The sequence below is a fragment of the Trichomycterus rosablanca genome, chromosome 13 (genome assembly GCF_030014385.1).
Source record: "Trichomycterus rosablanca isolate fTriRos1 chromosome 13, fTriRos1.hap1, whole genome shotgun sequence".
Taxonomy (NCBI): Eukaryota; Metazoa; Chordata; class Actinopteri; order Siluriformes; family Trichomycteridae; genus Trichomycterus; species Trichomycterus rosablanca.
This window is the reverse complement of record NC_086000.1, coordinates 21,126,266-21,336,582: the sequence shown is the minus strand read 5'-3', so window position 1 is coordinate 21,336,582 and position 210,317 is coordinate 21,126,266. Positions and strand designations below refer to the sequence as shown.

The 210,317-nt window shown below is 37.4% G+C and overlaps 8 protein-coding genes and 1 long non-coding RNA gene across 14 annotated transcripts; 4 read left to right on the top strand and 5 right to left on the bottom strand.

Annotated features, from left to right (window-relative positions):
• Positions 1 to 10,962: 10,962 nt before the first annotated feature.
• Positions 10,963 to 35,888, bottom strand: mgaa (MAX dimerization protein MGA a). Its single transcript, XM_063007385.1, has 26 exons — positions 35,776 to 35,888; positions 31,935 to 33,081; positions 29,465 to 31,337; positions 29,270 to 29,342; positions 29,066 to 29,176; positions 28,065 to 28,190; positions 27,463 to 27,561; positions 26,642 to 27,360; positions 25,625 to 25,907; positions 25,354 to 25,538; positions 24,386 to 24,493; positions 24,239 to 24,278; positions 23,644 to 24,071; positions 23,244 to 23,481; positions 22,756 to 22,977; positions 21,915 to 22,136; positions 20,466 to 20,741; positions 18,478 to 19,340; positions 18,266 to 18,393; positions 15,275 to 15,320; positions 15,033 to 15,170; positions 14,834 to 14,945; positions 13,455 to 13,823; positions 12,942 to 13,058; positions 12,730 to 12,849; positions 10,963 to 12,234 (listed from the first exon to the last, which is right to left on the bottom strand). Exons 2-26 carry the CDS (start codon positions 33,011 to 33,013, stop codon positions 11,429 to 11,431), a joined length of 8,781 nt encoding a protein of 2,926 aa, XP_062863455.1. The 5' UTR covers positions 33,014 to 33,081; positions 35,776 to 35,888; the 3' UTR covers positions 10,963 to 11,428.
• Positions 35,889 to 39,742: 3,854 nt separating this feature from the next.
• On the bottom strand, positions 39,743 to 57,103 carry tyro3 (TYRO3 protein tyrosine kinase). Its single transcript, XM_063007550.1, has 19 exons — positions 57,027 to 57,103; positions 55,934 to 56,117; positions 52,085 to 52,185; positions 51,718 to 51,888; positions 49,325 to 49,411; positions 47,659 to 47,771; positions 46,912 to 47,092; positions 45,908 to 46,050; positions 45,323 to 45,461; positions 45,052 to 45,178; positions 44,374 to 44,468; positions 44,175 to 44,270; positions 43,850 to 43,930; positions 43,623 to 43,715; positions 43,002 to 43,123; positions 42,821 to 42,930; positions 42,359 to 42,518; positions 41,308 to 41,444; positions 39,743 to 40,272 (listed from the first exon to the last, which is right to left on the bottom strand). Exons 1-19 carry the CDS (start codon positions 57,082 to 57,084, stop codon positions 39,855 to 39,857), a joined length of 2,616 nt encoding a protein of 871 aa, XP_062863620.1. The 5' UTR covers positions 57,085 to 57,103; the 3' UTR covers positions 39,743 to 39,854.
• A 1,256-nt stretch (positions 57,104 to 58,359) lies between these two features.
• Positions 58,360 to 60,817, bottom strand: LOC134325615 (uncharacterized). 2 transcript variants are annotated; one of them, XR_010014307.1, is made up of 5 exons: positions 60,557 to 60,816; positions 59,639 to 59,800; positions 59,497 to 59,550; positions 59,122 to 59,237; positions 58,360 to 58,905 (listed from the first exon to the last, which is right to left on the bottom strand). It is a non-coding gene; the product is annotated as an uncharacterized LOC134325615 (long non-coding RNA). The 2 variants fall into 2 exon arrangements; XR_010014306.1 differs by having other exon boundaries at positions 59,497 to 59,800; positions 60,557 to 60,817.
• Positions 60,818 to 63,421: 2,604 nt separating this feature from the next.
• Positions 63,422 to 144,182, top strand: mipol1 (mirror-image polydactyly 1). Its single transcript, XM_063007945.1, has 15 exons — positions 63,422 to 63,433; positions 66,304 to 66,386; positions 71,114 to 71,205; positions 86,537 to 86,621; positions 90,047 to 90,123; positions 92,109 to 92,286; positions 94,732 to 94,867; positions 96,199 to 96,304; positions 99,386 to 99,515; positions 104,324 to 104,357; positions 104,723 to 104,893; positions 108,209 to 108,295; positions 119,955 to 120,049; positions 134,909 to 135,112; positions 143,783 to 144,182. The coding sequence occupies exons 1-15, from the start codon at positions 63,422 to 63,424 to the stop codon at positions 143,847 to 143,849; spliced, it is 1,557 nt and encodes a 518-aa protein (XP_062864015.1). The 3' UTR covers positions 143,850 to 144,182.
• A 5,547-nt stretch (positions 144,183 to 149,729) lies between these two features.
• foxa1 (forkhead box A1) lies at positions 149,730 to 152,238 on the bottom strand. The gene is made up of 2 exons (XM_063006887.1): positions 152,062 to 152,238; positions 149,730 to 151,188 (listed from the first exon to the last, which is right to left on the bottom strand). Exons 1-2 carry the CDS (start codon positions 152,131 to 152,133, stop codon positions 149,947 to 149,949), a joined length of 1,314 nt encoding a protein of 437 aa, XP_062862957.1. The 5' UTR covers positions 152,134 to 152,238; the 3' UTR covers positions 149,730 to 149,946.
• Positions 152,239 to 154,977: 2,739 nt separating this feature from the next.
• Positions 154,978 to 165,901, top strand: LOC134325461 (uncharacterized). 4 transcript variants are annotated; one of them, XM_063007666.1, is made up of 8 exons: positions 154,978 to 155,016; positions 158,843 to 158,892; positions 160,968 to 161,052; positions 161,406 to 162,032; positions 162,242 to 162,307; positions 162,920 to 163,111; positions 163,232 to 163,371; positions 165,594 to 165,901. In XM_063007666.1, exons 4-8 carry the CDS (start codon positions 161,427 to 161,429, stop codon positions 165,793 to 165,795), a joined length of 1,206 nt encoding a protein of 401 aa, XP_062863736.1. In that variant the 5' UTR covers positions 154,978 to 155,016; positions 158,843 to 158,892; positions 160,968 to 161,052; positions 161,406 to 161,426; the 3' UTR covers positions 165,796 to 165,901. The 4 variants fall into 4 exon arrangements, with proteins under 4 accessions (XP_062863736.1, XP_062863733.1, XP_062863735.1 ...); XM_063007663.1 differs by having other exon boundaries at positions 162,239 to 162,307; XM_063007664.1 differs by lacking the exon at positions 158,843 to 158,892 and having other exon boundaries at positions 154,999 to 155,016; positions 162,239 to 162,307.
• A 1,804-nt stretch (positions 165,902 to 167,705) lies between these two features.
• Positions 167,706 to 194,200, top strand: ttc6 (tetratricopeptide repeat domain 6). Of its 2 annotated transcripts, none has more exons than XM_063007021.1 (26): positions 167,706 to 167,900; positions 168,736 to 168,840; positions 169,223 to 169,324; positions 171,860 to 171,955; positions 173,411 to 173,739; positions 174,884 to 175,103; positions 177,129 to 177,258; positions 177,464 to 177,639; positions 177,736 to 177,872; positions 178,277 to 178,446; positions 180,027 to 180,147; positions 180,373 to 180,523; positions 181,078 to 181,160; positions 181,391 to 181,467; positions 181,813 to 181,970; positions 182,230 to 182,349; positions 183,711 to 183,884; positions 184,462 to 184,602; positions 184,694 to 184,807; positions 184,906 to 185,025; positions 185,419 to 185,507; positions 190,757 to 190,967; positions 191,453 to 191,605; positions 191,856 to 192,029; positions 192,176 to 192,401; positions 194,050 to 194,200. In XM_063007021.1, exons 1-26 carry the CDS (start codon positions 167,742 to 167,744, stop codon positions 194,184 to 194,186), a joined length of 3,873 nt encoding a protein of 1,290 aa, XP_062863091.1. In that variant the 5' UTR covers positions 167,706 to 167,741; the 3' UTR covers positions 194,187 to 194,200. The 2 variants fall into 2 exon arrangements, with proteins under 2 accessions (XP_062863091.1, XP_062863090.1); XM_063007020.1 differs by having other exon boundaries at positions 174,638 to 175,103.
• Positions 194,201 to 196,524: 2,324 nt separating this feature from the next.
• On the top strand, positions 196,525 to 197,610 carry sstr1a (somatostatin receptor 1a). Its single transcript, XM_063007023.1, has one exon. It carries the CDS (start codon positions 196,525 to 196,527, stop codon positions 197,608 to 197,610), a length of 1,086 nt encoding a protein of 361 aa, XP_062863093.1.
• Positions 197,611 to 200,965: 3,355 nt separating this feature from the next.
• Positions 200,966 to 202,568, bottom strand: clec14a (C-type lectin domain containing 14A). The gene has a single exon (XM_063007022.1). It carries the CDS (start codon positions 202,441 to 202,443, stop codon positions 201,277 to 201,279), a length of 1,167 nt encoding a protein of 388 aa, XP_062863092.1. The 5' UTR covers positions 202,444 to 202,568; the 3' UTR covers positions 200,966 to 201,276.
• Positions 202,569 to 210,317: the final 7,749 nt, after the last annotated feature.

Here is a 210,317-nt window from a genome sequence, read left to right as displayed (position 1 = left end):
TAATCATTTTTTAAAGACAGCAAGAGACTTGGGTGCTAGACCAGAGAAGAGCCTTGATGCTTGTCTTCCTTTAGTCCTGGGTGGAGGCTCAAGTCAAGCGAGACTAGTGGCTCGGAGGTTGCATTGTACAGAGCAGGGTTTGAGTAGACCACGAAGGTAGCTTGGGGCTGGTCCATTTTTGGCTTTGTAGGCGAGCATCAGTGTTTTAAACTGAATGCGTGCAGCTACAGGAAGCCAGTGAAGAGAACGCAGCAGTGGGGTGATGTGGCAGTGTTTGGGCTGGTTAAAAACCAGACGGGCAGCTGCATTTTGAATGAGCTGCAAGGGTTTTATAGTGGATATAGGAGCTCCTGCCAGGAGGGAGTTGCAGTAGTCCAACCGTGAGATTGCAAGTGACTGGACCAGAATCTGGGTAGCTTCCCTAGAGAGAAATTGACGAATCTTCCTGATGTTGTACAGGAGGAACCGGCACGATCTTGTCATGTTGGCTATATAAGGAGAGAAGGTCAGCTGGTTATCCAGGACAACACCAAGGCTTCTTACCTTATCAGATGGTCTGATCTGGGAGTCATCAAGAGAAATGACTAGGTCCTGGGTTAGAGATTGATCTCCGAGAATGAGCAACATCTCTGTCTTGCTGGGATTAAGTTTTAGATGATGAGCTGACATCCATTGTGAGATATCTCGCAGACATGCTGAGATGCGAGCTGAGACTTGTGTGTCTGAAGGAGGAAATGACAGAACGAGCTGAGTGTCATCTGCATAGGAGTGGTAGGAGAAGCCATGGGAGGCTATGACCTTACTCAGAGAGCGGGTGTACATAGAGAAAAGAAGTGGGTCAAGTACAGAGCCCTGAGGAACACCAGTTGAGAGAGTGCATGGAGGAGATATGGATCCTCTCCATGACACTTGGTAAGAGCGCCCTTCGAGGTAGGAGGCCATCCATTGCCATTGCCTCCTTTGTGTTTCGGAGGGCTGTGGTTAAAGGGGAGGTCGAAAGATGAAACTAAAGTAAAGAGAAATGACAATCCATCATTACTTTAAGACATGAAGGTCAGTCAATCCGGAAAATTTCAAGAACTAAAGACTTTTTAGCTAAAGATTTTGAACGTCTCCTCAAGTGCAGTCGCAAAGACCATCAAACGCTATGATGAAAGCTATGGTGATAGCTCGGTGGTTAAGGTACTGGACTAGTAAACAGAAGGTTGCCGGTTCAAGCCCCGCCACCACCAAGTTGCCACTGTTGGGTCCCTGAGCAAGGCCCTTAACCCTCAATTGCTCATTGTGTTCAGCTCATTGTGTAAGTTGCTTTTTGCTAAATGCTGAAAATGTAAATGTAAATGTAAATGAAACTGGCTCTCATGAGGGCCGCCCCAGGAAAGAAAGACCAAGAGTTACGTCTGCTGCAGAGGATAGGTTCATCAGAGTTACCAGCCTCAGAAACCGCCAATTAACAGCACCTCAGATTGGAGCCCACATAAATGCTTCACAGAGTTCAAGTAGCAAACACATCTCAACATCAACTGTTCAGAGGAGACTGCATGAATCAGGCCTTCATGGTCGAATTACTGTAAAGAAGCAACTTCTGAGAAAGAACAAGAAGAAGAGAATTACTTGGGCCAAGAAACACAAGGAATGGACATTAGACCAGTGGAAATCTGTCCTTTGGTCTGATGAGTCCAAATTTGAGATTTTTGGTTCCACCCACCGTTTCTATGTAAGACACAGAAAAGGTGAGCGGATGGTTTGTACATGTGTGGTGCCCACCGTGAATCACGGAGGAGGAGGTGTGATGGTGTGGGGGTGCTTTGCTGGTGACACTGTTGGTGATTTATTCAAAATCCAAGGCACACTTAACCAGCATGGCTACCACAGCATTCTGCAGCGACATGCCATCCCATCTGGTTTGCGCTTAGTGGGACCATCATTTGTTTTTCAACAGGACAATGACCCCAAACACACCTCCAGGCTATGTAAGGGCTATTTGACCAACAAAAAAAGTGGAGTGCTGCGTCAGATGACCTGGCCTCCACAATCACCTGACCTAAACCCAACTGAGATGGTTTGGGATGAGTTGGACCGCAGAGTGAAGGCAAAGCAGCCAACAAGTGCTCAGCACCCCTGGGAACTCCTTCAAGACTGTTGGAAAACCATTCCAGGTGGCTACCTCATGAAGCTGATTGCGAGAATGCCAAGAGTGTGCAAAGCTGTCATCAAAGCAAATGGTGGCTACTTTGAAGAATATAAAATATAAAACTTATTCTGGTTTGTTTAACACTTTTTTGTTTACTACATAATTCCATATGTGTTCCTTCATAGTTTGGATGTCTTTAGTATTATTCTACAATGTAGAAAATAAAAATAATCAAGAAAAACCATGGAATGAGAAGGTGTGTCCAAACTTTTGACTGGTACTGTATATTTTTATTGAGTCAGTGCTTATTGAAGGTCAAAAGAATCTGACAAGATCTCATCGACGGCTAAACTGTTGTCGTCAACTTAAAGTGAGAAATGAAAAAAAGACATTCGTCATGCCCTGCTAAGCAACTGAAGTTCGATGGTAAGTCATAAACTTAAACAGTTTATAATAATAAACATGAAAAACTATATTATCTCTGAAATGTTATTAAAAATAAGTGGTTATTGTAGAAAGTTGAAAACAACCCAGGTATCAGCATGAAATTTTTTCAAATTAGTAACTTGGGACGTTAGCTAAACATTAACATTAGCCTTCTCACTGTGCATTTTAAATACTTAGTAATGCTTGTTAAGACTGGTGCAATTGCTTAGTTTATAGTGCTGTTATTGTGCTGAACTGCACTATAATAAACTTATGCTATTTAATGATTTTAGGTTTACAGATAATATTACTTAGAAATGAACATAGAGAAGTTTGTAAATGCTTTTAACATCTCTTACGAGACAATTCAACTTTGACTACATATCTCTACACATATCTGTACACATTAATTAAATGTGGATGTTAACCTGCATGTTACACTTAAAATACTGAAGGTCCAAAATTTTCTTTCAAATAATAGGTTATATGTGTGCTTTAAACCACCTAAGCCCACCAACAACCCATGTAAAACCCTGCATTTGTATCATTGTGTTTAGTTATTGTAGCATTCTGTTAACTACAGATTTAAAATATGAAATTAAAAACAGGTTTTTTTATTCCAGGAAAATGGCCACATGTCAAGGAGGGCTGCTGAGGTAGAGAGAGTCTCAGTGTATTTGCCTTCTTTCACATCAGCACAAAAGGATGGGTTGCCCATATTCAAGTTTATAATAGTGGCAACAAGTTTGACATTTAGTACACTGCTCCACAACCAGATTCACAGAATGTCAATGTTTTTGTAGCCCATATCCTAAATCAATTGAGGTAAGTGCTAGTTGACTTTTTTATTAAAATACATTGTGTTGAAAATATATTTGTGTAAAAATATATTGTGGAACAACTCGCTTTTTTCAGTTCTGGTGCTGACAATATCTATTAATTCATCCACCTTTGTGCCCACTCGCCCATCTCTTTATGCTTAAAGCCCTGACTGTTATCAAATTTTGTTGGGTGTGTTCACCTGAGCTACTTTGCAAAATAGATGTACTGCAGCATAAAATAAAGAAGTTGAAGAGAGAGAACATCTGTCTGAGGCAGTGCATTAGTGCAGGTGAAGGTAAGTCATGTTTTTCAGCAATAAATATTTTGTGCACCATAAAAATTTAACTTTAACTCCTGCTTAGGCTCAATAAATGTTGTGGCCATAAAAGTATTTCTTTTTTTAAAAAGATCTTTTTTCAGTTGCTGCTGCTATTAAAAAAACATTATTAGAGTTTAATACCATATTGCAGCCAAGGGAGGTGTACCAAGAGACTGTAAGAAAAGTGCTCTTCCCAATTAAAAGATTTAATCTGACCAGTCAAACCAGCTGCTGACTCACAATCAAAGCCATTACAGGTAAGTTTATAGTGCCTCACATTAGAATGTTTACTAATATGGCACAAATGAGAGTGGTGATACATTCTTATTAATATGGGTGAGCAAGAACAACATCTGGTTATATGGACTGTACTCTGCTAGATGTGAACATTTAAATGGAACAGTACTTGGGCTGCGAATGATGACGTTTAAGAATCGTACAGAGAAGAGCACAGATTGAGGAAGCAACCAATAGCTGATCTGTTGCTGCACAGTTTGTGTTAGTCATCCTCTAGTCCTTCATCAGTGCAAAAACAGATTTTTATTCATAACTTCAATAGCATTTAAAGTATTCAGCATATTAATAACTTCAATAGCTTTTAAAATATTCATCAAATTGCTCCAAAACAAGTTGTATTTTATCAAGTGTAAACCACATTACATACTACAACTCTTATACTGACACTTTTACCGTCATACATAATAAAAACAGATTTTTATTCATAACTTCAATAGCATTTAAAGTATTCAGCATATTAATAACTTCAACAACTTGTATTTTATCAAGTGTAACCCACATTACATACTACAACTCTTATACTGACACTTTTACCCTGTATTACATAATAAAAAACTGATTTTTATTCATAACTTCAATAGCTTTTAAAATATTTAGCATATTAAGAACTTCAATAGCTTTTAAAATATTCATCAAATTGCTCCAAACAAGTTGTATTTTATGAAGTGTATCCCACATTACATGCTACAACTCTTATACTGACACTTTTATTCTGTATTACATAATGAAAAAAAAAATTCTATTCATAGCTTCAATAACATTTAAAGTATTCAGCATATTAAGAACTTCAATAGCTTTTAAAATATTCATCAAATTGCTCCAAAACAAGTTGTATTTTATCAAGTGTAAACCACATTACATACTACAACTCTTATACTGACACTTTTACGTGTATTACATAAAAAACAGATTTCTATTCATAACTTCAATAGCATTTAAAGTATTCCGCATATTAATAACTTCAATAGCTTTAAAAATATTCATCAAATTGCTCCGAAACAAGTTGTATTTCATGAAGTGTATCCAACATTACATGCTACATCTCTTATTCTGACACTTTTACCCTGTATTACATAATAAAAAACAGATTTCTATTCATAACTTCAATAGCATTTAAAGTATTCCGCATATTAATAACTTCAATAGCTTTAAAAATATTCATCAAATTGCTCCAAACAAGTTGTATTTTATCAAGTGTAAACCACATTACATACTACAACTCTTATACTGACACTTTTACGTGTATTACATAAAAAACAGATTTCTATTCATAACTTCAATAGCATTTAAAGTATTCCGCATATTAATAACTTCAATAGCTTTAAAAATATTCATCAAATTGCTCCAAAACAAGTTGTATTTTATCAAGTGTAACCCACATTACATACTACAACTCTTATACTGACACTTTTACCCTGTATTACATAATAAAAAACAGATTTTTTTCATAACCTGTTGCAATTACAAGTGACAAAGTTCTATTCTATAACTTCAATAGCATTTATACAACAGTTAGTTCCGACCTTACAATCTGATTGGTTGAGAAGCATTCTAACTGTGCTGATATTCGTGATAACAGCACAGCCTTTTCACACAACTGTATTACTCCGCTGACGCGTTGCCAGTAACGACAAGCTTCATGCACACAAACGCGCATGCAGGCGACACAGACTTTATTCCCGATCTCGTTTTAAATCCGTTATCTGATATACAATCTAGCGCACTGTGTAGGGAACATAAATCCGCGATCTGATACACAATCTAGTGCACTATGTAGGGAACATAAATCCATTATCTGATACACAATCTAGTGCACTATGTAGGGAACATTAATGTGTTTGTGACGCGAACAGTTAGCTTAATAGCCCAGTTAGCAGCTCCTAAGAGTTCTGTTATCATCCATAATCCTTTGTTGTGTGTGAGAGGTTTTTTATTTCTTTTTTTCTCTTCGGAGGTTCTTGCCTTTTTCTTCTTGTTGTTCTTACCTCCCCGAAATGAGTTTTTGCAACTTGGGATGTCTGCTTTGTAGTGTTAAACTTTATATTCGTTGTGGAACTACTTTTTGGCGGAAGGTATTGTCAATATTAAAGCATATTTATTATGAAATTCAGGGCTTCTTTGATTTATTTTCTTTCTTTATTTTGTAAAAACTGTTGTATAAAAGCAATAGAACACTTGAGGTCGTGTGTTATCGCGAATAACATCACGGCTGTGATTCGGTCGCAGGCACGAGCCGAAGGCAGGTGTTCTATTGCTTTTATACAACAACCTCCGAAGAACCTCCGAAGAGAAAAAAAAAAGAAACAAAAAACATCTTGCACACACCAAAGGATATACTGTAGGTGAGAACAGAACTCATAGGAGCTGCTAACTGGGCTATTAAGCTAACTGTTCGCGTTACAAACACATTAATGTTCCCTACATAGTGCACTAGATTGTGTATCAGATAACGCATTCATGTTCACCACATAGTGCACTACACAATATATTAGACAATTGATTTATGTTCCCTACACAGTGCGCTAGATTGTACAGTGTATCACAAAAGTGAGTACACCCCTCACATTTCTGCAAATATTTCATTATCTTTTCATGGGACAACACTATAGACATGAAACTTGGATATAACTTAGAGTAGTCAGTGTACAGCTTGTATAGCAGTGTAGATTTACTGTCTTCTGAAAATAACTCAACACACAGCCATTAATGTCTAAATAGCTGGCAACATAAGTGAGTACACCCCACAGTGAACATGTCCAAATTGTGCCCAAATGTGTCGTTGTCCCTCCCTGGTGTCATGTGTCAAGGTCCCAGGTGTAAATGGGGAGCAGGGCTGTTAAATTTGGTGTTTTGGGTACAATTCTCTCATACTGGCCACTGGATATTCAACATGGCACCTCATGGCAAAGAACTCTCTGAGGATGTGAGAAATAGAATTGTTGCTCTCCACAAAGATGGCCTGGGCTATAAGAAGATTGATAACACCCTGAAACTGAGCTACAGCATGGTGGCCAAGGTCATACAGCGGTTTTCCAGGACAGGTTCCACTCGGAACAGGCTTCGCCAGGGTCGACCAAAGAAGTTGAGTCCACGTGTTCGGCGTCATATCCAGAGGTTGGCTTTATAAAATAGACACATGAGTGCTGCCAGCATTGCTGCAGAGGTTGAAGACGTGGGAGGTCAGCCTGTCAGTGCTCAGACCATACGCCGCACACTGCATCAACTCGGTCTGCATGGTCGTCATGCCAGAAGGAAGCTGACGCACAAGAAAGCCCGCAAACAGTTTGCTGAAGACAAGCAGTCCAAGAACATGGATTACTGGAATGCCCTGTGGTCTGACGAGACCAAGATAAACTTGTTTGGCTCAGATGGTGTCCAGCATGTGTGGCGGCGCCCTGGTGAGAAGTACCAAGACAACTGTATCTTGCCTACAGTCAAGCATGGTGGTGGTAGCATCATGGTCTTGGGCTGCATGAGTGTTGCTGGCACTGGGGAGCTGCAGTTCATTGAGGGAAACATGAATTCCAACATGTACTGTGACATTCTGAAACAGAGCATGATCCCCTCCCTTCGAAAACTGGGCCTCATGGCAGTTTTCCAACAGGATAACGACCCCAAACACAACCTCCAAGATGACAACTGCCTTGCTGAGGAAGCTGAAGGTAAAGGTGATGGACTAAACCCAATTGAGCACCTGTGTGTGGCGCATCCTTAAGTGGAAGGTGGAGGAGTTCAAGGTGTCTAACATCCACCAGCTCCGTGATGTCATCATGGAGGAGTGGAAGAGGATTCCAGTAGCAACCTGTGCAGCTCTGGTGAATTCCATGCCCAGGAGGGTTAAGGCAGTGCTGGATAATAATGGTGGTCACACAAAATATTGACACTTTGGGCACAATTTGGACATGTTCACTGTGGGGTGTACTCACTTATGTTGCCAGACATTTAGACATTAATGGCTGTGTGTTGAGTTATTTTCAGAAGACAGTAAATCTACACTGCTATACAAGCTGTACACTGACTACTCTAAGTTATATCCAAGTTTTATTTCTATAGTGTTGTCCCATGAAAAGATATAATAAAATATTTGCAGAAATGTGAGGGGTGTACTCACTTTTGTGATACACTGTATATCAGATAACATATTTAAAACGCGATCAGGAAAAAAAGGCTGTGTCGCCTGCGTGCGCGTTTGTGTGCATGAAGCTTGTCATTACTGGCAACGCGTCAGCGGAGTAATACAGTTGTGGTGTGAAAAGGCTGTGCCGTTATCACGAATATCAGCACAGTTAGAACGCTTCTCAACCAATCAGATTGTAAGGTCGGAACTACCTGTTGTATAATTAAGCAATAGAACACGAGAGGGAGTGTGTTATCGTGAATAACATCACGGCTGTGATTCGGTCGCAGTAAATCATCACAGCCATGATGTTATTCGCGATAACACACAACCTCAAGTGTTCTATTGCTTTTATACAACAGTTTTTACAAAATAAAGAAAGAAAATAAATCAAAGAAGCCCTGAATTTCATATTAAATATGCTTTAATATTGACAATACCTTCCGCCAAAAAGTAGTTCCACAACGAATATAAAGTTTAACACTACAAAGCAGACATCCCAAGTTGCAAAAACTCATTTTAGGGAGGTAAGAACAACAAGAAGAAAAAGGCAAGAACCTCCGAAGGGAAAAAAGGAAATAAAAAACCTCTTACACACACCAAAGGATTATGGATGATAACAGAACTCTTAGGAGCTGCTAACTGGGCTATTAAGCTAACTGTTCGCATTACAAACACATTAATGTTCCCTACATCGTGCACTAGATTGTGTATCAGATGGCGGATTTATGTTCCCTACATAGTGCACTAGATTGTGTATCAGATGGCGGATTTATGTTCCTAACATAGTGCACTAGATTGTGTATCAGATGGCGGATTTATGTTCCCTACATCGTGCACTAGATTGTGTATCAGATGGCGGATTTATGTTCCTTACATAGTGCACTAGGTTGTGTATCAGATGGCGGATTTATGTTCCCTACACAGTGCGCTAGATTGTATATCAGATAACGGATTTAAAACGAGATCGGGAATAAAATCTGTGTCGCCTGCGTGCGCGTTAGTGTGCATGAAGCTTGTCGTTACTGGAAACGTGTCAGCGGAGTAATACAGTTGTGGTGTGAAAAGGCTGTGCTGTTATCACGAATATCAGCACAGTTAGAACGCTTCTCAACCAATCAGATTGTAAGGTCGGAACTACTGTAACTGTTGTATAAAAGATAATGAGGGTAAAATTACTAAGTGAATGCACATGTAACGGGTTGGAAGCATGAATGTGTGTGTGTGTGTTGAGAATAAATGTGCAGAGTTAAACAGATTCTCTCTCTGCCTGCAATCTCCTTCATCCAATATATCACAGAGACAGTGGGATTAACATTGTCTTGGATTAACATGATCTGTAGTTATGTTAAAAGTATGTTAAAGTAACATTTAAAACATTTAAACATGTTTATGGGTATGTTCTTTAACTTGTATTAAATGTCTTGAGAATATTAAGAAAACTGACAAAATGACAAAATAACGTTGAAGGAACGTTATAATAAAACATTAATACAACCAAAATGGAATGTTAAGGGAACGTTCAGAGGACCTTATTTAAAATGTTTTTAGAACATCCCAAGACAACGTTCCCAGAACGTTAAATTATGGTTGCAAATGAGGTTTAGGTAACGTTCTGTGAACGTTTTCATAACTTTAAAAAAACGTTCTGAGAACATCAAGAAAACTGGACAAAATAACGTTGAGGGAACGTTCCAATGCAACGTTCCCACAACCAAAATGGAACCTTTGGGGAACGTTCTCAGAACGTAAATTTGTTAGCTGGGACATAACTAAACCGCCTGCTAGCTTTCTGCCAAGTATATATTTGTTAAATCTGTGTCTACCTGCTGTCTGTGCATAATTAGCTGGTCTTTGGTTTTTTAACCAAATACCCGCCACTACAAATCTTTAACTGACATTAGAAAGTGCATACATTTTATAAAGCAAACTAGTGGTCAGATCCAGCTTAGGTCGGTTTAATGCTAGGCTAACTTGCTGGTTACAATCACTTCACTAGTGTAGAGCAATGGATTCAGCATGTGGCTAATTCTACCACCAAGAGGCAAGCAGCATAAGTACAGCACATCAACAAAGCATGTAACACTATAGAAAATTTAGCAGCACAAGATCATTATTACTAAGAAATGGAAAAACATTTTATTGTGCACCGTTGCAACATTTAATGAAATGCAAAAATAAAGCAACATTCAGAATGTTTGTCTCCCATGGCAAAGTAAATAGACGTATAAGATATACATACATACACACATAATAATTGTGGTCAGAAAAAAACACTTTTTAAAAATTGGAGTTGTTTTATAAGTCTATTTTAAACTGTGAAAATCATTTATGCATTGCTCCAGGTGATGTGACTTAAAAAGATGGTGCTGCAGTTAAACTGAAATCTGGTACAACCAAAAATTAGTTGCCTGCTGACATTGCAAAGTCAAGTAGGTGATATACGTAGACTGATGTAAGTTGGAAAAAAATGTGATTGACCTTCTACAGGCACCAAAAATGTGAAACTATTAAAATTCTTACAATTTTTTTAAACATTAATCTTGTCTTACCTGGCATTTTGGGGGTTCTGCTGTGTCACAAATGAAACCTCCAAAAATGTATGTTAAATTACGCATAAAACAAAAACTGCAAACTATCTATGGAAAGGGTTCAACAATCACATGATAATGTTCTGCAGTTACCTTTAATTATTACTGATGATTATGTTATTATTGTAATATTATTACTGTTGTCAGCCACAGTGCTCTCTCAGGTAGCTGTTATTTGTTAGTCAAATTACTAGTGTGGTAAGCATTGCATGAATTTTGTGGTTTGGAGATAAAACATACTATTGTAAAAATAGAGTAGCATGCACTGTATTTTTGCTGTTTTTATTTACATACAGTGGGTTAAATGTCATGGTCCTATATCAGTGTTAGACATTTACAATTGAAACTCAATCATTTTTTCCAAATTATTTGTATCAACAGATAACAAACTTTACATTATTATATACAAAACTATGCGCAGATTGGTAATTTCATTAAACTATTGACACCTTTAAAAAATAAAGAACAGAACATTTTAAAGACACCCATCTAACCAAAGCACACCTCCTTATTCTGCTCCTACAAAATACGAGATAAAAGCTTTGGATTTAATAAAGGCACATTATGTAGTTCTTGATGAAGAAGGAATATGAAATGTATTAAAAACAAATAAATAGCAGTCCTATGTTACAAAACTATATACTAATATACAATGATGACACAGCAAACTTCCCTGATCATGTGGTCACTATACATGAAGACTATGAAGACTAGTTAATATTTCAATGAGTTTTATGGACATGAAGACTGGTAGCTTTAGGTTTCCCTGCTTCCAGAGTCTTTAGCCCCAAAGGAGCAAGCTTAGGCATGGGCCGCCATGATACATTTGCCTGGTTTTTCATAGAGTCCATGCTGGTAGTCCCTCCAACTTTCATCTGAAGCAGAGGGGGTGGAGATGGATTTGGTTTAACATTACATGCTGGGACTTGAAAATTACTGCTACTTTCTGCTGGTTCTGATTGTATTAAATTACAAGGGAAGTCATGTTCATTAACTTTAGATGGGATATTACTTGTTTCCTCATCCTTTGAGATAGATGTAAGATCCTCATCTAGTTTGAGGAACAGAGGGCTGAGAGAGCATTCATCTAAGTTCACATCTTTTTCAGTAAGCTGGCTTGTCATTGGATCTTTCGCCTCAGTAGATCTCTGAGGTTCTTCCTCCGGCTTTAATGTCTCATTGTTCATCTGCTGGTTAAGAAAAACAAGCTCATCAAGCAGCGACATCAGACTTTCATTTTCTTGCTCACTGTTAGGAGTGCTACTTCCTTCTTTTGGTTTAGTTAAAGCATCAACTGTACTTTGCTCAAGTTTTTTAGGTACAACATTTGAAGGCAGTTGGTCCAGGTGTGCTTCAATAAAAGGGGCATTCTGCTGTGCCTGTATAGGTGCTGGATTACTTGTTGTCTGTGTCTGGTCTCCAACTGGAATTTCTGTGTTTTGCAAAACAGCGGAAGATGGGTTGACCGGATCTTTCGGTGCTACCAAAGAAACCACTCTGGCAATCTTAGGGAGGTTTAAGTTTTTAACTGCAAATAAGAGAACATTGGTTAAAATAATTGTTACCATAACACTTAGAACATAAAATTTGTTACTTATAAGTATACTTGTTAACAGTTATAGTCAGTCATTGCAACAAAATGATTTTTTTCTCTATTTTTATTACTCAATCAAATATATTCCAATTCTTGATTGTGCCTCTGCTGCTTGCACAACCACCGATCTGATCAAGGTGAGCTGGATCACCACACATGCCCTCCAACATGTGCCAAATCTGCAGCCACGTCCTACCACCTGCAAGTGTTGGGTTCCCACACAGAGCTGTGTTAAATACCAGCTGTGTGTGTGCAACCCCCTTCCCACACACCCACAAAAAATGGTCACTAAGCATCTGTAAATTTATAACATTTTCAATATTATACAATTATTAGTTGCTATTACCTGATGCTATGATAAATTTTATTGTCCTGGATGAAAATCTTAATAAACAAATAAAACATTTCTAGTCAAATGCTTTAGGCTACCTGGTGTGGTGCTGTTAAGAGGGCTGTCGGTGGGCTTAACTTGTGGCTGAAAAACGTGTGGATTCTCCACACGTATCGGATGAGCAAAATAAGGAACGGATATTGAGACAGCTGCAACCCCTTGGGTAAAGAAAAAAAACATTTTGTTAAACATGAGATCATCACTCATTGTATGCATTTAAATTAGTTAATGAACACGTTTGAGGACTAACCTGGTGTGGTTGGTTGGTTGTTAATAGGCTGAATAGGGTTGTTTATAAGAATTATCTGACTGGATGGAATAATGGGATTGGAAGTAATCCCCAGTGGAATCACTTGAGGAACAATTACTGAAAAAACAAAATAACAGTGTGAACAACAGACTGACTTTTAGAGAGAAAAGCACTGCATTCATATGATCCTAAAACTAAAGACTAGGAAATGTTATTCCAAGCTTGAATGAATCACCATAAGGTACCCCAAAACTATTTCCAACTTCTTTTAGATGATTCTTGATTATATAGAATGCTACCAACATAGCATTTAAAATACTTTCTAAGCACATAAACCAAAAAATATTGAAGGACTCTTTTTTTGCACTCAGATCAGATTTGAGCTGTCTATCTAAACCATAAATGTTCAGAGCTTAAGCATCCTGAGCAAACTCATTAAAACCTTAAATGATTAAGTAAAACTTATCATGTTTAACATGTAACGCATCACTATCTATCGCTCACAAGACTAACCTTGCTCTGAAACCTTGGTCTCAGGTATTCTGCGAGACAGAATGTTGGGCCTTGTTCTTTCACGTTGTGCTTCAACTGGTTTAGCTAATGGAAGATTGTTTTGTAGCTGTGTTGTTGGATTAAAAGTTGATGAATTCATAACACTTAAGGTACTGGCTGACTGAGTGGGTCCAAGTGAATCATCTTTTCTTATTTGCTGGGATTGCACACTTTTCTGTGTGCTGATACTAAGATCTGCTTGTGTGAAGTTCTGATCCCTCGGTGTAGATTTTGGAAGACTGACATAATTTGATTTGTCTTCGATTCCCAGAGATTTCCCTTTAGCAATGAGTTCATTCAACTTCTTATGGATGGACTCCTCAGACTTTCCTGGGAAATAGAACACAGCAGCACTAGTTAATGAGAGAAACATGGTAGCATACAGCAACGAATGTAAAAGAAAATGAATAACATATCCCACTGTTTGGCTAATAACTTACTGGCCATGTGATATAACCTAAAAGCTGGTTTATGCTTTCTGTGTTTTATCAAAACAACGTGTAATACACAAAAATGATGCTGATTGTAAAAGTAAGTGCTTTTACACTCTGGCACTCATTTTAAACTTGAGTCTGTTGACTTGAAAAATACATGTGTGAAACCAGTTTTCAGCTGTGATCTCTGTTCTGCCTAAAAACAAATGCTAGATTTATGTAAACACAGACTCACCATTTTATTAGGTTAACCTCTCTTGTATGTGCATTCATTTGCCTTCATACGTTTTTTTATTTGTACAATCACTCCTGTAACCCACCTGTTGCTGTCACATCCCTCTACCTCATATATCAATAAAAAGGGACCCAATTCTTAGCACAGCAATGACACTATTAAAATAATAACACAGAACTGAGAGCTGTCCTGGTACAGGTATAAGTGATTTAGGTGCAGAATTATTATTGAGCTCTTTAAACACCTCACTGTTAGTGCTCCAACCAATGTTATAAAGTCAATAGCATCCTGTGATTACAGGTCAACCACTGATAGAAGTTTAGTTAACATACACTGTGCATTAAAAATAGCTAGGGTCTGTATTTGTACACCTACACAGTGTGCTTTTAGGGTATGTGGGCTTAACCAGCAGCCAGTATGACACATACTTCCAGGTCACCAACATGTTAATGTCATTGCAGTGCTGAGCAGTGTACCCTCCCAAATTATACCTGATTAGTGGCGATATGTATATGCAAAAATTTTGAAGTCCTTTTCAAATTGTTTTCTTAATTTTCTTACTTTAATTGTACATTAATTATGGGAAATCAACTTAAATCGCATTTTTTGCAAATTATATGGCTTTTTTAAAGCCTGCCAATCTAGAAAAAAACATAATGGAGGCAGGTTACCTGATAAGCGGGATGCTTTATCAAGAAAGTGTGATCTTTTCTCTTGCATCTTGTTCTGCATTTTCTGCAGGTCATCTCTTTGTTGATTAAGAGACCTAATCTCTTTAAGTGCCTAAAAATAAAGACCAATTCTGACATATAATAAAAGCATTTCAGTATTATTTATGAAATTTTTTTGTCAAATGCATGTTTAACCTACCAGTTTTAGCAACTTTATGTTGGGAATTTTAGGATCTTCAACATAGAGAGTTTGCATCAGCTTGTCAAAGCTATTTTTCAAAGCACTTCGTCGCTTTCTTTCTTTCTTCACCTTCTGCCTTCTAAATTTCATAATGTCCTAAAAAACAGTTTATAGTCATGCAAACGCACTGTAGAGAGTGTGCTAGAGTTAAATATGCCAAACAATAGGAACATAAGACAGATGACAAAACAAAGACATACTGATTTTTCATTTTCACTCTCCTCTGATGAAGAGTCATCTTGATGGCTGTTAAATAAAAAACAAAACAAAATTAATCTATATGCTGCTTAATGTTTAGTAAGGTTATACAAAGTGACAAAGTTCACAATGCATAATCAAGTATTTTGTAGACTTTTTTGTAGTTCAAATCCTGATAATAATAATCTAAAATTGATTATAAAAATGTAATAGTGCTCAGAGGTGGGACAACCCATGAATTGTTGATTTGGTGGCCAAGACTCATTAATGCCAGAGGAATTAAGCCTATGGCATCTGGTACAGACCAACAGAACTTAAAATTGCAGATAATTGTAATACAGGTGATGATGTGAATGTCACAACACACAGTGCATCTAACCCTTCTCTATATGTGGCTGCCCATGCTAACTCCAGTCTGCCATTAAAGGCATCTACAATGGGCATGCAGGCATCAGTACTGGACACTGGTGTACTGGAAGAAGGTTGAATGGTCAGATGAGTCCTGTTTTGCCCATTAACGTCAAAATAGGTGAAGATCAAAACTCAGCTCTACCTTTCCGACTGGGTTGGGCGGCAGTATGAAAAATGTTTGGCTGTTGTTCACGGGCTTAGGGGTAGAGTCGGAGCATAGGTCCTCATAACTGGTACAACTGCGGCCCCTGCTGGTTGACTGACGGTGCCTGCACAGGGCTGAGGAATAACATTGAGGGGGGTGTGACCCTCCGTGCGCAGTGTCTCTCGGTGTATGAACTCTGCTCGTGCAGGTGAAAAATGCAGGCTGTACTGATTGCGTGCCGGAGGGGGCGCAAGTCAGTTGAGAGGCGTCCTCAGTCAGCGGCAAAAGGGTCGAATCAGTAGAGGACACAATCAGGGTAATTGGACACGATTAGAATGGGGATAAGAGTTGGGGGAAAAAAGTGAGGAAAAAATAGATTAAAAAAAAAAAAAAATAGGTGAAGATCACACTTATTTTTGACCTTAGTCTTCCTGTAGTTCAGTAAGTGCACTTTTATTGCTTAGAGAAAGTCTTGTGTATATATATATGTGTATATATACAGTGTATCACAAAAGTGAGTACACCCCTCACATTTCTGCAGATATTTAAGTATATCTTTTCATGGGACAACACTGACAAAATGACACTTTGACACAATGAAAAGTAGTCTGTGTGCAGCTTATATAACAGTGTAAATTTATTCTTCCCTCAAAATAACTCAATATACAGCCATTAATGTCTAAACCACCGGCAACAAAAGTGAGTACACCCCTTAGTGAAAGTTCCTGAAGTGTCAATATTTTGTGTGGCCATCATTATTTCCCAGAACTGCCTTAACTCTCCTGGGCATGGAGTTTACCAGAGCTTCACAGGTTGCCACTGGAATGCTTTTCCACTCCTCCATGACGACATCACGGAGCTGGCGGATATTCGAGACTTTGCGCTCCTCCACCTTCCGCTTGAGGATGCCCCAAAGATGTTCTATTGGGTTTAGGTCTGGAGACATGCTTGGCCAGTCCATCACCTTTACCCTCAGCCTCTTCAATAAAGCAGTGGTCGTCTTAGAGGTGTGTTTGGGGTCATTATCATGCTGGAACACTGCCCTGCGACCCAGTTTCCGGAGGGAGGGGATCATGCTCTGCTTCAGTATTTCACAGTACATATTGGAGTTCATGTGTCCCTCAATGAAATGTAACTCCCCAACACCTGCTGCACTCATGCAGCCCCAGACCATGGCATTCCCACCACCATGCTTGACTGTAGGCATGACACACTTATCTTTGTACTCCTCACCTGATTGCCGCCACACATGCTTGAGACCATCTGAACCAAACAAATTAATCTTGGTCTCATCAGACCATAGGACATGGTTCCAGTAATCCATGTCCTTTGTTGACATGTCTTCAGCAAACTGTTTGCGGGCTTTCTTGTGTAGAGATTTCAGAAGAGGCTTCCTTCTGGGGTGACAGCCATGCAGACCAATTTGATGTAGTGTGCGGCGTATGGTCTGAGCACTGACAGGCTGACCCCCCACCTTTTCAATCTCTGCAGCAATGCTGACAGCACTCCTGCGCCTATCTTTCAAAGACAGCAGTTGGATGTGACGCTGAGCACGTGCACTCAGCTTCTTTGGACGACCAACGCGAGGTCTGTTCTGAGTGGACCCTGCTCTTTAAAAACGCTGGATGATCTTGGCCACTGTGCTGCAGCTCAGTTTCAGGGTGTTGGCAATCTTCTTGTAGCCTTGGCCATCTTCATGTAGCGCAACAGTTCGTCTTTTAGGATCCTCAGAGAGTTCTTTGCCATGAGGTGCCATGTTGGAACTTTCAGTGACCAGTATGAGAGAGTGTGAGAGCTGTACTACTAAATTGAACACACCTGCTCCCTATGCACACCTGAGACCTAGTAACACTAACGAGTCACATGACATTTTGGAGGGAAAATGACAAGCAGTGCTCAATTTGGACATTTAGAGGTGTAGTCTCTTAGGGGTGTACTCACTTTTGTTGCCGGTGGTTTAGACATTAATGGCTGTATATTGAGTTATTTTAAGGGAAGAATAAATTTACACTGTTATATAAGCTGCACACAGACTACTTTTCATTGTGTCAGTGTCATTTTGTCAGTGTTGTCCCATGAAAAGATATACTTAAATATCTGCAGAAATTTGAGGGGTGTACTCACTTTTGTGATACACTGTATATATATATATATATATATATATATATATATATATATATATATATATAGTCTTCTATATACTGTATTTTAGAAAGAAATCAAGTCATTGTTTTGTAAATGCAATCAGTAAAAACAGAGCCAAGAACTTTTCATAATATTTGTGGGCTCCACAAAAAAGCCATGTTTTGGATAAAATATCTTAAGCAAAACTGACCATACAAGGTCAGACAAAAATTTTGTTTTGTTAGTCTAACGTTAGCAGTGAAAAATGTTGTCAATTTTTTTTGTATTAAACACATCTAGTTTAGCAACTTACCTTACTTGCCGCGTCATTTCAAGAGTTGTTGTGAATTCTTTAGGCCCTTCCTTAATCGTTTCTATATCAACCAGCTCATCATCTAAAGAATCTTGTCTCTCTATATTTATTTTTTCCCTATTAGAACCCTGAAAAGTAAGACAATGTTTAATAAATGCAGAGTAGAACTTACAAATAAGTTACAAAAAATGATTATCTGTTTGATCCCTTACAGTGACTGTGTGACACAGGTCCTCCTCGGCACTGAATTCAGCAGTCTCAGTTTCATCATACATCTCTGAATCTTCAGTTAATTCTGAGCATTCTGATTTAATCTCCACTTGCTCTATATATGATCCTGTGTTCCCTCCCCCACCACTCTCAGTGCCTAGGACAACATATTTGACATTGGTTTCTTGCTCCTGCTTAATAGGAACCATTTCCAATGACTCCTGTTTGAGAGTGTTATATGCAGAGCTAACTTTCATATCAGCAGTCTTCTCAGGTGATGTGGTAGTTTTTGTCTCATGAGTGTACGAGTGGTCTGCAAAAACCACCTCATTGGATGATTTTGAGCAATGAAATGGTTTAATATTTTGTTCTTCACTTGAAATTGAGCTGATCTGGATGGAGTCGTCTGATTTTTGAACATCTTGACTCTCCTGGGTTATGCAGCTTTGGGGAGCAAGCTGGATGAAGCCTTGATCAGGGAGAACATCCAAAGAGCTTTGATCTGATGCAGTTGAATTAATGATTTTGAAATCCTGCACTACTTTGGTGGTTTCATCATTTTGAGGAACAATTCTGACAGTACTTGTGTCAGTATTACTAAGAAACTTTGGGAGTATTTTTACTGTTCCAGGCTGACTTGTAAACAACAAGCAACTGGAGCCAGAAAGAGAGGTGACTGGTTTTGTAGCTACTGTTGAGGTGATGGTTGAAGTAACATTTTCTGTTGCAGTTCTGTGTATTGATGGCAGATTTTGAACTTGTGGCATAGCAGAGGAAGGTGTGGGTGAGGTGACAGTAGTGAAGGCAGTACTGCCAGGCTTACTTAATGGGACTGTGTTAGGAGTTGGTAAACGGATAACATAAGCTGAAAAACAAAATGCACAAAATCAGTCAGATCATTATGTTGGATACATAAGTCATATTGACCTGTAGGTTCAAAATTCATACTATAAACTAAATACATTTCTATCATATGCAAGAATTTAAACAGAAACATACTTATTGGCCTTTTTTAGTGGGTAGGCTAATAAACTGAAAGTAGATTTACTAGTTAAGACATTTAAAATTTAAATCTTCAACATTCATCATTCTATTAACTGCAAGAATATGCATGCTGACAAAATCACAGCTGTCACGGTCATGACAAATGAAGCCAAATTAAGTTATGGATCCCTTGTGTCATTTTTGCTAGTGTGGTCTATGATTATGTTTTTAATACCGTTCTGCATTTTCACAACGTGAACATACTAAATTCCTGTGTGCATTCTGGCGACCTCTGTCGATTGTATGACATCATTGCAGGAATCAGATGGTTGCAAACTTGCATACGCCTCCCTTACAGCGAATAAATCCGCACAAGCCTCAGCCAGTAGAGAGGACCATGCTATACTGTTTGTACCAGAGCCCCAAGCAAATAGTAGGAATTCATGTTCCCTATCCTGCCTTTTCTCCCTCAGACACAGCCAATTCTGTCTGTTGAGCACCCAGATGCTCCGGTGCCAGACTGCTGTGGAGTTTGCCGTCTTTTTAATAAATAAATAAAAATTTTCCAATGTATTGTTTGAAGTTTCCAGTGACAGTTTAATTTTTTTGAGAAAATGTGCTTTAGATTGTATTTAATGCAATGATGTATAATACAGTGTTGAATACAAATTTCTATCTTTAAAGTTATAATTGTCTGTTAAAGTGGTTCTCAAACTTCTTAGAACAAGTTCCACTTTTTGGTGGTACACAACATTCTATCTCGCTCTTTCTCTCTCACACACACACACGCACGCACGAGCCTCTTTAGCACTGTGCTATTTCAATACTGACACTGATCTAAAGTGTACAAATTTGCACAAACTTGAAAACAAAACACTAAACTTAAATAATGCAGTCTTTATAAGCTTGATGATAATGTGATAATAATAGGTGGTTATTACATTGTCATTTTTTGTATTAAATGTTATTAATTCTGTAGTATTTAGTTCAAATTTTTAACACTTACATTGTTTAGGCATGACAAAATTAGGTTTGAGGGCTTTAAACTGGCTGAGGGGCATTAGTTGAATTAGCTTGCCACTAGAATCACGGCACAAGAAGTTTCCATTAGCTGCTTTAAACGCCATCATCTTCTGACCAGGAACGGGTGGGGTAGACAGATTTACAGGCTGCATCAACCTGACTCCAGCACTAGGAAGAGCTCCAGAAGGTCCAGTAGCACAGACTGTGGCCGTATCCTTTGGTTTAGCTGATCCAGATTTGGGAATTATTACCTTAATCACTACAATATGGACAAAATAAAGAACAAGACCAATTCATTACAAATCCGTAGAGCACCGACAATATCACCAAGCTGTAGTAACACCTGCTGTTTGTAAGTGAACATTCATAAGCAAAATCCCATCAATTTAATGGGATTTAATCACTTGTTTTGCAATGTACGTAGATCTACGGTGCAAATTCATTTCACAAGAAAAACTTTGATCAAAGCTCATCAAATTTGAACCTTATTCAAATCCAAAACTGTTCAGCTAAATAGACATCCAATGGACTAATGTTAGCAGTATGTTGACACTTTTTATAATACTATCCAATAAAACTATGACTTATTCAGCATTCCCAACCAACTCAATACAACCATGGAATTACTTTTTTTTTTTTCTTTCTTCAGTTTGTCAATCTATGCATTTTTATTTAACCTACTGTGCTTTTCTGTATGCCAGGCTTTAATTTAGTACATCCAAATTAATTTAACAATATTTGCAAAGCTGAAAAAAACTGAATTTATACTTAAAGCTAAATAAGTTGTGGCTGTGCTAAAATGTTAATTATTTTAGTTGAAAATCACAAACCTGAATAGGACCAGGGCCAATATTTAAGCAAACACAAACAGCAAGTTTTTGGTGTGACTGCAACATTAGCATATGCAAATATTTACTGGCAGGTAGGTTTTCTTCTATATTAAAGGGATACTTTGGTTAAAATGAATTAAATATTGCTATATCAGCCATTCAATTTCATTTACAATATTTGGACCCGGTTATGGGCAAAACCCTGCTATGGACTGTTGCCCTGTCAGGGTATCCCTGATTTGTGCCCACTGTTTCTGGTGGAAAGGGAGCCACCACAACCCAGACCAGGATAAAGTTATTGATGAAAATTAAAGACAGATAATTTCAGTCAGATATCAAAGCATTGATTTTGACCTTTTGTTTAATGACCATCCCCAAACAGACTGTCATTCAGCATTAAACATCACACACTTCTCTCAAACAGATCTTAAGTAGATTTGAATATGTAATTTAAACAATTTTTTCTGCTACGCATTTCAGTAATTTGATCATCACATTTATATCAGAATAAAGCAGACTAAACACCTGCAAATATGCAAAAACATATCTAAAGTAATCTCAAACATTGAGCAATTAAACTACAGTAATAAAGTTGGGTGTACCTTTAGTGACAGGTAGAGCAGATGGCTGAGAGACCATATTTGTTTTTGGAGATATGCTAGAAGAAACTGAGACCCCTGTGGCCATGTTCATTGCAGAAGAAGAAGGTATGATGACCTTTTTAATTGTGCTCTGCAACAGAGGTGCACTACTGCCAGGTAGCGTTTGCTTCTGGGAATTTATCACAATCTGGGCATTGTCTGTTCCCAGTGATGACTTGGCACCTGTACAAAATAAGACATGCATATGTGGTCAAGATTATTGGCATTCTTGATTGTTTAGTACAAAAAACTGGAAAATAAGGGGAAAAACTGAAAACAATGCCAGGACACGATAATGGCACCATTTGTTCAGTTTGAAAAAAGAATAAAATCAGTCAAAGCTGTGATTAAAACATGTCCAATACATAGACATTTACTACTAAAGGCATTGGCTTTTTTGTACTAAAGAATTAAAAGTGCCAGTAATGTTGTCTACAACTGCAGGACTTATATAATACTATTTGTCATGTATTTTCATATATTGTCATACTTACATACCTATCCATAGCCTGGCTTAGCCTTAGTTATTTATAGTCTGAATCAATAGTGTTAAATGTAATTCAAACTACCCAAGCATGTTTTAAACATTTTAGTGAATTAGATTTGCTACACTTAGGTCTAGAATAAATAAAGGTGTATAAAATAGTGTATCTGATGCATTAAAAAGCTATAAAAAGGAGGAGAGTGTAATTAATGCAAAACACTTAAAACTAACTATAGTACTGTATAAACTAGTGCTGAGAACTTGAAGAAATATCTACATGTGCACTTGACCTCAGTAGCAACAATATACAGTAGATACCTGTGTTGACTGATGAAGACCCAGCATCTATTATTGCTTTTGGAGTTGTGGTAGGGGAAACTGAGACCACAGTGGCTCCAGTCACCAGTGAAGGAGGGTTAATAATATTTTTAATTTGATTCTGCAATGGTGGTGTACTTTCGCTGGGCAGCTTCGGCTGCTGGGAATTAACCTGGTTAAACACAGCCTGGGCAAAATCTGCTCCCAACAGAGGTTTGGTCACTGTACAAATGACACAATTGCAAATGTTAAACCTCTTGGTATCATTTCTTTAATATTGTTTATGCTTCATGTTATGTAATTTTACCATTTCACCATGAATGTACAAGGGTTCTTCAAAAAGTTTCTGCATTTTTTTATTTCAAAAACAAATGACATCACTTTTCTACATGGTCACCTTCCAATGCATTTTTCCCAACGTCATACCAACTTTTTAATGCCAAAAAATTTTTTTGGTGGAGCACGTAGCTTAACCAGTTATGACTTACCTGTGGGCACAACTGATATAACAGTAGAAGAAAGTGTAGTGGTAACAGATGTTGTTGTTGGCACACTGGTGGGGGTAGTAGTAATTGGTGTAGGAGCAGCTGTGACTAAGACCTTAGTGGCAGGTTTGTTAGCAGGGCATGCTCTCCCTGTGATGTAAGCAGCTAGTCTGTTGGCTGGGTGCAAAGCCCCCATCTTGCCCAGTTCAAGCTTGGCTTGTGGATATGGTTTTCCATTAACCTATAATAAACAGAATCACAAACTGAGTTTAAAAGCAAAGTTTTGTTAGTCACATTTTTTTTTTTAGATAAAATACTTCAAAGCTGCAGTCACAACCAATTTAACCGTTTTTAGGTTGTGTGTGAACTTGGTTTGATCAGGTTGGAAGTAATATCTGCTTACCAATATTTGGCCAGAGGCACCAGGAGTTTTTTTCTTAGCTTGTAGCAAACCGGCAGGAGTGACCATAGAGAGAAGGGGAAGGCCTTTCACCTTGCTTTTCCCTATGGTATTAATCAACTGGGCTTCCAACTGCTTTGTCCTCTTATCCATAATCTGCTCTTCACTTTCCTTAAGCTTAGGCTGGCAGATGGCTACTCTGTACGTGATAGTGGACCCTTCTTTTGTCTCCTTGGATAAAGTCTTTGATATGAGTTTGATTTGGAACTTGCCAATCCAGAAGGGATGGTCCAGACGATCCTGTGTCATATGCTCACACAATGTGTGCAGGATGTTTTCTGTGTTGCCTTCAGTTGCCAAGCTGCATTTGGACACAATTTCTAGTCGTTTGGCAGAACCAGACTGGGTGGATGGCCTTCCTTCTTCCTTTTCTACAACAGCATTGCCAACAACATAGTAAAGAGTTTAGAAATAACTAAATAGAATTAAGTGATAATCATTTTAAAATGTTACTATACAAAGATCTAATAACAAAATGGATGATGACTAATGTTGTAGACGCATAGTAAATCGCCATTTATTGTGTTTGTATACAGACCTTGTAGCAAATGGTGTGAACTTAGCTTTGAAGAGTCGTCCTACAAACAAAGGAAACCTCATCAGATTCAGCCAGGTAATTGTTTTTGTACGTTAGTTATTTTTAGGAATAATTTGCAACACTAATATATGTTTATTAGTGACTTACCTTCATGCCTGTTTGTCTAGAAGATAGTTTTTTCCAGTAAAATGGCCTCACACGGGCACAGTCCTGCCAGCTTTCTTGATCTTCAACAATTCTCAAATCTTTTTCGATCTAAACAACAGAATGTTCAAAAGAAGGATACTAAAGCTTTTATACCATTTTCACTTAAATAAAAACAAAGAAAGCAGATCATTTATTTATTCAGCTAGTACAGGTCACTGCTCTATAGTGTGCATGCTCTGTGTCCCAATTAGAGGTGGCCAACAATGCAAAATTTCCACAAGTGTAATCACAATTACTACATCATGTAAAACAATTTACACAATCTAAAATAATTACAACATGACTAAAGGCATTATTAAATTTAAATTATAATGGCAGAGTTACTTGCTTATATTGATAGATTGTGCTTCTGCAGGACAGACTACACAGTGCATATTATATAAATATGTATGTGTGAGCTAAAATTATTCACAGTTATTTTATGTTTAGGTGTTTATAAAATAATTGACAGGCTCAAATATTTAAAAAACTGTTGTAATACATACTACAATACTTAATGTTCTGTGAGGTTTCCTGACAAGTAACAAAGAACCGGAAGCAAAATGCTAGCACCACATTTTATACACTTTTAAATGTCACATTAAAAAAATTCGGAATGAAAAGAGGAAGCGGTGTTCCCAAGCCTGGATAAAAATAAGGAGGGTCATGTAAGGAAGGGTATGCTATGCCAAAAAACAGAGGGCAGCCAAAAAAAAATTGCTGACTTGTTTAAATTACTGCAATAACATCCACAATAATCATTGCATGAAAACTGCATTGTTAGACTGAGTTTCTGATTATTCAGTTAATCATTGTATCAAAACTGCATTGTTAGACTGAGTTTCTGAATATTCAGTTGCTCACATAACATGTAGTACAATGTGATAACTGAAATGCACGTGCTAACTAAGTAGTTTAAGGATACTTACTTTACTAAGTACAGGATGAGAAATGCTTTCCACATTTTGCTGCTGCTCTGGTGATAACAGTGGAAGATCTAAAGGCCTGGTAGTAGAGGGACTGAAAAGTCTATCTGAATCCGAGTCACAGTTTTGGTCCCATAATTTTTTCACATGTGCAGCCGGCTCAGGTGCTCCTTCAGGTTCGAATAGAACTGCAGTTTAAAAACACAGCAACAATTATGCATTGTAATATATCATTTCTTATTAGAAATCTTCTACCTGATGTAAGCAAACTCACTGTAGGACATCCGCTTTTTACTCTTCTTTAGTTTCTTTTCCTTTTTCTTGGAATTATTTAGCTGTAAGGGCAAATCGTTTGAAACTTTATCTGTTGCAGGACTTTTCAAAAGGACTTTATGTCGAAGGCAGTTACAACGCAACATGCACTGAAATTTGTGGCAATGATGCTGTCGCCTCTGATGACTCAGACTAGCACAAACACACCCCAACCGACAAAAGTCATTGAGACATGGAGGTGCACGTCTTTTTATGATGGTAGAGGAGCTTTTTTCCATTGGACCCTATGATTCCAAAAAGCAAGAGACAGAATTAAAAATTACTCAAGCTTTAAATGAAAAACTTTAATGTACAACAGCAAGTTGTATAAAAACACAGAGAGCTGGGTTTACAAACACATATTTGACATCCAAAAATGAATTAATGCATGTTGATGGTTTGTTGTAAATTTGCTCGTGAACAGAATATTTTTACATATCACTAAAAAACAACAAACTACATACACATATGGTGGCATTTTAATTGATACATTTATTACAGTAAAGTTTGAAATTCATGTGGCTTACTCAATACAGAAACAAAAAACAGACCTAAAAAAAATCAGCACATTCAAGTGTGGTCTCACTGCAGGGTCTAATGCAGTTACCAATGTTGTTACCCTGTGCAGATATACGCAAGGGTTTCCAAACGCATCTATGCGAGCCTTAAATGCTTTGGTAGTACAATGTGTTTGTTGGATATAAACTTTTAAGCCAGAAAAGGTTTTGCAGCCCTTGGCAATTGACAATTATGACAACAATAATATTTAAAGTATTTAAAGCAGCTTTAAAGAAAAACATTGCATTAGTTACATTAATTGGGGGTTGATATTCTTGAGTATGTGATTAGCTTATAGATGGCTACATCAGGGTGCATTTGGTTAAAGAGTTAAAGAGTTCACTTTTTTAATAAATGCTATAATGATTTAAACGGATGTCAAAAATGTCCTTATAAACACAGACTTAAGCTTACCACACACCTCTGCTGTAATGAGGCAGGATAGAGCAATGGCTGCCCGTTCCTCAGTGATGTAGGTACGATGTCTCCCCTCCCAGACAGCACCATCCTCTATGTCCATAAGTTTAACCAGAGTTTTGTTCAGCATTAACCTGCGCCCTCCAGCCAGGCTTGAACCATGGGTGCTAGAAGAGTTCTGTACCAAGGGAGCCACAGAGGAGCTACCCTCGACAGGCTTTTCAATAAGCTGTGCAGAAGCTTGTGAGGTCTTGGATCCTGTCTTTGTTTTGATTTTGTCAGATTCTTCGTTTTGCGACAAGCTATAACCAGCTGATGACTCACTGGATGCTGATTTTGTAGCAGACCTAGCAGATTTCTTTAAAGAGCTTTCCTTTACATTTGTGGCCAACTGCTTGTCTTTGTTGTCTGATGGCTTTTTGGCAGCAGATTTCTTTGATTTTTCCTGTGACATGACAACCTTCTTGTTTTTCCATTTTTTAGGAGTGCTTTTTGTTGCAGTGGAAGACTTGAAGGTGTCCGCTGGAGGAGTCTGTTTTTTTAAAACACTGTCCAAAGTACGAACATAGCTTGTGCTTTTGGTGGGCATCTCGTAGGCCACCGGACTGAACTGAGAAGCCTGTGAAAAGCTGGTTACTCTCTCATCAATAAGCCTGCCTTCACTTTCCAAGTACTCATCAAGCATGTCACTACAGAAAGCAGAGAGGTTCTTTTGCCCAGCATCTGAGAAAGTGGTAATTAAACAAAACACAGTTATAAGGAGAGTCACAGATCAGTAAACAGCAAATAAAATGACATTTCTTACAATGAGGTGAAATAATTTACCTCCAGGAAAAGATGAAGAGTTCGTGGTGGCAAACTTATCTTTCCATCCTTTAATTTTAGTCAAATCAGTTGTTTTTCCTGTCCTAGAAACAAAGGAAACTGGAAACAAAAATATGATTAAACAAACATACACACATACGCACAATATGGGCAAAGGTATTTGGACACCTGACCATGAACTTGAAATGGGACATCCCATTTCAAATACAAATGGTATTAAAATAGAGAGCCCACTATGTTATTTTTTAACACAACAGCCACTCTTCAGAGAAGGCTTCTCACAAGATTTTTAAGTATGTCTGTGGAAATTTGTGCCCATTCAGTCAAAAGAGCATTTGTATGGCTGGGCACTGATGTTTGTATGGCTGGGCACTGATGTCAAGAAAGCCTCGAAGTTCCAGGCCAGGGCTCTGTGCAGGCCACTGGAGTTTCTTTAAACCACACTTTTCTTCACATCTTTATAGACCTTGCTTTATGCACAGGAGCACAGGTATACTGGAACAGGAAAAACCTTGCCTAAACTGTTGCTGCAAAGTTGGAAGAAGGGGTGTCTTAATACTTTTGTCCATATAGTCCATATATATATATACATATTCCCTTACACTGTGATGAGCAACTTCCTGAGCTTTCATCTGGCAAGACAGCAGGTAAAGGAATAGGCAAGCAAACACCCAGATACTGCAGATCTATGGCTAGAGAATGATTCAGCAGGTTCAACTTCAGGCCGACTGTAAACATAAAATTTAAATTTACAATTAGATAACACTTTTAAGGGTAAAATAACATGATAATTATTTTGAGTGGGTATTGAAGGGGAATGATAAGTTGATTTATTATACCTTGTTTATTTTGATAAAATCAATGTTTACCATATAGCAAGACATTATATTTACATCAACTGAGTCTTATACTGAGCACTTAAGGATGAGGACAATGCTGAAGCACCCAACAGTAGCCTTTTGCCAAGTGTGGGGACTGAGCTCATTGCAAGTGCAAGGATGGAATAGAACCTAGACAGGGTACTACAATACTTACTTTTAACCAGGGGCAATTTAGAGAGGTAAAGTTAATTACCAGCATGTTTGGGGGAGAAAGAAGTAAATAATATGTCTTAATGTTTCTGTGTAACTATGATTGCTATGAATATGCCCTAGTATATGTCTTAGTATATAATAGCTGGCTTTAAAGTTGTTTTAGTTGGCTATTTCAAGTTAAGCAGAAAGATCAGTGGTTTTTGACATAGCTAATTGTTTTGCTAAAGTGTTTTTAAAATGAAAAAAAAAAAAAATAATTCTCAAAAAATTTTAAGCAAATATTCCTCATGTAAAAGCCCCCCTCCCTAATGTCCTAAAATGTCCCAAAATGATTGGAACTGTTTGACTGCCATAAATACTCAAACCTGGTAACTACAGCAGTCAAATTTCAACATTAGACTAAACTGAATAATTATAAAATGAATCCACAAAGTTGAATCAGTTCATCTGGACACAAGTTTGTGTCCAGATGAACTGTGTCCAGATGAACTGATTCAACTTTGTGGATTTGTGTACCTGGATTATTGAGCATGCATCAACAGATAAAATGAATATAAATGAAATGTCACCTGCTTGCAGCACTGGGTGGATGACCTGTCTGTGCCTCATTATTTTTAAGTCGCCTAAAAGGTGCTTTTCGAGAGCATTAATTCTTTTCTTTACATCAGGAGTTACTTCCCCTATTTGAACAAATAAGCAGAATGAATGAACAAAAAAGACAAATCAAAGCGAAAGACATTAGTGACACATAACAATTGTTTTCCCTTATTTACCTTCTGCGTTTCCTGATTTTTGTTGTAAAACCCTTTCTCCAGCTTGATCTCCAAGATGAATTTTGAGTGCTTTCTGTTTTAAGAAAGAATTCATAGTTTTTTAGAACATGTTTAAGAACACCATTTACAAATAAGTAATTATTTTTATGATTTTACATACGTGAATAATATAACAAAAACATTAAGTCCAGTTACCTTTGACTTAAATGAAACAAACAACTGACCCTCCACATCTTCAAGGCTGGGCTGCAATGGGACCGCTGTAGGGCCTTCCATTAGTATTGTATCTTCACTTATCTTTGGCTTTGCACCTTGTCTATGTTTCAACTTGTTTCTTTTGCCAGCAATATTCTTTGATGGCTGTTTAATTGTCGTTGGGATATCGGAAACAAAGGAAATGACAGCATTGGAGGTTACCTCCTTATTGACACAATGAACTACCGGAGCTCTCTCTTCAGTAAGCAATACACATTGAAGGTGTATAGGGTCTTCCATTACATCTGTATCTTGACTCAGCTGTGACGTTCCACATGTGTTATGTATCACTTCGGATTTGAGGCTTGTACTCTGTTCAGAAATTACAGGACAGATCACTTTCATACCATTAACAGACGCAGTTGTGTCTCCAGAAGGCTCTTTAGTTGTAAAAGGTAAAGTGTCTTCAGTTACTTCTGTGTCTTCACCCAATTTGGATTTTTCATCTTCTACATGCTTTGCCTGAAGTTGTGGGCTTGTAATGTCCTGGATTGACTTTTTGATTTCCATTGGGATACAAGTGTCAGGGGATACGACATGAGTGACTGCCTCCATACTAACACTAACAATTGATGGAACTGTGTCTTTAGAAAGATCCATTGCTGGGACAGCTGCTGTGTCTTCAGTCACTTTTGGTTTTATGTTTGTAGTAGTATGCAAGGACTGTTTGAGTTTCTTTGAAGTATCAGGAGGAATTACAGGAGATGTCTCTTCACATCTGACACTATAAACTGCTGGAATACATTCCTCGGAGTCTCTAGATCTATTTAGAAAACTTCCTGGTAATGGGTCTGGCAACACAATAAGTGGGCTTGGTCTAGTCGAAGACAAATAAGATGGAAATGGGTTTAGTACCTTTCTACGAGGAATTGGTCTATCAGAGAACATGCTTGGTGGAAAAGGATCAGGAGATGAGGGAGCTGAGCTTGGTGGACTCTCATCTGGAGACAATGGGTCATGTAATGAGGAGGACATGGTGACATCTGATGATAGAGGCTGTGCAATAGTCTCTGGAGCACGTTCAGGAAAAACAACTGTACTGGAGTTCATGTCGGGTTCATGAGTGGATTCATAGGTGGGAACATTACTGTGTTCAGGTTCATTAAGAGAAGCATCAGGTGTGGTAGCACAAACAGCTTCAGAAGCAGAGCTCTGTGCAGTATCCGCTAAGGCATTAGGTATGATGGGTAAGGCAATTGTAGGGTCAGAGTCTGAAGTAGTGTTACAGGATTCATTAGTGTGTGATGATGAACTACAGGTTTCAGATTTTGACACTGATCTACTAGGCCTCGTTTTTGACTTCAGCTGTTGTAGAAATAATGCAAGGAGAGGCAGTGGTACTGGTTCAGCCCGCTTCTTCTTCACTTTATCTCCACAGTCCAGAGGTTTTCCAGCAGATTGTGAAGTTTCCTTACTATTATCATTTTCAGCTGGAACTGATGTTTCATTCAACGTTGTGGCCACAATTTCATTTATAGGTGTGCTGGAAGTTTGTTCTGAATAGTTGCACTGCTTATTGGTTGTATTTATCATGGATGAGTCTGTAGATTCAAACATTGCCACTGGTTTCTCTGTTATACTGTGATTTGTAACATTAGTAATAGTCCTGTTGATTACATTTGTGTCAGGACTACTGGCAAAAGCATCATCTGAAAGGTTTTCAGATTTACAGTCCACGGTTCCTGTCTCCAGACAAGTATTATTTTGCTGGTCATTGACATCAGGAACCTTCTCAGAGGATATCCTTTGTACCTTAACATGAGCATTCTTAATTAATTCAGACAGCCCTTCTGGCCATGGACGTTTCCTATTGCTGAAATAAAAAAAAGAATGTTTTCTATTGCGCACAAACTAATAATCAAGTAGCATATTTAACCTCTCATCAGAAAAAACAAGACTATTTTAATTCTTCATAAACCCTGAATTGACACCACATTTAAACAACACATTTGGTCTGGCTGGCCTCTCACAGCATGCTGTGGCTACTGTAAACTAGCGGCCTTTGACTTATTAAGTATGTTTAAGAGGGTGGGTGCTAATCTGTAGCCCTCCTTAACCAGCAGTGGGTGGGAAAGCTACAAGGAATTAGAAATTATTTTGGTGGCAGATGATTTTCATCACTGCAATGAAACAAACATAAACAGAGTCACCTTTTTTTAAACTTTTTGTTACAAGGTGTAAAATCACTAATCATTTAAATAAAAATATTTTCAAAAGGAAAAAAAGATTATGCAAGCCACTAGAGGCCAGCTTCCAGTATGAATTCAGGTAGGTGGCATTTTATAGCAATAAAAGTAAAAATGTACATTAAATACCATTCACTAATTAATGTCTTTAATAAAATATTCAACCATCAAAACAATTTGCAAATATTAAAATATGATCATCTAAGGAAAGGTCAAATACTTACCTAGAATTTCTCTCAGGCTCAGAGTCCATGAGACTATTACCATGAACAGTTTTAAGGTCCCCATTAGCAGGAACCTTGTCAACTGCATTCCTCTTGGCAAACAATGATTTAAGATTATTTAATGTAGTATTCTGGCTGGATCTGGCCTCACTCTCCAATTTTTCAGTGGAAGGTCCATTTTTAGGCTTGCCGGATCGGCTGTTGTTAGCATCCTCTCTGAAACCCTTGGCAAAAGGGTTGTAGTCAATTTTTAGCTGGGTAATAGATAAATTCTGGTAGGCTGTGACAGCAAAAAATTCTGTTTGTGGAAAGTTAAATGTTGTAACATCAGGTTCGTTCAGCTGCACTAAATCCACAACTTTATCTGCTGGTATTATGTGAAGCCGGGGAAGGTACCTATGCATAGAATTTATTGAAATGTTCCCCTCTTTGTCCGAGTGGTTGTTGGTAAGCTTTAGTTTGTAAAAGGAAACAGGATTTTGCATCCAGTCGAAGCCAGTAGCTGGGGAGTCAGGATGTACAAAAGAGCTTGGACTATGCGGTTCAGCTTTCCCATTGGTCTCCCATTGTCTGTCACTCCATTTGTATCGGTAATTGTCCACTGGGTGCATGTCCATTACTAACATATATCTCTGGAAAGGTTCCAACCCAGATACACGGAAACGGCAATATGGAAACATTCGACGGCCTTGTTTAGTCAGAATCATCTCAGTCTGGCATCTAAAAAACTCATTCCACATATTATTGTTGTCTAAAGTAACAGTGATGTCATTGCAAGTAGCCTCAGCTGGGAAGTTACTTTCTTGACTACTGGTGTCTGTAGCAGCCACTGATGCCAAAGGCATTTTATTAAATGACATTTTATTAAAGATTGTTGAACTTGAGCCAGTAGTGGATTTTCCCACAGGGCTGGATTCCTTTTTAACCAATAGTGTGTGGATGTCCTGACTTCCACCAACAGGATTTAACTGCTGAAGGACAACAAACAATGAGCAAGCCGAAGTTTGGGGTGCTAAAGTAGATTTGGTTGTACCCTCTGGATGAAGCACCATCATGGCCTGCTTATGTGTAATGGCCATGGGATTGAGGAGTCATCTGGAGAGCTTCTAACTCCCCTACATCTGGATATATCTGATTTATCCAGTTTCTGTAAGAAAAAAATTAAATATGAAGATCAGTTAAGAGACATAGATCATAATCAGTAACTACAACAGTTACATTAAACCAGGCATACATAATTTACAGATGATTGTAGCATATTTGTTCTAAAACAGCTCACAACTATTAATAAGACCTTAAGACCCTAAGTTTAAATACTTCCCTTCAGTATTGCATATGTAAACAGTGTATGAACAAATATTAATATGAAAAATAAACAATCAAAAATCATACCGGTTAAAGTTCACATCTCACTTTCTGAATGAAACATTAAGATTTGTACCTATACAAACATAAAAATTTGTATATTCACAATCTGACTTAATAACTCACCTCTGCTTTAGGTGTAGTCAGCACATGTTTTTTCTTGAGTGGTTCTTAATTACATTTTAATTAAAAAAAAATATTACTTACAAGAAAAACCATTAAGACTAGCAGGTAGACAGCTACAGCTGAGGCAGAAAATGTGAAACTCTAAAACTACTAAAAGAAATGCCCTTTTATTTTTTACTTAATCATCTTGTTTTAACGGTCACTAACACAATCTGACACAATCCTGGTTGAAAGGATAATTCCCAATGTGTACATCTAATTTAAGCCTTATTATTATTCCAAAAAAAGATTTTATGTGTTATGTGCTTTAAATTAAGTCGTTATCAGTTGAAGTATTTTAGATTAGCAGAACATTTTGTTAATACTGCCATGTCACAATTTTTCACCCACTGTATTGCTGATCTCAAAACCTACTGCTAGTCTATATATTTTGTACTCTTTGCAGTATGGGACTAGATAGAACACTTTGAATCCAGTTTTTTTCTACTTCCTAATGAGACTTGGGTGTAGTAGGTGGTGCCATGTTAAATTGTGATTAATCATGTTATATTTCCTTTATTACATAAATAATTCATTTGATTGCTTGGCCGATAATGTAGCACTCTGGGGTAAGTCATGGTATGGCATTTGTAGAAGTGGCTAGGTGACTTTCCACTACATTACCACAATATCAAAAAGTCTACTACAGAAACTACACCTTCTGGCAAAATGCCAGGAGGAGGCATATGGCATTTTATATGGCAGATAGTACCAGAAACCAAATAAGTCTAAAAGCTATTTTGCATACAGTTGCACATGGCACCTTGCATGGTCATTTAAAAACAAATACTACCTTAATTTAGTAGCTAACTAAACTTTAGCTGAGAAAAGATTACCTGTTGTTATAATAACAACCAACATTGTACTATAATGTTTGTCAACTAGACTTAAGTAAATATCTGTATCTTTCAAACTACTTACTCAACAGTTGAAAAAAGGAATAGTGAACTGCACAAGATTTTTATTTTTCTGTGAATACATCAACTACACTTGAACTAATTAACAAGTAGCATCATGCCTAAAAAAAATTAGGTTATAAAAACATAATGTTCTGAAGAAACACTATCCATATGATCGGCAGTATTCAGAATCAAGATGACATATTAAAGTTTACTGTTCAAGTCATCATTAAGTTCCCATCCAGTTATAATAGCCATATTTTTTTTTACCTTAGCAAACAAAGTGGATATGTTTTAGTTATAACATTCATAAGGGGAAAATATTTCTATTATTGCTCATTCCATGCCTATAAATGTGTTGGTTTAGCCAACAGCTGAGAAAGAACTAGCTTTAAACCAACATAATAAACTGTATGTTAACTATTTTTGCAACTATTACATTCCTTGCAAAGTATCTTCAATTTGCCCAGTTGTGACAAATCCAGCATTTGAGATATTGGCACATGTTCATTTGTATCTTGCATCAAGTCAAGTCAAGTCAACTTTATTTATATAGCGCTTTTTACAATAGACATTGTCTCAAAGCAACTTTACAAAATCCAGGACCAACAGATACAAAAAAAACCCTCTTTTTCATCACACTTTGACATCAACATTTACATTCATGCAAACATAGCCATAGCCATAGCCCCAGCCTCAAGCAAAGAATTGCTGTTGCATTACCATGTGGAAAAAAATCCAAGATCATACGAGTACATTATGTTGTGGTTCTGCCCTACATTTACATTTGCAGCACTAAGCACATGGTTTTATTCAAAGCAACTTGAAATTGACTGAATACAATTCAAGCAATTTAGGGATAAGGGCCTTGCTCAGAGGCTCAACTGTGGAAAGTGTTTTTTTGACGGTGGTGAGACTTGAACTGGCAACTTTTTGATTACTATTCCAGTACCTTAACTGCTGCCACTAACCAATACTATGTATTGATTCCTGTTATGAGTAAGCCAGTTATGCAAGCATGTATGTATGATCCTCTCTAGGCCTTTGGAACCATTGGTCTAGTGTCTACACTTAAGTATGGTGTCAAGAATATTTATGGATTACTGTGACCATATTCTAGCTATATCAGCCAGTTAGCAAGTTTCAATGCAAACATGCAAACATTTACTGTGTATTTAAGTACTGTTCAACAACATGAATGCTTGTTTGAAATAAAAAGCCATGTCTATGAACTCAGTTTTGTATTCTGCTTCCCTTCAATTGGAAGATGCCTAGTTTTAAAGCAACAAAATAAGGCAGCCCAGCTCTATTTAATCCTCAATATGTACAATTGAATAAAGCTTTTTGGGTAGTAAGTGATGTGGGTGTGATCATTTGCATCCCGAAAGAACAAAAGCAGAAGCTGAAGTCACCTTTAAGTGAGGAACGTCGAGTTATTTTCGCCAGCGTTGCATGTATCTCTTTACAAGGCCGACGGAGGATCGCGCGGCGCGTGCACGACCAACTGTGTGGAATGGCGGGTGAATCAGACGCGAGCGAGGAATTGGACAAACACAAACCGCGCGCTGCAGTTAGCGTGCTCGTATCGTCAGTAGACTCGTGCTTACACTAATACTGAAGTACCGCTCTTGTATGAATGCATATATTTAGCTTTTCATTTCCGCTCTGCGTTCCGCTCGAAAATGATTACGCTGTACGTCTCACCCTCGAAGTGTGCGTGCATGTCATGACGCACGACGTCATCACTCTAAACGGAACAGGCGCATTTGCGCACGTTCTCGTGCGCAGCCTCAAACTAACGGCACGACGTTTAAAAAACAGCGGATTCGTGCAGTGCGCATGCGTTTACTTAACACTTCGCGACTTTAATGTAGGATCAGGGTTTTTACGCACTTTTGAAGTGACACTGGATCAAACCGACCAGGCTGGCAGACTGTAACTGACTTGTTATTAAGACAAAGGGACGAAGCTTTTTGAAATAAGTATAAACCAACCTGTTGTTGACAGTGCTACCCTCCGAGCCACCATGACACCCTGCTATTCCAAATAAAAAAAGACCATAAATTACCATTGTAATCACGCATATCTAGATAGATCTAATGCAAATAGATGGATGTCAGTGTGGGTCTTTTTATAGTAGATTTGATCAATTTGAAGTGGTTTAAGCTAAATGCAATAGATTAATAAATATAAATGCACTTCAGTACATTTACCTTTGATGTGTACTCTCAGTCTTTGTCATCCCTAGTGGTTGTAATGTATTTACTTTATGATACTTTGTGACGATTTTAACCCATTAAAGCAATATTTTTGCTTGAATGTGGCGTTTAATGCCTCATTTATAGTTCTTATGTTCATTTATTGGTACTACCTGAAAGTATGTATGATGTGATGAAGTAGTTTGTTTGAAAACAAAATGAAGGAATCCAAAAGAGGATTTGTACTTTTTTTCCAAAAATCAAAGCAAGAGCAGTTATACCTTACTTCTCTAGAAAATACCATGTAGAAATTATGTGCCAGCCACAAAATAGTTTCAAGCATATCTGGCCGATTCAATTCACACCAGGCTATAGAATTTACCCACAAACACCAGTTTGCTTTTTAATTTATGTCAAGCACATCCATCTAAACCCACTTACTACTATACTACTTTCCACTGGGTTACAAAACCAAACCTTGGTATAGTTTTCTACATCGCGGAATCTTGCTGAACAATGCTAGTTGTTGTTGCTACATCCCTAGTGGTCCTTTTCGTCCAGCTTTCAGTTTACTTCCGACAGAACTTGCTTCTTGAAATTTGGCACAAGTACTTCAGTGTCAGCTATGATCCACTATGACAATCATACCTGTCAAGTCTCCCGTTTTGGCCGGGAAACTACCGTATTTTACCCCTCTTTCCCACCGTCCTCCCGTATTAGTATTTTCCCGTAAATTTCCCGTATTATATTATAATTTTAAAAAACATTCCTGTGCCTCTCCAAACTGAAATGTCACTAACCTCCACTGGGTGGCAGTTCTCGCGAGGTTAGTGCGGACAGCGGGAACAAACCTGGAACAGGGAGAGATGGATGGATGCAAGGAGAGAGAGGGCATTCCTGCCAAAAAAGTAAAGACTGCATGTAAATATCTAGAGAAATGGGACATCGAATTTACCTTTCTAAAGAGAAGAAAATAAAATGTGTTTCACTTAGACAAGCAATGTGTATATTTGCTGAAAATATGTAAAATAAATAAATGTGCTTCAATTCCCTTTTGTGTTTTCATTTAGGCTGTATTATAAGAATTACATATGTAGGAATGTCCACAGCATTTCAGTGTCAACAAAGGTAGGCCTATCAGATTCTGATCATCTAATTGTAGTTTGTAAGTGTTTCACAGGTGGTTATTTTAGATTTCTTGTAAACCTGTCTTAAAATGTAAGGGATACTGAACCTCGGTTGGGCTGGTGGGACGGCTCGAAGCGTGTGGCGGAAAATTTCCCTTATTTTTAAATCCAAAACTTGACCGGTATGATGACATTAATAATTTTTCAAATTCATTTTCATAATATAGAAAAACTGTAAACACATGCATAATTAAACATCAGATAAGTGCTGCCAAAACAGAATGAGTACTCATGTACTTGCTCAGCAAAGTATTTAATTTACTGAATCATGAATCAGGATGATCCACAGATGTGCAGTCACATGATTTTAGTCTCATGATTTTATCAAACAAAAGATACAGCTCGATGCAAGTTTAAACAGTGTTAATATGTAATCATTATAGAATATTGATAAGGTGCAAAAAATGACCAGAAGTTTAAACGTAGAAAAATAATCACCATTAACTAAAGCTCCATCAAGACACTTTTTTACTGAGAAAGGTGCCTTTTTGAAGTAGAGCACCCAAAATCCTCCATAACAAATACGTAACAACATGAGAACTGGACATGTTTCCATTAAAAAAATGGATTATGGTCTGCTGTCTTATACCTGTCGAGCTGTATTAACAAGGTCAGGCATCATAATGCCATTTGCTTATTCAGCAGTCTTACATCTCTTGATAAAAAATACAATACATAAGACCTGCCAAAAGGGTACAAGTATACATGTATAAACATAAAAGTAAAACAATGTTTGTAAACACTTATTGAACTAACATCAAAACAACAATTACAGAGTGGCATGTCGTACATAATATTCAGAATGTTTAAGAATACACTAGATTCATGTTTGCATGTAAAATGTTATATGTACAAACAGAAGTACTGGCATTAGCAAAAGGCAGTAAAAAATACCACCACAAAAGAGTTTACCTTTATGAACACACGTTTCAGCTGATCAAGTTAATATCAGGTTTTATGAGCCCTCCAGGACATCTTTTTAATGAAGCAAATACAAAAAGCCATTTCTGCCTTCAGCCTATATGCCAATAGTCAATTGAAATCAAACATCATTAATGACTTCTCACATTTTTTAAATGCACTCTAAGAAATCAAGGAACTGTGAGGTATGAAGCTTCTACAGCAAGGATGCATTAAGTGAATCCCATTTCTTAAATGTCATCTCAATTGTTCAAAAAAGGGCAAGAAAAAAGAAACAAGGACAAAGAAATGAGGTGTTAGTATATTTGTGCAGTGAGACGTCCTTGTTACTTTAAAGTGACATCTCCATTGATGTCTTGTTACCAGTCATGTTACCTGTTAGTATTATAATAACAGTAGTATAACAGTATTACTGGTTAGTATTATGACATGAAAAAATCTAGAATAAAAAGATGAATAAAGATTCAAAGACTTCTTCAATTTCTTGATAACTTAAGAGTCTTTTAGACTAAACTTAAGAGTGTATTTTAAGAAATCTGACATCCTTTCTGATGGCTTACAGATCACAAGCTGAAAGACTACAGAGACAGAAGTTCAGGCAGCATCAAACATGGTTTGGAACGCACTCACTGGGGTATCCAAAATGTAGTATACAGTGTAATACATTCTCAGATACAATTATTTTCTTACATCATTGAAGAAAGAAGTGAGAATTAAAAAAAATCAAGTAAACAAGGAGACAACAACTGGGATGCCTTCATAAACCAAATCATCATCTGCCATGAGCCCAGTGGTTTCAGGGAGGCTCTAGACTCACAGTGATTTTAATCTGGATTAAGTGGTTATTATGAATTTATGAGAAAAACCACAAAAACCTTAAAAAATACATTCTGAACATCTCTAGACATGCTAAAATTAGTTAAAAACAGTAATAAATCAAGACCCCACAGTTAACATTCACAGCAGTTCATTTTGGAATCTCAGTATTGCTACAAACTTGTCAAAATAAGTTAAATGTATCTAAATACCCCTGAAATGTGGCACTACATAATACTTTCACTGTATGTTATTAGAAGCTGATTGTTTATATTCAAGCTGGCATGGTGCATGTTGTACACCAGCTACCTGCTGGTATACATTAGTCTATGTGATTAGTCATGAACAGATGTATCTAAAACCCATGAATCACACATTAATGATAACATCCTCATCATCATCCCTAATATCCTCTGACGTATTGTCCTCAGAGGGTCTGCTTTCCCCATCTATCGCCCCGCATGGGCCGACAATGTAACGGTAGTCTCCACCAATAGCTAGCGCAGCTCCTGATGACACCGTTAGCCAGTCTTTTTCATCTTCCTCCTTACTAGCACACTGCCAAGGCACACCCCAATTTTGCTCCGCAGCACGTGAGGTGCAGGCACCAAGGCCGATCCCAGAGTGCGGTTCCCCCTCATCGTTTTCCAGGTTAACATACAGCAGCTGCTCCTTCACAGATGCTGAAGAAAGTCCAGTCCAGAGACCCTCCAACTGATCTACAAGGTTTTGAAAACTGGGACGACACTTGGGTACAGGAGACCAGCAGCTGTGCATGATTTCATAACTGGATGAGAAAGAAGAAAAGCCATTTCTTAATCTGTGGATTGTGTGACCAGTTAAATGTGTTTGGGGAAAAATGACACATGGACAGTAGTTATTAAAAATAATTCACTGAACCTAGTATTTAAGGTGTGTTCATGTAGAATAAAATGTAAAGTGATTTTTGGTTGGAATTATTCTAATGAAAGTTTTATTATGGTTTAATGCAATTAATAATTCTACCCAAATATGTCAATACATGTCAATACATAACAATTTACTATCCACAAAACATACAACAATATTAGGGGTTGTTTTTACCTGACTTTCTAACTGCTTGAGAATACTCTTAGGTCTGATTTAAGACAACTGGCATTTCAGTGTAATACCTCATTTTTAAAGGCTCAAAGTTAGAGACATTCACTTATGACCGCATGCAATAAATAATTTTAGGTTATTTTATTTGTAAGAGTAAATATTTAGGTATACAAATACAACTTGTTTTTACATTTTATATTAAAGCAAAATGGTTAACTTTCATAACAGTACAGAAACTTAACTTAGTACAGTAAGACTGTTCTGTATATCTGTGAAGATTATATTATCATTTAATGCATGAGATAAAGAATTTACACACATTTATCCACTAGCTCCAAATTTAATAAACATTTAAAGGTATGTGGACCCCCGACCATTATTGTGTTGGACAACCCTTCTAAAAGTTAACCCAAAATTTTAAATAGGTAAGGTTTTTGGAGATGTATCCTTTTGCTTGTTCCAGGTATAAAATATTCTAATGCTTATAGCACCACTCTTATGATTTTATAATAGTTTGTAATGTGAATCATCCTTTCTTTTTATTTCATTTATTTTCTATGTTTTACCATTGCTATCCATGGTAGGTCAGGCTTCTCCTCAATCACTGAGCTCAATGCAGCAACACACCCCAGACAACCAAGCCATCACGTGGCACCCTTATTTATACATTTATGCTTAATTATATTTCTGTTTAAGCTTTAAAATTCCATTAACAAACAGAGTTCATAAAACTAAAACTTACATTTCATTTGGACAGTCGGGTGGCTGTTTGAGCCTCTCTCCCTTGATAAGGTATTCATAGACTTCAGAGTTCTCCACTCCAGGATAAGGAGTATGCCCTCGAGCCATGATCTCCCACATAGTAACCCCAAAAGCCCACTAAAAACACAGTGTTGAAATGGAGACATTAAAATGCAGTGCATGCAGTATAATACCTTCTTATGCAATTGAAACTTACACATTAAAATGAATACTAATTTTACATTAGCAGAGAACAAAACAAGTCATTTTTTCTTTTAAAGCAATCACCGACACACTAAGAACAGTAACAGTGAAAATAAGTGTTAAACTTTATGTAGAGTAAAAGTGAACAAAGAAAGAATATTGATACAAGCAATTTCATAACATAACTTGACAATTTTTAGTTTTATTGATAAACATCTAATTCTTTTGACAAAATCCCAATGTGCACAATTATTCAACCCCCCCTTCCCCCAGCCTCAGTATCTGGTGGTCCTTTTGCCTTAATACCCTCTATTAAGGTGCTTTTGACACCTCTCTTGTAGAATCTTCACCCATTCTTTTTAAATAAAATCTTTTTAGTTGCTTTTAGTTGCAACTGCATCATCTTTTTGCACAAAAAGAATGATCATGCATTTATTAAGAAAAAAGATCATGCATTTATTAAGAAATGCAGTAGTGTTATGCTACCACTGTCTGCATGATGGTATGTAAGAAATAGTAACTCTGAGTTGGTTACTTCTTTGGGGTATCCTTGACTAAAATGGTCATGGGTGGCATAGAATTTAATTTAGCAACATGTATAACTTTATGTTTGTAGCTTGGATCAAATTAAAAATCTTAATGTTGCTGTCACTCAATTTTCTTTTGCTGGCAGTTGTCATCCAAATCATTGTTTACATACTACCTATATAAGACATGAATGCTGTCTAAACAAGAACTGTCACTTGTTAACCTGTTAATGTAAATTTGGTGTTAAAATCAAAGTTATATTGATATATTAAGGTATAACATTAGAAGGTTCTACGTGTAAAAGCACATGTATACATTACCACATCACTTTGTGTTGTATAGACATTATCAGCCAAACTTTCCAGTGCAATCCACTTCACTGGTAACTTTGAGACAGACCCTTGTCTGTAGTAATCACCACTGTAGATCTTCTTGGAAAGACCAAAGTCTGCTACACATGCAGTCATATTCTCATTCAACCTAAACACACACAAAATAAATAAACAAGCATACATGTATTATTCAAAATCATATTTTGAAATGTTTGGTACATTAAAAATCAGATGCCTTGGTGGTGAAGAAATCTCATGTACAAGCACTGAGAGGGACTGAGAGCACACTAACAAGAGCACCTCCCAGTGGCTAGGATAATAGGTGCCTAGTTCTCCATGGCAAAGAACATGACATGACTTGCATATGTGTGGAAGGTGCCATTGATGCAGAGGTGCATATTGGAATTTTAGAAAGAAACGTGCTGCCATTAAAGTGCTTTTCAGACTTACATGCAGTTGCGAGCAGCCAAATCTCTGTGGATTATATTTTTGCTGCCAAGATATTCCATCCCCCGTGCAATATCCAACATAAACTGAATGAGCGTTTGTAAGGACAAGGTCTAAAACAGAGAAAAATATAAAGACTCAATAGAAGCAATAGATCTAAGAAGTCAAAAGTTGTGATACTCACAAATGGTTCGTCCCCAAGACGGGACATGAGCAGGAAAGTGTGCAGGTCACCATGTTTCATGAAAGGGAGAATCACCATAGGGATAGGTAACCGGTGCTGGGGTTGTCTATGCAGGCTCACTCCTGTTGAAAAAGTAACACATACCTTGATTAATATTTAATCACTAAATTTAGTATATTTTACAGAGTTTTATGCACTTTAAACAAATAAAATAAAAAAAAACAAGCGGTGGAATATCTAGCCCAAGCCCCCCCACAACACCTAGTGGGTCACAGAAGTCTGAATATTCTAAACATGCTGTTTTCTAGATCTTCGGTTCTCATTTGTTCTATGTTGTAATGTAAACATAAATCAAACATTCCTTTCACAAATAAATATAAAGCCTTGGTTTTCTTAATTGACAGCTATCTAGGTCATGTATTTATAAATCCTAGGTAATTAGTACACTAGAGCATTAGTAACCACAAACAAGTCTATTTGGCATCATACATGAACCACTTCCTTATCTATGTGCATTTGTCAGCTATTTGAGTACAGATAATAAACCTTTAGTATAGAATTACAGGACAGTTTTATGCGTGACAGGACAAGTTTCAGTAATGCCAAAGTTCATGCACCAACCTATCAGCTGAATAACATTGGGATGGTGGAAATCCTTCATGTAGGCAGCCTCTTTCAGACATTGTTCAACATCACTTGAGGAAGTGATGTCAGCTTTAACACAAAACAAAGCAGAAGTTAGTGAAATACCAATATACCAATAATAAGTGGTTATCCAAGCAATACCTACAGTACCTCCAATAACAACTGCCTATGAAATAAACAGTGCACACAAATTGCTCACTTACTTTTTAATACTTTTACTGCCACCCTTTGCACTGAGCCGTCTTCCATCTTGAGAAATGCTTCTCTCACTGAGCCAAACTCCCCTGTGCATTAAAAGCAGATATTTTATGGATGTCATTTAAAGGTTTCCTCTTAAATCAATCACAATTTTACACTCTTATTACTTCAGGTTTATGTTTATTAGGTCTGCACTGGGTACAAAATGAACACATTTATTTCAGTCAAATCAGTATAAATTTAAATGTAAATTAAAAAATCCCGGATGAGGTTGTTATATGAAACATTTCACATGTATAAAATGTATTAAAGGAAATATGAAAAACAGACCTTTTCCTAGCATGTGTCCCAGTGTAAGAAGCCTTTCTGGGATAAGGACATCCTGCAGCTTGCTCTTCAAGTCATTGTTAATGCCCAGACTGTCCACTAAAGGGAACCCAAATTAAAGCATTAATTTTACTGCTGCATGTATTATAACCACAATGATGTTTGTAATTGTGGTGGTTACTTGAGTAACATTTACACATACAGTTGGATTCTGGAAGCTCAAAGCCCTGCCTGTTGAAGGATCTTGCTGCTGTAAAGGACACTACAGAGTCCATCCCCGGAGTCTTGAACACAGACCTGCCATGAAGGCCAAAGAACACATTATAATAAGCACAGCACAGTATAACAGAATAAAAATAGGAAAATTACATTAACTAAAACTATAAAGATAGGATGACAAATTAACAATACATCATAAAAACATGTTAAAAGATTAAAAAAAAAAAAAATAATTATAATAAAATTTTGCTTTTGTAAATGCAGTGTTTTGGTGTATGTGTGTGTGTGTGTTGTTGAGTAATTGCTGGTAGTAAATTCCACAGCATGTGAGCATGCACAATAAAAGCAATTTCAACAAATGTGAATGTGTTATTCAAAAGGCACTCAACTAAATAAAACTCTCCATGCATACAGTGGATTCAGAAAGTATTCAGACCCCTTAACTTTTTATGTGTTCTTTGTGTTGTGTATGTTATTTTGAATGGATAGAATAATGTTTTTGAAAATTCCCATTTAATAAAATAAATAACACTATTCCCTTATTAAGATAAGAACAGTAAAATCACTACCTACCTAGTATATTGGCCTGTTAATTGCCAGTCACAACCCACTATTACTCTCTATGGTTGCAATTACTTTGTATCTAGTAGTGCCAACTCACCCAAACTGGGACTCTTTGCTTCTGCGTTGAAACAGAACTAGCAGCATAAGTCCCACAATGGTGGCCACCAGCAACGCTAAGATCAAGCCCACCCACATGTGCCCTCTCTGTGTCTGAGCCTGCACAGCTGTAAAAAAAAAAAACCCAGAACATTGTAAAACAATGTGTACTGTGTATAATTAATACTGACATAAATGGACATAACCACAGTACTGAAAGATTGTTTTCATTGAGCACAATCAAATGATCACAACTCATTGCCAGGGCTTACCTGAGGCTGGCATGATGACAACTGGCTGACTCCAGGGGCCACATCCAATCACTGTGCATGCTGCAACCTGAAACGTGGCATTAAAGAATCGAGCACCGCCAGAAAGATGGGCAACATTTTCCTTAAAGAGGAATGGCTCCTGTAAATAAGAAAAGTTAACAGATGCCCTGTTTACAAAGTATATTTTGCATTTATTGTTTAGGATCTTTTGACAATTACACTATTAAGTATTTCAAAAATGTTCCACAAATAGTTCCGATGCCCTTGTTTTACTAATCCCAGCCAAGCAGCACAGTTAAAGCTGCACCTGTAACCATCCATGCATTGTTACTAATTACCAACTGCACAGATGAGCAAAGATGTCCAGAGTCGCTTGTCTAAACCTGACCCCTGCTTGTTGTCTTACATCTTAACAAATAGTAGCCTTAACAATGATGTTTCATGTTTTGTGTCCTTCTTCCAATCACTGAGCAAATATTATAGACTAAATAATTCAAAAATACCTTAGGTAACAGGAAAATGTATACAAAGTCTTTACAAAGTCTTTATTGGAGTTGCCTTTATTGAGAGTGAATGATACGGTACCTGACTCTCTCCTCCCAGGTTCCATTGCACCTTGTAGGCTAGCAGTCGACCATTTAGCTCCTCTTCTTTAAGTGCTGCCCACGACAGGGAAAGCTGCTGCTCGGTCAGCTCAAAGGTTAGATTCTTAGGAGCTGCTACAGGCACTGTGTGGCAAAAATATAATCCTTTCAATATAAAGGACAGTGTTCCAAGTACATTTTATCACAGGAATAAAATTACAAGGCTTTTGTTTGATGTTTGTTTTGGTAATATATATACAGTAGATACTAAATACTTATATTAAATATAAAAGATTTTAGACTATACAAAAGTGTAATACTAGTAATAAGCAGTAGGTGGCAGCATTGCAGGACCGGAATAAGGCTTTCATTCAGATGGTTTCAGGGCACACAAAAGTGCATTGTACCAACAAGGCTGGAATCCACTGGACTGTAGCCAGTCCTGCCACTTAACAAACATAAACAAAATCAACAGCAGAAAACCCGACTGCTTTTCAAACAAGTCATGCCAACTCTTCTCTCCACCCCCAATTGGCTGGCAGGGGGATGTGAGCCCAATGGTGAAAAAAAGATTGGGTTGTTTATTTACAACCAACTACACAAGAACAGTAACTTAGGAAAATGGTCTGTCTCCATGCTATGCTAAAAGTTTGAGTCTCTCAGTTGTAACCCTTTTCAGTAGCACTTTTTTAATTTCCTTAAAATTGCTTTTAAAAAAAAATATCCTGTTTGTCTATGTTACATCTCACTGGATTAACACTGAATTGAAAAAACCTGAAAGGTTTGTTTTATCTTTATGGAAAAACAAATCTATTATATTAGCAAAAATACTAGCCATATAAGGAAAAACTTCAGTGGTAGAAATCTCCATAAGGTGTTCTTCCATAATCATCAATGTTTTTTATGTTTTGCTTCACTAAAATACTGAATGACAAACACTAACTAGGAAACAATTCAGTATAAACCAGTGATTCAGCATGTCGTCTTATCAAGTGTTGTATATACCTGCTTCTGGAGTCAGAAAGTTCATCCAAGGAGAAAAAGGGGATGACCCAACATCATTATCACACCGGATTCGCAAGCTATAATTTGAGTGACTGCTGAGTCCACTAATCATGTGCTGGAAGGGAGGCACTGAAACCTGCAAATCAGGAAGTTTTTCTTTCCTTCCTGAGCTCCTAGAAACCTGCAAAAATATAAGTCATTACAAAGACCTTATAAAAAATTAAGCTAATTATAAATACCTTACTAAAATTCCAAATTCTAATTACTTAATGAATGTTATCTATTCTAATTTATCATTATAGTATTAACATACTAAACTTTTCTGTCTATAAAGCTGTTTTGCTACATTCCTGCCTTCCCCCCTAGGGTGACTGGCTCTACCCCCACCACAAATGGACTGTTAAACGCATACCAAAGGCCTGTTCCACTGGTGTAAATTCCTGCACCTCTAGTAAATCAAGTTGTTCCAATTTGCTAGCATTTGGTAACTTTGATTAGTTAGAAACTGACACGGTATTGAGCAAGGCCCTTAACCATTAATTGCTTGGATTGTACACGGTCACAATCGTAAATTGCTTAGAATTAAAGTGTCTGCTAAATGCCATAAATGTAAAGGTAAAAAATAAACAAAACATTGCAAATGTTTTATGGGTAAATGTAACATCAATAAAATAGACTAGATTTATGTTATTTTCTGTCCTGTTTTTCAAAGTAAAGCAATGAGAGACACAGAGACAACTACAGTACCTGAATGGTGCAGGTGGACAAGTCAGAATGGCCATTGAAGCCTGGGCTCCACATTAAAGTCACGTTACCAGACTCCTGGTCAATCTGTATATTTGTAGGGGCATCTGGAGGTTCTGAAAAATGAAGAAGCATAGTATGATTTCATGTGCATACTAGAGTTTGGGTAAATCATTCTAAATAACTTAATAAGCCCTAAACCCTACAAAAATTCTTCCTAGGGAGATGCTCTGAATGGATTTCAAAATGTTTAGTGGATTGAAAAGTTAGATGTAGGTGTATTGGAACACCTACAAGTTTCAAGTTTATTTGTCATTTGTACAAATGTTAGCAGCAGTTGTACATTGAAATGTGTGTTGGGAGGCTCGGGAACTCTACGAGTATGCTATAATAAAGTACAAATAAGATAAAAGTACAAGTACAAATTAAAATACAAATAAGATAACAATATAATAAACAGTCTTTTAAAAGTATATAATATATAAACAAGGAAGAAAAATATAGAAAAATATATGTAAAAACAATTGCAGTTAAAGTGCAAATTTGCATTGTAAACAAAGTGAAAATTGCAGTAAATGTAAACATTGACCCATAGTAGACATTGCAGGCGTTATGGATATTTCAGACAAAATTAATAATGGCTGTTAATAATGCTAATAGTAATAATAGGAATACTGATGATAATAATAATAATACTGCAGGATAGATTGAAGTTCAGATTGCCACATCATGTTTTGAAGTAATGTGGTATTAATATTAATATTGCACATGCCCAAAGTGTGAGTGTTATGAAATGTGAGTGTTGATGAGTAACTGAAAAAGGGGTTAGTTATTATTATGCATTGTTTAGCATTCTGATGGCTTGTAGGAAAAAGCTGTTGTTTAGCCTACTGGTCCTGGCTTTTATGCTGCGGTACCGTCTGCCAGATGGCAGTTTTGTGAACAGTCCGTGTGCAGGGTGGGTGTGGTCTGAGGTAATTTTTGAAGCCTTCTCTACACATTACACCTACAGGAGCTTTTATAAAGTCCTATTTTTAATAGGAAATAAAGAGCTTCCACTCTTCTGGGAGGGCTTTTTACAAGATGTTGGAATGTGTCTGTGGGAATTTGTGAGGTCAGACACTGATGTGGAACATGAAGGCCTGGTTCACAATCTCCATTCTAATTTCCAAAGGTATCTGATGGAATTGAGGTCAGGCCAGTCAAATTCTTCCACACCAAACCATAGCTTTATTGACCTTGCATTGTGCATAGTCATGTAAGAACAAAAAAGGGCCTTCCTCAAACTGTTCCCACAAAGTTGGAAGCATATAATTGTCTAAAATTTCTTGGTATGCTAAAACGTTAAGATATTCCTTCACTGGAACTGAGGGGCCTAGGACAACCCCTGAAAACCCCTGGGGATCAATAAAGGAATCTTATCTTAAAAACAACCCCACAGCATTATCCCTCTTCCACTGAACTTTACAGATGTTACAATGCAGTCAGGCAGGTAACGTTCTCCTTGCATTCACCAAACCCAGAATCATCCATCAGACTGCCAGATGGGAAAATTAAGCAATTCTTTAACATTTTGTATTTTTAATGAATAAATTGTCATAGTATTAAAATTATTTTGCACTGGTTAATTGCATTGATGTATTACACAGCACAGAACAGTATATCTCACCTTTGATGTAAACAGTACCAGTCCGGGACACAGAAATACCTTTAGCATTCTTGGCTTCACAGTAAAATTTTATGCTGTGATTCACACCTGGAGAAAAAAAACCCAGTAAATACTAAATAAGTGCCTTCAGTCAGAACTTACTATGCATGTATTCTGTCATTTACTACAATAACTACCCACAATTAAATTAAACCAGCTAAAAATTAAACTAAACCAGCCCATATAGTTGCAAAGTACACTTTAAATTGCACACTTCACACACTGACTCATCTAAAAAGCCAGTATACACCGATCAGCCATAACAATAAAACCACCTCCTTGTTTGTGCACACACTGTCCAATTTATCAGCTCCACTTACCATATAAAAGCACTTTGTAGTTCTACAATTACTGACTGTAGTCCATCTGTTTCTCTGCATGCTTTGTTAGCCCCCTTTCACCCTGTTCTTCAATGGTCAGGACTCTCCCAGGACCACCACAGAGCAGGTATTATTTGGGTGGTGGATCATTCTCAGCACTGCAGTGACACTGACATTGTGGTGGTGTGTTAGTGTGTGTTGTGCTGGTATGAGTGGATAAGACACAGCAGCACTGATGGAGTTTTTAAACACATCACTGTCACTGCTGGACTGAGAATAGTCCACCAACCAAAAATATATCCAGACAACAGCGCCCCATGGGCAGCATCCTGTGACCATTGATGAAGGTCTCAAAGATGACCAACTCAAACAGCAGCAATACATTTACATTTTCAGCAGTTAGCAGACGCTTTTATCCAATACGACTTACAATTATGACTAATCACGATTTTGAGCAATTGAGGGTTGAGGGGCCTTGCTCAGGGACCCAACAGTGGCAACTTGGTGGTTGCGAGGCTTGAACCGGCAACCATCTGATTACTAGTCCAGTACCTTAACCACTGAGCTACCACTGCCCAATAGATGAGCAATTGTCTCTGATTTTCTACAACTAGGTAGGAGTGTCTAATAATGTGAACAGCAAGTGGACACGGTATTTAAAAACTCCAGCAGTGCTGCTGTGTCTGATCCACTCATACCAGCACAACACACACTAACACACCACCATGTCATTGTCACTGCAGTGCTGAGAATGATCCACCACCTGATTACCTGCTCTATGGTGGTCCTCTGGGGGTCCTGACCATTGAAGAACAGGGTGAAAGCCGGCTAAAAAGATATGTGAGAAACAGATGGACTACAGTCAGTAATTGTAGAACTACAAAGTGCTTCTATATGGTAAGTGGAGCTGATAAAATGGACAGTGAGTGTAGTAACAAGGAGGTGATTTTAATGTTATGGCTGATCGGTGTATGCTGTAATGCCATTACTCTCCTGCGTCACCATCTAAAATGGGAAAAGATTTCCCAGCCATTATTACTCATGCAGTATTGATTTTTTAGCTTCTAGGGCAATAAAGGATGTGGGTCTCCAGTTACATAGCAGAAAAGGCAGGATGCTGGAACAGGCTGACAATCACTGATAAACAAACAGCTGTAGGAAGACAACGTAAATAAAACAATTCAATCACTGATGCTGGTTAGGATATCTCAAAAGCACATCTTTTGTCTACGTCGACCCTATAGTGACACTTGCATCAGAACCTGAAAGTCTTCTGGATGCCCCTAAAGTGCTACAGTTCTTCAAAGACATTTATTAATTTGCCACAGAAAGAACAAAGCACTACACATAGGCACTATAGTATATGCTTTTACACCACTAAATGTAACTAAATAAATAATAATAATAAAAAAACGCTAAAGTAAGATCAAGATAAAGTAAGAAGGTTTTGCTGGTATTTGTTTGCTGTTCTTTGGATACTTGATTGTTTTTTAAATACAAACCTGATAGTCCACCAGTATGTTCACAGACTCAGACTTTAAACATAATGTAACAAACACACGGCTAACCTTTGCAGAATTTAAAGTGGTACTAAACTTATTGAAAAACAATAACTTAAACAGACCACAAAAAATCAAAGAGCACAGTGGCGCAACTGAAATGCCCTGTTGTTGCTATTGCTAACAGTTAGCGTGGCATATTTTCTCTCAGGGTCAGATAAAAAATGCAATCACAGCCTCACCTTTAGCAAACTCCTACATTTACAAGTATCCTTATGCAATTAGAAACTGATGATCAGCATATTAGATATGGCATGGATAGTTCTGAGTTTGGATATGTACTGTACGGGAACATGCAATTGAAAAGGTGCATTAGATTGGAAAATGCAATACAGTAGTCATAAAGATGATTCATCAAGCAAGCTTCTATCTTCAGAACTGCTGATTATAATTAAGCAATCACAATCAAAAGTAGAACACAGTGGTTTCAGTTTTAAAATCAATTTTAGTCAACACCAGAATAATTTAGCGTTACCTGAAACGGAAAGCACAGATGGAGATGGTCTGAAATCTCCCTCTTGTACGCCCCCCAGCCACCACAACACCTGCACTGGTTCAGGAGGCCCAACAGCCGCACAAGTCAAGTTAAAGGGATCACCTGAAAATGTGGCTACATCCTGGGGTTCCACTATAAAGTGGGGGACACCTGATAAAAAAGGACAACTGTGTTAAAACAAGAATTAGGTTGTAACTAAGGCTGTAAAAGATCAGAAATATTTGATAAAATAAATTAAGACTAGAATTTAGATCTGTGCTACTGTTGTTTTACATCAGTAAAACATCAGTACCACCAGTAATATTGTGAGCATGTGTAATCATAGAGTAGAAAGCTATTGATCCACCTTCCACTGTGATCCATGCTGGTTCAGAGGAGATGACTGTACCATGATATTCAACCTCACACCAGTACTTCCCAGCATCCTGCTGTTGCACTGACTTCACCCTGTAAGTATAAATGTAACAAACACCCATGAGTAATCAGTGTAGAGTTTGACCTAAAAACTTTATGAGATGAAAAGGACCTTATGAATCTATGACATAGTGATGTAACTAATTCAGTCACTCACAGACCTGATGTGAGTCTGTATCAATTACACAATGTAGCCATGTGAAATGCTCTTATGTATGGTTGACTGGGATTATACTGTATATAGTTTTGGATAGAGTATATATGGTTATTATGGTACACTTTGGACTTATATAGTTATCTTTCCTATGAGGTGTATGCTAACATTTAGCTGGCTGTGTAAACGTTACCAATGTAGATTTGTGGTTATTATAATTTTACATTTGTGCAATATTAACTGACTTTTCTCTGATACTGATAGTTTTATAAATTTCTATCTGGGACTAAGGCAATTTAGTATTAGCTAGCTAACCCAACTGTACCAAAACAAAGTCATATTCAAAATATCAGTATAGTGCTTACAATATAAACAGTGCACTAGTTTAACATACAACAAATTCAGAAAGTACTCAGACCTCTTGACTCTTTGAACAATTTATTGTGTATTTACATTTGAAATTATATAATGAATGCACAATGTACACAGCACAAAGCATTATGTATGGCAAAAATTCCTACAAGACATGTGGGTGGCAGCATCATGGAAATAAGATAGTTATCCATCATTTGTAAGACAACACTGGGACATTTCTATTTTTATCTAAATAAATAATCCTAGAGCATGATTGTTTAATCTTATCCAAAAGAACATGTATGGCTGAAAGTTTTCAAACCAATAAAGCAGACACTAGACATGTAACATTTCATCTGTTTTAATTAATTACAGATGCAAAGGCCATTTAGTTGTATCAGATGCAGCTGCAAGCAAGGGTGTAAGTAAGTATTTTGTAGCTTCCTGGAAGAAATAACACAAAACTAGTATTACTCTATGCAAGGACGGATTAAGGATAGTCTGGGCCCCTGGGCAAAGAGCGCCCCCCCCCCTCCAAAAACATAAATAAATTAATACATTAAACAACCTGTCAATAACTAACCCTAACACAAGAATCTATTTTATATAAGTTTCTTTCTACTCTTCTTTCTTGCAAAGTCATCCACTAATTCATCAAAATTAAGCTGTCTGACCAAATCTGATTCAATGGCCAGAAGTGACAGTGAGTTCAGGCGGTTTTGGCGCATCCTAATCCTGAATGATATATGAAATATGGTAGCTTGCCTGGCAATTTGTAGGTCCCTAGAAAGTCAAGGAGCCATGGTAAACGACTTCTATGGAAGTCAAGGGCCCCATAGCAGGGGCCCTCGTGATCAAGGGCCCTCTAATGGTATGCCCTGCTCTTCTCTAGGGCCCCCTGGTAGGGGCTCTCATAACCAGGGCCCTCTAAAAATATGCCCCCCTCTTTCCTAGGACCCCTAATAGCCAGAAGTCGAAGTCAGAGCAGTGCCACAACGCCTCATCCATTTTCATAAGGGGCCAAAAAGCATGGCTAGGGGCCCCAAAAGCATGGCTAGGGCCCCCAAGAGGCCCTGGGGTCAAAGTCCCTAATAGTCAGAGGATCCTTAAAATGGAGGGCCCTCGGAAATTAAAATATATTGTATCATAAATGTTGATAGGCATCGCAAAATGTTTTGGGCCAGGGCCCCCCCGACCTCAAGGGCCCCTGGGCGCTGGCCCCACTGGCCCGGTCAGTAATCCAGCCATGACTCTATGTATGTTATTTATTTTTAATTGTTTACAAAAAGAAATTTGGGGTACCATTTTTGAGACGGAATTTATTAATAAAAAAATCAACAACAACTATAATGTCATTATAATGTAAAAATATAAACTGTGGTCCCCATAGTTATATATTATATTATTTGATGAAGGAATTATAGTAAATATGGACCTACATAACACAATCCGCATACATTTCACATATTATTAATTAATACAATGTTTATACATAAAACAATAAGATCACTAAAACATTTAAAAAAAGAAAAAAATACGTTATAGCAAAACCCTTGCGCCTCATACCATTCATGATTGTGATACTTCTGTTCATAACAATGCTTTTGCTGGGTCTGAGAGACTTGCCCTAAGCTCCAGTAAGTCAGCCCTCGTGCCAGTGATTAGCAGAAATGACTGCATCTTGATAGTCCTTGCATTACACACATGGCTGTCAAAACACCCACAGGTGAATAACCACATCTGCTTACTGGAGAAAACAGCCACCCCAAATGCACAATCTTATGGATCCCTTTTTACAGGGTCAGTAGGGAAAATATGATGTCATGTTATCTCCTTTCCACCCATTGTTTTAAGTATTTTTTTCTGTCTGGTATTCCTGGAGGACCTTGTTTCTGTTTTGAGTCAAGAGCTCATTAGAAAAATCAAATGAAAAACTGAAGACATACATGTTTTTGTATATGCCTAAAAAGATTTTTAAAATAACATTGCTGTCTATTTTAGATCTTTCAATGCATTAAGAAAGTAACTCATTAAGATATAAGTTGCTGAATAACTTGCTAGTTTGAGTTTTTCAGCATGGTGCACACATTCTGGACTGAGAGGACAACTGGTTTCAAAACAACATAATACAGGCCATCTCTTTTAAACTGGAACAACCAGCTCTAGACAGAAGAAACGGTCTGCACCTACAACACATATCTCTTTCAGCATCATCTAAATGTTTATTTCAAGTTTCGTGGCAGTTCATGACTCCAAGCTTCACTTGTATGGCTGTCTCTTGAATTACATTGCACTGTGTTTTTCTCATTGCAGTAAACTAAACAAAGCATTTTAATGTAAGTGTACTGCTAAAGGACAGTTAAGTATACAGAGTTACTTTTAAGAAAATCAAGCATACTTAGATCTCTGCTCATTTAAAAATGAATATTACAGTTGGTTTAAAATGCTATTTTTTACACAAACAAATAATTACTGCAATTCAAATTATACCTGGGCTATCTGAGCTACTGCATGCACTAAAACACTCTCAGAAAGACAAAGCAATATATGGTATTGTTCATGCCCATATGACGTACAAAAGTGAAGAATAAAACCTTAAACAAGCAGATGAACACACCCTCATGGAACACAGGACTACACAGTCCCTGCTCCCAATCTAGCTTTTATGTACTCTAACAAGAAAGCTAAAACTAAATTATCAAAATGTAACCAAATAGCAGACTGGGAAATGCCATTCTGAATCAAAAGATCATATTTTGGTAATCCTGTCATTCCCATGTCATAGAAATGTATGACTTCTGAAGTAGTTGCTAAACATTAAATAGATTGCATAAAAGGCACAAAACTACAAAACCAATTACTGGATTTAGATTTGATGATAGCATTGTTTTAACACTTAGTATATTTGGTATTAATTTAATTAGGGATAAAGGCCAGTTGTGGTGCCAGAAACACTAGGATAGCATCTGACAAAGTATTAGAGTTCAGTTTGTGTTGGTCAGGGTGTGTTTTTTCTTTTGTTCTTTTGTGACCAATTTGCTTTAATTGCACAGGCTTTGTAGCAACTAAATCAAACACACAGAACATAATATTGTTACAACATGATGTTAATGCAGTGGTATCAGATTTGGAATTGGAATGACTATAAAATATGTAAACACAGTATGTAATATTAGATTTTACACAGAAGCATTCTGCCATTTTTGCTTTGAATTATACACCTATGAAAATACATAATAGCATGCATAATAGTATGTACCATAGCATTCCTACCTGTGAAATGTCTCCCAGTGATGGCTGTCTATAGGGATGTAAATCTGATCTGTGCTGTACAGCTTTTCACCATCCTTCATCCAGACAATCTCTACCTCACTCAGGCCCTCCACAGCACAGCCCAGACGAGCCATGTTACCTTGGGTTACTGTAAGGTTGGCTGGGTTTTTGGTAAACTTTAACCCTGACAGATAAAAATGCAGAGATATTAACTTCTAGTGTCATTCCTATTTAGATAGCAGCCTTCTATGATTGTCCACTGTTTTGTGAATAACTTATCTAACCCATTTTCAAAACTGTATAAAAGACTTTACATTTAGTGATTGTTCCTAAAGCAGCTAGCGTATTCAGCATTCAATTGAACTAAACAAAGGCGAAACATTGTTTATTATGACATGCCATTTCCTCTGCGCCAAGTTGCTTTTGAATCTGCTTCTGTGCTCTCTATTGTGTCACCGCCACTGCAGAGATCTGTGCACTGTCCATGTCATGAATCAGACTAACAAACACCATATAAGCTGCAGAAGGATGAACACTCTGGGATGAACAAGCAGCCTAATTGTGACCATTCAGTAGCTATGAATTGGGTAACGGTAAATTGATAAATACCAAAACTACATGAGGGGGCAGTAAGGGGGTGGATGGGCAATTCCCTTAATTCTAATTAGGCAGAGATCCCAAAGGAGGCCAGGTAGAAAACTTGTCATGGAGCCATTAACATTTGTTACTGTCCCTATCTGAAAATTCTAGTCACAATGATAAGGGGGCCTTAAATATGTGTGTGTGTGTGACTAAGTGATTAGTATATAGTCAGTTTCTGGATTTTTTTTTGTACCAATCTGTGAGCTCTATTGTAGTTCAATTACACCCACAGTAAACATCTGACCACTGATGAAGGGAACTGTTGTTGTTTACAACTTGGAAGCTCAAGATTCCTTAAAGCTTTCGGCCAAAGTTTGACGACTAAATAATACAATTTCTCACGTTTCTTGAAAGAAAACAATACTCTGTGGACAATCAATACATGTACAAGTTGACAATAATAAATAAACCTGACTGACAATGTCCTTAAAGCGAAATAAGCCAAACTTACCATTAACTGCTTTAACGCAGTGCACAAGAGTGAGTGTGATCCAAACATAAATCTCCATTGTAGCATAATCCAATAAAAACAAGTGAACCCGCTAACATTAGTCACATCCACAGTAACCCAACTCCGAACAAGCCAAACAAACACTGAATGAACTTTCTACAAGCGCAAAAAGAACCCATTATCAGCTCCACGCGAGACGGACAGAGAAATAAGCTACACTGTAAACATAAATGAATTAAAATTGTAAAAAAAAAAAAAATGCTGGAAGCTCGAAATACAACTTCACAACACGTAGCTTCTCCAATGTGTGAGAAAGAAGCAAATGGTAGATCAGCCCGGCTACTCCTGAGACTCCCTGTTGTTTCCCTCCCCTGGTGACGGAGAAGTGTGAAGTGTCCTGTAATGCCCCCTAGCGACACTGTGAGGATACAGCAGCTGTACAGCTCCTATATGGGAGTGGAATCACCGTCCACTAGGGTTTCTCTAAACTTCTGAAGTGATTAATGATATTTACTACAAATGGTCAGTTGTAGCTTAGTGGCTGTGGTACTGTACCAGTAATCAGAAGGTTGCAGACTCAAGCCCCTGAGCAAGGCATTTAACCCTCAATTAGTCAAACGTTATTCAGACAGAATTGTAAATCTCTTCTGATAAAAGCGTCCGCTAAATGCCACAAATGCAATGTAAATTTACTGGTAAAACAAATTATACTTTTTGGAAAGACTGAAACATTGGGTGTGTTCGAAAGCCTAGGGAGCTGCCTTGCTGTCTACATAGGCAGCTGACTTAGTAGAGAGGATTCTAATAAGTTAACAAGGCAGGTTATTCCTAGGAAAAAATGTACTGTGAAATTTCATAGTAAAACTGTGAAATATTTTACAGTTCTACTTTGAAATTTTGATGGTAATTTGGCCACTTCATGGTTCTACTGTGAAATTTTATAGTAATCTAGTTGACAGTTCCACTATCAACTTTCACAGTAAAACCATGAATTATTTCACAGTTTTACTATAAAAAAAAGTTCACAGTAAAACTGAATTATTTTACAGTTCTACTATGAATTGATGGTAATTTGGCCACTTCATGGTTCTACTGTGAACTTTCATAGTAATCTAGTTGACAGTTCCACTATGAACTTTCACAGTAAAACACTGAATTATTTCACAGTTCTACTATAAGCAATTTCAAAGTAAAACTGTAAACCTGATTGATTATTTTACTGTGATGTTTAAAAGTTCCACTGTAAACTTGGTAAACAGTTTTACCCTGGACTTCACAGTTTACTTTGTAATTACTGTACTTTGACATTAATTATACAATACAATACAATGTATAGATCTCACAACTCCATTTATTCAGCAACGGTATAATTTCAAACACGCACAAAAACAACTGGTAAGGATATCTTCTAAATGGTAAACTGATAACACATGTGCCAACTTGGCATTCTATAATGTAATGTTAAATGCATTAAAATAATAGTAATATAAAAAATAATGGTAATAGATTGTATTTGTTATATAATAACATAATTATATTACACTTAATAATTTATTTTACGATGGTAATTATACAATAATATAATTTTATTATACAGTAATATATACAATTATATAACTGAATAATGTATTGTGGTATAAATCTACAGTATATATAAACTCTATACATACATAATGAAAAATCTAATTCATAAGCATTCCTTATGCATTTAATTATGGCAGTACTGGGTGCTTGGATGTGTCCTATGTCTGAGTGTGTGTGGGGGCGTGAATTGTGACATGAATTACACCTCTTGTTTTCCTAGCTTGTCCACATTGTTGAATTTGCTGGTGAAGTACACTTTCTGGACCTCCTTCATGGGGAAAATCTGTTCGGCCACCTTTAAAAATGCAAAAAAAATAAAATAAATAAATAAATAAATAAAAATAATCAAACATTTGCCGCCATCACCTCTAAGCTACAGGGGCCCTAATATATTTCATCAGCAATGTCTTACATCTGATGTATCATAAGGCATATATTTGGTAAGCGTATCATTAATTACCATTAATTGTTATGGTGCAAAAAATATTTATTGCTGAAAAACATGACTTACCTTCATCTGCACTAAAGCACTGACGCAGACAGATCTTCTCTCTTTTTAATTTCATTATTTTAGTAGCTCAGACTGCCTTAAGATGGATTGGCATGGCCCGTCTGATTCACTAGTTACTAGAAAAAGAATCAAACAATTAATATCAGCAGCTATGCAATCAGTACAGTTTAGCATTTAGTAACACACCCAACAGAAGTTGAAAACAGTCAGGGCTTTAAGCATATATAGATATGCAGGCGGGCACAAAGGTGGATGAATGGATGGATGAAAAGACATTGTCAGCACCAAAACTGTAAAGAAGTGAGTTGTTTTACATATTTTAACACAAATTTATTTTAAACACAATCTGTTTTTAAAAAATCAATTAGCACCTACTTTAAGTTTCCGAGATCCAGGCCTCCTTGTAATTTTCTCCTTTACAGCATAGTCCTAGAATGAAATGATTTAGAATATGTAGTTATCTGAGTTATCTACAAAAACAGTAACATTCTGTGGATGTGGTTGTAAAGCAATGTACTGAAACTTGCTGCTACTATCATGAACAAGAATATGGAAAACCCATCCTTATGTGCTGATGTGCATGTAGGCAGATACTGTTATCTACAATACACGGGTCTTCTCTGTCGGACACTGAGACTCTCTCAACCTCAGCAGCCCTCCTTGACATGTGGTCATTTTCCTGGAATAAAAATACTGCTTTTAATTTCATATTTAAAATCTGTAGTTAACAGAATGCTACAATAGCTTAAACACAGTGGCACAAATGCAGGGTTTTCCCTGGGTTGTTGGCAGGCTTACGTGGTGTGGTCACTGGGCTTGGGCTTAGGTGGTGCCCAAGTTTTATAGGGAGTAGGGAAAGAGTAGGGAAAACCTGAAATGTGTGTTAATAGACATTTCCTGAATAAATCATATAAACTTTGATCAACTGCCCCAGTTTCACAGCAATAATTTAAAGCACACATATCACCCATCATTCCAAAGAAAATGCTGGACCTCCACTATTTTAGGAGCAACTTGCAGGTTAACGTTCACATTTAATTAAGACGTGTATAAATAAGACATAAAAGGTGAATTGTCTTGTAGGAAATATTAAAAGCATTTATATTATCTGTACACTTACAATTATAAAAACTGATAGGTTTATTATAGTGCAGATTAGCACTGTAACAACACTATAAACTAAGTAATTGTACCAGTCTTAACGCGTTGCAAGTATTACTACGCATTTAAAAAGAGCACAATCAATTACCGTCAGATAACAGACTGTTTATGCTAATGGTTTAGTAACGTCCCAAGTAACTAATTTGAAGACATAGAATCCTGAGACCTGTGTTATTTTCGGCTTTCTAAAATGGCCATTTATTTTTAATAACATTTTAGGCATAGTAAATATATTATTGTGTATTATTATAAACTGTTTAAGTTTATGACTTACCATCGAACTTCAGGGTTTAGCGCGCGCCGCTTCACCAACGTCTTTTTATCCATTTCTCACTTTCCAGATAACAGTTTAGCCGTTGATGAGATTTTCCGTCGTCAGATTCTTGTGTCCTTTAATAAGTTCTGACTCAATAACACATGTGGCAGGAACTTTATCTTTAAGCAGATACACAGCGCGGACTTTAACAGACTCGTTTTTGAGAATTAAATCACTGAAACTGACACTATATTTGTATTTCGCGCGGTTTACCTGACGCGAAGCTCGAGACGCTTGGTTGAAATAACGGTCTCAAATCAAGTGCGCATGTGCGCATGCCCAGATGTCCAGACTGACATGATGTCTGACATGATGTCTGTAGAAGAGAGGTTTGCGCAGAACAGGCATAATAAAAGGCGCTATAAAGTCATCTGTCTGATGTAATATTGATGTAATGTAATATTTGTCCTGTCTGCATGAGGTTATTTGTATTTTTGTAATATTATAAATATGTAAATCTGTGCTGTATTCTTTTTTTATTGGAATATTGTTAATCATCTATTTTTTTTTAGATGTACAGTGTATCACAAAAGTGAGTACACCCCTCACATTTCTGCAGATATTTAAGTATATCTTTTCATGGGACAACACTGACAAAATGACACTTTGACACAATGAAAAGTAGTCTGTGTGCAGCTTATATAACAGTGTAAATTTATTCTTCCCTCAAAATAACTCAATATACAGCCATTAATGTCTAAACCACCGGCAACAAAAGTGAGTACACCCCTAAGAGACTACACCCCTAAATGTCCAAATTGAGCACTGCTTGTCATTTTCCCTCCAAAATGTCATGTGATTTGTTAGTGTTACTAGGTCTCAGGTGTGCATAGGGAGCAGGTGTGTTCAATTTAGTAGTACAGCTCTCACACTCTCTCATACTGGTCACTGAAAGTTCCAACATGGCACCTCATGGCAAAGAACTCTCTGAGGATCTTAAAAGACGAATTGTTGCGCTACATGAAGATGGCCAAGGCTACAAGAAGATTGCCAACACCCTGAAACTGAGCTGCAGCACAGTGGCCAAGATCATCCAGCGTTTTAAAAGAGCAGGGTCCACTCAGAACAGACCTCGCGTTGGTCGTCCAAAGAAGCTGAGTGCACGTGCTCAGCGTCACATCCAACTGCTGTCTTTGAAAGATAGGCGCAGGAGTGCTGTCAGCATTGCTGCAGAGATTGAAAAGGTGTGGGGTCAGCCTGTCAGTGCTCAGACCATACGCCGCACACTACATCAAATTGGTCTGCATGGCTGTCACCCCAGAAGGAAGCCTCTTCTGAAGTCTCTACACAAGAAAGCCCGCAAACAGTTTGCTGAAGACATGTCAACAAAGGACATGGATTACTGGAACCATGTCCTATGGTCTGATGAGACCAAGATTAATTTGTTTGGTTCAGATGGTCTCAAGCATGTGTGGCGGCAATCAGGTGAGGAGTACAAAGATAAGTGTGTCATGCCTACAGTCAAGCATGGTGGTGGGAATGCCATGGTCTGGGGCTGCATGAGTGCAGCAGGTGTTGGGGAGTTACATTTCATTGAGGGACACATGAACTCCAATATGTACTGTGAAATACTGAAGCAGAGCATGATCCCCTCCCTCCGGAAACTGGGTCGCAGGGCAGTGTTCCAGCATGATAATGACCCCAAACACGCCTCTAAGACGACCACTGCTTTATTGAAGAGGCTGAGGGTAAAGGTGATGGACTGGCCAAGCATGTCTCCAGACCTAAACCCAATAGAACATCTTTGGGGCATCCTCAAGCGGAAGGTGGAGGAGCGCAAAGTCTCGAATATCCGCCAGCTCCGTGATGTCGTCATGGAGGAGTGGAAAAGCATTCCAGTGGCAACCTGTGAAACTCTGGTAAACTCCATGCCCAGGAGAGTTAAGGCAGTTCTGGGAAATAATGGTGGCCACACAAAATATTGACACTTCAGGAACTTTCACTAAGGGGTGTACTCACTTTTGTTGCCGGTGGTTTAGACATTAATGGCTGTATATTGAGTTATTTTGAGGGAAGAATAAATTTACACTGTTATATAAGCTGCACACAGACTACTTTTCATTGTGTCAAAGTGTCATTTTGTCAGTGTTGTCCCATGAAAAGATATACTTAAATATCTGCAGAAATGTGAGGGGTGTACTCACTTTTGTGATACACTGTAAATAATGTGTTTTTGACATGTTTTTCATGTCATGTAATGAATTTACCCCCACACACATACATTTACACCCTTCATTCACATACCTACTTTAAATAATACATAAATATTATATACATTATTATTGTCTTGATATTTGTATCTTGTCGTTTACCTATATGGCCATAGTTAAACTGTAAATTACTGTAAACATCAAACATTAGAAGAGGTGACTATGAACTATTCCTAGTTTAACTTTAAACTGTAAGTTGACTGAATTTAACAATTCAACAATATCATGTTTACAGTTGAACTGTAAACTTCACAGTCAACATTATTAAACACCAGAGGAGGTGGCCATGAACTTCATGGTAACATGAGAGTTCACAGTTGTACTTATGGTCAAACTGTAAAAGTGACAGTAGAACTATGAACTATTATGGTTCAACTGTAAACTTTACAGTTTTACTGTAAACTTTACAGTTTACTGTAAACTTTACAGTCAATATTATTAAACACTGAAAAGGTTACCATGAACTTCGTGGTAACATGAGAGTTCACAGTTGTACTTATGGTCAAACTGTAAAAATGACAGTAGAACTGTGAACTATTATGGTTCAACTGTAAACTTAACAGTTTTACTGTAAACTTCACAGTCAATATTATTAAACACTGAAAAGGTTACCATGAACTTCGTGGTAACATGAGAGTTCACAGTTGTACTCATGGTCAAACTGTAAAAATGACAGTAGAACTGTGAACTTTTATGGTTCAACTGTAAACTTAACAGTTTTACTGTAAAACTTCATAGTACATTTTTTCCTGGGTTCGAACGCACTACTTAGACAGCGATTCCATCGGGTTTAGCATTTCGCGTTTAGCATTTAGCATCTCGCCATTAAAACCAATAAACTGAGGTAGCATAGCACGCTAACGTCAATAACATCTCCCTTCATGTACCGATAACGGTTAAATTTCCTGACAAGCCCGAACTTGCAAATAAAAACACTCGGTACAAGTTTATACAAGTTAAAAATCAGTAATATTTTATTTACGTTTGAAAATAACTCCATTCGTTTCTCCGCCCCGTCAGCCATGAATGCCGGGATTGTCTTGATCACTAAGGCAGCGTCCGATGCTCACTCGTTCTTGAGCCAAAATAACATTGAAATAATAAGATGCCTCAGAAGTGAGGATTTTAAGGCATCTAGGATTTCTAACAGTCTCCTTCTCGGGAGCGCGCACAGGATGACGTAAAATGCTGCCAATGTAGACAGCTCACTAGCTTTTCGAACACACCCATTGTCAGTCTGAAAGGTACAACTGTTTAAAACATAGGGAATATCAGGCCTATCCTCGTTTTAGAGTAAATTGTCCCTCAATCGTGCTCAAGTGCATTACAGTATATACATTTTACTTATCAAATGTGTCAGTTGCATCATTCATACACACACACACACACACACAGATAATACTTTTATTGTACTTGTATTATAGCATGTTAATTGTTTAGCATGCTTTCTTTATGAATCATGTTAAAAAACAATGCACAAATCAAATCAAATTTACTGTCTCACTACAATAACATAAGGTACAAGTATGAAAAACTTGCTCACTCTTATTTGGCTGCATGAACATAGTCCATGTCAGTGCAGTTAAAGAGGTAGAATCAGAAACAGGGAGATGAAAATGAGGATCACCACTTTACTAATACAGATTTAAAATTTTTAAAAGAGAACTCTTAAAATTATACATTTAAAGAAAATGAGTAGATGCAAGGTGGATGAGAATCTGACAGAACAAATAGTTGACAAATTAAAGGTGCATTTGCAGTCAACAAACCATTATATGATTAGCACAATGAACACTGTGGAAAATATATTTTATTATTTTATATATATATATATATTATCTGGTTTTGTAAATACTTATGTGCAAATTATAGATGGACAGCTCTGTGCTTTTCAGTTTTCAGTGTAGGACCAAATATTACTGCTGTGTAGTTCATTGCTTGTCGTTATCGTGGTAACTGTGTACCCTGCAACTCTTTTAAGTGACTGCTGGATTCTTTACTACGTTTCTTATCATTAGCCTGAGAGCATCTTAAGACTTTATGAGCACCACACCTATTCTAATGCAATTTATGGTTCCATGATCTTTCTTTCTTTTTGTTCTATCAACGTGTGAATTATTTATTCGAGGATGTTTAAGCTATTTGTTACATCTCTGTAGCTTTTTTTATTCGAGGCTTTAATTATTTTGCTCCTTAAAACTTTAGGAAGCTCCAGTTTCATCATGATTGTTAATTGCTGAGTGATTTTTGCCCTACCAATGGCAGTAGTTTTATTTCAGAATAAAACCAGACACAATTATGCCTGACATTTTATTATTCTTATTTACGACATTAATATTTAAAACTTTTAGATATGACTTTTACATAGCATTGGCATGAAAAAGTATTTGTCCCTCTCCAATTTTTGCAAAGGCCTATTTATCACGTTAGATGCTTTCAGACTTCAGTGGAGAGTGGCTAGCATTGACAACATTTTGCCCTGTTTTTTTTTATTTTGAATGATCAATACTGACCTCATCTGAGGTGATCAAGGACTGCAGTTACCTAGATATTTGCCTGGATTCTTCTTCTTCTTTTTTTTTACATCCTTGGCCACTTCTTTGGGCTAGTCATTTTTCAGCATGACCCTGCATGCATAAAGCAAGGTTCATGAAGTTGAATAAGTCTGGTGAGGCTTGTCATCAACAGTATTATGGAACACACACACACAAACATTCACACTTAATGCAACTTTAGTAGCTCCAATTAGCTTGACTGCATGTCTTTGGACTGGGGAGAAAAACTGAGCACCTGGAAGAAACCCACATGGACATAGGGCAAACTCCAAGCTCAACAAAGGAAGGGTTGACAGGGTGTCAGCCCGGCAAGGGAATTGAACCCTGGATGTTCTTGCTGTGAGGTGCCACCGCTACCCTCAGACCACCATGCTGCCCTGCGTTTCATTAATCACAAAAAATCACTTCATTTTAATCAAGCAGGACAAGAAAGCCACCTGAAGATGCTGCCAATCCATTACATTACATACATTCATTTAATTACTTATTTCTTGAGTTCATTTACAGTATTTAAGCCACCCTCTGCATGTTTAGGAGAAGGGATGAAGTCACACTTGTTGGCGTACTAATTCAAAGCTATCCTGTACATAGTGAGTACCAACATTACAACCAGTGCACTAGTTAGCATGTTTTAGTTAAATAGTGTGTGGATGCAACATCTCCCTGTTTGTACTTTCTGTGGATAAAATATAAAATCAATTTCCATGAAAAAAATATTTTGACGTACAAGCTAAAGCTATCACAGATGGTTTCACTTACGTAAAGTACACTTAAAATGTGCTCAAGTACGCTAAAGTATTTTAACTAGGCTACTGTCCACCTCAGGTAAACGTTAGGTATTCATTTACTGTCCTCTAGTGGACGATATGTGTAACTGTATTACTACTCCCACTTCCTTCTGTTTTCCCTCGGGCAGTAAAATGGAGTATGCAGGCTGTAGTTGGAGGAACTATTACTTTTTAAAATTAGATTTGTAAACTTGAACAGAAGCAGAAACCAGCCATTTATTTTCTGGTGTCAACGGTAAGTAATGGGCATGTTTATTTGTAACGAAGGCGACAGACATTTCTGTATTCAATGTACCATTCATTGTGTAAATAACCTGGATAAGTTGTTGAAAGTAGTGTATCTGGAAACTAGCACACTAACTCAACATTTAGTAAAACTAGACAAGAAATGCAAGAGACTTGAAACAAAACACCAATGCTGTAGTGTGGCATAGTTCCTTGAGCTGTTAAAACATGGATTGCATAAAAGAAACAAAATCAAATGGAAAAGTTATCACAGTCACTAACTTAAACAGTAAACTGGAGTCAGTTGTGGACTCCTAGTTTGGTCCAGTTTGTATCTGTGGCTCCTCATGTGGGTTTGTTGTCTTCTCATCTGTCCTGTATCATGTTGCATTTATGTGCAACTGAAAGCGGAGACGCCACATAGAAAAGTGATATTATTACCTTATAGTCGAGTAGACTTTTCTGCTGTATTACACATGAATGTTTATAGTATGGCACACGAGGTTAAAACAGCAATTCAGAGAGCAAAACATAAAATCTCCAGTTTGGAGCATGAGCTTTGTATGAGGTAAGTTGGTTGATTAGACTCGGTTTGGTTGGTTGGTGTGGTGTGTGGTGTGTGGTGTACCACAGGTATTTTTACCTGTACTACCTGGTAACTCTGGTTCATTTACACATCTATTATGTAAACTAAAGAAACGGCACATTATTAGGTTCCATTTCAATAGGTGGGGTTACGGTGGTGTAGGTACAGTTTTGTACAGACACCCCACGTCGTTTTCACGATACAGTAGTTGGAACAGTGGTCTTAAATGCAGTGGATGGGTTTTACATGCATACTTTCTATCAATCATTTATTTTCTTATGGGGGGGGGGGGGGGGGGTGCTGGATCCTATCCCAGCTTTTCAATGGGCGCAAGGCACACAGTAACACCCTGGGCGGGATGCCAGTCCATCGCAACACACACACACACACACACACACACACACACACACACACACACACAGACACAGACAGACAGACAGACAGACAGACAGACAGAGCAATTTGGTGTCTCCAATCAACCTGACTGCATGTTTTTGGATTGTGGGAGCTCCTGGAGGAAACCCACACAGACACGGGGAGAACATGCAAACTCCGCACAGAAAGGACCCGGACCGCCCCACCTGGGGATCGAACCCAGGACCTTTTTGCTGTGAGGCAACAGTGCTACCCACTAAGCCACCGTGCCACCCTTCTTTTTATTAGTCAGTTTGAAAAGTAAAAACCTGGCCTACTTGCTAGGTGGAACAGTAAATTAATTAATTAATTACTTAAATCATTCATTTATTCATTCATTCACACTACCAGGTTTGGTTCTTTCCTCTGGCCACTGGCTAAAAAGTTTTGCACGGTTTCCAAATATCTGCATATGTTTTTACTGAGCACCCTAGTTTTCTCTCACCTCTCCAAAACATGCAGAAGTTGGATTGGTTACTCTAATTTGCTGCTTTGGTGCGTGGGTAAAATGTTCTGTGATTGGAGCTCTGCCATGGGTGTATTCCTGCATTTTGCCCAGTGTTTTTGGATGGAGGCAAACGCACTATACCCCAACCAGGATAAAATGTTAATTAATAATAGGTAAATAAATAACCACTTTATTAAGGACAGGGTCATTGTCTAACACAAAGCAAAAATACACCCTGAATAGGGTGGGCAACAGGGCACTGAACCCTTCTGTGTCTGAGGCTGCATGCCAGTCAAAGTGTCCATTGCTAACTCCTGTCCACCATTGAAATCACCTTTAATTTGTTATTTTTCCAGAATAGAAAATAACTCCTTAATAAAAGAGATCTATGCCTAATAACCGACAATTTGAACACATGCCTGCACCCATGGAGTATACTCCACAATTGACTCGAGTAAACCTGAAATACTGGATATTACATGGAAAGTGTAGGATGACCTATGTGGGAGCAGCCACTTCCAGCTCATTACAGAGGAACAGAGGAATTTTAAACTACATGTCTTCCCCACAATGCACCAAATCAAAGACATAAACACAGTGTGCATGAAAAAAACAATGAAGTTTCTGCAGTTCGGAAAATTGTCAAATTTTTTTTTTTTACCCTGTACCATATACACTATATTTCCAAAAGTATTCGCTCGTCTGCCTTCACACGCATATGAACTTGAGTGACATCCCATTCTTAATCCATAGGGTTTAATAGGATGTCGGCCCACCCTTTGCAGCTATAACAGCTTCAACTCTTCTGGGAAGGCTTTCCACAAGGTTTAGGAGTGTGTTTATGGGAATGTTTGACCATTTTTCCAGATGCGCATTTGTGAGGTCAGACACTGATGTTCGACGAGAAGGCCTGGCTCACAGTCTCCGCTCTAATTCATCCCAAAGGTGTTCTATCGGGTTGAGGTCAGGTCTGTGCAGGCCAGTCAAGTTCTTCCACACCAAACTCGCTCATCCATGTCTTTATGGACCTTGCTTTGTGCACTGGTGCACAGTCATTTTGGAACAGGAAGGGGCCATCCCCAAACTGTTCCCACAAAGTTGGGAGCATGAAATCATCTAAAATCTCTTGGTATGCTGAAGCATTAAGAGTTCCTTTTACTGGAACTAAGGGGCCGAGCCCAACTTCTGAAAAACAGCCCCACACCATAATCCCCCCTCCAACAACCTTTACACTTGGCACAATGCAGTCAGATAAGTACTGTTCTCCTGGCAACTGCCAAACCCAGACTCGTCCATTGGATTGCCAGATGGAGAAGCGTGATTTGTCTCTCCAGAGAACACGTCTCCACTGCTCTAGAGTCCAGTGGCAGCATGCTTTACACCACTGCATCTGACACTTTGCATTGCGCTTGGTGATGTAAGGCTTGGATGCAGCTGCTCGACCATGGAAACCCATTCCATGAAGCTCTCTACACACTGTTCTTGAGCTAATCCAGTCCAGTCGACTGTGGAATATTTAGTAGAGAGGAAGTTTCATGACTGGACTTGTTGCACAGGTGGCATCCTATCACGGTACCATGCTGGAATGCACTGAGCTCCTGAGAGTGACCGATTCTTTCACAAATGTTTGTAGAAGCAGTCTGCATGCCTAGGTGCTTGGTTTTATACACCTGTGGCTATCAAAGTGATTGGAACACCTGAATTCAATTATTTGGATGGGTGAGTGAATACTTTTGGCAATATAGTGTATGATACTGTACAAAGATTCAGTAAGATCTCAGTACATGTAAAGCATGGTCAAAAATAGATTTGTGTGACCCTTGAGCCATCACATTGCATAATAAACCATTATTTTGCTGTGATTAAATATAGTCACACAGGCTCAGGAGTACTTCAGATAACCATTGTCACTTATTACAGGCCACTGCTGCATCAAGAAATGCAACCTGGAAATTGTATACAAAGAGAAAGCCATACATCAATTTTATGAGTTATTCAAGACCATTCAGACTTCCAGCATAATGGCAAAAGCAAGAACTGTCATAGTATGGGGTGCATCAATGACCATGGCATAGGTGATAGTGTTGTTGATGTGGAGGCATATATAAGGAGGGCCATATACTACGACATATAATATATATCAAGGCTACATCTTTTCCCAGGAGGTCCATGGTTAATTCATCAAGATAATGGCAGGTTTCACACGCCACAACAATATGACTCTTTGGACAGAGAGTGTGTGTGCTTGACTGGCTTGTCTGTTGTCCAGATCTGATTCCTATTAAAAAAGGTGTGGTGCATCATGAATGGGAAAAACAGACTACGACCACAGACTGTTGAGCTGCTAAAGTCTTGTATCAAGCAAGAATGGACAAAAGTTCCCATTTCGCAAAACTTCAACAGTTAGTGTCCTTGTTTCTGATGCTGATCCTTGTGTGAACTTGCCTCATGTAGGTGAAAAGAAGCGGTTGGCTACTGCACACATGTCTGTCCTGCTCAATCAGGGTAGGGGTCTGCAGCAGTAGAAGACATACAACTAGGTAACTGCATGCAGCTACATTGGCAGAAGAAGGAAGACATGCAAAAATATAATAAATAACATGCTAATGTGAATTTAAAGTGGATTTATGCAAAAGTGCACAAGTGTATTACATTTAAAAAGTGGGCGGTAAGGTGGCTAAGTGGGTAGCATTCACCTCAGAGCAAGAAGGTCCTGGGTTCGATCCCCAGGTGGGGCGGTCCGGGTTCTTTCTGTGTGGAGTTTGCATGTTCTCCCCGTGTCTGCGTGGGTTTACTCTGGGTGCTCCGGTTTCCTCCCACAGTCCAAAAACATGCCACTAGGCTAATTGGAGACACTGAATTGTCCCATAGTTACCTAGCCGCTGGGATGCACTGACCAGTGCATTGTAGTGCCAGTCCCAAGCCTGGATAAATAGGGAGGGTTGTGTCAGGAAGGGCATCCGGCGTAAAAACTGTGCCAAATCCCGCCGGCGCCCCCTAAAAAGGGAAGAAGCCGGAAATGCCGACCCCGTAACCGAAAAACGGGACAAAAAGGCTGAGGAACAAGAAAGAAGATACCATTGCTATAGGGATTTGTTATGGAACAAGATAGCAGAAAAAAACCAATTGGCCTGCTTCATCTGATGTGTATGAAGGTATTACTAAAGATAATAGTCTGTCCCAGGCTTCACCAACTATTACAGAATGTAAGAACAGACTAAGCACAACCTTCAAGATTTGGTGCATTATGCCGACAGTGAGATTCTAACATTATTTTTTACTAATGCAGGGAGAGCTGCTCTGAGACTGAGGGGGAACTCCATCCAACAGCATGGAAGCACAAACCAGAGCTGAAGGATTCACTTGTTGATATGTACAAAGGTAACATTATAGCATCTACAAACCCCATTTCCAGAAAAGTTGGGACATTTAGTAAAATGCAGTAAAAAGAAGAATCTGTGATTTGTTAATTCTCTTGAATCTTTATTTAAATGGCAAAAGTAGAAAGAAAAATTGTCATGCTTTTAATGATCAACTTCATGGTATTTTGTAAATAGAAACACATTTAGAATTTGATGCCTTTAACACATGCAGACTTTTAAAAATAGACAAAATAAAAGTAAAAGGTTTACTGAATATTGAAGTTTTAGTGTTTTAAAACATTCAACATTAAGCAGGTGAATTTGTAAGGCGTGAGGGAATAATGAGTATAAAAGGAGGATCCACCAAAGGCCAGTTTGTTCAAGCATTGGTGGGTCATGGCTCACCACTTTGCACCAAACTTCAGTAGAAAATGGTCAATCAGTTTAAAAAAACACAAGATTGCAAATTATGTGGGTCTTTTGTAATTTACAATACATCATATTATAAAAAAAATTGGGGAATCCAGAGAAATCTGTGTGTGTGTAGGATAAGGCCTAAAACCATTGTTGAATGTGCATAAACTTTGTGTCCTCCGATGGCAATGCATAAGAAACCTCATGCTGTTATAAATATAGCCAAATAGACTCATGAGTTTTTCAGGAAACCATTGTTACTTAACACAGTTTACAGCTGCATCAAGGAATGCAATTAATTACACTAAAACTGTTACACAAAGAAAAAGCCAAACATTAATTATATACAAATACGATTCTTAAAATAAAAGGAGAATCAGAAAACCATGATCATGGACTGTTGAGCAGCTGAAGTCTTGTATCAAGCAAGAGTGGAGAAAAAATTGCTTGCAAAACTGCAAAAATTAATTTTCTTAGTTCCTAAACCATTAAAAAGTTTCATCATAACATAACATAATAAAAAAGGTGATGGAACACAGTGCTAAACATACCTCTGTCCCAACTTTTTTGTGTGTTGCATGCATCAAATTCTTCTTTTTATTGCATTTTACTAAATGTCCCAGCTTTTCTGGAAATATGTTTTGTACGTTAAATCATTCAGTATGAATTATTATAACTGTTTCTAGATTTTTTAAAAGCTGATAACCAAGCCAGAATTAGGTTTAAACAAGGCAAGATGTAGCAGTTGTATGAACGTTCAGGTCTCGAGATTCAGTGGACTAGGTAATGATTGACATAATAGGGAGAAGCCACAATATAATCAGATTAAAAGTACTTATTATGGTGTAGGTGCAATCTTGCATGTCTCCACAAGAGGGCACCAGAACCTTACTTAATGGTTGGGACTATCTTTTGGTGTCACCTTTGAGTATTAGAAGTGATGATCTCAGTGATTGTGCAGAGTGAACCAAGTTCATAGAAAATAATAAAAATAGCTTATTAATATATTGCAAAAGACAAAGTTACATGCATATATTATTTACTAAAAGTGTAATGATTTCTTAAATTTGTACAATGATTTTTTTAAGTGAAAAGGGTGACAAATTCACTCTTTCTTTTTTTGTTGTTGATGTTTTACCCTAATATTCAGTTTTAATTCATTAATGTTGTTTGTTTTTATTTAGTGCTTTATTTTATATAAGAATATATGTTATTTGTAGCTAGTTAGTAACACTATTAAACGATAAACTCCCTTTTCTTCAGGAAGCTTGGGACATTTTGTAAAATACAAAAAGGCAAGAATCGTGGGTTTGTTAATTGTTTTGAAACCTTATGACAAAAGTCAACAAAAATGCTTTTTAATGCTTTTACTGAGAAACTTGTTTGTATTTGGCAAATATAATGTTTTTGATTGATCAAGAAATGCAATGTAAAATTTTCTTATACAAAGGAAAAGTCATACATCAATTTTATGTGGAAACACCACTGATTCTGTTAAAATTGCATATTACAAAATGGACAAAAATGGAAATTGCAAAAAGTTGTGAAGTGTCTAATTATTAAAAAGGAATTAATAGATGAGCAAAAAATGCTGTGTAGTGGCACTGAAATTAACACACATTCATCTCGCCACAACAAACCTTTTCAAGTCATGCAAATGTTGCAAAACAAAGATTGCAACTAACAGCAATATCAAAATTGTTTAAATGTGTTTTTGTAGATTTGGGATTTGTTTACTTTAATAACTGTGATTGTGAGTAATAAAGGAGTTGGTCAGTGTTAACTAGTGCCATGTGTGGTGATGAAATTTATCATATCACCCTGTAGTGTCAGTTAATTAAAAAAGCAGATTGTGTTGACAGTCCAAACAGACAGATCTGTAATTGCGGAATGAAGTTTAGAGTGTTTTTTTACACTATTTTCAAGCACATTTGCCACTCTAAATAAATGTCTGCTCAGTAATTTGACAGGTTTGGATACTGTTTTATTATTAATTATGAAAGTGGCATAAATCAGGAGATTTAGCTGGCTGGTGTGCTTTTAAAAGATTTTTTCATGGTGTGAGTAATCTGTTTAGGCTATGTTCATGAGGCCTGTGCAGATGCAGCAGACAGGTGCATCTTAATTAGTTCCTTGAACATGAATATTCTCATCAGACCTGAGTGTGTATAGGAGGACTCACACTCAGTGTCTTTTCAAATGGTGAACTGTTTGTTTGCTTTTGATGTAATGCTTCACTTACCATTTCACTGATAGACTGTGACATCCTGGTTCAGCATGACCAAAAGCACTGCATCCTAGAAAAGGGTGGAGGCCAGTACATAAAACAGGATCTTATTTAGCACATATCCTGATACCTGAGGCCTCACTTGAGCAGTTTGGCATGAAAGCGCTTGTGGCTACAGGCTGAAATGGCTGCATGCCCATTTTTATAAGTGTGTGTGTGTGTGTGTGTGTGTGTGCGCGCGCGTGTGTGTGATTAAAATGAAGAGAACCACATCTGATCTTTGTGCTTCTAAACTTCAGGCCACTTACAGAAATCTGTCAGTTAGAATCACATTTTTATTCATAAACAGAAATAATTTCATAATGATCTATGGTTGTTTTTTTAAGGCTGACTGGCTGATTAATGCTTCTACATGTACAGTATTTTTTTTTCAGTTTAGTATTTTTATTAATTAAATAGTAACATTTAGTAGTTTTTACATTTTTAGTGTCTAAATTTGACATGTATTTAGAAGTGTTCTAATAATCTATCAACTTCTAGATTAATAGAATAGAATAGAATGCCTTTATTTGTCATATATACATATACACGTGTACAGTACAATGACATTCTTTCTTTGCATATCCCATCTTGTTTGAAAGCTGGGGTCAGAGCGCAGGGTCAGCCATTGTACGACACCGCAGATAGGGTTAAGGGCCTTGCTCAAGGGCCAAACAGTGGCTGCATGGCAGTGCTGGGATTCAAACTCTCAACATTTAATGCTGATATTTAAAAAAAACTCCTTGTGCAAATTCAGCCTAGGTTCAATAAAAAAATGAAATTGAACAAAATTATTTAACATTCAACACAAGTACAGTAATGCTTTTCATAAATTGATTTTAATATAACAACTCTAAATATAATCTGCTGTTTATGCTTGTATATACATTTATGTACTTGTAAATATAAATCAAAAACATTGTGTGTAAATTTAAAGTGGACATAAGCACTTAAAACATAAAAAAATGATTTTATAATTGTTTGTATGTTCATAATATGACAATACCAGAATTTCACTTACGTATCTGTAGCAAGTTAAATATTTCATTATCAGTTAGCTGGTAAATATGGAATTGCTAGAAGGCATTACAGGTTTTTTTGAAATTACATTGCCATGAAGATTCTTGTATTCATTTGTTTTAAATTAGAGTAAAGGTTAAAGTTCTGAGGCTATTGTTAATGTTTTTGAGCGTAAGGAGTAATAAAACAAACCTAAATATTATATTTATTGTCTTATTACATAGCTTCTTATGAATGGTGTCACATGCTCTGTTTGAAGGTACATTTTTGTGGCCCCTGTTAACAAATAGCCAGTAAACAAATCCAGTCTTGGTCAGATCCTGTAATTAAATGATTAGGATTATCACACACACAGCTGCATAAAAATAGTGCTTAGTATGACTCCTTATTATGTAGTTCCTGTCATTATTATTGATTATTAATAATCTGATCTAGTGTAGCTCTGATATAGCAATTATTTTATCAGTAGGTGTTAAGAATTGGTGTTTTTTCCACTTTCAGTGTCCCTGCTGCTTTTATTTGTCCACTCTTGTTTGGGCTAAGCTTTCTGGCAAGGGCAAGGATGTGTTATTACAAGTGATCTGTGGTCTGGCTATAGATCGTTTTCTTGCACGGTTAAATAGATCTTTTTCTTAGTCTAAATTCAGTGCACACACACACACACACACACACACACACACAAGCCATCATAACAAACAGAGCAAGTATCCAACAGAGCTGAGTTGCTGCTTCTTACAAGAAGACTGAAAAAATGGCTACGGTCTGAACAGGCTTTGTTCTTAGCAGGTGGATCGACCTTTGACCTAACCCTTGGTCCTGTCGCTGTGTGCCAGCCTCCCAGGCAGGAAATGTACTGTTAAGGCCTATCACCTCTGCTCGGTGAACTGCAAGTTCTGGTGGTGTATCATAGCCGTGGTGTGGTTTTCTTTCAACCGGCTTTTTTCCGCCTTCGCCCACCCTCATAGAAGGCAGGAGAAGCATTTGTGGCCAGTTTTGCGGCTTCCATGTGGGTCCTATTGAAGTTCAAAATCCCTGGAATTGAGTGCCTAGTGGCCTAACATGCTTGTTTTCTGCCTAAGTGGGTGGTCCAGCAATGCAAAATCGCACGCACGCGAGAGATCGAGGGATTCCATAGGCTCCGTCCTCTTTTGTCTCTGTGTGTTGGTTTAAGAAACAGTCCCAGGGTGGGTATTTCTTAATGCTGGCAGAATCGCTTAACATGACCTAACAGTTGAAAACACAAACACTCATATAGGCTGATTGTGATTTCGCATTTGTAATTTAGTGCTTCTAAAATAATTTATACACACACACACATTAATGCCATGCCTGTCTTGCGATTTCAATGAAATCTTACATAAAATATTACATAATTTAAAATATTACATAATTTAAAATATTACATAATTTAAAATATTACATAATTTAAAATATTACATAATTTGCTGGGTCAACAACATACTGCTACTATTCATTTGTTGGCCAATCACTGAAAAAAACAGGTCTGCAGTGAATAAGAAGCTGCTGAAACTCCCCTTTTCCAAAATTTCAAACTAGCCCAATTCATATAAGCACAGAGAAGTCACCAGCTTTAGTTAATTATAATTACTAAAGACAAATTAGCAATCATTGCCGCAAAATTAAATCACCAAAGTCATATTTTACAAATTCGTTTCTGTTATAACTCGGTGATTCATTGTGTTAAACCGACACCTAGGCATCGCAAACTAGGCTGCCACCCAGTTGCGGATTCCGGGAGACCCAGTGATGGCCCATGAAGCAGAGAGGAAAACAAACAGGCCCTGCTTTGGTGTGAACCACAGATGCTTGGGAACTGTTTAAACAGGGAGCAATTCAAACTGCCTCTCCTGTGGCCTGTGTTCAAACATCAAGTGGTAATTAGGACCGAGTGCCTGGTGCTGTTGCCCTGGCCTCCCCTCAATTCTTTAACATTTTCCCCCTCATAAAGACACTCATGCCATGCTACTTTTTTTTGTAGGTATTCAGCTTTTGCGGTTGTGATTCGTCACACTGCATAAGTAAATTAAATATTTTTCTTCCTGCCCAGTCATAAAAATCTTGATATCTATATTCAAATCCTCACATGCTTTTGCATAACTTAAATACATATTGTATTTTTCTAAAATCTTAAAGTTGTGGCTATAGTGACATCCCGTATACTGTTTTTATCAGGTAATGATTGGCAAAGCGATAATGATCTTGGAAAAAAGAAAATCGTCACAGCTTCTCTCTAAATATTTACAATGATGTACGTAGCTGTGTGCACACACACCATTTACATGCCCTAGTCCTTCACAACAGCAATAGAGATAGTGGGAGAGCTGTACGGCAAATATACTGTATGCATTTCATTTTTGTAAAGCTAATTATTTCGATATATTCCTTCATTGATAAAAAAGCTGGAATTTTCTTGAGTGTTGATTCTACATCCTCTGCAATTTAGTTCCCTGCTGTTTAAAGCCGGTTTGTCTGAAGGACAGGTCGAAGCACAAGCATCACTCATCCTCTACAAAAAAAGAGCTCTGTTTGGATTCAGCATTTGCACGTCACAAAAGTTCAACTTTGCGGTGTGTGTTGGAGAAAGGATTTTCAGAACAAAGGAAGATGTGTTTGCAGAGGATTCTCACACCACTAGCTATGTGTGTGTATTAGTGTTGGGCTCAAGGCGAGGTGGCATGCACAGTAATAAGGCTGGATTTGTTGCCATTTCACTGTTGCCTTTAAACAAAAAGCAGGGTTACACTTCATATTTACACTGATTTAATGTGTTAGGTTAATTCTGACTTGTTATGAAATGTTATTTGCACTTTGATAGGGCCCTCTTGATCTGAGACTTCTTTGAAAGCTATTTGCACCTGTGTAACAGACTCGGCCAGTGAAACTATTACATGAGGTGAATAGAAACAGCAGGAAGGTGAGAGGGTGAATCCTGATCCAAGCTTCTCTCATAAGACAGCTGACCTTAAGTTGACTCCGTCTCAGAGCCCCACCTCTCCTGCATGGCGTCTCTAAGATGAGTAATAGCAGCTTTATGGCTTGTGTCACCACTTTGCATCAGTTTCACAACCATACCTTTTCACAATGCGGCTTTTGTTTTTCTTACTTTTATACTCTCAGGTTAAAATTCTTTTAACCTTCTGCTTTGAACTTGCAATTTATTTTACATGTGAACTTTAAGGTTGGGCTAAAGGGTGTGATCAACACAATCAAAATTCAAGATTGGGACAAAACTGAGTCTTTGGAGTCTTTGAGTCAGGTTACATACATGTTTAAAACTATAGTTTTTTATAGTTTTACACATTGAACATATTTCCATTACCACCCTTGTGAAGTGATATATAACATACCATGTAAAAAATATAATATATGTATTATACTTGCCACAGCAGGTCAGTCTGGGTACCTTATTTGGCACAGTTTTTCCCCCAGATGCCTTTTCTGCTGTAACCTCTTCTTATTTTTATCCAGCCTTGGGATCAGTACTGAGAGTGCACTGACAAATGCACTTCCCAGTGGCTAGTCTGTTGGCCTTATATTAATGTTTATATTAATTTGGCAAGTTGTGGCAGCAGCACAACTCAAATCATAAAGGCATGGGACAGAGGCATGTTTACAACCTTTCATATTCATTACACTTTTTGTTTAGGAACTGAGTATACTAATTGTTCCTGTTTTGCTAATGGAATTTGTGCCATTCTTGCTGGATACAAGACTTCTCAACTGCTGTTGCTGCTGCTCAGCAAATCTTTTAACAGTGTTATGTTTGCTAGATGGTGAATCTTAATTATTTGCAATTTGCATTAATTTTCTTTTTGACCTGATTGATAAATACTGTATGTTACAAAGTTTGGCACAAAGCAGTGAGCCACGACACATGTTACTTGCAGACTGAGCCTTTGGTGGATCCTCCATGATCTCAACTGTTACAAATTCAACTGCTGTGGAATATTTTAAAAGTGTATAGTGCTGTTAAGGAGTAATGTTCCTTTAAGTTTTCATGCCATCACAACATTTTTTTTTATGTGCTGCAGGTGGCATATTCAAAATTTTTTTATATCTACACGATACATTAAAGTCTGTAAGCCAAAATATTAAAAGTCTTTTATTTTGTGCTTTTCTCACTTAACTATAAAACAGATACATTCTAATTTATATTGCATTTCACCAAATGATTCAGCCTTCAACAAGCAGCAGTTCTGTTAGAAGAAATGGTGTGCTGAGGGAAGGTCAAAGTAGACCAGCCGGACTGGTTTGAGCTGACAGTAAAGCTATGGTAACATAAAAAACAACATAAAAAACTCTTTACAAATGTGGTGAGCAGAAAAGCATGTGCAACATATCAAATTTTGAGGAAATACACGATCAACCATAACATTAAAACCACCTCCTTGTTTCTACACTCACTGTCCATTTTGACAGTTTCAAAACCTTTGATGAAAATCAAAATCAAAATCAAGGTGAAAACCAAAGTTTCACCTCCTTGTTTCTACACTCACTGTCCACCTCGGCTTGCTCAACAGGGGTTTTTGTATCTGTTGGTCCTGGATTTTGTAAAGTTGCTTTGAGACAATGTATATTGTAAAAAGCGCTATATAAATAAAGTTGACTTGACTTGACTTGACATTTTATCAGCTCCACTTACCATATAGAAGCACTTTGTAGTTCTACAATTACTGACTGTAGGGTGTAGGGCAGTGGTAGCTCAGTGGTTAAGGTACTGGACTAGTAACCAGGAGGTTGCCGGTTCAAACCCCACCGCCGGTTCAAACCCCACCACCGTCAAGTTGCCACTGTTGGGCCCCTGAGCAAGGCCCTTAACCCTCAATTGCTCAAAAATTGTGTTCAGTCATAATTGTTAGTCGCCTAATTGTTAGCATTTACACATAAATGTAAATGGTCAGGACACCCACAGAGCAGGTATTATTTAGATGGTGGATCATTCTCAGCACTGCAGTGACACTGACATGGTGGTGGTGTGTTAGTGTGTGTTGTGCTGGTATGAGTGGATCAGACACAGCAGCGCTGCTGGAGTTTTTAAAAACCGTGTCCACTCGCTGTCCACTCTATTAGACACTACTACCTAGTTGGTCCACCTTGTAGATGTAAAGTCAGAGATGATCACTCATCTTTTGCTGCTGTTTGAGTTGGTCATCATCTAGACCTTCATCAGTGGTCACAGGATGCTGCCCACAGGCGCTGTTGGCTGGTTATTTTTGGTTGGTGGACTATTCTCAGTCCAGCAGTGACAGTGAGGTGTTTAAAAACTACATCAGCCTTGCTGTGTCTTATCCACTCATACCAGCACAACACACACTAACACACCACCACCACGTTATTGTCACTGCAGTGCTGAGAATGATCCACCACCTAAATAATACCTGTTCTGTGGTGGTCCTGTGGGGGTCCTGACCATTGAAGAACAGGGTGAAAGCAGGTTAAAAAAGCATGCAGAGAAACAGATGGACTACAGTCAGTAATTGTAGAACTACAAAGTGTTCCTATATGGTAAGTGGAGCTGATAACATGGGCAGTAAATGTAGAAACAAGGAGGCGGTTTTAATGTTATGGTTGATCGGTGTATATGTAAACAGGACTAAATAAAGATCAGTGATACGTTGCCTGCTTTGATGAAGTTGGATTTCTGCCTCAGTATGTAGTTGGTATGGTTGTAATTTAGCATAAACAGCATGCATTCATGGACCCATGTAATGGAAATGACAAGAAGTTCAGAATTCTCAATTGGCCTCCCAGTCTCAAGATCAGAAATCTCATCTTCATCTTTATTGCCTTCTCTTATCTAATATAGTTGCAGAATTTTCCTTTAAAATAAGAATGAAACCTTTGTCCCATTTGTTTTCTCTTTTAACTCGCTGCATTAATCTCATCTTTAAATAACTTCTCTGTCTCCCTTATAAATGTTAGCCAATGCAAATCTTAGCTTAGCCAGTATTTACAGAGCCAATTCTGAGGTTACTTTCAGCAGATATAGTCTCTGAAATCTTTACTATTGACATGATGGAAATGTATTTGTCAGTGCTTATCCTGAAACAATGTTTCAATTAAGCTGCTCTAATGACTGAATTGCAGCTCTAAGATCTAAGAATAGTAATATTAATTAGTTACATTTTTACTATAGGAGATTTCAGATGATGTTGTCTTTCTTATACCATGGCCACTTGCCTTCATTATAGGTGTGGGTGTGGAATGTTTGCTTTGTCATTAATATGTAATATTCACTGGAGTAAACATTTATTCTTTTACATAGGAAACTATATAGTCCCTATCCAGAAATGGCCATTGATGATGATACTAAAGTGCATGAACGACTGTCTGATTAGCAGTAGCAGTATATTGTTCTAATTGTTACATTAATTATAGTCTAAAGCATAAAAAGTCGTCCTAACATTGTTAATGTAGTTATTATAAGATTATAAGTAGAGTTGCATCTGCAGAGGTTATTAAAGTGCAGTGTTTTCCCCCTGAGATAAAACAGCTTCTTTGTTTATAATTTTAATGTGGAATAGTTGCTTTATTTATGATTGAAATAGTAAAAATATAGTAAAATCTATAGTGCATGCACACTGAGTCTAAATTTGGTAAAAAAAGAAAGAGTTCTCAAGCTCTGCTCTCATATCAAATTAAGTGTCAGCAAATTAAGTGTTTATAGACAGCATTAATCATACAACAACAACTTTGTTGGTTATATTTTAATCAAGTTTGGAAACACCCTATGTTGCTTTTCTAGTATGCAGAACAGCAGCTTCTTGAGATGAATATGATTTTCCTAAGAGTTAATAATGATAATAATTCAACACATCTTAGTGTTGATAAATCCACTGCAGAGTAGTTTGGCTCTGCATGATTTTATCTGTGACTTCATGCTTTAGGGCAAAGACAGGAGGAAGTGTTGGAAGCTCTTACCGTCTCTATGCAGCTCATGGCTTTCCCACACCCAAATTAGCTGGAACTCAGGAAAATGAGGCACTCATCCTAGTAGATTTGGCAGGTCATTGCGTCTCCTCTCTTAATGCCTGGGGATCAGTAAATCTCGGCTTGTTAGATGCCATCGAGGCCGGATCCATCAGGGGGATCTGAGACACCATTGCTTCCTCATTTTCCCCAATCTCAATTCAATTACCACCGCGGCTGCTCGGAGAATGAGTTTAGGCCTATAAGACCATTTCTGAAAGGCATAGAGCCCAATCTGCCTATTAGATAGTTCAATCATCCAGGAAACAAAGGGCTAAGCACTCAATCACACAGTCTGCAGAAAGTTAGAGATCGTTGTGAGGAACTTGTATGGGTCTTCAATATTGCATGTTTGTTTATTGGTTAAATTAGCCTTTTGAATTAATTGGTCCAAGTATTAATAGTCATCTGTCTATAATCTGTCTTTGACCATTTTTAAATTGAGTGTGCTTATGACTGCAATTTTGCAGGAACTACAGTCTAAAATAAAGCAATGTCAAATTTTGCGAAACATTAAACAAGTGATATAGCTGAGGAATTATCTTTCTGGGTTTATTTGTTTATCTGTACTAAAATCAGTGTATGTTGCTTACCTGCTCTTACATTTAGTGCTCCTATTTTGGCCACACATCCACTTTCCAATATTTACAGTTTAAATCAATACATTTTTACAGTTAAAATGGTCTAAATTGTGTAGTGTTAATAAAGCTGCAGAAATATGAAAAAACAATTTATGTATTTATTATTTGAATATATTATGACTGAATACAATTTGACCAGTTGAGGGTTAAGTGGCAGGCAACTTACAATGATTTTAGCATGCACGCTATTTGAAAGTATGTATTTTATAAAACAAGTTCCTGAAGTTTGCTTAATGCTACTGGAACTTTGGAGCTGAGTTCTATGGACATGAGACATAAAAACACAATATAAATACTATGTGCAGAGGTGGTTTTGTTTTGTGTGTTGATTATTTTAATTGTAATACATTTCTCAGTTGAAGACTTGATTTTGCAGATATTTTTAGGCTGAGGTTAGGATTTATACCCAAATACATTAGTCTTATGATTTTGGAGCTGACTGTATAATAGAACGATAAGTAACCAATGTTTTTAAACATGTTTTAGATGCTTGATAGAATGCTAGAATTTGTTAGATTTTACTTTTCTTGTTAGAAACTGTTTTTCCAGACACTACTGACTATTCATGAGTTGTAATTACGTTGTTAATATGACAGATGCACAGTCCTCAACCAGTTGATAAAACTTTCATTTTGGGCATAAAAGGTAACATGCCAGTAATGTCTTTTGATCCAAGACAAGTCAGGTTTAGTTAGAGTTTCGCTCATACACCCCTCTAGCATGTGTAATGTGACTTACTCATTCCGAATCAGTTCATCTCAGTGCTACGGTGGGAAAGCCCAGGCACGGTGTACAATTAAACCTGCATGCTTTAAGTTTCTTTCCAGATTAATGTCCGTATCAAAATTCATAAAGAATTGGTAAGATGAAAAGCCTGAGCTCATGGATTCTCAGGGATTTTGTGTGAAGCCTATTTAATCAGGATAACATGGTTATTAATATTCATAAAGACAGCTGGAATACAAATGACAGACTGAGGAATCTTGGAAACTTTTTTTCTGTAAAACTGTATTAAACAGAGCTTAAAAAATTAATGAAATTTAGTTTATATTAGGCAAAAATGCAAATTCCTGTATTGGTTAATTGTAATTGGGCTTAGACATTTCTTTTTGAAGAATTTCATCTTCAACAGACATCAAAGACATTTTCAATGAATGCGGTGCATGAATGGTCATTTAAAAGGATTTAAAGACATTACACTGCAATAATTGTACATGAATAATAAGTAGCCCACAAAGGCAATTAGCTCAAAGTCTACAAGACAGGAAAATGAAGATCATTGGGTGACAGTAGAGGACAAACTCAAATGTAAAAGTTTAAACAACTTTACTATTGTATATATTCATTTTTTAATTTTTAATTTAATTTTTCGCTGTATGTCAGAATGGCATTGCTAGAGTTTATTAGATAAAGCAATAATTAGAGCATGCAAACACAGGCTGGGCCCATCACAATGATAATGTTTTAAGTAAAGATTATTTGTCTTCTGGGTTGGGATGTGAAATATATCGACTTGGCACCAAAGTGTCAATATTAGGATTTTAAAAAATTAGCCTGTCCCACAATTTTGTACTACTGTGTGTAGCTTTCTTTTCTTTTTTAAATTACACATCTTAGTTGATTGCTAGGGTATACTAAACCTACGTAGTCAATCATTTGCCTTTTAGCATTTAGCTGTCCCTAACTTTCCATGCCCCCATGGTATTGAGATCAATTGAATATAAACATCTTTTAAATAGTCATATCAACTATGAGAAGAAGGGTTTGTTTAACTGTAAAATAGTAAAAAATAAAGGTATATTCCATTGTTTGTTTATAGTTAACTTAGTTTACATTATGCCTCTTTAGGCCACTTATCCAGTCTAATTACAAAACATTGTTACTGATAATTTATAGATGTGTCAAAAATAATTTTGTTGCAAAAAAAAAAATTAACTGATCGAACTGATTGTGAACTGCATTGTACATCTGCATTTGTATATATTGTACAAATATACTTGTAGTAATAAAAACATCATTGTGGAGCATATTCTATAATCCTAATGAGTGCAAATACTAATTGATTAGGCAAGTATAGCATAATTGTGAATATAATTTGCACAGCATCAGTGTGTTGATCTTTCTGTACTCTAGCAGTTTTAAAGAACTAAATATAAAACCCACAAACTTTATTCAGCCTTATCACACAGTATGGACATTATTATAAAGATATGCTATTCGATGCTCTGTGTGTGCTAATGCTAATAGCTCATTAATCTATCATGAGGAAGCTACAGATTATGAAGAAATGTAGATGGGATGCTAATTTACCATCTGGAAAGCCATCAGAAAGTCTTAAAACGAACCAGGCCTTAGTCACACTCAATTCAGTTTAAACTTTCATTAGAGGAGAACTGGTGCTTCTCTATTTCTCAGTCTTGGTTTATTGCAGAATATCAATTTCATTAAGTTCCTTCAGGGTGATTCTCTGAGGAAACAGCGTCAATCAGTAAATCAATCCGAATTTATTTGGTAAAGCGCCCTTTTCCAAGCTCTTTGCAGCGTGCCTCGCTGAAAATTACAGGACTATCAAAAGGTCGGGTTTGTGTGCTCTGAGTTGTTTTTTCCTTTCTCTTTTCAAAAGCTACTTTCTCATATTTGTGATAAAGGATTACGAGAGTACTCAGCCATACCTACTAGCTAATACCTCTCCTCCTCCCCTCTGTCTGAAACTCCTGTGCACAGGGCCGGCTCCTGCCCAGAGTCTATCACTGAGATTAATGGAGCCCTGTGGTGTCTTGCACAAAAAGCCAGTTGTCCGTTCACGCCTGACTGTGCCCGAGTTGAATAGTGTGTGAGCTGTGTGTGCTGGCTTACAACACAGGGATAACGTTCTACTGGCATCTGCCCCGGGGGTCACCCCCCTGTCTAGCACCCAACCTCCCAAGAGTGCAAGTTCTCTGTTTTCCTAATTTGGCCGTTCCATTGGTTTTCTGTCTGTTTTTTAAACACTTGTTATTGTTTTTTTGTTGTTGTTTCATTCCCTGGAAACATGAAAGCAAAATGTCTTGTATCATCTTCAAATCTTTGGTAGTATTTTAACCACAACAGTTCAGGAGTGAAGTCTAAATGTCTTGCTTGTACAAGTTTATGCAGTGCTCCATGGGAAATTTAAAAATGCAAGAGACTTAACCAAGTGTGCTTGTCTTTCAGCTGATTTATAGTGGTATAGGTGGACAAGATGACAGATGACTGGACTTCATGTTCAGCTAAATTAAATACTTTTGAATTGTGTCATTTTTGTTTAATTTTTATATGGCTTGTTAATGTGGCCATTTTGGAAGGTTCAGTGATGTTCCTTGACCAGTCTCATGTGAAATGTATGTAAATGAGCAGTAAACCAATGGCCTTAGGCCTAATTAAGCTTTGTGGTATCACCACTAGAGGGTAGCCCTGTCCCATTGCAGCTCATTATGGTACATAGCAACAGACTCCATCTCTGAATGTCAGTGGTGCTCCTAATTGCCTCCTGCCTATTTGTTGCTTGCTTATGAATTAACTTGCATTTATGGAACCGAATTATCCACCATCATTTAATTATACCTTAGAACCTGATCTTTAATTGGCAGTTCCTAACAAGAATCTGATCTGGCTTGAGCTGTATTAAACGTCTGTTTACTTTCCTGATAGCTGAAAGCATTAAAATGATTGCATGATGGGATTACGATTTGTTAATTGCCCTCGTTCATTAGTCCTTCATAAACTGTTAGGTAGAGCTCTGGTACACAGTGGAGGGGATAAAGCAAAGTCTTGAAGCACAATTTTACTCTGCAAATTAAAGCTGCCTGTCTTGTTTTGCTGTCTATGCTGCAGAAGTTATTAAAGCTCGCACTCCACCTAGCACCCCTGAGATCATATTGACAGGCTATAATTAATACTAACCTTTCTAAGTCTAATGGGAAAAAGCCTGACTGACTGTGTGTCTGTGATGAAAACCATTTTTTTCTGAGAAATTAATAATCCCTTCTATATATTTCCAGCTAATCCTAAAGTCAATGAGGAGCTGAAACAAAGGCTGCCGTCCCCTGTAAAGCACCATTGTTCAGAGACCACACCACAACCTGGGTAAAGATGCTTCTCCCGGCTCATTTTACATTGTTTGTCAATGGCTTTTTTTCCACATGGGGCAATTAAGGGCAAGTTTTTTAATATGTGGGAATGTTTATTAGTGTACATGGCAGTCAGTGATCACTTGGTGTAATAATATCTTTGCAAAGATGTTTTCTAAATCCAGACTGATGTTACAGTGTTTAAAAACATCTGCTACTTTGGTTTGTTCATCCTTATTGGGATGCATTGTGAAATTGAATACAAACAGAAAAATGTGTGCATTCTGCACATGTGAAAATAGCAGTACCACGCTTACTGGGTACAGTAAGAATATAGTGTACATCCTCTCTCTGTATTTACTTATTAATGCCTTGGTTTTATTTGATCATGACTCATCGTAGGTTAGATAATACATGTTCAGCATATTAGTTCTTTGTTTATAGGGCACAAAATGTACAGTTCACCTGTTAGCAGTTAATAGATCTAAATTGCACATGCTTATTGCATTGATGTACAGTGTATCACAAAAGTAAGTACACCCCTCACATTTCTGCAGATATTTAAGTATATCTTTTCATGGGACAACACTGACAAAATGACACTTTGACACAATGAAAAGTAGTCTGTGTGCAGCTTATATAACAGTGTAAATTTATTCTTCCCTCAAAATAACTCAATATACAGCCATTAATGTCTAAACCACCGGCAACAAAAGTGAGTACACCCCTAAGAGACTACACCCCTAAATGTCCAAATTGAGCACTGCTTGTCATTTTCCCTCCAAAATGTCATGTGATTTGTTAGTGTTACTAGGTCTCAGGTGTGCATAGGGAGCAGGTGTGTTCAATTTAGTAGTACAGCTCTCACACTCTCTCATACTGGTCACTGAAAGTTCCAACATGGCACCTCATGGCAAAGAACTCTCTGAAGATCTTAAAAGACGAATTGTTGCGCTACATGAAGATGGCCAAGGCTACAAGAAGATTGCCAACACCCTGAAACTGAGCTGCAGCACAGTGGCCAAGATCATCCAGCGTTTTAAAAGAGCAGGGTCCACTCAGAACAGACCTCGCGTTGGTCGTCCAAAGAAGCTGAGTGCACGTGCTCAGCGTCACATCCAACTGCTGTCTTTGAAAGATAGGTGCAGGAGTGCTGTCAGCATTGCTGCAGAGATTGAAAAGGTGGGGGGTCAGCCTGTCAGTGCTCGGACCATACGCCGCACACTACATCAAATTGGTCTGCATGGCTGTCACCCCAGAAGGAAGCCTCTTCTGAAGTCTCTACACAAGAAAGCCCGCAAACAGTTTGCTGAAGACATGTCAACAAAGGACATGGATTACTGGAACCATGTCCTATGGTCTGATGAGACCAAGATTAATTTGTTTGGTTCAGATGGTCTCAAGCATGTGTGGCGGCAATCAGGTGAGGAGTACAAAGATAAGTGTGTCATGCCTACAGTCAAGCATGGTGGTGGGAATGCCATGGTCTGGGGCTGCATGGGTGCAGCAGGTGTTGGGGAGTTACATTTCATTGAGGGACACATGAACTCCAATATGTACTGTGAAATACTGAAGCAGAGCATGATCCCCTCCCTCCGGAAACTGGGTCGCAGGGCAGTGTTCCAGCATGATAATGACCCCAAACACACCTCTAAGACGACCACTGCTTTATTGAAGAGGCTGAGGGTAAAGGTGATGGACTGGCCAAGCATGTCTCCAGACCTAAACCCAATAGAACATCTTTGGGGCATCCTCAAGCGGAAGGTGGAGGAGCGCAAAGTCTCGAATATCTGCCAGCTCAGTGATGTCGTCATGGAGGAGTGGAAAAGCATTCCAGTGGCAACCTGTGAAGCTCTGGTAAACTCCATGCCCAGGAGAGTTAAGGCAGTTTTGGGAAATAATGGTGGCCACACAAAATATGGACACTTCAGGAACTTTCACTAAGGGGTGTACTCACTTTTGTTGCCGGTGGTTTAGACATTAATGGCTGTATATTGAGTTATTTTGAGGGAAGAATAAATTTACACTGTTATATAAGCTGCACACAGACTACTTTTCATTGTGTCAAAGTGTCATTTTGTCAGTGTTGTCCCATGAAAAGATATACTTAAATATCTGCAGAAATGTGAGGGGTGTACTCACTTTTGTGATACACTGTATATATACATACCTAGTCACAAATACTTTTTTAGCCTAAACAGATAACACTGTACTAATATTATTTAAAGGTCATAATGCAGTATAGGGCTGCACCATGGCCTGTCAGATTATGACATTTAGCTGACAATTCATTTTCATATATAAAACTGGGAATGTAGATTAAATTGACCTTTCTGTTGACTTTATGGCACTTTTCAAAATACAAAATATTGTTACAAATAGTTTATTTGTAACAAAGCTTATTATAATAATGGTAAAACTGGATGTTGTATTGACTTTAGCAAGAAACCAATTGAGAATTGCATTATTATTTTTTAAACTAAAATCCACTTCATTCAGCTATGTAATTATGTAATATTAGAAACTGGCCTAGTGTTGAATAACACATCTTTCAATTTGAAGTATTCTAATAAACAATAACTTAAGTTTTTCAAATATTCTACAAAGAAAAGAAACATTTGAAAAGATAGCACTATGCACTATAATTAAAAAATTAAGATACATAAAATGAACTTATGCAAGAGACCTAAACAGGTAGCTAAACCTGCCATTAGTTGTATAACAATTTTCCATATACAAATCTGAAGGTGGCTAGCTAGCTATAGTGACCTGAGCACTAGATCAAAACCAGTATGCTAAAACAAAAAAATAATTTATGCCACATCTTAATACAAATGTAAATTACATTAACTGTTGTTAACTGTCAGATTGTTAATTAAACTATTTATTATCATGACTTCATAAATGACAAAATATACTATTCTATAAATGTAAAAATATTTAATTAATATTCTTTGACTCTTATTACTCACATACCCATTGGCATAATTTTTGTTTAACATGTTTCTTTTTAATATTTAGTAATTTGTTTTCATGCTAAAAACAATTTAATTACTTTTGAGAGAATGAATATTATTAGTAAAAATAATAATAAGCTAACAATTGGACTTCAAATTTTAATAGTCAGAGCAACATACTGACCCATTATATTTTTTATTCTATTAAGTACTGGAAATGGCATCTCATATAAATATGCCTTAATGGATCTCTTTTTTTCTAAGAGCTATGATATTTACCTCATGTACTACCTTTTTCCAGGGCTTTGAGGAGTAAAGGCTACTAAAGGCAATCAAAGCATTCAGTGATGTTCATTTTATCAATATCTTGTATCCTCTGTTCTTGTGGGCCACGAACAAGAGCCTCTTTTTCACGTGTTCTCAGTTTAAATGGTCTTTGTCATGACAAACTGTTGTTTTATATTTGCTCTTTTGTTGTTTTCAGGTTCAGTAGTCAGAGGTCTACTCCATCTATTTCTCAAAGTACATCAGAAACAGAGACTGCTGAGAATATTTTAAAAGGTAAATAGTTTGATGCACTTACTGTAATTTTACATGTGTGTTTTTGTTTGAACTTTTTTAATCTTTAAAAAACAGCACAATCTTTATGCGTATGAAAATGAATAAATAATAAAGGGCTGCTGCAGTCCTGAACATGTTGCGATTATCTACATTTATGCAGCATTATCTGTTCCTCAACTTTCTGCTTCATTGTGTGTTCTGATATTTGTGCTTCTCTGTAATTCTCTTGTTTCTTTTTCTCCTCTCTCTAAAGCATTTGAGCAAATGGCTCAAGATTTTAGAAAGGACTCCTTGTTTGCCTGTGTGCTGTTCCATGCTAGCATAAACATTTATTTACAAGTGTAAATCACCTTCAACCACAGTGTCAGACTGCTGTCTAATAACTTTGCTTAGGCCATAATGCTATGGCAGAGCCACTATTTAGATAAACTGGTTGGAATGACAACACCATATTTACCCACCCTTCACCAAACACTCCCGATGCGCAAATTTATTCTGACACGCTGCTCAAATATACATTTGGGCTGTTGCTAAACCACTCCACACTTGATACAAAGATTGTAATGTGACTGACTAAAAAAATAGTTGCAGTTTTTTTGTTGACTGTTTTATTTAATTATTTGTATGTGCCCCCCCTCCCCCATTATTTTTACCCTTTTTTATTTGTTTTCTTATAAAAATCTGTGCCTCTTATCAGGAGCTGTTGTGCACTCAGTGGATTTTGTATTTGGTCAGTTTCCAAAGGAAATAACCCGTCTTCTACACATAATTCAATTAAATACCTGTTTGTGAGGAAATGTTACGTTAAACACATTTGTACTGGGGTGTAACTCGGGTTACTTTTTAAAATGTATTTCCCTCTCTAAAAGGTAGCCAAGTTAAGGGACAAAGTATTGAGAAGTCGCATATTTGCCATGTGACACAGGGCTTATATAAGTGTGTTTGGCATTATTATTCATGGTTGAATTTCGTGTTTGCACTGGCGAGTCTTACAGAGAATACTAATAACTGTCTCTAGCAATCCTGAGAGCAGAGCCCTAGCAACAAAGCTACGAGGCAGACCTCCCTGATCTCGACTTCAAAACCTGACCTTTCGCTAAATAATTGTGGCTGCTAAGCTGGAGCTTTTTGGACATAGTGGCCGCAAGGCTGTGACTGCTGCATCGTATTGCATTTATTATCGCAGAGGACTCCACCTTTTTTCTTACCGCTATTCTGGAAGGACTGTGCTTTTGAAGCAGTCGTAGGCTTTAAGTAGTCTATGTTTGAAAATGCGTTAATTTGCATTGCACTGATGTCAAACCGATTTATCTATATTTTATAATGGGGGGGGACTTGACCCTGAATGCTGCTCCGAAACAGGCTTTACAATTTTTACAAATAAAAGTCTGTTTTTTTATTTTTTTTTATTAAACTTATTATTTTTCTTCTTTTTACACACCTTTAGTCATATTCCACCTTGATCAGATGTGTTAATGGCCACTCTATTGGTTTTGACGCGAATAGGGGAAAAAGGTTTAGCTTGAAAGGCGGTGAGGGGGCGGGAGGGAGCAAGAGGGCTTACAGCAAAGTCCTCAGAAAGGGTGCCAGTTAGACAGGCCTCTGTTTTTGTCTCCTAGCCTGCTACGCTGGCCCCGAGTGCCACAGAAGCACTGACAGAGAACCATGCTTTCCCCTGCTGCCAGTCACTCGGCCTGGCCCGCCACATTCCCTCGTGAAAGATGGTCAGACCCAATTTCACAAAAACCAACAGAACAGAACTGCTTTTCAGCTGTCAGGCCTTCTTTGCAAAACAGAAAAAAGAAAGTTGTACACATGACATTTTACTGTGACGTTTCCCTCTGCATAGTTTTGTTTTGTGGTTGACACTTTTCACAAACCTTCTCGAAACAGTCACCCATGCCATTATACCACTTGCTGCTTCACAGAAGGAAACTTATTATTTTGTTGGAATAAAACTTATACACTCATTCTTTCTCATCCAGGACAGAATTTGTCTCTACCACCGCCCCCACCGCCTCCACCCCCAGACAGAAGCATGGAGGAGGGGATGCTGACACCCCAAAGAGTCCCCACAGGACAGGGACAGGATGGAAAAGAGCTGGACAGCAGGGCTCCCCATACACCTGATCACTGTAGTACGTCTGAGCCAGCAGTGTCCAGGTTCGTAAAGTGCAAAAAAAGACACTGCAGATTTCTGAAACCTTTGGTTCCATAAACTGGAGCTGTGCTGCTATAGTGTTTAATTAATTTTACCTTACGCTAAAGAAATGAAGACATAGAAGATATGAGAGTCATTAGACTTTTTATTGAAGAAAACTAAAAAAAAAACTATAAAAATATTTTTACTAAAATCTCATGCCACAATTATGCATCTTTGCATTACGTAGTGTGCACATCCTCATTTTGTCAGTATACACCGTTTAAATAATGATGAAAATAATGCTTTCAAAATTGATTGTTGCCATGGAGATGGGACATAATTAGTGACCACAAAATTTTTTACATCAAAAGTTTTGCTTCTGAAAGTTTGTACTATTGCAGAGCCTTGTCAAATCTTTTTCAGAGTGGAGGCTTTTAAGACCATTCATAAATGCTTGTTTGCATCTCTTGTAAATGGGATGTCCAAGAAGTTTGGCTATTATTTATATATATATATATATATATATAAGGGCCAGAATCTTGCAAGAGGTCAAAGCTGACAATGCAACTTCAGCTCAACAGTTGCTTCCGTCTTACTACTTGTTCATGGAGAGCTGTCCATTTTCTGTCCATCAGATTCTACCATCTCTGCTCAGAACTTTTGGAGCTCTTTTAGATTTACTATTTTGTTATTTATTGCCTCTCTTATCAAATCCCTTATTGCCCGGATGCCCAGTTTAGCTAGAAAGCCAATTCTCAGAAGGTTAAAGGTTGTGCCAAGCGTGTTGCGTTTCAAAACTTTGGATGCTGTTTCACATCTTTGCCATGATCACTGCTTTGCTGCAGAGTTACAGACAGTACTTGGATTTAATTGATAGTTGTTTTTTTGTTGCCCTGTCAATACAGTGTAAATTGTGAGACTTCTCGAAGATGTGTGTCTTTTTCAACTATGTCCAATTAATTTAAATTGCAAAGGGTGGCACAGCAAAAGGTCTGAATACTTTTGTGAAAAAGAGATTTTGGTAGATTTGATCCACTTATTAGAAGCTTTTTAAAGTTAATACATTTGCAGCCATGGTTCACCTATTACAAATATCCATTCTTATGTCTTCAGTAGAAAGTTTCATAATATTACTGCCAAACATGACTTTAGAATTAAGTGAATGTTACAGAAGTCAAATAGCTCTTCTAAACCAAGGGGACCTTGTCAGCAACAAATTATGGCTAAACTGTGGGTGTTTTAAAGAACTGTGCATGGCACTCTAAAATGTTTAGACTACACTGGATCATTTGTATCCAATCATGCAGACCAAAAGTGACCACACCACTGACAAACGCATAAAGCTTTGATTAGTGATTTATTCAACATCAGCTTTTGCACAGATATACGTAGAATCTGCTGAAAAACTACAGTTAAAGCAAGGTGGCACAGTAGTGGGTTTGAAGGGCAAGAAGTCCTATTTACTAAGTCTGAGCTTTATGGCAGCAACTTTTCTATATTTTAAAATACAAAGTGTGGAGAACATGGCTCATCAGATTATACTGATTATATGTTTTGTTTGCAAAGCTTTGTAATAATTCAAGAAAAATGCTAAATAGATGCATTTTCACTTGTGTAGGGTACATGGCATCATGGACTCAATAAATAGCAGAACTATTGTATGCATTTTTTCTAATTTGACTCCAAATCTAGTTGTATTTAACTACCCGATCACATTTGGCTTCCTCGACTGCTGCTGACCTCCACTCCTGACTAAGGAAAACCATGACTATCACATAGGCCCCCCAACATGTGTGCCGTAGCTGACCTTTTCTTGTTTAGCTGCACAAGATGAGTTCATACGAAGATTCGCATCGTGCATGTAGTCACGCACCCATCAGTACAAAATGACAACTTTTCACTATCTTCATTGTGCCCTAGAACAGCTTTTTATAGTCTAATCATAGAGTCTAATCATAAAGTCTCATAGCTAATTATGCACATTAGTAACATAAGGAATCTGTTTTTACAGAAACAGAATTTTATAACAACTTTCTTCAGCTGACCTTTTAGTAGCATTAGTGCTTAAAGTGCAGCAGAGCCTAAAAATATTATTTCAGTAGTCAATGTACATTGTTAGATGGTTATAATAAGAGCACAAAATAAACCTACTTTGATCGATATATGACAGCTTGCATTTTAGTGTATCTGTTAATAAATCAAATGAATCAAATTGGTGGTCTAAAAGAAGGAAGTAATTTACCTGCCAATACACCACAGTAGTACTTTAATATTTTCTTAAAGGTCAACTGTACGATTTGTGTAATATCTCAAAAGTAAATAAGGCACAGTAATATAAAATATGAAACTTTGAAATTGCATCCCTTGTGTATTTGATAATTTCATGCCAAAATGTGACTAATTCATTGTTTTGCTCAAATGGGGGTTTAATAACAGAGTTTCTAATTAACTTTTGGCTTTTGTAGAGGAAACACAGATGAAGACCATGGGAGTTTCAAAGTTAACCAAGAAACCAGAAAGCAAGTCCCATTTGTGGATGAAGAGAAGAATATTGCATTTCTTTTAAAGGAGCTGGATTGCCTAAGAGACCTCAATAACAAAGTAAATACATTTATTTTCAGTGCCTTTTATTTAGCCTCTCTCTCAACTTTTGTGTATGTTGCAGGCATCACATTCCTTGTTTGTTTATATCTACAAATACAATTAAACTGCTCGTGAGAACATTGGAAATCTTTTCTTTGTCACTTAATGAAAGTTTTACAGTGAACAAACCACAGATTTTTTTTATTGCATTTTGCTAAACGTCCCAACTTTTTTGAAAATAGGGTTTATGTAAAGTTATTGAAGTAGTATCTAATTTCTTTTTGGATAAAACTTTATTATACAGCAGTAAAAACTCAAGCATGTAAAAATCTTTATAAAAGATCTGAGGTGTATTTGGGACATGATGTGTACTGCAGGTTCTTCAGTACTGCTGGGATCTCTGTGTGTATCTTTGCTCATCTGGAGTCTCTATCATAATGGGCTTGGGTGGAGAGCCTCTTCGAAACGACTGTAATTGATGTCCATGGTTTGCAAGTAGCTGTGACTCCTGACAGAAAGGCAGGAACATGTCCCAAGAGTGTTTTTTGATGGCAGAGATGTGTAAGAGCTGTTCAAGGGCTCTAGCCCAGTCTAGAGTGGAGACTACAACAAACTGAAAAGACAGGATGTTAAATCTGGAATTTGAAATCTTGTAAAGTATCTCTTCAGTCTGATTTATAGCCACAACACAACATTTCCAACTTTTTATTAATGTTATCAAGTGGTTAGTGCTCTAATTGCCAAATAGCAAATACAAAAATGTCTAACTGGTTATCTTTGCTACAATAAGTGTTAAAACTGACTAGCAACCACAAATAGAAATATGGCTGTTGTCAGAGCACCACTTAATGTAAAAGCTAGATCCAGATTTTTCTTTTTATTGGTCACTTGCCAGATTTTTAAAATGGTAATTAAGAGATATTGAAAAAGTGTATGTGCAACTGTAAAATTAAAGTACCTTTGTGCAGGAAACAGATGCACTGTTAACAATTATAAAAGCACAGTGATTAAGGTTATCAGTTATCACTAGTTATCAGAAAGTTGCCAGTTCAAGGCCCGCTGCCACCAGGTTGACACTGTTAGGCCCCTGAGCAAGGCCTTTATCCCTCAATTGTTTGCCTTGTATACAGTCACAATTGTATGTCTCTTTGGAAAAAAGCTCTGCTAAATGCCATTAATGTCAGTATTTTTATAGATGATACATATTTAGCTATTTTCCTTTAAAATCATCTTAACAACAAGTTCTATACAGACTATTTTTTTGGTTTGTAACATTAATGTATGCCTTACTGTTTAGTTTTCAATGTTACAGTACATTTGTGTGTGTGTGTATATGTGTGTGCGTGTAGCTGCAGGATAAGCTGATGCTGAAAGAAAAGGAGCTGGAGACTATTCGATTGGACAGTCAGCTTCAGGACGAGAAATTTGAGGCCCATGCATGTGAAAGAGCTGCAGGTATGAGGGTTAGAAATGACAAAGTAAAATTTGTGCAAAAACCATGACACCCATGCCTGTTTGTGTTTGCTATCAAAGAGACTTAATAGTACTCTTTTGGGTGGTTGGTTGTCAGTTCTGTTCTACTTAGTCACATACATTGCATGACATAATGTTAAGTGTATGGTGCAAGCCATAGCCTACTTACTGCTGCTGTTGGGCCCTTGAGCAAGGCCCTTAACCCTCAATTGCTCAAACTGTATATTGTAACTAATGTAATAATGTAAGTCGCTTTGGATAAAGATGTCTGCTAAATGCAGAAAATGTAAATGTATCATTTAGCGCAGACTTTTAATATTTTAAGCAATTACCCACTAGTTATACACACATGTATGCTCACTGAACACTAAAGTGCATTCATTCATTATTTTAGAAACTTAAGACCTACCATATGGATGAACAGTGTGGGTATAATTACTGATTGCATCTATTGTTCTGTACACACCCTGTACCCCTTTTAATCATTGTAATGGATCCCCTGAAAACCCCACTAAGTAGATATTATTTGAGTGGTAAACTTTTCTCAGCACTGCAATGACACTAACATAGCAATGACATGGTAGTGTGTGTTGTTTAGGTGCAGCAGTGTTGTTGGGTCTAATTACTGTTTAAACTTACTGGCCTCTTTTTAGCAACACATAACATGTTAGCTCTTGTTGTAGGTTTACTGTTCAAAGACTAGAGGAAGATTAACACAGAAATAGAAAACAGCTCTAGTTTCTATCAGTGGACACTTTTAAATAACATGATGCTGTTGATATGTTTGTTTGGTTAATGATTCTTCTAGCAGCATTAACACTGAGGCATATTAAAATTCCTAAAAACAATGCTGTACTTGGTCCACTCATACCAGAACAACACACTGCCATTACATTACCATGTTAGCATCACTGCTGCAATAAAATCTGGTTAGTTGGGTTCTCTGGTGGTCCCATCCGATTGATAAATAGAGTAAAGCAAGGGGGAGATTACAGCAAATCATTCTGTGGTTTGTGGTTTATGATGTTATTAATATAATTAACCAGCTAGTCACCTCGTAAATAAATGCTATTTGCTCTACAAATATTTAAATCTGTTCATGTTTTTTTTAACCATGCAAAAAGCCTTCTGTCATATTGTGATAATTAAAAGAAGACACAAGACATATAGAGCACAATTAGGCAACCGCTTGTTCATGATATAATATGAACATGCGAGTATTTGCCATTCTCATTTTATTATTATTCGCATGGTTTGAAAAGGCAGTGTTTAAAGAGCAAATTCTACCTAAAATGCAATATTGATTTTCCTACTGAACTTTGGTATGACTTAGCTGAAGGCTGCCTGTTTATCATTAAGCCAGTGCATAGGCAGGAATTAGATGTTAATGGATCTCAGTCCTACTTTCAGTGGGTGTAAACAGGGAAATAAGGGCAGTTTGATTACAGCCTTGTAGGTTTTAATAGACTATTTTAGTTTAAAAAAAATTATTGGACCATTCTGGTGCAGGAGAGTTTGTGTACTGTGTACTGTGTTGTGTACTGTTATTAACATGCATAGATGCATGATTTTGGTGATTTCTGAAAGAATTACACTTAACTTAAAATTCCAACTTTTCTGAACTGTGAAGTATACTTTAAAAGAATAACTTATCTTGGTTGGCTGATTTTTATTTTGATTAGTTGTAGAGTCATCAAAGCACTACTTTACAAAAATCTTATTAGCTGTTAATTATCTGGCAAGCTAGCTTTTGGCTTGTTAGTTATGTGCTGATGTTACCTACATAAAACTTTGCTTATTATTATAGATTTTAATGATTTGTTACTATGTCATAAACCAGTGAGAATATAACAATGTAAATTGAGTCTTCAATACTGAATTTTTTTTATTTCTGTCTGATGCAAGCTACCCTGTCACCCTGCTAAGTCAAGGTCTGTTAACGTGTGCCATGTTGGTTGTCACAAATTATGTCCTGCGTACTAAATATTATGTCTGAGAAAATACCATACTGTTTGCTATAAAGTAGTCAATTTCAAATGCTTATGTCAAACTGGATTGCAGATTATTGTAAATGGTTTAATTCTTTGGCTTCTAATGAATAAAAAAAATAGGATAATGCAAGTTAAGACTCGAATACTGAAATCCCATATGTAACTGACAAATTTGTGCATATTTAGTAAATATGCTGGGCCATATTTAGCATTTCTTACCTATTGAAACACACTAAACAATATTATTCTACATTGTTTATTTTATTGGTTTAAAATCACCTTTTCACTTAGTTAAAATCAATATTGTTTAGTCATTCACATGTTTACAGGGTTCAATCATTTAAGTCTTTATATACAGTATAAGCTATAGCCTATAGAGTGTTTTTAATGCTAACCCATACTACTTTCTATTTAAACCCTATTTAATAAAGTTTAAACACAATGCTGCTTCTTTTGGTTCTTACTGGTCAAGCATTATGTGCTTCTTGTGTATAGGGACGATGAGATGATTTTTGACATCTGTAAGTCACATGTAATTGCTTGCTCTCCCTGCAAGGATGATAAACCCGGATGTTTTGATGCTGGAATTTTCCATATAGAATACCACTTTAGGATGTGACTCTGAGTGCAGGGTACCACAGACCTGCTGTTTTTATTACTCCGGGCACACGTGTCAAACCTGAGCGGAGGCAGTCATCTCAAAATGAGGCTCACTTATAGTTATTAATACCTTTGCCACAGTGTTTCAGTAGCAATAACCTCTTTCCCGAGGAGCTTAGCCTTGTTATTGAGCAGCTGAAATGCTGGTTTCAGCAATACAAGAGTAATAACCAACCATTTCTCTCTCTCTCTCTCTCTCTCTCTCTCTCTCTCTCTCTCTCTCTCTCTCTCTCTCTCTCTCTCTCTCTCGCTCTCTCTCTCTCTCTGCTCTCTCTCTCTCTCTCTCTCTCTCTCTCTCTCTGCTCTCTCTCTCTCTCTCTCTCTCTCTCTCTCTCTCTCTCTCTCTCTCTCTGCTGCTCTCTTACCTTCAATTTTGTTGCTCTCTTTTTCTCTATCTCTGTCTCTCTCCCAGCCCTGGTGGAGGAGATTTATAAAGCTCAAAGGGAAAGGGACCAGGCTGTGATGGCCAGACTAAGGCTAGCTAATGAAGAGAGGGATGAAGCTCTTCTGCGTGCCAAGAAGCTTCAAGAGGCCGCACTGGAGTAGGTTCTTATATTAATTTGATCCAAACAAGGCCACTTAGCCATTTCTTACAGTTTTCCATGAATATTATACTACGTACTGTATATTGCAGGATGATATTACAATACAATATCAGTATTGCAGTATACTGCCACTGCGATGAGTCACTTGCCATAAGTCTTGTCATATGTCAATATAATTTCACAATCACTGTGACAAGTAATCTGGCAGTTTTAGTATTTCTATATCCATTGTTTGGATTCCCCATGTTGCAGTGTTTGTTGCTTTTTTGTTAGGAAAACTTAAGCAAAACTAAATATCAAGAAACATTTTGTAACATGAAAATTGCCAATAATTTATAACCAATAACCAATAATTTGGTCATTAGTTGATACTGCTGTGGTCACTATGTTTGTCAGTGTTAGGGATGGCTATTGTTTATTGTTTCTGGTTGATAGATGTACATTGCACAGTCAAACTACATCCCTACATTATTCATCAAATCAACACTTTAGGTAAGGAGTGTGCTAAATTGATTGCTAAATTAATTCAGTTGCAGCTAAGCCTGCTCACATTTGTAAATACCATAACCCACATTGATACACTACATAGACAAAAGTGTTGCGACACCTGATCATAAGGTTTTTGGACATTCCTTTCTAAAACTGGAAAATAATATGGAGCTGGCACTCCATACATGGCTATAAACGCCTCTACTTTTCTGGAAAAGCTTTTCAGAAGATTTTGAACTGTGTCTCTGAGAATTTGTACTTTTTATGTCAAAACAGCGTTTTAAGGTTGGGCAGTTTGTTGGACGGCATTGGATTTATTTTGTAGGCTTTGGGCTTTTTTAATCATCTTAATTTTTTTGACAATTGATAACTTAAATCCATATTAGAAAGGTATCTTGGCAGGTGGTACAGCGGGATATTCCGCTAGCACACTAGCCCAGAGATTCTGAACTCCTTGGTTTGAAACCTGGTGTTGCCACCGGTCAGCTGGGCATCATCTAGCGGGCATAATTGGCAGTGCATGCAGCAGACACGTTTTTGCTAGGGTGGGATGTGGACTATGTGGGTGGGATCTTCAAACGCTGTGTAAGGACCCTGATTAGCAGATAGAGAGGTGCCTGTGCAGAATCCATGTGTAAAAAAGGGTTCCACTAAGGTGTGCGTGGGTCGGAGGAGGCATGAGCAGCAATATACCCACCTGACTGCAATCAGGGATCCCCCAGCAGCGGAAGACAAATTGACTATGCTAAACTGGGAGAAAATGCATAAATAAAATAGAAAATCAGCAGTGGATAATTATTAGTTGTGTTCAGATTTGCTGATACACAGATAATGTAAAGATAATTAGATAATAATCAAGGTTATTGAATAATATATATTTTTTATTTTTTATTTTTATAATACTAAAGAAAAGACTTTCTCTTGTGTCTTTCTTTTCACCTTTTATTACAAAACAATTAAAAATTTCAGGTCATTTGTAGTGGTGCTTTAGGGCTTTGTGGCCTGTACCGAGTCCGTTTACTTGTCAGCAAGCACTATGGGAGGCTGCTTTGTTCCTGCTGTTGCAGGACATGACGGATGAATGGATGGGGGTGAGAAGGGTGAGCAGAGAAAAATCCAATATCGACTGGTTTGGAAATATATCAGAGGGGTGTGACATTTCATAAGAGTTCCCTTTCTCTGCTGCTGGCTTGTCAGTCAAAAGTTGCACGCATAGGAAATCAATCAAGTCCTTCAGCTCAGTGTATGTTTGCCGTTAACACCCTGCCTTAACTGCCCTAATTAATGTGGTGATCTTTTTCTGTTTGTTTAGTTTGCTAATAATGCTGGTGCAGGTATTTATGAGGTGAGAATGCTGTTCTTAAGTTGTGTCTGGTTTAAAGATTAAAGCCGTTTTGTGCACCTGCAGAGGACTGAGGTCAGTTTGATTCCAAAGTAATAACAGTTTTAAGAAATTACAATTGTGTCATTACAGTGATAATCAAATTTTTCAGTTCTTTTAACAGAAAATGAATTTGGGGGCCTGTGGTTTCTACTTAAATACAGCATTGCTCATTATTCAACAGGTTTGAGCCAGTTGTATCTAATCTTCAAATTATTGGTATGTGATGTAGTCATCTGTAAGTAGAGTGCAACTGCAGTGGATTCCTAAAGTATTCAAACCCCTTGATTTTTTGCACACTGTATTGTGATGTGGATTTAATTCTGAACAGATATAATTGACATTTTTACTCATTCTACACATCACCCATAAATGAAATCTCGATATTCAAGATATTCCAAATATTCCAATATATATTCCAATACTCACAAAAGTTTTCAGACCTTATATTCAATACTTGTTTGCTGCCCTTTTAGCAGCAAGTACAGCTGTAAGTCTTCTTGTATAAATTTCTACAAGCTTCGCACTTGGATTTGGGTTTATCTCATTCTTCATGACAGATCTTTTTAAGCTCCATCACATTGGATAGCAGGCAAATGTAAACAGCCATTTTTATGTATTTCTAGTTATGATAACCTGATAAGGTTATTAAATTTAAATTTGAGTTTTGTCTGGGGCCACTTAAGAACATTCATACAGTTGCCCCAAAGCCACTCTAGTTTTGTCTTGGCTTTTAGCATTTAAAAGATGTTGACTTCGCCTGGGCAGGATAGGATGAGGTTTTCCTGTATTGTTGTTCCTGTATTTGACTGCTTTCAGTTGTCTCCTAATTCCTGTCCTTGCTGCTAAATGTGTAGGGATGCTATTAGCCAGGTGATGTGTGATGCCTGTTTTTTTCTCTTGAGCAAACCTGTCTGTTCAAGAGAAAAAACCCAAAATTTTGTCAAGAGGTCTTAGTGATCTATTCAGGACAGTGCAGAACAATTCAACTATTATTGCGAATGACTCACAGGATGACCTGATGATGGCTTGGACGAGTGTGGCAAACATAAGAAAAACACCTAACAATCAAGAACTTCATGGTTGTACTCCACAATGCATGCCACTCTTGACCAAGCTCAGGAGGGGTCAACTGGATCTTGTCAAGGAATCAGAATCAGAAAGCAGTTGCACAACGAAAGCCACCAAACCTCAATGAGCTAGAAGCTTTTGCACAAAAAAAGGAAGAATATTCAACATGAGAGGTTTCAGAGGCTTTCTAGCACCTGCCAAAATCTCTTTTTAGAGGTTATCAATGCAAAAGGAAGTTCCTTCAAGTACTGAAGCTGGTTGAATAAGTTGCACATGGACAGTTGTCAAGATGACTAGATATCTTTTTTTATACCACAGCAAAAATTTTTAATTCAAGCTAAAATATATCTTTATAGTAACATAGACTTTGTTCTGTTTTAGTATGGTAGGATGACCTGGTAGTTTTAAAAAGGATAAAGATGTAAAAATGTGTTACAGATAAAGATTACTGACATATATTAGAAAACGCATGGCTTATGTTTGTAAGCATATTCTTACAACTTTTATTGAACTCTCAACTTAAAACCACATACAACACTATTTTGAATAGAAAAACAATACTAGAATGCAGAATGGCATTGATTTTGAGACAGCTACTAAAGTTTGTAAGCCTACCACTTTCCTGTATACTGCATAAGAACTGAAAACATGCTGTTTTATTTGGCAAAAGATGTGAATGGCATATCGTACATAAAAAATGAAATATTTAAAAAGTCTTTAAATATTTTATTCACTACTTTAATTTAATGATGCTTCTCAAGTCACTTAGCAATTCTGCAGTAATATTGAGCTTTGAAAATGCATTTTCTTTCATTCCTGTGAATGCCAGATCACACGAAAATCTAATTATCCAACATCATTTTCTCATCTGAATTGCAGTGCTCAGCTCGGCCTCCTACGAAAAATTTTAATTGATAGCCAAGCAGAATCCCATTATCTTGAATGGTTGGAAATGGGAATAAGGGCACATTCCTGAACCTTATTTTGAGTGGTCGTTTTGGGTCTGTGTTTAAATAAGTATGCTCCTTTATAAAGTGAGGTTATCCATGTAATGCCTTGGTAAATGAGATGTAGTTGTTGTTTTTTATCATGAGACAGGGTCTAGAAAATCGGAATCTTTCTCAGCTGTGGGTGACACTGAGATCGGGCAATTTTTCAGCTTATGAAAATAGACAGATAGTCATGATGCGTAACTATACAGAGCCTTGCTGTTGACAAGCATCCCTGCAACACATTGTACCTGGTTAATGCGTAAACATTGCCTTTAGTTGCATTTACTGTTTTCTGTAATTCGTAGTGACAAGTGAAGTAGCAGTTCTAGTTTGTTGACTGAGCAATAATAGTTAATAATAATAGTTAATTTAGGCCTTGTATGCTTTGGAAATAAAAATAGTGTGCATAGGAGTACACCTTAAAGAAATCCTACTCTTGGAACAAAAAAGTTTTTAGATATGCGTATGACTTGGGTCCAAAATTAAAGTTTTCTTTACCTTTATAAAATGCTCTGAACTGCTCAGCAGGGTCTAAACTGTTCTGTCCTAATACAGTTCTCTATTTTTCTGCACATATGAACACTTGATCCCAGTGGTCATATAGAGTAGTAAACATTAATATCTTAACAGTTCACTGTCTGTGCTGAGCAGAATGGGCATTATTGTTGAATAATAGCAAGGACTGGTGGTACTTTTAATATGCTGGAGAGTCTTCTGCACCACACTGGAAAACCAACAGAATGCAATTACTGGCTTTAGGAAGTGATTTCATTTTACCAAGTGCAGGAAAGGAAACTAATGGAAGCTCACTACATTTCATTTCTGTCTTTCTCTTCCTCTGTCTCCCCCTCCTCCCTACTGTTCTTCTCCAGGCTAGAGAATATTAACCCAGAGGAAACTGACACGGTAAGCCCTTTGGAGAATTTTGTGTGATCTGACAATTTTTCTGTGTATTATTTTAGCAAGGCTGTGTTATATGAGAAAACGACCTTAGGAAAAAGGGATTGTGAGGACTGCTTAAAAAGCTAATATTAAATTTGTTAAGTGTAATTCTGCTTGAGCCTGTTCAGTCATAAGAGACCATTTAACAAAAATAAACTGATGAACCAAACTGGTTAAAGTTGAATCAACATGAATGAATTCTATGCTTTTATTTTCTGTCCCACCAGTAAAAGTGTGTGTATGGCTATTTTTTTTGTCCCATACAAAAGTGTCTCCAATCATTATCATTAATATAGATGTGAATGTGTGTGTGTGTGCGTGTGTGTTAGGATTTGGAGGCGTTGCTAAACAAGGTGAGCAATGCAGAATCGGCCTTGAGTGTGGAGCGTAATGGCATGGCCATCATGGAACTCATTCAGAGGGCTAGAGAGCGCCGCTCCAGGATCATCTCTGAGGAGATGAAAGTTGTCATAAACGAGAGAGACAATGCTTTAACCCGGGTAAGACCCAGTACCACTTACAACACCAAAAACACTCCAGTTAGGGTTGAATTAAACACCCAGTTGTTGTGTACCAATCCAGAAACATTTAAACCACAGACAGATAAATCAGACCCAATTTTCCAAATATATATCCTGTATGATGCTTTAAATAACCAGTAATCTTAACCACACATCTGTTTATTTACTGATCTGGCTCTGATTTAAGAATCAACACATCAGCTACCTAATTCATATGTAGATACACATTGCTGCGTAACTTCAAATATTTTACATACTGTTTATACACACACATTTTATCAAATGAAAACAAATAAGCAAGTTACCAGTTGTTGACATGGTCATATTACATAATACTTACATAATACTATCATATCAAAGATCAGATCGGAATAAGACTTTGGGTGAAAAAAAATCCTAAACATGGTCAGAAATGTGTGTAGATGGTCGCAGATTGGCTTCTTAAACCTTTTCCTCCACTCTGACCTTTTGGGTCTGGATTTATAGGAATATTTGTTATTGGGGTCCTTTCAGCAGCATTTGCTCCGGACACCTACCTGGATTTTTTCCGTTCCGCCCAACAGGACAGAAAGGCTGGCATAAGACATGTGGAGAATAAAGGCATCACAACAGACTGAGTGTATGCTGAACAAATGCTGCTACATTAAATGCTTGCTGTGCCACTGCAGCACCTTTTTTGAAGGAAAGCCAGTGCAGACTGTTTATAGAAATCGACATATGGATGATTACAGAGTCTGGCAAATGTATTATTAATTTATTTTTTACACAGCAAAATTTGGTTTGGCATTATTTATTAATTTATCTGAAGTTACTACAACTCTAAAAGTACCTTTTTTATATTCTACACAACTACATTTGCACACCTGAATAGTAATTTAGAGCTTTTGGGGTTTTGTGCATGCTCATGTTTGATCTGCAAAGAGTGTGTTTTGTCTTACAGGTTTTTTTTTATTGAGTTTTTAAGACATAAAACCTTACAAAATAACAGAGTCCTGAAACAGTAGACCATTAAAGCAGTGTCAACCTCTTCAGTAGAAAGACAAGGTGTAACCTGTTTAACTCCACCCAAACTCTGTATTACTGTAATCTCTACTCCATCTGCAATCCTTCTAAAATTGTGCTTTGTTTTTCAATATGGCCAAAAACCCATCTATGGGGCAATTTCAGAAGTATGTTGCAAACGCTGGCCTAATCCTTCCGAGGCAGAGCTGGGTCCCCTCTCTATCCTTAAGGATTTCTCTCTCCCCTGCCGCTTCTCCCATCCCTTTCTTCATCTCACAGGGATTAGCTGCCGGCAGCAGGCAGAGGGCCACCACATTTCTGCGGCCTGCAGGAATATGAAAATCTGGATAAGTGTTGGAAGAAATCAATCTTATTTTCTCGTCCATCCTCCTCTTAAAGTAAATGCAAAGAATAAAATGTGCTTCCTTATGTACCTGGTTTGATGCGCTTATTGAATTTCTCTGGATATTGATGGAGTGCTGATGTTAAAGCAGAGAGAAAATCACCTCTCTAGATGATCTAGGCCACTTTGACTGTTGTTGAGATCTCATTTAATTTACTTCACTAAGCATGCAATTATTGGGGCTTGAAAATCCTTATACTGAATATAATTAAAGATGTAATCTGATGCAGAATATTAATACTCTATATTATCAAAAGTATTTGTACTGATCGTGAGCTTGTTGGACATCCCATTTCAAAAACAAATGGAATTAAAATAGAGAGACCTCTATGTGATATTTTCAGGTATTGTATCAAATGTTCTAAATACAGCATAGTTTACTTGGTGTCATTTATCTGACAGGTACTTTGGAAATACTTTATGAAACTGACTTGTAACTCACTCACTCACTGTGCACTTCTAAATAATAGGCAGACATTTGTCCACAAGCAAAGCTATTTTTGCAATGTAATCTGCTTTATTTTCCTCATGTGGGTCAAGAAAAGAGGGGTAAAGAGAACCCAGAAATGACCCGGGATTTTGGTGTGAAAGGGCTTAATTTAATATGTCTGCTCGTATGCCTCATTTCCCTCGGACTGGCTATTTTTGGAGTTCTAGCAGCAGGATAGACCTTTGGATCAGAACAGAGGTGCATTCTGATTTAAATACGTTTCCCCCCGAAAAACATCTGTTACTTGCGGGCCATAACTCAGGCTGACACTAAAGAGGAGTTGTGTGTTTTGTCTGGCCATCACCGGTATTATTTTAGTCTGCAGAGGAAAGGGCCAGGAGCGGGTTCTGAGGCTGAGAGGCTTGTTTGCGCCGACACTGGGCTTTGAGGAAGCTGGATGTTAAAACACTGGGACTTGTCAGGCAGTGAGGATGGTTTACATTCCTAGTAAGTGTCCCTTGGTCTAGGAATGCACACATGGAGAAGAGCACATATGGAGTGGTCTAGAAAAGCCCCGCTTACAATAATACTCAGCAAGCGTCTGTCGCATGGTTGTGTTTATGCTGTCTGTCCTTCTGCCTGTTGCTCAGTCTGTGTCGGTGCTCCCTTCCATTCTACAGCTGTCTGAAAAAGGTGTTGAAGGCGATTAGGAATTGACTCATTGTGTAGATAAAACCATTTTTATTAAGATATTGATTGCATAGCTAAACCATTTACAACAAATGCTTTTAAATGAATAATAATAAATAAATGGGTCTATTTTCCCAAAAAATGTTTTATACTCAAAGAATGACTGTGTCCAAGAATTACATGTGGAAAGTAATATCGCTGGTGTGTGCTTTATGGTAAATGTAATAACAGTGGAGTTGGTGGGCTAGTATCCTGCAGAGATTTCACCTCACATAAAACAGCTTTGGTTACACATTGTTTCACTGCAACACATTCTTACCCAGTTTGCAAGCCATACTGTAAATATTAGTTTAGCTCCGTATGTTAAACAATAATAGTGTAATTTGTGTACAGGGTGCACAGTTTATTTATTTTACTCAAAAACAAACATTGAGTAAATAAAAGAGCATATCTGATATAACCTTCCATGCAATTATGCATTAAGGCTAAGAATTGCACATTATTGACTTTTCTTTATGGAGCAGAGATGGATGATCTTGTCTGTAAGTCATGATATCAGATATAAATATAAACATTAAGCTGGTGAAGAGATACTGGGAGGTGCACAGGGAGGATAAAGCTGTATCACAAAATGATGAGAGAGTGGGACTTCCTGAGGTGTGCGCTTCTATTCTGTCTCTCTGAAAGCTGCTCTCGTCAACTGGTATAGTGGTTATGTGATGGGTTCTGACTGCTTCCTGTCTCACTGTCTCAATCTGTCTCTCTCCAGTGCAGGCGCCTAGAACAAGAGCTACTGGTCCAGACCAGCTGCACCTGTCATTTATCCACACCAAGCGGTCAGGAACGGGTGTGCAAGGTAAACCCCTTTTTTAAGGTAATACAATACACACTTATGATCATTATGATCATGGAATCAATGGTGGCAGTGTTATCACTGGAGCTTTGTAAATGCTTTTCTGATGTCAACCTTGAAATACTGTCAGCAAATTTTGTAAGCTTCATCAGCTACATAAATGGTCAGACAGATAAGCAGATCATACCATTGTAGCAGTTGTTGCAGTCCCATCATTATATCTCAACCTCATAATCTTAATATAATAGTGTGAACTTTTCTCTATTGAATCATTCAGGTTTCGGTCAGTAAAAAAAAGATGGTCTAGCTAATCATTAAACATGATGGTGAACTAGCACCATTGTACAGCATATACATGTAGTACAACACAAGCACAATTACACTGTTTACCAACAGCTTTATTCTTAAAGATGGTTATCCATGCCATATTAACCCCTATTCACTGACCCCCCTCAATCATCACCCCATTAACCAATCAGCCCTATCACTTATTAACTTGTATTTGCTCAGAACTGGACCTGCAGTGATTAAGAGGAGCAGTGCACTAGTGTTGGGCATGGGTTTCTAGAAGACCGGGTTACTCAGCGAGCCGTGATGCCTCGCTACAGGTCTGTCGGGGAGGAGCAGGGCAAACACGACTCTGTTTGATTTGCTGTATTTATCTGATGCAGCCGGAGCCCTTGAGTTAAATGCAGAGTGCTGTAAAAAGGTCGTCATTAGATAGAGCTGAGTAAACACACTCTTACAGAGAGAGAGGACATTTCACTAGGGGAGCTGAGTCAGGGCCATGGCCTGGGGCACTGCCCCATGCACACAAATTTTACTCAGCCCCTCCTCAAAACACACATAGAATGTATAGGCTCATTCCATCCTCTTGACATGTGCTACATAAACCCATCGTTCACATGTGAGATATGTGATCATGAGACGTGTAAAAATTTGTAGTTTTTGCCACCTTTGCGTTGTAAGTAAAATGTGGTGAATTTTAAACAGGCAAATTATACTGATTGTTTGAAATATCATAAATGTGACTTGCTATGTTCCCTGTGATTAAATAATTACTACAATTAATATGGTTTGATTAGTAGCTTATTTTTGTTATACTGAAGCAATATTTTGAATGTAGCTGAACACTGCATGATGCTTAAACTGTGGCTAGGAGTTTTATGATTGGTTTGCCATGTAGCAATGTTCATTTATATTGTTTATCCAAAGCGACTTACAATTGAGACTGTATAAATTGCAAGTAGTTGAGGGTTAGGGTCCAAGGGCCCAACAGTGGCAAGTTGGCAGATGTGAGGCTTAAACCACCAACCATCTGATTAGTAGTCCTGTACCTGAACCACAGAGCTACTCCTGCCCCATGTTCAGTAGGAAGAAAGGTATAAAAAACTAGCAAAATGTTGATGATCAGAAGTCCAGATTAAGATTTCTGTTAAAGCTTTCTTTTTTTAAACAATTTCTTTTCCATAATTAGGGTGGTTTGACTGATTGCTTATTAGGAAATATATTAAATTTTGTTATTAATGTAGCACTTGGTTTTTCAATAAATCCCCTTAATTACAGATTGACTCCTGGGATTACAGAGCAGCGTTTTTAATTTAAAATGAAATGGGAACAGCTGTCAAAAAATTACTCAACAGTGCAGGGAACATATCCACAAAACAATTTAAAATGAGTAAGACTTCTGCTTATTGACTGACATTTTACTTTAAAAAGCACAGTAAAGCTGAATAATAATAAAAAATTAATATCATAAAAATGTTAAACAAAAACCTTATTCCTAAATCTTTATATCTAAACGTGGAGCACCTAAGCTTTGAGATTTATTCAGGAAGAATATTAAGAGCTAGGGTTCTAACTGTCACTCACATTTGTAAGGCAGTTAACTGGTATATGTTTTTTACAAATGATGAAACAAGGAACAAACATTGAAATTTGGCACTACCATGAGGACAATGCTTAACATATGTTACAAAATAAGCAAAATACTTGCCAAAAAATTGTCACTTTGAGTTTCAGTTAAGATGACCTGGGGCCATTCTTATCTCGCTTTTTATCTGTTCTACCTCTACATCTGTAGAAGAACCTGTTTAGCAGCCATTTCAGAGACCGTTCTCTTGGTGAGTGCGTGCATATGGGAGGCTTTCGAGAGCTCTAAATGCCCAGGGTGGAGTGTCGATGTGGGGGTTGAGGATGGGCTTGAAGTGGTAGTGGAGGTCAGTGGAAGCAGGCTGTTGTTGAGGGCTTTGCCCTCACCCTGAACCACCTGTGTTTGCTCTGCAGCTTTTCTCTCAGAACACTGATGGCCACAGAGTGATCACACAAACCTGACCCTGTTCCCGAGCTACTAACACCCTAAACCGTTATTGCTGCTTCCTCTAACCCCCAACTAAACTGGATCATTCTTTCTGGTACAGTTCACACCTGGCTTTAAAATCCGTCTTTGGTGATCTGTTCACCTAAGCTCTAGTTACTGCTAATTACACAAGTAAATAGGATCTTAATGATCTGCTTCCTTAAACCATATTTGGAGGTGGTAACTAGAGGTGAAGTTTGAACTCAGAGCTCTGTACTGTGTGCTACTTTTTAGTCTACATGTTAATGCCCCACAATTGCATCTAAGGCTAGGTTCACACTACATGATTTTAGTGCAGATTTTTTGCGCACCACCAGGTTTTGGAGGTTGTCAACAGATACATCAGCTGGACAAATCGGCCCTCACTCGGGGCTTGAAAAAACTTCTTAAAAACGTGATCTGAATTGCTTGCAGACTCATATCTAACATATCTAGCATGCTAAATATCTGGACCTGTCGGCAACTCCAAATCCTGTACTGTAAAAAAAAATATTGCGACCAGTTTATGACTGACAGTGAGTATCCCAATCCGCTCTTTTTCCTTATTGTTTTTTTGCTGAGTATCAGAGCACAAACAACTTTGATCATTATCTTATCTCGCTGACAACCTCTTGTCACTTTTTGCATGTGGTTTAGGAGATGAGACAGCCTCGTCAGCAATTCCTTCTGGTGAAAGATCGTTTAATGTGTGACCCACTGTCATTGATCATGTACTGTGCAGACTGCATCAAATTAAAGACTTTCAATTACAAATTGTGTAGTGTGAACAGTACAGCAATCTGATGTGTTGTTTCCGTGACATTACTGTCACTGAATTATAGATATTTATGAAATAAATAATAGAAAATGAATGTTTTAATAGTCATGATGTTAAAATCAGTTTGTAATGATAAGTTCATAGCACTGAGTTATAAATTGCAGATGTGCCAATGATACCAGAAGAGTGCAGACACTGTCAATGTACATAGTACATTGTACAGGTTATGAAATATCTTATATCAAACTTGTTTTGCTAAATACTTTATATGTCATTCTTTGAGGTGAGAGTCTGGTGGTGTTGGTGGATTCGAGTACCAGTTGTTACAATACTCATGTATATAAGTTTATAGACAAATTTAAACTAAATAATAAATGGCACTAAATTGTTAGACAAGGAGTGAATTCCGCCTGCTACCTTGGCACCATTTTGGATCATCATTCCATCTATTGACTTGCTCTGCAAGTGGGGAATTTTTAAGTGCACGTTTGAGCTCCAAAGTGAGTACAGACATCTTTTGTTTGGCCTGTCAGAGTACAGAAGGATTATGAACAGATTTATAGTTCATGTATTAGATTTAACCAGCTACTGTGCTGATACTTTATTGCTGTTGACTGTGTGAGCAGTTGTGTTGATCCAACATTATATGTCTGTCTCATGGTTGAGGACGCTATTATATCTGTTCTAGTATGAATTTTTTATTTTTGTGGACATTTATGAAGTCAGAAATCCAGAGCTACTAGCCTCAGTGGAATGCAACATATTTTTGTCTGTCATCTACAGCTAGATAGATAAATGAGGGGATGGCCAGACTGTCTGGCTTTCTGACTGACTATTTATGTATTTACCTCCAAGGGGAAATTTGGGTGAGCCTTTTTAGGTTCACTCTGGTCTTTTGCCATTATTTTGCAATTTTGATGGACATGACGTTCTTTTATAAGTGACCACTAGAGATTTATTTTATTATTCAATGAGGTTTTAGGTAATAAAAAAAACCTGCCTTTAAGAATATCATGCTGTTGCTTTGCTTAAAAACTAGAACCTGGCCAGCACACCTGCCCTGCTTTATGCCAGCTCCTCTAAAGCAAGCTGTTGACAGTTCTGTTCCACACTGTTGTTCATTTGGACTCTGTTTCTACCAGGCAAGAATTGAGACTCTTTGTTAAAGTGAATTCTAATAGAGTGTGACTGAATTTCACATCAGTGAATCTTTTTACAATTCAGAAAATTGATGGAGAAAAATGTAATCTTTATTCATACAAAGACAGCCATGAGACGATGCCTAGTTCCATAGCTCAGTCTTACATATAATACATTTTACAATGAATAGTTTGCTTTAGCATTAGGCCCTAATTAGAGTAGATGAATGATTAGTGGAGGTGTAGCGGAATTGCTGCTCATCTCCATTCAGCTTTAAACACTAATAGGGCAGATTGCAGCACTGCTGATAGCGCGTGTCACTTCTGACTCTCCTGTGGCTGCACACTGAGGCCGAAAGGCCATGATCTGCCCAGCGCTGCCCTACCCAGCATCCTCTCCTAAAGGTCAAGGCAGCCACTTACCTTTGCATGGCGTAATCTCTCCGGGTTAATATGCGACTCTGTGGACCTCATTTGGATAATATTGTAATGAATGCTGATAAAATACATATGATTAAAAGAATAAGGCTTTGAAGTTGAGCTCCGCTCCCTGTTGGAGAAAAGTACATATTGACTTTAGAGGTTTGCCTCTTTTTGATGTTCTCTTTGACTTGCTAAAGCAGCACTCCAGTAATTAGAATGATTGGGCTGTGGTGGCAGAACCTGCAAGCACTTAGGGCAGAGATGTTTATAGTGCTCACCATACTGCAGTCCTTCTGCAACACAGCATGCTTTTCGTTCTTTGTAATGAACCTGACTGAAACAAACAACTTGATTGTGTTTACACAGGTGATGCTAATAATCTTCTTTTTAGTGTAAAAGGTTATCTGCAAGAAAATGTTTTTGAACCTTTAAAGCAATGTATTAATAAAAGACAAACACCTTTGGACTAATAATACATAAGTAATTAATTTCTTTACATCTTGATTAAACACATCAGTTATTTACAGTTCAAAGATGACATGTACAGTTGAGTGGAGAAGTTTGCTTTCCCTTTTTCCATTAAAAAGAAAAAGGGAAAGCAAACTTCTCCACTCAACTGTACATTTGCATGTACAAAGAAACAACTTCAAATAGTAAAATATTAAAATATGAATGATATCTTAAAACACGGCAATAATCCAAAACAGGTTTTTAAAAGGAACCAGAATTAAGAAGTGGCGAATGAAATAAATCAGTTAATGATGTTTAATAGGTTTATTTGATTTAATATGTCAACAAAGGGGGTATGCATGAACCAACCATTAAAATAAATATTTAATTAATTAAAAAAATAAATTATTACAGCTTATTAACACCATATGGCCACAAATATAAGGACACCTCTCCTAATTAGTTGTTTTAGCCATACTTAGTGCTAACAGTTGTGTAACATTAGTATAGAAATAAAATATACAGTGTATCAGAAAAGTGAGTACACCCCTCACATTTCTGCAAATATTTCATTATATCTTTTCATGGGACAACACTATAGACATGAAACTTGGATATAACTTAGAGTAGTCAGTGTACAGCTTGTATAGCAGTGTAGATTTACTGTCTTCTGAAAATAACTCAACACACAGCCATTAATGTCTAAATAGCTGGCAACATAAGTGAGTACACCCCACAGTGAACATGTCCAAATTGTGCCCAAATGTGTCGTTGTCCCTCCCTGGTGTCATGTGTCAAGGTCCCAGGTGTAAATGGGGAGCAGGGCTGTTAAATTTGGTGTTTTGGGTACAATTCTCTCATACTGGCCACTGGATATTCAACATGGCACCTCATGGCAAAGAACTCTCTGAGGATGTGAGAAATAGAATTGTTGCTCTCCACAAAGATGGCCTGGGCTATAAGAAGATTGCTAACACCCTGAAACTGAGCTACAGCATGGTGGCCAAGGTCATACAGCGGTTTTCCAGGACAGGTTCCACTCGGAACAGGCTTCGCCAGGGTCGACCAAAGAAGTTGAGTCCACGTGTTCGGCGTCATATCCAGAGGTTGGCTTTAAAAAATAGACACATGAGTGCTGCCAGCATTGCTGCAGAGGTTGAAGACGTGGGAGGTCAGCCTGTCAGTGCTCAGACCATACGCCGCACACTGCATCAACTCGGTCTGCATGGTCGTCATCCCAGAAGGAAGCTGACGCACAAGAAAGCCCGCAAACAGTTTGCTGAAGACAAGCAGTCCAAGAACATGGATTACTGGAATGCCCTGTGGTCTGACGAGACTTGTTTGGCTCAGATGGTGTCCAGCATGTGTGGCGGCGCCCTGGTGAGAAGTACCAAGACAACTGTATCTTGCCTACAGTCAAGCATGGTGGTGGTAGCATCATGGTCTTGGGCTGCATGAGTGTTGCTGGCACTGGGGAGCTGCAGTTCATTGAGGGAAACATGAATTCCAACATGTACTGTGACATTCTGAAACAGAGCATGATCCCCAACCCTTCGAAAACTGGGCCTCGTGGCAGTTTTCCAACAGGATAACGACCCCAAACACAACCTCCAAGATGACAACTGCCTTGCTGAGGAAGCTGAAGGTAAAGGTGATGGACTAAACCCAATTGAGCACCTGTGGCGCATCCTCAAGTGGAAGGTGGAGGAGTTCAAGGTGTCTAACATCCACCAGCTCAGTGATGTCATCATGGAGGAGTGGAAGAGGATTCCAGTAGCAACCTGTGCAGCTCTGGTGAATTCCATGCCCAGGAGGGTTAAGGCAGTGCTGGATAATAATGGTGGTCACACAAAATATTGACACTTTGGGCACAATTTGGACATGTTCACTGTGGGGTGTACTCACTTATGTTGCCAGCCATTTAGACATTAATGGCTGTGTGTTGAGTTATTTTCAGAAGACAGTAAATCTGCACTGCTATACAAGTTGTACACTGACTACTCTAAGTTATATCCAAGTTTTAGTTCTATAGTGTTGTCCCATGAAAAGATATAATAAAATATTTGCGGAAATGTGAGGGGTGTACTCACTTTTGTGATAGACTGTAAGTCTCCAACTTTGCAGACATGGTTGGATTAGTTTGATGTAAAGAAACTCCGACCAAAGCCCCCCCAAACTTTGTTAAATATATTTGGGATAAATTGGAATGTCAATTGTAAACCAGACCTTCTTGTTTAACATTAGTGACAAATCTCACAAATACTTTTTGACTAAAGGAGCACAAAACCCAACACACACCTTAAAAGCTAGTGGAAATGCTCCCCTGAGATGAGTGGAGGGGATGCTGTTAAAGCTGCAAAGCACCAACTCAGTCTTAATGCTTATGGTTTTTGACTGGCATGTTTGACAAGCTGATGGTCAGGTGTCCACAAAATGTATATTACATTCTGAAAAAGTCTGTACTGACAGCATAGTAGACAAGTGGCCCAATGTTTTGGATAATTGTGGTATATAAGCCATTTAATTTAATAACTGGTAGATACTACTTTTTTTATCTTTTTTAATAATTTGCTTGTTGATAACTTTTGTGTTTAGTGGTTTTGTCGGTTGCAACATCTAACTTCTGTTACACTTTAGGTAAAGTATTTGCTACAGTTTTTCCTCTTCTCTCTGCACAGAACTTTTGTAGCTCTTGTAGAGTGACTGTTGCCATTTTACTTACAACCATAACATAACTTAAACTGAAGTGTCATTTCAACTCTTTTAACTGTTTCCTGGGGAAAAGCCACATAGGTTACATGTTTGAATAGAAATTCCTGTTATACTTTATTTAAATATTGGAATCCTTTTAGGGAATTTGAACAGGATTGTAACTTAAGCCCACTGTGTTATCAGTCTGAGTGTACCGAGTGATATAGTTTTTTTTAAGTCTGAAGATAAAGCACAGACAGTCTTATTCACCTGTGCTGTGACTAAGGGGAACATAAAATATCAACACATTTCAACTCTCACAGCTTACTGATATAATTGATCCATATTATGAAATGTTAACATAATCATGAGAACTGAGAGTGTAGCCATTTACAATTACATTCAATTTACAGTAATTCAACTTAGGGACAAAATAGTCTTCTTCTCTCTACTTACCTTAAAAACAGAAAAAGGTACAGATCTGAAATACACCCCCAACAGGGTGATAATCCAGTGGTAGCTTAATGGTTACAGTACTGGTCTAGTGATCTGAAGGATGCTGGTTCAAGCCCCACCACTGCCAAGTTTCCACTGTTGGGCTCCGGAGCAAAACCCTTAATCCTTAATGTCTTGCATGGTATTTGCTCAGTTGTGAGTTGCTTTGGATAAATTTTTATTTAAAGAATCCCCAAATTAAGATATTACAATTTTTATGGGATTTTTTAGGTTATTTATTTATTTATTTTTTTGCAAAACCTTAATAAATCATTATGCTAAATATTGTTTCATGCAAATGCTTTTACGTTATTTAGTTGATCTGCTAAACTGTTCTGGACTGTCAGTTTATTACAGTTTATAATATCTAGAACCACAGCTAAATGTCAGCATATATCAGAATTAAATCAAATTTTAAAAGTTTGATTAAAATCAGACTTAAAAAAATCAGGCAGGTAATAACACTGGTGTCACTTTATATTTTAGATTTTTTTATTTTATTTCTATACCCCTTTTACCCTATTTTACCTCATGGTCTGTATCTCCCTCCTTTCTCTCCTCTCATCATTGATGTAGTTATTCAATTGCAGGTATTACAGTAGGGCAGCTTGTTGTGTTTGTTTAGACAACCTCCATTGTCTGTGCCTGCTCTCCCAGCTGTTGAGAGGGTGAGCCCGACAATGGATCTGTTTCAACGGCTGGTCATTAGTGAGAGCTTTAGTGCTGGTCAGGTTGAAGCAGAGGACAGTGTTTACCCAGCCTCCCCTGCAGCCTCTGTCACCCAACATGCTGTCTCTGAGTAGGTGCTGAATGGAGGACAATAGATTGAATTGGATCCCCCTTGGAGTAAGTTCCTCACCGTGTGTGAGTGAGAGGAAGGGCGTGAATGAATGAGTGTGTATGAGGGGCAGTGTTGGTGTGGGGAACCACTTTGGCAGCAGCAGAGGTTGCACAGCTGAGTACTAGTGTTTTAACTCAATGAGCAGTTAAAACTGGCTGTTGAGATAAGAGCTGCCTGAGTGTAATCACATTACAGTCCATAAACATGAATGCCATTGTGAAGCCTTAAATGACACTGGTATAAACACTGAGCACACTGTGTAAGTCAGGATTTATTACGCACTGACCTGCTATTAATGATAAGCTATTTATCCATGTCCTGTTAACAACTCTTTATTATATCTCTTTACAAAATATTTATTATACGTTAAAACTAATCGTCAGTGTTATAACACCCCTCTGTGTTGATAATATACAAAACCCCCTTTACTGTTGGGACATTTTTAAAAATGTAATAAAAACAAGAAACTGGTTTGTTAATTCTCTTGAAGATTTATTTAACTGTCCAATGCACAAAGAAAAGATGTTTAATTAGCAGCTTAATTGTATTTTGTAAACATAAAGAGATTTGGAATATAATGCTGTTGCTGTTTTGCAGGTGAAATTTTTGGCCATTCTTGCTCTAGACAAGACTGTAGCTGCTTAACAGTCCATGGTTTTCATTGTCTGAATGTTCTCTTCATACATTTTCAATAGGCGCTATGGAGATATGGACTGCAGTTGGGCCAGTCATGCACATGCACTGTGTTGAAGAAGCTACTCTGTTATATCACATGCAGAAAAAGGCTTGGCATTGTCTTGCTAAAATAACCATGACTAACCAGCAAAAAACATCGTCTTGATTTCAGCATGTGTCTCTCTAAAAGCCAAATAAATGCCTCTGCGTCAATTGTACCTTTACACATATGCACCTCACCCATGCCGTGGGCACTGATGCACCCCAATATCATTGCAGATATTGTCTGGATGGTCCTTTTCATTTTTGGCATTGAGAAATTTACAGTTTTCCATAAATCAAGCTGAAAAGTCATCTGACCACAGCATGCGTTTCCATTATTTTTGTGTGTAGAATTATTTTTCTGTGTAGAATTAATAAATGTCTTTCTCTTGGGTAACAACAAGTGAGTTTCAGGTTGCATTTATTGATGAAACGTCAGACAGTTTTAAGTAAGAACGGTTTTCCGAAGTACTTCTGAGTTCATGGGACTATATTTATTACAGTGTCTTGACAGTTTCTTATGGAATGCTGTCTGAGGTCACAAAGTGGCAACAGTGGTTACTGATCTTGCCCGACATGGGACCTAGATTTCTCTGAATTCTCTGAATCTTTTTAGAATGTTAAGTATGGTAAATAATAAAATACCTAAATTATTTGCAATGTTGCATTGACAAATGTTTTTTTCAACTGATTGTGCCTTTGTAAGAGTATGTAAGAGGTGAATCTTTTATACCAAAGCATCATACTCTCACCTTTTCATCTGCCTAATTCAGAAAGATGTTTAAATATTTAATTAAACACTTTTCCATCCTTATGGCCTTTCAAATACAGGTCAACCTGCTAACTGATAGTCTGTTGGCTTGCATTTACCACATGTATGTACACAATTTCTGTATTTTTACCTATATGGGCATTATATAAACCAGACATTAACTGGTTTGGATACATTCCAAACGGTAGTAAATATTATGACGAATAAGTGCACTGCCTGTAGTGGTGTTTGTATTCTGCCTCCATGTTGTATGCAGTATGAAGTTTGTGAAATAATCTTTGTTTTGTCTATATATCTACCTGCTAATAACCTAGTCCCTAGTCATCACAGGAAGTAGAAAGCTGGATTACATTTAAGACTGTTGTAATTTTTTATAGTAGTCATTGTTTAAACACTTAACGATAAGCGTACAGGTAAATTTATCACATGGCACTATAGTACTGCAGTCGTAATTAACATAATCTCAATGACAGCCAAATGTCAACATGTACTAACTGCAATTTTAAATAGGTAGCCTTAGCATACACCTTACATGTCAGCAGCTAGCAGACCAGCAACTGCTAATAAAATAACGTGGTCATTGTCTAACAGCTGTGATTGGGTCCAACTTGTGGTGCTTTACCAGTAAAATCACTTTTGACCCTAAAATGTCATGCCTCTAAAACATTTATTTTCAAGAAAAACACTTGTCCAACTCAGTGTGACCACAATGAAAGAGATTTATTCCACTAGCAAACATTCTTTTTGATAGTGAATTCATGTTTAGCAAACACACACTATCTGTTAGTGATTAAAAAGTGACATTAAAATGCTTTACATAATCTCTGTAATTAAGACTCTGCTTAATTTAACACTCATGTCTTAACATTTTTAGGTTATTTTATTGTTAAAAAGGTGGCAACCCTAACTGTGGCAAATTTGTTTAGAAATTCTTTCTTTATTATTCCAGACATCCAGTAATTTTTTCATATTTTTTAGTCAGCTGACTCAAAGGGTGTTTGTCATTGTCTGTGCTCAGGAAGAGTTGGATGGTGTGCAGAAAGAGAGGGATTTTGCTGTGGAGCACAGTCACAAACTGGAAGATAAGATGCCGTCCCTGCACAGGTTCCACAGGTGGGTTATACCTCATTGTTGTCACTACAGCCACTGCTACTGTCCACCTGAAGCGTTTAGATGAGTGGTATAGGTATAATGAGAGCTTAGCATGATCGTTTGTATATGATACAAGCTCTCTGTAAGAATTTACTGCTGGTTGGTGAAAAGAAGCTTTACATATGTTGTAGGTGTGTGTTAGACTGCAGACCTCTTTGGCCAGTGTTAGTGTCAAGCTTGGGGCCGGGGAAATTTAGTTACCTAGACTGGGGGAAACGGGGACAGTGCAAAAAATTGTTATTAACTATACATTAAGAATTAAATAAAATATACATTATAAAACTTTTCATAGGATTGTATAATAGAATTATAGTACTTAATATTAAAGAACCTTGATAGATTATTTTTACCATTTCACAGTGGATATATCTGACACTGTGCAAAAAATATGCAATCATTTAAAATGCAGTTTGTATGATTAGTTTAAGTAGTTGTTAATTTTGAGGGGATTTTGAGCATGTATGTAGTTGCCAAATGTTCTTTGCAATCTGAACTTTATCCAACCTCAGCTCTTAACATATGTTGTGCTAAAGTTTGTATTAGTGATTTGATTTTAAAAATAACATTTATAAGATATTATAGATCTTATTATAAGAATCTAGGTTTGTAACGGCACTGCAATTTTTAAAAAAGAGAATTAAACGTTATTGATTGTAATGTCATACTGACAGCGTGTAGTAAATCTTTACACCATACCCTATCTACACTAATCTAAAACACTTTTCTTATTGAAAACATAGTCACATTTATCTATGACTTTTCATTCTCTATTTTGCTCTTTCTTTCTTTTCCCCCACTCATTTTTTCACCATCTCTTTTTTTCTTTACTTTTTACTCTCGCTCCTGAATGAATCGGCTCATACAGCACTCTCAATTTTACCTTCTTAATAAAGAGACCCGTATGACACCTTCCATCATCACCATGCTCCTTATTAAAGCAGGCAGGAAACATTTATTGAGTTAGCTTAGGAGCCCAGTGTCAAAACTGATAATAAATGCTAAAACAAGCTCTCCTATGCATTGGGTGCCTTGATTTGGAAGTGAAAAGGCCCACAGTAGGTAGGATGAATCGCGTGCATGAAAATTCATGATTCAAAAGCTTGAAGATGCCATGCAGATCTTTTATAGTTCATTTTCTCTCATGCGCTGTTTCAGACTGTCTGTCGACTTGAAGAGCAGGGATTATTATTATTGTTACGTATTATTACTTCACTGGGATGTTGGAACCTCCCAGGGTATTAAACACAGACATTTTGCCAACGTCAGATTTTGGCTAAGGTTTGGCTTAAAAGAATAGTTTGGAAAAAATCAAATCAACACTCTTTTCCCAATATATAGTCTTATACAGTCTTATACATAGATATTGATATAGATAAATATAGATATAGACCTCCAAAAGTAATATTAATGCTAAGTTATTAAAAACAGCTACTACTGATTTATCAACCAATCTGGCAAGGTGAGGTGTTTATTAAGATCAAGCATATCTTACAGTAACGACTGTTATGAATAAATTTATATCTTTTTAAAATGTTAGTAAACTGTTAAATAGCTTTATGCAGTTTTCAACAATGACATAGTAACTAATTAAAACAGTTAAGGAGTTACATACTTTTCAAGCAACTCTAAAGTGGATTTAGAAATAATTCAGACATAATTGGATATAATTGTGATGCTTTCATTATTCTTTAGATTTGTCTAAAACTCGAGCCCACTTGTTGCAACTTGATGGGGCATAGTTTGGAAAGACACACACCTGAGTCTATAATGGCCCACAGTATACACTGCATTGTCAGGAAAAAGTCCCAAGTAAATGTTATTATTTTGGAATAAAAGAAGCTTGGCATAACATTGAACCTTCTTAGAGTTGGCCGTCCACACTGTTTTGGCAGCCAGACAATAAGTTGGATTTGGCTGTTTGATGGTCAATCATCTCTGCAGCATTCCAGAGATCATGACTTTTTGTGTAAAAGGGGTATGACTGCACAGAAAAAGATTGTCTAGTCTGGTGAGCACTGCACATCACCTGGCTAATACCATGCCTGTGGTAAAACGTGGTGTTGACAGCGGCATGCTCTGTGGGTGCTTCTCGGCTGCAAGCAAAGTATACTTCATACAAAATATTGGATGAACGAATGCAGCCGCATACATGAACATCCTTGAATAAATTTTTAGAGCGCTTGCAAATTCTGAATGGGGCAACAATTGACCTTAAAAAACAAAAACAACACTACTGTGGCTTTGGGGCAAGTGTGGCCCAGCCAAAACCCAGACTTTAACCCCTTTAAACATCTGTTGAGAGACCTGAAGGTGACAGTTCACAGACACTTACCGTCCAATCTAACAGAGCTGCCAAAGGGACTTCTACAATGTATTGAATAAAGGTTTTAAATATATTTCTGACCTTTTAGTCTCTGAAGTGTAGGTTGCTGGGTAAAAATAAAAATCAGATATGAAAAATCAAATGCAAAAGACAAAGTGTGCAAAGAAGTCAAGGGATTTACTTTCTCAATCCACTGTATATACAAGATTTTCTAGCACTTCCGGTCTGGAACAGGTGGATTAAGACGGCCCACATGGCTAGTCTTTCTGCCAATGAACAGAGAAGTGTTATATACTGAACACTTGTGGTTTATCAGTCCGTCAGTTAAGGTTAAACAGGATAAGTACTTTGGCTCATAAACTGGTCCCTCTGGTTTTGAGAAGCCATATCCTGTTACACAGAGATACACATCCTTCTACTTTTAGGATCCTTTTTTGTTTTGTACATGTGTGTGTCTTGCATACATAAGTGTGTGTGTGTATGATTGTTGCTGACACTTAGAGTAAACCCTGCAGTAGTTCCCGTCGTTGGTCTGTGCTAGAGGAGGAGAAGGCAGACATTGTATTCGGCCACACAGTCAGTATTGTATGAGTGTCAGGGGGTGCAGTCCTGCTCCCGCTCCCTATCAATGTGGCTTTGGAGCTGGACCTTTAAAGGGAGAATCCTCCAGACCCAACAAAGGCCAGAAGATGGCTGTGTTTGTTTGCTCTCAGGATTGCCCGGCCAGCTCCATTGTGTCCTTTAGGATAACAGACAGTCTGAGTCAGATGAAAGGCCAGAAAACAGATAAGTACGAGCAAGGAGGAATGTCTGTGCTGTGAACCCTGGGCTCCGCTAACTCCAGCTTTTTTACACAGAATGTGAGGCGACTCCCTGTAAGTTAAGAACAGCACTAAGGCTATTTTGCCCAGTCAGTTTGCTTTAATGTGTTGTCAGTGGCCGAGCTGTGTGAAGGTCAGACTTTGTATAAGGTGTTTAGTTTGAATGTAGGCCAGGAGTTGAGGGAGTCAGAGCTGTACTGGACCTGGATTAACAGCCTGCTCCCCATATAAATGGGCCATTCCACTGAATCGGTCCCATTTCTGTCCCAAGGACATTATAGGTATAAATGTTTATGACAGTTAACTTTAATTGAGTGTCCTGCACAAGAATGTTTTTTTTCCATGTCCCCACTCTCTAACAGTATACTTTACAATGAAATATAATGAGTCAAATCTTCCAGAAATCCTTTTTTCCTTGCATTGTGTGGTGACTTCATATCCCATCAATGTTTTTGATGTTTAGTTTCTATAAGAAATTTTTAATAATGTGGTTAAAATACATTTTGATCAGATCCCCAGGTTTTTATTCAGTCCTGTGACCTTAACATATTCATCCTTCTGAAAAATTTGGAAATATTCTACAAGTCACATTTTCAACAGAAATTTACAATATCTGTATCTACTGAAGGTCATGAAAAGAGCAGGGCAGTTGTAGCCTAAAGGTTAAGGCACTGGACTAGTAATCAAAAGGTCGCTGGTTCAAGCCCCACCACTGCAAGGTTGCCACTGTTGGGCCCTTGAGCAAGGCCCTTAACCCTCAGTTGCTTAGACAACATACTGTCACAGTACTGTAAGTCGCTTTGGATAAAAGCGTCTGCTTAATGCCGAAAATGTAAATGAAAGAGCAAAAGTAAGTTCATACTCCATCTCCACAGAGATTACTCATTATTGGTTGTGTTGGTTTGAATTTGTTTGTTATATATTTTTATGTTTCTTCTAATATACTTTGCACTAGGTTAGAATAGTGTAAAATAAGTCCATAATGACACATACCTAGTTTTTTTTTCTTCTTAATTAAAATAAAACAAATTGACATGTTTACAGGTTCTGCATTGAAATCTTTGCTTTGTTTAATTTAAGCACACCTTTCTTAAAACTGATTAGCTTTGATTGGTTAAATAAACCCTTTACATTTAGCATAAGATTTTTCTGAATGAACATCTCTGATGCACTGCACAGACAGCATGTTGGTGTACAGAGCAACAGCAATATTTCACAGTGACCTTCAGGTACAGTGGTAGCCTAGTGGGTAGAGCTGTGGGTTATCAACTAAAAGGTTGTGGATTCGAATTAGTTCTGCCAAGCAGCCACCTTTGGGCCCTTGAGCAAGACCCTTAAACCTTTCGGCTATAGGGGCACCATACAATGGCGGCCTCTTAGCTCTACATCTAGCTTCCAAACAAGCTGGGATATGCGAATAAAGAATTTCATTGTAGTGTAACCATGTATATGTATATATGACAATTAAAGGCATTTCATCTGCCCTAGATTATTTTTTAGATTATGCTAATGGATAGAATATTAGTGCTTAATTATGCATATAATATTGTGTGGCTGAGATGTGCAACATAAACAGGATTTTGCTTTAATATGCATCTATCTATTTATCTAGGATTTGTTTTTTCTTGACGTTTTGTGCTACAAAATACATTTTGTGGATTGTCTGGAGTGCTGCTCAGCTAGCAAGCACTACTGAGGTGAACAATCAGTAAACTAATACAAAAAACACAGCAGTGCCCCTGTTTTGCAAACGCATGTGAATGAAAAATTATTATGTTTATTATAGTAGAGCTTGGATTGACATACAGAAAGTATTTAAACTCCATGACATTTTTCACACTTTATTGTTTTGGGGGTTTGAATTTGAATGAATATAATTGTCATTTTGCCCATCAGTTTACACTTAATTAGCCACAATGATAAAGTAAAACATGTTTTAGTGTTAAAAAAGTGTCATTTACAAATGTATTCAAACCCTTTATTCATTACTTTTGTAGAAGCCCATTTGGGCAGTTTATATTTTTTCATGACAGGTCCTTTTAAGCTGTAGCACATTGTATAACAAACAACTGTGAACTGACCTCCTCAGGTCTCTCCACAGGTGTTCAATAAAGTTTGAATCTGGGCTTTGGCTGGACCACTAAAGGACATTTATAGACTTGCCATGAAGCCACTCCAGTGTTGTCATATTGAAAGTTGAATTGTTGCCCCAGTCTGAGTTTGCATGTGCTTTGGATGTTTCTGTATTTGGCTGTGCTTTTCCTTCCCGTCACTGCAGCTGAGAAGCACTCCCATAGCATGATGCTACCACCACCTTGTTTTACTGTAGGGATAGTATGAACCTGGTGGTGTGCAGTACCTGTTTTTGCCATAGTGCTTGTTGTTCTGACCAAAGAGTTCAATTTGCATCTCATCAGTCCAGTTTTTCCTGATATTACTAGAATTCCTTATATGCTGTTTAGCAAAATTAGGGCTATTAGGTGCCTCTAAGTCAACAGTGATTTTTGTCTTGCAATTCTGCCATAAAGGCCTGATTCATAGAGTGCTGCAAAGGTTGTTCGTCCAACAGGTTCTCTCTGTACAACTCTCTTGGAACTTTTTGTGGAGCTCTCCCTGGTGACCCTTCTTGCCTGGATGCCCAGTTTGACCAAACCAACTTTAGAAAGTTCAAGGTTGTGCCAAGCTTTATTCATTTTTTATACTAGTTATATATAGCCACACTTTGATTGTGGAGGGCCATATACAGTTTCTTGGACTTCTTGGCTTGTAGATTCTGGTGTGTGCAAACAAATGTCCAGTCGTAGGTGGATTCCAGTTGAGTTCTAAAAACACCTCAAGGATAATTAATGCAAACAGGATCTACCTGTCTACAATTTATAATGCCAAAGTAAAGGGTCTGAATGCTTTTGTGAATAAGTTCAGTTTTTGATTTTAATGAATTTTTAAAAACTCTAAAAACTTGTTTTTACTTTGTCATTATGGGTTTTATATACATTCATATTCAAATCCACAACACCATACAGTGCACAAAAACATGGATCTGAATACTTTCTTAAAGCACTGTATGGTCTGAGTTGGGGTTTGGTAGTATGTCGAGACCTGGTGATGAGATGGTGTTACTCTCATACTTATTTTCTGTATTTGTAGTTGCTGCTGGTACGTCTTTGTTAAAAGTCTATTTTACACGTTGTGTTTGATAGCATGCTGCGTTTGGTGTTAATGTGTAACTCCTCTCCACAGTAAGAGAGGCAGGTTCTTTGGCATCCGGCTTCTGTGATTAGTTATCTTATGATTTTGGTAAATGTTTTACAGAGTGCTTAGACCTGATGTCTGCTGGGCCATACTGAAACTAGTCCAACACACACAAGCCATTAAACCTTAGGCAGGTGTAGACAGCCGCACAGTATCACCCATAAAAGATAAGAAGAAAACAGGAGCCGTATAAACTTGTCCTGTCTGCATTACTCCTGAATAGTTGCAAGAATTTTTATTTTAACTTTTGTTGATGTTTGCTTTTAGAGAAAATATTAATGGCTAAATTAAAAAAATATTTGTAAATACTAAAGATTAAATTACATGCTAAACAAAATAAGCAATTAAAACTAAATTTAAAATGTTCCAATAAACTAATTGGAAAAAAACAGACAAAACTTCAAATTAATTTTCTTTTTTTTTTCTTCCAACATACTAAAGTATTGTTAACACTGTCTGGACCTTAAAGAAAACAGTTTGACAGGCCTTTCTTACTTATTAATTTCCTATGTAGCAATACTACATTACCCAAACATTCTATTTTTATCACAGCCATAGACTGCATAGTACATCTGTTGCTCTGTACACCATGTCAAAACCTTCTACCCCCATACATCAATTGAAAGTAACCCCATAGAACACCCACTGACCGTATATTACTTGATAGCTGGATCATCGCAGGATAATGATACAGTGTATCAGAAAAGTGAGTACACCCCTCACATTTCTGCAAATATTTCATTATATCTTTTCATGGGACAACACTATAGACATGAAACTTGGATATAACTTAGAGTAGTCAGTGTACAGCTTGTATAGCAGTGTAGATTTACTGTCTTCTGAAAATAACTCAACACACAGCCATTAATGTCTAAATAGCTGGCAACATAAGTGAGTACACCCCACAGTGAACATGTCCAAATTGTGTCCAAATGTGTCGTTGTCCCTCCCTGGTGTCATGTGTCAAGGTCCCAGGTGTAAATGGGGAGCAGGGCTGTTAAATTTGGTGTTTTGGGTACAATTCTCTCATACTGGCCACTGGATATTCAACATGGCACCTCATGGCAAAGAACTCTCTGAGGATGTGAGAAATAGAATTGTTGCTCTCCACAAAGATGGCCTAGGCTATAAGAAGATTGCTAACACCCTGAAACTGAGCTACAGCATGGTGGCCAAGGTCATACAGCGGTTTTCCAGGACAGGTTCCACTCGGAACAGGCTTCGCCAGGGTCGACCAAAGAAGTTGAGTCCACGTGTTCGGCGTCATATCCAGAGGTTGGCTTTAAAAAATAGACACATGAGTGCTGCCAGCATTGCTGCAGAGGTTGAAGACGTGGGAGGTCAGCCTGTCAGTGCTCAGACTGCACACTGCATCAACTTGGTCTGCATGGTCGTCATCCCAGAAGGAAGCTGACGCACAAGAAAGCCCACAAACAGTTTGCTGAAGACAAGCAGTCCAAGAACATGGATTACTGGAATGCCCTGTGGTCTGACGAGACCAAGATAAACTTGTTTGGCTCAGATGGTGTCCAGCATGTGTGGCGGCGCCCTGGTGAGAAGTACCAAGACAACTGTATCTTGCCTACAGTCAAGCATGGTGGTGGTAGCATCATGGTCTTGGGCTGCATGAGTGTTGCTGGCACTGGGGAGCTGCAGTTCATTGAGGGAAACATGAATTCCAACATGTACTGTGACATTCTGAAACAGAGCATGATCCCCTCCCTTCTAAAACTGGGCCTCATGGCAGTTTTCCAACAGGATAACGACCCCAAACACAACCTCCAAGATGACAACTGCCTTGCTGAGGAAGCTGAAGGTAAAGGTGATGGACTAAACCCAATTGAGCACCTGTGGCGCATCCTCAAGTGGAAGGTGGAGGAGTTCAAGGTGTCTAACATCCACCAGCTCCGTGATGTCATCATGGAGGAGTGGAAGAGGATTCCAGTAGCAACCTGTGCAGCTCTGGTGAATTCCATGCCCAGGAGGGTTAAGGCAGTGCTGGATAATAATGGTGGTCACACAAAATATTGACACTTTGGGCACAATTTGGACATGTTCACTGTGGGGTGTACTCACTTATGTTGCCAGCCATTTAGACATTAATGGCTGTGTGTTGAGTTATTTTCAGAAGACAGTAAATCTACACTGCTATACAAGTTGTACACTGACTACTCTAAGTTATATCCAAGTTTTAGTTCTATAGTGTTGTCCCATGAAAAGATATAATAAAATAATGTGAGGGGTGTACTCACTTTTGTGATACACTGTATGTAAGTGTGTTGTAATAAAAATGTGAGGTGCAACATTTTTGAATACTTACTGGCTCCTTTATTATGAATAAATACCCTGTCAACACCCATTGTTTCACAATCACTTATATCACTACAACAGACAGCACAGTGTCATTACCTTGTGAGTATCATTGCAGTGCTGAGAGTGGTCAAACACCCAAATTTTATCTGGCCACTGAGGTTCTTCTGGGTCTCTTTCAGTTGATGGATGGTGTAGAGAGGGGTGACAAAATGTACAGAGCACATAAAGGCCATTCTCTGGATTAAAATTATTATATATTATTATATATAACTAAAACTACATTTATTACAAAAATTGAAATATCTGATACATTTTATAATTTATTTATAAATTTTTTACAATAAATATATAAATCTATAAATTCTATACAAAATTTCAAAGCCACTATGTATGTTAAAATTATATATATATATATATATATATATATATATATATATATATACAGTGTATCACAAAAGTGAGTACACCCCTCACATTTCTGCAGATATTTAAGTATATCTTTTCATGGGACAACACTGACAAAATGACACTTTGACACAATGAAAAGTAGTCTGTGTGCTGCTTATATAACAGTGTAAATTTATTCTTTCCTCAAAATAACTCAATATTCAGCCATTAATGTCTAAACCACCGGCAACAAAAGTGAGTACACCCCTTAGTGAAAGTTCCTGGTGTGTCAATATTTTGTGTGGCCACCATTATTTCCCAGAACTGCCTTAACTCTCCTGGGCATGGAGTTTACCAGAGCTTCACAGGTTGCCACTGGAATGCTTTTCCACTCCTCCATGACGACATCAAGGAGCTGGCGGATATTCGAGACTTTGCGCTCCTCCACCTTCCGCTTGAGGATGCCCCAAAGATGTTCTATTGGGTTTAGGTCTGGAGACATGCTTGGCCAGTCCATCACCTTTACCCTCAGCCTCTTCAATAAAGCAGTGGTCGTCTTAGAGGTGTGTTTGGGGTCATTATCATGCTGGAACACTGCCCTGCGACCCAGTTTCCGGAGGGAGGGGATCATGCTCTGCTTCAGTATTTCACAATACATATTGGAGTTCATGTGTCCCTCAATGAAATGTAACTCCCCAACACCTGCTGCACTCATGCAGCCCCAGACCATGGCATTCCCACCACCATGCTTGACTGTAGGCATGGCACACTTATCTTTGTACTCCTCACCTGATTGCCGCCACACATGCTTGAGACCATCTGAACCAAACAAATTAATCTTGGTCTCATCAGACCATAGGACATGGTTCCAGTAATCCATGTCCTTTGTTGACATGTCTTCAGCAAACTGTTTGCAGGCTTTCTTGTGTAGAGACTTCAGAAGAGGCTTCCTTCTGGGGTGACAGCCATGCAGACTAATTTGATGTAATGTGCGGCGTATGGTCTGAGCACTGACAGGCTGACCCCCCACCTTTTCAATCTCTGCAGCAATGCTGACAGCACTCCTGCGCCTATCTTTCAAAGACAGCAGTTGGATGTGACGCTGAGCACGTGCACTCAGCTTCTTTGGACGTCTGTTCTGTTCTGAGTGGACCCTGCTCTTTTAAAACGCTGGATGATCTTGGCCACTGTGCTGCAGCTCAGTTTCAGGGTGTTGGCAATCTTCTTGTAGCCTTGGCCATCTTCATGTAGCGCAACAATTCGTCTTTTAAGATCCTCAGAGAGTTCTTTGCCATGAGGTGCCATGTTGGAACTTTCAGTGACCAGTATGAGAGAGTGTGAGAGCTGTACTACTAAATTGAACACACCTGCTCCCTATGCACACCTGAGACCTAGTAACACTAACGAGTCACATGACATTTTGGAGGTAAAATGACAAGCAGTGCTCAATTTGGACATTTAGGGGTGTAGTCTCTTAGGGGTGTACTCACTTTTGTTGCCGGTGGTTTAGACATTAATGGCTGTATATTGAGTTATTTTGAGGAAAGAATAAATTTACACTGTTATATAAGCTGCACACAGACTACTTTTCATTGTGTCAAAGTGTCATTTTGTCAGTGTTGTCCCATGAAAAGATATACTTAAATATCTGCAGAAATGTGAGGGGTGTACTCACTTTTGTGATACACTGTATATATATATACAGTGTATCACAAAAGTGAGTACACCCCTCACATTTCTGCAAATATTTTATTATATCTTTTCATGGGACAACACTATAGAAATAAAACTTGGATATAACTTAGAGTAGTCAGTGTACAACTTGTATAGCAGTGTAGATTTACTGTCTTCTGAAAATAACTCAACACACAGCCATTAATGTCTAAATGGCTGGCAACATAAGTGAGTACACCCCACAGTGAACATGTCCAAATTGTGCCCAAAGTGTCAATATTTTGTGTGACCACCATTATTATCCAGCACTGCCTTAACCCTCCTGGGCATGGAATTCACCAGAGCTGCACAGGTTGCTACTGGAATCCTCTTCCACTCCTCCATGATGACATCACGGAGCTGGTGGATGTTAGACACCTTGAACTCCTCCACCTTCCACTTGAGGATGCGCCACAGGTGCTCAATTGGGTTTAGTCCATCACCTTTACCTTCAGCTTCCTCAGCAAGGCAGTTGTCATCTTGGAGGTTGTGTTTGGGGTCGTTATCCTGTTGGAAAACTGCCATGAGGCCCAGTTTTTGAAGGGAGGGGATCATGCTCTGTTTCAGAATGTCACAGTACATGTTGGAATTCATGTTTCCCTCAATGAACTTCAGCTCCCCAGTGCCAGCAACACTCATGCAGCCCAAGACCATGATGCTACCACCACCATGCTTGACTGTAGGCAAGATACAGTTGTCTTGGTACTTCTCACCAGGGCGCCGCCACACATGCTGGACACCATCTGAGCCAAACAAGTTTATCTTGGTCTCGTCAGACCACAGGGCATTCCAGTAACCCATGTTCTTGGACTGCTTGTCTTCAGCAAACTGTTTGCGGGCTTTCTTGTGCGTCAGCTTCCTTCTGGGATGACGACCATGCAGACCGAGTTGATGCAGTGTGCGGCGTATGGTCTGAGCACTGACAGGCTGACCTCCCACGTCTTCAACCTCTGCAGCAATGCTGGCAGCACTCATGTGTCTATTTTTTAAAGCCAACCTCTGGATATGACGCCGAACACGTGGACTCAACTTCTTTGGTCGACCCTGGCGAAGCCTGTTCCGAGTGGAACCTGTCCTGGAAAACCGCTGTATGACCTTGGCCACCATGCTGTAGCTCAGTTTCAGGGTGTTAGCAATCTTCTTATAGCCCAGGCCATCTTTGTGGAGAGCAACAATTCTATTTCTCACATCCTCAGAGAGTTCTTTGCCATGAGGTGCCATGTTGATTATCCAGTGGTCAGTATGAGAGAATTGTACCCAAAACACCAAATTTAACAGCCCTGCTCCCCATTTACACCTGGGACCTTGACACATGACACCAGGGAGGGACAACGACACATTTGGGCACAATTTGGACATGTTCACTGTGGGGTGTACTCACTTATGTTGCCAGCTATTTAGACATTAATGGCTGTGTGTTGAGTTATTTTCAGAAGACAGTAAATCTACACTGCTATACAAGCTGTACACTGACTACTCTAAGTTATATCCAAGTTTCATGTCTATAGTGTTGTCCCATGAAAAGATATAATGAAATATTTGCAGAAATGTGAGGGGTGTACTCACTTTTGTGATACACTGTATATCAAAGTCTGGAAATTACCTGGATATTTGCTTAATAATGTGCAGTGCAGCTTCTCTGCTCTTGTGTATACAGTGTATGCAGTGTAAACTGTTTGTAGTTTACTCATGCTGCCGGGCTTTCTCCTACTAAATTACTGTCTTGGGACTATTTAAGTTTATTTAATTAATTATGTATAATGGCCTTTTACAAAACATTTAAAAAGGCGCTTGAGAAGGTGAGAGGAATGGGTAAAGTGTTCATGTGTGTGTGTTGGGGGGGGGGGGGGGGGGGGGGTGTAAAAGATAAAATAATCCATAGTAGGCATTGCTCTTCTGCCCTTGTTTGTCACTGTCACTGGACCTTCGTACCCAATATGTTTGCATTTAATTAAACAAAGCACACAACTTTACATCACTTTCTTGGCTATCAATATCACATGAGAATTGATTGTGCTTTCCAAAAAGGAAAGGAAAAGCATGACATGGACACCTCACTGAAACTAATTAGAAGGATAAGAGGACAGAATGAGTAAAATGATGTTAAGGCATAAACACACACAATGTCCGAGACACAGATCAGTGACAATCAATCTAGCTTGATCGTTGTGGAAAACCACAATGGCCCTCCTCTGTAGGCAAGGCAAAAAAGAGCTTTAGGTAGTATTGTTACCTCATTGTGTCTCATTATTAGGCGTATTGAATAACTAGTGATCCTGTTTGTGGTGATTGCTCCACCTGGCCTGGTTATTAATGACATCTACTATATCATGAAAGACCTTAAACAGACAGATGTTATTGAGATGCATGACTTGAAAGCAGCATGCTTCCTCCCTATTATTTAATACATGATCCATGTCTTTATATTACTGTATATACTGATTTCACAATTAATATATATATATTTTTTTCAGTTTTATACAAGTTACTCCTCTGAAACCTGACCTTTTTGTGTTTTTGTTTTGTTTTTAACCATGGTGATGATTGGTGCCATTTATTACTTGGATCAGGTAACTCGTCCAAATGTTTAGCTGTATTATTGGTTTTAAGGACAAAGGATATTGCTATCCTTTTACCCTGTAGTGAACTGTCATATTAGGTGTGTTGATTTTTTCATCTTTCCCTTTCCCTTATTACCCAGTATTCTTCTGTCCGTCTCACTGAAAAACACTTGTGTAATACCATAATGCATTTCACTGCCAATCTGCTGCATTATTAGCCCTGATATTGTCTCAAGTCATGACCTTTCATTTTAATATCAGCTGTGTCTGATGGAGCAGAGTGTTTATACAGAGGTACTGTTTCTCACCTGCAGGTAAACTTGGAGCATGCTTTTATTTTATGGGTCAAATTATGTGTTTGTGTAAGAAACTTGGCCACTGTTATTTTTTGTCAATGTGCTGTAGAAGCAGTAGTTATAGTTTTTGTCATTTTAATAAAGATTTATGTGAACCATGCTTTGATCAAAACAGATTTTAGCCAAACTTAGAAGTATTGTAGAGAAACAAAGCTGTAAGACTACAAACATTTTTCTAAAGACATACATTTTCATTAGTTTGCAAGAAAACAGTCACTTCTGTTGTGACTCTTCCTAAAAGTGGGCATCCTGCAAAGATAGTAGTCAGAACACCATGTGCAATGTTGAAAAAAGTTAAAAATATACCCTGATAGTAACAATAAAATAAACTCTAGAACTTGCTTAAGTCACTGTTTATTTGCCCAATAAGTAAAACACTAATCTAAAATCTTAATAAAATGGAACCATGAGTTAAATCACTCTTTTTTTCAAAGAATAACATTTTATTTACTGCATGTGTGTACTAAAACACTGTTGATACCTTTTAGCAGTAATTAAGTACAAAGGCACAGCACACTTAAATCAGAATCTTATTACAGGTGTAAAACATGGTGGAGGAAGCTTTTTGATTTAGTGCTGCTTTGCTGCCTATGGTCCAGGCAGCTTGTAAAAAAAAAAAAAAAAAAAAAAAAACCGGTAAAGGAGAAATAAAATTGTCAGGACAGACGTCACATACAGCATAATGAAAAAGCCCCAAAACGAAAGTGTATTAAAATAAATTTGTGTCTTAGAGTGTTCAAGTCATAATTCAGACCTAAGCAAGTAGTGGGTTGTTTATGTAAATATATATGTGCAATTCTTTTCAGCAGCAAAAAGAACCTTTTTGCTTTATCAGCAATAACAAGGGTCTATGCACTTTTTAAAGCCTGGATAGTTTGCCTATTATTTTGCTATATGGGTTCTCACATTTTGTGCAACCGTATCATTTCCAATCTATACTCAAAAGTCTTTATCACATGTACAGCAGACTCTATTATTTTTGTAGCACAGTGTTCGATAATTGGCTTGATAACATTATATTGAGTTGAGTTTATAAGGCACAGCATTTGTAGCATTATTTGCATGTATGCAATAATCCCTTTTCATTGTTTTAGTGCACAGCAAAACCAGGCAGATAAGTCTTACATAAAAGAGACGTCCATCTCATCTTCTTCCACCTGTGTTAAAGACATTACCACAGCCCCAAACCAGAGTCTGCACAGCCGTGTGCAACAACTAACCTCAGAGCTGCAGACCACTCAGAATCAACTTCGTCTGGCCCTGGAGTCTGAATCAGAGGCTCGTGAAAAGATGCAGAAGTAAGTACAAATTAGTGATCGTAGTTTTAAAAAACAATCAGTATATAAGCTGGTATTATTACATATTACCTTTCCATTTTAAAGCCTCACTCTTATTATTTTATAAATACAGTGTATCACAAAAGTGAGTACACCCCTCACATTTCTGCAGATATTTAAGTATATCTTTTCATGGGACAACACTGACAAAATGACACTTTGACACAATGAAAAGTAGTCTGTGTGCAGCTTATATAAGAGTGTAAATTTATTCTTTTCTCAAAATAACTCAATATACAGCCATTAATGTCTAAACCACCGGCAACAAAAGTGAGTACACCCCTAAGAGACTACACCCCTAAATGTCCAAATTGAGCACTGCTTGTCATTTTCCCTCCAAAATGTCATGTGATTTGTTAGTGTTACTAGGTCTCAGGTGTGCATAGGGAGCAGGTGTGTTCAATTTAGTAGTACAGCTCTCACACTCTCTCATACTGGTCACTGAAAGTTCCAACATGGCACCTCATGGCAAAGAACTCTCTGAGGATCTTAAAAGACGAATTGTTGCGCTACATGAAGATGGCCAAGGCTACAAGAAGATTGCCAACACCCTGAAACTGAGCTGCAGCACAGTGGCCAAGATCATCCAGCGTTTTAAAAGAGCAGGGTCCACTCAGAACAGACCTCGTGTTGGTCGTCCAAAGAAGCTGAGTGCACGTGCTCAGCGTCACATCCAACTGCTGTCTTTGAAAGATAGGCGCAGGAGTGCTGTCAGCATTGCTGCAGAGATTGAAAAGGTGGGGGGTCAGCCTGTCAGTGCTCAGACCATACGCCGCACACTACATCAAATTGGTCTGCATGGCTGTCACCCCAGAAGGAAGCCTCTTCTGAAGTCTCTACACAAGAAAGCCCGCAAACAGTTTGCTGAAGACGTCAACAAAGGACATGGATTACTGGAACCATGTCCTATGGTCTGATGAGACCAAGATTAATTTGTTTGGTTCAGATGGTCTCAAGCATGTGTGGCAGCAATCAGGTGAGGAGTACAAAGATAAGTGTGTCATGCCTACAGTCAAGCATGGTGGTGGGAATGCCATGGTCTGGGGCTGCATGAGTGCAGCAGGTGTTGGGGAGTTACATTTCATTGAGGGACACATGAACTCCAATATGTACTGTGAAATACTGAAGCAGAGCATGATCCCCTCCCTCCGGAAACTGGGTCGCAGGGCAGTGTTCCAGCATGATAATGACCCCAAACACACCTCTAAGACGACCACTGCTTTATTGAAGAGGCTGAGGGTAAAGGTGATGGACTGGCCAAGCATGTCTCCAGACCTAAACCCAATAGAACATCTTTGGGGCATCCTCAAGTGGAAGGTGGAGGAGCGCAAAGTCTCGAATATCCGCCAGCTCCGTGATGTCGTCATGGAGGAGTGGAAAAGCATTCCAGTGGCAACCTGTGAAGCTCTGGTAAACTCCATGCCCAGGAGAGTTAAGGCAGTTCTGGGAAATAATGGTGGCCACACAAAATATTGACACTTCAGGAACTTTCACTAAGGGGTGTACTCACTTTTGTTGCCGGTGGTTTAGACATTAATGGCTGTATATTGAGTTATTTTGAGGGAAGAATAAATTTACACTGTTATATAAGCTGCACACAGACTACTTTTCATTGTGTCAAAGTGTCATTTTGTCAGTGTTGTCCCATGAAAAGATATACTTAAATATCTGCAGAAATGTAAGGGGTGTACTCACTTTTGTGATACACTGTATGTGTAAATTAATTTTAGAGTTAGATATACACTGCATAACCAGATGGATGTGGACCCACACATCATGGGCATTAATATGGAATTGCTCTTCGTGTATTACTACTAACAACCTATCACAGTCTGCATTTTAGTACATCCCGAATGTGTTGGATAAGGGTTATGGTGGTCTTTGTGCAGGCCATTCAAAATCATCCTAACCAAATTAGTACAAGAAAATCCTCCTTGAACTCTTTCCACAAGGTTAGAAGTACACAATTTTCTAGAATGTAATTTCATGCTATTTTATTTCGGAGGGGAAAAGCCCACACAATCACCAGCTCCACCCTTTAAACTATTCATTTAAGCAGGTGGCATTCTCCTGGCATCTGCTGAACACAGACATGTCTGTCAGATTACCAGATGGTAAAGCATACTTCATCATTTAAAAGAATGTGTTTTCATTGCTCAAAATGTCAGCGGTCCAGACTACCTGTCAGAAGGTTGACGGTTCAAGCCCCACAGAAACCCCCCAGTGGAAGAAATTCTAGAAATGTACCGGTTGGAAAGGTGTCAACCTTTGATGGTGCCATATTAAAGGCCACTATGCCTTTTTTGTACATCCCATTTTACTGCCAGTGGCTGGTCTGTGGAATTTGCACATATGCTTGGCTGTGTAGTTTTTATTTAAAAAAATACTTCACTTAGATTTTAATTTAACAGGTTATTTTTAATTATATTTTAAGGTAATTAGTGTAAATCAGCTTTATTTGGTTACATATTGTTTAGTACTTTTCATTGTTGTTAAATACATTATATCATTTATTATAAAACAGTAAATCCCATTATACACTACATTTTGCAGTGCATTTTAATGACTTGCAGTACTCTTGTGGTTCCACCTGACAATGGCTAGCTAGCTGCTGCGGGTTTGTCTCAGTGCGTGTCTTTTTCTCTCACGCCTCTCTCTCACATCAGGACACCCCGCAAAAAGCAAACACGGCTTGGCCTGCTGATCTATTTACACGATGAATTAACAAACTGGGGGGTGGGGATGCAGAGCTGAGGGGTGCTCAAAACCCTGAGAGAACCCCCATCACCCAGCATCAGCATGAGAAGCCTGAAAAAGAGGGAACTTTACTGGTGTGTTTAAACAGTGGGGCCTGAAACTTCTTTTTTTTTTCTGTGGCGACATCACTCACATTCTGCTCACTAATGTGGGACTTTAGACCGCTGATGCACTTCATCCCGCCCACCCTTAATGTCCTGTTTTATCTCGTGCTCTGCCAGCTCCCTGTGCCATGGTAACTTAAAAATGGTTAAAAGAAATTATATTCATATTATGATTTATAATGTTACCAATCCACTTTCCTTCTGAATGTGGTATTACTTGTGAGACTTAGCTGAACTAAATATAGGGATATCATTTCAATATTTAATGTATTGCCCACCCTTGATATAAAAGATTGCTGAAAGTGCTTAAAATAATTAAAATCATCATCTTTATTTAGCAAAAAAATTTACGTTTTGGTTTCCACAAATACAGTTTCAGTGCTTGCTATTAAATTGGCAATATGTAATATCATTTTATTAACATTATTTAACAACATGTTTAATTATGTTACTAATTGCTGAATTTTATTCTTTATTATTCTGTTAAATATTTTGGGTGCAGTCTATTCAAGACAATTAAACTACTTACCAATATTTATATTAAAGATTCAGCTAAAGATCCCCTGAATTACTTTTTAGAGTGTAGTGCAGTGCTATAGGCTATATTTTGTAGCACTATTATTGCATATTAGCTTAACTGCATTTCTTAGTAACAAGTTGTAATGTTGCTTTAAACAGACTATTTAAGTGGTGGCTAGTTATTGAATAATTTATGGCCAACAAACCATTCAAACCATACTGGAGTGTTGTCATTTAAAACAGTGGTCTATGTAAATAAGTACTCTCATAGCAGGACAGGTTAAACTGTAGTTATTAAAACTGTTTTAAATAGACTCATGATTAAAGTTCTTCAGTAGCATTAGTTTGCATGTTTTTTTATTCTCACTTTATGGGGTTTACATTCCTTACATATAAATATTTCAAGAAATTTACCTAGCCTTAATAACTAACATTATCATTTAAAAACTGTTATGTGAATAAAAAGTAAAATTTTAATGGACTATAATAAAAAAAAAAAAAAAAATTCATACATAACTTATAACTAAGTACACATAAGTCCAGAGTACTGAGACTAATTTTATTATTAGGTTTTGAATGACAGATTATTAGGGATCTTTCTTTGGGAGCGAATTTTACTTTTGACTTGCTATTTTTCTTTTAACAGTGCTTACAGTGTGAGTGCTTGAGCCACTTGTTTGCATTAACACACTGATTTAAAAGCATGACCCAGCCATGTCCACAGTGCAAGGTTCAGCAATGTGTGAATCACAGTTACTGCTGTAAGAGAAACATCTGTCTCACCAGTGCACTGTGCCATTTTACTAAAACAAGTGAGTTCCTCACATTCTCAGAATCACTGTGTTATTTGTTTCCCTCAAGTCTGAATCAGTGCCAAGCTCTGAGTCGAAGCCGTCTTAGTGCCAGAGGCTATGTGTTACCTGCACAAAGGAACCACGATTTGTGGCCAAAAAAGGGGCCTAACAGTGATGGAAAGGGGCTATAGGGGTATTACAGGATAGATGTGAGAGGGACAGCGAGACAGACAGGGTACAGGGTAGACAGTGGCTCAGGTTGTATGAAGTATAAACTACTCACACCTGAATGCTAGCTGACATGCAGATGGATATGCCACGGCCACTGGAGTCCTGGTGGCTGAAGGAAGCAGCTCTGACGTGGGCCCTGTCACACGTCTGTGAGAAGAATGCATGACTGAGGCAGCACGTTATGCTAGGATGAGGAAGCCCTGAGCAGGCCCAGAATGTAGCACCTGAGTGCTGCCCTAGCAGGCTCCATTGATGCAGGGGCTGAGCTATTGGTCTAATGACCCACCGAATCAAACTTGGCCATGGGAAACACACAAAGACCCTTTTCATCGGCTGGCTAGTTCACAAATGGACTGTGGCTGGCACCTTGTATCATGCCTTGGTCTAGCAGGGTGCTGTGTGGGCCTAATAAAGCACTGACCACATTGTGCTCATACAGCACTTACCACTTCCACATTGTGATACTGTTAAAGAAGTTTTTTTAATCTTTATTCACTGCTTTTGTAGGGTAGATATGTTTACTGCTATACATCTATTGAAGATTATGTATGTAGAATTTAATCAGACCAAAGGACTTTCTGCCACTTTGTTGGGGAGTCAGTTGGCAACATTTATTCTTTCCGTATAGGCAAATTTTGTGTAACACATTGAATTAATCTATAATCACCTTTATTTGCAGCGAGTAATATCTACAGCTCAGAGTGACAGTAATTACATTGAAAGGTCAGTTGAGTGGATGGTTGCTGTGACATCAATTAAGTTTTTACTGGTGGCTAGGTTATATGGCTGTTGTTTCTTTCCTCTTTTTCCTCTTTCTTCACTTATGATGAGCTAACCTGAGCTCTGATGTATGCTCAGGGCCTTTGAGATAAGCATTAAAACACCCCCAGGTTGATGACTAATCCCAGCCTGTCAGTGTGCCCATCATGACCTCTCATGATGTGTGAGCAGTTAAGCAATGCTGTTTTCCCCTAGTTGCCAGCCTGTTTAAAATTCTTGGCAGTAAATGATGTTGTGGGAGTCCTCCAACAACTCTTCAATGAGGGCACAAAGTTCAGAGAAAAAAAGTTACTTAAAATCACCAGCTAGAAAAACAGCGTGAGAGCAAATACTTGTTTGTGTCCCAAAATCACATACCAGACAATACCAAAATACCAAACTAAACAGTATCTTTAAATAGTTGCAAATAATATTTAGAACATACTTTTTGTATGTTGTCCAGTTCACTTGCCTGCATACCCACCATAGTTGCTGTCAGTGTTGTACAGTAATTAGCATGGAAACTTTGGCCTGTGACTATGCAGCCCCATGCAGGTGAGGTTGTGACACCTTTACCTCGTCAGCAGTATTAAAATTACCTGCAGTTTAAGCCACAGTAGCCCTGTTGTTCCATACCAGACAGTATAACCTTCATGTACCCTGGCATACTTTCTGGCAATAACGATTTGGCCCTTATCACAGTTAATCAGGTCTCTATGCATGCCCATACTGGCTACATACAACAAAATATGAAAATATGAATTATCCATGCCCATTATTGGGGGTGGTCCTAATATTTTGGCTCATCACTGAAAATTTATTTGAATTTTAGATTAAGTTAGTTTTCTTTTGTTTTCTTAGTAAAAGGAAATGTGTCAATGCTAGTCTGTGGTAACTGTCAGTACTACAGAGTATTCAGAGATAAAAATCTTAGAGTTTCTTAAGCACTTTTTATTTTTGAATTTTTTATGATTAATACTGGTTTGAGGGTGGCAAAGCAACCAATATTATTGTTGCTGCTCCAGCAACCCAGGTTTAGTTATCGATTTCTGTTATTGTTACTGTTTTAGAGTTTTGTTTGCTCTTGTGTTTGTGTGTTTTTTACTACATTTTGTATTAAATGCCAAGAACATTTCAATAGGTGGATTTGCTGCTCTAGTATATTGACTTTAGGTGTACGTGTGTTGGATTTGTCTGCATTGCATCCAGTCTTTCTGTGACCCTGACCAGGCAGTTACAAAAAAGAAATAAATAAGAACTAGTTAATTGCAGATATTTAAAGAAAGTTAGAAGTAAGGAAAATATGTTTCTTTCATGTGTTGTAGAATATCAGTGGTGTTTTGTATTTATGCAAGGTTGCTGTTTACTCCGTCTAATTCCAGCTGTAATTGTTGATTTTGCGACTCTGAATTCTTAATCAGGATTTATGTTTTCGCTGGCTCTTTCCTGGCGTGTATGTTTGGCTTTACCGGCCACTCTCTGCAAACAGTGTTCCCAAATCCCAGGCAGCACACCAGCATACCATGGACATTCTAATGCAGAAGTGGTGACCTGAGAATGGTTTCAATCTGACAAAGAACGTAATGAATATGTTTAAACTGCTGTACAGTAAATAGGTGCATGAAAGTTGACAAAAGAAGAAATATCTAGGTGTTGTGCATATATTTGTTTATTTGTGTTCACTAGGGAGACTAGAGAATGAAAGTGTTGAACATATTTGGTTTGCCTTTGTTCTGTATGTCAATGTGTATGTTTGCACAGGTCTTGTGCTTTGCTACAGTGACCTTTCATTAATATGAGTCAGTGTTTTAGTCGTTTCACCTTACTCTTTTTTAAATTCATGTGACATTTCTTAGGTGCATTCTGTTTGTGTATATGTGTAGTGTATACACACAGCTTATGGCAGTGTGTGGAATACACATATGGTCTAGCAGTATTGATCAAATCTCTCTGTATAGTGAAACAGGTGGAGGCTTCTTCAGTAATAAAGCTTCAGTCAGAGCACCTAAATAAAATCTCTGATACGAACAAGTAACCTGGGCAGCCATGTCCAACCACCACTCATTTTGTTAGATCTGAGACATTTTTAGAGACATGCTTGAATTACTTTGATTTAATGATTCTAGTTAAACTAGTGTTTTTGGAGCACGAGTTCTATGTCTGACTGAGTAAAGTGTCTTTTAATGTAAATTGACCCTTAATAAATTGAATCTTATTTAAAAATCTAATTAAATATTAGATATGTTAATATGCTGATAATGGCCTTAAACACTTGATCAGTATAAGATTGGGTATGACATGTGTTCCAAGTCATACACAAATATATTTTGTGCTGACTGACTGGTTTTTGTTAGCCTATATCACATTAAAATATTTACCAGTACCTGTAGCTGGCAAGTGCTATGTGTTTCAACAAATAATATGATTTGATTTTAATATCAGATAATTATTCTAGAATTAAACATCTGTGCACTATTACAAATGGTTAGAATGATGCTCATAGATTGTTGTAGATAAAGTGTAAATAGAGCCTTTTGGTGTTTATTATTCTGACAAATGAGGAGGTTATTATTTTTTAAATCTCAGAACAGTTTTACTGCTGCTGGCAGTTTTACATGCCATACATAGAATAGAATATAGAATGCCTTTATTTGTCATATATACATATACATGTGTACAGTGTGCATTGCATATACCAGCTTGTCTGCGCCCCTGGAGCAGAGAGGGTTACAGGCCTTGCTCACGGGCCCAACAGTGGCTGCATGGCAGAGCTGGGATTCAAACTCTCAACCTTTCAGTTAATAGCTCAAAGCCCTACTCATTAGGCTACCCCTGTCCCCCATGCCACTAATGTATGTCCTGAACAAGCATGAACAATTGGTCATGTTTTAAATAAAATACTGGATCTTATGTGCGAATTAAAAAATTTATGATTAAAAATGTAAAAAATTGCATTTAGACTGTCATTTGTTCATTTGCTTTAGAAAATGTTAAAGAAAAACTAAGTATATTTGATGTTTTATTGGAAATGTTGTTGTGATTGTGGTTTGCTGTTAGTACAGTTGTGTATTTAATTACATTAATGGAATCAGTTCAGTCAGGACAGTGTTCTAGTTTGTTCTGTGACACTTTGTCAGTTGTGCAGTTATGTGCTTTTTGGATGGGGAGACCCTATCTGTGATTTCTTAGAGTACTTGGGTAATCTACAATTTTGTGCCCAAAATTACATTATGTTCAAATGTTAAAACACTGCTGCTATTAGTATTTTTGCTTTATCATTTTTGCATAAGTTATTCAATGTTGTATATTTTTAGAGCAAGCCAGTGTTCAGAAGTGTTTTAAAGTATAATGACCTCGACTGAAATCTACTGTCTGCGCCCCTAAAAGAAAGAATGTGGATAATTTAATGATGTTACGCACTTCTACATTTTATTTTTCTTACTGTTCTTTTTTCTATCACATTACAGATTAGAACGGCTGGTTGAAGTCCTAAGAAAGAAGGTTGGTACAGGCAATGTACGTACTGTCATTTGACTGGCCGATGGGTGACCGGAGCAGACGGCCACATCTGGTGACCAGGCTGCTGTGTTTAACTCTGAGCAAACATCTGAAGCCCGGCCTCAGCAAATAAGTGCTGCCTTCTTTCTCACCCTCAGCCCTGTATTGCCTTCTCATGACCCCCCCAACCACCACCATCACCACCACCACTTCTGACTGCTACACTCTTACGCTGATACTGGCATAAATATTGATACACCTACAATAGGAAATTAACAAACTTCCCTTGCAGTATTATATCTTTATTTTGATGTATTGATCTGATATTTGTACAATGTGACAATAAACACCCTTTTACAATTTTTAAAAGCCTTTAATTTAATAAATGCTTTACAGCCTTTTTCACTGGTATTAGCTATGTAATTTTTAAATATAACAAAATAAGGGTGTAAAATAAAATAAAATAACAACAAACAAAATTTTATTTACTTTTTAAAGAAATAGCCATAGATTATGACTGATCATTTAATTGTAAAAGCAGTCTTCTGATGTCCTAGTTTATTTTTAGGTAAATAAGGAGGGTTATGGTTATTTGAATTGTAACAGTTTTACAACCGCTATTACTTAGTCATTGCTTTCATTTGGAGCAGGGAGCTATGTCTATATTAACAGTGAACAATCAGATCATTTTAACCGCTTGATTTTAGTGTATATTGGCTTTTTAACAGACTTTTTAGGTAAGAGATTAGTTATCTATCTTTTAACCCACTACATTTAATTGTGAATCATAATAATTATTAATTACTTAATTACAGACTCAGTTTTGTACAATTTACATTTTAATTTACTTTTGAAATGTTTCAGATTTTAATGTTTTACATTTTTTTAAATTAAAAAAAAAATCTTATAGAAACATTTTGTATTAATTTCACATATTATTGTTTAATAGTTTTTATAACTGCGTAACAAATAAAAGGATAATTAATTTTACCAACAGTACACCATGACCACAATACATATTTACTACTATAGAAAACATGTTTAAGCTAATATCTGAGGTGTCTGCATGGCATGTTTTCAAACACTTTTTTACATTTTGGGGTCATATCATCTGACATAGTATAGTAAACCTGTTCTAAACTAAATATATGTTTTATATTTGGTAATAGGGCTTTTGGCCTTGTCACTGCACCAGATAACTGACATTTGAGAAAATCAGAATTTGAAAACTAAAGTCTTTTTAATGGTTGGAAAATTTGTAAAGCTGTCATTAAAGGTTTTAAATAAAAGATATCCAACTACTTTAATAGGAATGTTAGCTGCCTATGATCTGCTGATACGTTTTCCCTGTTTGTTGAAAAATGAAAATGTAAAATTATTTGGTGTTACGTTAAAATGCGTCCACACACTTTGCAGAATAATGGCATACCTCTTAATATTTTATTATTGTGCGACTGCCTGTGCTGTCTGCCTGTGCTGACTTCATCTAGAGAAAAGTGTTTTCTAAACTTACACATTGCATTACATACTTAAAATAGTTTATTTATAATCAATTTATTATGAATTTTCTGTAAGATTTTTTAAAACTTTTATTCGGTGCAGGTGAAACGCATTTGGAACCACGCCAGCGCGTTTTAAAAATCTGATCATTGTGGTAAGCGAGACAATTAATCTGTTTCCGTAAATATAAATTTGGTAATTTTCATCGACGTATTTATTTCGCATTTTTTGTATAATGATTTCAGAAACACCGAAAAGATCTTTCGACTTATTACAAAACTCCAATATGGTTTACATTTCTGTTTCTGATATTAACAGATTACCCTCATGAGTCCCAGTCTGTGCTATATCATCCAGTGTGATCCTACTGCTAAATATCTCTATTTTACTAAACAGATTTTCACTGTCTTTCACTTACCGTGTTTATTTTAATTAATATAAGAGAGAGCTAAATGGCTTGAGTATCTGGAGTTAGATGTAAGTGCGCATGTGCGTCAGTGCTGGACAGCTCGCACTTCACTATTGAAATGAAAAAAGGTTTAAAATATATATATTTAAATTCTTCTTGTTTATCTTAAATTATAAAAGAGTTTAGTATAATACAAAAAATTAATTTGGCAGTACATCTTATGTGCTTATATTGTCTCAACTGCTTTATTATAACAATTCTTAATAATTAACCCCAAAAATATATGTATTTGGTAAAGTAAAACCATGTTTAAAAACTTTATATAAATCCATACACAAATCTAGTTATTGTTGCACAAACATCTGGACAGTTTAGGCGAAATTAAATGTGTTCTTTCTGTATTTAGTACCAGTTTGGGGTTCTCGGTGTGAAGACTCACGCCTGTGTTTACTGGTTTGGAACTAAACGCAATCCTGATTATCCTCCATAAAATCGGTAGCACGATGACCGGACTACAAAACAAGTTTTTATACGCTTTAATTAAAACCGTGTTTCGACAGGACCGAGCTGAATGAGTCTTAGAGAAAAGCAGGACTAATCCGGTTGCTATAACGACCCCAAATATTTCAAGCTTTTTCTATTTTAATCCTAACTCTCCTGTTCATCCTGACAGAGCAGCTCACTTAAATGTCTGCTATCAACTATTACTCAAACACTAGCCGATAATGAGAAGTAAAATTACTATTGCAATCTCCTATCATTTATCAGTGTTCTTCATCAATGAATAGATATTCCCCAACGAACATTAATTAATCATATTTTTATGTCTCGCAAAAATGTATAACAACTGCATCTGATAAACTCCATTGGTCATGTAACTTTTTGATTATAGGCTATGTATTTTTCTTGTAAATATATAGATATACATTTTCTTATGACTTTTTTTGCCCACAATACGCAATAAAATATGAAACATAAACAGAGGTGATCTAATAAAAGTGATGCCTGAGCACTGTGTGATTTTCAGTAGTTAATGAAGACCGAGGAGACAGATCTGAAGTAGGGCAGTGAGGGACCACCAACCTGACATGGCTGATGCATATTAGGGGGCCACAAAGCCCTAATAAACTTCTCCCTTCTAAAATGTAATGGAAAACCAGCTGCTTCTAAAGCTGATTTCAGATAGGAGCGCTCCCTCTTTTCCCTCACCCTTTGAAAGCTCTTTTCATAGCTGTGTGATTCTGGAGGGCTAATGCTTTGCTCTTTTCGTTGGCCAGGCACAATTGTGTTATTGGAGATAATTAATTCAATCCCCATCAAAAGGTATTAGAAGCGCCTTGGCCCTGTAGTGGCTGTCTAAACTGAAAATGAAAAGACATAGAAGAAAGGTCTACGGGTAGACCCGCTGATGGCCGCTTCTGAAGTAAAGGACCCTGAGCATTGTCGCTCAAATATCTGTCCATAAGGCTGAAGAAAGCGCCAGAGCTTTTGATGAAGAACTAGAAAATGCACGAGTTAGAAAACAAGAAGCTGCTGAACCCTCCGGCCTGAACACTGACCGCTGATAACATATGCTCCACATTAATAAAGCTTCATCGCCTTCACTCAGTCACTTATTTCATACTTCCCGTATAAATAAAGTACTTATTATACTTATTAAGTATCTAATTAAAATACTGTCATAAAACAATAATAATGATCATATTAATGTTATTTAAACCGTTGTTTATGTCCAAAAAAACACATATTTAGAAAAGTACAACCCTGTTATAGAAAAAACATTTATAAGAGTTTATACACTTTAATATATTACTTTTAATATATCACTGGTTTTGTTACCCACCCACCAATTCTGACACATCGAATTATGGTCACATTTGTCTTAATTGTCTCCTGAATTTGTGCAAAACCTATTAATGTTAATTAATTAAGAAGCCCTAAATTTAAAAAAAAATCCACTTAAACTGTTTGACCCAACCACTAATAATTTTTTTATTAACTTAATTTAAATATAGAATTTTCACTTATTGATATGGGCCATTTTTTAAATTTTCATCGACAATTAGGAGTTAATTTTTACAGTTTACAAAAAATTACATTTTATACAGCACAATAATATTTGTAGGAGTTTGCAATACATCTTGTTTGGTCTAAACTACATTACAAATAGGTCCTACAAATGTTTTTTTTTGCCATCAACTAATTTATCTGACCTTCGGAATCACTGAAAAGGGTTTTAATTCCATCTCAAAGTTAGTAGTGCTTTTAAATTAAAATGTTATATACCAGATATCTGACACCATCAGGGAGATTGTAAGAATATAAATTAATAAAGAGAGAATGTAAGTATTATTGCATTAAAGCTTAAGCTTAATATCAAGTATACTGAAGTTATATGTCATTTTAAATATCTGCAGTTTACAGAACTGCATTTTGGAGAAAATTGACCTTTTAACAAGAAATCAAAAAACACAGGAATTTTAAAAAGTGGTCAGTAAAAGTCATTGGACCACAAAAGCGGGTATACGTAAAATAATTTTTTTTTAAATACACAAAAAGTATCTTTTAGTTTAACCAAAATAATATAAATTATTTAGCACATGTTACTGCAGACTAAAATATTTGTGTTAGTTATTATATAGTTAATATTTTAGACGGCTTGATCACAGTTCTTTTAGTTACACCCCCATACTGTTTTAATTTGGTGCTTTCCTTATAGTTTTTGTTTATATTTTAAAATCCACCCCGACAATTAAGAGCTTATCAGCAAATGTTTTGGATCGTTTTTGTTCTTGTTCAGTGTTGATATATCTGCAAAGTATGTCATAACTCTTTCATTTTAGGTTCATGTTTAGGTTTTATAAATGTATATATTTAATAGTTTATAAGAAATTAAGATTTTGGAGGAAATTTAAAGACAGGAAATTCTATTTTCGCGGTTACTTGTTTAATGCTTTCCCTTATTATATTTGTCTGTGATGTCTTTATTCACATGGTCATTTGGCCCTCAGTGCGTAAATTAAATTTTCGCTTTTATTTACGCGTCGAGATCAATTAAAGGATGATTAAACACATTTGAGGGTTCGTCAGCCAAAATGTGTGTCTGCAAAATACCACGATCAAAGTCAAATCTGTTCAGGTTCACGAGCCCGTCATGTAGGTTAGGCTTAACAAAAAGATGATTTGGCCTCCCTATGATATTGTTAAAAATTCTATTTAAAGAGTGAGATGAGCTTTATTAATGCGGAGCTTTGAGGCTCTGCTGCTTCTGTTAGACTTGGATTTTCTCCTGGTCTTTTACCAACACAGCCGCCTCCGCCAAAGTGCAGACTGCGCCCAGCAGAAACTACATCACATCACATACAAGAGGCATCATTCTTACTTTATTTCATCATGGTTTACAAAGTAGAATAATTCACTTTTTACTGCAGTGTTTAGGTAAAGAATGCGGAAAGCATTTTGCTTATATTGTGATTATTTCTAAATGATAGGTGCACCGTGTATTAAGCAAAAAACATAAATATTTTGATTTTAAAAAAACCAATAAATTACGTTACAATAATTATAAAAAACAATAAATTGTGTTGGATTTTTGTTTGTTCGTTTAAGCTGTTTAAGCTTTTACAAATGCATAATAGACGATAAAAATCTTTCAAAACCCGTTTCACTGATTCAACGCATATTAAACAAAAAAATTAAGGGGATTTTGATAAGTGGCTTTTTAAACATAATGATTCGACCAAACACTAACTGGCGTAATTAGGAAATATTTTTATTCACAATGCATGTCCACGTTTGATTAACTTATTTTAATACAAGTTTTGGATTAAACGTTTTTTCTTGAACGGGATAAACAAAGCCCAAATAATGAAAAAAGATGACAACATTCAAATACATCTGCAACAACCAGTTATGTTGCTTCGACCTGCAGCACACATTCCACAAGACCAGAACTGACCTTAATTGTGCACATTGTAAGACATTGTTTGGACACATCAGTTTGGGGGTTACAATAGTATTTTACAAGCTTAAAATCGTTTTAAATACACTAGCAAGGATTTGGGGATATACAGTCATTCAGGGAACACTTTACATTATTTTATTATACACATACACATTATTATATTTAAAGTAACAGTCCATTATGCACAGGGTGCATGCAAAAAAAATAAAATAAAGTGTATCTTTCAGCAATTGTTGAGTGCAGTAAATTAGAAGACCAAACTAAGAAGTGTTAAGAACCGGCCTTGAATACACACCTTGGTAGTAAGAGGCCTCTAAAGTGGAGGGGTCCATGCTTGCTCTCCCGGCCATGGAAGCGCTGCCCAGTGCCAAGCTGGAAGGCATACCTGAGCCATAAGAGGAATATTGCAATGCTTGTTCATACGCTTTCAAGTCCAGTTTGTGTTGCTCCGAAGAGGACATTAAATTATTGATGGAAAACGGGTGGTTAAAAGAGTAATGGGGGTCTCCCTTTAGATGCAGCTGGGACTCATGAGCCATTGAATGTGGTGGCAAAGGTAGAGATGAGAGAGCGGTTGCAGGACTTGCCACAGGGTGTATCTGTGGGCCATTCGTTTTTAGTTCGGAATTGGTGTTACCACTTCTGTGTTCTAGACTTTGAGGACTAGATGATTGGTTTGTGCTGGTTATTGAGTTAGAGTCCATAGTCCCGGTCTTTGTGTTTGTGGTGTCACTGGATGGTGAGCTCGAACCGTTTTGGTCTTTCCTCCCATCTGAGCCTTTACTTCCGAGAAGCTTCTTGTCGCACTTGAAACGTTTCTGTCTGCGGAGGTAACAGCCATTCTCAAACATATTTCCAGAGTCAGGATGCAGGGTCCAGTAAGAGCCTTTCCCTGGCTTATCTGGTGACCTAGACACTTTAACAAAGCAGTCATTAAAAGACAACGAGTGTCTGATGGAGTTTTGCCACCTTTGTTGGTTTTGACGGTAATATGGAAAAAGATCCATGATCCACTGATAGATCTCGCTTAGTGTAAGCATCTTGCTTGGAGACTGTTGGATGGCCATAGTTATGAGAGATATGTAGGAATATGGAGGTTTGGCATGTGGGTAACTTCTCCTGAACGTCTTGTTGTCCCGTGCCCTGTTAAGATTAGGCTGGGTATAGGTCATTGGGCTCATAGTGGGGCTGATGCTCGAGTAAGGATTCAGTGCGTTCATGGAGGTGTGTTGAGCTGAAATTGCATTCATGTTTGTGGGGCTGAGCGCGGTACCCATGGATGATACCCCGCCACCCATTGCGTTCATTGCACTGCCTGCACCGGATTGCATACCTGCCATAGTTCCTGGGCTTAGTCCGGCACTGAGAGCAGGGTTGGCATAGGACATGTTAAAAGAACTAGATGTCATGTTTCCACTGGTGGACATACTCATATAACTGTTCATAGTGTTCATGGATCCTAGTCCAGCATTCATGCTGCTGTTCGTCATGGGAGAATACACCTGAAATAAAGAAATGCATCATACAGTATTTCTGGCTCTTAAAGTTATTAATGTTAATTTAATTGTAGTGTAAAAATTTTATTTTTAATAGCATTTAATATTGCTATTTAGTTTAAACTAATATTATTCATACCCTTATTTTTTCAAAGTTTTATTACACCTTTGCCAATGTCCACCTAAAGAAAACTGTGAGACTTTAATTACATTTTATTTCCACTACTATATATATATTTTCACTATAGATACTTTAAAGTATTTTTACATGATAATGGTCCACTAAATAATAACTAAGGAAACAATATCACCGCATCTTTCAGCATCAAACATTTGTTAATACTATTTTCCTGTTATAACCATTAAACGCGTTTCAGCCCATCAACTATAAAATATATAATTCAGATAAATGTTAAAAACAATTTCTTTTTAACATTTAGTAACTGAATTATTTTTAACGACAGTCATTTAACTAGCCTATACACATAGTGCGTGTTTAAAAACAAATCTGGCTATGGTTCTTCAGCAAAGCCTAAACAAACAATTAAAATTTTATATATTAAAAAAAACACAACAAAGCGTATTTAAATAAGCATTGTGCGTTTTCCTACCTAATTTTTAGCAAGCAGAAACAAACATTTATGTACGGGAACACTACCGCCACCAAGCGGGACTGTCAGTGTCAGGTAAGTTCTAAAACATGAACAAAGTGTTCGTTTCTAAGTTCCTCATAACAAATGGAAAAATTACATTGTATTTTACACTCTACAAGAGCCATACACTAAATGCATACAATATATTGTCATTAAATAAAAAAAAACAATACTGAAACTAGTTTACAGCGCCCACCTGACATTACAAAGAATTAATCATACATACCTCTTGCGCATCAGTGTAATAGCTACTCCAGTCAGGAGTTTCGTGTCCTTCCATCTTTACTGTGCCCAGCATCACGGTGGAAATGTGCAGGGAAATGTGAAGCTCGACAACATGCAGTTTTTACTCTAGACTTGTATAGAAAGTGTAGCAGTGATGTCAGTGCTGGGGTGCAGTGGGTGGTTTGGTTGAAGTGAGGAACTGTACTGAGCGCTCCAGACTTCAGTGCGCTGGATCTTCCCCTCTCTGTTACGTAGAGAGAGGCTGGCACTGCCCCCCCTCACTGCCTCATTTAACTAGAGTCCTCTTACACATAAAAATATATTTATACCCATATTAATCATTATATTATTCAAAAATGGAAATTATTTTTACTGGGTCTAGTGGTCGAAAAAATATACAATTAGTAGAACTTGCGCACCCATGCATTTGCATACAAACCGTTCCAAATGAATCCCGGTTCAATATAATCAAAATTGGGTACCCTTTTTCATACAATTAATTTATATTTTTCTTCTGTAAACAGCCTAATTTAACAGTGGTAAGCCGTTTTTTTTTTTTAAAGCTGTGTGATGTATCATTTATTTACGTAAAATACTTTAACTCCGGTACTGTTTTAAAAAAAGACACAAACATTTTGTTTTGGCCATTTCTATTATTGTAACTTTTGATGAAAATCAAAATGCATTAAATAGCTAGCATATTTTGCTGTAAATAAACTAAATTGAACACATGCTAAGTGTTTAAAAATCAGTTAAATTACAGAATGTATTTGCCCCAAGCTTTTATTTAGCCGTGTAACCACAATATTTCGTTTGTTTAAACACATCAGTGTCAATATTGCTTTAGTTTAACAAACTTACTTTTGGTATTAAAATGTTTTATGTCACGTGGTCTAATGCAAAAATGAAACAATGGCAGATTTAGGCTGTAAACATTAAACCTGTTTCAGTCAGTCCTGTTGCCAGTATACCAATAGGTACAATGAAAAAAAAACCTGTAGTATGATGTAGTAGCCTTTTTCAAGTTAAAAATGTACAAAATAGTTTACATAAAAGATAATTTGTTTCTGGAGGATGAACATACACTTAATATGCAGTAAAGACCCAAATCGTTATTTTACATTAATGATAACTGGTCAAATAATGTATATATTTATGGTGGAAGACAATGTTTTTTTTTGACACAAAAATATTTATGCAAAAATATAAAACCCCTTTTAGAATATATACTTTAAAAATTAGTATGAACCAAGTATAAACCAATAATGAACAATATTATTTTAAAATCAAATAATGCAAACAATGAATGTGCCGTGGTTCATAATGACTTATAGTTATATATGTTCATCATGCTTCTTTGTGTTGGTGGTTGGTATTGGTGTTGGTGTTGGTGGTTGGTATTGGTGTTGGTGGTTGGTATTGGTGTTGGTGGTAGCCTATTATTACAGAGCTATACTGTTGAAAGAGCTGCACCTCCTGTCCCGTTCGCGGATAAACACCAGGGTTGCACTTTTTACTGTACACCTGCTAATGAGCGAATAACAGTGCTGATCATCCACTTACACAGGATTATCTCCCTGTGATCTCTAACACTACTACAGCACTAATCGATTTTTCACGCAGTGGAATCAGATGAAATGTCTCTTCAAGCAGAACATTTGATCTGGTTTACAGCCCCCGAGAGAGAGAGCACAAGCGTGAGGAAAATTACATTAATCACGTTAGTCAGAAAATACAGATGCAGTCTACTGAACCTTTAATAGCCTAAACATTTTTTAAATGTGTTCCCATTCTTGTCTATTAAAACGTGGTTTATATACCGTCAAATACACCGTACTCCAGCAATGCTATTTTGAAAGCCTGTATAAAAACGCATAAGTGTAAACACTATTACAAATACATTTACATTTTCAGCATTTAGCAGACGCTTTTATCCAAAGCGACTTACTCAATGAGCTGAACATGATGAGCAATTGAGGGTTAAGGGCCTTGCTCAGGGACCCAACAGTGGCAACTTGGTGGTGGCGGGGCTCGAACCGGCAACCTTCTGCTTACTAGTCCAGTACCTTAACCACTGAGCTATCACTGGCCCTGATAATCACAAATAATGATGTAAAAATGTTCCTCAGAAGAATGTCATAAAACCACCGTATGCTTATACCACAGTTGTCGTCTACATTATGTATGTGTTGAAGATTCATCATTGATTAAAATGAATTAGGAAACTATTACATGTTTGTAGTCTAAAATGATTTAGGAAACTTATGTGGTCATGTTTTAAACATTCATAACATTCTGATCTCATATCAGAGATCCCCTAACCATGACTAAAAATTGTTACAAATTTGTCAGTACTTGTTGAAGGGCCACTAATCGTGTCACTGCACAATCATGATACTTTGTGTCTTCTTTATAAATAAATACCAAGATCACAGTTTTGATAATTGAAATACTGTATGAAATTATTTATTAACAACTGTTTACAACTAATTTCACAATTTTGATGATTAACGTTCTCTGCATACATGTTCGAATGGTCGCAACATTTGATATTTCTTTTAAACTGGAGATAAAAAGTGACTAAAGTTCATTGTAATTTTGAAATGTATTTACGTAATGTACACTAATTTAACAAGGTTCATTAAAAATACAATAATGAAAGTGAATTAGAAACAATAATGATACGAGTTACAAAATTAAAGTTTAGTCTATAAACGTAGCCTTCTCAAATGTAGTATTATTATTTATTTTACTAAACAAATAGACCTTTTTTCTGAGACAGCTTTTTTTGTCACGTGCTTAAACTGCGTTCAAACCGCATGCTAAATAGTATGCTAAATGTTAGTTGTTGATGTATGAGTAGCATACTATTTAGTAAGTTAGTGTGTAGACGCAGTTTACGGGTCGGTTGCTAGGAGATACTTGTTTGCCTGAAGAGAGAAGACAAGTTTGAAAGGTTGGTTTACGCAAGTTTATAAAGTACGATTATTTTACTTTAGCATGTGTTTAGCTAATAGTTTGTTAGTTTAACAAATTTATTAATGGGAAAACTTTAAGAAACGCTAGCAACCTTTTACATTTCTCAATTAAAATGTGAATCAATGCATAGCTACAATTTTCTAAACATTAGCTTGCTTAGCTTCTATAGCAAACATTAAAGAAGTAAATCTACAGCAGGAGCCAAAAATCAGAGACCACTAGAATATAACAGCTTTCATTACAAATAATATCATTATCATAACAATTTGAGTAAAAAGTAGAATTTTTGGAAAAAAAACCCCATGAATTTTAGAATCTCTTACTCTTTGGTATGGTCTCCTTTTGCGGTAATGACAGCATGTACTGGAGCTAGCATCAACTTCACAAGTGTGCAATATCTGATTATCCATGTTATCCAGACTGTGTTAAGTGGCAACGGTTTTCCAAGGTACTCCTGGCCCCATGTGGCTATAATTATCACAGTAGCATGATAGTTTCTCATGCAATGAGAGGAAGTAAAGGTCACATAGGTTCTACAGTGGTACACAGCCTGACATTTCCCTGGATTCCATAAATCATTTCACAGTATAGTGTATGATTATTAGTGTATATTATTTGCAATATTACATTAAGAAATGATCTTTTTGAACTGATTGTCAAGTCCTGTTTGGCACAAATTGGTGAGCCATGACCCATATTACTGAGGATTGTCCTTTCATACTCCTTTATATATATTTTTTTATATTGCACAAAACTGCACCTTTTTAAACCCACAATGTGAATTGCACATGCCGATGTTTACAATGTTTTCTATGTTTACAGGTATGAATGTGTGTGTTAAGGAGAGAGTGAGCTGTGTGAATAAGATTGTCTGTACTGTATTTTTCATGCACTACAAGCATCTGTGTAACCAAAAACAAATTCCTTGTATGTGTGAGCATACTTGGCCAATAAAGCCTGATTCTGATTCTGATATATATATATATATATATACAGTGTATCACAAAAGTGAGTACACCCCTCACATTTCTGCAAATATTTTATTATATCTTTTCATGGGACAACACTATAGAAATGAAACTTGGATATAACTTAGAGTAGTCAGTGTACAGCTTGTATAGCAGTGTAGATTTACTGTCTTCTGAAAATAACTCAACACACAGCCATTAATGTCTAAATGGCTGGCAACATAAGTGAGTACACCCCACAGTGAACATGTCCAAATTGTGCCCAAAGTGTCAATATTTTGTGTGACCACCATTATTATCCAGCACTGCCTTAACCCTCCTGGGCAAGGAATTCACCAGAGCTGCACAGGTTGCTACTGGAATCCTCTTCCACTCCTCCATGATGACATCACGGAGCTGGTGGATGTTAGACCCATTGAACTCCTCCACCTTCCACTTGAGGATGCGCCACAGGTGCTCAATTGGGTTTAGTCCATCACCTTTACCTTCAGCTTCCTCAGCAAGGCAGTTGTCATCTTGGAGGTTGTGTTTGGGGTCGTTATCCTGTTGGAAAACTGCCATGAGGCCCAGTTTTCGAAGGGAGGGGATCATGCTCTGTTTCAGAATGTCACAGTACATGTTGGAATTCATGTTTCCCTCAATGAACTGCAGCTCCCCAGTGCCAGCAACACTCATGCAGCCCAAGACCATGATGCTACCACCACCATGCTTGACTGTAGGCAAGATACAGTTGTCTTGGTACTTCTCACCAGGGCGCCGCCACACATGCTGGACACCATCTGAGCCAAAAAAGTTTATCTTGGTCTCGTCAGACCACAGGGCATTCCAGTAATCCATGTTCTTGGACTGCTTGTCTTCAGCAAACTGTTTGCGGGCTTTCTTGTGCGTCAACTTCCTTCTGGGATGACGACCATGCAGACCGAGTTGATGCAGTGTGCGGCGTATGGTCTGAGCACTGACAGGCTGACCTCCCACATCTTCAACCTCTGCAGCAATGCTGGCAGCACTCATGTGTCTATTTTTTAAAGCCAACCTCTGGATATGACGCCGAACACGTGGACTCAACTTCTTTGGTCGACCCTGGTGAAGCCTGTTCCGAGTGGAACCTGTCCTGGAAAACCGCTGTATGACCTTGGCCACCATGCTGTAGCTCAGTTTCTGGGTGTTAGCAATCTTCTTATAGCCCAGGCCATCTTTGTGGAGAGCAACAATTCTATTTCTCACATCCTCAGAGAGTTCTTTGTTGATATTCAACATGAGGTGCCATGTTGAATATCCAGTGGCCAGTATGAGAGAATTGTACCCAAAACACCAAATTTAACAGCCCTGCTCCCCATTTACACCTGGGACCTTGACACATGACACCAGGGAGGGACAACGACACATTTGGGCACAATTTGGACATGTTCACTGTGGGGTGTACTCACTTATGTTTCCAGCTATTTAGACATTAATGGCTGTGTGTTGAGTTATTTTCAGAAGACAGTAAATCTACACTGCTATACAAGCTGTACACTGACTACTCTAAGTTATATCCAAGTTTCATGTCTATAGTGTTGTCCCATGAAAAGATATAATAAAATAATTGCAGAAATGTGAGGGGTGTACTCACTTTTGTGATACACTGTATATATATATACACACACACACACACACACACACACTGATCAGCCATAACATTAAAACCACCTCCTTGTTTCTACACTCATTGTCCATTTTATCAGTTCCACTTACCATATAGAAGCACTTTGTAGTTCTACAATTACTGACTGTAGTCCATCTATTTCTCTACATACTTTTTTAGCCTGCTTTCATCCTGTTCTTCAATGGTCAGGACCCCCACAGGACCACCACAGAGAAGGTATTATTTAGGTGGTGGATCATTCTCAGCACTGCAGTGACAATGACATGGTGGTGGTGTGTAAGTGTGTGTTGTGCTGGTATGAGTGGTTCAGACAGCAGCGCTGCTGGAGTTTTTAAATACGTGTCCACTCTATTAGACACTCCTACCTGGTTGGTCCACCTTGTAGATGTAAAGTCAGAGACGATCGCTCATCTATTGCTGCTGTTTGAGTTGGTCATCTTCTAGACCTTCATTAGTGGTCACAAAATGCTGCCCATGGGGCGCTGTTGGCTGTATATTTTTGGTTGGTGGACTATTCTCAGTCCAGCAGTAACAGGGAGGTGTTTAAAAACCCCAGCAGCGCTGCTGTGTCTGATCCACTCATACCAGCACAACACACACTAACACACCACCACCATGTAAGTGTCACTGCAGTGCTGAGAATGATCCACCACCCAAATAATATCTACTCTGTAGTGGTCCTGACCATTGAAGAACAAGCAGGCAGTGAAAGCAGGCTAAAAAAGTATGTAGAGAAACAGATGGACTACAGTCAGTAATTGTAGAACTACAACGTGCTTCTATATTGTAAGTGGAGCTGATAAAATGGACAGTGAATGTAGAAACAAGGAGGTGGTTTTAATGTTATGCCTGATCGGTGTATATATAATATAATGAGGCTACATTAGAAATTACTTGCCTACTAAAATGCAAATAATAACAGTGCTTACATGTATTATGGTACCTATAGTCATGACCAAATATTGCACCTTTTTTCAGTAAATGTACAACTTCTCCAAGGAAATAGTTACAGTTATAAACAAATTAAACACCTGTGTGAAAAGGCACTTACAATAAGTGAGTGATTTTCATTATTGTTTCCAAATGGTGTGTTACCAAATATTAAGTTGAGGGTGCCAATAATTTTGTCAAATTTATTTCTGGGGTTCTGCATGGAATTATATCAGATTTTGCTTTTTCTTTTTTGTCAGCAAAGTGTCAGACTAGATCCCTCATGTCAGACCTTTCTGGATTTCTTCATGTAAGTAAGGACTCACAATTTCTGTGTTGTTTGACCTGTGTCCTCAAGCACCTTATATATGAACGGAGACAGTGACTAATGACATAATAATGACTATGAAGCACACATTGTTTTTCTCATGAGAGTCATGCCCATTTCAGATACCAGATGCATTTGTGGAAGACAAACATTCATTTAGGAACTTCTGGTTAATACCTGGTTACAGGTACCGGATGTACATGTGCTGGTCATAAAATTAGAATATCATGAAAAAGTTGATTTATTTCAGTAATTCCATTCAAACAGTGAAACTTGTATATTATATTCATTCATTACACACAGACTGATATATTTCAAATGTTTATTTCTTTTAATGTTGATGATTATAACTGACAACTAATGAAAACCGCAAATTCAGTATCTCAGAAAATTAGAATATTACTTAAGACCAATACAAAAAAAGGATTTTTAGAAATGTTGGCCAACTGAAAAGTATGAACATGAAAAGTATGAGCATGTACAGCACTCAATACTTAGTTGGGGCTCCTTTTGCTTGGATTACTGCAGCAATGCGGCGTGGCATGGAGTCCATCAGTCTGTGGCACTGCTCAGGTGTTATGAGAGCCCAGGTTGCTCTGATAGTGGCCTTCAGCTCTTCTGAATTGTTGGGTCTGGCGTATCGCATCTTTCTTTTCACAATACCCCATAGATTTTCTATGGGGTTAAGGTCAGGCGAGTTTGCTGGCCAATTAAGAACAGGAATACCATGGTCCTTAAACCAGGTACTGGTAGCTTTGGCACTGTGTGCAGGTGCCAAGTCCTGTTGGAAAATGAAATCTGCATCTCCATAAAGTTGGTCAGCAGCAGGAAGCATGAAGTGCTCTAAAACTTCCTGGTAGATGGCTGCGTTGACCTTGGACCTCAGAAAACACAGTGGACCAACACCAGCAGATGACATGGCACTCCAAACCATCACTGACTGTGGAAACTTTACACTGGACCTCAAGCAACGTGGATTCTGTGCCTCTCCTCTCTTCCTCCAGACTCTGGGACCTTGATTTCCAAAGGTAATGCAAAATTTACTTTCATCAGAGAACATAACTTTGGACCACTCAGCAGTCTTTTTTGTCTTTAGCCCAGGCGAGACGCTTCTGACGCTGTCTCTTGTTCAAGAGTGGCTTGGCACAAAGAATGCGACAGCTGAAACCCATGTCTTGCATACGTCTGTGCGTGGTGGTTCTTGAAGCACTGACTCCAGCTGCAGTCCACTCTTTGTGAATCTACCCCACATTTTTGAATGGGTTTTGTTTCACAATCCTCTCCAGGGTGCGGTTATCCCTATTGCTTGTACACTTTTTTCTACCACATCTTTTCCTTCCCTTCGCCTCTCTATTAATGTGCTTGGACACAGAGCTCTGTGAACAGCCAGCCTCTTTAGCAATGACCTTTTGTGTCTTGCCCTCCTTGTGCAAGGTGTCAATAGTCGTCTTTTGGACAACTGTCAAGTCAGCAGTCTTCCCCATGATTGTGTAGCCTACATAACTAGACTGAGAGACCATTTAAAGACCTTTGCAGGTGTTTTGAGTTAATTAGCTGATTAGAGTGTGGCACCAGGTGTCTTCAATATTGTACCTTGTCACAATATTCTAATTTTCTGAGATACTGAATTTGGGGTTTTCATTAGTTGTCAGTTAAATCATCAACATTAAAAGAAATAAACATTTGAAATATATCAGTCTATTTGTAATGAATGAATATAATATACAAGTTTCACTTTTTGAATGGAATTACTGAAATAAATCAACTTTTTCATGATATTCTAATTTTATGACCAGCACCTGTATATAAGGACATCCTGAAGGCTGACATCTGTCTTGGTGTCATCTTATCCAGCAATATCTTTCTCTTTTGCCTTTGTTTATTTCTTCTGCTTTAACAACATCTGAGTGTCTAACATTTATTAATTTATTATTTATTCTTTTAAACTGAGATCAAGCAAACAGTTAAACATTTTTATTTATTTATGTTTTTTGTAAAATCTTATATGATTTCTCTTTAGTTTAAATTATTTATTGTAACCAATTATTCCTGCTTAGGGCTGTAGTGGGTCTGGAGATTGCCAAAAACACATGTTGCAGGAATTCATCCTAAGTGACTAGTGTTTGTGCCACACAGCACCAGGTACTGGGAACTTTTACCAAACTATGTCAGTAGGTTGATGGGCTCCTTTTAATTGCCCCTGGGTTTGAGTTAGTAAGTAAATGACTATAATTGTAGTGCCCTGCTAAAGATTACTAGCTTGTTTAGGGTTTGTTCTTGCCCTGCGTTTAGTGTTTCCGAATTGTACCAGACCTACTATGAATTTTTATCAAGATAGAACAATAAATTGATAAAAAAAAAAAAAAAGGATTTAAATATTTGTATACTGTTTTAAATAGTTTTACTGCCTGTTTGATTGTGTATAATGTGTGATCTAGTTAAAACTAGTTAAAAAGTGAAATATTGTGACACTTCTCATATCTTGCAATCTACAGAAAACCTCAGCTGCTGCCAAAATGGAAAGAAATTTGGCATCAAAATTGCCAACAATGGGTGCAAATACCATACAAGAAGAAGCCATAAAGCCAGCCATAGCTTCTCTTGCAGGGACAGCTAAATTAGCATGTATGTCCAAAAGGCCTCAGCCTCCTGATAAATACAGATCTGAAAGGCCCTCAACATCCAGGAGGTCTTATAAAAGCCAGATCTATTCACAACAATCAGGTGAAAAAAAGAAAGTGAAAGTGAGGACTGGTGAAAGTGAGCACTCAGACTCTGAACAAAGTGATGATGATTCTGGACATAGTGTACACATACAGTCCTCAAAAACAAGCTCGATGAGTCTTCAGAGCTCCTCTGCCAGCAGCAGCACCATCAACAGTGTGAAGTCTGCTGCTGAATTACTAGAGGAAGCAAAAGAAATTGCAGGAGTTTTACCACATGGGGCTGACCAGCAGATGGTGCCAAAGAAAACCACATCAGCGAAGAAAAGGCGCACAACAAACGAGACCATTACTCCTTTGCAGATTCCATGCAAAGTTGGATATCTCTCTCCCTCAATAAAGATCATTAAAGAGCTGACGATGAGAAACATAAGATACAACTTTACATCTGATCAGGAGGTAAACAAAAACATTAGCAATAGCCAATTACGTGTTACTGTATTGAATTTCTATTGCAATCTAAAAAAAACTTTACATCATGCATATGTGAAATCCAGTATATTTCAAATGCAGTATATTTTGTTTATAATGTGGTTGTTTAAGGTCTTAAGCCTTGGTAGTACAAAAATCTTGTGTCCTAACAGTAAAAATATCTTCCTTAAAAGCAGCCCTTGGAGATTAGCTGTCAGGATAACACAACCAAACAAAGTGTATTGTCATTATCACAGAACAAGGTAAGCTTATTAGTCTTCTTGACATCAGTTTACATCAAGCACAAATGCATTTCTTAAATATTCTTAACAAATCATATAGTTTTAATTGTAAACAATTGCCCAACCCACTAAATATATAAATAAATAAATACATTTATTTTGGCCATTGATAATCACACAAAGTGTCAAACTGGTTAGAATTTAAACCTCAAAAATTATTTTGCCCAGCTTTTACATATAGCTTTAAAACTGGTGTTTTAAACATGAAAAGCCAGTATTACAGTTATTGAATGACAGATGTGACATGGCATGAAGTCACTATCACCATAATTTATTTTACAAAGCTCAAGCAGTTTTCATTTCACATTGTCAGACCTGCAGCATTTTCCAAATCCTTTTTCATTATTTCCATAATCAGCAATCTCCACCTACTGACGCTGACACATTTTAGACATTGTAAACATTATTTGGTAATCTATTGTTATAATTTTTTGAATACAGTTGGCTATGTGATTGCAATTAATTGGCTATGGACTATGAAAAACCAAACATATCATTATTTCCCCATTTTACTGTAAAAATGTTCAGTTACAGTAACAAGAGCATATGCAATATATTGCTTCACCGTTTAAGGTATTATGCCAGAAGGATCTGGTTAAACCACAACTGGTAGTCAACACCACCAAAAAGAAAGCTCTGTTAGAACCTCAGCATTACCAACCTGTTTTAAGAGGAAGCTGCAAGATTGAGACACCAGGCTCACTAACAGATCCTAAACTCAGCTGCAAAGTGGAAAATGGCTTCTCCCAGGGTCTCACCTCTCAGGTACATTTAGAAAACCCAGCTAATACCGCCTCACTGTGAATTAGATAAAGATCACACATTAATGCTATTTTCTGTCATTTCAACTATTTCATAAAATGGATATACTTTCTGTTTTTGTAGTTTTTGAAGGTGGCTGGTGTGAATGTATTGGATGCTCAAAGTGGTAGTTTTGCTCTTGTCTCAAGACCACAAAGGGGACTGCAGCAAGCTAAAACCAACCAGGCCCTCTCACTTCTTGCTAAATGGACTCCTAAAACTAAGTAAATATAAACTAATCATTATTGATGTTTTTATTTATATGGTCTTACAAAAATGTTTCATTTATTCTTTATCTTTTCTCAAGAAGCTTTGCTTTGACAGCTTGTTTTTTACATAATACATTTTCTTTTAGTTTAAGACTATGCTGTTAAGCCGTGTGTTACTAAATCATTGTAGTTCTTGCTCTTGTTAGTACAGGGCTCAAAGTTTTACCTCCTCATTTTAATCTCAGTGCGTTTGGCTACAATTCTTTCTAGGTGTAAAGTTCACTCACCAGGGGCTATATAGTACTGAAACCCACCATAACCCAGTTAGGATAAACTGGTAATGAACACAGGGTGCCTGTCAGTAGCTGAGCATCACACACACATTCATATATAGATCAGATAAAACATTAGGGCCACCCCTCTAAAATGAGCATGGCAAGGCCTATTTCATAATAATTGTGCATGTCATGGTTAGGAATACTTTAAATGTTGGGCTGCTGGTAGTTACTCGTAGTATACATATTGAATGAAGCAGATGTGGGCAGGTATAAATACCTGAGTAACTTTGATAAGGGCCAAATCATTACGGCCAGACAACTGGGTTGAAGTATCTTCAAAACAGTCCCAGAGACAAAAAATGTACATTGTAGCACAGTAAGAGTGCACTTGCATGTGTTTTTTTGGGATGTGGGAGAAACCCTAAGTGTGTAGGTAAAATCCATACAGAACGGGTAGTGAACATAGCAAAGTGCAATAACAAAATGTCATAATAATTAAAGAACAAGAACAACAGAGAAACATAGAAAATAAGTGAAATGTTCTACTTCTTTTAAGTGTTTAATATGATATGATACACATTTTCTCAGTATATGGCTCCATGTGTCAACACTGTTTTGGTAAATCCCTCTGGTTCTTTTGTACTGCTCTATCATAGGGCAAGTTCATACATTCACCTTGTTACCTCACACATCACCTCATGGCATAGAGGGTGGCTCTTTTTTACTTAAAATGTGATATTTAGTTTTAGAGTGAGTGAGTAACATTGTTGTCATCAGGTCCACTCAAGCCGCTTTAAGAGGCAATGACACAGCGAGTAATTACCCTTTAATTCCAACCCTCAGCTGAGTGCCGGGTCAGCCTGGAGCCTGCCACCTACAGCACGCTACATTCAGACTAGTTGTCTCCTATCATGGCAGGATTTACTGCTTTCAAGTGCCGCTCCTTTTTCCGAAAGATATTTCTACAATGAGTACATTGATAGAGTATTCATTTTGTCAAGAGCCCCTGAAAATTCTCTTTTAGATGCAGCTGAGAGGTTTAAAAAAAGAGCAGCTTGCCTGTAGAGTAGATTTAGATGGATAGCCACTGGGTTGAAGGTTGCCACGCAAAGCTTAGGAATGTTTCCATTCAAAAAAGCTGAACCGATGACTTGGGTGTGACCTTCTAGGTCTGTCACTAGGGCTTATCCATGCCAAAGAGAGGTGATGAATCTATCTTGTGACATGCCAAAGTGAACGGATTGCCGTAAATTTGCTGCTGTCAGCCGAGCATAAGGTGGCGACGGGCTCTCTCCTGCCTGCCTTTAGTTTGACTAACACAATGAGCCCACACACAGGCAAGCACAATTTCACCCACCCCTGTCTCTAGTTCAAACACAGGTGAAAAGTTATAGAGCAGCCAATCTGTGTAAATAGATTAATAAATCATCAGCTCAGTTTTGGCACAAAGTCTTGACCCTTTGAATAACATGTTGTTAGATTGAATTGACATGAACATTTATTTCTCTCAAAAGGTTTTCCTGCATTCTTACAGTTTCAATAAAATAATTAATGAATACATTTTTTGTTCCGCTGATTCTCTTTTTCACCACAGTGGATCATGCTGGTCCACATAACTAACTTGGCCTAGTTTTACGCTGGATACCCTTCCTAATACAACCCCACTTACTTTATCCGAGCTTGACCCCAGCACTAGATGTGCACTAACAAGTGCACTTCCCAATGGCTAGGCTGTTTGGCCATCCCACCCGACATAGCCAATCATGTCTGTGTAGACGCACAACCAGCCGATAGCACAGCTGAGATTCTAACCTCGGATCTCAGCAGTAAATGGGTAGCATGATTTACCACTGTTCCACTCAAGCATCCAAACAATTAATAAATAGGAAAATAATTTTTTTTTATCTGTATATTTAACAAATACTAATGCAGGATATGTTTTTTATGGATCTTTCACAGTTCAGGAGAATATAAAACCATTCACCATCTCTGTACCACCCATGCCTGCCAAGTCCTGCCTTTGGAGCTGCAGCTGGCATCCAGAGTCTGCCACACTCAAGACATGTCCAAGACAACCCCAGTGTTTCACCAACAGAGGCCAGCACTCAGACACCTGGCTGCCCAGTCTGATACACACAGGTCCAAAACAGCTAATGTGTAGTGGATGTATGGAAAGGCTACTGCACTGGGCAGGCTTGCAGCTATAAATGACAGGAAAACCAGTTTTGTTAGTCAATGTCTTTTTAGAATAAAATAGAAGAACACTCTGTTAGTCAGTTACTATTTTTATAAAAGATTTTCAGTTATGTAGCAATAATTGAATATAGTTATTTCTGGAATCACTTTAAATATAGGTCTAATCCACTGAGCTACAGAAAACAGGAGATAGCAAGGTCCTAGTCAGCAGTCGGTTAATAAAGATAGAGGTACAGATTAAGTCCCCTTTACAGGAGCAAAAAAGTAGCAGCTTGTAGTCCTATCTAGATCAGATTGTTGGAGAAATGTAAAGATGGGCAGTAGAAGATTGTAGTTTTTGGTATGGCAGGACTGGATTCTCTGGAATCGTACTATATTTGTAGACCTTGTCCTTTATGTATGGTAAAGCAATTTGAATAGACCTTTACCATACCAACAAGGCCATTTTATTCAGATAGATATAGAGAGAGAGAAAGAGAGAGAGAGTTCTGTATTGATCCCTAGGGTACCTATTGGTGATCCAGTTAGATACTGCAAGCAAGCTGTGAGAAATGACAGACACCCTGATCACACAAGTACAGTTGCTTAATAATCATTTTATTTAATAAAAGAACAAAAGTTATCCAACATTATCTGGTCTTGTGTGAAAAAATAATTGCCCCCTTAGTTACAAAATGTAATTAATAGTTGGGTTCAATTAGACTAGACACATCTAGGCTTGATTACTGTCAGCCCTGTAATTTACCTACTGTGTACTTAAATATAAGTTTACCAGTAATGCAAAGTAGGCTAGATGTCTATACAAGCAGAAGAATATGACATGTTTAAAAGGAATCCTGGAAGATATAAAAAAGTTACTGAAATGTATTAGTCTGGAAATGGTGTAAAAGCTGTTTCTGAGCCCATGGGACTCCACTAAACCATAGTGATAACCATTATCCCCAAGTGTAAAAACAGCAGAAATTCTTTTAAAAGTGGCCAGTCTGCTAAAACTCTTCCACACTAATAAATTATAGAGGGAGTCACAAAAACCCAGATTAATTGCATGCTGAAGGAAGTGCATTCATTATTTGCCTCAGATAAAGTCACTGTCATAATTACACTCACCAGAATGAGACTAGACAAAAATAGTATCTAATTTAATTTAGTAGTTTTTTAAATTTTATTTTCATCAACCGCTTTATCCTGGTAAGAGTCACAGTGGGTCAGGTCCCACCCAGAAACAGTTTGAGCAATTGGGGGTTAAGGACCTTGCTCAGGAACCCAACAGTGGCAGCTTGGCAGTGGTGGGGCTAAACCAGCATGCTTCTGATTACTAGTCCAAGTCCATTAACCACTGAGCCATCACCTCCGCAGATACTGGGCATGACACATATATTTTAAAGGCCCCTAGAACACATGGGGCACAAAATGGAATAAACAACACTCTACTAAAACTTTTTTACTTAAATAAAGAAGATCTGATAGATAAGGCACCTGTCAGGATATTGATGTCCCTTTTTAATCTGATTTTAATCTGTTAATGGCAATCTTTATCAAATTACAATAGAACAAGACACAACTTTCAGTATGTGGAACCGTCTGTGACCAGATTGAAGATGTTAAGTGATAAAAGAAGTGCAATTAAGTGAAAATATATCAAGCACAATGTAATATTGTCCCTCAGTATCAGATAAATGCATATCTATTTGATACTTTGTATACCACTTTAAAGGATCTATTTTCTCTGCAGTGAGACATTTGCTACACCGATGAAGAGAGATGCACAGTGCTGGAAATGCATCCCATTTCCTTACATACCATTTTAAAGGACTATGATTAATATTTTGCTAGTTCTCTTACTGATCTGTACATTTTTAAGTGTTGAGGTCTGTTGGAAGGAATGCTTAGCGTTGCTCTGTGTCCTGTAGGATGGTGTATGATGGCATTCCTCAGGAGCAGGTTGGAGATACCAGGCAGACAGGTGGTGTCACACCTCTACCTGCTGTGCCATCAGATGCTCTCGCAGACTGGCAGCGAATTGGAGTGTACCATGTTGAAAAACCAAGGATAATAATGTGTGGGCATGCTGTGAGTTATCAGCACCTCATCACTCTGACCAACCTTAATTAGAGTTATTCACTGATTATGCTATATAAATATTAACGATTCATTAGGAAGCAATAATGTCTGAACTTTTGCTTAAAGACTAAGGCAAATATTTATATAGCATAATCATTATTTAGTGAGGTATTAAACATGGAGCATTAGGTATAAGTCATTTATTAAGCTTCATTTTGTTACGCTCTTGTTCGTTTTTATCAGGTCACTAGATGGCATTAGATGCACATCTAACTTCACACCAATTGGCCGTAAGCTTGTGAAATGTAATGACGAGATCCATGGGGTTCATATTTAACTCTGAACCAAATGATTGTTGAGATGAGTGCAAAGTCATGTGCATTTTCTACAATCCAGATAAGCAAACAGAGAAAATATAAAAAAACTGACAAACAAGGAGAATGTGGATTCTGTAAGACATAACAGTGCTTTGAAAGATATGCTCATTGCTTTAATCAATTTAGGTAAACTACAGGTATTTTAAACCATTGTAACCCACTTTGCTAAAAATGTAGTTAGTTACCATTCTGTTCCTCATTATTGCTTTAAATTTGACATTTCATATTTGTTGTAAAATATGTAAATAGTTATAATAATACGTACATTCATCTGTTTACTTAAATTGTAGTAATTTGACATTTACGTGTTTCAGCATTTAAAAGGTTCTTTTTTCACATACATTTCAGATTTAAGGGAAAAACCTTTGACATGTCACAACATTTTGTCTCAGTGCTTTGTCAGATTCAGTTGTATCGGCAGTGATTTAAAACTATTTTAATGTCATCCTTCATTTCTTATTCTACAGGTCACACTTTGTGAGGATCAGTTACGAAAGTTCTGGAAACCAGCACCTCCAAAATTTTGTTGTGCTCCAGCTACTGTAAGAGACATTCTCTTCCCCAAATATCAGGTAAAATAGCAATTCCCATTTTTATTTAGCAGGTGGAAGTGCATTTTTCTCCAATCCACCAGGACTTTTAACAGTGGGGTTTATAGTAAAAATTACAGCATGGCCCCCAAATCACATTTGCTCATACCTTTAGCACACATACTTTCATGCCTGATATTCCACAAAGCATAACAAGTTCAAGATACTTTAACTGTAGGTTAGGACCAATGACTTTGCTTCATCAAATTCCTGAGTCATACATGTTATTGATTGTACTGTTATTAATTATACTTTTGTTTTACATTATATTTAGTCTTCTGGAAGCTCAAAGTGCCGTTATAATTACAGGTAAGTCTTAATTGTCTTATGTGATTTTTAAACTTGTACATTAATGTGTCTTTAGGTTACTCGACCTGGTCTGTCTATTAATAATAATTTGGATAGTCTGCAGACTGTGTTAGAAACAGATAATGTTCAGATGAACATGGAGCAAAACTTTTTTCTGGTAAGTTTTTTTTGTATTACATGAAAATAATTGTGGTACATTATAATTGTCCTGATCAGCATTGCTACACTGCCCCCAGGAAACAGAAGTAAACCATGGGCAGGGTGGCAATTCAGCACAGGGCTTAACACACTTTTAGCCATCAGAAGAAAACTGGCAAATGAAATCATATTTTCAAGACCCTGGAGCTGTATATGCTATCATGCAGGGTTTGAAACACTGGGTTTAGAATTCGGCATGTTCTTTTCTTTTTAACCCCATACTGTTTTTTCACTACCCTGTTATTTCCAACCTTCCCAAAACATGAAGTAGGTAAAAGTAGATAGCCTTTCCTAATCGCTGTTTGTTTGAATAAGTGAGTAAATGTTCAAGTGTGGCACAGTGGCACAGTGGCACATTGGGTAGCACTGTCGCCTCAAAGCAAGAAGGGCCAGGGTTTGATTGCATGTTTTCCATGTGTCTGTATTGGTTTCCTCTGGGTGCTTCGGTTTTCTCTTATAGGTCCAAAGACATGCGTTCAGACCAGTTGGAGCTACTAAAAATTGCCCTAAGTGTGTGTGTCTGCCTTGTGCCCAGTGTTTCAGGATGGCTTTGACTCCACTGTGACTGACCAGAATGAAACAGTTACTCAAGATAAACAATTAGTAAATTCATTTATGAATGAAAATTTTTAAATTCCATCTTTTGTATTTCTACAGTGAATTTAAAAGGTTTACACACCTGTGTTACAATGCCAGGTAAAAAATCAGACCAAGAAAAATAATGTAACATTTATTTCCACCATACATGTGACCTGTAAGTCTTGTAATTCACTTAAGAAACATACTGAAATTGTTTAAGGAAAAATAAAATAATGTGGTTGCGTAAGACGTACACCTTCATGTAATTGGGGATGTGGTTGTGTTCAGAAATAACCAGTCACATTCAAACTCATGTTAAATAGTAGTTAGTGACACCTGCCATTAATTAAAGTGACTTTGATTAACCTCATATAAAATTCAGCTGTTTTAGTAGGATTTGAGATTTACTTTAAGTTTGTTTTTCAGTTTTATTGTACAGATTATAGTTCACGTTAAAGGTGGAAAAAGTTTTGAAATTATTAAACAGATTTTTTACATTATGAAAACATGGTTTTGTAACAGAGGTGTGTAGACTTTTTATATTCACTGTACATGCTGTATTTTTTATACTGCATGACTCAACTCAGCGAAAGAAAAAGTCTGGAAAAGGAAATTGTTCACATTCCTTTACTGTTACTAAAAGTTTTCTTATCTTTGATGTAACAAGCATTTAAAAACCAAGGTCTTCAGACAGTTTTTAAACATTTCTTACTGTTTAGTACATTTCTGTTCATTAAGAAGTTACTTAATATTTTGGCCATTAGAAAATTGTATATAGACTCAATGAACTTATTGTTGAGTACAACAATGTAGTACGTACATTCATTGATTATTTTATACAGTAAGCTACATCTTCTATAGAGAATAATTTAATTGGTATACAATTGCTGACTTTAACCCTTTTTATCAATGAAAAAGGACCACCATAGGACCCCACTGGCCTGACGTTATTTGGGTGGTGGACCTTTTTCAGCACTGCAATGGCACCAAAATGGTAATGACATGGTGGTTCATATTGGTGATAGTGTATCAGGTGCAGCATTAACCTCGATGTTACATCTTCTCCAACCAAAAATTTAATGGCAACAGCGTCCTGTGTCCACTGATAAAAGACTAGCGCAAGATTAGCCAACATTGTGCATGGAAAAATAAAATAGCTCTAACTGTATAGCAACAGCGAGTGGGTAGAAACACATCAAGTTATGTTTTTCAAATGAAAAAGCTAGTAAGTTTAATCAGTGTTTAAAAAGTGCTACACCCGATACACTTATATAAGAAAAACGCACACACTACTGTATCATTACAGTGATAGTGTCATCACAGACATCATCCTGTCTATTGATTCCTTTATGGGTTCTCTGTTGATTGATAAAATAGGGGTTTACAAAAAGTTCAGAGCAACAGCGGGTGACACTCAGTAATTGTATACCCACAAAATCTGTATGGTAGGTGTAGCTCATGTAATAGTCAATTAATGCATGTACCAGAGTTGTAATTAATGATGTGCATATACTAGCTGGTGGGCTGGGGGGACAGTACCTTTTACTGCCCAGTTATTGGTCCTCATACTTCTGGTTGTTACAGTGTATAAAATATTTAAATAATTGTGTTACATTTTAAATGCATTTGAATTCATCACTACAGCTAAATCATTGTCTTTATTCTTTTTCTGATTTACAAACCACAAATTATATTCGTGTTGTCTTTCTCTAGTATTTTCATTTTGTATTTTAATTCTCATGAAAGTCTTTTTTGTGCTGTTTTATTACTCTTTGGTGTTTTATAGCACAATGGAGAGCAATAGCTTTCAAATTATGTATAACTATGCTGTAAAAAGACACATTAGCTTGACCATTTAATGTGTGTGTGTGGAGATTTAATAGCTTTTAACTCTCAGTGGATGACTATTTCCCAGAAAAATATTCTATCTAGAAAGCACAAGTCTCTGATGGACCTGCGAGCAGAAGATATGAACTTACAATCTTCACAAGAAATCTGCTTTCAAGAAGAGGTTGAAATACTCTTTGTTTTTTTACATGTGTTTTGTGTCAGATATATATATATATACACTATATATATACACTGATCGGCCATAACATTAATACCACCTCCTTGTTTCTACACTTACTGTCCATTTTATCGGCTCCACTTACCATATAAAGCACTTTGTAGTTCTACAATTACTGACTGTAGTCCATCTATTTCTCTACATGCTTTTTTAGCCTGCTTTCACCCTGTTCTTCAATGGTCAGGACCCCCACAGGACCACCACAGAGTAGGTATTATTTGGGTGGTGGGTCATTCTCAGCACTGCAGTGACACTGACATGGTGGTGGTGTGTTAGTGTGTGTTGTGCTTTTATTAGTGGATCAGACACAGCAGCGCTGCTGCAGTTTTTAAACACCTCACTTTCACTGCTGGACTGAGAATAGTCCAACAACCAAAAATATCCATCCAACAGCTCCTTGTGGGCAGTGTCGTGTGACCACTGATGAAGGTCTAGAAGATGACCAACTCAAACCACTGATGAAGGTCTAGAAGATGACCATCTCAAACAGCAGCAATAGATGAGCGATCGTCTCTGACTTTACATCTACAAGGTAGGAGTGTCCAATAGAGTGTCCAATAGAGTGGACAGTGAGTGGACACAGTATTTAAAAACTCAACACACACTTAACACACCACCACCATGTCAGTGTTACTGCAGTGCTGAAAATGATCCACCACCTAAATAATACCTGCTCTGTGGTGGTCCTGACCATTGAAGAACAGGGTGAAAGCAGGCTAAAAAAGTATGTAGAGAAACAGATGGACTACAGTCAGTAATTGTAAAACTACAAAGTGCTTCTATATGGTAAGTGGAGCTGATAAAATGGACAGTGAGTGTAGAAACAAGGAGGTGGTCATAATGTTATGCCTAATCGGTGTGTGTGTGTGTGTTGATATATATATATATATATATATATTTATTTATTTATTTATTTTTTATTCTTTTTTTTTTTTGGGGGATGTAGCCATCCACACTGAATTGCTAGTTTATTATATATATTGCAACACAATGTCACTAGTTTGCTTATAATAGAACATTAATATACCCGATAAAACATATTCTTTTATTTATGCTCGATTTTGCAGTGGATTGTATGGTCTAGAGTTGCTATTTAGTAGCATTGTGCTCATTCATGCTGAGGGGGTACTTGTCACTAAAACCAGCCAGAGCCCTTGGCACCCTACCTGGCACAAGACCGCTTTAAGTCAGCATGTCTAGTGTAAAATTAGAACTGAGATCATTTTAAGCTATAAGATCATTTTAAGCTTAAGCTAGTCTTTGGGAAATTAAAGCTTATGAGTACTCTTTGGTATGGGGAAATGTAAAAGTTATGGATATTAAGTTTTAAACTGTAAACCATAGAGACGTTATCCTGGGAACAGAATCATAACCTCTAATCATCTGATTTTCCTTTAGCTTCGGGTGAGCCGGCCTTTCTCTGCTCCACAATTAACCACAAACCCTGAGCTGTCACTAAGGCTGCAGTCTGACTTTGCCACCATCAACAGAGAGTTAGAGCTGCAGGAGGCTTTTGGCAGACCTGGCTCACCAGAACAGCTCAGTGTGGAGCGGAGCCATGGTATATTATGGTCTCACACAACCCGAGGCAGAATGGTCCCAAGAGATCGTTCCATGAAGAGTAGAGTTGGCAAATGCGCAAGCCACAAAGGAGAGAAGGGACTCGGTTGCTCTAAGCTAACATACATTCTTCAGAAACTGAAGGAGCATCCACAGACTCTATTCAGGTTTGATCACTATTATGTAAGCTTATTTGTTTTAGTACAATTAAACAATACATCTAGCTCCTAACAAGCATGTAATTGATGTAAAAAATAAGGAAGAAGCTACGTGAGAAGGAAGATCTTGCTCTACAATCAGCATGTTAAAGCTTGGCAGCACTTAATTGCTGAGCGTGTAGACAAAAAAAGGCCCTTTACAGGAGAGTCTTGTGGTTAGTTAAAAAAGATATTTGGCTACAATAACCTGAAGTACCTTAAAGAAGAAAAAGTCGGCCATTTAAACTATTGTACCTACAGTCAAGCATGCTGGTGATGGTCTATTACAAAAAGGGTGAAACGTAATGAAGATGGAAGTTTACCTAATATTTCTTACCATAACCCTGAATTAACAACCAGGAGATTGAATCTTGGACACAATATTTTGTTCCAACAGGACAATGACCTAAACACGTGATACACTTTTTTGTAATGGCTACATTAGCTTAAAAATTAAGCCTCAAACCTATATATGTGGAATATGTGGAGTTTACTTAGAACATGTATGTGCCAGAAGACTCCACTAACCCTGCCAAATACTGTGGTCAAGAGTTGTGCCAGAAGTTTGTTAATTACTATTAAAAGCAGCAGATCAACATGAAAAGAGCTCAGAAACATATAACAAAATTAACTGTTATAATTGATTAACTGTTATGTTTTGTTCTATTTGTTTAGAGAAATTGAGTAAGAACTCAAATTGTAAAGATTTATTCCAGACATTTGTTTACAGATACAAATACCATTAAAATTCCAGAGCTGCCATGACATACATTTTCCTTACAAATGTTTTGTATGTGACTTTAACTGGTATATGTGTAACATTAGTTATTATTATTTTCACTATAATTATCTTTACTCTACAAAACAGGAGTCGTTCTATGTTTGAGCTGCCTCAGAAACTTAAAGGCTCAACTCTCCCCCGGTCCCAGAGCCTGCCTCTGCTTCTAGACTTTGTGAGCTTTGCTGTAAAGCAGTATGGAATTGCTGACAATCTGCCCTCTCAAGAGTGGGTTAGGGACATTAAGAATGCCCAGTTTGAGGAGATATCCCCTGTTATAGAGAAAAGCAGAACCAAGAATGCCCGGGAAGTCATTACAGCATCTATTATTTCCAGTGATCAGCAGGACAATCAAAATTTGGAGGATTCGGACATGGTTGATCTACCTGAGACTCTTGATGATGGCCTTACCCCTGATGATTTGGAAAAAATGGTGTCCCAATTGACCCACACTATACATGAACATAAGAGGAACAATCCTTTTGACCTGTGTCGCAGAGGAGCGCTCTATAAAAAACTTGGTCATCTCAACCAAGCTCTTGAAGATCTTAATGACGTAAGACTTTTTTTACAAATTGATTTTGTTTGCATAATACAATCTGGCACTGTGGTGCAGTGGGTAGGATTGATTTTCCAGTTGGGTGGCCAGGGTCCGTTTTGTGTGGAGTTTACAGGTTCTCCCTGTGCAGTCAGGCCAATTGAAGGTACTACAAATTGCCCTTTACACAATGAATCAGACCCTGACAAGAAGGTGGTAAAACATACAATCAACGAATGGATGAATAATACACTCCATATCTCAGTTTCTGGGAAAGTTGGAACATTTTGTAAAATGCAATTAACTGTGATTTGTGAGTTCTCCTGAATCTTTACTTAACTGACAAAAGTATTAAACAATGACTTTTAATGTTTTGGCTGATATTGTTAATATAAAATACAAGATTTTATATTATACAAATTTAGAATTTGCCTGCAATGCAGTCAAAAAAGTTGGGACGGGGCAAAATAACATTCCACTTTGAGCTGGTTAATTGGTAAAAGGGTATAAAAGAAGGATCATTCAATGGCTCAGACCCAACAGCTGGGTCATAGTTTACTACTTTGTCTCAAATTTTGTTAGAGTATTGTCAGTCAGCTTAAAAGAAACATTTGTCAATGCGAGATTGCAAATAATTTTGGTTTAATTATCCACTGTATATAAAACTGAAAATATTCAGGGAATACGGAGAAATCTCAGTCTTCTTCAGTCGGCTTAAAACCACTGTTGAATGTATAGCCACGTGTTCATAAGTACTTTAGGAAATCATTGTCCTTTAACTCAGTCCACAGTTGCATCAAGAAATGCAACCTGAAATTTATTAACTTATTGAACAACTTATTTAAACAATAAAACAACGTCTCCTGGTAAAACAGCTGCCAAGTTTTCTATGCTAAAGATGAAAAGGACCAAGACTGACACAGTATGGCATTGATCAGTGCCCACAGCTTGAGTGATTTGTATATATGTAAAGGTACCATTATTACCATTAAACATTGATTGCATCAAATGTTAAATTTGTTTATGTTTACAAAATACAATTAGGTTGGTCAGTGAAAACACTGGAAATCTTTTCTGTACTTCTGTCAATTTAAAAAAGCTTTAAAAGAATTAACACATATGTTTTATTGCATTTTACAAAATGTCCCAACTTTTCTTTTAGAACATGCCTGTGTGACCTTGTAGCTGTGTGTATGGTTGCAAGAAGAACATTGTGAATTCTTCAAATTAATCTGAATTTTACATTAATTACTCACAAATTGTGCTTGGTCTTGTTTCGAGTATTAGACATCAGAAATGCTCAGAAATGCTTAGTGCTTTGTTCAGAAATGAAAAAGCACTGCACATTAACATCAAACTCTTCTCAGATCTGTGAAGCATAATGGAAGGAGCTTCATTAGAAAGACGGAAAACCATGCCACTGGCTGAGTTCTCGGAAATAGCTCAAAAGATCACGGGAAAAGCTGGGCAGGTCCTTCAGCCCAGCGTATTGGCCCTAGAAACAAAATTACTGCGCACACTCAAAACAATAGCTGGAAATGAGAGGACCCAGCAAAGATCTTGGTCACAAAGTCATAATAAACAGCCCAGAACGACTTTAACAAATAATGCTTAATGAGGCACGTAGAATGCCCTTGATGTACCAGTAAAAGGAATCGGCACTGTCACTCATCTGCATTTCCAAACCCCATGCCAGCCCATAATGGTGGGCATGTTACCATTTTCCGGGCCCTTGCCGGTCTATATGTCAGGTGGGCACGTTAAACTGCATGTCAGAGTTTAGACTCTAAATTAATTTAAATATTGTTCAATGACATGGGTTGTTTATGAAAAACTTAATCAATGGGTTCATTAGACACTTAAAAGGTGCATTTGTTTGAGTGTGATAAGTTTAGGTATGATTTGTTGCCTATTTCTATTGTTGTTTTTTGGTGTTGTGATCACAATAATTCAAAAGGGTTTACAAACTGCATGTGTAGGTTGTTAATCTTTCTTATCTACCTTCCAATGTTATATGTTATGTTTTTATAACATGCTTTTAAGGCCATACTGCTGGAACCTAATTTACTGGATGCTTACTGGCACAGACACAGTATCTATCTGCTGAGAAATGTCACTGACAGTGCTCTGAGTGATCTCAACTTCATCATTAAGCACAACAAGAACCATGCAGGTAAATCTCACTGCAGATTTCTGTCTGGGTTATGTCAGAAAAGTAGTAGCTATAATAATGTTCTTTCCCAAAAAAATCATAACATCCAATACTTGTCCGTTGTAACAAGCAACAGTACATGTGTTGGTCCAAACTCCAGAGAACTGTAGACACATTACCACAGTGTATGTAGGAGTTCATGTCAGCTGGTTTTTTTTTCCTTTAGATGCCTATATGTCAAGAGCAGAGATTTATAGAATGAAAAACAATGCCACCCAGGCCATACTCAACTACACCCAGGCCATCAGATGCAAACCAGATGATGCTGAGACCTACTTTAAAAGGGCTAAGATGTATGAGAAGATTGGGGAAACCCTTTTAGCCATGGAGGATTATGCTGAAGTAAGCCTTTTTTTTTTTTTTTTTTACACAAATTTGGCAGGTATAGAGAAGAATTTAAAATGAAGCTTTTTTAATCCATTTATATTTTAACTGTAGACATTTGCCATTAACCCAGCAAGGACGGATGCACTAATGATTCATGGCCTACATTATTTCCACACTGCCAGCTGGAGGGTGGCACTGGAAGATTTCTCCCTACTGTTGAAGCAGGAACCTAGAAATGCCAGAGCAAGGTGTTTAAAGCAACAATAAATGACGTTTTATGTTTAAACTGAAACTACAGTAGTGCTCATGCTGATTATGTACAGAAAAAAACTAAACACATGCTTTCTGCACTACCTCAATTTACTTGCCAGATTAAATCCAAAAGTTGTAATTTTATTCTTTATTAAATTAAACCCTCTGTAACCATTACCAGGTAGATGTGGTTGGTAAAATGAATGAATAAATTATTAAACGTTTCTTGTACACATGTGAAATTCATATTTATATATAGTGCAAACATTTGACTCATTATAAACATAATAATTATAGCATAGAGTAGAAAGTCACAAATTAAATAATTATAATAATTAACTTAAATATTGTGTTATTTACAGTGGTAAATAATTTAATATTGTATTTCTGAGCTTTGTAGGACCTACAGAGGAATTATTTTTACCAAACTTAAATACTATCAAAAGGCCATTGAGGACTTTTCTTTGGCTCTGCACTTGGATCCCACTGACTGGCAAGCATTTTACTACCGTGGCTGTCTGTTGAGGAAGATAATACCTGATATGGCCTTAAGAGACCTCAGTATTTCTGGTAATGCACAAACACACATACACACAGAATATAATGAACCTAATTTGCTGTTCAACCTTTTGGTTTTAAATCTGGAAATGTAAATTATAAGTCGTCTTTTCTCAATTCTTTGCATTTAGTTCTTCTCACTTTACAGTAATTAACTTTTTATATTTTAAATGATTGGGATAGCAGGAAAGGACACGCCTTGCTTTAGCTCTTGTCCATTACAGAAAACAATATTTGAGGAAATTTTCCAGTAATCTGACATCTTCTGCAAGACCATAAAAAGTTGTATTATTTACCAGCAATGTTTTGTGAACTTTTTGGTACTGGGACAGCCAGCCAGCAAAGCATCTCTTTAATCCTACTAAGTTTAATGCCACTAATGTTGCCTATGTGTAGTAAGGCTATAGTAATGCCAAGTTTGTTTTCATCTCTGCAGATAAAGCAATTGAGCAAGTAAAGTAAAGAACTTTTGTCTAAATTTATTAGAGGAAAGTTGCTAACTTTACACAGTGCACATCATATAATGTGCTTTAATATATGTGGTGCAGTGACCTGTTATGCTAGCCTACCATCGCTGAAGCATGATTGGCTATGTCTAAGAATGGAGGTGGACAAACCTTGCAATGGATTGGTGCCCTGCATTTTTTGCTATTCACCCAGTGTTTCCGCTGCGACTCTGATGCATTTGATTAAAAAAAACTTGTTTACAAAAAATTGTTTTAAAGGTAGTTGACAAAAATGTGTTATCAGTTTAGCTATAATTTTCGAAAGCATATGAAGGTCAAAGAAAACAACAGTGGTCCTTGAACATAGCCTTGTATGTTCCTTTTTATGAACAAAATTCTGTTTACTTTAAGCAGGTAGGAGAATGGTAGGTCCATTTGGTCTAATTGCTTGTTCTGACACAAATAGAATGAATGCCCATCTCATATCGTAAGCTCTGAATGCTAGATCACTTTGATGTTCTCTGTAATAGTCTTTACAAAAATTACACAGCTGCAGCTCATTTACAATGCTGCTGCCAGATTATAAACTAGGAACTAGCAGTTAACTCTACAGCTAGTTCTAGTTAACTCGGAATATTAAATAGAACTAGTTATAGTGAGGTAGGTGTGACTTAAACATCTACTGTACCTCTCTATAGCTATAGCCACATGATACATTTTAACATGTTACCTGTTGTCTATAATTAAGTAAATCATTTAGGACCCAAAATATTTCTTAGTTTACTGAAAACCTTTAGTAGACATATCAGCCTATTAGCTTCTGGTGAGCTAGCTGTACTCAAACTCAGAACAAATTATTGGGAAAAAAAATATTTTTAGTACTTGAGCATTAGTGGCTATTTTTGCTTTAATTTAGTCTTAAATCTGTGTTCATCTAACTTCATCTAAATATTCTGAATACTTTGCCTTATGTTCTGCCTAATGTACTGTTGGTCATTAGAGACAATATGCCTTAATAAATGTATAGGGCTTTCTAGTGTATGATTTCAAAATATCCTTGTGTCATAACCATCGTTTCTCTTTCTCTTTCTCTCTATCACTTTTTCTCTCTCTTTCTCTCTCTTTCTGTGTGTGTGTGTCCTTCAGTGCTTATCCGTGATGGTTCAAAAAACATTGGAGCATTTTTTCATCGTGGTCTGATTTACACAGAGCGCAGGCAGTGGCAGCAAGCAGTGGCTGACTTTAAAGCTGTGATCAAAATTGACAGGTGACAACCCCTTCTTTTGATGCTGGAGGCGCAGTATCTGGTTTGTTCTGTTCAAACAAAGCAAAAACAGAACAATGTAAAACTTACGAAGGAATAATGTTTTTAACCCCTTATTGGTTGTTAAAAGTGGCTTAGCCTTAGTTTTTTCCAGTAGATAAATAAAAAACTTTAAATATTCATGATGAATTACTCTCCAAGCATAAACAGTTTTTTTTTTACTTTCAGGACTGTTGCAGCAGCCTATATTAACCTGGGACTTATCTATATGCAGAAGATGGAGCAGAATTATGATGCAATAAAAATGTTTAGCAATGCTTTAAAGTTGGATCCCACATATATAAAAGGCTATATATGCCGTGCCAAAGCTTACTGGAATGTAAGATCTTCAATCATCTGTAGTTTTTGCTGTATATATGCAGTGCTGTGAATAAGTATTTGCCCCTACCAGATTTGTTCTATTTTTTTCTGATTTTCACATTTACATGCTTCAGATTTTCTTACTAATTTTAATATAAAGACAGCATGAGTAAATACAAAATGCACCTTTTATGCTAATGTAAACTATTAATATAAAGTAAATAAACATTACACTACCAACACCATGTCGTTTCCTTGATGCCTTGGTGTGGCTAGTGAAATGGAACCCAAATTAAATTTGGTTAACTGGTTGATTTAGTAGCTAAGGGGGGATAGCATTTTCCCACATAGGGTCAGGTAGGACTAAGCAGCATTTTCCCTTTAGTAAATGAAATCATAATTTAAAAACCATATTGTGCTTACTTGGGGTATCTTTGTCAGATATTAATGGTAGTTTTATAATCTCAAACCCCAAAAAAATCGGAATGGGGCAAATACTTTTTCAGCACTCTACAATTTGGTGGGCAGTAAATATAGCATACGACTTAACTGACAGATTAATTTAACAAACAGGTAAAGGATTTGGAGAGAGCATTAAAAGACTTGACTAGAGCTATTCACATGAGGCCAGATGCTCAACATCTACACATCATGAGGTATATCTTAAATTAGATCTAGACATCCTTGCTAGAAACCAGCCTCATTTTATTAAACTTTATTCTAATACAACAGGTTCCATTGTAAACAGGCAAATATTTTATATGAATCGTTAACATTGGCATTGTTGTCTTCCTTATTATTATGCGTTTATATTATTCTGTTCATTATTCTTAATAAAAGTGGAGAAATATATATACCTGTATTTTCTTGCTTTTTCTGTCTTTAGAGGCCAGTATTTGTGTGATATGGAACAGTTTGACCTAGCCACCTTCTGTATACAGTATACAGCAGAGATGAATAAAGGTATTCATAAATTTAACACATACATTTTTGCAAATCACAATTCTGCACATAATTCTGAAAGTAAATAAATGATCTGTAGCAGTGGATAACACCTCTGAGTTTAATTTTTAAAAGCAAATGACTATATTAAAAAGCAAATGACTATATTTAATCCCAGTTCTTTTTATTAAGCTGTACAACAGACTCACTCAGTTGACCCGAACCCAGTTAATTTTGGCTGGCATTGATTTTGTATAAAAAAAATATGTTTTTATATTTATCTGACATGCTTCTTTTTTAATTGCATCCATTTTTTGCTATTTATAAGCAATGTTTCTCTCTTCTGAACACCGTTCTGTTTTGCAGCATTGGGCTTGTCTTTGGTCCAGCAGGCAGCCTGCCAGTCTTTCTTAGGGAACAATGCCAAAGCTACTGCCTGTCTAGTGGCAGCCGCCAGTACCCGGCCCTCTTCTCGGATCTTTATCATGTTAGGAAAAATACAGATAAAAGAAGAAAGGTTTACGGTATGCTTAAGACTTTTGTAAGTCTCTTTATGTATAATAATAATTAACAGAAAAGAAATCTGCATCCAAGATTGAATGATTAGTCAAAATGCTTAGCTTAAGTTACTGCACCTTATTACCTGAAATTACAACATATTGTAATTTCAGGTAATAATGTGTAATGCCTTATTACCTGAAATGCCTTCATTGTAATGCCTTCATTTAAAAAAGAATATATAAATCAGTGTACTAAATATAACGTTTGTTTGTTTGTCTGTAGGAAGCAGTGGACAGTTTTAGGAAAGGCCTGTCTTATCTGAGCCCCAGTAAAACAAAACTTTCTAATATGCCTGATGCTTCTGAGCTCTTCTACCTCACTGGCCTGTGTCTCATGGCTCAGGTGCTGCTTATACATACTGTGACTAACTAGTGACAATTTTAGGCATTGATGAAATAACATTTTAAAATAAAATCAGGACAGTTGTTGTGTAAATAAATTCAGGTGAATTACTAAGTTATTAGTCTTTGGTATAAATATAGTCTTTGGTCACACTTTGCTATAATGACAGCATTAGAACATGAATTATTATGTTTGTGCGAAATCTAATAATCCATGTTATCCCAGCAACATTTTAAAATACTCCAAATAAAATCTCTTATTCACAAAAGTATTCAGCGCATTTGCTGTGTCTCTTCAAATTGTGGTCAGTTTAAACCGATATTTAAATAGATATTTACACTGCATTTTCAGGACAAAAAAACAAAAAAAGTCTTGCTTGTGAATATCTGTAATCAGATTAGGGGAAGTATAACAAACAATATCTAAGGCTATGAGTGTTCCCAGTACCACAAAGCCCTCAATAATTTTAAAATGGAAGATGTCTGGCACAACCTTAAACCTTTCTAAAGTCAGCCATCTGGCCAGATTGGGTTTATGGGCAAGAACAGTCTTAGGGAGATAAGGAAGAAGTAAATGATCACTTTAAAAAGCTCATGAAGTCCTGTGCAGTACATGGAGAACTTGTTGGATAGACAAAAATCTATGCAGCCTTCTGTAAGTCAAGTCTATTAGGGTAGACTGACAAAACATAAGTTACTGATGAGCTTGGAGTTTGCTTAACAATGTCTAGGGAATCTGGCAACATGAGAAAAAAAAGATTTTTTGATTATTCTGATGAGACAAACATTTTTTTCTTAGGCTGAACAGCAAACTCTGTGTCTGCTAAAACAGGCACTGCACATCACTTGGCTAATAGCATCCCTATGATTAAACGTAGTGGTGGCAGCATAATGCTAGAAGGGTACTTCTCAGTGACAGGGAGAACAGTATAAATTAGGGGATGGAGGGATGCAGCCAAATACAGAAACAAAAAATCTTCTTTAGAGCACACACAAACTCTTTTAACATAACAGTGACCCAAAGCATAAAGATAAAGCAATGCTGGTGTGTATTCAGGACTAGGCTTTGCATATCCTTTAGTATCCACGCCAAAGCCCAGACTTAAACCCCATTGTCTATCTTTGAAGAGACCTGAAGATGGCATTGCACAGACCCTCAGACTGATTACATGTACATAAGACGAGTTGCAGCTATAGTTGCTGCCAAAGTTAATACAAAGAGTTTGTATTAATTTTCAGAAAACAAAAAAATATCATTATGAATGAATAAGTATAGGTTGATGGGTAAAAATGGCTATAACACTATAAATTGTGCTATAAGTTGTTTACTGAAACCATTGTATATGTATGTATATAAACTAGGGTGAAGACTCTCTCCTGCCTCAGGCTCTGGATGCTTTCAGTAATGCTGTAAAGATGAACCCAGAAAATGCTGATGCCTACTACCAAAGAGGCCTCTGCCGCATGCGCCTACAATACTCCAAGAGTGTGGAGGACTTTGACAGAGCACTATTCATCAACCCAGACTTCTTCCAGGTCACTGCAACCTTTTGTTGAGATTTTTCAATTAGTCTTCTAACTCAATAAGATTAGTCTGCTTAAAATAGAAAAGTTGGCTCTGTTTTTGACAATGCTGTGATCTAAAAGAAATATATATTTAAAAGGCTGCATGGTAGGTGATAGATAAATAACAGCACAATAGCTATTACTTAATTGAAAGCTCATCAGAGGGCACAATATGTAAACCTATAGTTGTAAGAATATGTTGTAAACACATTTGTATTTACTGGGATTTTTAACTTGTTTAATCGTAAAACTGTAGACAAATAGACAAACAAATGTTTGTAATGTTTGTAAACTAAAAAAACAATTCTACTACACCTTATAATTTATTAACACATTGATCAATCATTTATAGTCTTGTCTAAAAAGCTATGTGAACATTTTTAGTAGCAGTAAATATTTCTGTAATTGCTGATTGCATAAACAGCCTTCTTAAATATTTTAATATCATATTGTATATGTATATTCTGATAAAAGCTTTACATATTAGGATGACTTTCAAAACAAACATGAAAAAAATAATGCCTGACCATGTCTTTCCTATTATCAGGTGTATTTGAGCCTAGCATCTTTTTATGGATCTAAAGGACAATATTCAAAGGCAGTTCTTAACTGTAACGAAGCTATCAGGATCCAACCAAAAAGTGTTAGAGCCCTCTTGTATAGAGGAGCTCTTAAATTCTATTTGAAGGTGCACTTTTATATAATTATAAAACCATGAGAAAATGCCACTTGTTTTAAATAAATGTAGAGGTATCTTAAGTTATTTTTATTTACTTCAGATGTATAAAGGGGCACTGAAGGATCTGACCACTGCAATAGAAATTGATAACACATGCTCTTTTGCCCACTACAACCGTGGAGTATGTTACCAACAGCTGCAGGAATATGAACTGGTGACAGATATTTTTTCTATTCCTAAATATTCTTGTACAAAACGCATTCAAGGACTTGTAAGTGGCTTTAATGTTGCACTTTTTTTCATTTTGTCAAGGCTCTTCAAGACTATAGCACTGTGCTTCATCTTCCTAGTCAGAAAGAGATTAACTTCAGAGTGCTGATAAACCGTGCTTTGGTATATGTGGACCTCAGTGACCATTACAGTGCCCTTCAGGTAGCCAAAATTTACCCTGTTAGTTTAATCACATTGCTGAGCTTGTAGAGATTTAAGTTTCACTTTTTGCAAAATTTACTACTGCTGGAATTACTATTTAAAAGTAGTCTAGTTTAAAAATGTTTCTCTTTCTGTTCCTCTGATCACATGTTCTGAAGTAATTAATCCTATAAATGTATTGCCCTCTTTAAGTATTCATTATCACATTAACTCCTTGAGCAATATTTTGAAAGTAAGTGAAAAGAATAGGTAATGACAAAATCTTTCAGATTTTGCAATTGTCTCTAATTTAATATAAAATATTCATTTATATAAAATATGTATGAAGATTTGTGATCTTAAAATAGTATTATTTGAATCTATGACCAAAAATCCATTGTGTTTTAAATGGAGGATTTTAAAGCTGCTTCCAAGAAAGCTGATGCCATTGAACCTCCACTGGATGCCACTATCTACCATGCACTGGGAGTCTGTTACCACAGGTCAGTTAATTCCTAAGTCCTCCATAATGTAATGTTTAAAGTGATTGCTATGCACAGATGCCCACTCTAAAACACAGAGATAATACCATATTTCAAATCTCGAGGTTAATGCACTGTGTAATTATGTTTTTCTAGCATATCTAATCTATCTAATCTCTAAAGGACTTGATAATTAAGGAGTATGCATGTTAACTGCACAATGTGGTAAGGTCAAAACTACAGGTGTTGGAGTGATTGTCTAATTTCATTTATCTCTCATATTTCCAGTGTTAAAGGTGCTGTGAGTTCTTAAAGATCAGTTAAACATTAAAAAGATGCTTCAGTAATGTTTTTTTATAACATGGTCCCATGGTCTGTGATATGTTGGTTTGTTTAAGAAGCATGTTTTTGATAAGGCTTTTTTGTTTTTCTTTCATAAAGGTTAGATTTTGCAGTGTGGCATTAAGTTAATTAAATGCATTTTTTATTACCATCCGAAGCGACTGCATCAAACTTGATATGCTTATTTGCCAAGAAAGACAAAATAATATACATATAAAGCTGCTTTGTATTTGCAATTCCAGATCCAGCTTTAAATGTACAACATGAATGTGTTGAACATAGTGCTTCATAGTAATGTTTAAAAAAAAAACTTTACACTTTCACAAGATGTATGAATAAAAGTAATACATAGCCCCAGGAGCTAGAATACTGCATACAAATGCTTTGTGTGACCCATGATTAATTATAATGTGTTTTGTAAACAGTGCATCCATTGCAATGATCTAAATGTAAACTACTCTCAAAATTCTGGCAGTCAGAAAGTTTACAGTCAGTTCAGTGTCAGTAAATGATCATGGTTTAGAAGGCCCAAGCATTCCAGCATGCATACAAACTAGCTATATTCAACCTGTCATAGAATAACTAACAGCACAATTCAATGTTGACAATGTGCCAGGTGCATAATAGCGGGGATTTTTCAGTAGCTTGGGAGGAAGAAAATGTTTGGACTTTGTGTATTCATTGCTCTACAACAAAGAAGCTTTTTCATTACAGCATGCAGCCAGGTGAAAAATATACACATTTTATTATGTTTGGAAACAGCACAGGGGTGGCGTGGTGGCACAGTTGGTAGTGCTATTGCATGTGTGTGTGTGTGTGTGTGTGTGTGTGTGTGTGTCTCTGCCCTATGATGGAGTGGCGACCTGTCCAGGGTGTTTTCCTTTTGCCCAATGAATAAAACTCACCATGACCCTGATAAAAAAGGGAAAAGCGGTGAAAAATAGGGTATTGAATGAAAATAACACAGCATATTTAAATTGATAGCATTAGGCAAGTTCAAAACAACAAGGTATGCAAAATAGGTCATGAAAATGTCTCTGGTGACTTTATTATGACCTTTCTTATTAATTCATTATCTAAGCTTATACACTCATGTACAGTGGGGCCAAAAAGTATTTAGTCAGCCACTGATTGTGCAAGTTCTCCTACTTAGAAAGATGAGAGAGGTCTGTAATTTTCATCATAGGTACACTTCAACTATGAGAGACAAAATGAGAAAAAAAAATCCAGGAAATCACATTGTAGGATTTTTAAAGAATTTATTTGTAAATTATGGTGGAAAATAAGTATTTGGTCAATAACAAAAGTTCAACTCAATACTTTGTAACATAACCTTTGTTGGCAATGACAGAGGTCAAACGTTTCCTGTAAGTCTTCACCAGGTTTGCACACACTGTAGCTGGTATTTTGGCCCATTCCTCCATGCAGATCTCCTCTAGAGCAGTGATGTTTTGGGGCTGTCGCTGGGCAACACGGACTTTCAACTCCCTCCACAAATTTTCTATGGGGTTGAGGTCTGGAGACTGGCTAGGCCACTCCAGGACCTTGAAATGCTTTTTACGGAGCCACTCCTTCGTTGCCCCAGCGGTGTGTTTGGGATCATTGTCATGCTGGAAGACCCAGCCACGTTCCATCTTCAATGCTCTCACTGATGGAAGGAGGTTTTGGCTTAAAATCTCACGATACATGGCCCCGTTCATTCTTCCCTTAACACGGATCAGTCGTCCTGTCCCCTTTGCAGAAAAACAGCCCCAAAGCATGATGTTTCCACCCCCATGCTTCACAGTAGGTATGGTGTTCTTGGGATGCAACTCAGCATTCTTCTTCCTCCAAACACGACGAGTTGAGTTTTTACCAAAAAGTTCCATTTTGGTTTCATCTGACCACATGATATTTCCCCAATCCTCTTCTGGATCATCCATATGCTCTCTGGCAAACTTCAGACGGGCCTGGACATGTACTGGCTTAAGCAGGGGGACACGCCTGGCACTGCAGGATTTGAGTCCCTCTCGGCGTAGTGTGTTACTGATGGTAGCCTTTGTTACTTTGGTCCCAGCTCTCTGCAGGCCATGCATCAGGTCCCTCCGTGTAGTTCTGGGATTTTTGCTCACCGTTCTCATGATCATTTTGACCCCACGGGATGAGATCTTGCGTGGGGCCCCAGATCGAGGGAGATTATCAATGGTCTTTGTTACAGGATACTCGATCAGTGATGGAAAAACTGAGTCAGAATCAGGAACTTAGGATGCAGTTGTTGATTTATTTCTCCCAATCAAAAAAAACCAGGTGCAAAATGTTAAACATAAAAATTAATTTCACTGAGAAATTCATACACTCAAACCCGGCCTAAACTAATAAACAAACTTTAAACTAAACTTCAGTGCATCTCAATTATTGCACCACCATTACAACTCCCACATGCCCAACTAAACAAACTCCTTTTTTCCCCTTAAATACTCATGAGGGATTGGACCAAACCAACTACAGGTAACATAGCATTTCCTAAGTTCTATCAAACTTCAAAAAGTCATTGGTCTATGACAAAAACATGGTATAATTATACCGTTACATCAGTTTATATTAATTACATTGAGACAGTGTCACAATCACAATTATATAAGAACACCAAACAAAGGATAAAAAAAAACCTTCCCCCATAGTTACAAAATAGTCTATTCCCAAAATGGTGCAGTCCAAGGACTTCAAATCCCATCAACCATCAGTGCTCGGGTCCTTTGACTCCCAGCACAGCTGCCTGCATGCCTGGTGCAAACCTGTAAGTAAACTTACTTGAACCAAACCTTTTTTTGGTTAAAAATGAACACTACTAACCCTACAAACATTTATCCCACATTTTACCCTTATTCCCCTTCAATTGAATAATCAGTAAATGATTTAATGAGTAAATTATTGTGGTGTTTGTACATTACAGTCCATATAACCCTTGAAACAACATTAGCTTTGTTACAGTCTTGTATGTCTTCCATTTTCTTACAATTGCTCCCACAGTTGATTTATTCACACCAACCTGCTTGCCTATTGTAGATTCACTCTTCCCAGCCTGGTGCAGGTCTACAATTTTCTTCCTGGTGTCCAGGTGTGACAGCTCTTTGGTCTTGGCCATGGTTGAGTTTGAAGTCTGACTGTTTGAGGCTGTGGACAGGTGTCTTTTATACAGATAACAAGGTCAAACAGGTGCCATTAATACAGGTAACGAGTGGAGGACAGAAGAGCTTCTTAAAGAAGAAGTTACAGGTCTGTGAGAGCCAGAAATCTTGCTTGTTTGTGGGTGACCAAATACTTATTTTCCACCATAATTTACAAATAAATTCTTAAAAAATCCTACAATGTGATTTTTTGGATTTTTTTTTTCTCATTTTGTCTCTCATAGTTGAAGTGTACCTATGATGAAAATTACAGACCTCTCTCATCTTTCTAAGTAGGAGAACTTGCACAATCAGTGGCTGACTAAATACTTTTTGGCCCCACTGTAGTCTGTGTACAAACCCCATTTCTGGATAAATAGTTTTGAGAGAATTGGTAATACATTTGAAAAGAACATTTTTAATGCAAGATTGCTAATATGATAATGTTGTGAAAAGATTTAGGAAACTGAGAAAACTCTTCAAGGGCAAGGCTGGAAACCACTGTTAAATGATAAACCTTCATGCTACTGTGATAAATATGGCTACTTGGGCTCAGGAGTACTTTGAAAAACTGCTGTTTTTAAACACATTCTGCTGCTGTTTCAAGAAATGCAACCTGGAACTGTAATATGCAAATATAAAGCCAAACATCATTTCTATTCAGAAACTCTAGATAGACTGGAAGGCTGTGGAAATGTGAGCTCTCATCAAATGAGACCATATTTCAGCTTTTCAGAAAAAAGGAAAAGGTGCAAACGCCATCATCTGGTGTGGTATATGGGTGCATAAGCTTATACATGGATGACTTGCATATTGGAATTAAGAGAGACACGGCAACATCTTTTTTCAGGATGTCCATGTTTTTTATAGACAATACCAGACTTTTGCATGCACAACAGTGTGGTTCATAGATACAGAGTCCATGTGTTTAACTGGCCTGACTACAGTGTAGATTTGTCTCTTATTAAAAATGTATGGTGCATCATATAGAGCAGAATCAGACAACGATTGACCATGGGCTAATGAGCAGCTGAACGGTTCTGAAAACTTTTCTTTGTTTATTTCTCAGTTAAAAAGTTTAAATAGAATAAACAATAACAGATTCTTATTTTTATTTCATTTAACAAAATGCCCCGACTTTTGATGTTCATACATTTTTAAACAATGTTATCCTCCTTAATTTTGATAGCAAACAGCCTTTTCTTATTTAGTTCCAACAGCAAAGTACATTCTCTTACTTTATTCTCCAGGCACATTATGTGAAAGATAGGCTTATAACCTAATGTTTAAACTACAGAGACTTGAATTTCTGAGAATTAACTTGTTTGGCTATTGTAATTGTGGCACACACTGTATGATGTAAGAACTTTCAGATAAAGTTTCATTATTTCCATTTAAACCATTTCTGAGAAACAAAATACCAGAGGAATACAAATCTATTGCACTATGTCTGCACTATGTCTCACTATGTAATTTCACAGTTTCTGTCAAGCAGATGGAGAAATCAGTTTCTAAAAATCAACATGGCTGCATTAACTTTAAGGTGCATGGTATTGGTACAAAAACAGTTGTAAAATGTGGGAACTAATACATTCCAGTATCTGTGATAAAGCAGTTCAGTATCAATAAACACAGCACATAATTTAATACAATTAGGTGATAAATGCTCTTCAAGTCTTGTCATGCAGTCAATAGCTATTTATTTTAGACAAACATATTGTTTTTCAAAACAGTCACAGTCACAAACAGTATTCTAAAATAATGTTACTTTGTATTTTGAAGGTTGGGACAGCTGCAGGAAGCAGTGGATGCCTACAATGAGGCTTTGACACTTAACCCCTTTTTGCTGGATGCCTACATAGGACGTGGTAATGTCTTTGTGGACTATAGCCATGTTGACACCAACAAACAGGCCCAGAGAGACTTCCTCACTGCTCTGCATCTCAATCCTCTCTGTTTCAGTGCCCGTATAGGGCTGGCTTACAAATTACAGGTTTGTTTCAGCTACAGAATAATTGCCACAATATGGACAATAAAAAATATTTGAGTGCAAATTGTTGATTTATAAGCATACTACTTAATGCATTTCTGAATATAATTCATCCCATTAATCATCAAGAGAAAGCAATAGTAGCTGTGTGATTGTTGTATTAAAAACATGCTTAATTAAGCCTTTACTATAGTTAAAGATTATTAAATTTTTTTGGTTCTCCTGAATACTTTTGATTTATTCACAGTGCATTATAAGTGTACACTCCAAAACACTAATGTGATGGTGCCATTTAAAGTGCCATAAAAAGTCATACACACACCCCTCAACAGAGAGCAATATCTGATTTCCGCTGTATTGTCAGGAAATGCATCCTGCACTTATCAAGTGTTTTCTCGTAGCCAGGGAGTGATATTTTAATGTGGCTGCTATCTCTTGTGCTGCTATTAATTTTAATTGATTCTGTTGATATTACTTCTTTTCACTAGGTTTTGGGACAGTTTCAAAGAGCCTGGAATCAGTTCACTGTGGCTATTAAGGTTAATTCAAAGTGTTGGTCTGCATATGAGGGAAGAGCTATTGTCAATCTACAGATGGGCAACAATTTTGCAGCTTTTCAAGACATCAATAATGCTTTGAAGGTATCTGTAGCTTCAGTGTTTAATTTGATGTTAAAAATAAAACACATCTACAAATCCCACTGAGCTGCAAAGATTCTGTTAGTTAAATCCTATATTATAACATGAGGCCATAATTGATTCATTTTATTTATTCATTTATTTATAATTATTTATTGATTGAGCAATTTAGAGCAGCCAATTGACCTACTTGCATGTTTTCTGAATAAAGGTAATGTTTTGCTCTTTGACTTGATCTGTAACTTATTTGCAGTGCAGTCCACACTCAGACCAGCTTCTTACTAACCGAGGTGTGATCAACCAGTTTATGGGAGATAAAGCCAGTGCCATGAGGGATTATCAGAATGCCATTTCTCTCAATCCCAGATGCACGGTTTCTTTCTTCAATGCCGCTAACCTCTTTTTCTACAACAGACAGTTTGAACAGGTTTGTTTCAGAAATACCTGCTGTTTTCATGTTCACTTTAAATTTAATAATATTAAAAAAAATTACATTTAATAATTTAAGCTTTTCATAAAAAAGTGAACCTCTGTATACTTTCTGCTCTCTGTTCCTGGATTACGTCGACTTAGGCATGTGAGTACTACAGCAGGGCGATTGAGCTGGATCGAAATGATGAGTCTGCCCTCCTAAACCGAGCCATCACTCATGCAATGCTACGCAAAATTCCAGAGGCTCTACAAGACTTTAGCAACGCTCTCCGCCTTAATCCTCATTCAGCTCATGCCTACTTTAACAGAGCTAACCTGTACGGCTCCCTCAAGAAGTACAAATTAGCAGAGATGGACTTTACACAAGGTGAGACATTACAGATTAGATTTAATTTGTGTAATGTGTTGTTGTGTACGTTTGTGATAATGTACATTTTATATGTGGTTGATATATCACATTTTTTATTGGTTTTCGCCCAGCTCCCAGAAACATGCTAGTAAGTGTTTTGTCTGCTCTTAATTACCCATCCTGTTTAGGGTGTGCTCTTTCCTTGTGGCCGGTGTTGCTGGAAAAGACTTTAAATCCACTACAACCCTAATTAGAATAAAGCAGTTACAGAAAATAAAACAATCATCTGATAAATCAATCTCTGATCATTTTAAGATTGTTAGGACAGCAAATTTAAAACAGAGTGCCCACTCCATCTGTTTAGACTGCAGCTGCATTTGCTAACAATGCCAACATGCATACACCAGGTAAAGTGAGGAAAGTATTTATCAAATTATTGCACTGTGCTAGCCCCACACCTTTAAAGAAACCATCCATTCACCATCCAAAACAGTCTTAATTATAGTACAGTTTTAGAAATTCCTTTAGAAATTCTCTCAATCTAGTCGTGTCCAATTACCCAGATGTATCACCGGTACATACCCCTTCCCTGACTATGAAGGGCTGTACCTAACACATCCCCCCTCCAACATGTGTAGTAGCCAACCGCTTATTATAACCTGCACAAGGCGGGTTTACACAGTGATTAGTATCACGTATGGAGAGTCACACACTGATCTCACATGTTTCTGTGCTGGCGCCATTGAGCAACCAACAGTGGCCACAACTGCTGCAGCAATTAAGAATCTCTCTGAACAGGTAACACGTGTGTCTTGCTTTGCTTCAGTATCAGTCACCTTTCTTTGTTCATGAGATGGGTTTTTGGGTTTATATTTCCCCAGTGGACCTTCTCACAAACATGTTTTATGTTGTAACACTATCTATAGAACCCACTGCCCAAAAGGAACACAAAAACACATTCAAGCTCATGTAACCCAGACACTCCAAATTCTTGTGTGTAAAGCGAGTGGCAGATGGTTGCCATGGTTACAGTGTAAACCCAATGCTAGATTTATACTGCATTTACTGAACAGCACATGGACCTAAGTTCAGCATAGATCACCATATTTAAAATGAATTTTTAATAAGAAACAATCTCAGTAATTTGAATAGGCTGAGACAAATACCACTGAACAGGTGGTGCTGTAGGGAGAAAGTCTGCTCTGCATAAAGTTAATGATCAATCAGAACTTCACCATTTTAATTCTATAGTGAATTTAATAGACTGTAGGTGTCCGGGCAACAATCACCTACAAAGACATACACAAGCAATTTTGAATTCAAGATTTTCATTGAGTGAGCTGGATCTGTAAAGGTACCAGCTGAAAATTTACAAGGCAAATGGGCTTTAAATGATCCCTCTTGTCCTTTTTTTCTTGATCCTCTACTCAGTGTGTCTTGTATTTTTTAGTGGCTGTGTGGTATTTTTTAATTTACAATTTTTAAACATTTATTTAAATAACAATGCAGGTTAATAATTAATTCATCCACTGTTTATTTTCTATTAGATTAAACTAGTCATTTGTAAATTATACAACAGATCATACATCTTTGATAGTGGGAAATTTGGGGGTATTTCATGAAACTAATACTCAAGACTGCGTGCATGTGTCTGTGTGTGTTGTAGCTCTTCAGCTTCAGCCTGATGATGCTCTGCTTTATAAGCTTAGGGCAGATGTGCGTGGCTATCTAGGACTAATAGAACAGGCAGTCCAGGACTACAGAACTGCACTGGACCTCCAGGAAACTATGCAGCATCCTTAGACAGTTATTAAAAGGTGATGAATGAATGAATAAATGAATGAATGCCTTTATTGTCATTGTATATAAAAATACAGCGAAATTTTCTGTGCAACTTCTTGGAAAAGTACACTCATTGTTAGTGTTTTTCTATTTTTAGATTTCTGATTTCATGTATTTACATTATTTGTAATACAGATGTAAAAAAATATATAATAATATGTAAAAAAATATATTACAAGTCTGAATGAACAGTTATTTAACATCAGCTCTGTAACACTATTAGAAAAACATTTCATGAGTTTATACTTTGTTTTACCAAAAACATTTTTGGCCACAAATTATATGGACTCCAATACTAGATGTTGTATGGGTTATAACTTTTATTGTATTTATTTTTGGCAGACCCCCCCCTACACACACACATTTTATATGCCTCCCTTTAAAAATACAAAACACCTCATTCACAATACATATATTTGATACTAAACACTTCTGCATTACCAGCAAAAGAATGCAAAATGCTATTAGTTAATGTTGACTAAATGTCATGACTAATTTTTTTATTGGCTGCTCTTAACATAAGGCCAAAATGATTGTGCTTTAAAGTGTTTTTACCTGACTTGGTTACACAAAGGCTAAGTGGCCAGCCCCACGCTCACCAAAACTGGTACAGGAAGATTTTTGAAATGTATCGGACAGCAATACGTAATAAACATGCAACTGAGATTCTAAACTCCTCGGTTCTAAACTCGGTGTTGCCACCAGCTGGGTGCCATCTGGCGGGCATAATTGACAGTGCCTGCAGCAGACATGTTTCTGCTATGGCAGGATGATGGGACTATGTGGGTGGGGTCTTCAAACGCTGTGTAAGGACTCTGATTGGCAGATAGAGAGGCGCCTGTGCAGAGTGCATAGGTGAGAAAGTGTTCGGCTAAGGGCTGTGCGGGTCAGAGGAGGCGTGAGCAGCAATATACCCACCTCGACTGCAATCAGGGATCCCCCAGCAGCGGAAGACACATTTACGCTAAATTGGGAGATAATGGTAGAAAATGCATAAATAAAATAGAAAAAAAATTACTAAAATTAGTTTTTAATACACACACACACATATATACTGTATATACACTTTTACTTATGATAAACTGATTCATTTGTATGATAAAAAATTTGCATGTCTATTACAATTGCATGTGACTTCGACTGTATGCACTGATGAGTGCCTATTTCATAATAATTGTGTATGTCACGGTCAGGGATATAATAGATGTTGGGCTAATGATGGTATCTCGTAGTTCACATGCTGAATGCAGTAAATTTGAGTAGCAATTTGATGGTGAAATCGTTATGGCCACATGACTAGGTTGAAGTATCTCTAAAACAGCAAAGGGTGCCCACAGGCAGCTGTGGTGTGTAGCCTTTAACTGTAATCCAACTGTGCTGTGCTGTCAAGACTTTTTGATGGTGGAGGACATGAAGACAATAGCAAAAACAACAAAAGAGCTACTGTGCTCAAATTGCAGGTACTTTTAATACGGAGATAAGGATGTGTTGCAGCACACATTCTGTGTACATGGCTACGTAGTCACAGGCCAGTCAAATTACCCATGCTAAGTCCTGTCCACCTTTAAAAGCACCAACAATGAGCATGCAGCCAACTGGAACTGGACGTTGGATCGATGGACGAGGGTCAACTTGTTTGACGTTTGAAGAACATGGGCTTGTGGCATATTATACTCACAGAAGAGAGTAGGATGCACTGTAGGATGATCCACCTCACAACGTACAGAAGTTGAAGGACATGCTGGTAATGTTTTGCTGGCAGATACCACAGGACTCCTTCAGATGTTTTGTGTAATCCATGTCTTGACTGGTCAGCAGATTAGGTGGGTGGTTTTAATGTTTTGACCCATTTTGTGTATAAGAATTTATTTTATTATGTGGTGTTTAAGGTAATGGATTTCTTTTGTACAGAGTAAGGTTATTGTGCATTGTGTGACAAGAGGCGAGAGCTCAGTAGCAAAACTAGCGGTAGCATTAGAAGCATCAGCAGTTTCACTAGCAGTAACAGCATCCATTAGACTACAGTAGAGGAGTAGTGGCAGCAGTTACACTTGCAGATGTAGCAGTTGAAGTAGAAGCAGGAGCAGGGTTGGTAAGAATCGCTGTATTGTTGCAGTGGACAGGATTGGCGGAACTGACCGCGTTTCGAGTGCGCACTACACACACGCGCACACACACACTGACGGAGGGGACCGCGGAGATGATGCGCTTTCTGCACTTGCATCCAGTTTTCCCAGAGAGCACTTAAGATCACACACTGCTCTGTGGTTCGATCCTGGAGGCTGGTATTAATGTCAGCATGTTGAGCAACAGCACATTCCTGGATGAAGACTTGTTTAATTCATCAGGAAACGAAACGCTCGGTGATGCTCACGAAGGTGCGATCCTTATCTCCTTTATTTACTCGGTGGTGTGCCTGGTCGGACTCTGTGGTAACTCCATGGTCATCTATGTCATTTTCAGGTACGCAAAAATGAAAACTGCGACAAACATTTACATTTTAAACTTGGCGATTGCAGACGAGCTGCTGATGCTCAGTGTGCCCTTCTTGGTCACATCGTCACTGCTCCGCCACTGGCCGTTCGGTTCGTTTTTGTGTCGCTTGGTGCTGAGCGTGGATGCCATCAACATGTTTACCAGTATTTACTGCTTAACTGTGCTCAGCATCGACCGGTACATCGCCGTAGTGCACCCCATCAAAGCTGCGCGCTATAGAAGACCTACAATCGCCAAAATGGTCAACTTATGCGTGTGGATGTTCTCTATCCTGGTCATCTTACCTATCATTATATTTTCCACCTCCACTCCAAACTCGGACGGCTCTGTGGCTTGTAACATGCAGATGCCCGAGCCGCAGCGCAGGTGGCTTGCTGTGTTCGTGATTTATGCCTTTCTCATGGGTTTCCTTTTCCCCGTGCTGGCCATCTGTATGTGTTATGTGCTGATCATATGCAAATTGAGAGTGGTGGCACTGAAAGCAGGCTGGGAGCAGCGTAAAAAGTCCGAGAGGAAGATCACGCTCATGGTGATGATGGTGGTGACAGTGTTTTTGATTTGCTGGATGCCATTTCACGTCGTGCAGCTGGTAAACGTGTTCGTGGAGAGGCACGATCCCACGCTTAGTCAGCTGGCAGTGATTTTGGGCTATGCCAACAGTTGCGCCAATCCCATTCTTTACGCCTTCCTCTCAGACAACTTTAAACGCTCTTTCCAGAGGATTTTATGCCTTCGATGGATGGGTGGCATGGCGGAGGAGCCTATAGACTACTATGCCACTGCGCTTAAAAGTCGTGGGTACAGTGTGGACGAGTTTCAACCGGACAATCTGGAGTCGGGCAGCGCGTACAGAAACGGAACTTGTACATCCAGGACTACCACACTGTAGCACTGCAATTTTACTGCACTCTACTGACTTTATCTAAAAAAAAAAAATAGCCCAACAGCTCAAATGTTTCAATCTTTCTACAATGTTTAACTGAAGACTAGACCTATTTATTTATTTATTTATTTATTTACTTTGTTTGATTGACTGACTGTGCGTTTGTTCTTCTTTTACCTGTCGACACACACCTGTATCACGTGAGTAAGAATACACATTCATAACACAGGGGCAGCACTGATGGGGGTTAGTACAGGATGTATAAGTAGCAGGCCTGTTATTCTCTATACATGCAACTTCTTTCTACCAAAAACATGCAGCAGGTGGATTGACTACTCAAAATTGCCCCTAGGTGTGTGTTGCCCTAAAAATAAATTGATATCCTTATAGAAAATAAGATACAAAATGCATTATGTTTTTTGTTTAATAGATTTTTAAAGCCATGAATTAATTTTTAAAAGGAATAATCAGTTTCACCACCAAAAATTTCAGCTGGTGCATTCAGCACACAAAATAAGTGGCATGGTGGTGTGGCAGGTACTGTGTGTGCTGCACACCCCCAGGGTCCAAATACATGCTAGTGCATTAAATAATAATGGTTGAAATAAGTGCATTAAGTCTGTGATGCTCTGTCATAGACTGAGCATATTTTTAGCTTGCATATTTTCAGCTTGCTCCCAGTGTTGCTGGGTAAATATGTTACAAGTATTATTACTTGTAATTACTTAAAAGTACAGTGTATAAGAAAATCTCAGTTATTTATCTTCAAAGTATTAGAAAGTTGCAAACATTTTAATGTCCTGTAATAAAACTAATGACATGATGAACTGAATTTGGACTACTGACCCTGTTTGTGCTGTTCTTTGTTCTTAAAAGCTTACTAAATAAAAACATAGACGTTTTAAAGTTGTTGCTTTTTCAAACATTAAATCATATCAAAAAAGCTATGTAAAATTGATTTAACCAGTCACACTTATATGATTATGTCAGATGTCATTTTGAATTTCAATCTATTAATGAATTACAGTTAATGTGTTCACAGAAAAGAAGCACTAGGCTGGTACAGCTGCACAGCAGATATGGATGCTGCACAGCACCAGGGTCTTGGGAACAAAACAGAATGTGGATTGGCTGCTTTAGATTGCCCCAAGATGTGAGTGAGTGAATAGGTGTGATGCCCTGTATTTGATCGCAGCCCTGCCCAGGGTGTTTTCCACTCCAGCACCCATTCTAATGAAAATGAACTAGTTACTGAAAATAAAAAATACTAAAAATAAATAAATGACTAATGAGATAAACAGTGAATTGCAAAAGTATACAGTGTATATTTTATTGTGTTGTGGGTTTGATTTTGAATGGATATAACTGCAATTTTAAGCCGTAAACTTTATCACATACAGTGGTGAAGTAAGACATTTAATTCCAAAATTTAAAAAAATTTAAAACTAAAACCTCAGAAGTGTTAAGAACATGTATTCATCACATTTGGCAGCAATTACAGCTGCAAGTCTTCTTGGATATGTCACTACAAGCTTTGCACACCTGGATTTGGACATTTTATTCCATTTTTCATGGCCAGTGTCTGTAAACTGCCACCTTCTGGTCTCTCCAAAGATATTTAAGGGGTTCAAATCTGAGATGGTCTGGACCAAATATCAAAGTTACATATTGAATAATTAAAGCAAACAAGATAAACCTGATCACAATATAAAGTGCCACAGCAAAGGATCTTAATTTTATGACCAAGAGGTTTCAGTTTTTATATTTTATAAAAACATGCTTTCACTTTGTCATTATGATTACGTGTAGACGGATGGGTCTAACTACTATGTGAATCCACTGAAAATGCAGAAAATGGAATACATTTTTAAGAAAAAGTATGAAATTGAACACAAAAATTAACATCATGATAACTCTCTACATATTAAAGTCCTTTAGAAACAAATTTTTAACCCATGATCTCAATTTTAGTTTTACATTTTATTTATTGTTTTATTGTAATTTGTGTAATATTGTACAAACCACATATCCAGAAAACTTGGGGACAATTTGTAAAACCCACTTCTCTCACCAAGCAATGCAAGAAAAAAATGATTCCTGAAAATTTTACTCATTATATTTCAATGTAAAATGTGTGTTCTAGCGAGTTTTTATTAACATTTTAAATGATCTATCCTAAATTTGCAATTAGATTAATGGGCGGGACACTTTGCTCAATTACAAAAATGCATTTTAAATTAAAATAATTTCATATACATTTATACATATAATGTCCTGGGGACGGAAATGGCACAGATTCAGCGGAATGGCCCTTAGTCTTTTTAATCAAATATGGGTTGTGTGGTTAAGTGGTACAAAAAACCCATAGCTAGTTGGTAAAAGGTGGTGACAGTTCTAGGGATTAGCCGCTAGAAAGAAGCCTTTGTAACATTACACTCAATTAGAACAATTATTATGGCAGAAGGTTTTGACGTGACTTTTGTGGTTGCCTGATATAAGAAGAAATTTGACAGTGGCTAAGTCACATTAGATTTTTAAAAAATAGAAGAGTATTTGTCACTTTTATAAAATGCTAAGCATTAATGAACTTTAAGGCTGTCATTATAGGTACATATGCCTTCAGGGATTCTCCTGCTACATCTTTAATATTTAATGCAATCTGCTAGAGGGCAGGCCAGTGAAAAACATTAAGACAGTATTGTAGCCTATAAACTCTCATGTTCTGTTTTGTGTTGTGTGTTTATTTTTTTTGCCCAGAGTGCCCATTGTAGAAAATGTGTGTAGGAGATGAGTGCAACTAACTTACCATACTTTACAATTCAGTTTAATTGTCACATACTTCTCATGTTTTATATAGTTTCTAATTTTGTTATACAAAAACATGCAAATATATCTTTTACTTCAAAGCCTTGTCTAAATGTTTTCTCCTAGTGTATTGTAACAAGTTATTGTATTAGCCACACCTATTGTCAACAGATGTATAAAATCAATTATGTTTCCAGCTTTCTGCAAACAGTTTGGGACAGGCGCTCTCCTGTTCCAGATGATTGTGACAAATTTGGTGTGGAGAAACTCCATTGGCTGGGGCCCTATTAAACAGATGTAAATTGGAATGTCTAAGCCAGGCCCTCTTGCCTGAATGCGCACAAGTTCACTCAGACTCAGTACAAAATCTCATGGAAAGCCCTCACAGAAGATGCTTTTATAGCTGTAAATGATTGCTTATAGTTTTGGAATTTAATGTCCAACAATCTCATGATTAGGTGTTCACATGACTCTTTCAGTTATTAGTTTTAAAGGACTCTTACACACTGTAACATTTACTTTCCTGTAAGGTTTATTTACCTTAAAATTACCTTGAAAAACGAACCTAAGAACATTAAACAAACTGGAATTAAAAAACAACAGGCAAACAAATTTCTCTAATACAAAACATTAAAAACGTTCTGAACTCGTATCTTGTATCATGCACATATTTAGATTGTGAAACGGCAAGACTTTGGAGCAGAATTGAAAGGGCAAACATTAAGCAGAAACAGTTACAAAATGAGTAAGCTTATATATTTTAATGTATTTTCTGTCCTACCAGTAAGAACATGTGAGTGGTTTTTCATAGCTATTGTTTTAAACATGTCTATGGTTCAAAATACACTCAAAATACACTCACTTTGTCTATTTCTCATATACTTTTTCCATGGAGTCAGATCCATTTAAAGCCACTGCTTCTTTCAGCACCGCTGCCCTTTTCTTTGCTCTTTTCTTTTTCCATCTCATGCAGCAGCATTTCACAATGACGGCTGTGATCACAATCAGCACCACAAGTATCAGCAAAGCTATAATCAAAGGAAAAAGTATGTCTCCAGAGCCTCCCTCAATTTGAACCCCTGACTCAGTTGTACTGTCATTGGCTGGTTGAAATGAAGGAAAAGACTTCTTGTGGACTGGAGAATTGGTTGGATTATCCAGTAATTTGTCAGAAGCATCAGCATTTGATCTAGGTAAATTTTTGCAGATTTCTGAAGTTTCATTGTAAAAGTTGCCTATATCATTAACACACATGCAACTATATGAACCAGCTGTATTAATACATTGATGCTTACATAGATTGGATTGTTCACATTCATCCACATCCACACAGTTTCCTTTTTCATCCTTTTTGTAGCCCTTTCTGCAGTCCAGACATAATTCTGCTATGTCTTTCTCTGTTCCATCTACTAGCCCCCATTTGCTAGTGCTCCTAGAACAAGTCAGTGTGAAAGTGTTCCCTGAATTGCATGTGATTTGAAGGTTGTATGGATCATTATTTTTTTGCATGTTGGTATGACTTCCAGTTATTTGTGGCAGAGGACATAATATTTCCTTAACTGGATTTTGATGTTTGCAAATAAAAGAAAATTTCTGCTTGCAAGTTCTAGCAGCCAATCCCCACCTGATCACTTTAGAATCGGTGTACTCCACAGAGAGTTGTCCACAAAGCGCATTCGTGCAGGTAGGTTCTGGGTTTTCTTCCCACTTGTTAAGCTCAAATTCTGTGCTATTATCAGCTGTCCAGTGAAAACCTTTGAGTGGAACATTATCTTGAACACAGTCTTTCCTATATTTCATCAACCCAATCCAGAAGAATGTTGAGGTTCTTTGTCTCTTATCCTCAATGGCTTTCAGAATCTTTAAAGTTTCTTCATGGTTGGGTATATTAGTTAGAAAACTATTATCAGACCTGCAGGATATCTGAGCTTCTTCAAATGAACCAGGTTCCAGGTTCACAGAGTAATAGAACTCAGATAAGCTACAGACGACACACAGAACGTTGAAAAAACATAATCCAGTCCACCAATCCATGATTTTTTTTCTGTTGCAATGTGTTAATCGGCAGTGTTGACTCCCTGGTCGTTCTCTGATAGTGCTGTTACTCTACGACTGTCCCACCATCCACAATGTTTCTGCTTTCTTTGCCTCACTCGAAGGTCCTGCCAAGACAACAAGCAAAGGAAGTGTGTTCAGTCTTGATACAGCACTCTTACTTCCTCTTGGGTGAGGTGCACAAGCAAAACAATACCAAATTTCAAAAAAGCTAGCTGCTTATGTAACAAAAGCTTTTACAGCCTGCTCCCACAGATAAACTCCCACAGCAAAGTGACCACAACAGAGAAAGAATAGCACTTTCAGAGGTGAGATAAGCAAGTTAGCAATAAACATCTTAAGCCAGTGTGGACTCTTGTAGTTACATGATACAACATCACAGCTTATACATACATTGCACACTTAAATACTTACATATATTAGTATTCATGAATCCACAAAGCAAATCCACGCTGTAACAGAATGCATTGACAAGCAAGTGGAGGATAGAAGATAAGGCATGGCACATTTCAGTAGGAAAATCTCTCCATGGTGACAGTTAAGCTCAAATTACTTTTCAAATGACATTTCATAGCACATCAGTTTTACATGTTGATTAACTTTTGTAGGAGTGTGGTGTGAACAAAGTCTCTGGAGACTTTAAGCATTGTTACAGCTTCTGTAATGGTCAGTTTTAATAATATGTTTCTCTGTGAGTGAGTGCCAGATGCTTCCTACAGGAAATGGTGGAAAAGAACAGCAGGAAGTGTAGTCACAATTGAAGTGTTGGGTGGCTTCATTTAGGCTGAGTTTCAGTTGGGAGTTAGAGTTTGGTAAGGAAATGAAATGAAGTCACGACAAAAGCGAAATAAAAAATAGTGGAATTCATCATGCAACTTTGTTTCAGGATCCATTTATTTTGGTTAAAAAAAGATTATATTTTGACAGAAAATCTTGAATTGTTATTAAATATCACAACACACTGTACTAAAAGTATTCAGTAACAATTTGATAACATTCAGTTACAATAAATGAAATGAGTACTTGGGTTATATTTAATATAATTGAAATAAGATGTTTTTTTGCTCATCTCTGCGTACATCATTATACATTATATTGTCTCATTATTTATTACACCAGTTCATTACTAGCTACTGTTCATTTTAATAGTAACAGAACAAAAATATGAATGCAGCAAAAAAAGGCAATTGGGCAAAAATTGAAAACTTATTTAAGTGGTAACATAGTTAAAATGATTTTCTTAAAAAAAATTGTATAATGCCTTTTCAAAATGTGTTTAAGACTGAATACAAATCCTTTTTTTGAAAAACATACATGTATACATTTGTCTGGTTTTGATGGGAAAACTGGAATAAGCTAAATGTCTGATATGGTACAAAATCAGAAATTTGTAGTTGTACATTGGGTGTATATCTGTCTGTGTATAATTATTATTGGGTTTTTTTATCTGTCTGTAGAATTTACTTTTTTTATAACTCATGGTAAAGGTGAGTTCGTAGAGTGTTTTTTAACTAAACTGGGTTGTTTATATTTTGTGCTTTTTGATACGGTTTCTGTGTGCACTTACTGTCCATGGTATTGTAAATCACTCTGAGGTTTAAAAAATCTGAGGTTGTAGCAAAAGCTACCTGTTCTCCATTACCAAGTTATGGAGTACGTTTGTATGTACTGTATACAATATATTTTAGAGTCTTGGCTAAATTAAGGTATGGGTAAATTAGTTGTGGATTTAACACAGTTTAGATGCAATATTATTTCTATAATATTTTATAATAACCCAAATTATTTTATATGTATTGGGTCTGTCTATGCTCCACTTTAGTATTCAGGTTGGTAAGTCACTACGTGGTATATATGATTCATGAAATCATCCGTTTTTTTGTTTTTTTTTTATGTATGTTTTACTATATTATGCCAAAATCTGCTGCTTATATTACATATTAATTATCTTTCACAGTCCTAGCACAAGCAACAACATGTAATTAAATACAAAGTAGACATGTTAAACTATGTCAAAGTGAATAACCATTTAGTTTATTAAAGGAAGCATTAATATGTACATTTTATAGTGATATTGCATTTTTGTTTCTGGCTAGTGATGAGTGGAGCTGATTTGACTGTATGAGCAGAAGGCACACAGAAGTTAAGATCTTTCTGTGACTGGATAATGTTTGCACTACAGTCAGCATGATCAAATGTGTAGGTGGACGTGCCTAGGCAGCTTAGTCATGGCACATGCATGGACACCTGGCATCTGTTATAAACAGTGTGTTTCCACGATACAAGCCTTAATTACTCTCAAGTAAACGTGTAGCTTTTCTAAGTGTGGCTTTATTAATTATGCAGTGCAGCTGTCTGACCAATAAGCAAAGTTCTCATTGATGACACAGATGTTGGTTTGGTCACTAAACTTGATTGATTTTCCTGTCTATATTAATTGCCATGTTTACATTGTATTAAAAATATTACAAATAGTTGACATTAAGGTACCTCTGAAATGGTCATTTTAAGTAATTATAGTAATTATATGTAAAGCAAAAAATTGTTTAGAAAGTTTTTTTTTATTTGGCCTAAAAGTATGTCAAGATGAAATCCTAAAATAGGATTTTTACACACAAGAGTCTTTATACACGTCATCCTAATATGAAAGGGTAAAATAGAAGGAGAACACACTTGAGACTACTGTAGGCAAAGTTTTACCAAATGTGCGTATTTCAAAAATTGTATGGTCTAATTAATCTTGATTTTGCTGTAAATGTATAAAAAGCATAAAGTAATTGATCCAACCTCGAATTCAAGCTGCTGTTCTGGTGTAGTGAGTGTTTTCTTGACGTGTTGCCCCTTTACCCCAATAAAGCATTGTTTTAAATGCCACACTTAATCTGAATACTCCACAGTCACCAGATCTAAACCAACTAAGGTTTTGGGATGTCAGAAAATAGGGTTCAAATAGAATATTGCCAGTATCATCTTCTTAAAAACTCCAGGGAATGTAAAATGTTGTCTATGCCTTAAGCCACCGTACCATCAGACCTCTATAAAAATTGGACTTGCATTTCCAGGCTTATAGAACACAGATAGTATCTTCCTACAGATGACAAACGTTCTCAAAAAGAAAGTATGCTTTCTCACTTTCTCAGTTCACACTACTTTTGAAAATTGATGACAATGTAAAGCTTTTAGTGTTGTGAGCTGAAATGTCCTCAAATCATTTTATCAAATATCAAACGAGCTGGATAATTTTATTAAATGAACAATCTGTGTAATCACTATCAAGCATTCAAGAGCAGTTAAACCTTTTCAAAGCTGGAACCAAATGATGGATCAATTGTTGTTTCTGCACTGTACATGATTGTATTATTAGCCTGTATTATTAATAGCTACAGTGAATACAGAGGTCTAAATTAAAACATTTTTTTATTTTAAGCAGCTGAATCTTTCTTGTATAATGGTGAATTGAGGTGGTTCCAAATTTATTCATATTAATTTACTGTGCCATCTTAAAGTATTTTTTGTTTTTCAGGCTGCTTCTTGTCAACACACCCACATGATACAGACAAGATTACAGTATGTGGCTGTGGGTTTGCAGCATTTTTATTTCAAATGCATGTTAATGGAGCAGCTATTAAGCTCAGTTTCCTTTTGCAGCATGACTTAAAAGAGCTGCAGAGGTTCTACATAACAATAAGGCATAAACTATACATACAGTGTATCACAAAAGTGAGTACACCCCTCACATTTCTGCAAATATTTCATTATATCTTTTCATGGGACAACACTATAGACATGAAACTTGGATATAACTTAGAGTAGTCAGTGTACAACTTGTATAGCAGTGTAGATTTACTGTCTTCTGAAAATAACTCAACACACAGCCATTAATGTCTAAATGGCTGGCAACATAAGTGAGTACACCCCACAGTAAACATGTCCAAATTGTGCCCAAAGTGTCAATATTTTGTGTGACCACCATTATTATCCAGCACTGCCTTAACCCTCCTGGGCATGGAATTCACCAGAGCTGCACAGGTTGCTACTGGAATCCTCTTCCACTCCTCCATGATGACATCACGGAGCTGGTGGATGTTAGACACCTTGAACTCCTCCACCTTCCACTTGAGGATGCGCCACAGGTGCTCAATTGTGTTTAGTCCATCACCTTTACCTTCAGCTTCCTCAGCAAGGCAGTTGTCATCTTGGAGGTTGTGTTTGGGGTCGTTATCTTGTTGGAAAACTGCCATGAGGCCCAGTTTTCGAAAGGAGGGGATCATGCTCTGTTTCAGAATGTCACAGTACATGTTGAAATTCATGTTTCCCTCAATGAACTGCAGCTCCCCAGTGCCAGCAACACTCATGCAGCCCAAGACCATGATGCTACCACCACCATGCTTGACTGTAGGCAAGATACAGTTGTCTTGGTACTTCTCACCAGGGCGCCGCCACACATGCTGGACACCATCTGAGCCAAACAAGTTTATCTTGGTCTCGTCAGACCACAGGGCATTCCAGTAATCCATGTTCTTGGACTGCTTGTTTTCAGCAAACTGTTTGCTGGCTTTCTTGTGCGTCAGCTTCCTTCTGGGATGACGACCATGCAGACTGAGTTGATGCAGTGTGCGGCGTATGGTCTGAGCACTGACAGGCTGACCTCCCACGTCTTCAACCTCTGCAGCAATGCTGGCAGCACTCATGTGTCTATTTTTTAAAGCCAACCTCTGGATATGACGCCGAACACGTGGACTCAACTTCTTTGGTCGACCCTGGCGAAGCCTGTTCCGAGTGGAACCTGTCCTGGAAAATTGCTGTATGACCTTGGCCACCATGCTGTAGCTCAGTTTCAGGGTGTTAGCAATCTTCTTATAGCCCAGGCCATCTTTGTGGAGAGCAACAATTCTATTTCTCACATCCTCAGAGAGTTCTTTGCCATGAGGTGCCATGTTGAATATCCAGTGGCCAGTATGAGAGAATTGTACCCAAAACACCAAATTTAACAGCCCTGCTCCCCATTTACACCTGGGACCTTGACACATGACACCAGGGAGGGACAACGACACATTTGGGCACAATTTGGACATGTTCACTGTGGGGTGTACTCACTTATGTTGCCAGCTATTTAGACATTAATGGCTGTGTGTTGAGTTATTTTCAGAAGACAGTAAATCTACACTGCTATACAAGTTGTACACTGACTACTCTAAGTTATATCCAAGTTTCATGTCTATAGTGTTGTCCCATGAAAAGATATAATGAAATATTTGCAAAAATGTGAGGGGTGTACTCACTTTTGTGATACACTGTAGCTCTTGATGACATACAGTGTTGTAAAAATTATCTGCCCCTTCCTGATTTCTTCTATTTTTGCACAATTGTCAAATATTTAAATAAAAATAAAACATAAGACAAAGACAGCTTAAGGAAACACAAATTATCAAGGATAAACGTCGAGGCTTGTCATTGCCAAAAACACTTTGATGACTTTCAAGCCTTTTGGGATAATGTTTTTTTTTAAATGATTGAGTTAAAAGTAAACCTTTTTTTAAAGACATGGGACCTTTTACCTGTGGTGTAAAGCTACAAAAAACCTAAAATTGTTTAATGATGCTGTGAAAATGCTGTGCTGCTTCAGGATTTCCATAATTGACTGAACCATTAACTGTCCCGAATGGTGCAGAACACAATTAAGGTTCTGACTTTTTATAGGCAGTTCATACTTAAAAGCTCTTCATTGTGGCTGCCTTAAAGCAATTTTACAAGAATAAACATAAAGTCCCCCACAGTGATGTAAAAGACTGATTTCCAGCTCTGGGATTTGTTTGGTTGCAGTTGTTGCTGCTAAAGGTGGTCTATAAGGAGTGGAGGCAATTTCTTTTCTACAAAGGTGATGTGTCTGTTGCATAAATGTTTTTCTTAAATAAAAAAAATTAAGTATTTAAAAATTATTGTAAAAATTTTGTTGCTTTTCTATTTTGTACTTCTTCTTGTAGTTTATTTAATTTTATATTAAGGATATGAGACCATCAGAATGCAAAAATGAGAAGAAACAAATAGAGGAAATAAGGAGAGGCGATTTACTGTAGCATAAGTGCAACTGTGTAAAAATAGAAGTGTTTTAATTCTAGTACTAAACACTTACTGGAACAATGACATCATGACTGCCCCTTCATTACCATCAAGGAAAAAAATGAACAAGACAGCAGAAAATTAGCCACAGTTTGCAGGCCAAGCTATTTGTAGTCCCCATCAGTGGCCTGGAAGAGGCGATAAGGTGCATCCATAAATCTTTGTTAGCAAATAGAATTGTGATATTTACATTGATTAATTATAGCTACAAAAAGCTTAAAATATCTCACATTTCATCTAAGTATGCCACACAAATAGAAATTAAATATCAGAAGTAGACGTAATTTTGAGAGGACTGTATGTGTTCCTAGTGCTTTGACAGATATTGGCTTGCATTACTGTAATGAAACAAACAATGCTCTGAGCTAGTTTTCATTTTTATTGCTGCAGCACTTGGTGAGATTAATTAACCTTGCCCCTTATTGAATATGCAATCACATGGTTATAGGTTTGTACTTGCATTCAATTTGAATTTATTTCACCAGTGTTGGATATTAGTATGAGTAGGAGTGTTTAGAGCTTCCAAAGAAAGGACATTAAAAAGCAATTTCTGATGACCCTCCAAAAACACCAGTTTTAATAGTCATTTGTTTGCCAGGCACACACAAAGCACTTAAACTAAATTAGATTGTGAAATATGTTTAGGGCGTATGGGTGGCACAACAGTAAATTAACAAAGCCCACTGGAATCCAAGGTTTAAATCCCCAGCTGTGCTATGGCCCATAGGTATCTACATATAGAGATGATTGGCTATGACTGGGATGGGGGGATGACCAGGGCATTGTGATAGATTGTCTCTCTGTCTTGAGTGTGTTACTGCATTGTGCCAAGTAATTTCAGAGAAACCAGACCCACTATGGTCCTGACCAGGATAAAGTAGTGGTAAAACATGAAAATAAAATGAAAAAAAAAAAAATCTTTAATGTCACGGTAATTATATTTTGTACTGAATAGCTAACATATTAGTAATACTGTTAACTGTTAAAGAAAATGTTAAATCCCCAGAGCTTTATTAAAGCAATAAGCTACAAGAGGCCGTGCGTTACTGCGATTTTATCATGGGGACGGATGTTTTGCATTCTTCCGCGAAATCAGGTAGTCCGTTAACAGTGTTGCTAGGTAACATGAGGGCGAACATAACATTTGCAATAAACATTCCTCCACAAACACCATTACACTATTTCTTAGACGAAACACCCGCTTAATGATTAGGATTACTGTTTATATTAATCTGGACATTTCCATGTATAGTACATGACTTAAAATAGTGTTCAACCAAGTTTGTACTTTTTCTTTTCAGTGGCGTATTAATATGGAATGATGTGAGGTTGTCATAGGTGTGAATATATTTTCAACGGCTTCGAACGATGCTCAGCCAATCAGATTTTAGGACCGGAACTATCCGTTTTATAATGTGCTTTTTGGTAACATTTTACTATCTTGACCTTTTTACATTGGGGTAAAATAGTCTATATTTGTACAACAAATAAATGAAAGTCATCCATGTACTCACTTGTGCTAATCCACATTCTGCAAGTACGTTTAACGTGCTTATTTACATGTCTGTATGTCTTTTCAGGTCTGTCGTTTTAGGTAGGAAGGTAGGAAGCCAAAACCCAAATACTCCTCCACTCATGGTTGACATGACAATGGAATACACAGTAAAGGTCCATCTGAACCTCCCCAGAAGAAAGTGCTGAAAAATGCAATGTATTTAAAACTATATGTAAAA

Bases quoted from the DNA above. Each gene is read 5' to 3' on its own strand.
- tyro3 (XM_063007550.1), bottom strand. From the start codon at position 57,084: ATGGAGATTTATGTTTGGATCACACTCACTCTTGTGCACTGCGTTAAA. The intron at 49,412-51,717 runs GTAACGCTAAAT...TTTTTTCTCCAG, and splicing joins ATCTGTGCTTTCCGTTTCAG to GTGTGAATCACAGCATAAAA. The intron at 45,462-45,907 runs GTACCGTATCAT...TCTTATTTACAG, and splicing joins ACCTGGGAGGAGAGAGTCAG to GAGCCATTCCTCTTTAAGGA.
- mgaa (XM_063007385.1), bottom strand. From the start codon at position 33,013: ATGGCCATTACACATAAGCAGGCCATGATGGTGCTTCATCCAGAGGGT. The intron at 27,562-28,064 runs GTAAGGGAATAT...TTTTGTTTCCAG, and splicing joins AGGAAGTTGCTCATCACAGT to TTTCCTTTGTTTCTAGGACA. The intron at 19,341-20,465 runs GTAAGTGTTAAA...TTTGTTTTTCAG, and splicing joins TTTTGTCATGCCTAAACAAT to CTTATGTTATCCGTTTACCA.
- mipol1 (XM_063007945.1), top strand. The intron at 71,206-86,536 runs GTAACATTATAG...ATATATTTCCAG, and splicing joins ACTTGTTGATATGTACAAAG to CTAATCCTAAAGTCAATGAG. The intron at 104,358-104,722 runs GTAAGCCCTTTG...CGTGTGTGTTAG, and splicing joins ACCCAGAGGAAACTGACACG to GATTTGGAGGCGTTGCTAAA.
- ttc6 (XM_063007020.1), top strand. From the start codon at position 167,742: ATGGTGTATGATGGCATTCCTCAGGAGCAGGTTGGAGATACCAGGCAG. The intron at 173,740-174,637 runs GTTTGATCACTA...TCTACAAAACAG, and splicing joins CATCCACAGACTCTATTCAG to GAGTCGTTCTATGTTTGAGC. The intron at 181,161-181,390 runs GTATATCTTAAA...TTCTGTCTTTAG, and splicing joins CAACATCTACACATCATGAG to AGGCCAGTATTTGTGTGATA.
- clec14a (XM_063007022.1), bottom strand. From the start codon at position 202,443: ATGGATTGGTGGACTGGATTATGTTTTTTCAACGTTCTGTGTGTCGTC.
- LOC134325461 (XM_063007663.1), top strand. From the start codon at position 161,427: ATGGAAAGAAATTTGGCATCAAAATTGCCAACAATGGGTGCAAATACC. The intron at 162,033-162,238 runs GTAAACAAAAAC...CTTCCTTAAAAG, and splicing joins ACTTTACATCTGATCAGGAG to CAGCCCTTGGAGATTAGCTG. The intron at 163,112-163,231 runs GTACATTTAGAA...CTGTTTTTGTAG, and splicing joins CCCAGGGTCTCACCTCTCAG to TTTTTGAAGGTGGCTGGTGT.
- sstr1a (XM_063007023.1), top strand. From the start codon at position 196,525: ATGTTGAGCAACAGCACATTCCTGGATGAAGACTTGTTTAATTCATCA.
- foxa1 (XM_063006887.1), bottom strand. From the start codon at position 152,133: ATGCTGGGCACAGTAAAGATGGAAGGACACGAAACTCCTGACTGGAGT. The intron at 151,189-152,061 runs GTATGTATGATT...TCTTTATTTCAG, and splicing joins ATTACACTGATGCGCAAGAG to GTGTATTCTCCCATGACGAA.